This window comes from Lepidochelys kempii, chromosome 6 (genome assembly GCF_965140265.1).
Source record: "Lepidochelys kempii isolate rLepKem1 chromosome 6, rLepKem1.hap2, whole genome shotgun sequence".
NCBI lineage: Eukaryota > Metazoa > Chordata > Testudines > Cheloniidae > Lepidochelys > Lepidochelys kempii.
In genome coordinates this window covers 30,740,338-30,951,123 of record NC_133261.1, presented here as the reverse complement: position 1 = coordinate 30,951,123, position 210,786 = coordinate 30,740,338, and the positions used below count along the sequence as shown (strand labels likewise).

General features: G+C 40.1%; 1 protein-coding gene across 4 annotated transcripts; it reads left to right on the top strand.

Annotated features, from left to right (window-relative positions):
- Window positions 1-10,218: 10,218 nt before the first annotated feature.
- OTOG (otogelin) lies at window positions 10,219-180,610 on the top strand. Of its 4 annotated transcripts, none has more exons than XR_012159331.1 (56): window positions 10,219-10,538; window positions 10,786-10,846; window positions 11,406-11,460; window positions 19,531-19,621; window positions 35,786-35,878; window positions 36,271-36,425; window positions 38,131-38,249; window positions 38,673-38,878; window positions 40,310-40,440; window positions 42,322-42,428; window positions 43,415-43,524; window positions 44,096-44,221; window positions 45,393-45,501; window positions 49,334-49,380; window positions 50,484-50,629; window positions 61,545-61,677; window positions 62,666-62,843; window positions 65,431-65,555; window positions 66,867-67,079; window positions 68,118-68,283; window positions 70,223-70,297; window positions 73,852-73,892; window positions 75,456-75,609; window positions 92,644-92,751; window positions 94,364-94,502; window positions 98,818-98,952; window positions 101,854-102,000; window positions 102,274-102,393; window positions 103,321-103,437; window positions 104,910-105,066; window positions 106,486-106,512; window positions 111,529-111,696; window positions 114,114-114,392; window positions 130,691-130,808; window positions 131,449-131,528; window positions 132,083-136,110; window positions 136,817-136,985; window positions 137,761-137,906; window positions 139,472-139,561; window positions 142,781-142,964; window positions 148,086-148,306; window positions 150,274-150,412; window positions 154,180-154,374; window positions 155,215-155,427; window positions 156,187-156,291; window positions 157,272-157,382; window positions 159,144-159,245; window positions 159,702-159,800; window positions 160,291-160,331; window positions 161,516-161,591; window positions 163,188-163,366; window positions 164,686-164,790; window positions 165,239-165,358; window positions 168,139-168,184; window positions 174,768-174,891; window positions 176,619-176,794. XR_012159331.1 is itself a non-coding variant. In XM_073347364.1 (56 exons), exons 1-56 carry the CDS (start codon window positions 10,472-10,474, stop codon window positions 179,170-179,172), a joined length of 10,953 nt encoding a protein of 3,650 aa, XP_073203465.1. In that variant the 5' UTR covers window positions 10,219-10,471; the 3' UTR covers window positions 179,173-180,610. The 4 variants fall into 4 exon arrangements, 3 of the variants coding, with proteins under 3 accessions (XP_073203465.1, XP_073203466.1, XP_073203467.1); XM_073347364.1 differs by lacking the exons at window positions 174,768-174,891; window positions 176,619-176,794 and adding exons at window positions 177,481-177,560; window positions 178,972-180,610; XM_073347365.1 differs by having other exon boundaries at window positions 174,768-176,794.
- Window positions 180,611-210,786: the final 30,176 nt, after the last annotated feature.

Genomic DNA, 210,786 nt, shown 5'->3' with positions numbered 1-210,786 from the left:
AGTACTACCACAAGAACAAAGATATATTTTTTAAAATCGATGTTGAGATTTTTTTTAAATGGATGTTGAGATGTTGAGAGAGAGCCCATCTTTCCAGGGGCTGGGGCTTTAATAAAACCAACAAACATTGCCAGACTAATGACAAAAATCACTAGAGTTGGCAACACTGTGATAATTCTCTTGGGTAAGGCTGAGAGCATGAAGAATCCAGTGAGAGTTTATTGAACCAAAAACCTTGGCAATTTCCCATATGAGTTTTAAATCCTGGCATTCTTGGTATGCTGCTCTTTGACCACACTAGAGTGAAGAGGCTCATCACCTGGCACAATCTGTTTGGCAGTTTCTAAAGCATTGGTGACATCAGTAATATTATTTATCAATGCAAAATATTTGGGGCCATAAACCAACTTTTCATCTGAAAAGAGCAAGTCATAAACACCGTGGTGTAATTTAAGTGACTTTTCTTGCATCCTATCAATACAAATCAGATACAAAGTTATGACAAACTATAAAAACAAGTCTGCCAAAATAAGGGAATTTAGACATATTTGTTTGCTATTCTTTCAGTCCCTCCTTTAGTACTTAGTTATTGCAGCTGACATGGACCTGATCTTAATTATGAGAGCAATCCTTATTCAGATGAGCAATCCCACTGAAGACAGTGGTTCCTCATGTGAGTAAAGTTACGTACATGCTTAAATGTGTATAGGACTGGAGCCTAGGAGCTTCTAAAAAGAAAAGAAAGATTGGGCCCCTGGTCAGGAGCCCAGTTTGAGGCTCATTTATGTCAATAGCAAGTTTTCCATTGATTTCAGCAGGCTTTGGATCAGGCCCCAGATGCAATTCCTAAACACAATGGGAAGAATTGAGGTAGATATGATAGCAGCCTTACCTCTGCATGCTTTGCTTTCAACCCGGCCCCACTTTAAAAAAACCCAGTTTTTATGTTTTTTCAGCAATACACATTCATTTACTTAATAAATATGACCTAATAATATGCATTTCTATTAACAATGTTACAGGGAAGTTACATTATTATAAATACATTAGCCAACAGGAAGACAGCAGGGGTGGTGATGTGGGATTCTGATTGCCGCACAACAGCAATGCAAATAAATAAAAGCTCAACTTAGATGGTCTCCAAAATACATTTTGTTAAAAACTGTATACTTATACATTATGAAATGTGCTATATGCATATAAATTGTTCAATTATAACATATACTGTACTAACAGGAATAAATTGCAGACCAAGAGAAGACTAGGCTGAAAATTCTGGTCGCCACCGCACTCTCTTTGCATTATTCTGGAACGATAAATGGAGTTGGAAACTGACCGCATCTCACAGAGTTGACTCCTGCACCACCTCCTCTGCATCAAGAGAGAGAGAGAGAGTGAGTGTGTGTGTGCGCGTGTGTGGCTGGCAGATAATTTATTGGAGATGTTAAAAGTTGTCTGAGTTTAAACCTGGTTGGGGTAAAAGCTGTAACTGGCTCCTTCTCTTCTGCCTCACTACACCAGCAAAACACAGGCATTGCAGAAGATGTGGACCTAGGGCTCTTACTAATATTTAAGAGGACAAGAATGACACATTCAATATATCCACAGATCTTTAGTAGAGACACATAATATTTTCCTGAAACATAGTCAAGAGCCTGACCCTAATGAAAACCAACACACAGCTGAATGAAGAGTAAATGCACACAAATAGTTGACAGAATATTTGATGCAGTTTATATTATAGATGGAACTGGTGGCACTGCTTATAGTCAAAGCTGCCTTACACTTTCCACTATAAGACCCTGTTTTCAGTTGCTTATAACTTTACCAGACTTGGACAATTGAGGCTGTAATTTTCAGTGCCTCAAGCTGATTTTTTAAGTTTCAGATAAAACAATTCAGCTATTTCCAAAAATGAGATTAGTGGAAAAATACGCTATTTAGTCCAAATTAAAAAAATCCTGACAACTGTTTGAAATGCTCTAGGACCTCCATGCTTTGGAGCAAGGACTTTACATTTAGCAAGAAAAGTTGCACCTTGTTCTGTTCCCATGAAAAGTCACCCAAATTAGGGCAAATTATAAGCCTTTGAAAACCTCAGTTCTCACATGCTCATTGGAGGTTTTGGGAGTTTGGTGGCTAAATCCTGTGAAGATTCTCCTTGCACTGAGCATGCACCATCTCACAGCAGTAGTGGCTGAGAAGGACTTCCCTGAAATCACTTCTCTCAGCTAGTGGGAACTGATAGGCTGCTCTCAGTCCTATGCCCAGTTCCACAGTTGCCTTGTGCCCTGCTGGCACCCAGCCTATGTGGAGAAGAAAGCTGCCTGAATTGAATGCAGAAGGGACAAGAAGCGGGCCTAGCGGAGGGAATAGATGAGGCAAAGAGCTTGGAGTGGAGAGTCTGGGTCTGGGACAGGGATTTCATGAGAGGGTGTGGCTAGGTGGAAGACAGACTGGAACTGGCTGGGCAAAGAGCCTGGGAGCCGGGGTGGGGGTAAACAGAGACCAGATTGGGAGCCACTGAGACCAGACAAGGAGCTGGCAGGGGAGACTAAGACTGGAAGCCTGAGAGGACTGAGATAAATCAAGAAGTTGGAGGTGGGGGTGCAGGGGAGCCTGGGTTAAGGAACCTAGGAGACTGCGGTGAAGAGTTTGGTGTAAGACTGAGATTGGATGAGGATCCTGGAGAGGGAGTCTGGCAGGCAAAATGAGAGGAAGATTGGGACAGTCCTGGAGCCTGAAGAGAGAGTTTAAGACAGGAATTTGGAGCATGGGGAGGAGAAGGAAGAGGATTGGGACAGGGCCAGGATGGAGGAGACAGGGTCAGGCTTGGGAAGCAAAAGAGCTGAAGGATCTGTAAGCATTAGAGAACACTCCCTGCCAAAACCTGGGGTCAAACAAACAAACAAACAAACAAGCACATCCTTAACTTTATTGCAGGTTGTATCTTCGTTAGGCCTAGGAAGTAAGAGAGATGAGAGAGGTAAGTAAGATCCTTTATTGGACCAACTTCTCTGGCGGAACCAGGTGGAAGGTACAAGTTTTCAAGCTATACAGGGAACCCAATTCATTTCAAGCGACTGCCTCCAATATGTCTTGTCCCTTCTCCTTAATCTGTCGCAACTTGTATTTAGCTCAGGCATTCTGCTTCCTTCTCCAGATATGAAGAAAGACTCTATGTAGCTCAAAATCTTTGCCTTCCACTAACAGAAGTTGGTTCAAAAAAGATATTAACTCACCCATCTTGTCTCTCTCATACTTATCTTTAGGCACATGAGTAGGCTGAATGCCTTCAATGAGACTACTCATGCATGCAGGACCAGGGTATTAACATGGGATTGTGCCAGATAAATGATTTTAGTGGGAATTAGATGCTTAACCAGCTTAGGCACCTTTATACATCCCACTAGGTGCCACTCTGTATCTTTGGGTGCCTAAATACTTTTGAAAAGCTAGTCCCAAGTAAACTGATAGTATGCATTGCAACACACTGGTAAATAGCTTCTAAGCAGAGAAGTGATTAATATGGCATTTCGGTACACAGACTTTCAAGCCAGACATTTTCACTGCAGAATGCAGAAATAGGTATGCAATATATTTCAATTCCATCTCATTCAAATGTGACACCTTCCACAAAGTTATAGTCAATGAAAAGTGAAGTAATTATGATAGTAAATTATTTTTAAACACTGTATATCTGAAACCACAAGGCCTGATTTCAATCTTCCTTGCCCCAGTCTCTCCCCTGCCCCCCCAATCAGCATAGCTCCATTACCTAATGGGATCAGAATCAGGCCAGCATGTCCTAACCCAAATCTGCTTCAGTCCTTCTAGGCTGATCTCATCTTGGGAATTTACCTTGCTAGTATCATTTAAGGCAGCAGTTCTCAAAGTGTGGGTTGCAACCCCATTTTAAGGGGATTACCAGAGCTGGTGTTAGACTGGCTGGGCCCAGAACCAGAGCCTGAGCCCCACTGCCTGGGGCTGACGCTGAAGCCTAAGCTGGAGTCCCACTGCCCAGGGCTCAGGCTTCAGCTTCAGCCCGGGGCAGCAGGGCTCAGGTTACAGGCCCCCCACGGCCCAAAGATGAAGCCCTTGGGCTTAGGCTTTAGCCCCACTGCCTGGAGCAGCAGGGCTCAAGTAGGCTCAGGCTTCAGTCCCCACTCTTGGGGTCATGTAGAAATTTTTGTTGTCAGAAGGGAGTCATGGTGCAATGAAGTTTGAGAAGCCTGGATTTAGGGTTTATTCTCCTGTCACTTGCACTGGTACTACAACAGGGTAACTCCAATAACTTTAACAGAGCTACTCCTGATTGACACATAGAAATGCAAAGAGAACAAAACTTATAGCCTACTTGCTTCCTCCTGTAGACAGAATGGCATTTTGCATAAAAATATAGATATGATAAAGCAAATACCACCATACACAAGCTGGAAGGAACGAGAATCAGTCAAATTCATTCTGTGGGGAATGCATTTATTCAACTCCTTTAGAAATTGCCCTAAGTCCTTCCAGCTGATAATGCCAAATTGCCTATTGGTAGATCAATGCTAGCCACATCTACTTCCTTCTGTATGTTATTAAACTGTGCTAATGCCCTCAAAGCCTTGTCAATGCTACAAAAAATTATCCAGTGCTGACACCGCATGTCAGCAAGGGGAGCAGCTGAAGATGTTTTAATTTTAAGTGTAGACCAGGGCAAAAATGTATTCAGCACCATTTCAGAAATCATTGTTAGAGCAGAGGTATCTCCATCATACAAACCTCTTGTCTTCTCCCTATAGCAACCCCAGCACCAAGGGGCACTTTAAGGCTACTTCTCCCAAGCACAAGATGCATGATCTTATCTTTCCCTTGTCTCCTACATAGATAAAATAACATGAAAGGTAGCAAGAAGGCCAGTTATACATAATGTATAACTTATCTGCAGAACTCACAGCTGCAAGATATTATGGAGGGAAATCTTTTTGCAAGAGGATTAGACATATAAGATTGAAAGATAAAATAACTACTTTTTTCATGCTTCAGGTGATAAATTGGTCAAGTGAAGTCAGAAAGAGCAGGGGTAATGCAGTGTTAGATGTATTATGGAGATTTTATACCTCCTCTGGAGCATCTGGTAAAGAACTCACTGGAGACAGGATAATGGACTTGATGTACTATTGGTCTGTTCTGGTATGACAGATGTCACGTTACTGTGTGTATAAGCACAAATATATATGTATACAAGTCCACAAACCCATCCCACCTTCTGAAACAGCATGCTTGAGATCTGGTAAGCTAGTTCTGAAGGTTACATTATTTCAAATATAAACCATATTAAAATTTGATGCAACTCTTTTTCCTTGTTAGCTTTGGGGAAGAAATTCCGTCTTAACAAATATAGCACACACAGACATCAAAATGGGCTTGCTGTTGGTTCCAGACATTGTTTTTTGATCCTTAAGAAAGTGGAAAAGATAGACAATGCAATCCTTATTACTTACAACCAGTAGAAAGGTTTCAGTGAAAAACAACCTTGCATACTTTTATAGTTGGTCCCAAAAATGGATTGCGTTATCTATTTTGCCTGTGTCACCTGGATCCTGCTGCTTTTGATCTGTTTTCATAATTTCCATTGATGTCAGTAGAATCAAAGGCAGTATACCCTGTGGGCCAGTGAGAGGAGATGGTGAATATGGGTCCTACCTTGGACTGAAGGCAGTGTACAGCCTAACATACCTGTTTGGGATTATTCAGAAATAATTGTGGAGAAATTAAAGAGGAGAAACCTTTTCCTGTCTGTCTTTCTCACTTTCAGTCTCCCCAATGTTTACAGATTGATATTTTCATCAAGAACTCCATCTCTTTTCCATCATTTCAGTAGAAATGAAACAATTGTTGCGGCAAGAAACACAATCCACAGAGACAAATTACAAAGGGAGAAAAAAAATCTTTTTAATGACTTACTGTTAACAGACTTCCTAAAGCAGTCAGAAAAGGATTCTTTTCATTTGAGACAGTTCTCACCTGGCACTGGCAGCCTCTAAAGACTCTGTTATAAGATATGCAAACCTGAAGAATAAAGGGGAGTGAGGGGACAGCAGATGGAAGAGGGATAGAATAAAGAAGAAGGGAGGGAGACAGAGAGAGAAGGGATCAAAAAGAGGAATGATAGAGAAAAGAGGGAAAGATAGAAGAGATGAGTGAGAAGTAAGAAAGAGGTAGGAGAGAGGGGAAGGTGGGTGTGAAAAGTATTTCCACACAGAGGCAATGAGAGGGATGGAGCTCAGGAGTGTGAGTTTACAATGAGAAAGGAGTAGGGTTACCAGAGACTGTGGAAGTCACGAATATCAGCCTAGCCCTACCTATACTCTGTTCTCTCCACACCTCTTTCTCCCTCTCTCACTTTGATGTTCAATGATAAATTTGCAGCTGGGAAACTTTTATGCTGATGCTAGCATAAGTAATCCTTCTACTAAGCCCTGAGGAATACTTGCTGGAAGCTGGTGACAATTGCTTGAAGGTGATAGTGGCAGATCCTTCTAAATTCTCAGCATCTAGGTCTGGTGCTTGAGTTTAACCATGACAAGCTCTAGCTTCTGTGAATTTTTTGTGTGGGTATGCGCTTATAGGGTACAGAGGGTTGCATTCTTATTTCAGAATTATGATACTGCTAAGTATTTCTGAAATATTAGGAATGTCTCAGCATGAAACAGATAATGAATGTGAATAACCTGAAAGAAAATTCATCAGCAGAAACCATTTTCCTGAATTTACAACATATCTAGGTAGGAGGAATTGCAGGTTGGTGAGTAAAACACAAAACCCACCATATCTTCATTTATTCCCACTGTTTATTCTCTTTCTTTAGTATGTGGTTTCCCTCTTACAGGAACTGTTCCCCCTCCCATTATGCCTTCCTGAGACTGGCCTTTTAAATTTGGCAGAGCTAAACAGCTCCACCTTTAAGTAGCCATTTAGTAACTGGATGCTTGTTGTATCTTTCTCTCTTTACTTTTTTTTTTTTTAATATTTCTGAGAAACTGGTATATTTGTACTTGAATAATGTACTGATATGTTATCAGCTCTCTTAATTGTGAGCTTTATAGAAAGCTTCCTGAATACAACTCTTTATTCATAGTGGATTTATCTAACTACTTAGCCATGTATATATGGTGCATGCTACCTATGTGATTTGCTTTTGCCTGAATCCAGCTCTTCTGAAATAGGTATTAGTTTTTGATGGATTTTATTGTTAAAATTTTTCATGTAACTTTTCCATCTCCTCTCTGACAACATTTGATCTTGTAGTCCTGGTAGGACTATTGCCTTCAATGGGAGTTCTGCTTGGGTTAGGACTGCACAATAGGCCCTTACTGTGAAATGAAGGAAAGCTTGGACTCTCTTGTAGAAAGACTTCTCTACATGTTCTTCTATTTGTATAGTACTTGCCTTTACATATGGCATCTGCTATCAATAGGAATAGAACTGCTGACCAGCCCTAGGTGTAATCTAGAAAGGATAGGCAGCAGAGACATCTCCATTCAGTCACCATTCTCAATTATTCTGGAATGCATTTCCCACTGCTTGCCAGAATACAATTGTGGCATCCTTCCAAGTAAGATTCAAAGCTTTTGTCTCCTTTTTAATTTATGCTGTTTTGCCCTTTTTTAGTATCAGGTGATCTTCAGGGCACAGTGCAAGGCTTTTGTTTAATTAGGGCCTTTAACTAGCTCCTGCAATTTGTCACTAAGATTCTCATCCCAGAATTCTGCATTCAGTGCAGCTGTAGGCTTGGGCCCTCACTGCTCATGGTTACATGCAGAGTATACATTTATTAACATGTATTGTACATTGGAGTGGGTTGTTGGGGTTGTTTAGTTGGTTTTACTCCTGCTGTAGGATATCTATGGCCAAGTTAAAGTTTTTACTAATTTTGAAGGTATGTAGAAACCCTTGAACACATGCACATAAGGAATTTTAGTTTTTATCATGTTTAAAATAAAAACAAGGAAACTTCTAATATTTCCATATATTTGTCTTTAATAATACTTGCCACTTCTCTAGTAGCTTGTATCTCTAGTACCAGATCAGAGGATCTTGATGTGCTTTACAGGTATTCGTTAATTTAAATTCCGCATTCCTCTGGGAGATGTAACTAAGGACCTACTCCTGTTCCCATTGAAGCCAATGGCAAAACTATAATTGATTTCAATAGGAGCAGGAGTGAGCCCTAAAAGCCCAAATTCTCGCAATGAACTCCTAGTGCCCAAGCCCTGACATCTGCATGGATCCAGGTGCAAAATCAGATCCTAAATGATGTGCTGAGGGTCACACAGTAAATCCGTAGCAGAATGGAGAAGAGAAACTATACCACTGGACTTCTAGTCCTGTTTGACAACTAGACTCTCCTCCCTCTCTGATATTGTTTATTCAAAGGAAGTTTCCGAAAAGATTTAGTGAACTCTCCCTCTGTACTCCTAGAACCAAAGCATCCCATAGTGTCTTAAAATAACATATATAGAAGATGGAAAAATATCTCAGAACATAAGAACTGCGGTACTAGGTCAGACCAATGTTCCATCTAGCCAAGTATCCTGTCTCTGGACAGTGTGCAGTACCAGAGCTGCAGAGGGAGTGTATGCAACAGGGAAGTTGGAGTGATACACCCCTGTCTTTCCTTCCTGGCTTCTGGAAGTCAGAGGTTTAAGGTTGCCCTGAAAATGGGGTTGCGTTCCTGACAATTGTGGCTAATAGCCATTATTAGATCTATCCTCCATGAACTTTATTTCTTTTTCTGAACCCAGTTACATGTTTGGCCATCACAACATCCCATGCCAATGAGTTCCACAGGGTAATTTGAGCTGTGTGACACAGTATTTCCTCTTGTTCTTGTTATAGCTGCTGGCTATCAATTTCATCTAACACTGCTGTATTCGCTTTTCCCATATCATTCCTGTTTTAACAGACCTCTTACCATATCCCCCCTAGTTGTCCCTTTCCTAAAATGACAGCCCTAATCTTTTTAGGTTTCAGAGTAGCAGCCGTGTTAGTCTGTATCTGCAAAAAGAAAAGGAGGACTTGTGGCACCTTAGAAACTAACGAATTTATTTGAGCATAAGCTTTCGTGAGCTACAGCTTGCTTCATCGGATGCATTCAGTGGAAAATACAGTGGGGAGATTTATATACACAGAGAACACGAAACAATGGGTGTTACCATACACACTGTAACCAGAGTGATCAGGTAAGGTGAGATATTAAAGGTTCCCCCCCTCCCCCCGCTCTCCTGCTGGTAATAGCTCACCTTACCTGATCACTCTCGTTACAGTGTGTATGGTAACACCCATTGTTTCATGTTCTCTGTGTATATAAATCTCCCCACTGTATTTTCCACTGAATGCATCCGATGAAGCGAGCTGTAGCTCACGAAAGCTTATGCTCAAATAAATTCGTTAGTTTCTAAGGTGCCACAAGTCCTCCTTTTCTTTTTGCTAATCTTTTTAGTCTCCCCTCATATGGAAGCCATCCCATCCCCTTGATCATCGTTGTTGCCCTTCTCTGAATCTTTTCATACAGTGCAGTTATGGTCCCAGTGATATATAAAAGAACATCTTACTCAACTGTTTTATGTCTATTTGATTTAAATAATGAAGAAGATGCCCCTACACAGCTCTAAACACCCCCATGTGTACAGTACTGAATATTACAATGTAACCCCAACACCACTATTTTGGGGGCTGGACTAGATGACCTTTTTAACTCCCTTCCAGTTACTCCTACTTTTCTATGATTGTTTAGAATCTTATCTGCTGACCTTGGTACCAAAAATTTTAGTTTTAAAAGTTTTAGTCCTGTTAGGACTGTAGAGCCAATAGGGTTATGTGAGAACGAGCTCCTCCAGACTCAAATTACAGGGGCAGACTCTTTATTACTGATCATGCACAAGCCAGAAAAAAACAATAATTTTAGCTCCCCAGGTGTGTTCGTCTGGCTGGGTGGTTAGAAAAAAAAATCAGGTAGTTTTACTGGTAAACAAGGCCAACGCAGTCTGGAGTCACTGACACGGGATGAGGATAGAATCCCATGTTACCGGGTCACTGTTCAGACTAGAACCGCCCTTGAGGTCTCAAGTGATCGTGAGGGAGTCACCGGAGAGAAGGAGGGGGTGGGACCAATTGGGGGCCTTTGATAGCGGCCGAATGATGGTAATTAGAGGAGGAGTCGCAGGGCCCCGGGCGTGGGGGGCTGCGGAGAGGTCTGAGTTGGAGGAGGAGGAGGGGGAAGAACAGCCAGACGTAGGAAGAGCAAGCGAGGGCTTGTCCGCCCCGCTCTTCCCGCCGCCCTGCAGTGCGGCGCGCTCAGCCGCGCCGTGATGTGCCCGGCGTGCAGGTAGGGGAGCAGGCGGACCGGCTCCACCTCGCTTTCCGCCGGGGAGCGCCTGCCTCTTTCTCCGGGGGAGTTCAGCCTCCCGCTCAGTCCAACCGGATGGAGCCCCACTTCCAGCCCAAGTGGCTTCTCTATGTTGGGCTCTCCTGCGTCTGGATCTCCCAAGGTGAGCGGCGCCTCAGGAAAGGAGGGGCGCTCTGCTGGGAGCGCGGGGGGGGGTGGTTTCGTCCCCCGACCCCTTGGGTTAGCGCGCTGCCCGCTGCCTTTCTCCGCGGGGGAGAGGAGCCGCAGGGTACGCGCAGCCGGTGGACAGGGGATGGGGCTAGAGCTGTGGGGGAGCCGGGGAGAAAAGTGGCCCCGCGAGAGCTCCGGGGGAAGCAGCCCTATAGCTAACCCTGGCTACTGTCTTACAGCCCGGTCTGCATGGAGCCCCGGGGCGCAGCCCGCGCCAAGCGGGGACCCTCTGCTCCCCAGGTAAGAGGCTTCAGCGTATTGGCTCGTTATCATCTCCGAAGGGGCGGGCGGGGGCTGCTATGGGTCTATTGGCGCCAAGCTTGGGTGGATTTTTTCTGCGCCCACTAGAGCTGCTTCAGCTACCCGGGGGCTTCTTGGGGACCCCCGTTGCCTCCCTCTCTGCTGCTCCTCCAGGGACACCAGGAGCCTGATTTGAAGAGCAGATGGGATTCTTCCCTCGACTTGCATGGCAGGTCCGGGGGGTCACAGGAGCCCCCTGTGCAGGGAACAGCCTGGACTCTCGGTGCTCTGCCCTGTGCGCTGTGCAGCCGTCAGGGTGGGCTCAGTGGCTTAGGCGGGCCGGGCCTGTGGCCTCAGAGGCTAGAGAAGCCCCCGGGGAGCTGTGGCAAGGACTCTGGTGTAGTCCCCCGGGGTCGCCTTTGGAGCCTGAGAACGGCCGCCGCCGCCCGCAGCCGTGTAGGGCTGAAGCGCAAACTCGCTGTGTGAGGGTTACGGCCGAGTAGGAAAGGTGCGGATTACCTCCGCCGAACAGACCCAGCCTTGTTCTTCTCTTCCCCAGGAACGGCAGCCGTGCAGCGCCGCGGAAAGGAGATCCCGCTGCGCCGGCAAAGCAGGTAGGCGAGGCGCAGCCCCTCAGCTGGGGGAGCCCTTCCATGCAGGCCGAGCTAGTGCACAGCTGCAGCTCGGGCCACGAGTTAGCTATTCATGTGTAAGGGGAGGGAGTCCGCCCGCTGAGAGCGTGAGCTGCGCTTCTATTCCATCATGTTCTCCCGGCCTGGGAGACAAACTCCCTTTCCTTGTCAGCTGTGTCAGACAAGCTGTGCTCTCACAGGCCTGCAGTGAGCTCTGATTGTCTTTAGCCCTGGTTTTTTGTTTGTTTGTTTTTTCTGGGGTGGTCTTTTGCCTTTATGATTTATGGAAAGGTTAGTTGAGGGTGGGCAGAACTGTGAATGAACCCTATCAGGAAGAGAACAGTTACATCGACTAATGTGCTTAAATGTTAGACATCCTTAAAATGTCATTTAAGAGTACTGTTTCTGGTTGTTTCTCTAATCTGGAATGATGGGAAATTAAACTAAGATTTTAGAAGGTGCACATTAATGGGAGTTGCAGATTATTGAATCAATTTTTTTTAAATCGATTTTCAAGCGTGCTAAGAAGATCACATTTTATATTTCTTCCACTAAGCATATTTAAATGATGGTCTTTAGCAAGATTTCATACAGGGCAGTACTTCAAGGATTAATGAGCAGTGCATAGGGAAGAGTGTTGTTATTGCTTTCCGCAAATGATACCAGCCTTGGAAAAATTATATTTAATTTGAGTACTGTGTAATACTTTGTTCACTGAGAGGTACTATCAATCAGTGCACTTGAAACATTTTGTTGGATCTGATGATTCTTTAAGAAGACTGACAAACAGATTTCAAACACACAATATAATTAAACTAAAGTAAATGTAATTTAGTTCAAATTTGGAGTCTATAAACTCCTCCTTTTTTTTGTACTTCAAACCTTTCTAGCAGGATTAAAAGTCTCCCTATTTCCTTAGCAGCAGAATATCAATAGTTGAATCAAGGGAAACAGATAAACTATAGGTTGAAAACCTCTTATTAACAGTGATTGGATGTATTTAGAATTTCTGGAGAAAATAGGCTCCTTCAGCCTTTAGAACATAATCTTACAGCGTGCAGAGTGTTGTCAATTCAGTGGGAACTGAGCAATGTCGCACAGTGAGTGAATCTGGGCCCTTTGTTACTAAAGCAAAACAGTTAGCTAATTGCAATATTAAATAAAAGTCATGAGCTAACAACATTAGATTTTAATAAATCAGTGCTGATTTTTTTGTACATATTTTACTTTGGCAACAGAATACTATCTTATTCAGCTTGCTGCTGACGTGCAATTTCCCTTATTACTTTGCATGCTTTTCCATCTTTGATTGGGGGTGTGGGAAAATCCCATTTTGCACCCTTTAATCAAGTTCCCAGAAGGGAATCTGATTCTTTCTCTCCACTGTTTGTTTCTGGAAAAGTTCAGTGGAGAGAGAAGTATGCTACACAGCCACAAACAGGTAATTAAGTCAACCACAGATAAAGTCAAAGGCTTCCTTGCTTTCTTTAAAAAGGTATTCAGGGAACGGTAACTGGTTCTTTGTTCCTTCTGTGTTAGACTACTGATCCTAAATCACTTAGCACAAACTTTTGTGGGAAATACTGTGTATATCTGGTAGATTTAAAAAGTTAGCTATGGTCAGCATTTAATTATTGAGATGGGAACACTGATTAATTTGTGATACGAACAGTAGTTATCCTACCTCCTTCTGAGTCTTCTAAAAGTGTGTTACAAAATGGTAAAAAGGATTTGAACGTTAAAACTCTTGAGCATGAAACATTGTAAATAATAAAGTTAACCACATTTTAAGGTCATTTTATGTGGACATATTTGTTATGGTTTAATTATATTTAAGAAATTAAGAATGGCGATTCTGGGTCAGACCAGTGGTCCATCTAGCCCAGTATCCTGTCTTCCAACAGTGGCTGTTGCCAGATGCTTCAGAGGGAATGAACGGAACAGGGCAATTAATCAAGTGATTCATCCTCTGTCATCAAATCCCAGCGGTCAGAGGTTTAGGGACACCCAAAGCAGGGGGTTGCACACCTGACCATCTTGGCAAGTAGCCATTGGTGGACCTATCCTCCATGAACATATCTCATTCTTTTTTAAAAACCAGCTGTACTTTTGGCCTTCACATATCCCCTGCAACAAGTGCCACAGGTTGACTCTGCCTTGTGTGAAGAATTACTGGTTTATATTTGTTTTAAATCTGCTGCCTGTTAATTTCACTGGTACTTGTGTTATGTAAAGAGATAAATAACTCTTCCTTATTCACTTTCTCCACAACATTCATGATTTTATAGATCTCTCTCATCTCCTGTTTTAATCATCTCTTTTCTAAATTGAACACTCCCAGTCTTTTTTAATCTCTCCTCAGATGGATGCTGTTCCATAACCATAATCATTTTTGTTGCCCTTCTTTATTTCCAATCCTGATGTACCCTTTTTGAGATAGCGGTGGCCAGAACTGCATGCAATATTCAAGGTTTGGCCATTCCATGGATTTATATAGTGGCATTCTGATATTTTCTATTTTATTATCTATCTCTTTCCTAATGGTTCCTAACACTGTTAGCTTTTTTGACTGCTGCTGCACATTGAGCAGATATTTTCAGAGAACTGTCCATGATCATAGAATCATAGAATATCAGGGTTGGAAGGGACCCCAGAAGGTCATCTAGTCCAACCCCCTGCTCAAAGCAGGACCAATTCCCAGTTAAATCATCCCAGCCAGGGCTTTGTCAAGCCTGACCTTAAAAACCTCTAAGGAAGGAGATTCTACCACCTCCCTAGGTAACGCATTCCAGTGTTTCACCACCCTCTTAGTGAAAAAGTTTTTCCTAATATCCAATCTAAACCTCCCCCACTGCAACTTGAGACCATTACTCCTCGTTCTGTCATCTGCTACCACTGAGAACAGTCTAGAGCCATCCTCTTTGGAACCCCCTTTCAGGTAGTTGAAAGCAGCTATCAAATCCCCCCTCATTCTTCTCTTCTGCAGACTAAACAATCCCAGCTCCCTCAGCCTCTCCTCATAACTCATGTGTTCCAGTCCCCTAATCATTTTTGTTGCCCTTCGCTGAACTCTCTCCAATTTATCCACATCCTTCTTGAAGTGTGGGGCCCAAAACTGGACACAGTACTCCAGATGAGGCCTCACCAATGTCGAATAGAGGGGAACGATCACGTCCCTCGATCTGCTCGCTATGCCCCTACTTATACATCCCAAAATGCCATTGGCCTTCTTGGCAACAAGGGCACACTGCTGACTCATATCCAGCTTCTCGTCCACTGTCACCCCTAGGTCCTTTTCCGCAGAACTGCTGCCTAGCCATTTGGTCCCTAGTCTGTAGCTGTGCATTGGGTTCTTCCGTCCTAAGTGCAGGACCCTGCACTTATCCTTATTGAACCTCATCAGATTCCTTTTGGCCCAATCTTCCAATTGGTCTAGGTCCTTCTGTATCCTATCCCTCCCCTCCAGCGTATCTACCACTCCTCCCAGTTTAGTATCATCCGCAAATTTGCTGAGAGTGCAATCCACACCATCCTCCAGATCATTTATGAAGATATTGAATAAAACCGGCCCCAGGACCGACCCTTGGGGCACTCCACTTGATACCGGCTGCCAACTAGACATGGAGCCATTGATCACTACCCGTTGAGCCCGACAATTTAGCCAGCTTTCTACCCACCTTATAGTGCATTCATCCAGCCCATACTTCCTTAACTTGCTGACAAGAATACTATGGGAGACCGTGTCAAAAGCTTTGCTAAAGTCAAGAAACAATACATCCACTGCTTTCCCTTCATCCACAGAACCAGTAATCTCATCATAAAAGGCGATTAGATTAGTCAGGCATGACCTTCCCTTGGTGAATCCATGCTGGCTGTTCCTGATCACTTTCCTCTCATGCAAGTGCTTCAGGATTGATTCTTTGAGGACCTGCTCCATGATTTTTCCAGGGACTGAGGTGAGGCTGACTGGCCTGTAGTTCCCAGGATCTTCCTTCTTCCCTTTTTTAAAGATTGGCACTACATTAGCCTTTTTCCAGTCATCCGGGACTTCCCCGGTTCGCCACGAGTTTTCAAAGATAATGGCCAGTGGCTCTGCAATCACAGCCGCCAATTCCTTCAGCACTCTCGGATGCAACTCGTCCGGCCCCATGGACTTGTGCACGTCCAGCTTTTCTAAATAGTCCCTAACCACCTCTATCTCCACAGAGGGCTGGCCATCTCTTCCCCATTTTGTGATGCCCAGCGCAGCAGTCTGGGAGCTGACCTTGTTAGTGAAAACAGAGGCAAAAAAAGCATTGAGTACATTAGCTTTTTCCACATCCTCTGTCACTAGGTTGCCTCCCTCATTCAGTAAGGGGCCCACACATTCCTTGGCTTTCTTCTTGTTGCCAACATACCTGAAGAAACCCTTCTTGTTACTCTTGACATCTCTGGCTAGCTGCAGCTCCAGGTGCGATTTGGCCCTCCTGATAACATTCCTACATGCCCGAGCAATATTTTTATACTCTTCCCTGGTCATATGTCCAACCTTCCACTTCTTGTAAGCTTCTTTTTTATGTTTAAGATCTGCTAGGATTTCACCATTAAGCCAAGCTGGTCGCCTGCCATATTTACTATTCTTTCGACTCATCGGGATGGTTTGTCCCTGTAACCTCAACAGGGATTCCTTGAAATACAGCCAGCTCTCCTGGACTCCTTTCCCCTTCAAGTTAGTCCCCCAGGGGATCCTGGCCATCCGTTCCCTGAAGGAGTCGAAGTCTGCTTTCCTGAAGTCCAGGGTCCGTATCCTGCTGCTTACCTTTCTTCCCTGCGTCAGGATCCTGAACTCAACCAACTCATGGTCACTGCCTCCCAGATTCCCATCCACTTTTGCTTCCCCCACTAATTCTACCCGGTTTGTGAGCAGCAGGTCAAGAAAAGCGCCCCCCCTAGTTGGCTCCTCTAGCACTTGCGCCAGGAAATTGTCCCCTACGCTTTCCAAAAACTTCCTGGATTGTCTATGCACTGCTGTATTGCTCTCCCAGCAGATATCAGGAAAATTAAAGTCACCCATGAGAATCAGGGCATGCGATCTAGTAGCTTCCGTGAGCTGCCGGAAGAAAGCCTCATCCACCTCATCCCCCTGGTCCGGTGGTCTATAGCAGACTCCCACCACTACATCACTCTTGTTGCACACACTTCTAAACTTAATCCAGAGACACTCAGGTTTTTCTGCAGTTTCGTACCGGAGCTCTGAGCAGTCATACTGCTCCCTTACATACAGTGCTACTCCCCCACCTTTTCTGCCCTGCCTGTCCTTCCTGAACAGTTTATAACCATCCATGACAGTACTCCAGTCATGTGAGTTATCCCACCAAGTCTCTGTTATTCCGATCACGTCATAGTTCCTTGACATCACCAGGACCTCCAGTTCTCCCTGCTTGTTTCCAAGGCTTTGTGCATTTGTATATAAGCACTTGAGATAACCTGTTGATCGCCCCTCATTGCCAGGCATGATGATGATGATGCTAAGCTCTCTTTCTTGAGCAGTAATAGCTAATTTAGACCCCATAATTTTGTATATATAGTTGGGATTATGTTTTCCCATGTGCATTACTTTGCATTCATCAATATTCAATGCCATTGTGTTGCCCAGTCACTCTTTCATTACATTCATGAATAATATAATTTTTCCAAATTTGGCAACACATCTTAACTGGGAATTGTTAAAATGACGTACCAGGTATCTTTATGTCAAATGAATGATTAACTAGATTTTAATACTTCAGATGAGCACATTCTATACACTACAATGTAACTGGCACTGTGTGAAATAAAAATCACTTCAATTCTTATTTGTCTCAAGTTCTGCTCTTCTGTTTTCTTAAGCACAAGACTAAAATTGGGCTGATGGCTGCAATTTGATACTTTGAGTAGGAGGGTTGATGGAACTCCTAACAGATCTGAAGGACTTTTTAGAGCCTCAATCACAGTTTTATGATGATACTGTCCTTCCTTCTGTATTGCTCTTAACTGTTTGCAATTAAGGCAGAAGTGACTTGGCATTTTGGAAAATTTTCTATTCTGTGAACACCTTTGTTCACACCAGCCTTGAAATGTAGTGTTTGATACATTTTTACAGGGTTTGATGCCTTTTGTATATCAATAGATTTTGAACAAAACTTAATGGCCATGGGTGCATTAAAGCACACTTTTTACAAGAGCTGATATAAAAATATTCCCTCTTTATAAAGGGTTGCAATAGAAAATAGAAAAAGAATGGATGGTCATTTTGCAACTTGTTTCCTATACAAAATTGGACAGAAAATAGTCTTTAACGGTTCTGAAAATAGGTGTTTTGGTTTTATTGCATTACAAGCACTGATACCGCATCTGTTACTATGTTATCTGACTATCCCATTTCATGTAGACAGTCCCTTGTTAACCATATATTACATCAGAATCTAGATACTAGAAGCCACATCTTCAAAAGCAAATGGATACAATTGTATCTGCAGTTTTTTCATATCTGTATATACAAAATTATTAGTCGTACATGCAAGCTACATTTTTCCTATAAATTGGGCAAATACCAAATCACAACATATGCAAATTATATTTGCCTGTACATCTCCAAGGCTTTGCACTTTCAAGAAGTTATCAAAATAATTAAATGCATAATATAGGACTATGGGTTTAAGCCCCTTTGATTATATGGTCCTAAACAATGTTGTCTCTTTAAATTTTCTGGAGGCTGTTAGATTAATGATGGCCAGGGCTGAAAGGTTAGACTGTACTCCTAAACTGTTTTTTAAAGTGCTGGCACGAGCTTCTATTGTTAGATTAGACCAACTCCATTTCAAATTCAAAGATATGTGATACAGATGCTCACTATGGAAGTAAGTGAAGTTGGGAGCAGGGAGTTGTTTGCATTGTGAATAGTTAAGTTACTTGATGGGAGGACAGAATGCAATCTGCGGAAAGAAAGAAACTGAAGAGATTAATATTGAAAGAATGCAAAAGAGAAAAAGGAATTGAAAGGGTAAAATAAGAGAATTGTGGCGCAATGGGAATTCCAACAAAGAAGAACACATGTGAAATGGACTAGAAACAATGAGAGCCCTTTGCCCCTACCCTCCCCCCCCAAAAAAGGGTAATTTATTGGGAAAGGAAACAGGATCTAGAGGTATGTAACTCATAGTAACTTTGCAAACATGGAATGGAGGGGAAAAAAACAAGACAAATTAGAAAGCTTAGCTGCCTAGTGGAGATGACAGCAGAAGTATTAATGAAAAAGGGAACAGAAGAAGAGAACCTGACCATAGTTTTGAGCAATACATTATGGAAATTTACAGAGTTGGAGAGAGGGATTGAGACACAGATGATGGGAAGCTTTTAGGGCCTAACCAAAAGTTTATTGAAGTTGGTTGAAAGGCTCCCATTATCTTCAATGGACTTTAGATCAGGCCACGACCTTAAAAATGGAATATATGTTTACTTTAAGAAAAGACCTTGCCTAACTGTGTCCTGTTAGTAAGGGTTATTTTATTTAGGAGTACAGCACACATGCAATGGTAAACAAGTTTGCAGTAGTAAATTCCTAGGTTTTCATTTCTTGGACTATTTCATTTGGTGATAAGAATTTCCAAAACAGGAAATTGTTTGCACTCAGTGCCTTTGTTAAATAAAAGCATTAAGGTGCAGAGGCTGTAATTGTTGGGAGGTGGGGGAAAGAGGAGTGTGTGGGTACAGTTTTTGTGTAGCTCATATTGGTATTTTGGAAGTTGTTACTATGGTTTTTTTTAAACCTCTGTATAATAACTGGAACATAATGTGTCTGAGGTCTTTTATAAGAATCCTTTATTCCAATCTATTTAAAGTCCTTTAACCCTGCTAAAAAGTTGATGGTACAATATGGCCCTAATCTATTTGACTGCTCAGAGTCATTATCTAGGTATGAATCCTAGTAAAAAGGTGAGAATTTACTATTTGATTTTAAGAGGTGAAAAATAGCTTGAACAAACAACAATATAATTGTTTAAATGAGTGTTTTTTTTTCTTGTTTTTGTAAAGGAGCCTGGAACTTCAGTTTATATCTTTTCATCTACTACAACATCCTCATCCTGGGAAAGAAGTTTTCGTAGTATGAAATGTGAAGGATCCAGTAAGCTACTTTTCTTTTTGAATACGAAGAGTAATAGACAGCTCATGAAATAGTTTGATATAAGTATTAAGTCTTACATGGGGAATTAGAACAACATGTGGAAAAAAATGTTTTTACAGCACTTACCATAATGGGGCCTGACCTGATGAATCTCCAGGTGCAATGTAACTGTTATTCGTAAATGTCAATAAACATCAATTTCACTATCTACACCCAAACTGACAAAATATTTCCATCGATAATCAAAATGTACAGGTTGGCAAAGTAAGGAAAATGCTGCTTGAGAAATTTAGTTTGATTTAAGACTAAAATTTTGACATTTTGACAGATTGTATGTTAACCATTATAAAACTTTAAATTTTTGAATCTCAACATCTAAGGTAATTAGATAATATCTGATCCCCCATAATTTCCCACCACTGTGAAAATTTAAATATTTATTGAAACTTTAAAAAATATTGAGTTCTGCTAAGACTAATAATAAGGGATACAGGCCTTCATGCTGTATTGGATAGTCACAACTCTTGAGAAACAGGCTAGAAATCAAAAATGATTTGTATTTAAAGAACCCTGTTTTTAAAAGTTAAACATAATAAGTTAAACTATATAATAAGGCATCAGGGAACAGTACACTAAATATTAAGATGGTCAAGTAAACCCTAATGTTTCTTCTTATAAGGTTCTTGGTGTTGGTATTGAAAGGATTGGGAATGGAAGATATCAGCTATCCCAAATACTTCCCTGTCTGGAAATGTAATAAAACAGTATCAGAGCTGCCTGGAGGCTTGGTGGTCTAGCAGCTGTACACTGAATATTACTCTCTATATTCAGAAGAACACTGGACCAAGTAGCTTTGTAGAGAATGACAGACTAAGGCTACTCCAGAACATGGCTACAAAAATCAGACAGACTCAGGGATCATAAATTAGGGGAGAAAACCAAAAACATAATCCAAATACAGGGGAGTGACTGTGGTGTCAATGTGACAAGTACTTGGGGCGGGGGGAGTGATAGCTCAGTGGTTTGAGCATTGGCCTGCTAAACCCAGGGTTGTGAGTTCAATCCTTGAGGGGGCCATTTGGGATCTGGGGCAAAAATTGGGGGGATTGGTCCTGCTTTGAGCAGGGGGTTGGACTAGATGACCTCCTGAGGTCCCTTCTAACCCTGGTATTCTATGATTCTATGATACTTTTTTCTATTCCAAAGCCCAGAATGTGGGTGAGATATATTTACTTGAATGATCAATGACTCATCGAGAAGTGATGAGGGAAATTTAAACAAAACCAGGGAGGAGGGAGATTTTTGGCTGTGACAGACCTTAGGGTAGTGGTAATCATCCTCTTTTATACTTTGGAAACACTTGTGCAGTTAAAACACAAAAGCTGCATCTTCACTAGGAAAAAGATGTGTTCTTAACTAATACAAAGTAAAATCCCATGAGATATATCCCCTGTAGACTCACTAATTCAAGTATAGCTTTGCAGTGTTACTGCTCATACTCCAGCTAGACCAACTCCACTGTCATGAGTGAATGTGGTTGTCAAGGTGAGGCCCCAGTGAAGACCGGGCAGGCTGTAGTTTTAACACAAGTTAGCAGGTCAAAGTAAACTCTGAGCTTCCCCTTAGTCTTTACCTTGACCTGCTAACTTGTGTTAAAACTACAATCTGCCTCGTCTTCACTAGAATTTTACTTTTTAAATTTACTTGTTAGCTAACAAGTTAACACCTGTTTTCTTATGGAAGACGAGACCACAGAGCCCTCTGAGAATTGAGTCATTAAATTGACCCATCAATCCATCCTCGGCTGCGTGTCAGTCACTGGGGTACCTAGGACATGCCATTACCCAACACAGCTCCAGGCTGTAAAGGTGGAATGCAGAGAGTAGACCTGCTGAGTGCCAACAAACTTTGAAGTTCAAACTGATTCAGCTGCGGTGGCAAAACAGCATATTTGAAACCCATTTCCCCTTCATCTTAAAGCCATTTTGTATACTAGTCTTACAATAGATATTCTGTTTTTCATATTATAGCAGTTATTGTGTTGGAATGTTAAAATTTCCCCTCATTCTATCTATAGAACCATAACTTTCTTCAGCTTCTGTCTTTCCTTAGACATGTATAAACACTTTTCATACAGTAGGTGAAAAATATCACTTTTTGCTTTCCAAATTGGCTTTTTTGAATAATAAGGGAAAGGTAATACATCAGAAATGCCACCCTAGCTCACCCTGACTTTTTCTGTGGAAGAAAATGAATCTGGTACAATAGAAATGAATCCTTGCCACAAAAGATAAACTCATTGTAAATTAATTATTCACCAGAAACTTTGCTCAAAGCATTAGCACTGTTTGCAATACTTAACAAAGAGTAATTTTATATCTTCATGCCCACTTCCCGGCTATCTAAACCTCCAGCTCTCTCCCACCCAATGCAGTTTTTTATTTTCAGTACAAAAACCTGACACACTGAGTATTTAGCACTAACATAAAATTATTTTTTTTAAAAATAAACATGGGATTATTGTATTTTTCATAATTTAATTTACTTGAACTTTCCTGAACTATAAAATGCTGCAGAATCTGGGGGACCTGCATGTTTTAGGCCAACTTTGCCATAGAAGTGATAGAGGCCTTGCAATATAGCATGCTTAGGAACTGGCCTCTGCTCCTGCACAACTCAAGAGATCCACAGGAGTGGAGAAGTCTACAGCTGACTGGAGACTTGTGGGCAGTAGGTGAGAGGTGTGGGGCAGGGGATCAAATAAAGTTCCACTCTTGTGCACCTTAGAAACCAAAGAAGAAAAACTATATGCACCTGAGTGGCAGTGAGTTCTTCATCCTCATTTGGAGGTCATTCTGTAACCTGCCAAAATTCCAGAGAACAAGAGAAAAATGAAAACTTGCATCATTACAGGGCAGTTACATTCAAAGACCATAAAACAAAGGTAAAAAATAAGGCTAATCATACCCAGATTCTTTGCACGTTTATTGGATTCCTTGTTTAACCAAAGAAAATTGAGACTAATTCTGAAGTCCTACACTTTAAACTACATTAAAGAATTATAGAAAGTAAAATAAAGCAAGATTATGACAAATAATAAAGTTAAATCTATGAATTTAACATAGAATAAAGTTTTATCAAGTAGTGACAATGAATTTAATTAACTCCTTTCACAAAAGCATCAGAAGTGGGGATCTTCTCAGGACAGAATAGAATTAACTACCAGTTCTAAAATAAGGGCTCTTTTAATATTATCCATTGTTCAACACCTCATTGTGTGAACAGCTTTATACAATTGCAACGTTTTAAAAAGCTAGAGGATTAAGGGATCTCAGTGGTCTGCAGAAATGCTAAACTCATGAAGTGTTGCTGGGAATTTCTTAATTCTGCATTGTCCTCTTCATCCCAGAGTTTGGAAGTTTGCAGGATAGTAAGAGCTAAGGTAACCAAAAAGGTTCTGCTTCCCTATTGAGCTGAAAATTAAAATCTCATAACTTTCAAATATCCATTTGTGCACTCCCAGCAGGAAATCAAGAATAATGAGCTATGATTATACAGCATTATTGTGTGTTTAAGGTCTTTGCATTATAGATTCACAATTATTCCTCAGTACCATGTGAGGAAACTGTTACTAAAAAACAGATGTATACTATATAATTGAGTGATTAATGCTTTAAGTCATGTATGAAGGAACACATTTTTTAAAGAAGTGATTTAGTGTTTTAGATAAAAAAGTCACCTAGGCAAAAACATTTGTTTGAACTATTTTGTTACTTATCAAGATTCAATAAATAGTTGATGCAAATTCTCCAGTTTTGTTGATCAATTTCTGAGTGGCCAGCATCTCAAAATAGGTAGAAAACATAGTTCAGTTCTACATGACATTATCGCTATGGCACTGTTTTGGTATCAAAAGTGGGGGTTCTTATGGATTGAGAGAAAAGAGATGGGTTAATAGGGTGCCTACTAGCAATTGGTTTTTCAATTTACTTTTCCAGGTGGCCTTTCTAAATGATTCTACGGCTCGGAAAAACTTGCTATAACCAACGGAGACTTAAATAATGTCAAAATGACTATTTGCTAACCTTAATAAAGCCCAAATCTTCAAACAATAACATCAAAATGACTATGAAAGAATAGTAAAGAGTGTTTCATAATTTAAACCAAAAATATGTCCTATTTTTCTACTACCATGAATGCACAACACACAAAGCATGCTTTGTTTTCTTGGGGGACTATCTATGCTTATTAGATAAGATGCAGTGTTGGCATGTTCTCACATTTCAGGAAACTTATTTAGTCATCAAAGTGTTGTGATAAACATGAGTTGGCATTTGATAGGTGACAGATGTTAGTCATCTGTTTTGTTTCATTTATCCTTCCAAGGCACTCAGCTGCCACAGGGCTGGATATGATAATGACCTGAAGAGAATACAAAAAGGTTTTTTTGTGTGTTTTTTTTTATAAGTCACATAAGTCCTACTTACTTTTTGCTTTAGAAAACCTATTAATGCATTGTTAGTTCAATTTTTGTTCATAGGTGAGACTATTGTAAAATTTTACTTTGGAAATATTAAATGGATTCATAGTGTGACAGGGTTGGGCCAGATAGCTATAGGAGAGTATTAGAAGGCAGATATATTAGCCCCAGGTTAAGTAGGTCCCTTTTCCTTGGGTAAGGTAACAGAGAAGGTTCCAGAAGAATCAGGAACCTTCTGGAGACAATTAAGACAGACAGGCTGATTAGAACACCTGCAGCCGTTCAAGAAGCTGCTAGAATCAATTAAGGCAGGCTAATCAGGGCACCTGGGTTTAAAAAGGAGCTCACTTCAGTTTGTGGTGCGCGTGTAAGGAGCTGGGAGCAAGAGGCACTATGAGCTGAGAGTGAGAACACATACTGTTGGAGGACTGAGGAGTACAAGCATTATCAGACATCAGGAGGAAGGTCCTATGGTGAGATTAAAGAAAAAGTTGGGAGGAGGCCACGAGGAAGTAGCCCAGGGAGTTGTAGCTGTTGCACAGCTATTTCAGGAGGCACTCTAGACAGCTGCATTTCACAGGGCCCTGGGCTGGAACCTCCCAATTCCAAACCTCCCAATTCCTTGTCAGACACAGGAGGAGTTGACCTGGACTGTGGGTTCACGAAAACAGCCAAACTAAGGGCTGCCGTGAAGCTCCAAGGCGAGCAAATCCCCCAATAAGTGCAAGACCCTCCAAGGTAGAGGAGGAACTTTGTCACAATAGATACTGTGCTTTTATCAAGTATTTCTCCTCTCCTTCTCGCCAGTCGCCTTTCCTTCTCTGTCCTTCCTTTCTTTTTTTCCACTGGGTGCTTCATTCCTGTCATCAGCGTCATGAGGCTAGAAAAAGCATTCAATACAGAGTTCAGAGTTTTAACAAAATTCAAATGGATTTCAATAGAAAAATTAGAAGCATGTTATATGATTTTAGGCAGCATAAACAGAGTTTCAGTTCAATGATTAAAAAGATACTATAATTTATTTCAGGGGGAAAAATGGTTTCTTTTCATACTAAGTAATTCCAAAATGTAATAAAATGACACAATAAAGGGATGGATGCAGAAGTTAAGGTATTATCAAAGAAGTAAGACTAAAGTGTACAAGGGGAATGATAAATATTGCTTGAATACAGTTAGAAAGTACTTTAAAGGAAGAAATGAATTAGCTGGAGAAATTAGCACAACACCAAGAAAGGAAAATAACACAGGAATGTTCTGAAGTAAATTCAACTTCAAGTCAAAGTCTCTAGATTTCCCATTAACACAACGCAGTTCACAAACCTTAAAAAATAAAGGGGGGAGGGACTAGAAGAGTAAAGGCAGTGTGAAATTAATTGCAATATATTCCAAAGTCCATGAGAAAAGGAAGACTGCACTGATTGATTTTTTTCTGGAAGTGTCAGAAGAGCCTCTCTTTTTGAACTGACAAGTGACTGTTGCAGAATCTTCTCTCCAACAGCAAAGTGAGACACAAACCAGGAGGCTTGACTGTAGAATTCCAGACAAGTTAGAAAAAGAGTGCTGTAGGACAGGACTCTGTGCACAGTTTCTTGGGGACGTGCTCAAAAGCTCTCCTCGGGCACTATACTCTGCTTACTAGGGGCTCATTCTGAGCAGCTGGCCAAAGAAGCATCAAACCAAGAGACTAAAGGACAGCGTCTCAAATCCGAATTGCAGGGAAGGGTACAGTGGCAGAAGGGCAGAGAACAAACCCCTGCTTATAGGAAAGTCCCCCTCTATAATGCACCAAAAACCTCAGTATGTCCCATAGGGTTGTCACACTAACTAGAGTGTCAATAGGGTATAATGCCAAAAGGGCAGAGACTGAAACTAGTTACAGGGCGTCAACCTGTTGAAGGTACCAAAAGGCCCAAGCTGTCCTGGAAGAGAGAGTGTTAGGACATACATTCTGATCACAGAGTTGTCACTCCCACTGCCAGCTAAAGGAGCGTAATGTAGAGAGACCCAAATACCACAGACCTGAACCCTGTTTGCAAGGTGGTCAACCGGCTCAAGAAATGAAAATGCTCAACATCCCCTTAGACCAGGGATCTCAAACTCAAATCACCATGAGGGCCACTGAGGACTAGTACATTGGCCCAAGGGCTGCATCACTGACACATTTTCATACAAAGATACAAAAGCCACCCCCCCCGGCCCTGCCCCCACTCCACCCCTTCCATGTGGCCCTACCCCTGCCCTGCCTTTTCCCACCCCTTCCCTGCCCCCATTCCAACCTCTTCTCCAAAGTCTCCACCCTAACTCTGCCCCCTCCCTGCCCCTATTCCAACCCCTTCCCCAAATTCCTGTCCCAGTCCCACCTCTTCCCCTGAGTGCACCATGTCCCTGCTCCTCCCCCCTCCCTCCTGGAAAGTTCTAAGCACTGCCAAACAGCTGTTTGGTGGCAGGAAGTGCTGGGAGGTAGGTGGAGGAGTGGGGACGCGGCGCGCTTGGGGGTTGGAGGCGTCAGGGTGGGGAGTGAGTGGAGCTATGGCGGGCTGCAGGAAATAACTCTGTGGGCCGCCTGCGGGCTGTATGTTTGAGACCCCTGCCTTAGGCTGTTCATGAGTGACCCTAGACCTAGTTACAGGGATGTCACTGTGCTCAGAGACCCCTTCCTTCACCTCTATCGTTAGAGACGTTTTTCTTTCCAGCCTTTCCCTAGCCATTTCTGAAATGTTTTCTTCTTCTTTTCCACTTCTGCTTTGAAGTGTTAGAATGTGTGTGTGTAAGTCAGATAGCCTTAGGACAGGGCTGAGCAGAGTCCCCTCAGCGTCAATAATAAGTCAATGTTCCTTTCCTGGGTCTGCTGACTTCCTGGAATTCTAGCTCTAACAGAGTTCTAGCTTGTCCTCCTATCCTTCTGTGGGGGTCTCACTTCCTCCCAAGCTTCCCCCAGGTGGCCAAACTACCAATTCAATCCTACCCCAAAGCCAAAATCTCCAAAATTACCCTACACAACTAAGCAAGTTCCGAGCAGTTCCAAATTTTTAAAACAAAATCAGCATGTTAGATGATTAAAAGCAGAATATGTGACGTATTCCAAAGTCAATGAGAAAAGGAAGGCTATGGTGATTGCTTCGTTTCAAAAGTGCCAGAAGAGCCTCTGTTTTTCAATGTACCAGCAAGTGTTGCGGAATCTTAACAGCAAAGTGAGACCGGAAGCTTGGCTGTAGAACTCCAGGCAAGTTGGAAACCAAGTGCTGTGGGACAGCTCTCTGTGCACAGTTTCTTGGGGACATGCTCAATAGTGTCTGAGGAGAGCCTGCTTATAGGGGGCTCATTTGGAGCAGCTGGTTCAAGTAGCATCAAACCAAGGGAATAAAGGGCAGCAACTCAAATCCTTATGGCAGGGAAGTCACGCTGCTGAAAGTACTAGCAGGCCTCTAACCCCTCTCCTCCCCATAAACTAGTGCCTCAGTACAAGACACTCAGTTTTATTAGCTAGCTACAGAAGCATAATGCCAAGAGAGAAAAGGGCATAGACCCTAACCTGAATTACAAGGAGGCCACATTCTTCAAGGTAGCAAACGGCTCAATATGTCTCATTAAAAAGAGGCTTGTGACATTTGCCATTGTTACAGGGATGTCACACTAACTGCCGTGCCAACACTGCAACCCCAGCACTGAGCCCACGCCCATCCCTGCCTCCATGGACCTGTGCTCCAGATCTGCCCAGTCCTCCCTGCTGCCACACCGAGCCATGCTCTTATCTCTTGCCACCGAAGCTCTTGCACCAATCCACCCCTGCTTCTTGCTCTAAAGAAACAGGCCATCACTTGTTGCCACCCCTGTTCCAGTGCAGAGTTTGGCTTGTCCTCTTTCCTGATGTTTGACAAGTCTCCTGTCCTCTCTGTGCTTCTATTTACTTGTTTGAATTGTACTTTCTTGCCTAACAGGGATACTAGTAGACTTCATAAACTGATCATGTTCTTCATATTAAAGGTGATATAGAACCACAAAGCCTTATTATTAGTATTTGATATTCTGCTGGGTTTAATGTCTATTTTAGAATTAGGGCCCTCAACTTTTTAAAATCTCAGTTTATTTTAAGTGCAGTTACTGTTTTTATGATTTATATAGATGGATATATATTTAGCAATTAATTTTCAACCTTACAATTATTTGTTGTCTGTAATATCTCAGACTCAATATTTTTGGATATTACGCATCACTTTGAAACTTTATAAATATAAAAAGTTCTCATGGATTATTAATACACTCTTGCAGGGTCTAGGAAGGACAGTGGTAATGGATATGGAATGAAGAACCAGGCAATATTTGTGTTCCTACAGTCTTAAAAAAATTGAAGGAGAGCACATTAAAAAGAAAAACAACTGTCAGGATATTTTTAAAAACCGAAGACACAATTCTAGTAAAGAAAAAGGAAAGCTCAGTCATCACATAAAATCAAGATTAATTCATTATGTGTGGGGTTTTTCACTCATTCTCTCTTTCTAAGATACCCATGTGATAATTGTACAAGCATGTCATAAATAAATTGATCACATACCTTTACAATTTATCTGAGCATGTCTATGAACACATCACCTGTCCACTAAACCACTTTACTGGGATTTATTCTAGCATCTCAGACTCCCGAGCAAAGGGATGCCATAGTCCTAATACAATTTTTAAAAATTTCTACTCAAACTATTTAAAAAAATAGTATGTATGAAACACTTGACATCTATGCAATATATAATGGCATCGGGTGGTGGAAGTGTTTTACAGGTGCTCGTTTGGGATCCAAATCTGCATCACTATTGTGGTGGCATTGCTACTCATAAGTGATGTGAGTATCTCAAACACATGCCAATAAATCCTTTAAATCAAACCTTATCATCAAGTATTCTCTCTAGTCTTGTCCTGTAAAATGCTGAACACCACCTGGGTGCTGCTGAGCATCTCCGATTTCTATAGATTGCAGTGGGAGCTGCAGTCCTTGGCCTTCTTAGAATTGGGCTCAGGATTGGGCTCAGGATGTTAGCCAATAACCGAGTTACAAGATATTGTTGTGTCTTGGAACTCTGGAGAAACACACGAGCAAGGTAGCATTTCACTGAGGATGAACTGTGGGTTTAGCATGTGAAAACTATGGACCAGGTCCTCAGCTGGCGTAAATCAGGGTAGTTCAATTGAATTCTCTTTCAACCTTCACTGTGATTACTTTTGCCCTCTTAATGAAGCCAGTTACTTTATACAGAGTGTGAAGGTGGATGCTTTATACACATATATACAGACAAGATCCTTGCTCCAAAGAATTAAGAGTCTAAATAGGATGAAATTCGCCGCTATGGAGAGAGCCAACACAGAATCTATGCACCACTTAAGTTTCACTTTAGATCTACAAGTGGGACTTAAGTGCTGCATACCATAGCCCTCTGCACAGGAGTGAACGTCACCTGTGATGTTCAGTGTGATGGTGCTTCACCTGCTTTATTCAGAGGTACTCCAAAGCCTGAGTGAATATACAGCTCACAACACAATACTATATGAGATTTAGTTGTTGAATCCTGTAGCATAGAACCTCCTGCTTCTATGCAAGAAAATCCTTTCACTTTTCCTAACAGAACGTCCCAAAGACACACACAGTTTTGTCAGTAAGAAATGTTAATGGATGAATCATGTATCTATGTGCGGGTATGTGTGGTGTGTATGGGGAAGAGGGAAGGGTAGTTTCTTTTGTAGGGTCTTCCATCTTTCTGTTCCATTTTGTATAATGCTCTTCCAGGCACACACAATCAAAAAACTGCCTGCCAAATGCAGGAGGTTGCTTTGTCTTGAAAGTCTTGCCGTGGGCTATTTTGAAAATTGCATTGCTGTTGAGACACCAGAGTGACACATTTATGTCACTCGAACGCTGGCGAAATCCAAACCCAATGTATCTCACTTTGTGCAATTTGTAGCACCGGATTTTGGAGAGGGTCAGAAACACTTAAATACATGCTGAGATGACACCCTCAACTCCATCTTGAAAAGATTCACTTGGCTTGAGAACATGTTGGGGTTTTTAAGATGATTACAAATTGAAAGGAAGCTGAATACTGGCATGAGATGTTGTTCAGTGAAAGCCTAAAGAGCTTCTTGATAGGTGCAACAAAATTAAAGTAATCCAGGTTTCCACTTGCATGGTATCACAGGCCTTCTGAGTGACTACCTAGTGAAGCAGGACTGAAATCAGGCCATACTGCACTGGTAATACTTAACTGCTTTACACTGACACAGTGCTCTATATGTACCCACCTTTTTGTGAAAGGAAGGACAACCTGAAGCCTGTCAGATCACCTGACTAGTTTTGTTATCAGTGTAAACTGTTATCTGGGGATTCACTCAATTTTCAGAACACAGCAGCACCTCAGCCAATTCAGACAACCCAATCAAAGTGGACATTTGCATTTCATTTAGCTTATCGAGAAGGACAGATGCTTAATGACTTTCACACTGAAGACTAAATTACTCTTGTTGAAGGCAGTAGCTCATCACTTTACTAAAGGCACTGGCTAGTGCAACATGTTGGGAGTCAGGATTCCTGAGTTCTATTCCCAATCTTGGGAGACAGTGGGCAGGACCAGGAATGAAAGGTGCCAGGCTATTATGCATAAAATTCATCCTACTTCAGAGACCCATTAGTAGGCTTATGCACCACTTAAGTTTTCCAAAAAGGGTTTGTGGTGCAAAAGCCTTGTACAGGTGTAACCCACACACATTCTGGGTGTGGTGTTCTGTCCTATCTAGTGGCACGGAGATGACTTAGAGAGAGAGAAAAAATGAGTCTGCTCTACAGCCTTAGCTAACAGCCAGTTGGCTTTTCACTCATGCAGTGGAGGCTCATGCACTAAGCTCCAGAGGTCCCAGAGTCAATTCCGCCCGCTGACGACTGGGGTATGTCCATGTTACACAGGCCCTATGCACAGGGTGAATTTCCACGTGGAGGGATTGAGGAAGGCAGTTGTAGAGTGCAAAAGGGATTAATTATGCCATTATCAAAATCATTCTTGATTTATGTGCATTTTCAATCATCTGGGTTGTATTTTCCAGTGCCAAATTGCTCTTTACTAAAATGCTTACAGGAGAATTCCTCTTGTGCAGGTGGATTATCCACCATGGTAAAGCTAGAAGAGGTGGTGTATTTACTACCTATGGTTGATGCTCACCCTATCCCCAGTGTAAGGGGGAGAAGGATGTAACCTGGGGGCAGGAAGGGGCGCAATGGAGATGAGCTACACTACAGCTGATCTGCTATTGTAAACTCTTCATGGAATTTCCCCTGGGGAAATTGGATTAGGTCACCTGCTGCTCTAAGTTTGGCAGGGGCTGGGCATCTAAGGTTCGGTGAGTCGCAAGCAGCTTCCTCTGCCTGCCATGGTCACAACAGCTGATCATATGCAATGGAGAATCGGGGCCTCTGTGTTTGTTAGAAACATATGTCATGATAATGAGCAAACAATTTACCTGCTGCATTCGTCCTGCCACAGTGATGTTTGCAGCCTGGCGAGTATTTTCAGTGGTCTTTACTCACGCCTAATGGGCAAAGTGTTGGAAAATGGTGAAAAAGCTCATGTTTTCGGGTGGGGGAATTGTTCCCAGCCAGGATGAAAGATAAAATATGGAAGGTTTTCAGGAAAAAAAAACTCATGTGGGGAGAATCATCACAGAATTTTTCGGCTTCCCCCTGGGAAGGCTTTTGTCAATTTTACAAGTAAAACTGACAAGCTTTCAGCCCAGCAGCTCAGCCTCCCAGAGGAGGAGAAGAAGAGCAACCAAGTTCTCTGGCTTTGGAACAAAGTGGGGAGGCTGAGGGTTCAGCCTTCGTTTTTGTCAATTTGACTGGAAATAATTGAGCTTGACAAAGGGGCAAGTTACCGGGAGATGTAAACTATTTCTGACCCAGCAGCCAGATGTTCATTTGCAAACAGTTTAAAGGCAGGTTATATATCTAGGCAAGCTGGTGACCAATAACTACCCCTTTTTTCCAAATGATTGTTAACTTTGCCTCTTGATAAAGCAGAAGTCCGACTATTAATGTAGGCTGGAGTGCAGCACAATACACAGCCCGTAGAGCTTGCCTTCCACCCTCGAAAAAGCTCTCCCAACTCTGACCGGTCATATCCTAGTGTTCCAGTCATGCTGACCTCTGTGGCCTCTTGAGTGGTACCTTTGTGACAAGGGCAGCTGTATTGTGCAGAAGCAGCATCCCAGGAAATTATTTTAACCAGGGCTTGAACCCAGATATCCAGAAATGGGAATATAGGAAGCTGACCCATTGTTCTGCCTTGCCACTTAATATACATCTCAAATAAGTTTGTAATTGAAATAGTTCCATGTAAGTGTGTGTATATATACCCTCTCAATCACTGTCTCTTGTCTCTAGATCTGGTTGGAAAATGGAATTTCTGTCCTGCAAACATTTTTGAGATTTTGAAATTTGTATTTGTCCCAATTTGGAACAAAAAGTCAAAATCTTGATTTTTTTTCCCCATGGAATTAAATATTCCACTTTGGAAATGTCAAAATGTTGCATTCAGATATTGTTGAAACAATATAAATCTATTTATATTATATAAATATAACATTTATTATATTAAAATCAATTCCTCAGGTGACAACTTCTAGATAAGGTGACATTTACCTTACATACACATACGCTGAAATGTCAGAGTCCCCTTCATGAAAGTCACTGTGCCTAACATGGAAAAGGCACAGCTTCTTTCCGTAGACTAACTGTGAAGGTATTGTGGAAACACACAGTTGAATGTGAACATTTTCATAAATAATAGCCTAAATTAGCCTCCTAAACATAGATTTAGGTGTCTAATTAGCAAAAGTGCTGAGTATCTAGCAGCAGCCATTGAAGTCAATTATAGTTAATGGGAGTTGCTAGGTCCTCAGCAGGTTTGCATATCAGACCATTTACTTAGGTTACCAAGTATGGATTTAGGCACCTATTTTTAAAAATCTTGGACAAAAAGTTGCTCCTGTGCTGAGAAATCTTATAAGTGCCAGCATAGGTGCGATTTTAAGCAAAGGGACTAATTCTTAAGAAGATAAAATCTTACAAAACAGAAGAAATTTGAAATGTGAGCATTTTATAGTGAAACCTCTACTGTGATCAATAAACCAACTCCATGCAGTTTTAAAAGGTGGGATTCAGACTGGTTATGCTCTCATAGGACAATCCCTATATAGCCATAGTTCAGTTTAGCCCACATGTGATAGTTATTTAGAAGGGTTATTAATGGAAATTATATGCATAGTTACCTGGTGTACACATTTAAAGGCAGTTGTATGTGCATATGGTTGCCCATGCAAAACTTCTGGGTGTCATTTTTGAGGCCCATTTGAAAATCAGATCAAACTCCAATTAGAGTTTTAAAATGAATATGGTCTGTTTTCGTTAAACTTGAAATTTCTTAATTTCTGTTTGCTGTTGAATCTGCAGTTACTTTTGTCTGGATCACTCTCACAGGATACCTTTCAATGCTCATCTTTACTTCAGATTATTTTTTATTAGTAGAATTAAAGTTTTTAAAAGGAGGAACTATGTGGCTCATTTTATCTATAATGGTATTTGTACTGGTTTCAGAGTAACAGCCGTGTTAGTCTGTATTCGCAAAAAGAAAAGGAGTACTTGTGGCACCTTAGAGACTAACCAATTTATTAGAGCATAAGCTTTCGTGAGCTACAGCTCACTTCTCCAGTGCTGGAATAACAAACTGGGCACCTGCTATAGCAGATATTTGTATAAAATTGGCAATGAAAAAATCAATAAAATGAACTTCTAGCTAAGGACAGGAAATGAGGCAGGAAAATAACATTTGAAATTAAGTTTACTGGTAAATTACTCTTGCTGAAGTCTTTAGCTTGCTATCTTGCTAAAGACAGCCACAGTAAAGTAATGGGAATGCATCCTTTGAATGTTCCTTTCCTGGCTTGTCAAAACATTTTGATTTGTGATCTTAAAATTAGTCTACAGGAGATAGAATTCAGCCATTCTAGTAAAATAGTTCAGAATGAGCTTATGGTGGTCTTTGTGTTTTTTGTATTTGTGTGCAGTGAATGCCAATATTTGGAAGAAAACATAATGCATGGGAGATGACTTGGCATCATAAAACATGGGTGCAAATCCTTGAAGCCTCACTCACGAGACAAGCCCATTGAAACCAATCACAGTACTTGCATGTAGGTTTGCAGGGTTGGGCTTCATATTAGTATTTCTAAGGGGAGTAAAAGTTCAAACTTAAAATAACACAGTTGTCCCTTTCAAAAGCTGAAGTGAATCAGGACACTCCATGATTTCACTGTACACACTGTTGATTGTGATTTGACATTTCAAACATTAACGTTCCCTAGAAGTAGGAGAGAACAGTACCTGTTTCCAGTGAAACCTTGACCTTATATTGTGTTTCAGTGCATGACTTGTGAGTTATAAGTATGGTTTGTATAAGTACAAGAATTGTGTGAGCAAAAATATGCTTCTATCTAAAGACTGGAGTATTTTTAGAGAAAAAATAAGTAAAACAAAAAAAGGCCAAATCCAAATGCTGTACTACCTGAGGTTACTTCTTTCAAAGTTCAACTTGCCTGCTTAGCTCCAGTCTTTTAAATGACAATGATGCATTTATTTTCATACAACAGATATGTTCTCAAGCTTTTCTTCTCTGGATATTATAAACTATTTCTACTTTGTATACTTGTGGAGATAAAATTGACAGATTTGTAATTGGAGTTATGTACGGTTACTAAAAGTCAGTGATTTTTCCAAGTAAGCTCCGACTTTGAAGGATAAAGATGGGCAAAATAGGCAAACCCATCAAAATGCCCATGCAGATATTTTGGCCCCCCAAAGCTGCATTTCAGGGTACTAATTTGGTAGTTAAATGCATATTTCTGCTTGTGTACCCATTACATCATACTTTGAAAATTTGGCTCAAAAGATTCTGATAGAGATCCACTCTGGATAAACCAAAATTGTCATTACAAATCAAAATGTTTCTGCTTTCTATACTGTAGTTTATGAACAGAAATACTTTACATAGAAAAGTTGGAGAGTATCAATATGGAAACTAAAGCATCTATCTCTGCTCTGATTCAGGTCTATATTTGTAAGATTGATTTGTGACTGGTACCCTTACAAGTTATCAGAAGGAATGGGAATTACTAGTGGCCTAGCAGTTAGAAATATCTAGACTCCATGGAGTAACAGGTTTGAATTTTGGCAGGGCTGACTTAGCTCTTCATCCATTTTAGGGTTCAGGGGTCTTTTAGATTCTAAGGTATCCTGCTATCCTTGTGTTGACTCCCAGATACTCCAGTGATAGATGGGTTACAAGTGCCTCGAGATGCCATAGTCTTTTAAATCAGAATATAGATCTTCTCTGGTGAATTTGGCATGCCTGAATTGTAGTGTATTGCGTGGTTCATTTGGCTCCAGTCCTCCATGCCATATGTGTCTGCATTCCAATAGTGAAGTTATTCCTGTATGAATACTGTTTGTGAAGCTCTTTCGTATCCTTCAGGTTGAAAGTTGTCAGCCCATCCAGCCTTCAGATGCACAGCTAATACCCATTGGCTCACATGCAAGGCCTTGTTAATTTAAATTATTATCACACTTAGTTTTTAATAAGCCTTGTTTCTTTACTTAGGTGCAGTCATGTGTTTTAATGGAGGTGAATGTGTGCACAGAGAGCTCTGTGACTGCAGTCGATTTAATGCAAGTGGATCAAGATGCCAGACAGGTGTGTAGAAAAAAATTCTATATTACAATGCAATCTGTTCAGGGTTGGGTTAAGGGTATACAGGCCCCACAGCCACAAGGACATCCTTCCTTTGTCAAAAGACATCAAAGCTCATAGTAACTCTCTGCCCGGTGGGCAGCGAGTACACAAGCAGAGCTGGAGTTGTACAACTCCTAGCCACTGCTTGCTTTCCTGCTGGCCTTGAGTTATGCTGAGACATAACTGAAGATTTGGAAGTGTTAGCTCATATCTACTGCGCCCTGAGTGTTGCAGGTATCCTGAAGTGGGACTGCAATCCCAAGGACAAATGCATTGTGTTTCTTAAACTTTCCTGTTCAATCAAAAAATAAAAGGTTAATGCTTTTCAAATTGCTCTCCTTTTGTCTGCCCAGTGCACAACACAGGTGCTGAAAGGGATAACATATGCCGAACATGGGGTCAATACCATTTTGAAACCTTTGATGGACTCTACTATTATTTCTCTGGGAAATCCACATATGTACTTGTGAGACAGAATGAAATAGATGAACAGAGTTTCTCTATACAGGTGGGAGACTGCATTTTTAAGTTAGTTTCATACTATCACAGGGCATACAAATAACTTGTGAGTTTAAAGTGGAAAAATGATCTGTAGACAAGTTACAAGGGTTATCAATGGCGTTTACATGTATAGGCATGATCAGGTGAGGTGCTGACCACCAGAGGTGGATGCAGCACCAAATTCAATGGGGGCACTATACTAAACTCTTCTGGGACATGATCTTGAGTTGTAGTCAAGAGGGGCACCGACCATCTGCAGCAGCACCCGCTGCCCCAACACCACAATCCTAATCCCAACCAAGCCCAGTGTGGAGTGGAGGGGAGGCCCAGGGATGGGGGAACTGGAGAGCGAGCCCGCCCTGCACTCATACCACAGTGGCAGCTTCTGTCCTGTGGGGCTGGGCCTGGCTCCCCATTCTGGGTATTGTGACCTGGTGCATGGGCTCACAGTGCCACTCAGGTTCAGCACCTGTGCTTTCATGATTTCTGTGGGTGCGATTGAACATGTGAACCATAATTAAAGCTGCATGGTCAAAATTCCACTCACTCATATTTGGCCCAGCTCAGTGAGTTCCCACAACTCCCAGTTCAGCACCTCTTGGGATCAGGACATGTAATACCAGATAATCAAACTCATTTTAAATTCTACAATATATCTGTATTAGGGTTTCTGTAGTACCTGTCATTGCAGTATGTAAGCAGCATAGTTTCATAACAATGAAATGCATTTTTTAAAAACATCAAAAATTTTGAATATTAACTCATCTTTAATGGAAATAGAGCTACTACTGATAATATAGAAGAAGCTGAGCCATTATTGACCATCTTTCAAAAATAGTTCCATCAAATACATAATTTCTAACATAGTCTCTTAACTTATATCAGATGCATTATTTTTATATATTAAAAATTTAAATAGTCTTTCCCACACATTATTTCAGCCACCTAATCCTTTGCCCTTTGCTGAGTCACTTCACCAGCTTCCCACTGCACTGCCCAGGAAGCTCAAACAACTTCTCCTTGCATGCAGTACCCTACTTCATTCCGCTTTTTCCTGCATCTTTGATTTGGTCTCTCTTATTCTTCTCCCTGCCCTTTATGCTCTTCCAGTGATACCAACCTTTGATCTTCCTGCACAGGCACATCACTGCTGTGTACTTCTTTTTCTGGGTTAGTGTACTGCCATTGTTTCCAGTGACTAAACTCTAGGGAAAGCAGTAACTTTCATTGCATCATTTTGTCAACTGCAACTCCTATAGTCACCAGTTAGATCATTGCATCTTAAATAGAATTTGCTTTGTACACTGCAAAATTGGGAGGCTATGATCAGGCTCAGAGTCTGGAGAGAAGATGATGGCCAAATTAGTCCTGGTCTACCGCTAAATCTTAGACTGAAAAATTTCACACCCTATGCAACATAGTTAGGTTGATCTAACTCCTACTGTAGATGCAGCTAGGTTAATGGAAAAACTCTTTTCATCTCTGTAGCAAGTGTCTACACTACAGCAGCATAGCTGTAGTGCTGCATATCACAATTGTTGTGAGTCTTGGAGAAACCGAGGACTGAAGCCATGGTGACCAAACTATCCTGTTGCCCACTGAGATCATTGCTAAAAGTCCATGATCGGGTCAGAACGTATTAGTTGGGCAGCATAGAGAATGTTGAGAATGTTATTAAAATGTTACTTCTCCCCAATAATATCATTTGGCAGGTTAATAATGATCCAGAATGCAAATCTTCACCCTATTCCTGCAAAAGGTCCGTTAGCCTATTCTTTTCTGGAGATGAAGAAATAAAGTTGAGCAGTGAGGTCATCTACAAAGGATTTGGGTAATTATATTCACATTTATTGTGGTATGTTTTGTTTTTACACTGGATCAATTCTCATGACATATCAGTGTACATAAAAGCAACATCGCTTATTGGCAGCTAAAAGGCAAATACGCCATGCATATTGATAGTAACATTTCTGCAGTTTATAAAGTAGTGCACTAGGAGAATGACATTTAAACTATGTTGTGGTATTAGAGGATAAAATTTCTGCATTCATGTTTGGAGCTGGATGTGAATCTGATACAACTCCGTTGGCTTCAATTGAGTTACTCCAGATTTACATCAGTGTTACTCAAAGCACAGTTTCCTGCAAGTTTATAGGGAAGTCATTAAATCACTGAGTAATAATTCCTTTACATGGAGATTTTTTTCATTTAAAAATTCTTTGTTCTTTTGTCTTTAATTATACTTCCTTCACAGAGTTCAGTTACCTCGTGCTATAGGAAATGTACACATCCAAAAACTAGCTGGGTACATCCTAGTTAGACACCGGTATGCATTCACTCTGGCTTGGGATGGTACATCTGCAGTCTATATAAAGTTGACACCAGACTACTTGGGCAAATCACATGGGTTATGCGGGAACAACAATGCTATCCTGCAGGATGAGCTTGAGACTAGTTATGGTGAGTATTTTTACGTATATGTTATGATGTTAATATAGGTTTGCTTCAGTTCACTTTAATTTTCCCTGGTCAAAAATGAACTCCATTCAATGTAGTTTTTATGGTAGTCTTAGTTATCTTTAAAAGTAGATCTGTATTTGAAATTAAAATGAGATATTGTAATTCTTCTGTCAGCTGTTATCTGTAAGGATATCTGGGTTCAATATCGTCTCAAGGTTTATGGTTGGGGATCCCTTTCAAAATAAACTAAACATTTGGCTCAGGCACGCAGCTAGAACTGTACTCATATTTTGCGTTCTAGGAACCTAAAAAGTAGATAGGTTTTACATTTGACAGTTTTTACATTTTCCCTCCTCTCTCTAAGTGCACAAGGAGTCTCTGGCAACCTGAAAATACCACACTATTTTGGGAGGATAAGTCAATAAAAATTAAACTTTAATTTTTAATTAAAGAACACCACAAAAAATTCAAGTGATGTGTCATTTCATTTCAACCAAGATTTTCACTAGTGATTTCAGACCCTCCGTTTCTGGGCACCCAACCTGAGACATGAGAGGGTCCAGATTTTGAGAGGGTGGTTGTTTGGTACTATTTGAAAATCAGGCCTTTTTAAAGTATCTCATGCTGAGAACCCCAAATCACTAGTCACTTTTGAAATTCTTGCCCTTAAGCTTTTTGTGTCCCATTTTCTCCAAAAATAAAAATGAAGATATTATTTCTATACCTTTAAAGTTGGCTTTCAAGTTTAATGGCTTATTGCAGAGTGCAGCCCTTAGCTCCCGTCTCCCAGCTGGCCCTTTAAATTACCTCACCGAGCTTGACGAAGAACGAATGGTCTGCCAGAGTCAGTTTCAGCCCTTACCTCAGGGTACACTTTATTGGTTAAACCAAAAACGCAGGCAAAAAAACATATATAAAATACTTCCTGCGCCGAACATGGCTATAGTTCCCACAGGTATTTCCCTCACCTCTCTCAGACATTCCAAGTCTTTGCCCTCACCCGGGGACTCCTTGTTATTCTCATTCTCCAGTCCACCTTCCTGGGAGCTTCATATAACTGGGTTCTTTCCCTTAATCCATGGTCTTCTGTAGAAGACTTCCTGCTCCCTGCAGCTCTCACTTTCCAGGTCATTTGCCTGGGAGACACCAACCAGCTGGGCTATTTCCAGAGCTCCAGAGCCTATCACAGGGCCTCCCTAACCAGCTGAGATCTTGCCAGTCAAGTTACGGACCTTCAGGCTATCGACTTCACCTTGCAGCCTCAGATGGGAGGCCACTGATTAGTCACAAGTGGGGCTGACCCAACTCTTAAAAAGATGGGCACTTTGACATGGTTGTTAAGATCTGAGGTTCTCAGATGGAAGAGGCTATACAAATGCAGTTATTGTTCTGTGTCAAACTGATGCTTTAATATTTGTGTATATTTCTTAGGAAAATTGACTGAAGACATTGCAGAGTTTGTAGAGAGCTGGAGGGAAAATCGTCCACAGGGCTCACCTGACTGGGATAACTCTTTTAACTATGAGCCACCCTGTTTGACCCAAAGCCAAGACTCTTTGCAGGTGTGAATCAAAATTAATGAGGGAAATTAACAATCTGTAATTCTTATAGGATCTTGGTCAGTGCATCGAGGAATAATAGAGATGCTGCCCAGTGTGTCCTTTGCTACAGGAATGCTGTGGTGCAGAGCAGGACTCCTCCCTGCAGGCTGTGAGGAAGTGGGTGAAGAGAGACTGTGAAGCAGGAGCACACTGCAAATCCCTGTTTGCTATTCCTACTTTGTGCTCACTGCAGCTTATGTACTAGCTGGCTGAGGGGTTAGATATGTTTTTGGGGGGATATGGTGTGTAGTGCAGGCTGGTGTGTTTAAATGTCGCCTTTCCCAGCTCTCAAGTGTTACAGTGCGATTTTGCCTTCCTACTTCTATGGGAGGGGTGGGGGATAGTACTGAGTTGGGGGAGAATTGCTTCTCCTACCATCTCCTTTCCCTCACTCAATACTCAGGGTGCAGGATTTAGTCAAAAACCTTCAGTACCAGGTGGGGTGTTTATGCTAGTGTCCTTTGGTTAGTGTCATCTAGTTCCAGGGTACATATTTTTTCCTGACACTGCCTCAAAGACATAGACTATGCTTAGTTAGAAAGGGGTTTGGAGTGGTTGATGGAGTGGTCCGTTCTCGTGCTTTTTTCATCTGCCTTCTCTTTTAAGTTTGTAATATAGACCTTGATCTTCTGGCACATTCTGCTGTCTCATCATAAGAAAAGGTTCAGCCTGGAAACCAGGCCAGTGGATTCCTCTAGATCTGGTGCCAAAACAGCTGCTTAAAGAGATTAAAGCACTTCTCTTCTCACTGGGGACCAAAATTTCATCTCTGTAACCAAGGAAGTAAAACTCCGGTGACATTCTTGAGCAATATTTATCAAGTTGTACCAGTGAAATGCTGCAAACCAAAGGGCCAATCCCGGAATCTTTCCATAGGCAAAACTATTTTTTTTTCTGAGAAAGGACAGAAAGAAATAGCTCTTAAGAAGACAGAAATGAAATGCATCATAGGTGGCAGCAACAAGGGTTTAGCTATTACCCTTTTTGCCCACCCCAATTCCAATATTTTTTCCCTCTATATGATGTGCTTTGGGGAAGGCCTCCTCCTGCCCCCCCACCCTGATGAAATATTTTGTACTGAAGCCAGTGACAGATAACTTGAGACATCACATTTTGGTTGTGATGCATTTTATTGTATATTTTAATTGACCTACATGCTGGGTGTCTGCAGTGAGGGGATGCTGGAACTTGCTCTCTAGGTTGACAGAACCAGAGTGTATTGACCCTGGGGCATGTTGTGAAGCGTGAAGGTATATTTGAGAGAGGTTGGCTGGTCCTTTCAATTCAGGGCGGGAGGTGTTTGAAGCCTTTATTGATGACAGGTAAATGTTTAAAATGTGCAGAAGTTTTTTGTGGTGGTACGTGCACTGAGCTTAGAATGGTCCCTACCAGAACACTGACTACAACTTTGTGTGCATTCAGATTGAGCTCTAACCCAGAGTCTAAGGTTCTCATCTTGGTCCATATCCAGTGATTGTACAGACAAGAACAGACAGCACTGAGGAGTCAATGTGGCAAGCTTAGGATGGAGAGCAGCCTTGTTGAGAGAAATCTGGGGTCCTGGTACATCATGTTTGCTGCCCCCCCCATTTCACCTCAGTTACAGGCAATTTTGTGTGGGACCCTAAACTAAGGCCCTGGTACAATTAACCCCTCACTCCCTTCTTCCCTCTCTAGTCAGCCCTGATGGAGAGCAATATGCTACAGGCAACTGCTTTTAATTGTTGAGAAGAAACTGTTTTCTAGCCTGAGCATTCCACATGTTTTGCTTTTGCACCATGTGCTATGCTGCTTATGTTTTTAAGAACATTCCTTTCACAGCAGCAATCTCTTTCTTTTTAGAAGGCATATGCTCTGTGTAATACACTACTATGGCCCCCATTTGAACAATGCCATGATTCTGTGAGTCCTCTTCCTTTCATGGCCAGTTGCACCAATGACCTCTGCATGTAAGTAGGCATTTTTTGATCATTCAAAAGCTGGTAGATAACACATTTTATTCTCTTCAGAAAATATATCTGACCCTTCAGTGCATGTCTTTTCTGCATAACACTTTGTATCTAACAGTTCTTGTGATGTAATAAAATGGGCCTGGTTTTATACCCACATACCATCACAGATTCAGTGGAGTTTTTCTTAGTTTCTCTGGTTTAAGTGAGAAAAGCCTGAGGCCCAGTAACTTTTAATGAGTTTTAAATTACCCAATTTATCTGTCCTCAAGTGTGTATGTACTTTACTATATATGATATGCCATTAATCAGTATGTTCTATTCTAATGGTGCAGGATTGCTGCATCAACAAACAAACAAAAAATCTTCCACAAAACATTTGTTAGTCCGACAAAGAGAGACAATCAATGATTTTTAAAAAAATCTACACTCCTTGAAGATTATTCTGTCATCTGGCAACCTGATGCATTGTTTGTCTGAACTGTTCTGACTGTGATTTAAAATGTAAGATTGCTGGGGCAAAGACAGCCTTTTGCATCCTGTACCATGCTGAGCACATTGATGGCACTCTTAATGCTTTCCTTTTGTTCCCTTGATCTTAATAACTTTTCGGAGAGAATTTCTTCTCTTAGTTAAAAATCAAGAACCTGATTGTAATCTCCCTCTCATTACTTTTACATTGCAAAAAAAGAGCATTAATTGTAATGGAGTTGTTCTTGATGTATACCAGTATAATAGATCAGAATCAGGTACCGTGTATATTGATAAGTAGTCTCCCAAGAAGGGTAGAATGTTTTATTCATTTAAGAACTTTAGGTTATTTAACCAACACAGTATTTCAAAATGTTATTACTTATTAGTATAAATTCAAATACCAGAACATACGTATTGTTGAAACAATGCAAGACTTATTTATGAAGTTATGGATGCATATTTATATGATTATAGGGAGAAAGTAAGGTCATGCCAATTTTTATTTGTATAAGGTCAGCAGCTGAAAATGCAACTTGGTGTCGAGCATTAACTGAATATGCTAGGGCCTGTGCTCAAGCAGGAAAACCCCTTCATGGATGGCGGACGCACTTTCAGCAATGTGGTATGTTGGCTAGTCCCATACTTTAAAATATTACCCAATAGCTGAACTTTGATGAGAGAGTTCTGCACATCTTTCTTTCTGTTATGGTTCAGTGTGCCTTCCACAGACAATATAGAGCTGACTGCGCTTCAGTGCTAGATGAACTTCACTATGTCTAATTTTTGTACATTTAGTCTGTCCTTAGGAAACTTTCATTATGAAAGGTTCTATATAAATGTAAGACTGTCATAAATTATGAAGCATATTTTTTAATTACTTAAAAATGTTTTAAAATAAATCATCCTGTTAGAAACATTGCAGGTATTTTTAAGAAGGTTGTGAATCTTATCTATTGTAAACTTTCTGTCTCAGATATTGATTAATACTCCTTTGATTTCTGAAATATAAAATTTGCAAGGACTTAAAATGTTTTTTTCAAGTAGCACTTGGATAAACCTTCACAATTCAGTACGTCAGATTTGATATGTGAATTAAAAAAAGTAAAAAATATGAAAACAGTGTGAATAGTATTATCTTCCACTGAGGTGGTAGCATAACGCCTTTTCATTTCTCAGCTTGTTTCATTTTTCAGTTATTACCTGTGAAGAACATTTAATCTACAATGAATGTATCGACTGTTGCCCAGTTTCATGTCAGCAAAAAACACAGTGTATTGACAGTGAACTTCCCTGTGTCGATGGATGCTACTGTCCAGATGGTAACACAGCCTTATTTCTCAAACTTGTTTTATCCTATGGCTAAATTTGGCCTTCAGATATGTGCATGAGCCTTGGTGAAACCAATGGGAACCAGGCTGGGGAGGCAATCTGGGGATCTAGGCACACGCTTGCATGGGGGACTCATCATGGCTGCTGCCTCAACAGGGAGAGTACTGGGGGGGCCCTTCTCCCACACTGATTGAGCCCTTCCCACTCTTGCAAACAGTAGCCAGGTGGAACCACCCCTGTGCAAGAGGCACTGGTTTGCTCTGGTGCTGGTTTTGGAGCTAGGCAGCTTCCTCCCTGGTTCTAGTGGCTTCTGCTCATCTCTCTGCTAGAGGCTGTCTGTAGACTCAGGCAAACGTCATGGCATTGGTTACACTCAAGTCACATTTTCAAGCTCTCTTTTGCAACCATGAAGGCTAGAAACATACATAGTTATGTTTTTTTTTTTTTTAATGAAAGCTGAGATTCTGCTGATGCTGGGACCTGGGGTCCTAGATGTGTCCCTATTTGTATCAAGTCTATTTCTTAACTTGGCCTTGTGCACATACCTAAATGCAAAAATCTTGTCCTTATTCTCCATTTGCTACTGCCAGTTATTGGATATGTAACTCTGTCTGGAAGGGGACAGATGAAACAGAGTAGTGATGTTCCATGAATCTTAAAAGTGGTGTCCCTCAGTAATTCTCTACTGGTATGTAAGTGTAATAATCTCTGTTATCTGCTTAGTTTCCAATGGGTTGGGCTATGGGTTCTAGTACTAGAATACTTATAATTTAAATTAGTCATTAAAGGAACAAAATACACAGCAAACAGTGAATAAAATGTATGGCTAAAGGCCAAGAGTGTCAAACAATGAGTGCTTGACATTAAGCTCCAAGATCCATAAGACACTTAAATAAAGCAGTGTGACTTTCAAAGATACTGAACTTTAACTAGCAGCTCCCAGTGACTTCAGTGTATCTCCAACAATAAAGGGATTAAATCTAATATTTAATTATATATAATTTTTTTCTGCAAGATGAAAGGAACTTCAAGCTATTCTAAAATATTTACTCCGTAGGGCCATTAGTTTTATTATTAGAAGTACTAGTAAGGTAGACAAAGCTCCAGCCACCATTAATAAAGCTCATTCACATTTATTTCCTGTTGGATTATTCCTTCTAGGTCTAATTTATGAAAATGGATTGTGTGTCAAGCCTACAGAATGCCCATGTGATTATCATGGAAATTCCTATAGAACGGGCTCTGTGGTTCATGAGGAGTGCAATAACTGGTTAGTAACTTCCCTTTTCATACTGCATACTTCGTTAATCATTTGATCATGAGACAAAAAGCCCCTTCTTACATTCCCTACTTTTATGAAAATACAATCAGTTTTTCTATAACATATTTTGTCTGATTATGGAGGGGCAGTGAATGCACTTTTCTTTCCGCTTATGGAAGGCAAATAGAAAAATAAAGCAGATAAATGTTAACAAATTAAATAAACTTAGACATTTTTACATAATTGCGTCTGATTTTCTGTTGGGGTAAATTGGCACAGCTCTATGGGCTTCAGTGGAGTTGTACCAATTTATACTGGGATAAAATTTAGCTCAAACCCAAATTCAGATAATCTCAAGATAAGTGTCAGACAGCTTGTTTTAGAGTCTAAAATAATCTTCTCAGGTATCCTCATTTAATTTCTGTTGTGTTGTCAACACTTCTTTGAATCTAGAAATTCCCTAGGGACAGGCAGAATCTGAATTTGGATGGTAGAGTAAATATTAGGATAGTGAAACTGTTAGGATAATATCAGAAAGAGTCTACTTATACGGTCAGATGATAATCTTAGATGGGGAAATATATATTATTATAGAACCCTTAAAGTTTCACAGACACTTATGCTGGGCTCACCATTCTTTGCTGTGATCATTAATTCATTTTGCAGCTGCCCTCTGTGTTTACCAGTTGCATGACTTGTACTTGGTGATTTATTAATCACCTACACAAGGTTGGATTTTTTCAGAGCTGCTGACTACCCATGTCTCCAAATGAAGTCAATGAAAGCTGCAGTTGTTCAGCTCCCCTAAAATCCCCTATGTCACTAATGTACTACATGCTTTTTTTAACAACAGTGTTATTGCATGCAAAAGTAATTTCTATCTCAGAGCAGAGATGTCTGCATTTTTCAGCCAAGAGCCAAACATATTACTTTAAAAATGGCAAAGGGCCACCATGAGTTCTTTGGGGCAGATTTTCTGCCCAGTTCTCTTCCCTTTGTGTACTCAGGAAGCACAATGGAGTGGAAACCATGTCTCCTGCAGGGGATTTCCAGGTATGGAGGAGTTTTCCTTGGACACTCATTGAGTATAGCTGGTTCCTTCACCTCTACCTGCAGCCGCCGGTGCAGCCGGTGTGTGTTCTTTTGGGGAGGGATTATGGCTGGAGCAGGCTGCACTCTGGTAATCCCCGTTTAGTGTATAGTCCCTTGGGGACTATAGTCAGCTGGAACAAGATAAAGCAGCCCCCAGGCTACTCTAACCTGGACTTGGAGCCATAATTGGAGCCATAACTGTTTTTGGTTCTCAGTTTTTCATCCTCTCCCCAGCCAAGGCTGTGTAGGGGAGGGGAACCACCCTTTGCTAAATATTCCTTTAGGTTCAGGCAGAGCCAAATCAGCTTCTGTCAGCTCCTCTTCAGGCTCCCACAACCTGGGAGGTAAGTAAGCAATGGAGCAATCCATGGGCCTCGAATCTGGGTTTGTAGGACAGGAGTAGCCATGTTCCAACCCGCCACTTGGTAGCCTGCTGACAACTGCCTACCCAGGACCTATGAACTCCAGTTTGAGACTCTTCCTCTGAGGTCCTATTGGTGGAGTGACAGAGTAGCTGATTGGCCTGCTGGTCCTACTTAAGCCAGCAGCAGGAATAGGAAGTTGTCTGAACAACTGGGATCCATGCTGTTCTGGACTGTGTGCCTTGTGCTTCCTACTCCTGCTCCCCTGGCTTGACTCCTGGCATCTGACCTGTGGTTCTGATTTCCAGTTTGTCTCCTGCTTCTGAACTCCTGGTATCCTGACCCATCTGATGCTTGACTTCTGTCTCGTGAGTGTGGACTCTGGCTCTGACCACGAGGTCTGGCCGCCCACTACCCTTCTGTGACACAACCAGAGCTACTCCCCTCCCCCCGCAATCTAGTAGGCAGCAAGCCGGGGAACTGCTGAACAGCTGCAGCAGGGAAGGGACAAAAGCTGCTCATGAAGTTCTGGCTCATTATGGAGCTGCTTCTGGGCTGCAGGAGAAGGAGTGGAAGACAGCTGGGGAGGCAGTGTCCCCTAGCTCCTTCCTGTAGTGACAAAGCTGATTCAAATGTTTCATTTAAATAATTGCAAGGCCTGGCTTGGGGAATGCATTTTCAGTTTATAATCAAGACCATATTTTAACGTTGTGAAACCTGAGGGCCACAATTTAGAGCTTCAAGAGTCACAGGTTGGACACCAATAAAACAGATCATTCTGTGGTGTCGAGCACAAAAATATGAGACTGTATTTTAATAAGGCTGATTAGAGAAACTTGTTTCTGCTGTTCTGGTAGCTCTGGTATAGCTGGATTTCACAGGTCTTATGGGAATTACATCTGACACACTTTGAAAGCAACAAGACTAAATCAAACCATTGCCTTTTTACATGTACTGTAGTCTGGAAGGTGGAAGAGTCTTAAAGACATGTCTGGTGAGCAGACAATGCAAAGTGGTGATGTATAGTGAGATCTGTGCTCAGGGATCTCTTCCTTCCCTCATTCTTGTAGAGATGTAGATGTTTGAGATATGAGCCACACCACTTTATAGTTACAGTACAACCTGAATATGCTTTTCCACAGAGAAGCATTAAGTAGACTGCACATCTTACCTTCAAGGCCAAAGGGAAGATGTTCTATCTTTGACAAGATCAAATTGTTCTGATGAGCAGGATAGATACAGGTTTCATTTTAATAAAATGAAAAATTGAACAGATTTCTATTTTTTTTATAAACCTCTGTTACAGAAAAAAGACACCTTCAGTCTTTGCCTTAACATTGGTTCCCTCTTATTGCTGTAGTGTTATTTACAGATTGCTGTCCTTAAAAATGGTGTTTAGAACTTCTATTTCATAAACGTGTTTGGTCACGTTCTTGCATACCATAGGCCTTGCAAAGTGACTTCACTCCCCCTGCTCCTCACCCCTGTTTCTTCATGAGTTGAAAACAGGACGATTCTGAACTGTAATGGCACTCCATAACTGCACCAACTACTGCTTTCTGTACTGGAAAAAAACTGCTAAGGGAGAGATCCATGATGCGGGATACAGCACGCACCATGATAGCAATAGCATTTAAGATGCAAAGCCTCCTATTTTATCAAGAGTGGAAGGCATGTTACGGAACAGACAAGTATCTGATATTTCCCATTTTTTCTTCAGACTCGTATATTCAGAAAAGTCTCTCAGTGTAAATATTTAAGGGGTTCTGATGCTGCAGAGAAACATCTCGTGAGTGAGTCTGAACAAAAATCTTCGAAAGTGAGACTTCCATGCCTTCTTCCCTAAAACTCAGCCCTCTACAATGCAGTCCTTTTATTAACAGAATTGATCCATGTTGTCGTTGTTGTTGTTTTTTACTAAGGAGAGGTGATCAAGTTCAGATTAAAAAAGAAGAAGAAGAAGGAAATAAAAAAAGGGAATTGACCTGAACTTCTGTATCAAGCACATCCAACAGGTTCAGATAAAGTCTGGATAAACATCCACATTTTCAAGTGATTTATCCAAACTGAAGTTCCCTGACCTTTTGAGGTTCATTCATCATTAGTTTTTATAATGATCATTAATGAGAGAAAAGCAAGACTAATCCAAGATTTTGTGGGCATCTATGCAAAGTAACAGATGGCACTTCTTTCAGCAACCTCCCCACTTATAATCAAGTCCAACCATTGCACACAATATCTGAGTCTGGGCACCTTCTGCTATTGCAGGACCCCTCCATCCCACTTACTCCTTTGGTGATGTCTTCCTGGAGCAGAAAACCAGGAGGTGGAACTGATGGACAACCTCTGAATTTTTTTTAATATGCAACTTTTGATTTTTCTTTCAGTACTTGCATTGGAGGAAAGTGGACTTGCACAAATCTTACCTGTCCAGGTATGTGTAAAGGACCTGGGGTCAGGTACCTCATAGAGTCCAAAATATTATGTTAGTTTATAATAGCCAATTATTACTTAAGGCCAAATTCTGCCCTGAGACGTATTTTAACAAGATTTCCTATTGTACAACATGTGTGTCTCTTTATATAACTACAGATGCACATACACACCTATACACACATTGTAATAGGTATTACAATGACCTTCATAACAGCCATCTTCATTTTTCTGTTCAGCTAGATAATGCCCTTCACAATACGTTCGTTGAGTGTTGTTATAGGCAGAGCTGGAGGCACCATCTTTAGTTTATGCTGACCAACACTTCCCATTATAATTTAAACTGTTAGAGCTGAAATTTTTCATGCCAGATGTCTTCCTCAGATGATTTGTTTTTCCAAGAACATGAGTAGGAAAAAATACATTCTTTTGGCCACATTAAAAGCATTCTTATAGCTGTTTCATTGTCAATCTCTAGCACCACTTGCTTCGGAGCAAAGACTTAAAATTTGGCAGTGGGAGTTGCCCTGGTGTGTCAGGAATTACATTTTTGTTGTTCCTGTGAAAGAAAAAAAATCCCAAATCTGGCTGAATTATAAACAGAAAACTTTATTTTAATGTTGGCGTTTAACTTTTAAATGCTTGACTTTGCAACCTTAATGGTCCTTTAACACAGTTTTTTGTGTATAATAATATATAAAGAAATAAAAATAATCAAGAATCCAAATTTTACACATCAAATTACCCACCTGTCTTAGGGTTTTCTGTAATGCTCACCACTGTGGTATCTAAGTCCTGACAGTTAATAGCCTGACAAATCTATAGAGCAGTGATTATCAATATTCAGTGTTGGTTTGCAGTGGATCCCAGGAGAATTTCTAAGGTCAAGTGTTCATATTCTAAGCGCTTTATGGGGGCTCGGTTAATGCATTCCCTGTCACTAACACTTGAGTACAGCACGTTAATAACATTGTTAATCAGTCATTAAAGTTGTTCGATCTATACCAGAGTATTTGAATCTTACAGTAATAATAAAAGTTGTAGAGTATTTACAACAAATACTTGCTCTATAATAAAGGACTTTATCCTTTTTTTTAATATCAGCTGAATGCTCTGTCTCAGGAGACATTAACTTCATGACATTTGATGGGCGCAAATATACTTTCCAAGCTACCTGCCAATATATTTTGGCAAAAAGCCACAGATCTGGCAAGTTTACAGTATCTCTGCAAAATGCTCCTTGTGGACCGGTAAGCCTTAATGCTTTCTAATTATATCTTATATCTTCTATTTTCTGTTACTGGAGTCAGAAAAATGTGTTCAATATGGGGGGGGGGGGGAATCCAAAACCAACTACCTGTACAATGTAATACTTTAAAAACAAGACTGTAGCAATGATTTTCTTTAATTAATTTATGTTTAAAGGCATTTAAATAGATTTTTTTGAGGAGGATTGTGGAGAAAGCCTAATACATCTGCATCCAGAGAGAGTAAGAGCTGTGCCTTGGGATCTTGATCCAGGATCCATTAAAGTTAATCAGAAGCCTCCCATTGACTCCAATGGACATTGGATCAGGTCCTGGGTGAGGGGGGAAAATAGAAAAGATGTGCTTACTCTGAAAAATTAATGTTGGTATCTGATTGTCCTGGAGGCTTCTGGGTGTGGTGGGCTCTTCTCTCTCTCCAGGTCTGCCATAAGCACATAGCAAACATAATATAGCAGTCACAGAACACTATTACCATTCTCAGTGCATTGGGTAGGGGCTTCTCATTTTGTGTGCTTCTTGTAACTTGTAAAGAATTTTAGCTGTGGTGTTTGGAAAGCTGCATAAAGTTTTGGGGGCACCTGTCAAGAGTGTTGATGGTGGTGAACTCTCTCTCTCTCTCTCTCTCTCTCTCTCTGTAAAGTATGGCTGAGTCTAGGAGTTCTGCTGTCTTAGGCAAATGGCCAAACATCTGCCCATCAGTCTGTAGTCACACACAAAAGTTGCATGTCTGTTCTACATGTGTGAAGCCAGTCCTGTGTGTATGTATATCATTGTAACATTACTTGTGCTGATGAAATACAGTACATTGGACAAGGTTTTTATTACCTTCATGATATCTAATACAACCCTGATTAATATAGTCAGCTGGAGCATTTAACCTTGTGTTGTGGTCTTGTTAGGCCTTGCAATGTAAGCAAAGTTGGGTCAGGTCTGTACTAGTTTTCCAAGGAATACCTAGTTCCTATGGGAAATGGTCACAGCACACATAAAAGATATTAGATAAAAACATAAATACTCTTGCTGAAAGGGTGCAACATAACTCTACTTTATTTCTTAGAATTTATGACAATAACACAAAGAACCCCAAAACAGAGAGAGAGAAAAAAGGCTGTTCTTTAAGGCAGAGCGGCACAACTCACCCCACCTTGCCGTAAGCTGGCTCTTTTCAGACTGACTCCAGTCACACACTTTACTCCAGACCCCTCTAGCCTGCAGATGGGATCATGAACCCCTAGCACCCACCACACATTCTTCAAGTGATAGCTTGTAATTCCAATACAGTCCTGAATACACCACATTTCTGAGTGTCCAACTTCCTTTTTTTGGATGGTTGCCTTTCCACTTACTTCAATAGGTGCTATATATGTACACCCAAGGGCAAAATTTGTCCAGTATTTCACATCTGTTCTGAACTAGTGCTCCAATATTGTGTCAGGGTCACAGTGCTATGGCAGTTGCCATGTTTGAGACGAGATAAAAAACTGAGCTGCTGGCCACCTGTTCTAAGAGTAGAATAGGTTAAACTTTGTGTCCTGGCCAGATTCCAACTTGGGTAATTATATTCGGAGTCTGATTTTGTTCTCACTTAACTAGTTTAAATCAGTAGCAACTCTACTGATGAGTCTGAACTTTATATAAGCTGCACAGACTTTATTATTATTTGCTATTTGTATTCCAACAGTTCCAACAATGTGCTGGCACTGTTCAAAGACAGTCATTTCCCCTGAAAAGCTTACAGTCCACTGGAGTTACCTCTGACTTACACTGAGTGAGATCCCAATCTGATCCTCTGCCCTCTATTTTCCTTTGTAATTCCATTTGCCTATAGTATTCTCCTTCGCTTTCTATTCAAAACTGATGTGCATTTCTAAATAGTCACTGTGTTTCACCCCTGAGGGGGCTGCATTGATTACTTTCTGTAAATCCGGAGGTGTTGCTGACTCCAGTATTATAGTCTGAAAGAAAGTTCAATCCTCATTTTTAGTGCAATTAAAAAGGGAGTGTAACAAAAAATAGGAACATAAACATTAAAGATTACATACGTCTGCTTCTACAGGGTTTGTAGAATCGACCAAACTTGAGAAAGAGGGATATGTTGCAGTTGTGTTCCATGTTGCTGGACTAATGGCTAGCAAAATGGGATCTCCTGAAGAAACACTGTCAGCAGTTCAGTTAAGCAAACTGAGGTGTGATGGCCTCCCTGTTGGCTGGCTCAGCAGGGACTGAACCAGGTCATAAACTGCTACAGCTTGAGCTCTGTAATTGGGGGATGAAACAACTCTCATCCTCTGTGTATTGGGACAGAGAGGGAAACTCATAACATTTGCTCATCAGTAGGTTACAGAAGCTGAGGCCAGATTAGGCCAGTTTACAGTGTCTTGGCTAGAGGGAGCTGTTTCTAAAGATGTTGGCAATAGACAATGAAGGTCTTGGTTCAAGTTTCTGTTATGATAATATGCAAGATGCTCATTATGGGCTTTATTCTCGACTCCCTTGGAGCACTCCCTTGCCTCTGTGCAAAATAAGCAAGAACTTTGTGCTGCTTCTACTTTGTAATGTGACCATAATGTTGCTGTGTCTGACCTTCTGGGGTAATCCTCAGACTGCAGACAGCTGTGGGAGCTGTTCTAACATCACCCTCTTCTTGACTGCAGACACAGGGGTCGTGCCTAATTTATCTCTGTGGCCTGGTGATTTATAGGTGCCAGAATAGGCTCTTGGGGCAGTAAGCAGCCAGGTGTAAGTTGGAGCAGCCATCAGGCCATTCTAGTGTATGTTGGGACCCACAATCAGGTCCAAGATCAGGGTCACTCCCACAAATTTGTGTCTTGTGCTGAGTCCAGACCAGAGGATCTGTTTCCATGAATCCAAAGTGGGTGTAAACTCTACTGCAGGTATAAGTGAGTGGAGAGTTCTGAAGATGTAGGCGACTGGAAAATCAGGACTTATGTGGTGTAAATCAAGAGTAACTTCATGGAAGTTAATCCAGACACCATCAGAGTAGGGGTGTGAAGCATCCATTAATTTGCTTAACTATATGCCCCCCACTTGGCAAATAAACTGCTTTACACTAGGGAACATTCAACATGTGTTTCCCTTTTAAGAAATAAATCTGATTTGTAATCTAAAAGATGTGTGTTGCAGAAGCTCTTATTTCTCAGGTTTCAGAGTAGCAGCCGTGTTAGTCTGTATCCGCAAAAAGAAAAGGCGTACTTGTGGCACCTTAGAGACTAACAAATTTTTTGAGCATAAGCTTTCATGAGCTACAGCCCACTTCATCGGATGCATACAGTGGAAAATACAGTGGGGAGATTTATATAACAGAGAACATGAAACAATGGGTGTTACCTTACACACTGTAACGAGAGTGATCAGGTAAGGTGAGCTATTACCAGCAGGAGAGCGGGGGGCGGGGGGGGGACCTTTTGTAGTGATAATCAAGGTGGGCCATTTCCAGCAGTTGACAAGAACGTCTGAGGAACGATATGGGGGGGTGTGTGTGAATAAACATGCCTAGAGTTGCAATTCTTCAACAAAAAAAACTTCTAAATTGGAATTAATTTGCAAACTGGATACAATTAACTTGGGCTTGAATAAAGACTGGCAGTGGATGGGTCATTACACAAAGTAAAACTATTTCCACATGTTTATTTCCCCCCGCCCCTCCCCCCCCACTGTTCCTCAGACATTCTTGTCAACTGCTGGAAGTGGCCCACCTTGATTATCACTACAAAAGGCTTCCCCCCTCCCCGCTCTCCGGCTGGTAATAGCTCACCTCACCTGATCACTCTCATTACAGTGTGTATGGTAACACCCATTGTTTCATGTTCTCTGTGTATTTAAATCTCCCCACTTATTTTCCACTGAATGCATCCGATGAAGTGAGCTGTAGCTCACGAACGCTTATGCTCAAATAAATTTGTTAGTCTCTAAGGTGCCACAAGTACTCCTTTTCTTATTTCTCAGTGACCTGAGATTTTTGGTCCCTTTTTTTTAAAAAATGACTATTACATTTTTTCCCCGATCAGTCCCATCACATTCAAGCAGATTAAAAAATGAAGAAAGAAAATACCTGAAGAGATTCCAGCCCTTTGAATCACAAAGACACTAGTCAGCTAGCGCCTTAGAGCTGGTGACATAAACAGTCATCAGGCAACAAGTGGTTTCAGAACGATGTGAAATTTTGTTTAAGCACTTTTTGGAAAGTGACTCAGGAAAGTGATAGGCACAGCTTAACCTTATCTGAGTTTCAAGTGACAACATCACTGGCTTTGTAGTTTGTATGATGAGGGATTCTGAATATAAGAATTTTTGTTAAGTGTCTAGTGAGAGAGAAAGCAGTTCATGTGAAAACACCTGCTGATAGTTGGCTGAGGCAATGTTATGAAAGAAACAATTCACTGAAACAGAGAATTATTGTCAGGTAAAATTTCTTCTATAGAATCTTTGGCGGAGATAGCAAACCTTCTGCAGAACAATGTTCGATAGTTAATAAATATTAACACATTATATGGCTACAGTTTGTTGTACGGAGAAGCTGGGAGGCGTTATCTGCAAGTTTAGGACCGAGTGTTCAGCCAATCTCTGAAAATATGTCTGAAGATTTTATGGTACAGCCATTTTCATGTGCAACATTCTGAACTTACATTCACAAATAAGAACAGCCATACTGGGTCGGACCAATGGTCCATCTAGCCCAGTATCCTGTCTTCTGACAGTGGCCAATGCCACTCAGAGTGAATGAACAGAACAGGCAATCACTGAGTGATCCATCCCCTCTCATCCACTTCCAGCTTCTGGCAGTCTGAGGTGAAAGACACTGAGAGCATGTGGTTGCGTTCCTGACCATCTTGGGCAGTGGTGGGCAACCTGCGGCCCACGGGCCGCATGTGACCTGTTTGTAATCTGCTGGCAGGGCTCGAGACAGTTTGTTTACATTGACCATCCGGAGGCACGGCTGCCTGCAGCTCCCAGTGGCCATGGTTCGGCCAATGGGAGCTGTGGGAAGCGGTGGACAGCACATCCCTTTGGTCTGCGCCGCTTCCCGCAGCTCCCATTGAACTGGAACGGCAACCGTGGCCACTGGGAGGTGCAGGGGGGGGGGGCGTGCCAGTGGATGGTCAACGTAAACAAACTGTCTCGCAGTCTACCAGCAGATTATCCTGACAGGCTGAAGGTTGCCCACCACTGATCTTGGGTAATAGTGATTGATGGGCCTATCCTCCATGCACTTAACTAATTCTTTTTTTGAATCCAGTTATACTTTTGGCTTTCACAATATCCCCTGGCAATGAGTTCTGTAGGTTGGCTGTGCAGTGTGTAAAGAAGTATTTCCTTTTGTTTGTTTTAAACCTGATGCCTGTTAATTTCATTGGGTGACCCTGGGTTCTTGTGTTATGTACAGGAGTAAATGACATGATCTTAACATAAAAATTATTGAATACATTTTTATTAATTCAGTGAATATTGTCAATAAGTCAACATGAATAATATTAATTTTTAATGCTGGCACCATGACCATGCTATTGAAACACTTTGTATCCAGTGCACACCATTTATATTGGCTTAAAAATGGGTTCCTACAAAACTGAGCCCATTCTGAACCTCTTTATAAAAGAAGAAGTTAAATAACTCAGTCATGAAATGAATTTAACTTGTTTTAATAAAAATAGAAGTTTAAAAGTAGGAAGATAGAATTCTGAAAGGCCAAGTAAGTATAATTTAAAAGGGAGAGACTGCTTTCACTGCATCTATTTTAACTATCATTTAAACATGCTTACCAGTACTGCACTAGTACGAATATCCCATTCATTTCTTTCCACCAGTAGTTTTCTGCAGCACATTACATAGCTCCATCTTTCAAGGAAGAATGTTTAAAACATATTGTTTTCAAATTACTCTCATTGTTCTGTTTACAAATCATGGCCCCTGCAATGAGCTCTCTATGGGTGGGCCCAGTACCCATGCAGAATTCTATTGAAGTCACTGGGGCTCCACATGGGTGCTAGGATCTAGCTGCAGGTTGGATTCTAAGAAGATGATACATATGTTAGGTTACACATTTACAGCTGAACAAATAATATACAGCAAATCGTTATTCGATGAATTGAGCCTCTTTTTCTGCTGGTTGAGACCAGATCATTATTTCCTCAATTTTTGTGTTTGAAATAACTTGATAAAGTTTTTGCTATTATTTGTAAATTCTGGATAGGTCACAAACAATTAGCTATGATAATTCAATACTTGATATTTGGTATTCTAGCCATGTTGGTTAGTTGATTAGTCATATAAGCAATACGGTATTGTTTCAGTTTCTTGACTGGATGAGAGTCACTTTTATAAACAAGAGGGCATGAAGAAGCCAGTCAGGCTTTGCAATAACATGTACAAATACTGAACTGTGTGTGGAAAATCATCCTTTACATGCACAAGTATTTAATTTGCTTGTGAAGAGGCATGTTTTTGTGTGTACAGATATGTGTTCAGTATATGTCTCTATCAGTAATCCAAATAGTTGGTAGATCTGAAAAAATATTTCAGCAGTTGTGTTTTTTTTAACTGCCTCTTTTAGGTAAAATATCACTGCTGGTGCTTTTTAGTGGTACAAGGAAGTCCTTGAATGCAATTGGTGTTCCATATGAATCTGTTGCAAATCTACACTTTAATGGTGCTGCATGACCCCATAAAACAAATTATGGATGTGAGTTACTGGCAGTTGCTTTTTCTAGTAACCTCTTAACATTCAGTACCCTGACTTCTGCCTTGCTATTTGTCTGAGGAAACAGTGGACTGGGGGTGACATGTCTAACCTAGGCACTGATGTGAATATTTTAAGTTCATTTGCTGAATCATGTCTGCAATGAACATTGTCTGGATTGCATGTCTAGAAAATATGAATTCCATGTGCATTATTGTAGCACTTGATGTGTGCTTGGTGGAATAATAGTTGCAACAAACTTTGCAAATAGTTCTGTCCATTTAAATGATGTCTAGGCAAGCTTTCTTTTCTGCACTGGTTTTCAGGCACTATTTCTGATATCATTGGCTCCTTAGATTTGTTGTAATTATTTCTGTGTTTGTACAATGCTTAGCACAATAGGGTCCTTGGTTCATGACTGAAACGTTATAATAATCTTTTCAGCATCTGTTCATGTTTGGTTAATAAGCTTTTTCATGAGCTAATCAAATGAAAATGAGTCAATTACATTACATGAAGGCAGACAGCTAAATATTGACAAAAGTTATAAGTGCTTGTGTACAAATGCAAGACGTCTAAATACTAAGATGGGTGAACTTGAGTGCCTCGTATTAAATGAAGATATTGATGTAATAGGCATCACATAAACTTGGTGGAACAATCATAATCAACGGGACATGGTAATGCCAGGGTACAAAATATGTAGGAATGGCAAAGTAGGTTGCAATGGTGGGGAAGTGGCACTATATGTGAAAGAAAGCATAGAGTCAAGTATTGTAAAAACCTTAAATGAATCGGACAGTACCATAGAACTTTCTATGAACAACAAAATACTATGTACTATTCAGCCTACATACTCTTGATTTCATTTGCTTAGTCACAGGTATGTCTTGAAAGCAACCTCTTCTCATATGGTTTTCAGTTTGTCTTTCAACCTCTCAGTGGTTTTATGGAGGTCATCAGATTTGCTTCTACATCTGCACTGAATTTCAAGTTTGATTGGGCCATGATCTGCTATAAGCCAGCACTTAAAGTGTTATGTGTATACTCACTTTTTGCTTGCAGATTGACCCAAATCCTTTTCCTGTGCCCAGCCTGAGTAGCTGGGTTGGATGCTGGGTTTCTCCATGGACGATGTGTAGGAAGTGTTGGTGGGACAGAATCCTTCTTACCCTAGTGATAGAGAAACTGGAGAGCTTCTCTATGGCTGCCACTCTAGCTTCTGGGTTGGAGTATCCCCCACAGCCTTTGTGATTCCCCTCTGCATGTAGTGATCTGTGGGATGATGTGGTCAGTGGTTGATCCACCAGCCGTGTCTCAAACTCCCACCCTGGTGACAGTGGGATATTTCTCTTGCCTTCCTACAGTCTCTTATAACCACTTCAAGTGAGACACTTTCACCAGCTCTTGCTGCAATGCCTGCCTCACACTGAAGATTTTTAATATGGTTTGCCAGATTTCTGTTGCATCATCATGCTTGTGCTGCATCTTCAACACTTGAAGTTTAATCAAGTTACATGAACCTAAGGCCAAAGGTAAAGGTTTCAAACATCTCTCTTTGGCTTTGTGTTCTGTTGTAGAAGATGAAATGTTTATGAAAATACATACATAATAATATATTAAGAAAAAAACTGAACAAACATGATAGACCAGGTTACTTTGGAGTCAGTGAATCCTACTGCTTGCCTGCATAAGAGAGTAAGAGGGTGCAAAGAGTCCACTTACTCTCCTGAGTGGGTTACTTGCATTGTCAGAGTTTGTACTGGGGGAGAGCAGCACCTGTGGGCTGCAACTTCCCTTCCTGGGTAGGTGATGGGGAATGGGCAAAATCTCCGCTCTGCTGGTCCCAAAACATCCCAGCCTTTTCACTGGAGCCAGTGCAGAAAGTGAAATAATCTCTGCTGGCAAAAGGCCTGATACAGATTACTCCCATTCTGAAGCAAAGAAACAGCAGAAACCAAACTGTGACCCTGCTTCACAGTCTGGTTCCTATGCTGCTCAGATATGTACTTAAAAATGTAATAAACAACTTTGTTACCACAACTGAAAGATGGAAAAGCCATTGCAGGTCATCTGTTCCATTTCACTTCCAGTGCAGGATTGGCCCCTACCGTACATTTTCTAGGGTTTTATCTGATTACAAAAGTACCAGTTGCTGAATGTTATTCTAACAAGTAAAGTCTGTTAGTTCTATTTGACTTATCAAGCATTTCTTTCCCCTTTCCCAGTGCTATTTCTTTGAATGGGAGGCTAAATGGGTTCAGCTACTCACAAAGACAGAGGTACTTGTCTGGAGACTCTGATAGCTATTGAATCATCTGTGTGGCTAGTTGCCAGGTTATTTAGCACATGTGTCTGTAACTGTGATACATTGGAAAAATTCAGTGTTCAATGAATCTTGAACTCATACTGCCTTCCACCTGTTTGGTGTAGTATCTAGTGGTAGTTCACTCTACTGTAATATAAAACATGCTGGAATATTAAGTGCTCAATACTTGATTGAGGTACCAAGTGGTTTCACTACTTGCTTTAGGTTTTTTCTTACACCATCTAGTTTCTTTATCTGGCTATGTTTCTTTGTGCAAATTTACAAAATGTGGGCCAGGTAGGTTTTGCATGTCTAGCTTGGATCATGGGAATCTTTCACACTGCAAAGGCCATTACTAACAAGCCACAGGTGTACACTGCATGAGCATAGAACTGTCTCCATTTGACAATTTTTATGCCAAAAGCACATATTTCGAAGTCCAAAATGAAAGGCTGCAGGCCTGGGAAAAGTTTTCTGACTATCCATGCATACTACAGCTCCAAAAGAAGCTTACTAGAAACCCTGAAAAACATGTGACAAAATCAAACATTAATTTTTAATAAAACCCAACCTGTTACAAAATTGCACAATAGAATTGTGAGAATAATATTCAGTAAATAATTTACTTGATAAATTTTGCCTCTTTTTCTGTTCACAAAGTATTCATGAGCTGCCTACAATGTAGTCATATTTATTAGTTATTTGAAATTATTTGTGCAACATTTTCATTGCATAATTATTGGTCTTTCAATTTCAGAGCACTTAATTTACTGCAATTCAAGTATTCAATTTATGAACTTTTGAACAGTGTTAGTTGGTTTTACCATATATGGCACATGGCATGTTCCTATTCCTAGATTAGATTTAACACAATTCTCTGAATCAGGTTTCTGCTGCAGAATCCTGGTGATCACTTACAATACAAAGTCTGATTATTTAGATCTTTTATACCATTGATCACTGTGTGTCACTGACCTGAGTGCAAGGAACTACCAGGGGTCGATAGATTGTTTTAGAATGATTTTGTTCCTTCCTTTGGTGTAAGATTTAGCTAGTGTCCATAGAGAACCAATACAACTCCCAAGTATCCTCCTATATGTAGTCCTGGCTGTGTCATTCCTATCACTGTTTTCGTTCAATCAGTATGTGGTTGGATAAAATGGCACAGCAGGCATGTGTCATCAAAGCCCTGTTGCCAGTGAGTCTGCAGCGTGGTTCTGAGATGAGCTTTAATCAGCTAGATAAAAGGACTGCTTGTAAGACATGGCAAATAGGTTAGGCCAGTGGATTTCAGATCTCTTGCCTGGGAAAAAATGAGCCCAAATATACTTTAAAATCATGTATGCCATGGATCCTCTTTTTATATACATCATATATTGCTATTGCTTTCAAAAGCATTCTAGGTTTAAAATGTTTAGAAATAACTTAGATATGGCAAAAACCCATTTCCATTTAAATGGAATGACTGACTCATATTGTTTCTTTGCATTATAATGTGCAGAATGTAATTTTGTTTACAAGCATCAACTTTCAGTAAAGTTTTTCTGGAAATAAATGAGCCTGATCCAAAGCCTACTGAAGTTAATATAATGTCCCATTGATTGCATAGGGCTTTGTATCAGGCCCTATAAAAAGATTTTGCTGTATTTGTTTTTATATCTCTTACTTTAAGCTGTATTTGTCTAATATGTTACAAGTGTATTCAAACATCTATATTTAAATATCTCCATATTAACTTTGTTTTAAATTGAACTTCGAAACCACATATTTTACAAATACATTTTTCTAAAGAGGCAAGATACAATTGAAAATTATTTACAGATTCCCCCTCTCCATTCTTCTGCTTTAACATTTAACCCAACTTAAAATGTTTCTTTTACTCCTATTTGCAGAACCAAGATGGATCATGTATCCAATCAGTCAATCTTATTCTTAATCAGGATCCCAAGAGGCAAGTGACTCTGACTCATTCAGGAGATGTTTTGATATATGATCAGTACAAAATTAGCCTGCCCTATTCAGATGGTAAGGAATAATAAATACATAAGTAAATAATGCATATCAAGTACCAAAGCCGTATTTTAAAAACCATGTGTATGAATTATGTTGTTGCCATTGACACATTGCTAATTCCCCATAGGATGGCACCAACTGGTGTTTAACTAACTGCAGTGGTATTTAATGCCTTGATGACAAAAATATTCAGTATTAGTATTATGCCAAAAGCCTCTTACATGAAGATAAAGTTAATTGTACCTTTGACAGGCCCATAGTCTATCACTCAGACTACAAGTTCCTTTAGTTCTGTCCTAAAAGCAAAATTTTCTCCAATCGTCATTGTATGTCTTGACTCTGACTTTTCTCCTCTCCTTACTCATACAGAACTCACAGCAATGTCAGTGGGAGTTCTTCTTGCTCTACTTACATAGCATATTGGTGTTGAGATCCACCTGAGATCCACCAGAGGAGTTCTGCCTTAAGTTTGGGTTTTGTATTTTCTTGCCTCAACCCAGTGCATTTTTAATATACCATTGTTGGGAGAGTCAAGTATTTTGCATATTAAACCATAGCCCCATCCTGCAAGGATCTGTGTTGACTTCAGTGAGAGCTTAAGGGCACTTGGCATCTTGCAGGATCAGGCTCTGTGAGAACTGTCCAAAATGTCTGTGCTTCATGCAGTACATTGCCACCAGCATGATGATGTCACCTGCCTACAGCTGATTAGCTGAAAGAATTGTGTTTTTAAAACTATTTGATTCTACTTACTCTTTATGAAGTTGCAGTGATCCTTTGATGTGTTTTTGCACAACTTGAGAGAATGTATCAAACATTTAGTTTGCCTTATGAGACAGTAAAATACGTCCTATTCTCCTGTGATATATCACTGTTGCTTTTTGGGGGGTTCAGAATATGGAAAATGTAACTGACATAAAATAAAAAGTATTGAAATTAGAACAAGGTTCTTAACCATTTTCTTTCAACTTACCTTTCTTCTCCTTCCCCTCCCAACCAGATTCTTTTGAAATCAGGAAGCTCTCCTCTGTGTTTTTGCAAGTAAAGACCAACACTGGACTACAGATACTGTATGACAGGCAGGGGCTAAGGCTCTATCTTCAAGTTGATGACCGATGGAAGGATGATACTGTGGGCCTTTGTGGAACCTTCAATGGGAACATGCAGGATGACTTTTTGTATGAATGACTACTGTCTTTTTTCATATATTTAGAGTGGTATAGAAAATATGCATGCTGAAGATTCTTGGACAGATACCAAGAGTTTGACTTCATATTTCCCCCTTCTCTCCCTCAGAATGCTGGAACTGAGAAGTTGGTTTTGATTTGCTAGAAGGGGAAACCTTTAAGACAATATAAACCTCATTGATGTTGATGTCTTTTTTTAAATGAAAATAATCATATAAAAATACACTAGAATATAAACAAGTTCTAGTAGCTCCCAGACCTAGTTTGTTTGGAGATTTGTGCCTGAAAATGTCTCCTTCCTGAAGGACTTTCTGCTTCCTCGCAAGCCTTTCCTTATCTCTTTCCAGATCCTAGTCTCCACTACCATTCTAATCTCCTTTCTCCAACAGAGTTCCCATTGTGCTGAGTCTTGCAGCGCAGCAGTAGATTTCAAAATGAATTTGCCTGTTGTTTGAGCTTCACTTTGTTGTGAATGCATTGGAACACAGTTAGAGCTGCATGAGCACTCCAGTGAAACATATTAAATCTGGTCCGTTTTGCCCTGAAGTCTGTGTGCAGTCTTGCAGACCCAGCACAGTGAAGTGGCTTCAGGATGAAGAAATAGTCAATTATAAAGAAGGGAGAAAGTAAAGTGGAAAGGAATGAAAAAGGATAAAGAGGAGTTAACAGAGCAGAAAGGAGTTGAGCTCATTTAGAGCAGGAGGGGACGTTCCTTTGACCTGTCAGAAGGAAAGAAAAGAAGTGTTAATTTTTAAATTAAACTGAATACTTTTTGTTAAAGCTAGTAAAAAATAGGAACATTTTTTACACAAAAATGTCCCTAATTTCTTTGAAAAGTTTTAGAACTATTTTTTCCCTCCAACTAGCTCTATTTTTTATTTTAAAGATACAAAGAATCATCAGGTAACACTGCCTAGATCACACTGGGATGTGCCATAAATTTGCCAACGGTATTTACAAGATGCCACGATATTCTTACATTCTTAAAAGTTTAATTCACAATCATCAGATGTTTGCAACACACCTCTCAATCTCCAAACCTGCCCATCTGTAACACAAGCCATCCAAATGGGTGACAAATGGCTGAAATGTGACAGCTGCACCATAACTGGCAGATTACAGTGTTTAAGTAAAAAACCATAATTGAGATCTAATGCCATAATTGACAAATTATAATGGTTTTTAAGGGTCTTTTCTCACTGTGTGAAGCACATGATCTGGTTATGCAATCTCTTAGGGTACATCTACATCGCAATAAAAGACCTGTGACACGGCCATGGCTGGCCCGGGTCAGCTGACTTCGGCTTGCGGTGCTCTAGCCATGGGACTAGTTGCTGTGTAGGGGCTCGGGCTGGATCCTGGGCTCTGAATCCCGGCAAAGTGGGTGGGTCTTCGAGCCTGGGCTCCAGCCCAAGCCCTAATGTCTGCACTGCAATTTTTAACCCAGCAGCCTGATCCCTGTGAGCCTGAGACAGTTGAGCCAGGCTCTGAGGCTTGGTGCTGTGGAGTTTTTATTGCAGCATAGATGTACCCACAACCTCCTGCCCATCCCCAATTAACCTGTAACAGATTACAAACCTGGTTGATTTGCTTTACACAGTGATAAAAGCTCCTTAAAAACCATTTGTCCAACAAAACATACAGGTACCATACAGAGGCGAAGCTCAAGTGAGAGTGAGTGTATGCATGGCTATAGCAGTGGGGTCCTGGCCCAGACTACCCCCAAAATGAATGAATGCAGCCTCCCTCTCTACAGAGGATGCTGCCTACTCCATTATTGTGGCTTTTCCACAAAAAATGCTGCATGTCCCCACCCCAGTTAATACAATCCTCCCACACACTGCTCCAGCATTAATGCAACTCCCCTGCCCCCACAATACACAAAAGGTCCCTCTCACATATATCTGAAATAAATGCAATTCTAGTTACTGCTGGCTGACTCCTTTATACCTTGCAGCTGCTGCTGCACCTCTGCTGTTTTTTCTGGGGCCAAGCAACACTCAGCTGCTCCTTCTGTCACATCTCTGGGCCCCTTGCTTCTCCGCCCCTTCCCTTTTTCTTCCAGGGACCAGAGAGAGTCCTGGCAGGGGAGATGGCCAGGGGCAGACAGAGGATTCTAGGTAGGGGAAAGATGAGGAAGGAGTGGAATGGAAAAGGTACTATTTTTACCAGAGGAGGGACAGAGGAGTGAGCAGGAAAAGCACAGGGTATTTCTACACAGCAATTTAACACCTGTGGCTGGCCAGTGTCAGCAGGCTCAGGCTCACAGGGCTTGGGCTGCAGGGCTGTAAAATTGCAGCATAGACATTTTGGGTCGGGCTGGAGCCCGGACTCTGGGATCCATGCCAACATTGCACTTTTATTGCCCCTCAATCTGAGCCCCTTGAGCCTGAGTCTGCTGACACAGGCCAGCCGTGGGTGTTTAACTGCTGTGTAGGCATACCCTCCTGTTGGAGCACTGCCCAAGAGTGCAGTGAGACAGGGATGCTGACCAACTTCATTGCAGGGTGTGATGCAGTTGAGCAGTCATGTTGTAAATTTGTGATGTTGTCAGTGACTGACCTTTGTCTTGCAAAAGATCTCCAGTAGGAGTACCTGAAAGCACCCCACAGCTGTTTGGAAACTCCTGGAAAACTTCATCGGCATGTGCCCCTGGGTATGACCATTCACCAATGGACCCATGTGATATTCACTTACAGGCAGGTGAGCAGTACAGATCAATCATTATTGATTTGACACCAAAATGTTTCATCCTGCTGTATCTCTGAGCCCGAGCCACAACAGCTAAACAACTCTTTTTAGTGCACTAATACGAGCCCCACTAGCACAAGTGTGTGGATCCAGGCTGGGAGTCTTGGTCCCAGATGCAGTATAGACATGCCCACAAGGCCCAGATCCAGAAAGGTTCTTAGGTGTCTAAGTCCCAGTTTTGGGCTCCACTGTGATCCACAGAACTCTTGCTTGGCTATTGTCTAATCCTGTAGGCACCTGTGTTTCTGCTTCTGGGCATGTGCACTGCTGCCTTACTCTAGGCCACCAGGTACCTCTCTCATACCTACGGCCCAAAGCAATTTACAAATTGCAGGAGAAAAAACATTTGTCCACCTAACTCACCTGCAGGGGCTGATCCAGTAGGTGTGCTTAGAGACTGCCTGCTGGATTGAGTCCCATTCGAAATGGTTGTGGTGGTGATGCCGACCCTATAACTTGTAGCACAGTGGTAAGAGCTCTCATCTGGGAGGTGGCAAAGCCAGGGTCCAGTTCCCCATCTCCAATGACTATCTAATTGTTTATCCAAAGCAGAATAGCTTCAACACCAGAATATCCTGTAGCTCAGTGGTTACAGCACACTCCTCAGTGGTGGGAAGCTGCTGTTCAAATCCTTTCCATGCTTCAGGCAGAAGGGGGGACCTGGGTCTCCAACCTCCCAGGTGAGTGCTCTAACCACTGGGTTAAAAGTTCTAAACTGGGTACCATCACCACCACCCATTTTGTGTGGTGTTAGGCAGATACCACTACCACCTTCTCCTATCATTTGATGTGGAGTGAGGCAGGTGCCTAACGCATTCTCACATGAAATGACTTGAGTGTGTAAGCTGCTTGACTCTAGGAGAGGGGTTCCCTTCTGTGGATGACTAGCAGAAATAGCCATCTCCCTACAGCCTGGACTTAGTGCCTATCTCTGTGAGAGGGGCAGGGCTTAGGACACATCCCTCTCTTCGGCATCTTCCATTGGCTAGTTTGGCTTTGTGGATCGCAGTGTTATTACTGTGTTTTTCTAGGCTTAGCATCCTTTACGGAGCTGGGCCTGACTGCTTCTCCAGCCATCAGTGCAATTTCTATTGATAGCAATGGAAGTTACACATACAGATCTACTATAGAGTAAAATATGTTCATAAATCTCTTGCTATGGTCAGCTTCAATAAACAGTACTACTTCCTCCTCTAAGAACTCTACCAAGTGTTAATAGTTTTGGAGCTAAAATATGTTTGTTTTAATGTATTACCTTAACAGCCTCTTATGCAGCAGAAGCTTGTAGCATCGTTACAAAAGAACTCTTTGCTCCTTGCCACACCTATCTGAGTCCTGTTTCCTATTTTGAGCAGTGCAGAAGGGACACCTGCAAATGTGGCCAGATTTGTTTGTGCTCTGCTTTAGCCAATTATGCTCATCAATGCCGAAGACATGGAGTGATAATAGATTTTAGGTCTAGCATCCCAGACTGTGGTAAGTTGTCTTTCAGTTCAGGTCTAATAACTTAATGTCATAGGTTTTATGCATGGTGGTGAACAAACTAAATGGGATGTTGCCTATTCCATATATGGGACCAATGAATTATAGTCCATTCTTTTTATACACAGTACTAGGATGAGGTTCCTTTTCTCACCAAATCAGAATAAATGCTGTAATTTATCAGAAGGTCATTTCTAATAGCTCTTTCTCTGTTCTCCCACTCACACATCATAACATATAATTCTCTTATCTGAGAATCAAGGCTGAATTGTTTTCAAAACAGGCTAGGGAAGACACATCTTCCACTATTTTTGTGTGTCTAAATCTCCTAGACTACTTTGAATATCTCATCCCAAATGTCTGTATTGGTGCAGTTCATGGGATGGATAAATAGCTTCTGGTTCTCTCTAATCAGAGTAGGGCTCTGTGGATTTTTTAAACTAGATCATTGAAGAATTAAGGTGTTGATATCATAGCTAAGGTAAGGTAGCGGAAATCCACATTTGAAAGATTTGAAATCCTCCAACAATTCTTCAAGAACCTGAGTCTCTTTTTTCCCCCATTGATACGTGGCAGTTGTGGTCGATCCCTCAGTTAATGGAACTACACTAGACTGCATGTATTCTTGACTGTTGCAAACAAAATTTCAGACTGTGTGATTCAACAGCTGTAAAGCACCAACATCTTAATCAGTTGCTTCATTGTGTTTTTGTTTGAGATGTTGTGCACTGTTCAAAGCACTCACTTGAGAGCCACGCATGTTGAGAGTTATAAAGACAAAAGGCCAGAGTCTGGTCTCAGTTACACCAGTGTAAATCTGGATTAACTGCACTGATTTCATTGAATTGACACTGGTTTTAAATCTGTGTAATTTATATCCCTTGGTGTTATAATAGCAATTCTAATGTAACTGGGATCCAAGAAATAATGATGTTTTATCAGAAAACGTGTTGCCCTAAAAACGACTTATGAGATTGGAGTGTACTTGAATCTCTTGCACTGTAATTAGAGAGATCTATTTCATTTGGATAGCTCTTTCATGTGAGGACACAAAGGAGTACAGTACCTGTGTATCTACCTGTGGCCAAACTTGCCAAACATTTTCTATGCCAGAGACATGCAGCGGTGATTGTGTTGAAGGTTGTGCTTGTCCTCTTGGAATGTATTTGAACAGCAAGACTGAAAGATGTGTACAGAGGTAGGTATAACTTGCAGCATTGACAGTGAGTCTAAGTACCACTTTAAATGTGTACATTTATATTTTCAAATCCAAGAGAGAGTTTAGAAACTATGAGTGCTTTGTGTATTCTGTAGAACAATATACATCTCCCCTAGATCTGGCAGGTTTTTAGTATCACACAGAATCATGTTAATCAGGAAACTTGCAATCCTTTGATTCTTAAACTCACCTTACACAATTTGGTGTGCTGTTTTGAAAGGCCAATTCTTAGCAGTGCAAAAAGCAGAGATAAAGATGTTCTTTCAAAAGACAGTTTTTATTATAGTCTCCACTGAATTTCATCATTGCTTTATCAATGAATTCCACATACAGTTCTGGAGCCTTAACATTTCACCTGTCCTGCAGGAAGGGAGTGCCTTATTTATGGACCTTTTTGTTATTCAGTAGAGTTCTCCCTGCAGAGCAGACAGTCCCCATGAAAGCTAAAATTGTAAAGCTCCAGGTCTTATAACGTGGTATTGATGATGATCAGTCTTTACATGCTAGCTGTTTTTGAATATTGGAGAGGTAAAAAGGGTAGGGACTTTGCTAGTGCTATTGATTTTATATGGAAAGCACTCATATACTATGGTGATGGGCATCAGTATGAAACCTAGATAGATAGATAAGCAATGCCATGCTGTGCCTTGTTTTTATCTATCAGCTTTACCAACATTGTGCATTTTCAGTCCTGAGACCACATCCACTTCTACAAACATTAGAATGAATTCTTTTAATCTTCTAAATAAATGACTGCTGACAATACTTGGTGACACTGAACCAGATCCTCAATTACACTGGTGTAAATTTGGAATAACTCCCTTGACTTCAAATGAGTTACTCGGGTTTTACACTGATGCAGCTGGGATCATACTGCCATATATTTCTTTCAGCATAAAAAAGCATATGGGGTAAAATACTAGCCCCATTCAAGTCAATGGCAAAACGCCCATTGATGTCAGTAGAGTCAGGATTTCACCTATGGAGTGGAATAAAATAATCCAGGTGGCTTCTGAGAGCTGGTGCAATATTCACGCTTCTCTACTGTGGGACCAATAGAGATATAGAACATTCAGAGGTTGGGAATCAGTACCATAAAAAACAAATGAAAGCCAGGAATTTACATGATTGCAGTCTTAGGTTTTCATGGATCTCTCGATGCGTAGAGAGTCTTACCCTCCATGCCTTCTAGTTCTTTCACCAACAAACAATGACCACAGGGGAACCCTAGAGTCTGTCTTCTGATGGGAGTCACACAGAACTAAGGGGATTCTTAATTTCACTTAATACATTATTAACTAATTCCTGATGAACATGGAGTTAGGAGAGGGAACATGCAGTGCAGAATGCCTCTCCCCCATGCTCCATCTCTTTCCATACATCCCAATCAGCTGTACAGATTTTATATGGAAGGAAAAGTGTTGGCCTTGTTTGCTACTCTCATGGCATTCCCTGTGGCTGTGTTCCCCCTTTTCCATGCCGTAGGCTGTAGAGACTTGCTTTGCTTCTTTACCTTTAAAAAATCTTTTTTAGAGTATAAACTATGATTTAAAAAAAAACAACTAGTATATTAAAGTGATGGTGATGGATTATTATCATTCCTCTATTACTGTCTGAAGTAGCTGCTCCAGATTTCTTTCCTATTGCTGTCTATTATACGAACTAGACCTTTGCACAATAGATAGTGTCAGAAAGCTGCTGACCTTACCTTCATGGAGACACATCTCAATGCCCTCATGGTAACAATACCATGCTAAGGATCCAGACCAATACACCATGCAGAATAAGATCATCAACTTTTTGAATGGCAGTAATTAATGGTTAATGTGAAGGTTTTTTTTCTTCCTTATGTCTGTCTTCTAATGCATGATGTACATGTTCCCATATGATTAAAATTATTTGTTTTTCTCCTCTGTAGGAATGAGTGCCCTTGTTATTTTCAAGGAATTGAATATCCACCCGGAGAAAATATTATCACCTCTTTGGGCAAATGGTAGGACATGCCCCTTGTTTGGGTTTTTTTCCCCTGTGCTCTGTCAAGTCATTCGCACTATCCTGTTTTATCTTTTATTGAGAATTCTGTAAACTAGCTTTAAAATGTTCATGACTTTCTGCCTCTCTTTGGACAGCACTGTTCCTGTGAAATGCATGCTTCTAGAAATTCTCTCTGCTGTGCTTCCTCTCAGAGCCTCCTGTAAGCGGGCTCCACAACACTGAATAGATAGGCATGCAAGTTAATGGTGCAGAGAACCTTGAGGACTTCCCTGGCATCCCCAACCCCTTCCCTGGCTTTCCTCTTCCAACCTGGCAGGACTAGACCCTTGTTGAACCCCCCTGGGATCAGGGGAATGCTGTGGAGGCAGAACTCCAATCCAGGCACTTGTTAAACTAATCTGAGTGCTACCAGACACATCCTTTTCACCCATTAATTTTGCCTGGCAAAGTTAAATTAGGGGATGAGTCAAATTTCAACCCCCTTCCCCTGTATCGAACATCCTATTTTACTTTCACTGCCTTTATTTGCTGGCAGAAGAGATTGCTTTGACTCTGGAAAAGTCTGGCTGGTTAATAAAACACATCAGTTAATCTTTAAAGTCTGATTTCCCATTTACCTGACTAGGCATCAGTATTGGCAAACACCCAGTGGTATAGTGTGAATACATGCCAGTCCTTCTCATGCACTCTTGAACCAACAAGTACACCGATCCAGATAAATATATAAACTGTTCTTTGATTAAGCCTGTCTTCACTTTGGGGCCAATACTGTCTCTGACTTCTTGCCCATGGGGAGTGTACCCTGGCAACAGAGCTAGGGCAGTTCTATTGTGCATGCAAAAGAAAGGAGTGCACAGAATTTAGTGGAGGGGTGCACAGCCCTGCTTTTATGAAAGCATTTTGGACAGGATTTGCCTCTCTGTGCATATACTGGAATTATCAGATGGTTGAGATCCACTGACTGAAATGTTTTAAATTCTAAGGCCAAATTCATCTTTTCCTTGACTTCAGTGGAGTTACATCAGTTATGTGGCCCCTTGTGTTTTAACTAAAAGAATATTGTGAAATGTAGCATATTGGACTATGTATAGCACATTTTAAAATACTTTGCACTGGTCTACATTGTGAGTAGACCTCTTAGACAGTTGTAAGATTATCTTGCTTACCTTCTGGTTAGTCACGATTTTTCTCTGGCTACACTTTAACATGGATTTTTGCAGGTCAATTGATACAGAGACTGTCTTACATATGAGTTACTATATGGACAGTGGGTCTAGAGGAACTAGTCAGATTTAAGAGACATTTTAGGGTAATAATATCTGTATATATGGGAGATCACTAATAAAACTGCAGCATGTAACAGAATGTATTTGCCTACTGCTATATACTTGTTAAAAATGGTTCGGGTCTTTCTCAGGCTCATCCAATCCTCTTTGTCCTATTGTTCCCTTAGTCTCCTTCCACTTTTAGACTTGAGTTCCTTTCATGCTTGAAACAGCCTCTTATTGTTAACTTTCTTCCAAGTGCTCTAGCGATCTTTTTTTCAACCACCTCCTCAAAAAACCCCACTTCCACTGTGATGCAGTTCCACGCCCACAACAGCACTCTCCCTCACCATTTTTGTCCTGTATTGTTTTTCCATATTCTTCTCTCTGAATTAGATTGCAAGCTCCATAAGACAGAACCTGCACCTTTAGTGCATTTGGATAGTTGTGTAAAATATATGTTGCTCCAAATACAATATTAAATAAGCAGTAGCACAGACAGAAGCATTTTTTATATTTTATTTACTGGCTGTCTAGCAGAGGTGAACTGGGGAGACCACAACTGTCGCAGAAGAATAAGTGAATAGTACTAAAGTTCACTGGCTGAAATTCTCCTTCAGTATAGAACAGAATATGAATTAGAGCCAACATTATTCTTTTCTTCCCAGTGACTGAGTCACTATCTAATTTGCTACTAGAAAAGGAGGACTTGTGGCACCTTAGAGACTAACAAATTTATTTGAGCATAAGCTTTTGTGAGCTACAGCTCACTTCATCTGATGCAATTTGCTACTGTTCTATAAAGTAGTAGACTATTTTGGCTGGAATTAGACAGGTACAGAAAGTGCCAGTGTTCAGTGCTGCTTTACATAATGTTTATTGCAATTATGTTTTGGGTTTAAGCAGTTCATTGGTTTTCTTTGCACTTGTTTTGTTGGCAGAGGCATGAATCTAATCACGCCTCCTCCTGTTTAGCCCCACCATATTAGCGCAATAGCGTGGGAGAAGCTTTCACAGTGACTGTTCTGCACCACCCCAGTTAGTCAGATGATCTCTCCCGATGGTGTGTGCACACTCAAAGCAGTGGGAGATACTGACTTAGATTTTTTTTTCTTTTTTTAGTAGTAAGGATATATTGAGTTGTGTTTTTCTCCAGTCCTTCTGATGCTGAAAGCTTGTCATGTAAGCCCCCCTCCCTCTCCCAGTACACTCTAATTGAAACCTTTCTTCATAAGAGTCATAATAAAAATGAGATGTAAGTACAAGATCCGGTGATCTTGTGTGTGCTGGACATTTCTTTAATGATCTAGGTTAGGAGCAGTTGAGAAATATCAGCAACATTATGATGCTGTAACTGAGCTTTGCTTGCATTTGGAAAAAGAGGAACATACACAGCCTGAGAGACTGGAACAATTAATAGTTGTGGTTATTAATTTTTTCTGTGATTTATTTTCCTTTTTCATTGTGTTTCAGCCATGACTGAATTTTGCTTTAATAGCTTATGGTGGCAGGACTGGGGAAGTGAAGTCCAGTGATTTTATTTTGTACAACACAGCATTTTATCTTACTGAATTGACACTGTTTTGAGCTATCTTTGGAGTCATTTGGGTTTCCATTTGACTTGCCAGTCCACTCTTCAGCATCTTTTTGGGCTTCTAAAGAGAAAAATCAATCCACTGAATATTTACAATAGTTAACCAAAAGATTTTTTTCTAAATACTAATAGTTTACTTTGTTTATTTAGAAGGGGCTTTCTCTTACGCAGAGTTGAAGTCTAATGAATAGCTTGCTATAGCTGTGTATATGGTTTTTTTTGTTTTGTTTTTTTACTGTAGTTACATATTTGAATGCTTACTGTAAGATACATGTAACACAGTTTCACATACAGGGTCTGCTTTTGCTACCGTGGCAGTCAGTGATAAAACTCCCATTGATATCAGTTGGAACAGGACTCGACCTAGTAATGTCATCATATTTTTGAGTTAGTTCTCCATGGGCTCTATTCTTTAAACTTAGCATTTGTATTATGTAATGTTTGTTTATTACAAGGACTGTTCTATTCTTTTATTACATATATAAGCAGCAAGATAGGCTGAAACTTGGATATACATTAAGAACCTTCTGATCAAGACACCACAAACTCCCTTATTGGTTATCTTTGTGCATACATATTTATATAATTTTATTTTGAGTAACATTTTACACATTTTTTTCAAATATAGATGAAGGGTAATATTTGAAACCTTTCTGGTTTTAATTACAGCTAATTATATATTTTTTGTTGCAGCCATTGCCAAGATGGAATGATGAGTTGTGAGAACAACATTGGTAAGTGAAGAAGATGCATTAAGGCATGAAGAAGACAGACCCTGCTTCTTCCATGATGTCTCATTGATTATTGTGGGACTCTGTGAGGGCATAAAGGTCCATACAATCATCACTTGGCAGGACTGGAGCTTTAAATTAGAAATTTAACCTATAGTATAACTAAAAGTAGGGTTAGAGTAAAACAATAGATACTCTGTTGAAACTACTGGCTATCTGTGAGAAAATGCTTTTTATCAATATTTTAGTATAGCAAAATGTTTTCAGATTGATAATGCAACCTAAGTTTATTATGTAATGTAAACAGCAGATCTTCACATGGAGCAAACGTAGGCCAGATTTGTCTGACAAAATGTTGGAAAAACTGGACATTTCCAATGTTTTTACAAACTGAGATTTTGTTCCCCTCACAGTTTTAGCTAAGTGCTGTTTCTGTACTATCAGTTTTTACTTTCTCCCCAGAGTGGTATAAATGTCATAAGAATTATAATGTTGTGTGTGGTGCATATGTAAAAGGAAAACATAAATAACAATTGCTTCTTGTGTTATAGTATCTTTACTCTGACTAGCAGATCCTGAGGGGCTAAGGGCTGGACTTTGTGAAAATGTTCCTGTGCATTTCAGATTAAAAAAAACTTAACTTGCTGTGAAGTGCAGGATGTTTCAGGTTTTTTTGAAACTGTGGGTCCTTGACTCTTTGATGAATACGGTTACTGATTGCATTGCAGGGTGTCACTGCAAGTAGTGTGGGGGTACAGCAATCTCCTAGATGTCTGCTACCACACTCCGAGTTTGAGAGCAAGCCCTGTAGATGCTCCAAGCACTACGCTCTCCAGGCTCTATCCTTCAGTTCCCCAAAACACTTGCACAGTTCAAATAATGGAGAATTCCTTTGCTACGGCAGCCAGAATAAACAAGGCAAATACCCACGGTGTGATTTCCTTAGTGGTTAAAACAAAAAAGAGATAAAACCAACAGTTCCCAACCCAGTGCCTAGGAACAGGCCGGTCTAGGGGTATACAAAGCAAAAGGCTGCTGTGTAACCTGGCTGCACCAATCACTTGCCTGCAGTCAACAGCCCTGTGTTCTTGCTCTGACTGCCACTGGACCCCTGCCAGCAACAGGAGAACCTCAGCCCAGCTGTCAGGTCCTTCAGATCCAGCTCTCAGGCTACCTGCTATCCACTATTCCCTCCACAGCCAGCTCCCAGCTTCTGCTCACATGCAGCCTCTGGCTCCCTCCTGAGCCAGGTAGTACTGCCCTTTCCTGTGTTTGGGGGATTATGGAACCTTCCCTGGGCTGGTTGTTAAACTTGGAGGGAACAGTGCACAGTAATGAGCAAGTAGGTTCATTAGAATACATTTATCTTTTTTCTTCTTTTCCAACTGGATCAGATTCATAGTGTCTGTTTGGGGTTAATTGTCTGACCAGGAGTTATAGATGAACCCACCCCCATGATTGGTCAAATTAATCTCTGGTTTAAATCAGCATTTATTAATTTTCAAAGCTTTCTACCAAATCTGAAATTTCAGGAATGATGAACGTCCGCAATATTTTGTTTTCCAGTACACAACTGCCCAGCGGGCCAGATTTATGTTAACTGTAGTAATCCACAAGCTAACATGGAGTTTAGCAGAGAGAGAACCTGTGAGAATCAGCTGCTAAATCTCACCTTCTCAGGACATCTTCCTTGTCTTTCAGGATGTGTTTGTCCACAAGGGTAAGTCCAAAGTACCCGTGCCTTTCATTGCACCTGCAAAGATGGCTGTACTCTCAGTAGTGACAGTTGAATAGCTTATTGCTTTGGGTTGCTTTTATAGTGGTGAAAAACACAGCAGTTACTACTTAGAGAACTTTTGTTGTCAAGGGGGAGCAAGTTCTGTTCTTAAGGACTCACCAGACAAAAGGCATGATCCTCTGGAGGCCTAAGATGGACGGGTGGTGTCAAATCTCTAATACCTCATAATAAGGATGAGGCCAGAGGGGTTCGCAAATACAGCCAGGACTTCTTCTGATACTGCACCAACAAATGTGTTGAACTGTTTTGGCATCAAATATGGTGTATTGGTGTGCGAGGGAAAGCTGTTATAAAAGACAAAGGAGGAGATTTTCAGAGGCATGATTAGCAGTTAGGAGCCCAAATTCCATCATCTTTCAATGGGAATTAGGGCTTGTCTATACCTGAAATGACCTCACCACACATTAAGCAGTGGGGACCATTGTCTGGCTTGTTAGGAAAGGTGTGCGCCTCTTTAAGGGCTAGAAAGCTAGGGAGTGACTTTCTGCTGCAGATAGGTCTGGAGATGCTGATCCATTCCCCCAGCTGACTGGAAGATGAGGGGAGAGGGGGCAGGGCGGGGGGGGGGCGGGGGCGGCAGAGGGAGACCACGACTACACAGGCCCATACTGGTGCAGGAAAAGCTCTCTTTTTATTTGGACTAAGAGGAGCAGCAGCCACCCTCCCACCCATGGAAATGGTGGAATACTGAGTTTTGGCAGGATCTGCTGTGGACACTGTGCTGGTTGCTCCTTTTCTGGGGAGCTGGGAAAGATTTTGGCCAAGGTGAAGTGGTTTGTTTGTTTGTTTTTTGCCTTCCCCACAGTAGGTTTTGGGGGGCTTAGTTGGGGCGAAAATAAAAATGCATAATCACACAGTATTTTTTTCCAGGTTTCAGAGTAGCAGCTGTATTCGTCTGTATCCGTAAAAAGAAAAGGAATACTTGTGGCACCTTAGAGACTAACCAATTTATTTGAGCATAAGCTTTCGTGAGCTACAGCTCACTTCATCGGATGCATACAGTGGAAAATATAGTGGCAGCTGGAAGCCCCCAGGGCTCCGAGCAGCGGGGCTCGGGTGGCGATTTAAAGGGCTCCGGAGGGTAGTGGCAGTGGGAGCCTCAGGCCCTTTAAATCACCACCCAAGCTATTGCAGTGGAGCCCCGGGCCTTTTAAATTGCCACCAGGACCCCCGGGGCTCCAGCAACAGGGCTCGGATGGTGATTTAAAGGGTCTGGGGCTCCAGTTGCCACTACTGCTCCGGGTCCTTTAAATCATCCCCGGAGCCTGCCGGAGCCCTGGGGTAACAGTGGTGGGGCTCCGGCGGCTATTTAAAGGGCCCGGGGTGGTAACGGCAGCTGGAGCCCCGGACCCTTTAAATCTCCGCCTGAGCCCTGACTCTTTAAATCGTCCCCGGAGCCCTGCTGCCACTGCGGCGGCTATTTAAAGGGCCTGGGTTGGTAGCTGCGACAGGAGCCCCGGGCCCTTTAAATCGCCACCCGAGCCCTACCGCCGCTTTACCAGGGCTCTGGCATCAGGGCTCTGGTGGTAATTTAAAGGGCCCGGGGCTCTAGCCACTGCTGGGAGCCCCAGGACCTTTAAATTGCCGCCTGGGGAAGCCGATCCGCCCCGGTACAGCGCCCGGGCTCTTGCCGGTATGCCGTACCAGGGAGTACCGGCTTACTTTCACCTCTGCCCCCAAAACTCTATATTCTGATGAATGAGAATAACTTTGACTCATCAACAATTAAGCATGTTGAGGCCTTTTTTTTTTTGGTGGAGAAAAGCTAAGGAGAGATTTTACCTTCATTCTTTGTGCCAGAGAAACATCTTTGATTTAGTGGCGCATAGTGTAAACATAAATGAAAGCTGATAGGACATTAATTCTGCTGTCTTTCCTCAGTGAATCAGACACGAAAACTAGATCGATATAATAGATTGTGGTTGTCATGAGCTTCAGTTGGAATATTGTTTTCTGTGGAGTTCAGGAAGAATCTTTATACTTGCTTTAAAAGTGATTGGTTGATGCAGTTGTGTTCTGCCCCAGGTGTATTCCCCTAGATGTAGAAATATTTCCAGATGAAGTCATTTGGAGCAGTGGATGATCACCAATTCTGAATACTAAGCTGTAGCATGTAAAGTTGGGTATCCCAAATTATAGGCCACTTTTGAAAATTTGGCCCAGTATCTCTACTGGTGCCCAGCGGAGTTGACCACGATAGCTGGAGAGTGAATATTGTTCTGTGAATTAGATAAAGTAGTGTTTCTAATATTCTTATTTTTGGGGAGAAGTACTGATGTAACATTCTTAAATTTGCATTACACTTTATATAAACTGAGTCAGAACATTTGTTCTGAACTATGAAATTGAATGTTGGTCTGAATCCAGCCCCCAAAATGATTTTATGTTATAATTCCTTCTTCTAATACTCCCACATTTTAAATAAGAGTGCTGAATTAGAAATCCTGATTAGCTTTTTCATAACAGTTGTTTCCTAAAGTCCAAAAATTCAAGCAGTTAAAGTTGATGCAGAAAAATATTGGTCAAAAATAAAAAATGAAAAAATAAAGATTTATAGACATGAGTTATCAATATATTTAAGACAAGACCTACTGACCGTATAAAGACATGCAGTCTTAGATACAATGACAGCCAGATGAGCTTAATTTTATAGAATACAGAGAAGATCTAGTTTACCTAAATAATATAAGGAGAACAAATGCACACACCTGAAAATTAAAGATAAATACACAAAATTTAGAACTATTTTTTTTTCTGAGAAATATCAATTTTTGGAATATTCTTTCCCTGAAGTAGTAGAAGTACAAAATATAGACTGATCGCTACATTTGGGGTCAGAGTAATTTTTTTCCATACTGGTAGGGACATTTTGGAACCCTGAACCATGCACTGAACATTGAGTTTCCTTTAGTGCAATGAGCAGAGGTTAGGAGACAAGATGTCATGGGGATAAATTAGAGTAATTACTAGTAAAAAATCAGTCATCCTCTTCTGACCTTGTAGAGGGAGCAGATGAATGTTAAATGTGTGACACAGACCTTGAGTCTCACTGTGCAGTTAAAACTCGAAGGAGGCAAATAGATGAGAATTATATATCTTTTAAATGTACAAAAGAAAAAAAAAAACAAAATTCAAAGCCTTCAAACAAGGGGATTATTGAACAAAAAAATTAAGGAAGAGCTCTGACACCAAGGAGGAATCAGTATAAATTGTCTTTTTAATTTACAACTAAATTAATGTCTTATGACATATTAATATTGTGTCAGTCCAGGAACTAAGTGAATCTATACATATTACCAGTCTGACAACGGTAATTATGTCAGCCTTTACTGTATTGACAGACCAAGTTAATGCTAAATAATTGGTAGGATTTCTCCCAAAGCTCCTGCATACTTTGTCTGAATGTAGTTTGTATCATCATCATTAAATATGAAAAAGTTACTATGCAAAAAGAAAGGAGATGTCACAAGGTTGAAAAAATAAGGGAGATATATTAAATACCTTCCATTAAGGAGGTAATCTGTTAATTGATTCAGTATCACTCATCTCTTCTTTTATGTGAATACAGAGTTGTGTTATGGTTCTCACAGTACGTATATAGAATTTTACATGACACCAGATTGATTTAGTTAGTTCGTTAAAATTTCTTGCATCTGTTTGGTTTCTTTCATAAAGCCATTATTCATCTACCCACTGGCATTTATTTGTTGTGATTTGTGTTTGCTACGTGTGTTTGTGTGGGTATTGCTTTACAAAATTAATAAAATATATGAAATTTAAAGATGAAATAGTAGTGTGATCTCAAGTATCATGGTTTGTGATTATGAACAGTAATCCCAGTAACAATCATTGCTACACACAAACTGAATTATTGGAGATATGTCTTTATTATGTGCAAATTATATAGGGTTGTTTGCTTGCTGACAATTTGCATGCCAATCATGTCTGAGGCTTCTTTTACATATTCTTCTAAAATGATCATATATTACATACATATGATGTTCATAATTGAAGTCACTTTAGAAAGGAAGGGGATTTTTCTTAAGGCTCGTCTATTACGATCCAAGACATACATTTACTTCTGCTCAAACCATGATATCATCTTTGTGAGGTTTCACTTAAATTGGTTTAGATTAATTTGGTAATTTACTGTTAAAAACTGATGTGATTGAAACAAGGGTTAAATTAATTTAAATGTGTCTGTTTTAGGAGTTTGTATCAGTTTAACTAGATTGATATTCTTTAGTTGACTTAGTAAAGTGGTGCAGCTTTCCTAGTATAAAAAAGTTCTGGAATTATTTAAAGCAAGTATATTGTAGATTGAAGCTGTTTCCAGTTTTTTCACTAATACAATTGGCCAAAACATTAAATTTGGCTACATCTAACACACAGACTCTCTTGATGCAGTAGGTGAAGAGTTGGAAATATATTTAAAAATAATTTTAGATCCTAGCAGACAGGCAAGAACTTCACATCACTTGTTCTAGGATTCTTTCTTTGTTGTGCTCAGAGTATTCTGTTAGAGCTCTTGATCGAATAGTACAACATGAAATCTAAGATGCATATAAAATAAGAGAGTGGTTTACGATATCTGATAGTATAAAGTACCTATATTTTCAGTATCTCAGTCAGTTTACATCAGTTACTCTTAGGACAATATGAAATTTTGTACTGTTAGGACAATATGAAATAATACTTCTCTCCCCATTTTTAAAAATATGACTTGGGGAGGAAAATTGTTCCAGGAATATAGTCTATGTAATGTTGCCATACCTTGTGCTTCACTGGCAAACTAAGGTCCCGCTTCTTTTATATTTCATCCATAGTTTTCACGATCGAATATCTTCTCAGAATTTTTAACATCAAGATTTTCTCCTCTCTCTCTCTCTCTCTCTCTGATTATTTGAATATTTCTGTACATCCGCGCTCCGTCACAAGAGGGAAAATAATGTCCTGTTCATAACACAATTAGTTGTGATTCTTCAAACTAAAACTCCAATTGTCTGCTAAAGAATAGATATAAGTCAGTATAACCCAACAGTATTATATGATCTTTAATCAGAACATAGAGGCAGAAAGCAATAGTGTGTTTCTGTACTCCTCAGCTCCTAAGTGTCCCAGTTTAACATAATACAGTTTTGACCCTGATCCACTGCAAGCTTTCCGTTGACTTGAACAGGCATTGGATGGGCCAGATCCATAATCATCACTGGAAAAGGGAAGCTCTCATTTATTATGACTTCAAACCTATTCTTCCTGTTGCCTACTAGATAAGTTATCATCTGGTTTATTGAAAGAACTTCCCCTTTTTTCCCTCTGGCATCAAGGCTTTAGCTTCAGTGGGAGCAGGAGATATGGGTCTTAAAGCATGAATAATTATTTATAAGCAGATTTTGTCAGAATGAAACCTGAGGATTAACTGGAGTTTCAGTGCCTATTTTAAGTAGTTTAAAAAATATGAGAGGGCAACTTTTGTGTGTGTGCATGCCCAGGAATTGGCTAATGATATTAATGCAACAAAGAGGCCATCATCATGCTTTGCATGCAATTATTTCCCCTTTCTTAGACAGACAGCCTTTGTATTCCAAAGTTTGCATAGAAACTTGACCTAGTTTAGTCCTTCATTTTCCCCTAAAGCAGCTTTTTGTACACAGCAATAGTTTAATCTTCCTATTAATTTTCCCATATGGCACACAGCAGACTTAACTAAAGGTAAACTGTATTTTTACTTTTACAGTAAGTTTTGCTCCTCTCTCAGTGAGAGATGCGTGTTCCTTCAGTATTCTCAATTCCTTCTTAAAAATACTGAATAGAAAGTACCTGTATGGATATCTGCATTCTGACTTCAGAAGAGCAGAAGTCTCCTTTCCAGTCTACACTGTGTATATTCTTTAGTCATTTCTCAGGCAGAATTTCCACTCATGCAAATAGGAGCTCCATGTACAGAATATGTAAGGGAAGTCCAGATCACTGATAAGAGATCTGTGGAACAGAAAGGAAGCTTCCCCTTGCTCTGTGTGCAAGTGCATATATTCTGTTTCTCTCTGAACATGTTGTACATATTTTTACATAAATGCTCCTCCCCTTTAATTCATGAATAGCTCTGGCATGTCCATTGCCTGCTTGGCTGTTGGTGCTCTATTGGGCCAAGATAGAGACTCACCAGGGCTCTGCCTAAGCCTAAGGAAGCATCTAACAGAGGATGATTTCCCTCCCTCACACAGCTATCCAAGGCAGCCTGGGAGAAGGGAGAACAGAGAAGAAGCCAAGAATCAACAATATGATGGCTGCCTGCTTCCCTGACACAGCATAGATTAGAGTAATGAGGGGACTCCTCTAAGTTGTGCCAGCTGAAAACAATGTTGTGGGACCCATACACTAGATGGCAATAGCAATGCAGCGAGCTCCAGCCCCCTGTCCTGATCCCTTGCATGTCTCATCACACCCCCACTATGTCCCACTCCAGTGTTAGCTGTGGGGCAACGGAGGAACTGGCTACTCTGCCTTTGCAGCTGTTGAGGATTCCCTTAGCATGGGGGAATCCCTGTCAATAGACTTGTAGATGTTTTCTGCTTTTTGTGCTGCTCAAGCAACGCAAGAGAGTGGAACACGAGAGAAAATATGCATCAAAATATTGATTTGTAGCTCCTTGATCTTTTTGAAATAACATGTTTGGCCCTTAGGTCAAAAAGGATGAACATCACTGAATTATGGGGTCATGATCAGTCTTATGCACCTTGGTGTATAACATGCAGATTTAACTGGTACAATAAGGGGAAGATAATGAAAACAGCTTCAGGTGAAGAGAATCTCCACTTTTTCCAAGAAGCTCCTTTTCCATATCTTAATAGAGGGGCCTTGGGATGAAGCAAAGGGAAGTTTAGTGTGTGGGATTTTTTTTGTTTTTGTTTGGTTTGGTTTGAACATGTAAACATGTCAGAGGAAGCACTGTTATTTTACTTGGGACTGTAGATCCAAACTCATTAGGAGGCATGATCATAATTTCTCTACCTCATGAAATTTCTAACCTCTCCACTAAACCTGAATGACTTTGCCATATACCTGTGCAGTATAGCCAACAGGATTTTATGCATGTTCCAAGCAGTATTGGGTAGATGATTTATGGATAAGCTGCATACCCCAAATCATTTGACTTGGGTATTCCAGATACCTGTGCCAATTAAATATTTCTTCTCAATGTTTTATTCTTGACTAAATATGTCAGATGCTGTCAGCACTTAAAGATTTAAATAGAGGACAAACATACCTCCACTATTATAAACTGAACAAGATGAAAGCTGGGAACAGCCAAGATATTCTCTCAGCTGTGTTTTCTGATACCTTCTAATGCTATGAAAAGAAGACAAATAGGTATGTATTCCTTTATAAAGAGAGCTTTCACTCTTCCTTACAGGTGAGCTTTGTGGAACGCTTTGTAGGTAGTTCAGTATTTTAAATAAGCATGTGCTCATGTCTTCCAGGACAGAGAATTGACTATCAGGATATTCTCACTGTATGTTCCTTTTTGACTATCCATTTTCTAGTACTTCATATTGGAAAGATTAACAAGGAGCAGGAATAACAGGGTCATCTATTTTTTTAAAAAGTTATTTTAACTTTATCATTATTAATACAGATGAACTGGGAAAATCTAATAATCTACATTATACAGGTGTTTATTCTTAATAACATTAATCTAGCAAATTCACATTTCCATGTGAATCTTATCCAGAGCCATAAAACAATTTCCATATACCTTGCATACTAATTTCATTGTATTTAACCTGAAAAGAATCAAGAGGACCTCAGGCCTTCTGATGACAATGCACAAACACAATTGAGAAGGTGTAGTCAATAGTTTGTAGAATGCATTGTCCATAATATCACTCCATCTTCTTTGCTTGGTTGTACCTATTTATTAGATCTTCCAGAAGTGTGTCCCTTCTGATATTTTTCCATCTCTACATCATTTAAGTCATAATCAGCTGCTATATATGTCCCTTCATATGGGAATCATTTGCTCTGCTCAGCTTCTGCTGAATATTTGTCACCTTTACAACATCCATTTGTGTTTGATCAGCCTCATCGTTATCTGTGTATGTATTTTGTACAAGCTCCAAAAATGATAACCACACATCATGAAATCTGCTTGATCCTTGTATAAAGTTAGCTGTGATTTTTTCCATTGTAATGATATTCCATCCCTTATTTCTCCATGTTACTAATCTTGGCATCAATCTTTTTTAAAAAAATGAACTGTCACACAACTGCTGCTACTAGTGATTGTGTTATCAATGGGTCCTGATGGGATCATCATCTACCATCTCACAACTAAGCAATGCAAGTGAAAAACCTCAGCCCTTGGTCTTGGAAGTTGGAAGAAAATTGTGATCTATGTTTATACAAAGGTGCGCATCATTGTAGTATTGCTTCTTCACAACTACCACCCTGTAGTCCTGCCACTCATCCCTTTCCCATAGGACTTCAGTGATACCAATCGAATGATATGGAATTGGCTCTTTCTTAGTTCTGCGCTATTTGCTGACCATCTAGAGGTCTACTATGTTACTAAAATTTATCTGGAAGAATTAGTAGGAGTGACCTCTCTGAGTGAGACACTACAAAAGGGTCCTGGAAAGGAGGCTGGGATTCTATATCAGTAAAGGAAGGTGAAACATCTGATTCTAGAATCTGTCTCATTTTTGTGTCCTGGACATACTATTACTTGATATAACACCTGAATATTCTGGATAAATTGTGTCACTATATACAGTTAAAAATCTCAGTCTGCCTGTGATGACATTTCCCCCTTTAAAGGCCCTGACCACATTGGCTGCAGCAACCGTGTCCTGACAGGCCATAGGATTGGCTGTCACACCTTTTACCTGTACTTGACTTACACAGATTTGCTCCAGATTTATATTTATAAGATAGCCTTACATGTAGCCTGTGTTTTGGGTGGCCAATTTTTTCAGCTCTCTCTAAATGAAGGGGTATTTTATGTTCCCTCATTTAACCTAAATGGAAAGTAGCTGTTATGCCCATCAGCTTCACACCAGTGTAAAAGAGATAAAAACCGTGCCCAATGGCCATTCAAGCATGTCCTCAAGGAATAATCCACAACATGATTTAGTCAAATGTTGGTTAAAACCAGCCTTAATGCAGGTGACCATGCTTGGCACTTGCACAGTACAAGAAGCAGACTTGGAATATATTTTTCCGGGTAGTATAAATCCCCAAACAATTATTTCTGACTTGCGGTGCACCAAGTCAGAAAATCAATAAGATATGTAGTTTCATGGTACTATGCTTTGACATTAGTGTTTCCAGATCATACTTTTTCATCTATTAAACAGTAGTGAGGGGGTTGTTTTTCTTTTTCCAGTCTAGACTAGAACACAGTTCATTAAATGCTTTCTACTATAGCTGCTTTGCACCTTTGGAAGGAGATTATTTAAAAACGGTCCCTGAGAACACTCTTTCTTGTATATATGGCTAACATTGGGCAAAGTTGACCAATTGGGGCATTTTTTCCTTAGGCTTAGGCTTGCTCTTATAAATTAGAACCATGAAAAAGATGATATTAAGTAAACTGAAAATTGCAGCATTCCAAGTTTAATGAGATGCTGTAATCCATCCAGAAATATTGTGCCTGCTTTCCTCCCACCACCAAAAATGAGAAATTGCTTCTTATTGTATTTTTGTAATAAACAGGTGGCATACCAGATCAAATAACATGTAAGAAGCTTAAATGAATTCCGGGAAGGTTTTTAAAAAAGAAAAATCATCACTTTTTAATTTGCACAAAGTAAACAATGCATTTAATGTAATTTTAAAAATACCTGTCTATGGCCAGATAAATTTAACAATGTAGGAGGAATGTAATTTTCTCTCCAATATTTTATAAAGCCACCTTTTATGACAAATATACTTTTGAGTGGTGTCATGGTGATCATATCCATTGCGCCAGGCACAAGATATAAATCCTCAAAGCTCAGTTGTAAGTCCTGTCATATTGATACATGTCAAAATATCTTCTTTTCCAAATGTCTTGTTCATGTTTTTTATTTACACAGGATTTAAGGAAAGAGCATTTAATTTTACATTCTTAATGTGAAAAAACTAAAAACAATATGCACTCTACCTCTTTGTTAACGGGTATTCCAAAACTCCCAGATGATTCACCCTTATTAATCTTTCCCCCCTCATTGTTCTTTTAGGTTAAACAGAGATGTGGGGTGGCCACTCATAAATACTTGAATTCCTCAGGAAAAGCGGATACCTGTCTGACTAAGTGTTGGAGGCGTGTTTGGCTCTGTACCCCACTACCTGCCCATGAAGGCATTATACTATTACATATGCTGAATTAGGGTGACCGGATAGCAAGTGTGACAAATTTGGACAGAGGTTGGGGGGGGGGTAATAGATGCCTATATAAGAAAAAGTCCCAGAAATCGGGACTGTCCCTATAAAATCGGGACATCAGGTCACCCTATGCAGAATCAACATCTGTTGAAGTAACACCTCCGGTTGGGTGCTTCCAGATCTGATATTCATACTGGTGAAGTGCTGTTTGCTGGTGTTGACTTCAGTTTTTCAAAAGTATTGTTATAGGATGACTGAAGGGATAGTACGCTATTGAGACAAGGAAGGGGACGTAAGGAGACTTTGTTTTGTTTCCTCAAGACTGAATGTGCCTCTAGTGCTATATATAAAGAAGCAAAAGTAAATACTTTTGTTTCTCATACAATTTGCTGTGTTTATTTGCTGTTCTCTAACATGCTGCAGTGCTTCTGGATCTCCCCAAAATGCCAGGTCTGTTTATTTTCTAAGCACCTCTTTCCCACTAGTGGTGCTAATGAATTCCAGAAAATGCTTGCAGTATATCAGAGATAGACTTACCATTACATTGTATCCTGTTCTAATGACATTTTGAGACTTCGAAATACATTGTTTGCATTTTCAGGTTACACTTTTTAAATGCTTATTACAGTGATCACCATTTAAGTCAACATTTGCCAACACTTATCACACAGAATTTGAGAAGCCACATTTCTTTCCCATTGTGAGCATAGGAACATATTATATCTGTGTTACTGATTGACAACTGATTGTAAATGTTGACTTTTTAATGTCCACCACTACAGTGCTTGATATTATTGTTACCTCTTTTGACCCTAGCATTTAGCCAAAATTCAGGATCTAGCAAGTTATTTCCATGAGGAGGAGAAACTGATGACACAGTCAGTTATTTCGTTGGTTCAGTCCTGTTTCATTTACAAAGAAACTGTCCTGTTTCCTGGACACAGCAGGAGGCAGTTTCTCTGCTCACAGTTCCAAGTGTCTTTCCAGCCAAATTTAGGGGAAAACTCTCAGCTTTTTCTCAGGATCATGCTACAAGCTGTTCTCTGGCAGTCCTTGGCTTTCTCCTGCCTTCTCTGTATGCTTCTGTGGTGCATCTGCCCCTTTTCTCTCACACACAGACACACAGCTGCAATCAAATCAACCCTCTAGCTCAAAATTTACATTCAGCATGCAGTGAAACACTTCTACCCACACAGTTTGATTTTTGAGCGGCCTTACATGTAGCATATATTGTGGATGGCCTATTTTTTCAGCTCTCTCTAAATGAAGCTCTCTCCAAATGTTCCTTCATTTAACCTGAATGGAAGATAGCTTTGATGCCCACCAGCTTCAGTGAGGTTGCTCCCAGCCCCTAGCATAACAATATCACCTCTACAATCTTTTAAAGTTCATTTTACTTCAGAAGTGACACATTTCATTGTGTTGAAGGTAATTACTAACAGCAGGAAATGTATCTATGATATTACAGGTTTCAGAGTAACAGCCGTGTTAGTCTGTATTCGCAAAAAGAAAAGGAGTACTTGTGGCACCTTAGAGACTAACCAATTTATTTTACAGTTATTATAGTTACAATTATTTTACTTTTTTCCCCTCTGTGAGTGTAGTTGAAGAACCATAAGCCAGTCAAGCCAACACATGGCTGGATGTCTTTTTTTTAATCCATATTACAGTTCAGATGGTTCTCATGCTAACATTGTGCAAAGTACAAAGCAGGCAGCTATTTGATCTGAATCCAAAAAACAGCTGCCATTTATTACCTGGCAAAGATGGGTGAATCTACTGATCTGCTAACTGTGATTGAATTGTCCTCCTTGTTGAAAACTACTTCAACCATAAAATAAGGTTGGTCATTTAGCAGATAACTTGTTATTCTGCTATGCTACAGCTAAAAACTACACAAACTCAGAATATTTCATCTTGCACATATACATATACACACATTCATACAAAGAAAAGCATGATTCATTTTTTGATTAATTGTATGTGAACAGGAAGTTCAGACAACCACAGCTCAGGAAAATCTAATATTATCCTCTCTGTCAGACATGAATGACAGAGTTCTTTCTGTTTTTTCTCTCACACAGACCTTACACTCACTGAAATACTGACTCTGACTAAACTCTGGGCTGAATTCTGCCCTCAGTTTACATACATGCAACTCACACAAAGGCAATACTGTGGCTGGTGTGTAAAGACAAAATTTAGCTCAGTGTATTTAATCAACACAATTTCCACACAAGAAACACTCCTGAACAGTCACTAACTTTCTGAGGGCTTGTCTGGATGAAAAGTTAGTGCACAGCAAGCTGAGGTGTAAATTTGAAGCACACTAGCAGAGCAAGAAGATGCTCATAGGATAGTGGGATCAATCTGTCTGAGCCAACAACCACCTCCTGGAACAAATGGAGGAACTGAGAGAACTGAGGTTGATCGTCCAGGAAAGGGCAGAGAGGTGTGAAGAGCGCAAAAGCATGGACATTGAAATATAAAGCATAGTGACCGCTAACCAGGAAGCTTGAATCCCTGCAGAAGAATGGAGTAAGGATTCAAGCACCAGGAAGATGGTGTAAGGATGTGGATTCACCATCCAGTGAAGGATTTAGTATTGACAGCCACCATTACGGTGTTTGTGTCTTCTACTGCAGTACTTGTAGTAACTTTTATCGCCACCCAACAAACCCAACTCCTACTGGAATAGAAAAAGGTAGAAGATAAGGTTGTGGCAGTGGATAGGGTCAAAGAGGGAATGGCACAAATGCACATGCTAGAGGTCCAAAAGGTTAAGGCCTTGCAAAAACACAAATAAAGCACTCCTCAAGGGAGCAGATCCTAGCCCAAGCTATACTGCAGGAACAGGACCTGGCCCATCTCAGAACTGAAAAAGACACGTGGAACAGCAATGTTTGTTGCTGCAGAAGGACCTGACTAAGCTTCAGAACTTGCTTAAGGTCCAGCTGGGGCTGAAGTCCAGCGTGGCTAAAGTTAAAGACCTGGGAAGGCTGAAATAGCCATCCTGAAAAAAGGCTTAGAACCCTGCAGAGTGCAATCATTGCAGCATAAAGATGGATTGAGCCAGCAGGGACCACAAGCTGATGAAATTCAGAGCTGCCCTGCCCTAGGTCCAGTGATATGGAATCACAACAAAGCTGCAAGGAAAAGCCACAACCCACCCTCTGCTAAAAAGAAGAGCTCTACCAAAGGAAAAAGGATAATTTTTATCTTCCTAACCTACTGAATGCCATTCATAAAATAGCATGGGCACAAAAAGAACAAGAAGTGGATGTTGCCAAGTCAGATACTAAAAGCTGTGGGCAAAACGGCGCAATCCCTGGTTTTTGGTAACCCTGAAAGGGGTCTGAACCTCAATAAATATATCCTTAACTCTGAAGGATGTTATCCCAGGAGGCTCCTCTCCAGGAGGTCAGGAGGCCACGTTAGAAAAGTTTCTTTGTGGTGAAATCTCCGTTCTGTTAACCACACTGGAGATGGTAAAGAGCTTCAACTATCTGATAATTGCATAGTAATTATGACATGCCATGGACTATGGAGGACTCTCAAAACCCACCAAAGTTGGATAGTAGCCCACAGGGGGCTCCAGGGTTGTAAAAAGGACTGTGGTACCACACCCAGCGGCTAGGAGGCACTCAAGAGGTGAGTCTCCCCATTACAGATACAAAATGGGAGGGTTGCAGAAGATGCCTGACACTTGGCAGCCCTGTCAACCAATTATAAAAAGTTGACTATTCAAGAGTTCTAAAGTGCCCTGACAATTAATTAATGTTACAATAGCATAATTCCGCAAGCAGGAACATTCTCCGGGAACAAATTAACTCCACTAGGCCAGCAAGTGAATCCTCTACAATGGGGCCACTAGGTCCTACAGTAATGCTAATAATAAGCACAGGGTACATCAGTTTTGTTGTACCTCTTTTTCCCCTGTCAGCTAGTAGGGATGTTGTTCATGGCATTGGTGTACACTCACAATAGCTGGTATTTGCAGTTTCCCTCCTTCCTGATACCCTTGCATCATGAGTGGATCATTGCAGGCAAAATCTGAGGAGTTTGCAGAGGGGGTGAGAGAAACCCCAGAGGCAGGTTTGTGGGTGGGGCCAGGGTATTTCACTGGCCATATGACTTTGCATAAAGGAGGGAAGCGAGTGCACCATGCACTGAGCCTACAGAAGGCCAACACTGCAGTAGTGACCATGGAGTGACTCTTTTGCTGGTGCAGCCTGTGGAGATGATTCTTTACTTCTCAAGCTCAGGTACTTGAGCTTGGCAAAAGTGAGAAGCATTTATCCCTTAGGCTTTTGTTCACTCAAAAATGCCATTTTTGCTTCTAATAATTCTCCCCTCCACCCCCATGGACATTATTTAAATGAACGCAGGAGCCTAGTAGGGTGGCAGTGAATTTGATTCAGTACAAGTTGAGTTTGTAGGAAGCTATACCCTTAGCACTGATCTTTAGGTTGCACATAAATAGGTGTTAGAAATAATGCCTGATACTTCAGAAGAAAAGGGAGAGTTCTGGGCATCTCTAGATAGCATATTGTTATGAATTCTTAGATTGTTGAAATCAACCTAGTTCTTTGGCTTTACAAGAGAGAGAGCTGTTATCACTTATTTTATCCAGTGTAATATTACAGAGATGGAACTTGCATTTGGTCTTAGCTTGTCAATGTGATTCTCTTTGTCTCTGAATGTGGCCTATTCAGTTTGTAGCTTAAACCAGTGGGAATTTTGGTCTTGTAGTTAAACTGTCCAATAAGCGACAGAAAACTTGAAATGGGTATAACTTACAAAGGACATTTCAAATGCTCTAAAGAAAATTACAGTCTTTCAGTTTAGTGATTTCTTGTTTTCCTGATGTTGTTACTGTGTTCCCAGTAAAAGAGCCCCAGAGTGGAGAAGTTCTTGTTGTTTTTTGTTTTAAATCATACTGAATTGCGGTCTAGGTTATAGTCACAGAACTTGGTTTACAAAACGCTAATTCATCCAGTATACACAAAGAACAAGTGCTGCGATGAATGCATTTAATGCAATAATTTAATTTTTCCTCTGCGTTCCTGCAGAGAATAAAATGGTGGCACCAACCAGTTTGTCCAGGATATGACTGTCAATGATGAGCTGCTCCCCTGACTCAGATAATCTAGCACACATATATTACAATGGTGAGCAACAGATATGACTTTTCTGAGTAAATTGGACTAGTCTAATGGATTTTCTCAGGGAAATTCTCTGCATGCATGTAGCAGAGAAGAACTTTTATTCTTAAAAAGTACTTACTTTTCAAAGAAACCAACATCAGCCTGGCAGCAATACTTAAATGATTATTTCTTGCCCAAAGCCAGTAAATGTCTAAACTCTCCTTTAAAAAAAAAAATTAAGATAATTTTAGATCTTATGGGGCCTTCAAGGGATCCCTCTCCCCTTTTCTATCCAATTAGCATGTTTTTCTCCACAATTTCTGCAAAGGAATAGGGGTTTGTACTAGTGGAACTCAGTGCAATCTGGAGTCATAAGGATTACAAGGAAGGGTCTACTTCCTACTATTGTATATAACTAAGGATTCATGTTTTTAAAAAAATTCTCATTTCTCATTCTATAAATCTTTTTCACTGGTGGCAACTGAAACTTCTGAAATCCATTAATGTGTCTTTGGGACCTTTTTGAATTCCCATCACCAATGGTACATCAAATTGTACAAGAAAAAAATTTACACATAACTTATGTTTGATTCATTGGAGAATTGTTACTCTGTTCTAATAGTTCATTTATCATTTACTGTGTATTTTCCCAGTATTTGTGTAAATTTAAATAATTCCATGTATTAAGTCCATCTTTACTGTTTCCATTTATTTATCCCTGGTATGTTGGTTTCAGGGTTTTATTTTAAATTTTGTATTTGTTGCTATATTTTGTGTTGGTGAACAAGAATTCTCCCTTTCTTCCTTTGTTGTTAGAATCCCCAGACATTTTCCCGTACGCTTCTTGAAGTTCCAATTTTTTATCTATTCCATCAGTTACTACCTTTATAATCATGAGTAAGAAACGTAAGACCTGATTCTGTAAATATGCATGCATGTGATTAATTTTACTCTTGTGAGTAGTCCCTTTGAAGGCAATGGGGCCACTCACAGTGCAGAAGGTTAAGCACGTGTGAGGAGAAAATACTGGGTATCAAAGAGCTCTTTAATCTAGCAAAAAAAAGAAATAAGAACCAGGGGATCAAATTCAAGTTAGAAATAAGGGACAATTTTTTAATAGTGAGGGTTTTAACCATGGGAACAAACTGCCAAAGGAAGTGGTGGATTCCCCATCTCCTGATGTCTTCAAAACAAGACTGGATGCTTTTCTGGAAGATATGCTTTAGTCAAACACAAGTTACAAAGGTAAAAACTTGTATTAGGATCAAAAAATGTATTTTTGAGTTCCCAAAAGGATTTAAAATTCTGCTTCTGCTGCTGCTTTTTAAAGAAAAATGTTGTGGAGTTCATTACAAATTATTTAAAAGAGCAGTGAAAAGATTTATAAATGTATAGATCTGAAAAATATATTTGCATTTAATGCATACTTGATGTTTTCTGACAGCCTTGTTAAACATGGTGATGCATGCTTTGAGCCAGATGAATGCCCATGTTCATGGAAAGGAAAGGAGTACTTCCCAGGTGACAGAGTCATTTCTTCCTGTCATACCTGGTAAGCAGAAAGCTATCTGGTTGTTTAATCTCACGTTAGAACCTCCCTTATCTGATGATTAGTTATTTTTCTGTTTTGCTTTACTGTTCTTGATTATATTTTTCAAACCAGTTTCTAGCATTTCATCTCCAGTAATTTTATTTTTACATTTGTTTCAAATAAATGTTAAAAATAGAACTGTTTTTTAGAACTGGAACATTATCACAAGAGACTCCCAAGTGACTGAATAACAGCATATTATTTGGAAAAAGGGAGTCGCATTATAGGCAGGAGTTAGAAGAATCATAATCTTGACTATCAGTATCCCAAGGTATAAAATGCAAACACATAGGGCCAAATTGAGAGGTGAGGTAAATGGCAGGGTAAGTTGCACGTTGGTAAGACAGCCTAAATGGGTATATATTGGTATAAGTTACATGCCAAGGGGTCAGAAAGGGAGACTGTACTGCAACTAACAAGAATTGGAGCCTGCTTCCATTTGCACCCACTTCTGCCTTCCTGACAATTGCTTCTCCTGTTAAAACCATTCACTTCTACTCCTTCAGTTCATAATATATGAATCAGTATAATTCAATATGATTAGTCACCATATACAGTACTATCTATTGTATCAGATATTTCACAGGATTAATCCATCCCATAGTTTATTCATGAAATGAGACTTCCATTCATTTAATCAACAGGTATATCAGAGTTATTCATTTTCAAATTAAATATATTACATGTGGCATGGATACATATTAAGAAAAAGAAAATATATAACATACTATATTTAGTTTAACTGTTGTTGCTATGCTACAATTATATCAAGGGGCTGAGTCCTGAAGGTCTTTTTTTGGGAAAAATTTCCCAAAGTGCCCAAGTTCCATTTTCAAAAGAGACTTGGGGATTCTAGCTCCTAAGTCTCATTGAAAGCCTTCTAAATGCTTAAGTCAGCTTTGAAAATGGAATTTAGGTTCTAAGGCTCACATAATTAAATATACTTAGGTGCCTATCTTTAGTTAGGCATCTTTGAGGATGTGGGCCTAAATCGCTTAGGCAAATCTCAATTTTTTCTATCATGCAAAACTCCCTTAAATTAAGGATGGAGTAAGGACTGCTGGAACTGGACTGACTACAAATGTGTCACTAGCTGATTCCAAGATTCAGGCTCTGTTCAAACAACTATATTGTATACAAGCTATTCCTTGTTACATGTATTTGATTTTTTGTTGATGTGAACTACTATGTAACATATTAAATTGATAGTGAGGCCATTTTCTTTTTACTGGTTCAATATAAGAAATGCCAGTGTCTGATACATTATGGAACCTACAGATTCAACGTACAGTTCAGTGGAAACACTGTACAGTTCAAACTGTATCAATTCAACATGTAATTTTTTTTTCAGGGTGGGTTTTATTGATATCATTACTATATAACATTACTATATAACATTTCAGTCTGCAATCTATCCGCACTCCTAACACTCCTAACACTTTTTAGAACTATATTTTTACTGGTTTTGCTTTTTTATTAATATTTCTAATCTTTGAAAAATGATCAGTAAAATAACTGCGATTATTTGTCAGTTTCTACACTTGATATTACACTATTGATCATACTTTTTCAGTATCTGCCAGCATGGGTCATTTCAATGCATCTTCCATCCCTGCCCATCAATGTGTACTGCATATGGGGATCGGCATTACAGGACATTTGATGGACTCACATTTGACTTCATTGGAGATTGTAAGGTTCATCTAATTAAGGTGAATTTTTTTTAAAGTCTCCCCAAATCCAGATAAAAAATTAAATAGGGGAAATATCTGCAACTTGCAAGTCTTGTAAAGATTTTTTTGCTACTTTTTCAAAAATCTTCACTTTATTTAATATCACATTATTGTTTCATTTGTATGATTAACATTATAGCGTATAACACATAAAAATTATTTGCATTAATGTTGAACAAAACATACCAGCAGGAAAAAGACAAAATGTACACATCTATGGAAACAAATGAAAGCAGATGGGGCCTGAGGATCTCCAAGTTTCTGTGATATGCATTCAGCTTCCATTCCAACTCTTGCTTAACTGTACATTATGTTGATGTTTCACCTGTCACTTTATGAACTTTGTTGCTGCTAAAACTTTGGACCATGAATTAGTTAGAATGGTTTGAGGTTCACCCACGCCAGTAAGGGGTTCAGTCAACATCTGTCTTATAATCCTGGGTATCTTGTGGCTTTACAGCTTTGGTAAACTCTTACCCCAACAGCCTACCAACAACCCACGAGCCTCAACCTGGCTTTGCCCAACTTGGTTACTTCTTGAAGACTGACCTTAGTACCCTTCTAGCCCTGAATTTGCCCCAAAATCATCCTACTGCAGGGACCAGTCCTTCTCACTAGAACCTCACAGAAAATGTATTAGTGTAACATTCCAACTTGTCAGCTTACTAGAAGGACACGCTTTACTGAATTTATGCAGCATCATTGATTTATAATTAAGTCAAATGAGTTTGTTCACAAAGGAGCATGGCTTAAGTGATACCAAGTAAAAGAGATAAAGGTAGAGACACAAGCACATAAAAGTGTTTACAAGCACATAAAAGTGAAAAACACACATCTAAAAGTCTAAAACATAATCTAGCAAGATCCGGTCTTTGTTCAAAATGATTTCTCTCACCCACAGCCTCCCTTCCAGTTCTGCACTGGCTGACCTGGCCAGGACCCATCACAGAGATCAAATTGCTTGGTTCCTTTGTTTCCTTACAGTGAAGGATAAAGATGGAGTCTCTCTCTGTCCCTTATATTACCAAAGGAATTGTCTTTGCCTTACAAGTCAGGAAAGCCTCCTGGGGATTCAGTCTCCTGTGTCTCTCTGGGGTGCAGGAGCCATGTTAATTCTCTGTCTCTTGAGTTCAGACTCTAGATAACTCCTGCTGGTTTAGCTTGATGGCTTTGTTTACTGCTAATATGTAAATTGAGGTAAACCCATATTCCTTTGTGTATGACAGATATTGACCTGAATTTGATGGGTTAGTTGCTATGGCTCGCCACTGATTGCATTCGACCAGGAGATTTATAGGTTCTTATCCAATTCAAACTACAGAGTTCAAGAACTCAGAGAGTTCTATATCAGGAGAGGACTCTCAGGGTGCTTGGCAAGAACACGTACACTGAGGACAATACCAAATTGATAAAACCTTTATTGGAATTAACATAAAAATCAGAAATGCAATGAAACTTATAACTGCAAAACAGTAAAAGAATTCCCAAACTCCTGGTGGTACCATTTCTATTATAAGTACCTTGACCTAACATACTCACCCCCTTCTTTGAGGGCCCGGTAATAGGAAGTGAAGGACCAGCTTCACTCCTGGCATGCCCGATTATGTGATGGTGCTGACTTCCCCAATGGTTAGGGAATGTTGAGTAGTTATACTATATTGCACAAACTGAGCTGATAGTGTGATAGAAGATAGTCTCTAGAGTATAAGAGAACTGGAAAAAGCACTCAAAGAAACCAAAGCTTCAGGAGGTAGAAGAGCCTAGAACTTAGAAGAGCCTAGAAGATCCCTCTTACAAGGTATTTTATAGGATCCTGACCTATGAAATTCAGGCCCAACCTACTATACCCAAATCTTATTTACATACACTGAGAAATTTATGGGTACCCTTCTCCTTTTGCAGTGGTTCACAAACTGGGGTTTGTAAACCCCTGGGGGTTTGTGAAATGTTACAGGGGTTCTCGGGAAAAAATTCCCTAATGGTGGCCAGAGCTCTCCCTAGGGACGCCGGGCAGCACAGGGCCAGCAGCCCAGAGCCCCTGGACTTCCAAGGGCTAAGCAGATCAAAGCGAGCATATCTATCACAGTGAGGAGATTTAAACTTCAAGACTCCTTATAAGAAATGGAAAGGGAGGTGGATATTTTGCTGTTTTTAAATTAAATAGGCAGCTGGTATTGTTTTTAAATTATTATGAAGAACAAGTTTAAGCTTTATTGTAACATGCGTTGTTTGCCTGGACTGCTCAAGACCTGAATGCTTGTATAGGAGGAACTCTTTGAATTGGCTTCTTAAATACCTTCATGCTGTTTCGCATCTGACATTCCTTGATGAAACATAGGATCCTTGTCTTATAACAGGCTTATTCAAAGTGATACATGCTACAAAAGTGAGATCTTGGAAGCGTGTTGCCGTTTTCATAATGTAATATAAATACTATAATGATAAATTATAATTTATAATAAATAGTGTGTAATAAGCATGTCATAAAAACAAATGTTATATTTCCAAGATCACTGCTTTTATAATGTATACTCAGGTAAAGGAGAAAATCCCTGGAAATATTCATTTTTAGGAGCGGGTTCGTGAGACTTGACATTTTAGTGAAAGGGGTTCACAGGTTGTTAAAGTGTGGGGACCACTGTCTTATAGGTTAGTGGATTATGACACTTACTTTCTAAATATATTAATAAGGATTATCTCACTCCAAAACTGCCAACCTAGGCTCTCTTGATGACCTCCAAGTTGTGGTGTACCCTGCGGTTACCAACCAGTTGTAGATGCCAAATAAACCTGGGATGTGATGTGGATAGTTCCTCCCTTTGGTTCTCCAAAGTTCAGGGACCATTCTCATCTGTGCCAAAGGTTGCCAGCTTTTATGCTGACATATTCATAACTGATTATACTTTTTGCTATATAGCAGATCTTACTGGAACTTACAGGCTGGTAAGCTTCTTAAATTGCATCATTTCAGCAAAACTTATTATTAGGAAACACATGCCTCAACACATCCTAAATTCCAAGGAATTAATACTGATAAAGTATAAGAATAAAATGGATTAATTTCAGAAAAAGAAACATATTAATTGATACTGCTGGCTGGATTAGTAGGATATAATAGCTAGCAAAATAACCCTATGGGGTAAACAGACCTGTTTATTACCTTTACCTAGCCTAGGCTGCCTTTGTCTTAAACATGTTCTTGTAACATCATACAGAGGGAACTAATAACTTCACATATAAGGTTAACACATGCATTTTACAGTTATATTAATAACCAACATGTTATTAGCTTTCATATGATACATCACAAGGCATATTTTGTACAAATATTATTGCAGTCGTGTGTAGGGTGTGAATACAGGAATGCCTAGGGTGAAATATACTTATAGCACATTGAGGTTTGTCAAGGTTCCTTCTCCACTCTGAATTCTAGGGAACAGATGTGGGGTCCTGCATGAAAACCCCCTAAGCTTATTTTAACCAGCTTAGGTTGAAAGTTCCCCAAGGTACAAACTATTGCCCCTAGACTTTATTGCTGTCACCACCAAGCCTCTAACAAATATATAACCGGGAAAGAGCCCGCTTGGAAACGTCTTTCCCCCCAAAATCCTCCCAAACCGTACACCCCCTTTCCTGGGGAAGGCTTGATAAAAATCCTCACCAGTTTGCATAGGTGAACACAGACCCAAACCCTTGGCTCTTAAGAACAATGAAAAAGCAATCAGGTTCTTAAAAGAAGAATTTTAATTGAAGAAAAAAAGTAAAAGAATCACCTCTGTAAAATCAGGATGGTAAATACCTTACAGGATAATCAGATTCAAAACATGGAGAATCCCTCTAGGCAAAACTTTAAGTTACAAAAAGATACAAAAACAGGAATATACATTCCTTTCAGCACAGCTTATTTTCTCAGTCATTTAAACAAAACAGAATCTAACGCATATCTAGCTAGATTACTTACTAAGTTCTAAGACTCCATTCCTTTTCTGTTCCCAGCAAAAGCATCACACAGACAGAAAGAACCTTTGTTTCTCCCCCTGACTCCAGCTTTGAAAGTATCTTGTCTCCTCATTGGTCATTTTGGTCAGGTGCCAGCAAGGTTATCCTAGCTTCTTAACCCTTTACAGGTGAAAGGGTTTTTCCTCTGGCCAGGAGGGATTTAAAGGTGTTTACCCTTCCCTTTATATTTATGACAAGGTTACTGCTACAGAAAAGAAAAAAATAATCATGCATAACTATAGCAGTGTGTTATTGATTCAGTTTATATATTTTGTATTGTTGTTTTTTCCTGCAGAGCACTTCAATTACTAGTTTTTCAGTCATTACAGAAAATGTAAACTGCTTTAATACTGGAATAATTTGCAGAAAGTATATTTCCATTAATGTTGGAAAATCTTTTATAACATTTGATGATGACACCGGAAATCCAGTAAGTTTCACTTTTTAGCTCCGCAAAAAGGGAAAATGTATATTTGGGACTGGATGGTCTTGTTTATATACAAATACTTAAAAACTACACTAATTAACCTGCAAGTGCTTGAATCTATTATACAGTAAATGCTGATTGCATTTGGCTAGTCCCTTGGAATCATTGGGTGAAATCTAGGGCCTGTGTTATGCAGAAGGTCAGACTGATAACCATAATGCTTGTTTCTGACCTAAAATCTATGGGTGGAATCCTGGCCCCGTTTAAGTCAATGGAAGTTTTGCCATTAACTTCGCTGATCAGGACACGCAAATGCATGAGGACAGACACAGGGATGGGCTTTAAGAAGCAGGTTGCAACATTATTCAACTAAGTGCTTCTTTTTGGTGTTAATCTATCCCATCTTCCCATAATAGGCATTTAGGTGGATCCACTGTGGGATTTATAGGGCTCCTATCATAAAGCCTATAACTGTCTACCCCTATGATTCAGCTTGCTCTGCTGAATCCTCTTACACTTCCCCTACAAAGGAGACTAAAGGTACCAAAGAAGAACCTTTTTCTATGAAGACTCCAGGTCTCCCCTTTTCCCTTAGGCCTGAGGCCCACCAGCAAAATCCCAGATCTCTTATTTCTGGGCACTGGCCCTTTTTGTCCATACTGGATGCCAGCTGCAATTTATGATGTACTAAACATTTATACAATTTCCAATATTAAATTTCTAAATCCTATGTCAATCCTTTCCGATCCATGGTGCTATGAGGAAGGTGAAAAAAACCACCAACTGTTAGGGGGCTTATTCCTTCACCCACTCACTTCCCTGGTCCTTCTCGCATGAACAGAGAGCAACAATACTCGAAGTCCAAAGGTGCAAACAATTCAATGTTTATTGGGGTGAACTTCCAACAAGCATGATTCCAGTTTCCTTCCTTAGTATCCTCCTTCCCAGCTCTGACACCACAGAGCCTTACACCTGTGTCCCTGTTCCCATTCCTACCCTTAGCAAAACATGATTCCAATTTCCTTACTCCCATTCCCTGTTCCCATTTCCCCCTTTAGCAAAACATGATTCCAATGTTCTTACCCCCATTCCCTGTTCCCATCTCCCCCTTTAGCAAAACATGATTCCAATTTTCTTACCCCCATTCCCTGTTCCCATCTCACACACCCACATGCCCACCCCCACCCACACCCACTCACTTCCTCATTGACTACAGATTATATAGTAAAACTTGAGTTCTGCTTAGCTATACCTTAACCAATCATTTTCCTGAAATTTAACTAACCAATCCTAACATATTGTAATATGATTATGTAACCAATTATATCCTACCACCTTAATTAGTTTACACCCAGCAAAATTAATTATACAGCAGACAGGAACAATCACAGAACCAGACAGAGATTATACAGACAAACAATAGCAAAGTGGGAACTATAATGACAAAACAATACAGAAGTGAGGATTTCACATCCCAGCTATTGATAAGTGAGTTCTTGCCAGACAGGATGCTATCAAACTAAGTTTCCTTTTACATTTTCTAGGCACTTCCCTTTCTCTGGAGGTGATAGGAATTATCAGGACAGGATTGTATTCCTAACAGCCGAATAGCACTTTATTTCAGTGTGACTAGTTTGGAATGTGAGGATGTGACCGTTCGCTTCCCAGCTTATGGCTGCCTCTGCTGCTTAGCCAAAGGCCTGAGCCTAAGCACAGGGCCACAAACTGTCACAGTAAGAGAAGGCCCTTACACCGGCAGACAGTGATTTCTTTCTTTTATACCTCTAGAACTAGCCAAGCGATAAGAATACACCTAAATTCTTAGAGTATAGGCCTTTACAGACAGGCCTGAATATCTATATCCTAACACCAACTTCAGACAATTTGGACCCAATGGGAAAAATTCCTTCCTGACCCCTAAAACAGAAAGTCAGTTGGACCCACAGTATTCTAAAAAACATTGTTCCTGTACTATATAACTATGGGGAGGGGAGGGTGGCTTCAGCTAAAGTGGGGCAAGGAGATTGAGAGGTCCAGGCAATGGTTTCAGTTAATGATTGTGCGGAGCAAGAAACCAGTTGAAGCCCATTTCTCTCTGGCCAGCCAACAGGCAACATAACACCCAGGGAAAGGAGAGGCCTACCTCTGCATACTCTTCTCCTTTAATTCTAAAGCCGTCTGGCACCTTGTGGATCCAGTCAAGTCTCCCATCCATTAAAGTGGCAATTCATCCTATAAATCTAGATTTCAGAATACTCCATAAAATATGTGCCAGTTTCTCCTGTGCTCCACCATTTGGGCTGATTTTTCACTACTATAGGTCAGATTCTGCTATCTTTATACAGAATGTTATTGCTAATATAATTAATATAATTAATTTTTACAAGTTTTACTCAGTGTGAGAAAGGAAGGCAGACTATGTCCCTATATAGTTCAAGAAAGCACTCAAATATATGATTACATTAATCTTTATTCAGGAAAGCACTTAAGCACATGCTTAAGTCTTGTTGAATTCAATGGAAATTCAATCACTTTTGAAAATCTCATCCTATGGAACAGCTGAGTTTAATTTTGCAGCTCTTGGGCACCTTTCAGCATTTTTAGTATCCTACCCACTCATACTCTCATTGACCCTGAAAATGTGAAAAATCATAGATGTTTGTTTAAAAAAATCTCAAACACTCAAAAAAACCCATATAAATCAGGTAATCCACAAAAAATCCAGCATTAATCATGGTAAAAATCCTCTCTACATTTATTCCTCTGTGATAATCACTCAGTATTGGGACAAATTTTTAAATCATCCCCATCGTTCATTTTATTGATGTCATTTGTTTCCTGACAAGCAGACACCCTTTAAAGACTTTACTTATATTATGTGATGGCTTGTTTTGTTTTGAACAGAATCCATCTAGTTACATAGACAAACTACAAAAAATACACTTATGGAAAGCTGGATTTTTCACACTTGTTCATTTTCCTAATGAAGACATCACCATTCTGTGGGATCAGAGAACAACTATTCACATACAGACTGGACCTCAGTGGCAGGTAAGCAGAGATCAACACTTTTAAAGTCATTTATACGGTACTGGAAGACTAACATAACTATCTGACCATGGTTCAGAGAATAGACTAGAAGATCTATCAAACACATCTGCCAACTCAAACAGTTCTATAGTAATTGAATTAATATGAAGTAACTGATCAAAATTTGGCAAAATTATAAGCAACTGAAAATGGGTGATTATAATGGGATATGACGGGCAACCTTAAAAATAGATAAAGCTAGTAGCACTGACTAATACATATAATTTTTTTTAGGGTGAACTGACTGGATTATGTGGAAATTTTGACTTGAAAACAATAAATGAAATGAGGACTCCAGAAAATTTTGAGTTAACAAACTCTCAAGAGTTTGGAAGTAGCTGGTCAGCTGTAGAGGTAAATAATAACAAGAATGGCTTTTCTAGTAAATCCTTGTTGTGTAACGCTTTACAGCTCATCAGCCTCAGAACCAGTAATTCCTTTCCTGGAATCCCAGCTCAGTTGCAAACAGTATTTACAATATCTACTGACCTTGTTATAATAATTAATTAAAGTGAAGTGGGAAAAAAAGGACAGGAAGTTTTTTCTTCCTAAAACACTAATACATGGAGGATTGATGTGCAGTATTCTGTTTTATGTTTGTTCTAAATCTACTGCAGTTTTTCATTAAATTTAGTACTTCGCTCAAAGAGTAATAGAAACATTTAGAGAAACAACTCTCTGAAATATTCCCATCTTTTGCACTATAGAAAGGCTGTATTTAAAAACTTGTGTATTTTTAAGTATTTTATATGCAGTATCTATATAAATATTTATTTTAAATGAATTAATGTTGAATATTTTGTTTACCAGAAGGAAACCATGCATTACCAAATACATATGCACTTCTGAGATTGCTATTCAAAAGTCCAATTGAAACTTTTTAAAATAAAACATTAAATAATGAAAAAACTCAAGGCTTGCTTATATGAGTAATCTTTATTATTCATACAAGCAGGACTACTTGTGTGAGTAAGGCTTGGACCCCAACAAAGTCAATGTGTACAACTGTTGCTTTGTTTTTCCTTTTCCTTCAGAACAAGTGAAACATTTTTCCACACTGGGCTGTTCCTTCTTCACAGATTTACCTTCCTCTATTGAATAATAAGGCTTAGGCTGTCTTGACTACTACGAGTGCCTTAGAAACGATGCATTTGATCTGTGCTCACATGACTTATTTGAAGCCTGATTTTTGTAAAAAAAGGTTCGGTTTTGAAAGTTCAGATAGCACAGTGGTTGTGAAACAAGTTTCTGGGGGGGTGACAATTTCGCTTTCTGGTTTAGTGTGTTGACAGCTCTGACATTCGAAATCCATGCAGTTTGAACCCACTTAGAGAGCCATTTGCCAAGAAGGAATGTGGGATACTGTTAAGTGAAATGTTTGAAGCTTGCCATCCAGTGGTGAGTAGTGATGACAAATAAAATTATGTGAAGTTCTGTGTATATGATTAAAAAGAAACCTTACATCACTTTAAATCCCAGTTCTATCTAACATGAAAGAGTGAGAGAGAAAATGTGAACAATATCTGTTCTGATTCCAATCCATTAGCACTTGCTCATTTACATATTTCATAATGATCACATGCTCTCAGCTGATCTCCAGTTCATCTAGACACATTTAACTAATACTGTAGGGCCTGATTGTGCAACTCTTACATTAAGTAGTACCTTGCTTTAGTCCCATTAAAACTGATCAATAAAGGGAGCCAGATGGGGCCTCTAGGGGTCTTACCCTCTCCTCCATCCACCAGGTACATATGCATCCATACATCTACCTGCTGGATTATTTTATTTACATATATATATATATTAGATATAGAATAATAGTCACCTATTAGACATTTTCTGAACCTATTTAAATAAGTACAGTGCACTGCTGAGCCACATGAGCCCTGAAGAGTTGCCTCCTAGAATAAATTAAATACATCCCCTCACTCAGGCAGAAGCCAAAGAAAATAAATGAGCCATACAAATTGCCCTGAAAGTCAGCAGACTTGGGCTCTGGTGGAGCAATACACCCTGCCCCAAGATGTTCAAATCTAGGAATGGTTAGTGCCCTGGGCCATGCTTAAAGGCCTTCTGCTTATCTTAATTGTTTTAATGGCACACAGGGAGGAGGGTGGTCCCTTCATAGAAGATAGCTAAGACCCATATAGGAGTTATAATGTAATTTTAGCTGGTACAAATATAATGATGCAAATGTTGTAACATTCTCCATGTGGTTTGGTCCATTAAGCTTTTTGTTTTGCACTAGATTCTAAACATCCCACAAGTGTAGATCCATGTTGATAGCACTTTACAATATTTCAATGAGAAAACTTAGCACTGGTAATAATGGATTTTTCTTTTACATTTGGTTACACACAGCAAGATGTCATGACAATAAGAGAACAAAAAAATCACAGAAATATTTTTATGAAATTGTCTATATGGAGAACAGTTAATCACTAATTTCACCACGTTTGATCACTTATTAAATGATATGTGTCCAGTAGTTCTTAAAAAGCTTGCTAAATTTATTTATTTATGGTTAATTTGAGGAAATTAATATTTCTAATTTTTAGCTTATTAAAGTTTAAATTACAAGTAAACACTGTTACCCTATCCCATACTTCAAGTCAACATAAATATCATATTACTGCACTGATTCCTATGTATCACTTGATTAATTCAATTGTACCACTAAACAGTGTACAAGTTTCTCATGACTATGATGATACTTTGTGTTTTAGGCAGACACTTAAAATAACACCTATCATATTTTGAAGTCTCACTTGTTAAATTGTCAAAGTCTGATAGCTCTGTATTGAGATCACTTGTCAAAGTCTATGTGAATTATTTTATGTTATTACAATAACATTTATGTTCTTCAGGTGGACGTCACCTGGTTTTATTCAAACTGCTTGACAGACACATGTGGTTGTAACCAAGGAGGTGATTGTGAATGTTTCTGTACAAGTGTATCGGCGTATGCACATCAGTGCTGTCAGCATGGAGTCATAGTAGATTGGAGGTCCCCCAGAGTGTGTCGTAAGTTTTCTCAACCAAGTACTGGGCCCAGCACATTGCCAGTCTATACATTGGATCAAGTTCTGACAAAGCAACCAAAGTTTGAGTCACATGAGCACATCCCTTTTTAAAGTCAGAGCGATGGCAGCAGAGCTGTTGGTTGGGGTCTCTAGTTCCAAAATGGAAGTAGATGCAGCCCTCTGCTTGGTTTCTGTTCCCAATTTGGGCCATGGGATTTGCACTGTGTGAGAACTGCTGGTCACTTCTATGTTTGTGGGTGACACACCAACATTTTCTTCTTTTACCATTACCTTCTGGAGACCCAGCACAAGATATCCTATGTGATGTGGATGGATGGAGTCACTTGTGTAGAGTTTTCACTGCTCTCGACATGTGAAGTGTCTCCAAAATAGCTGATATGAAGCTAGCTGTACAGAATATAATCACAGCATAGTCCAAGTCCAAACTCAATTATTTTGGGTGCAAGAGATAAGAGGAGCTCCAAGGGTCAGATCTTAGAGTCCCCTGCAGGAGACAACAACTTTACATGCTTTAGAGCACTGTTCTGCACCTGCAATGTGGAGGTGGGGAAGGATTATAGAATGTTCTGAACAAGTGTAATTCAGGATTTAAAATATTGCTATATTATTGTTTGTTGTTACAAATACAGTTTTGACAAGAGGCTGCATTTTACAGCACCCATCACAAACACATAGTAAAAGATAGTCCTAGCTGCAAGGAGTTTATGGTCTAAGAATGCAAGACAGACAAAGGGTGGCAGAAAGGAAGTATTTGTACATTATGATTGAGAAGGGAGGCACAGAGAGATTACGTGAGTAGCCTAAGATGGACACACAGGGAGCCTGATAGAGTGGGGAAGCTATATCTTAGCTTCTGATATTGTAGATTTTACACAGATATTTTAATGTCATCAAGGAAAGATTAGGAGTACTTGTGGCACCTTAGAGACTAACAAATTTATTAGAGCATAAGCTTTCGTGAGCTACAGCTCACTTCATCAGATGCATCCGATGAAGTGAGCTGTAGCTCACGAAAGCTTATGCTCTAATAAATCTGTTAGTCTCTAAGGTGCCACAAGTACTCCTTTTCTTTTTATGGGTACAGACGAACACGGCTGCTACTCTGAAACCAAGGAAAGATTGTAAAGCTGAGACTTGACCACTAGAGGTCACAAACAGATAGCCTTATGTGTTTGCAGTGAATGTTGCGCTGAGTTTAGTGCATTTTTACTCAAATGTTATAATTAATGCTTTGCCAATTAATTAAATTTTGTGCAAAATCTAAGTTAGTTGGCATTTGGTTTTGAGCAGCTTTGATTTGTCCCTTCGTTAGTGGGTTAAAGGAAAACTTGTTTTTCTCTAAATTTCAAATCTGCAAAATGTCTGTAGCTAAGTATTTCTTTCCTTTATATTTTTTTAGCTTATGACTGTGAATATTTCAATAAAGGTAAGTCCTACAATAATGATGAAGAGTTGATAAGAAAGCAAGAAAACATTTTGTTATGGTGTATAATTATTATCATTTTGAATAAAAGGAGAAACCATTGGATCCATGTTCATGAAGAGAAATGGAAGTTGCAAACACTATATTGTTTTAATGTTCAGGTTACTTTATTTTAGGTTTGCTTTGCTGTTTCCAAGAGCTAGTAATCATGGAATTTACTTCATATTGAACATAGCCCTGCTTCACTAATATATAACTTATTTACAATTAATGTAAATGTTTGAAGATCATAAATAAATAACTGTTCATTAAGTAACTAATGGCATATTTTATCTAATAGAATTTGTGCCAGCCAATCACATTAGTATTATTGTTGACTATTTCTCTTATGTGGTTTAAAAAATGTAACCAGTGAAAACTATTGTATTGTGGAAATGAATCCAACTCCAAAGTGAGGGGTGTTCAGCTTCAAGATTTTGGTTTAGATCCATCTGTAGTTTATTAATAAAAGAACAGCTAGTCAAGGACTAGTTTACTACATTATAAAGTGATAATAGCTTTAATAGTAATGTGTTTTATAAAACACTGAAAGATATTATTGATAAAAGAAAATGTGATGGAAATACTGAGGTCATAATATCCTAGATGTACTTTAAGAATCAATTCTCTTTCCCAAGACAGATGATGCAGTCACCACCAAACCTGATGTACTATGTTAGAATCAGTCCACATTGTAAATAAATAAAAATAAAATTAACAAAAGTGATACATAATATCAGGGAAGAAGAGATAAAGGAGAATATATGGAAAATATACAGATAATCTACAGTTCATTTTGTCTATGCAATCCCCAGTTTTGAAACAGATTTGGTTAATTTGTTTCATACAGGAACACATTCCATATAATATGAGGTCCCTCAGTACTGTTTCATAATCTAAAAACAACAGATTTACATACATCTGAGCCTAGGAAATCTATTCTTTTACCAAAGGTGGAGCATAATCTGGAATAATTTTACTGTAGGTTTCCCAAAACGAGTTACCTCTAAAGATGCCTAAAAATTGAACTGGTATTTAGTACTTAGGACAATAGTACTCTCTAAAACAGATACCTGATTGCTAAATGATCTAGTCTCCCATTTGTTTTTCCCTGGGCAGCCTCAAGAGGTAGCTAACTTTCAAGAGATAGCCACAAACAAGCAACTAACTAACTAAGACAATCTGATCTGAACAATTTTCAGGATTCAGAGTACCTTGTAAATCTGCCTGTTGAACCTATGAAGATATTTGTTTCTTTATGGATAGGCTCCAGACACTGCATTGAGATCAAAATGGAGCCAGATCTCCAGAGGGAGATTGGATTGGGCCTCCAGTAGAAGAGGCTACTTGTGCCTCTCTACCCTCCTTGCTCACCAAAGGGCCAGAGAAAATCTGACTAAAGGATTTGCCTGGTGATAGGGATTTTTGAAAGTGTTTTCAAATTGAGCTGAATTGCTTAGACAAGTGTTATATAGTAGGTTTTTAACTGATACAGGAAAATGCAGTATTAAGGGATTATTGCCATTTTAAATTTCTTTCTTGTATTTTTTTTCACAAATGAAGTACCATATGACTGAGTGACTGCAAGTTTGAAAGTGTAATGTTCAAAATTAAAGGACTGGAAACACGCCTTACAGTGATTAAAGTCAAGGAGCTCAATTTGTTTAATTTGAGAAAGTGAAGGTTAAAGGGTAATTTGATCACAATTTATAAGTACCTAAATGGGGAATAGAAATTTATTAACGGCGTCTAGCAGACAAAGGTATAACAAGATCTAATGTCTGGAAGTTGGAGCTAGAGAAATTCAGACTGGAAATAGGGTACACATTTTTAACAGTGAGGGTAGTTAACTAGAGCTGGATGAAATTTTTGTCTGAAATTTTTTTCAGTGAAAAATGCAGATTCAGTCACTCTGAAGCATTCTGTAAATTCATATCAGTTTCATTGAATTGTTTCAGTTGAAAAAATCCTAAAACAAAAATTCCAAATATTTGACATGTTGTATTTTGACATTTTCAAGAGGAAATGCTGCGAATTTTTTGGTTCGAAATGACTTTGTTTCAAAATTACTTTTAATTGTATTAAAAATGAATCATAAATGTTTGAAAATAATCCAAATTGAAATAAAACATATAGATTTTGTTGAAATTAAATGTTTTGTTCAACCCCAAATTACTTTTTTTTTCTTTTTTACTTTCAATGTGCCAAAAATTTTGAAAAATGCGGTTTTTGATCTCACCTGATTTTTTTCTCCAATTTTTTGGAATTACTAGCAAACTAAAAAAATCTGTTATTGCTCAGATCTATAATTTAACCACTGGAACAATTTACTAAGGATTGTGGTGGATTCTCCATCACTGGAAATTTTTTTAATCAAGATTGGATGTCTTTCCAAAAGACATGCTATAGTTCAAACAGGAATTATTTTGGGGAAGCCCGATAGGCTGATTTACACAAGAGGCAAGACTTGATTATCACAATGGTTCCTTCTGGCTTTATAATCTATGAAAAATGATTCTAATGATCCTTGGATGTAGCAAAGTAAAATTAGATAATAAGGGGTACATTTTCAAATTGCGATGTTAGTTTTAACTGTTATTAAAAGCTGTGGGCAGATAATTACTGCAAGTTTGAGTATGCCTGTGTGTATATCTATATGCCGATATATCTACCACATTTGTATTAGTAATAGCCATGTGATAAATACCTTTATCAGATACCTTTCACCCCCTTCACCTGCTCTTTACCTACTAATCCATCTAATCAGGACTTGTTATAATAGGCCAAACAGCTGCCATTAAAAAAAAATCATCCTGCCACAAAAACATATCTTCCTTCTCCCCAAAAAGGTTAGCCTGGCCCAAGGCTCAAGAAGGCTAAGATCTAGTCCTGGGCCAGTGATGGGCTTTCTGTGCTTAACAATGTTCTAAACGTTGAACTGAGTATTTCACATCCCCCCAAAGCTGGAAACAGGTGCTTTTTATATTTCCAATTTATTAATGGGATTCAGTACATATTTCATGACTTGAAAGAGCCTGAGATATCAGACTTTAATTCATGATAATTATTAGTTATAGAAATGCCATTTCAGGACATTTTATGGCTTTTTCTGACCCCTGTACTTTGTATGCGGTATGCAGCGGAACTCAGAGACCTGGCTTTAAGGAAGAAGGATACAAAAATAGTCCTAGTTAATTTTTTTAAAAATAATTCTAAAAATATGTTTTTCTACAATATTATTGGTATAAGCAAAATAGGTGATGGTGTGACATATTAGGAAGTATGTATCAGCATGTGTTTGAGATGACAATGTAACTTGCCCTTCGGCTTTGTCACTTGTGAACAAGACACCCAATTTCAAATTCATGCTGATAATACTTTTATGCCACACTACTACACCACTATGTGTGCATGTATACAAAAAGATAACATTATACATGCACTCTTACTGTCCAAGAAGTTCATTTATACATGATGACCACTGTTAAATAGAGACGAGATCGGTGAGGTAATATCTTTTATTGGACCCATTGCTGTTCGTGAAAGAGACAAATTTTTGACATTACCAAGAGCTCTTCTTGAGCTCTGAGAAAGGTACTTGGAGTGAGTATTGTTAAACGAGGTATTTATCATGTGATTTCAATCATGCTGTGAGCTAGTGAGTGGTAGCGTCTTTATAATACAAATACATTAATCCTATAGCTGAAAATCGTCTAATAAATGTTCACTATATTTCAGCATAGGTATTTAGCATTTAAATATACATTTGCTATAAGATACTACCAAACATATACTAAATAAATCACATCAGTTGCAAAAAATGTTTGTATTATTTTGCATCTGTCAAATAGTTAATTTTCAAATGTAGAGGAAGTGGTGTGAATCTTTACAAAACCTCAGAACATATGTGTATGGATAATACACCCATTTCAAATTCAGGCTGATAGGACCCTTTTATACCACACCACTCCAGCATTGTGTGTATGAAGATATAGGTAATATAATTAGGGTTGGCAGAATTCCATTTTTATATTTTTTGTAATTTTGATGGATAATAATATTTATTTTTAAGCCTGTTTAGATTTTTATAAACCTTTAAATTTTCATAGCTGAGGGAAATCATGGTGTGGGGGGAGTCAGGCAATTATTCAGTAACAGCAGACATTGAGATTCAAAAGGTAAAGCTTTATAAATGGTTAAAACACAAACTGTCAAAACATGCAAAATAAATATCCTTAAATCAACAAATCATACCTATGTTTATTATTCATTTGTTAGTCCATTTGTAACAAATCTAGTCTAAATCATTAGATTTTGGCTGTAATAAGTTCTTAAGCAGCTTTTTTCTTAATTTGCCTATTTGTAAATTTTGATTATTAGTAGAAATATTTTTTCTGAGGTTTGTGTGTGTACAGTGAAATTGATGTTTACCGACATTTACTGATAGAAATCTAATCCTTCCAAGCCTAAATATAATATGTTTATTCTTATTATCCATATCTATCCATAGATTCTAATGCCTGAAGGGATCACTTAATTATCTAGTCTGGCCTCCTGCAAGATTATTGTCCACATGCAAATTTTGCAGTTGGGCACATAACCAGGAGCACAACTGAGGTGTCAGCTACATTTTATATTAGTTGAACCCAATTAAAAATGAAACCTAGAGGGATATATGGAGGTAGGGAGGAAAAGGGAAAGTTCTCACAAACCTTTCTGAAATGAAGTTGGAAATTTTTGTGCAGTCTAATTTCAGCTAATAGGTGGAAGTGTTTGTTTTTTGTTTTTGTTTTTTTGTGGGGTGGGGGTTGCTTCGTAAGGCACTGCCATTTCATTTTAGCACATGATGCCTGGAATAGTTTTCAGGTTGGAGTTGTTCTTGTTTAATTTGCTACTACATGATTGCCTAAGATAATATATGAGAGCTCAAGCATTTGTGACACTCAACATGAAAGTTAATTTTGGCTTCTCTCTCAACAGTTCTGGGAAAGGGTCCCTACAAACTGGTCAGCTACTTGGATGGAGAAGTTGCAATGGCAGCCAAACTGTTGGGTGGCTATGTTTTCCCAGTGAGAGCAGAAGATTTTGTTCCGGGAGATGCCATGAGCTTTATGCTGACTTCAGGATGGTATAAGCCCAAGGCACATGGTAAAGTCACTGGTTTCAGAGTAGCAGCCGTGTTAGTCTGTATCCGCAAAGAGAAAAGGAGGGCTTGTGGACTTAGAGACTAACAAATTTATTTGAGCATAAGCTTTCATGAGCTACAGCTCACTTCATCACTGTAACCTGAAAATAAACATAGATAAAGACAAAGACAGAGTGGGTAGTGAACACACATAGCAAATTCTCCCCTTGAATACAGTCCTGTGGCTGAGGACAGAATTGCCCACAGACCTTTCCTCTGCAGCTATCAGCTGATTCTAATTTTAACAATGTCCACCAAGCTCTGCACTCAGTGGGTTTTAATTGGATGATTCCAGCTTTATAAATAGATACTTTTAGTTTTCAAAACAACATTGTAACCCCCACATTCCTAATGTGCCCTATGGCAGGAGAGAGGGATGGGGAAGATTGGAAGGAGTGTTGCAATAACAGATGCTCCAGCCTATTCCTTGTTCTGTCACCTCTCATTTCCTGTGTCCTGGCATAGAGCCATTTTGAAGCAGAGCCATGCCTTTTACAGGGATTCACATCCCCTGGGTGGCCTCTTCAAATCTTGTCCACCTTTGCACACCAGAATTTCACCAGTTCAGCTGCCAGGGAGGCCCTCCACTTCTTCAGAGGAATATGCAGGGTTTGCTCTTATGTTTTCAGTACTTTATGATGCTGATGAAATACTGCAGGTATTTGCGCATCCAATTTCACTGCCACGGGAAAGTTTGTTATAATAAATGTTTTAATGATCCTTAACGCCAGATGCACCAGAAATGTCTGATCCTGCTGATCAGGTCCCCAGAGAGCCTGTAAGGCGTAGACTCTGCACCTCCTGCTTGCCATAGAGCAATGTGCTTCTCTAGCTTTTTGTGTGGGACCATAGAATGGGGTATTATGGGCTGGCTGAGGGAATTGCAGGGCTCTAACTAGTGAGTCTGCTCTCAGTGTAGAACTGGCCCAAAATTATATGTAGGAGAGTACAGAGGGACAGGGCTCTTATTTCTGCTCTTCGTCTGCAGCAGGAATCTCAGTTTTTCTGTACTAGTGCCCTGTATCCTGTCTTTGATTTGGGGAGAAAGGTTCTGTCTCCTTTTCCAGCCATGGACAGACCTCATCTACTCAGGCTTTACCCTGCCTACCAGGATTTGCAGACTCCATTATAACATTAAGAGGATGTCATTTAGTCATCTGTCCTTGGAGGAATCTACAAAATCTGTATGACAATTTCTTTGCATCATCAGCCCAATTATATTGGAATTTCCTTCATGATTATCCACAGCAGCCATATAGATATGTAATATGTAGTTTTATAAATTAGATAGTAAATTGTATCCCAGAAAAATGGGTAAATTTTGTTAGCTTCAGACCAGTGATAAAAGAAGACTGGGAGGTTTTGGTAATAAAGTAACTGTTGTATACAGAGCAGGTGATTCAAATTGCATTGCAAATGTACCTGCTATAGCCAGTAATAGAAAAAAAACTCTCTTCCATGCTATTCAATGTTTCAAATAAATAAATGTTGTCATACTTGGAAGATAAGTGGTGCTCCAGAAATATGGTACAGAACATAATAAAACATCTGTTTAATGGAGATTATTTGTCCTCTGTGCCCTCTTTTAAAAGAAATACTATCCAGTCCTCAGGGGATAGTTGATTTTACAGTTGTTCTATGGTTATTTTAAACTGAATACCACAGTTTACAGAAAAATAAAATGAAGTAATACTGTGAGCAACAGGTGCTCATAATGGACTCCGTTCTTTCATTGAGCTGTACCTTACTCTGCACGTGGTCCCACAGAAGTCTGCTTGAAATCAGTGGGACTGTTTTAGTGGTAAAGTACTGGTCAGCATGTAGAAGGTCGTGACAATAGAGCCGTTACTAGTACAAAGGCAGGCACATTGCAAATCTGCTTTTAACATGATTTGTCCTGAGGATGGCTGGAGAGCCTATTGCTTGGAAACTGAAAACACGACCCTACAAGCTGAATGTAAAATGCATTTTAGTTACTCCATTTTAAATGAATAGTCGAGCTTTTGAGCTATAACTTCCAAATGGGTAAGCATAACTTTGTAAAACTGGTGAGACTGTATTTTAATTTTGGATAAGAATAAGGCTAACAAAAGTAGTGAACTGAAGTTATATGCTCACGGTGGGCTAGATTACTGCACCCTCGTGTTGACAAGTACCATACCATGCAGTATAGTCCCAGTGAAATCATTGGGGCTACCAAGTACTCAGTATGAGGAAAGCCAGGAACATGTATGCATATTTAATATTTTTTCTTCAAAAAACTGGGCCAAGTTCATCCTTACTGTGGACTCAAGTGGTATTGACTTTAGTGATGTTACACCAAAGATAAATCTGGCCCACTCTGCTTAGTCCAGTGAATACGTTGTTGTGTTTTTTTCAGATCCCAACTTGGTTTCATTTGAAACAGCTGACAGACCAAATTATTTTCTTCATTTGGCTTCCAATGATACCCTGCTTCTTTCCAAATGGGAAGACAGTGAAGAGTTCCGTAACAGATCAACCTTTGCCGTCCACAAGAACACATGGCTCCCAGGATACAGTTCCTTTGAGTCATTTGCAAAGCCAGGATTCTTCATCCATCTTTCAGCTTCTTCAGTTGATCTTTTGAAATACAAGCATTCAGAGAAATTCAGGCTGTCTACTCTTTTTAAACTTGTAGGTAGGTACTAAAATTAATATTTTATAAACTATAATTTACTACTTTAACCACATTTTGAAAGTGTGAGAGCTTTGTGGGCTGCATTCTGCCCTCATTTGCATGATCCAGCATTACTCTTTTGACTGGAATTACTCTAGATTTACATTGGTATAACTGAGAATTTGTGGTCTGATTCTTCTTACACGCCATTGCAAATTGGGAATAACTCAGTTGAAATTAATGGAGTTACACTTATATAAAACCAGTGTAAGTAAGAGGGAAATCAGGGGTTGTATGACATTATAAACAATTGGGAAACGTAAACTGAAATTTAAGGGAGGATGTGGAATAGTAATGTAGCAGTGGGGAAGATTATTTCATTTATGTCCAACAGCTTGTAAAATACAGATTATTTTATAGCATCACACTTGCTATGGAGAGAAGTGGAATAAAGAGAACCATTTGCAGAGTGGGGTATAATAAAACACATATAGACTAAAAATGTGAAAATAAAGCAGCTGAAGGAATGTGAACCAAGTTGTGGTAATGATTATAGTGAAGATGAATCTAGAAGGATGAATTAAAGAGACACCATGTTGGGTTTCCCTGGAGAAAACATTTTTTTCTTTTCCATTTCCTTTTAGGTTCAGGAATCTTCTTATTTAATTTTTTGCATAAAGATTCCTGAATAGATTTTTGCGGAAAGTTGTTTGGGCTGACATGACTCTAATGTCATAGTAGAGGTTGAAGTACAGCCTGGTTCGTGAAATGTAAATCAATACAACCTGAATTGATAAAGAAGAGTAGAGTTGTTCAGAATATTTTTCTGAACAGAAAACTGTGAATTTTGTCAAAAAACAAAGACAAACTTTTTTTTGTGGGGGGAGGTCATTGATTTTTCCATGAAAAATAAAAAATGGAGGAAAATGTTTTATTTGTTGAAACCCCAATTTTCAATTGGAAAAAAGTTTCACTGGAAAATTTTTGATCGGGTCTAAAAGAAAGTCTGGGCTTTAACATGGTAGTGGTTAGTACCTTTTTCATGTATGTCAGTGAGGGGACTCTGTGAAGATAGATCTCCACAGCATTGCTCCTATTCCTGGGACAAAAAAAAGGCTTTTGTTCAAAGTGGGCAACGAATAAGTGGGGAGGAGCAGAGGACTGGCTACACTTGGCTGAATTATTTCCTACAGACCCTGCCTATGCAGAAATTCAGTCAGGAGTTCATGTAACTTGGAACTGGATTAACTGTCTCTGGGTCCCCGCAGTGGCTGCCATTAAGCAGGCACAAGAGGACCCAGTCAATAGAAGCTATGTTGCCAAGGTAGCGGAAGGTCAGTGGAGCCATGTGGAGGATTGGATGTTTGGCTGGTAAGCTCCTGTCTTTACAGATGTGAGTCTGGGAGGTGTTATTCCTCCTGTACACTTTAATGCTTCCCAAATCTCTCACTGTGGGGGGTGGGGGAGTCCTTCCTAGTAAATTCCGTGAGGTGAAACTCTGTTCCTCCCCTCCCACAGGAGATTTCTCTAGAATGGAGGTGATCTGACCAATGGATTTTAGCTTTAGATGAGGGAGCCTAGTTTAACGTCCTTCTATGAGTTTGGTGACTCTCTGAACTCAAGTGCACATTCCCCATGGGAGCAAACCACAACTGGCAGTAAGACTAAGAAATGGTAGAGAAAATGACATTATTAGCCCAATTCTGGTAGGGTCTTGTGCCTAGGCACAAAAATCCCATGGACACCAAATAATTTATTCCACACTGGTTTTGGCTCCCTGCAGAACTTACAGTGAGGCATTTCCACTGGCCATGCAGAAAAGGAGCTCCAGAGGGACCTGTTGGGCTGGTCAACAGGTTTCTATATGGGCACCTGTCTCAGCAATAGCACTCATGCGTGGAGTATTCACACTTGTAGGAGTAACTTGTGAAGGAACTGCTGCTGGCCAAGGCTCAAGTACACAACAATGCCACTTTAAAGAACAGACAGTATTTCATCAGCTTGTGTGCTAGATACTTCAGAAGAGGAAGAAGATAATCACTCTGCATTTGTCTCCGTTGATTTGTACTGCCATTTTGTAAATTATAGATGGGCCTCAAATGTAAAATTCAGATCCTGAATTCAACCTCCTCATTCCCCATTACCCAAAAGATTCAAGGGTGTTTGGATGCAGAGCTTTCGTTCAGGCCCATATCAAATGTACCTATAATGATTTTATTCCTGTGGAAAGGTAGGAGTAAAGAATGAAGCAGCACTTGTAATACAGAGGGGATTCCTCTGAAAAAGCGAGAGGATCCTTACAAAGAAATGAGTGATAGAGTAAAAGTTTTATTTCCCCCTCTGCCAAGATTTTCTCTGCAGGCGTTATTTATTATCACTTAAACTCTGAGCTGTAAATGTAGATAAAACCAGAGAAAAAAGTCATGCTATAGGCAAATATTTACAGCTTAATGGGCCTGATTTTCTGATAGATGCTGAGTACACTTAACTCCCACTGAAGTCATAGGGAGCTACAGATACTTAGGCTCCCTAAAAATCAGGCCAAATTGCTTTTTCACAGAGCTGTGCATTGAAGGGTAAATCCTGGCTCTGTTATGTGGTTGTAATCCCTTGCACAACCTAGTTGTATGCCAGGCCAACTGGTTCTGAGGCTGCTCAGCCTAGTGCACAAGGAATTGTGCAGGGTATCTGCTCCTTGGATTGCATGCAGCTGCTCAGGGGTATAGGGAGCTCATGCAGATGGACACAATGGTTGCCCCAAATAACAATACATAAATCCTGTAAACCCCATGGAACTGCTTCAGGAGAGTGAGAGAGAGAGAGAGAGAATGTGTCACTGAAAGAACAGTGTTTGGAGGTCTCTCCCTTTCTGCTGTCCTGTGATTGCCATAGGGGAAGGTGAATCTTCTGCCCAGTTGTTCCCATCCTTCAGTCCCTGATGACCATTCCATTTCAGAAGGGTCAGCCAAGCAGTGCTATGGACACTGGCTATGGATCACACAGCCCATTCATTATCACCAGCTATGACTGCCCTGAAGGAGAACCTGTCCCTCTAGTCCCTTCCCCACCCACTGGGATCTCAGAGCGGCTCTGCCTTTTGTGATGTCATCCCTCAGTTCTTCAGCTGCCATACGTGGCAATTGGGGCAGGGGAGGGGAGGGATAGAGACACAGATTTCTTATTTGGGGCCCATGCGTCTGTTTCTGTAGGTGATTCTTAGGCAGTTACAGATCCTGGTGAGACTATAAACTGTTTCCATCTCTATGCTGCATACATGTGTAGGGCCGGGATTTGATGCTGAATGCCTGGTACTGAAATATCAGGAACAGATTTTTGAGATTTTGAGGGTGCAAAATGTATATGAGAGAGTTTTTAAAGAGTGAGACAGGAAAAAGATGGATGAGAGAAGATCATGATGGGGATAGTACAGAGAGATTGGGAGGAGAACTGAGAGGGAAGGAGTGTTGGAGGAAGAGAGCCTGGAAACTCAGGAGGAAGAAGAGAACACAATATAGGAAAAAGAAGAGAATGAGAGAACAAAGATCACATACTGTAGAAAATTATAATGAGTGGAAAATAGAGTAAAAGACACAGGAAAAGATGGTAAAATACATAGGAGAAGAAAAGAAAAAACAGAGTAAAGGGAAAGACAAAAGAACAATGCAAGGTAAGCAAAGTATTTTTTTAAACAATGGTACTTAATATAAAAATAGGTGCAACATGACCTAATAAATAATGAGAATTGTAATTTTTTTTAATGAGTGGAACAGAATTCAGTTAGATTCAGCCGTGGCTGGTTATGATGCTTGTCTCTTGATTCTGCCTTTTTTAAGTGAAATATAATTCTGCTTCCTGTAGTTGCTACACTCCTCCCCACCGACCAACCCCCACTTCTTCTCCCTGTGGTTGGAGCTATCAGTGTCCTGGTTTTTATTTTGAAAATATGGTTCACTTTACACTAGTAACTTCTTTAGTCAGACTTAATTTACAAACTGATTAGTCAAAGTCACAAAGTCTTTTCAGCCACACACCCTGAAAAAAGCTTCAGCAGGTACGAAATATAGTTGCCTGTCTTCTCAGCAATACAGGTTTCTGTGAGCACATCCACCTGGTGCTGTGCTCTCTGCACCAGCTCCCCACTGAACAGAATTCAGTTTCAGGTCTCTGCTCTGGTATTCAAAGCTTTCCATGGAACTGGCCTTAGCTACCTGAGAGATCACCTCCTCCTCTGTGATCATGACCTCCCATTACATCTATATTGTAATGGAAGAATGGAAGTCTTGAATAGTAGCAACCATGAATACAGGAGACATGAGACCTTAGGTGCTGGATCTAGACTATGGAAATTACTCCCACTAGAACTGACAAAAAACCCAAAAACTAATCTACCTATTTCTCCCATAGACTTGGAAGGGAAGGAAGATCATTATTGTTGTTAACTGTTTTTAAATACTTGGAAGTTGCTATTACATACAGGGGACTTTCTAACAACTTACTGAGATATAAGAAGCTATATTGGCCTGCAAAATAAAATAAAGCAGTGTGTTCATGAAGTAACATTTAGTTCAGCATCAACTTGCATTGATCCAAATCAGTTACTTTGAATATGTTTAATCCAAAAATTCTTTATGGACCTCAGTGGCAATAACTGCTTCCTCAACGTGATGGCTTGCATGGTACTCTAAAGTCATTACAAAATGTATTATTTTTATATGGTAAGGATTTTTATGCTATAATTTTAAATGGCTCAGTAACTTGTTCACTGCTGCTGTGAACATACGTTCACAGATATCCCTGCAGTGCAAATATGTGATATATCAGTCCTTCATATTCTGTTTCTGAAATAGGTTTTGCAAGTAAAGGAGGAAAATGAAATATTGCAACAAATGAGGCATCATTTGGCAAGGTAGTACAGTTACCATTATAAATGTCTAGTGTTAGGCACAGTCAAATCTGAAACAGGCACTCACTTATATGACAGAAGAGACCAACTGTATGCCTTATGGAGCACCCTGTTATCAAAACATTGAATTAAAGTGTTAATGGTGGCATTGTGAATCTGCCCATGTTTTGCAGTGCATTATGATGACAGCCTAATGCAGCTGTTGACTGGCACACTCCAACTTCATGAAAAATGACAGATTTTGTCATTGCCAAATGCCTGTTGCCTCCTGACAAATGCCTTTAATCACTGAGCTGCTGAAGTTTTGAATGGCAGAGTATATGGAGCTAATGCTATTACCAGAACGTTCGTAAAACATCTCAAGCAAAGACCCCTTTTTTGGACATAACAAAAATATTTCCTTGGTCTTTTATCTTTGAGGGGGGAATGGAGAAAGTTAAAAAGTGCTACAATTCTCAGTGGTCATGCATTAACGCAGAGTGGTATGTCTTTTCAAGTGTGAAGTCTTTGCCCTCCCGTCATTATGCCAAAAAATCCTATCTATGCTCATGGAAAACTGAAACAATTTACCTCAGCAAGTGGGATCGGATCAAATGATCAAGAGGCATTTCATTAATCACCACATCCGAAGGTTTGGGTTTCACAGTTTTATAAGCAGAGAAACACAGGGCTCGAATCTTTCTCCAGCGTACTTTCACAGGGCTCAGTCTGCTGATGTAGGGTAATTACATGGTCTAAAAATACAGGCGCATTTGTTTAAGTTAATGGAAAAGTTATACCAGTTCCAGAGTGCAGAGGCAAAGGCAGATTGAGTTTCCTGCTGACTATTCTAAATGCTTTGCATATTAGATCAGAAACTTTCCAACTGGGAACTGCTATTCCTGAGGAACCAGAGGGTAAATATTGGGAGGAGAATAATAGGTCCTCTAAATCCCTTGGCCAGAAAACTCTTCATGAGTCCTCTTCGTGTTCTATGACGCGCATTCAGAAGGAAGAATTTGTAATAACCCAATTGCCACAGCAGTAGACACATACATATTTGTCTGAAGTCTGCTGAAGTGTCACTCTTTCTAGTTTCATAGTAATAAATACTGTAGTATTGAAATGCATTAGATATAAATTAAACAGATGTGACGGAATACTGCAATAAATTTTTCACAAATGACCACATGAATTTTTAAATGAAGTTGCTTCAACCATGCTCGTGTTTGTCTGCTGCTCCTGTTCCTACAAATGTTTGAGTGATCATGTTGTTCATTGAATTTTAATATTCTGTGCACATGTGTTCACAGGAAAACAAATTTTAAATTTGCATGTGCCAGAATTTGCCCTAGCAGTGGATGCATGCTCATCCAATTGAGTAAAAGAAAGAAATCTTTGAGATTTACCTCACAAATCACATCTAAGTGCACAGATCAAATGTCAAATAATAGCAATCAATCCATAGAATAATTTGAATCTTTTGAATAACAAATAAAACGTGAGGAACTCACAATCTTTTCATAGATATATCTTTTGTTCTTAATAAGACACTGCAATTTCTTACAAATAGCTTTTCATCTGAGTATCTTAACGCATTTTACTAATTTATGTGTTTAACTATCTAACACTCCTGTGAGGAAAGCGGGAATATTCTCATTTTACTGATGAGGGAACTGAGGCACAGAGAATTTAAGTGACTTGTCTAAGCTCACAAGGAAATTCCAGAATAGAATTCAGAAGAACTGAGTGCTAGACTTTTGCCGAGTGCATAAGTCTTCACTTTGGTAAGTTGCTATTTTTGCAAATAATAATTTGAATAACTACTCAGACATATGCATGGAATGTAGTCAATGAGGGTTGTATGTATTCCTGTTTGAGACAAGAACTGGATCTTTCTTAGTTAATGTTAATGATTGTATATTATACACCAAGAAAGGATGGTACAATTAAAATTAAATTGATTTTTAAGATATAGAATTACTTTTTTTGATAAAAGCATCTTTTATATTTAGTCAGACTGTATGTACATTTTGATGATCAGTTTTCACTTCATTTTTCTTTGTCTGTTTCCCTCTGAGAGACAAGATGGGTGAAGTATTATCTTTTATTGGACCAACTTCTGTTGGTGAAAGAGGCAAGCTTTTGTGCTTACACAGAGCTCTTCTTCATGTCTGGGAAACATACTCCGTGTCACACAACAATGGAAGATATCCCTCTGTATAGGGCATACTTTTAAATATCCTTTTTTTAGTTATAATGAGGTGCTCTTGAGTTTACACTGAGCTCTTCTGTTTTGTTTAAGTCCAAGTGATCATTATTCTGGGCCTGATGCTGAGGAACTACAGTGTACCTGCAAATCCCAAGTAAGCCAGTGAGAACTACAGGTTCTCAGCATCTATCAGCATTAAGCTGTCTTAACAGTGACATCAGAACCATCTGCACTTTATATCACAAATGGGCATTTGACCTCCTGAATTTGTATCAATAAGCAAGAAGAGATTAATCTGTTGTGATAGCAACGGTATATGCCTCAAAAATCACATCACCAGCTGTGAGGTAGCTAAGGCAATTATACCTGAGAGCTAGATAACTATGTTTCGGTTTTGATTATATTTTGACTGGGCAAGCAGTTCTTTCTGCCAGTATTATTTGATTACATGCTTCAGTGCAGGAATTTAAAGCACATGAGCAGAGGTTGTTAGTGCTTGCATGTGAGTGGGTAGATTCATGCTCCTAAGCATGTATCTGAGGAGCTAGCCAATCTAAGTGGTGGAGTAGTGTTGAGCTGCTGTTAAATTGATAGTCGTGACTAGCACTGCCTGGATTCTGAGAAGAAAATGAAAACCAGTAGTAGCAAATTGTAACCTTTCACAGTGGAAAATCTAAAGCAAAAGAAATAAGGAAAGAGTTTGAAAACCTGAAAACAAAGTGAAGGCATTATCTACACATATGAAAAGAGGGGCAGGGATGTGAAGCAGTGAGTCCTAGACTAATGAGAAAATAATCATTAAAACAATTAGGCATGTGCCTCCTGTGAGGTTTTCTGGCTGTTTCCCATTACTTCCAATATTCCTCCAGTCTTCCTGCCTGCCTGTTCAGTTTTCTCAGATGCTGCCTGATCCTCAGTACCCTTTCCTATGTACTTTTGCACTTTGTGGGCTTTTTGGATTTGAATTTTGCTTAGGCCAAGCCAGTGTTTAGCAAAGCAAGGAAATGCTGTATTTGCATGTGAGTGCTTTTGCATCAGATATGGGCTTCCCTGAAAATAGAAACTGTGCATTAGATGAATATTTATAAAGTTGTACAACGTAGTCACTTGCTGACCAATTCTGACTATATTTTACCTTCTTATGTGTGCAACAGAAAAATTGTAATAGAAGCAGACCAGGAGAGCAGGCATATAACTGGATTGCTGTAGGCAAGCTGATCCTTCCATGTATTGAGCACTCTCAACTCCCACTGCAGCACTTAAGTCCTAGAGCCCAGCTTACTTTTGTATCTGTGATTTGTGTAATACATTTGGATGTGAAATCGCACATTTAGATCCGGGTTTGATCTGACTTTCAATCAGTCCTGTGTGCTGCCTCCCCTCCCTAATTATTGCAATGCCCCCTATGAGGTAGGTAAATGAATATTATTATCATCCCTGTTTCGAATGGGAAATAGAGGCCCAGAGACTGGGGTCAAATTTTCAAGAGAGGACACCTATTTTGAGTGTTTCAGTTTTTGGGTGCCCAGTACTGTACACCTAGGACCTGATTTTAAGAAGTGCGGCGCAGCCCAAATTCTGGTTGAAGCCAATGAGAATGTTGGTTCCACAGCACCTCTGAACATTAGTCTCTACTTGACTTAAACTGGATACTCAAGATTAGTGAACACTGAAAAATGTGGGTCTAAGTGACTCAAGAGAACATCAGAGAGCATCAGTGATAGGATTAGGACACAGGAGAACCGGGATCCCAGCATCATTATTTATTCACTAGGTCAGAATATCAGAAAATGGTAGGATACTTATTATCAAAGAATTAATTTCAGAAGTCAGGAAGAAAGGAATTAATATGTTAAAACTTAGGGCCTAGTATATAGAGAGCACAGTATTTCTCCACTATCCAAACTGCTGTGACAGAGCTAAATATGATGTTTAATAAAATATCTTTATATATATTGCAAAGTATATGCCCTGATTCACATTAGAAATTTCTGTACTAACACGTTCATCAGCTGTGACTGATGTACTAAGGTGCTCAGCTCTTCCTCAGGTAGTAGAAACATGGGCTTGGTTGGCATGTAAGCTGGAATGATTGTCATCCAGAGAATAACTCCTTATTCTGTTAAGGATATATCATTTCACTGGATAGAAAGCAAATTATGACAGACTTCATCAGAAGATATGTGGTTTCCTTCAAATGCCATGACAAATCCTTGATAGAGAAACATATAAAAACTCTGATGTAAAAAGCTTAACTCATTGTCAGTAAACTGAACATCAGTACTTTGTTGTGAATGAACTGCAATATCACCCCAAATACAATAAACTGCTCAATATTAGAGAAACACTGTAAGCACTGTAAACATGGGAAGCATGACATGGAAATGGCTGGTTAGTGTCATATGGCAACATAAAGTGCTCGTACCGTGACACAGATGAAATACACAGTTTCAGTGGCACATATAAAGAAGTTACATTTTCTGTTATGGGGGAACAGTAACTATAAGTGACAATAAAAGTCTAGGTCCACTGTGGAATTTAATTTCTATAATTGATATAGGAGAGTGAGAAAAGTATCAGTACCAGGCTGCAGAAATGGGTGTATAAGTGACTTTATTGATTTTTTTCCTGGTGTTCTTTAATCCTTATCCATATTACTGTTCATAAGATGTAGAGAGCAGTGGCAAAGTGAAGAGAGGCAGAGTGGTTGAGTGAAGACGGTACTGGATTAGGAGTCAGGAGACCTGAGTTCTGCTGTGTGACCTCAGGCAAGTCACTTCACCTCTCTGTGCCTCTGTTTCCCATCCCAAGTTTGGTCTATTTAGACTAGAAACTCTTTGGGGCAGGGACTGTCTTTTACTGTGTTTGTAGGGTGCCTAGAATAAGGGATACTTAATCTGATTTGGGGCCTCTAGACATTCAAAATAATAATAATAATAAATAATAATTAATAATTAATAAAAGTAGAAATGTAATTGGCCTTATGTGACTTACAACTGAGAAACACTTAACACAGTTCCATGGTGGCTCAAGCACACCATGGATTACTGCTGTGGTAACATTCAGGGTGTGGATATAGTAGGTGGGCTCATTGTCTGTGTGCTTTAATCTTATGAGGTGCTGCTGAGCATCTCATAGAATGCGCTGATCTCCTGTTGCAGTTGGTGGTAACTTAAGGTGCTCTGTGCCACACTGGATGGAAGGACTCCACCAGTTGCTTAAGTCTGCTCCAGGTTCTGGCCATCAGTTTGTAGACACAGATGTAAGATATTGCCTAAATGTCAAAAACTGTATAATGCAATGCAGTGATCAAAAACCCAGAGAAAATGAGCATGATGTGCCTGGCAAGAAAACATGAAGCTTCTCAAGTTGCAACATGAGCTGCTCAGGGATAAAACCTGGTAGAGAATTTATTGTGCTCATTTGGAAATGGTGCTAATTAAGGCCGTCAAGCGATTAAAAAAATTAATCACGATTAATCATGCTGCTAAACAATAATAGAATACTATTTATATAAATATTTTTGGATGTTTTCCATATTTTAAAATATATTGATTTCAATTGCAACACAGAATACAAAGTGTGCAGTGCTCACTTTATATTTATTTTTATTATAAATATTTGCACTGTAAAAATAAAAGAAATAGTATTTTTCAATTCCCTTAATACAAGTACTGTAGTGCAATCTCTTTATCATGAAAGCTGGATTTACAAAGGTAGAGTTATGTACAAAAAATAACTGCATTCAAAAATAAAACAATGTAAAACTTTAGAGCCTACAAGTCCACTCAGTCCTACTTCTTGTTCAGCCAATTGCTCAGACGAACAAGTTTATTTACATTTGCTGGAGATAATGCAGCCCACTTCTTGTTTACAATGTCACCTAAAAATGAGAACAGCCATTTGCATGGCGCTGTTTTAGCCGGCATTGCAAGATATTTGTACCAGATGTGCTAAAGATTCATATGTACCTTCATGCTTCAATCACCATTCCAGAGGATATGCATCCATGCTGATGATGGGTTCTGCTCGATAACAATCCAAAGGAATGCAGACCGACACATGATCATTTTCATTAATTGATCGGTGGGTAGTGATCGATCTATCAGGGATTGATTTATTGCATCTAGTGTAGACGCAATAAATCGATCCCCGATCGCTCTGCCATCGACTCCGGAACTCCATCTGGGCAAGAGACAAAAGCGGAGTTGACGGGGGAGCAGCCGCTGTCGATCCTGCGCCGCGAGGATGCGAAGTAAGTTATTCTAAGTCGATCTAAAATACGTCAACTTCAGCTACGCTATTCTAGTAGCTGAAGTTGCGTATCTTAGCTCGATTCCCCACCCCCACTGTAGACCAGGCCTAAGAGTCTAAAATCAGCTTGAAGGTAGAGATGTTAGTCCCAGAAGACTTGGGCTGGGGAAATAAACTGTATGGTTTCATTATACTAGATCCAAAGCTTGGAACTTTATGTTGTTAAAAGGGGGCAGGTAGTCTGATTAGAAAGGATTCTACTGGAATATGGTGCTGTGTGCTGGTCACCTGCTTTGGCTGTGTGGACCTGCCTTATTGTATCTTCCCCACCCCATGATTCTGTTGATTATCTGTAAACTTGCCTCCTCTAGAGTCTTTCATGAGAGCCCAACATTCAATTGTACTCTTACATTGTATTTTAAAAGGATTCCAGTATTTTGATGGTAGATTCCACAGTGGTTGAATTGAAGGGTGCATGTATGATATTAGTGTATGTTTGCACAGTTTTCTCAACTAAATGCTTAACTTAAAGCTAGTAGGGAGAAAAGCATGTGTGTTACCTTTCCCCCGACTTGTCTCTTTAGTGTTATAAAGTGTTCTAGTGAGTGATTTGAGAATAAAGTACAGCAAAATGTGGGTAAATAAATGCTCATAGTCATCTAGAGCAGGGGTTTTCAACCTTTTTCTTTGTGAGGCTCCCCCAACATGCTATAAAAACTCCACGGCCCACTTGTGCCACAACAACTGTGTTTCTGTGTATAAAAACCTGGGCCAGTGTTAGGGGGTAACAAGCAGGGCTGTTGCCCTGGGCTCCATGTCACAGGGGCCCCTTGAAGCTAAGTTGCTCAGGCTTCAGCTTCAGCCCCAAGTGGCAGGCCTCGGGGCCCTGGGCTTCAGCCCCATGCAGTGGGGCTTTGGCTTTCTGCCCGGGGCCCCAGCAAGTCTAATGCCGGCTCTGCTTGGCGGACCCCCTGAAGCTTGCTCGCAGGCCTCCAGGGAACACTGATTTAGAGCATCTAATAATTTCAGAAGAGCTCTAATTTCTGTCCCCTTCTGGAATTATAAAGTGCAGAAACACAGGCAAAAATAAGTAAATATTTTTTCTGGGAAATAGGAAATAAGGGAATATTTAAGGTATTTTCTCCAGTTATGGTTACTGTTTTAATAGAATATTTCAAGCACACGCTTTGTCTGTCTACCTCTCTTCATTGTTACTTCTGCTGAGGCTCTACTTTGCTCATGAACATCTTAAAACAGGAAATAACATCTTTTTTTTGGTTGAGTTGCTTAGTATGTTGATATGTAAGATTGGTGGGATATAATTCAGGGCTTTATATTATGTAAAACAATCAGGGAATTCAGTTAGGATGCGTTTTTTTTATGTGAGCATGTCTGGGTTATATATGGGCTTGGCAGAATTAGATTTTTATTGGTAAATGTCCATAAATATGGAATTCACTGTACACACAAACCAATGAGAAAATATTTCCATTGATAATAATTGAAATTAACACATAGGCAAAGTAAGAAACATGCTGCTTGAGAACTTATTAGAGTTTGTTTTAAGGATATTTACTTTGTATATTTTGACATGTTGATGTTGACAATTTGTGTTTTAATGGTTATAAAGTTTTAACTGTTTGGATCTCAACATCTACTGTCATTAAATAATTATTGTCTGACACACACCCCTTCCATAATTTCCTGCAACTGTGAACATTTAAATACATAATCATTTTAAAATATTGCTTACAATAAACACCTATATTATCTGTCAAAATTATAAAATAATAAAAATTTAATTCTGCCAAGCCTAGTTATATAGCAATCACGGTTATGAACCTGGGACATTGAGTTTACTACACAGCTATGAAACCCAGACATTACTTGGTTAGAAATATATGCTTTCTAAAGAACTTTGGGCTTGATTTTTCAGAAATGTTGAATGCTTGCAACTCTGTTTGAAGTTACTGGGATATGTAGGTGCTCATCAGACCCAATCTGTTTGGTTTTTATCTAATTTTGAATGTAGCACGTATAACTCTTGTACTTGGATCAAAGACGGTTACAGTGGCCCAGGTCTTGTATAAAGAATCACACTGACAGATTATGGAGTCTACATGGAGCCTCTTAGCAGGATTAGGACCATCTATTGTATTGTACGCATTCTAACAATGGAAATGTAAGCCTGTTAACAGTAAAGAAAGAGATGGTGAAAAATTCAAATATCAATTCTTTTGATTGTTTCCTCTTCTCATTTACTTTATTTGGAGGGAAATGGATTGAAGGGCAGGTTATTCCAAGTGCATGACTTTTCCAATAAAGCAAGAAATAAAACTTCAGCGAGATCTTCTATACATGCACAAATAATCCTCTATGATCTCCTCAGATTATCCATATCTGTTGTGTCCCTATGCCATATTTCCATCCACCTCATGGCTCCAGCCTGCATATCAACTCTGTTAAACAGAATATAAAAAACCTACACATTAGTGAAGATTGTAAGTAAAGTATTCCCTCCTCCCATCTCTATCAGATTTAAGCAACTGCAGATTCTCCCACTGGAACAGGATACATATGCTTAATAGTTTATAGCAAATGTAACTTAGTGAATTCACTTGCTACTACAATAAAACCAGTGTTTCTCATAGAAATAACAATTCAGGGATATCATACAGACTGGCATTGTTAGAGGATAACACTAGATGGTAACAGGTACACTCTTTTAGTAAAGAAAATGGGGAAGATATTAGAACTTGATTTACACATTCTCTTCTGCTCTATGAGAATTATTATTTTTATCAAGCAAGAGGGGACTTCTATTACTAGTAACAGTACAACAACTACTCATAAGTGCAGATGTACCTAGGCTGAAGAGAGAGAAAAATTCTGAAGTCTTTTGGAAAAGAATCGCATGTCTCTAAACGAGTGTAAAATAGAAGTGAATTAAAGAGCCTGATACTTCACTCCTCACTGAAGCTAAGATCAGTGGGAGGTTTTTCAGGGTAGAAGTCCTGAATATCACCCTAAAAATATAATCATACATGGTAGCAAAACATATTTTCAAGTAATAAATGTTACTCCCCAATCACTAACACAAATGTTCTGTGTGGTGCAGCTGCCTGCATCAAGTTGCCCAGGTGGCATAATTGGCCTGGTGTCCAGTTTAACCTGCTAAGGAAGGATTGCACCAGTGTAAGAGTGACCCTTTTATGGCATAGAGACAACAGAGGGGCTCATATAATGCACTCTTTCCTTGCTCCCACTGCCAGTGCAACCAGAGAAAAGGGGCTTGGGCTAGGACACCAGAATGATATGCTGACCCCTGGATACATTTGTGTTTCCTTATAATTTTTGAAGTCTAGCAGAACTTTGAGAAGCCCTGGGGCTCATCTAACATGGCACAGGGGGACTCTCAAACAGATATCACAGGATCAGGCTAGCGCAAAGGAGAACTTTCAGCAGTGCTAAGTTTGTAATGAAAGAGATGCTGGGGCTCAAGCAATTTTTTTATTTTCATAACTGATGCAGCAAATCCAGAGGTGCCGGGCTATGAACTGCCAACCTTAGAGGTGCTGGGGCTCAGCCCTGGCAAGCTCTGGCACAAATTAAGCACTGGCCTTCAATTATCCTTGTGTGCACATGTGCACACACACACACAGCTGATGTGAGGTTGCTGGTTTATACTCCCCCTGAGGTGTAGGTCACTTTATTTGTTTTCTTCTTAACACTTCCTCTATGAAATGGCATCATTATTTAATAAAACTGTGAAGACACTACTTATTAATGACAAGTTCACAATTTTCTTCTCTGGCCCATGCACAAGAATTTCACACTTTCCCTAACTTCTTTTGCTATTTGTATTTCAATTTTGTGATTTTAATACCTTTTAATAAACACTATTCCACAAAGATGCTGTGTAGGTGATGCAGGTAGTTTTTAAATTCACTATAGTATCAATGTCATTTAACAGGACACTCTTTTTTACAGTGACGTGAACTATGATTCTAGTTTTGCAAGACTTGAAGTGGTGCTTCATCATGATAAATAAGAGAAATCTGTACTGCACTCCTGCATATATCTCAGTTGCTTCTGATATTAAGGGGCACATATAATTTGAGTCTGAAAACTATTCTCTGATTCAGTTATGGCCCTCTTTTAAAATGTTGGCCTTTTGCTGTTTCTGAAAAGATTAACCATTAAGAATGTATTTTTTAAATGTAATGATTTCTGGTTATTTGCTTGTTTGAAATGGTGTTTCATTTTTCCTCTAAAGTAAAAGCAGTTACACTGTACAAACTTTCTGGAAAGTCTCCTTGTATTGCCTAATTTTGCACAACAAATAAACCACTCTTTCTGATGCAACCTCTTTTAAAAATATCATTAATGTAGCACATTAAATAAAGTAGCATGTTCTTGTAAGTCTTTCATAGTAATGATCCTACTGAATCAACATTACTCACACTGGTTTCATGTTGTTTCCCCACTGAAAATTCACAACAGTTCAGCCAGAGTTATCAGAAAAGTTATATAGTTTATTCTTTTATGGAGATTGTTTTAAAAATATTTCTGAATTGTCTGTTAATTCTTGCTGTACTGTCAGTCTTCAGATTGTTTTAGTATGCACTAGAAAATAGATATGTCAACTAGAATACGTCACATTTTCTACTGCATAGTGTAGAACAGTTTGCATATGCATTACTCTGCATGTTAATACACAGTGGATACACTTAATGTTCATTGCAGTTTCAGAGATAGTAAAAGTTTCAAAGATATCCCCCATTTTAAATATAAGCAATAGAAATAGTAATATTTTGAAAACCAAAATGAACTTTTTAAGTGTGCCCGCTATAGAGTGTGTACGTGCGTGTGTGAGTGTGCATAATGTATATATGTAAATAATATATATGTGTGCATATGCATATTGGTGTGTATATATGTCTCTGTATAATAAATCATGTATTCTTCCAGATTCCAAATTTAAGTTTCCAGCCCATTCTACATGTGAGTGGCGTTATGATGCCTGTACAAGCCCTTGTTTCAAAACATGCAGAAACCCTTTGGGACAAAACTGTCAGGATGTACCAAAGTAAGTATCTGCATTTTTCTAGAATAAAAGTATATGATTCTAGTAATATTTATATAGCCTGGTAAGTATATACGGCACTAGATATAGTTCAGTGCCATGGCACCATATTAATTAATCAAAATTCAGTGGAGGAGGAAATAGTGGAATTGTAGCCATTGTGGCAGCTACAGTAAAATGATGTCCTTGAATGGCAGTAATGTTTCAAGATAGTGGGTAATCCTAAATTAAGAGTATCATTGAAAAGATGTGGTAGTCAGCTGACATCAAATAGTTCTGGCCCTGCTCCTCTCATGATGGCATTGCAGCAACCACGTCTGTCCCTAATAAAACTACTGAACAAAATTTTGTTCCAGAGGGCAATGGCTCTCTGGCACTTCTAAATGAAAGTCTCTATCATTGGAAGGACCAACATTCATTCCAAAGATAGAGAGTTACATAGTTCACGTTAGCTCAGATCTGCAGGAATGGAAACAAGGTCAGCTGCATCCTGAAGAAATGTCCTGAGCTGATGAGAAATAGAAAGGTCCATTATCAGGGTCCTCTGCCTTAAATTATTTAGAAATGTAGACTGCTTTCCTAAAATTAAATACTTTGTCTATAACCGACTGCTTGAATAGTTAATACTGTGTTTCTCTTTTAGAGTGGAAGGATGTGTTCCCATGTGTCCTCTCCATATGGTGTTGGATGAAGTCACTCAAAGATGCGTGTATTTTGAAGATTGTATGTTCAAAAATTTTTACTTTATTATGTTTAATTTGATATTTAACTTATGGCATTACTAGATACCAAAAGTAGTATAGCCAGAATTTTCAAACATGGGGGTCCAAAGTTAGACATCTAAGCCCATATTTAGGGACCCACATAAATGGCCTGATTTTTCAGAGATGTTGAGCCCTTGCAATATATCAGTGAAAATTAGGCCTCTTACTTAAGTGACCCAGTGCAGTTTTTACACATCTAACTTTAGATGCCCAAGTTCGTAAATTTTAAGTTATCATTTCATGTGCTTTTCTGTTAAAAACAAATTTCTTTTTCCTAAAATCTAAGACAAATTATAAAGAAAATTAAGAGGTTCCTTTTCCATAAAACTTTCAGTAACATGAAATACATAGTCAATGCCTTCCCTAACGTCTTTTTTTTAGAAGCTCTAAAAATATTACAAACCTGAAGAAAGGGGCGGGGGAAGATAGGGATACATGACTTAAAATGGATCCCTTCCACCTTAATGATTCTAGTATGAGTCCCAACTAACATCTGTTTTTGTCCGGTTTTAGGCATTGAGCCTTCAGTTGATGTTCGACCTTCACCATCCAGTATGAGAACACCAGCTCTTTCACATGTAACTTCTAGTGCTTTCAATGTCTCAGTTGCAGCAGTTCTGAGTAAAGTAGTAACTTCATCTCCTATACCTGAAACAAAAGACACAAAAACAACACGTGCATCAAAGTGGCAATTCAGTGCAACCATAGAACAAACTAAATTTTCAACAGTTCTTATTCCTAATACAACAGTTTTAACTACAACTGTATCACCAAAAGTTTCGGCATATTCAGCTGGAGCTACATCATCTGGCAAAAGCACTATTGCAATGTCTGTATCACCAAAATCTAATATAAGCTTCCCTTCAGTACTTGATGTTTTTCCTTCGACAACTACAGCCACTACAGAAATCTCTACAGGTATACAAGCAACGAGTAATATCACTGCTAAGGTATTGGGTGCGACAGAGCCTCAGACTGTAACTACAACACATGCAGTGACTAAAATCACTGACACAGAAAGCAAACCAGTTTCTACTATTATTTTAACTGGGACATCATCAATAATAAGAGTAACAGAATCACCAGTCGCAGCTACAGCAATATCAGAAACATCAGAAATAGACACTACGATACGTCCCACAGTGGAAACAAAACAAAAACCAGAAAAAACTACTGCCCCTTCCTTTGTATCAGCAACAGAGCAAACAACCACATATTTCACCAAATACACTATGTCACCCTCTTTGGAAACCCCTTCTTATGCACCAACAGCAAATCAAACAAGAACTTCAGAAGGAACAAAACCAAGTACAAAACAAACTTCTCCTACAACAGCTAATGTCACTGAAACTTCATTTTCTCCTCTGATCACTACATTATTTACACTGAAGCCACCAATGACTTCCGAAACAACAAAAGGAACGATTGGTTTAACCAAAGAGGAAATAAAGACCACATTTTTTCCACTATCTACACACCCTGTTCCATTATTACATGTAACACAGTCAGTTACTGAAACTCCTACATACATGGTTCAAAACTTGACAGGTACTGCAGGCATATTCCTTTCCACAACTCATGGTGCAAAGATAGCAACTCTGCAAACTAAAGCGATGTCATCATTGTCATCTTCATCATCCTCAGGAATAACTGGCTTCCTATTTACAACTGGTAAAAAAGAAATAATACAAGCAACAACAAGTGCGGAGCAGCCATCAAGTTCATATTTTTCTCCATATTCACTGTATTCTAGTTCAGCTACAACTGCAAAACCCAGCACTCTTCCTACAAAAAGGCCTTCACTATCCAATATAAGTGCTGCTTCTCCAGCTTTAGCAGAATCAAAAGAAACTTTGCAAACAGCATCAACTACTGAATATCCACCATTCATAGTGCTAAATATGACAGAAACCCTGACTACTTTGTACACTAAATATCCTGTTTCATCTCAGACTGCCAGAGCTATTCCTTTGACAACAAAAGTAACATCTAAAATAACAGGCCCCTATGAATTATCAGCAAAGCCAACTACATCCTCACAAAGAACATCATCTGAATACAAATCACCTCTATTTCTAAATACAACAAAGATGAGCATTGCACCCTACACTATTAGAATGACATCAGCAACAAAAACAACTGCTTTAGCAAAAGAAATAATGGATTTGGTCCCTACAATTCCATGGGTAACTAAACAATTGGAATCAATGCAAACAACATTAGTCACTGAATCTCCATATACTCTTCTTAATGAGACTGAAACAACAAGGATGATTGTCCATCCTGATGAAGCACAAACAGAAAAAATTGCTAGTGTACATACCAGAAAGCCAACTACATTTGCTTCATCACCAGCAAGCTCCCTAACACCTTTCACTACTCTGCTTCCACTATCCACATTTAGAAAAGAGATATCAACAACAGCCACTAGTTCTATGAGTGCATCATCTGAAGCTACTGTTACAATGACCATTACTTTATACCCAAGAACATCAGTAGTAAAATCTACTTTTTCAACAGAAGGAAAGACTCCCCATTTGACAGCCTCAACCTTATCCACGATAGAAGAGCAACCAAGTTCAGTAATATCACTATCACCTGCGGAACTGCCAGCAAAAGTCACTTTAAATATTACTGATGCCACATTATCCCCATACTCTGAATTCAGCAGCAGATTAATAACTAGTAAAAAAGTGACAGTAGTCAAACAAAGGTCAACGTTGCCAACTTCTGTTACACCTCCATTCACAAAGTCACCTGACATATTCCCTACCACTCAGTATCTGGCAGAGACATCGGTTTCCCCATACATTTTAACACAAAAAATACCTAAGGAGCCGGCTGCTACAAAGCACCCAGTACAGACTGAAACAGTTTCCACAGTCTCAAAGCCTACAGTTAAAACCATCAGAGAAACAGTAAAACAAACAGCATCTACAACTCAAATATCATTAATCAAAGATTACTCCTCCTCTGCTACAACTTCAGTAGGTACTTCCTCTGTTCAAACTTCATCAGCAGAGATGGTTTCTCCACAGATCAGAGAGGAGTCTGCTATACCACGTTTCACTACCAAATTGACAATAGAACATGTTCCTTCAACTTCCAAACCTTATTTGGCAAGCAAAAAAAGTACCACAATTTACCAGCCTCCAACAGAAATTTTGACCACCACTGTTCGTCCAAAAGGTCTCTTTAGTACAACAGAATCTATAGGAGAATTCACCACCTTGTACCCATTCGTAACTACCTCCCAACCTGCAGTGGATCTTTCAACGTTATCTCCTACCTCAGTAGTTCCAGCTAAAGTTCTTTTGACTACTGAAAAAGAGTCATCCTTAACTGATGCCGTCTTACTGACTTATGTATCAGGAACTACCTCAGCTTTGCAGACAAAACTCCCAACTTCAACCAGAAAAAAAATGGATTTGACTGTCAGCACAAGACCCCTCTCTTTTTTAACAAAAGTAATTACAACTTCATCACCAGTAGCTACAATGAAAAAAGAATTTCCGTCATTTCCTACCCAAAAGTCAGATTCCAGTTTTGAATCCACAAAGCAGACAGCCGTTACTGAACCACTCGTTTCTAGTCAGACACCTACAGTCTCTATCGCCGTATTTCCTTTGTCGAAGTTAACATCTCCATCACTTATTCTATCGGAAACATCAGAAACTCCCATCACAGCAGAGAAGGAGTCATTAGCAGGTGCCCTTTTAACACCAGTGATCTCAACAGCATCCACGTCAATGGGCAAAAGTGCTACAGAGAAGACTGTGGTGTTGTCTCAGCAAGTGCCACTTTCAACTACTTCCTACAGTTCCACATTCCCAGCAGGAACAGTGTTACCAGCCACCACACGTTCTTCGACTACAACCACTGTTTTAGCACCTTCATCAGTGAGCAGTGTGACAGCACAAAACATCACTACAGCATCAGTTACTTCAGGGAAAACAGCAGCAATCAGAGAAGCCCTCACCACCTCATTGTTTTCAGGGGAACCCATCTATTTTTCTGTTGCTTCAAAAACAGAAAAAGCCATCACCTCCGAAACAGCAGAGCCTGCAGGGCCAGTACTGGTTACACAACCACAGTCTCTTCATACGCCAGGCATCACAGATTTGATCACCCTCACCTTAAAAACAACACAGATGTTTCATTCTCCATATTTCACAAATATAACTGCTGTGCCTCCTAAACTAGGTGTATCAGTTTTGTCCACCATCTATTCATCCTCTGAGCAAAAAACTGCCTCTTCTAGTGTCGCAGCATCAGGCACCACTATTCAAACTCCAAAACGTGTGACACTGGTTATAACTGAGGTCCACACACCCTCAAAGAGTTCGTCGTTAATGATGCCAACCCACTCAAATGCTACAATGGCTGCATCAGTTCCTCCATTTGCCTATTTATCTACCCAACCACTTTACGAGTCTGCTACAGAGTATTCTGGTGGACTAACAACAGCTGAAGCTATCTCAGGAGGCACAGCATCAGTTTTCATGCCAGCTAGAGAAACAGCAACACTCCAAACTTGTGTAGTGAGTAACGTTGTTCATGGTTATCTCTCTGCCCATCTGTAAATAGACAGGAATGTAGATTTATGTATGGATAAGTTCCCTTACCACTAGTGCTGAAATAATTATTTATGTGCCATATGGTTTTGTATTCAGTATTAAAAATATCTATCAAACTACAGGGCCAGATACCTATCTCAATTACATGTGGGTAAATCTGGAGGAACGCCATTGCAATTAATGGATTTCATAATTACTGCAATCTAATGCTGCTTTGGACCTCCGTTTCCAAAAGGGGTGATTTTTCATGGAATACCTTTGGCACCATGTGCCATTTCATGTTCCTCAGTAGAAGGGATCCTTTGAATCACAATCTGCCACTTTTTGGCAGATTGTCTCCTGACATGACTATTCCTTAACCTTACTCAGCCATCTTTGCCATCTCTATGATCCTTGCATACTTCTCTTCTGTATTTCTGCCTGATGTATTGTCTAAAATAAATAATATTGTTCTGGAATTTAGAACAGAACCATGGTTTTGTACCATTTTCACAAATTGTCTAATTTTCAGTTGTGCTGAGCACTGACAGCTTCCATTGCCTTCACTGGGATTTGTGAGTGTTCAGTGTCTCTGAAAATCAGGCCTACTTTTCTTTTCAGTAAGCATTCTGCAATGTTGTGTCTCTAGTTTGATAAGAATGGTAACCTATGTCTTTTAAATATGCCTTAGCCAATCACAGAAAATGAGTGCATAAAACACATTTGCTTGGATGGACAACTAATCCAAGTTAACAAGTCACAGAACTGCCCTTACAATGCAACTCAGCCCAGCTGTGGAGTTCTAGGGCTTGCTGTTCAGATCAATGGTGACAAATGCTGCCCAAAATGGGAATGTGCATGTAAGTTTTACTTATGCAGTACTTACATTAATTCACTTTTATAACAAATTATTGAATTTATAAACAGATTAAGAATTAAAGTTTCTATTTTCTGGACTCTGGAGTAGGAATAGAAGATGGAGTTTATATACACCTTCTCCAGGTTACTCATTGCTTAATACAGCATAGAAGCCTAATTCTACTACTGAAGTCAAAGGCAAAACTTCTGTTGACTTAAGTGAGAACAGCATTAGATCCATAGTAGCAAACAACTGGTGCGAGGACAAGCAATGCAAGTAACTACTCAGGGTCTTTTGATTTGTAATGTCTGGGAGTAGAACTCTGGGCCCTTTGAAGCACAGATACTTTAGCAGTAGGATTGGAAAGGAAGATAACTTTCCACTAGCGCTTCCCATCCTGGAACAAGACTAGAAGGGGAAGCAACTCAAGGTCCAATGTGACTCCTACCCTCCGTAGCTTTTAGTAGCTTGTGGTCCATGAAAATCCACAGACTAGTCCTGTATTAGTCACATGAGTCAAATTCTATTCTTGGATGCCTGCAAGAGGCTCCTATTGAAACATGCAGAATTTAGTTCTTTACTGTCCATTTGTAGTTAACTGTTAGATAGTGGCTACAAAAAATAGCTGAAAATGGTTTTTTGAGTTAGTAAACCCTTAGAGGAAATAAGGTTAAATCATACAAACATCTATGCTATTTTATTTGCATGTTTTATACTGCTTACCAAAAGAATGAAATAAGTTAGGAAATGCCTTTATTTTATTTATTTTTAACCAGGTCGTTGTACATTTTTCTCTGATCTGAGCTTTGTAACCTTTGATGGGAATCATTTGGCTTTATTTAAAGAGGCAGCCTACATTGTTAGCCAAACTCAAGATGAAACTATAACCATCCATATACTTGACTGCAGAAATACCAACATGGTAACTAACTGTTTTTATTCTTTATGACTCTCACTTGCTAAACAAGGTTAAGCAGTACAGTGAATAAAAGTATATTCTACAAAGTTTTTATTTTATATGCTTATACATAAAGTAATATGGGATTTTTAAATTACAAATTATTAAAATACATTTTTACATACATATTAAAATATCTCTGATTAAAAGAGTATAGTGCTTTTCTTTTTTCACCTTATTGCACAAGCATAATTCCTCATGACGTTACTGCAAGGTTACTGGTTAGTCATAGTATAGATGGCAAAACTGAAATATTGAGAGGTTAAATGATTACACATATATGTGTGTCGCACACAAATATCCAGATCTATAATAATGTGTTAAATACTTCAGTAGACTAAATGCCAACTTTGTGTATCTTTCTTTATATGGCTTTACTGTGGGAAACTCCTGTACTTAGAATTAAACAGACTATAATGATCCCCTCTACATTCTGTTGTATAAAGTCTTGCAGGGTGATAATTAACACCTGAACTCCCCTTGGGCTCTCATATATTTGCAGGCAACAAGCATCTTACAATATATGAATCTCAACAGGTAATGCAGAGACTTCTGCATTGCAAAATTGCCAAACTCAAACTTCAAAGACAAAGGTTTATAGGAACTGCCAGACTGCATCAGACCAGCAGTCCATCTAGTCCGGTATCTAATCTCTAAAAGAGGCGAGTGCCAGCTGTTTCAGAGAAGAGTGCGAGAAACCCTGAAGGAAGCAGTTACAGGAGAACTTGCTCACTGGGATAGTTCTCTCCTGATCCCCAATAGTTTAGACATTGGCTTATGACCTGAAACATGAGAGTTTGTACTTCTTCCCAAACTCTTCATTTCCTCCCCAGTCTTTACTATTATAAAATGGATATTCTTGTTATCCATATAAATATCCAGCTCGTTTAGAAACCCTTCTAAGTATTTGGCCTCAATGATACCTTGTGGCAATGAGTTCCAGTGGCTAATTATGCAGTGTGTGAAAAATTATTTTCATTTATGATGTTTGAATTTGCTACTTATCAATTGAATGTCCCTAATTCTTGTGTTACAAGAGGGTGAATAGAATTATGCATACATGCCTGATATGACTTTTCTAGAAAATTTGTTATTTTGTGTATATTTATCTTTCCCTCTCATATTTGTGTCTACCCTAAGGCAAACCGTTTGAATCTTTTCTATTCCTCTTCATGTGATTCTTTTCCATGCCCCGAATCAGTGGTGTTGCTGTGTCTGAACCCCTAATATTTCAGCTTTTTGAAATGTTATGGCTTAACACAATTTTCTAGAACATAATAAATTGGCACATTTCATGTAGACATCCTGAAGGAATGTTATTCAAATGAACATTATCCCACAAACATAGCTCATACAAATAAAGAGTTCTTAGTTAATCTGTATAAACTTCATTCAACAGATGTGTTCCTCTTTCAAAAACTGAACATACAAAAATGCCCCTTATGTTCCATTACTTAAAATACTACTTAATTAGCATGTAAAATTATTCACATCTTAACAGAAGTTCACAAATTTTGCTTTCTCTGCAGGGTCACTTAAACTTGACTTCACTGTGCCTGGCAATGCTGAATTTAACCTATTTATCAAACCAAATAATCGTTGATCGTTTAAACAGAAAAGTAAGTTATTGGGGATTTTGTTTGTTTATTTATTTATTTGGTATTCTCTTGCTACTTACATAGTATTTTACTTTCCCCTTAATAGAATCAGAGATTTTAAGGCCATTGTGATCTAGTCTGACCTGCTGTACACCACAGGCCATAGAACATCACCAAAATAATTCATGTCTTTCAGAAAAAACATCCAATCTTGATTTTAAAATTGCCAGTGATGCAGAATCCACCACTATCCTTGGTAAATTGATAAAAATGTTAAATACAGTAGGGCCAAGATTTGATCCTCACAGGACCCCACTGGAAAAAGACCCGCTTGATAACAAATTGCCATTACATTTATATTTTGAGACCTGTAAGTTAGCTAGCTTTTAATGTGTTCCATGTTAATTTTATATTGTTTTAGTTTTTTAACCAAAATGTCATGTAGTACCAAGTCAAATGCCTTACAGAAGTCCAAATATAGTATGTCAACTATTTATTTATCAACCAAATTTGCATTTAATGGGAAAAAAAAAGATATCAAGTTAGTGTGACAGCATCTATTTTTCAAAAACCCATGCTGATTTTCTATATTTTCTAATTTTCTATGTTACCTTCCTTTAGTTTTTTTTACTAATCAAGTCCTATATTAGCTGCTCCATTATCTTGCCTGCGATCCATGTCAGACTGACAGGTCTAAAATTACCTGGGTCATCCCGTTAACATTTTTTTAAAAATGGCACAGCATTAGTTTTTCTCCAGTTTTCTGGAACTTCCTCAGTGCTCCAAGACGTATTGAAAATCAATGTTTATGGTCCAGCGAGCTCCTCAGCCAGCTCTTTTAAATTACTTGGATGCAAGTTATCTGGACCTGCTGATTTTAAAATGCCTAACTGTAATTGCTTCTGTTTAACATCCTCCAGAGATACTAATGGGATGGAAAGAGTGTTATCACCATGTGATGAGCCTATATCATCTCTTTTTCCTCTAATACAGAATAGAAATATTTATTGAAACATTTCTGCATTTTCTGCATTATTATTGATAATTCTACTATTTCCATCTAGTAATGGACAAACACCATTATTAGGATTCTTTTTCTTCCTAATATATTTTTATAATGTCTTATTCTCCTTAACTCTGCTGGCCATAGCTTTCTCCTTGTATCCCTTAGCTTCCCTTATCAATTTTCTACAATTCCTAACTTCTGATTTATATTCAATACTATCAATCCCCCTTTTCTTCTATTTGTTGTAAATGATTTTTTTATTTTTTACCTTCACTTCTCTGAACCAGGTTGTTGGGTTTTTTTAACCAGTACAGGTTTCTTTCTCAATTGTGAGATTATGACTTTTTGGGCATTGTTACCAGTCATTGGTGTGATCTTTTGAAGGGTTTCTACTGCCCCTGACTGGCTGTGGTTAGCTACTGGTCAGGACAGTTCTTGGCCCCTGGCTTCTAATTAGCAGTCTGCTTCAGTCTCTTTGCCTCTCTGAAGGTAGCCTAGTGCAGGACTGTTGCCCCTTCACTGTCCCAGACCTTTCTACCTCCTTTTCCTTCTCTGAGCTCTCTCTTGTTATAGCAGGCTTTGTTTTCCCTATTGGTTGCAGCTGTGGGTGCCTGCTCCATGACTGGCAGTTGTGGGGGTGTGGTCAAGCTGCTTGCCTGTAGGCAGGAGATGCTCTCCTCCCCCTTCTGCCTCTGCTCAGTTTGTGGTTTGTAGACCCTATTACAGGCATCTAAGATGTCCTTAAATGTTTCCAAATTATCATTCACATTTTTCTGATTAAATTATTCCTTCCAGCTGATTTGGCTCAGAATTGTTTTTACCTTTGTGAAATTGGCCTTATTAAACCACCAAGTATATATATATTAAGGTTCTGGACTTTATTCTGCTTGCACATTATAAATGTGATCAAGTCATGATCACTTGCACTTAAGCTACCATTAACTTTTAGTTCTGTGATCAGTTCCTCTTTTTCTGTCAGGACAAGGTCTAATATAGAGTTCCCCAATGCTGGCTGCAACTCTTTTGGAATTAGGAAATTGCCATCTATGATGTTTAGAAATCCCCAGGGTGTTTTGGTACTGGCAGCATGAGCACCCCAAGTATATGTTGTTCAAACTGAAGTCCCCCATGATCACACAGTTTTTTCTCCTACACATTATAGATAGGTGCATAATAAACCTGTTTTATACTGTTTTAATTATTAACATTATAGATTGTCAGAAATTTTCTGGTACCTCCAAATAGGGATTACACACTTGCTCATTGGTCTTTTTCTCTGCATGCACAATGGAGTTTCTATAATACTAACAGTTTGAAATATGAGAAAGTAACTCATAAAATTGAAGCAACAGATTGAAATGCGTGAGTCCATTTATGAACCAGAGCACACAGCAAATGAGAGCCATGAATCTTTAATAAGGCTCCTCATTCATTCATTTATCCATCCCATTTACAATCATGCTGGACATACCTCACTTTCCTGGGGGTGCCCTTATAGTTCCATTCATCTCCCCTTAAAGAGAAGTGTGTGAGAAATTTTGAACAGCTTTATTTCATTTAGAAACAATTTTATCTACCGTAATTTCCCATTTTGTTCTTATTACAGAAAACATTTCCATAAAACAATAGCTTTTTATTATCTGAAATGTTCAGTTGTTCCAGTAGTTTGATCCTAGATGGGTGATAGGATGGTCATTTCAACAGCAACTAACTGAGAGCTTTTTTCTTGTGTGTATATCTATTCAAAATGTATTTTTAAAAAGAAGAAACCCAGTTGTGAAAAGTTAGTTTTGAACCTGGGACTCGCCCCATACTACAGTCAAATATGTTGCCAATGTTATATGAAGAAACCATAGGGGCAGTCTCAAAAGATCAGTGAGTTAAAAGTTGTTTGAAAAGAATCAAACATTTTCATTTTAGCCCCCTCACTGAGTGCTTTTGTACAAACCGTCAAAGTTTGTCATGGCAACAGATGAGTGTTGCGTGGTAAAAGATTTGACTAGGTTTTGCATGCCTGTCTCTTCAGACCATAAATTGGGCTAGACTAGTTCAAAAGTCAGACCATGGGCATCTTGGAAAACCTGGACTGTGTTTCTGATGAATAACAAAACCAGTTCATGTTTCATTCCAAAAGTTTCATGGACATATAGCGATCACATAAAGTAGAAGAATAGCTTCCAATATAATGAGGTGTTCAGATTACTGCTGTGCCTTTGTTTATAACATCTTTTTAGATAACTGTAAATTCAAGATATGCCTGGCCTACAGTTAGAAAATATGGATTTAAAATTGAGGACACTGGCTTCATGTATGTAATTGAGACACCAACAAATATCAGGATTCAGTGGTTTCACAGCACGGGTGTGGTGATCATAGAGTCAAATACAACCAGTGAACCAAAAGCCTTGGGACTATGTGGTAAGTAGAGAGTACTGTAAGCATTCAAATGTTCAAATGCTTTGCTGGAGAAAGGAAAAGCTTTTTCCTGGTTACAAGTAATACCATGAGCAGGTTCAGGCTTCCAGGTGTAGGTATGGAGCCTAAAAGGATGATCACAGAACAATTTAGATAGTTGTGAATATTAAAATAGTGTAAATGTAAAACTGTTGTTAACCATGTTAATTGTTGAAATGCTGGTTGATGCCCAGTTGTTGAAGTGCAATTGTTTTTTCTTTTGCAATTATGCCTTTGGATTTAGGCTATTTGAATCACAGGCACAAACACTGAAGTAATGTTCAAACAAATAGCCCAGTCATAAGGATGAAAAGTGTCTTACATTAAGCCACCCTTGGCATCAAATGAAGTCATTAATAGATTTAGTGTTTGCTATCCATCAGAAAGGAAATACAATCTTCTATTTTCACTTTCTAAATACTTTCACTGTATTTATTTAATGGGAGGGATCGTGATAGCTATTAACTTCATAGAACCAGTCTAGGTTGGTCTTGTTGCTGAATTAGTTCAGAGCTGTATATATGTGTGTGTGTGTATGTGTGTGTACTCTAATAACTTTTAAATTATGATCACTATTAGGTTTCTGTGGTATGTACACATGGTTTCATTCTTTCTGGAAGTTGTATGGATGAGATGTTAGGTCTATAGCATTATAAACACTGATATAAATCTTCACTCTGACATTTGAATTATCCTCTGCTGTAAAGCAGAGCTTGAAATCAGGAATACAAAGTTCATCATTACTCTATCTTGCCAGTTTCAGAAAGGGCAAATATGTGTAGCACAGTATCAAATACCAATGATAGCTTAGTCAAGTTCCATGTCCCACAGACAATAACACGCCCCAAATGGAGTAGGAGAGCTTGAAATTAATATCAGTCTAAAATTGATTATTATGTTCACTTTATTCTGGTTTTCTTCTTCCTTTTTTCTGACTTAGTCCTAATCCTTTTTTAATGTCCATCTTACTTAGAATAAACAGAATCAAGAAGATAAAGATAAAATATTTCATTTGGCCTAGGATTATATTTAGCCTGCAGGATTTCTTTGTCTTACTAGCCTGATTGCTATCTCAGAGAGAACTCAGCAATACATTTCCAGTGCACATTGCCTGTTAACAACATTACAAGACATTTATGTGTTCTTTCTAGGCTTGTGCTTCAAGCCCTTCTGCTGCAGAGGATTGCTCCATATTTTCCTGACAGATTTGCCCCTATGACTCCTGATTTCTCCACTTCACCCCCATGGAGGAGCTATTTGGTGCTCCTGCTTGGTGGCAAAGTATCTGTCTTGGAACAAGCTCTGTCATAGACAATAGGGATTTGTCCAATAGGGGGATCAGGTAGAGAACCCTCTGCCCCTTCCCTGCAAATAAATAGTATCTACTGAGGCATCATGGGCTTAGGGAGGATCATGAGGCTCATTGCCTGAAGGAGACAGGAAGATAGTGGGAGCTTGGGTGCCTCAATAGGAGCCTTTCAATAACATGTGTTTCAGAATTGGAGGGGTCACAGTGGGATGAGTTGCCCCCATTCCCTGATGCCCTAGGTGGGAAGATCTTTTGGTCTGTTTGCTGCTGAAAGCTACATTTCCAATATTACTTTGGGAGCCGGGAGGCCACACCCCAACACAGGATACAGAGGACCCACTTTCATCCCTGACCCTCCCAAACACAGACTGCTGACTGTGGGATGAGGGGCAAGGCAGAGTCTGAATTACACTAGTGTTTCATAGCCACACAGCCTGGCCAGGCTGCAGAACTGTGGCGAAACTGAGCACCTCAATGAAGCTTCAGCCTTTTATTTGATAAATCTCTTTTACAGTGCGAGTTACTCCCCACCTGTGCAGATGTGAAGGTGGGAGAGACTTGCCAGATTGGACAACATTCCTGCAGAAAGTAACTCTTTTGAGTCTTATCATATTCATCCCTTTTTGTTTCATAAACTCCATCTCCTCACAAGACCTCCTTAAGATGACAAAAGCTTCATGGGGGAAACTTATTTCTGGCTGAACTATTTGCAACTTCCAAAAGATTTCTTCTCTCCAAAGGCCTGTTCTTACCAATGAAATCAATAGGTGTTTTTCCAGTGGCTTCTGTGGGAAAAGAATCTGGACCCATGTGTGGGTGAAAAATGATAAAATAGAGCCAATTTTCCTTTCATTGAGAAAGGATTAGATCCCTCTTGAATTACTGGACAAATCTCTTTGGAACTAGTCCATATAAGTGCAGAGACTGTGAGAAAAAGGAAGTTTCTAAAAGCTCTTTGCAACAAACAGTGCTTCCTAGAAAAAAGGGATAGTGGATTTGTCCATCATGTTGCTTTTATAGTCGATGGCCCCAAAAATAGCTTCCAGAGCTGATTGATGGAGCACCCCACCATTTCACATTGACCAGATGTCTTGCCATAATCTTTCCCACCTTGCCACAATATTGCCCCTGTTCCAAGATCTTTCAAGGTTCCCAACTATTTTAGTTTAAAACAAAGATGAATTATGATGCTCCTTTCTGAGAAATAAATGTAGAAAAGATTGGTTCTTTTCAGCTGAGGAGTAATATTAATGTCTCTGTGGATGCCAAAAGCTATGCTTCAATATGCTATCTCTTAAGCTTATAGGTGTTCAACTCAGCCCAGAGGTAGCAGCATGTTTGGGTGTGTGTGTTGTGACAGGGTCAGGCCAGATGGCTACAAGAGGCTGGTCGAAGGTAGATACATTAGTTCCAGGTTAAGCAGGTCCCTTTTCCCTGGGTAAGATAACAGGGACTATTCCAGAACACTCAGGAACTATCTAGAACTAATTAAGGCCAGCAGGCTAATTAGGACACCTGTAGCCAATTGGGAAGCTGCTAGAATTAATTAAAGCAAATCAGGACACCTGGTTTAAAAAGTCTGTCACTCCAGTTAGTAAGCTATGCGAGTAAGGAGCTGGGAGTGAGAGGACGTGCTGCTGTAGGACTGAGGAGTACAAGCGTTAACAGACATCAGGAGGAAGGTGTTGGGAGGAGGCCAAGGGGAAGTAGCCCAGGGAATTGTAGCTGTCATGCAACTGTTCCAGGAGGTACTCTAGACATCTGCAGTCCACAGGGCCCTGGGCTGGAACCCGGGGTAGAGGGCTGACCAGGGTTCCCCCCAAACCTCCCAACTCCTGGTCAGATACAGGAGCTTCCACCAGAGGTGAAAGTCTCTGAGCTGATCCCTGACCCACATGGTGGATCAGCAGAAACTGCGGGGATTGTTCTTACTCTATTTTCCCCATGCTGGCCAGTGATGAGGTTATCTGAGTGAACAGCAGATTTGAGCCATGAAAGTGGCCAAACTGAGGGCTGCCGTGAATCTCTGAGGTGAGCAAAATCCGCCAATAAGTGCAGGACCCACCAAAGTAGAGGAGGAACTTTGTCACAATGTGTAAAAGTTAATACGGTGTCAGATGAGTATGTCTAGGCATTTCACGGGAACTCCTTTTTACACCACAATGACATTTACACTTTTTGCATTTTCAATTAAACAGAGAGCTGCTTTTATGTCCTTTGAATTTTTTTAATGAATTTTTGTTTAGTGCTTATGAAACTGAGTGCTCGGAGCATGGGCAGTCACTCTCTGAGCTGCCCTAAACAGCTCTTCCAATGGATCAGTGCATCCCTCCCTTCAATCTTCATGCCATTCAGGATGTGAGTCTCTCCTGAGCAGAGGCTGCCAGTGATACCAGTTTATGTTGAGGATGGATGGTTTATGCTATAGGCAGATGCCCACTTTGGGCTACAGTACATTATGGCAAACTGGCCAGACTGTGGAGGGCTCCTCCTCTTTCACCTTTACACACAGGCTGACAAGACTCGTGGGATTGTGGGGTGTTAGTCGCAGCTCTCCACTAACATCCTTATGGAAGTTCTCATATGCGTGTCAGAGTTAACTGCCAGCAAATGGTGGTAGAGTTCACTGGCTGCAGAGCAGGGCGCAAGCTGCACCTTCTGTATGGGTGACATAGGCGCTGACTCTATGGGTGCTCTGGGGTTGGAGCACCCACGGGCAAAAAAATAGTGGGTGCTCAGCACCCATGGGCAGCCCCGCCCATCAACTCCTTCCCAGTGCCTTCTCCCTGCCAGCAGGCCCTGGTCAGCTCCTCTCCCACTTGCAGGTGATCAGCTGTTCGGCGGTGTGCAGGAGGCGCTGGGGGCGGGGGAAGAGTGGGGGCAGGAAGAGGTGGGGAAGGAGTAGAATGGGGGTGAGGCCTGGGGCAGAGTGGGGGTTGAGCAACCCCAGGCAAATCACAAAGTCAGCGCCTCTGATGGGTGACAAAATTCCTGCTCTGAAGTCCCTGCCAGGAGGATCCAGAGGAATTCTTATAGTACTTCCTTACTTAATAGGGGTTTGTGAGACTATATACATCAAAGATTTTGAGCACAAAATTATTATGTTAATGGGGGCCATATTAAGTTCCTTAGTACCTAAGAACTCATAGGTAGAGAATTTCTTCTGGAGGCTCTAGATGCAATACATCTGCTATTACCCACCTTTGGTACACCCGAGCAGAATTCTGCCTTTTCTTATTTTGTGCCCCTTCTTTCTTCCATCCTTTACATTTCAAATATAATATTCCTTTTCCTTACTTTCACTTTGCTTAACTTGTTTGTGGATGAATAGTTGTGCATTTGGGTCCTACTAGCAACCTGCCACATTTTGTTAGACTCTGATACTAATATGCTGCGTATATAGTTAAATACTGGGGGTATGTCTACATTGTAATAAAAGACCCACAGCAATGAGTCTCAGAGCCCCGGTCTTGACCTGGGCTTGTAGGCTCAGGCTGCAGGGCAGTAAATTGCAGGATAGACGTTTGTGTTCAGACTGGAGGCCAAGATCTGAGACCTTCCCTGCGTGGGATCCTGAGCCCTGTGAGCCTGAGTCAGTTGACCCAGGCCAGCCACGGCAGTGCTGCAGGTCTTTTATTGAGTGTCAACAAACTCTGTGCTCATTGATTTTAATCAGAAAAGCTAGATAATGTATTTGAACTTCAGTTATGGATGAAGATAAAAAGGTGCACAACCCACAACAGTGCTAACATATTGTTTACTATGATCATATGCAGGTTTCTGTGATGGAAGCTCAGCAAATGACCTGATGCTACCCAACAGAACAGTTTTAAGCAAAACTGATGCTCCATCGAATTTTATAGACAGCTGGCAGGTGCCAAGCACATTAAAGTATGTTGGAGAAGACAGGCACCAGGAAACTAATTGTTCAGTCATGGACTGTTCCAAGTGTTTCAGCTTGGTGATGAACCAGACCTTCAGTAGCTGTCATCCTTATGTACGTTAACTATTTCAGAGGTTTACTGTATTAGAGAGATTTAATTTTGATAGATTTTTATTTATTTGATATGATGTTTTTAATGTAGCTAAATCCAATAATGCATGATAAATGTCATGAGTGGTATATGTGCATCCTATTATAGTTCTCCATTTGTTGTAGGTTAGAAAATTAACTGAAGAATGGAGCTGATCAAGATGAGACTTGCCTTAGGGCAGCTGACATTCAAAATCAGTGGCTGCCATGTGGGTTTAATGTTAATAATAACAGTTCTATTTGAAAGTGACCCCAGTGAAGGCACTCCTATTTCTGCATCATATAAGACAAAAACAGTCCACTTAAAATCAAACAGATGACAGTAGATTAGTAGATTTATGACAAAAAGTGCTAGAAAGGTATGAGAGGGAAAGACAATAAATGTGGGTCCTATAACGGTAATTCTAAGAATACAATATATATAGATAAAGGAGAAAAGGTTTGAGGCTCAAATAGGTCTCAGATGTAGCCAGCGGTTATGCTTTAATGTGTTTTAAAGACCAACATTGTCAGCTCACGGTCAGCCAGTATATAGCAGCCAATTTAATGATTGCACAGAGAGTGAAATATGCTCATGATTGTTCAGACTCATGAACAAATGTGCTGGTACATTTTGACTGAGCTGCAGGCCATGGACAAGCATAATAGTCAATCCTCTTGGTCAAGGTGGCATGTAAAGCTGTCATGGGATACATAATGACAGAAGGTACAATTTTCCCAGTCACTTAAGTCCCATTTTCAAAACTGATTTAGGCATTTAGGAGCCTAAGTCCTGTTGACTTTCAATGAGACTTAGATTTCTAAGTGAAAATGTGACATAGGGGCTTTTGAAAACGATACCCATTGTCTGTGCACACTGTGCAATTTAACCACTTTTATGACACATCCAGCACTTAGAGCAACCTGAGTTATCCATTCCACGTTGGCTGAGCATTACTCAATGGGAGCCAAGGAGCCTTTCTGAAGGAACAAACCTATGAGGTGCCTTCTGTCACCTCCAGGCCTTATCTCATTTTAATGGGTGAGCCTGATTCAATACAGTCTTACTGAATTTTTTACATAATTAATTATTTCAGTGGAGTCTCACTGGTGTAGAAGTAGAATAACATGGTGGTGAATTGGATCTTGTATACTCAAGGTTGGTAGCTGAACTCCATCTGCCATCCAATCCATCTATCCCACAATAGCCCCACTTGGCACCACCTTAAAGCAAATAACAAACACAATACACCAGTTAGACAAAACCATATTTTTGACAAACTGTGGAGGGAAATCGTTTACAAGGTAGAAACATATTGGAAAACCAATGAGAGCGGTAGGTAACATGCTGGTATGTGCCCCATCTACCATTCTTTCCAGCTGTCTTCTGGATTACTCTGGATTCTCTCCCAACGGTTCATGAGCAGACACTGGAAACTTACCATTGCTTCTAGGTGACTCTCTCTCAAAAGGAGACTATACCTAGATACCCTGCATTCTCACACATGAAATAAGAGGGTAATGCTAGATGAGAGGCTAACATCTAGATGGAAATATAGGGGGGAAAGGAAGAAAAACAGAGAATGAGGTATTTCATGACAAGAATGATTGTGCCTCCCACTGGCAAACATAGTATTAGTTTTTGCCCTAAGCATCCCAAATTACTTGGTTCAGGGAAAATAAGAGTTCCCTGCATTCTCTTTACATTCAGGAACCTTCATTTTCAGATGCCTTTGGAAAATAAATCCTCTTCATTTACTCAGGAAGGCTGGGAGCCCAATGCCTCTTCTGTACCTTCAGTTCAGCCTGGCAGACCTTGTGATTTCCCTGTCACTAGCTCATATAACTGCCTGATAGGATCCCCAAAGTAGTGGAGATATTCACCCTATTTCATCACTGTATGAAGGTACATTCACAGTGCAACATTAACACATGTATTTATTATTTATTAGGTTCCACCTGAATTATTCTGTGACCTGTGGGTTCAAGATGTGGAATACATTCGGAATCCTTGTATAGCACTGGCTGCCTATGTGGCCATGTGTAACAAATTTAATATCTGCATTAATTGGAGAAGTTCAGATTACTGCTGTAAGTACTGTGTTCTAAGGTGTATTGCATGAGGTTTCTTTAAAGAATAAGTTATTGCATGTCAAAGATAATGCAATGTGTTTTAGTGTGGTGTGTTTATAGAAATAGATCACGTTAGCTGATCTGCCTGTTTTGCAGCATCACAATGCATTTAGGATCAGAGTTCTAGCTTAATAAGTGCTCAGCTGTCATGGTTATGAATGATCTATCACCTAGAATCTAGACAGATAACTAGAACAAAGACAGGTGGTAGCCTGCTAAGCTAGCTGCAGGAGAGAGTGAGCAATGGAAATATTTTTTTTTCTTGTTGCTCTGGACTGATCCTCTCTGGCCCGTGCTCAGATTCACACTAAAGAGCTTTGAAAAAAGCTGCACCCAGCCTTCTTTGGATGGAGGAAGGACTGCAGCAATAAGAGGGTGTTTGGAAAGTAAAGGGCCCTAACTGGAGCAAGAGAAGAGGATCCTGGATGAAAGAATGCATCACAGACAAATATGGTCTGTACATACCAATATGAATATACATGGATTACAGCTACCATCTGTAGGTGCTATGGATGAAGGAGTGCATGGCCCAGAAGAATGATATGATAGAAATGGAACAGGGAAAGTTCTGTGGAAAACAGTACTTTAAAATCATGACATATATGATATATATATATATATATATATATATATATATATATATATATATATATATATATATATATATATATATATTCACACGTACACAGACACACAGACACACACATATATATGTATATAAACAGCCACACAATATTTGAAAATCAGATAAAAAATCTTTCGTACAGGCATATGTGATATCTTTGTAAATAAAAGGGACTGGTTTTTCAGGCAAGGATTTTTAAATAAAAATACAGACCGAGTGTAGAAAACTGTGAACTATAAAGCAGATTGTATTGTTAGTAACTTTCTCAACTGATACTGTTCTTACTTGCAAATTGTTATTTTACTATAGAGCTCACAAAATAAGTTTGGAAATATAGTCAACTATGTGAAGCTTGTTGAAGTGACATCACCCTCTTTTATTGTTATACCATAGTGACCTCTGCTGGGGGTACGTAGTAGGCAAAAACAGTGAAGTCATCTTCATATTTTCTGGTCACTAGATGGAGATGTGTTGTGATCCAGTTTTTAAGAGCCCAGAATCCTGTGATTATAGGGGCATGATGGATATTTCCTGTGTGGTATCATGAGTATTTTTAGTAGTGATGAGCTGAGTAAGATCAACTCCCTCTTCAAACTAACCCTTAGGGTATTTGCTTTAATTTGAGCCTTCCCCATTCCTGAGCAAACACTCCCACTGTGAACTGAGTTCTTATCTTCCATCATGGCCATCATTCCAGTTAGCCACTTTCTCTAGGTTGAGCATCATCACATCGAGGGGAGTAGTGAGCATGCTGCACTCTGTGCTGACCACACTGCACAACTTTTTAGAACCAGGTCCTTTCCCCACAGCTCTCAGACCAAGAAGATAACAATCCATTTTTAGGCTAACATTAGTAGCCTTGCCACCATAGATTCTTCAGGAAATATGTATGCACAATAATCATATAAATCATTAGACTAAGGAGACTGACCATTATTAAAAACTAAAAATCTCTCCCTTCCGTGCTTTGAGCTGGTCGTTGCAGGACAATGGCCTTCCACAACACTCATTTAATAAAATTTCTCACTTATGGGTCAGCACAGTGTGATGTTCCCCTCTGGTGTTGTCTGGACCAGTGATCTGCTAGGCCACACCAATCCTTCACTCTGGGAGCCAGCCTTACCCTGCTGTGCTATGAGAGACCACACTCCTGGGATGTTCATACACAGCCTCTGGCATGTAAGCTGCTCCCAGCTGCTTGCAAGCGAATGACACTAGCCAATATCTCCGGTCCTAGACACAACCCTAGGAACCTCCGTCTTGCAGTGTCTAGTTATGCCCACTGGCCGCTGCAAGCTTATATAAGTTAGTCATTTTAACAAAGAAATTGATATGTACCAGGCTTGTTATCCCAAGGGGAGCCCCTGGCACACTTCAAACCAAACTCACTGCTTCAAGTAGAATAAACAAACAAATTTATTAACTATAAAGGTAGATTTTAAGTGATTATAAGTCAAAGCATAACAAGTCAGATTTGGTCAAATGAAATAAAAGCTGATCTTAACACTTTCAGTGTCCTTAAAACTTAGATGCTTCTCACCACAGGCTGGCTGGTTACTTTTCAGTCAGGCTCTCCCCTTTGATCAGCATTTCAGCCTCTTGGTGGTGGTGGTGTCTGTAGATGTAGGTGGAAGAGAGAGAGCATGGCAAAATGTCTCTCCCTTTTATCATGTCCTTTCTTTCCTCTTGGCTTTGCCCCCCTCCCCCATCAGAGTCAGTTGAGCATTACTTCATTGCAGTCCCAAACTGCCCAAAGGAAGGGGGTGACTCCCTCAAGGGTCTAACAGATTCTTTTGTTGCTGCCTAAACCAGTGTCCATTGTTCCTGTGAGGCTGGGCTGGGTATGTCCCATCCATGCCCTGATGAGGTGTGAACTGCCTCTCTGTTCTTGGAGAGTTTTTGCATGGGCCTGCTTTAAGCCAGGATGATACATTTTCAGCCTCATAACTATATACATGAAATTATAACCTTACTGTAACATTACCGTAACAATTGCTATAACATCACTATAACAACCATGCTCAATGCATTATGAGCCTTCCGAAGACACGCGACATGACAAACTTTGCATTGGATACCACACAATCATTTTATAAAGATGAACATGGGGATGCTGGGTGTTCCCCCGAGGTACGGAGCATCAACACAGATAAACCTGTAAAGATCTACAATATATGAAAGAAGAGTGACATTCTCCCATGGCTTTCAAGAAGTATGGTTAAAGTAAGCACATTGTTTTGTACTGAAAGTGAAAATAGAAGATTTGAGATTTTAAAAAAAGAGTTATCCCCAGCTGCTGTAAATTTGTGAAAACTGAAGTACTGATTTTCACTAGCTAAGGATCTCATCTTTGGTGTTCTGCAGACAGAACTACATCAAAGTGAAATGCTGTAAACTAGAGACTATATGTTGTCATTTAAATCGACTGCCAATGCACGCGCCTCATGTAACCATATTTACAGCTGTTAGAAGAGAAGAACATGAAAAAGCAGTTTGTACTGGATAAGAAAGACAGCACCAATACGTATTGTCCAACAGAATCATTAATACCAATAGCTACTAAGTATGGCAGCATATCAGTAGTCCCATTCATAATCATTTGGGTGAAAAGGTGTTGAGTTTGGTTGCCTGCACATGCAACTTGGTGTAGTTGATGAAGATTTGCCAGATGCTACAGTAATCAAGATATTTGTCATTTCATTTCATCTGGGAAATATTCAAACTATTTCAATAAAACATAAATAAAAGATAAACCTACATGTTTAAATGTTTTAAAAATCTGAACTGGTTTGTGAGGAGGAAGAAATTGTGTGTTGGGGTGGGTTCTCTGGCACTCTCCCCACTGCCTCCCAGAAGGCTAGCTTTTGCCTGGGGAAAATATTATGTGGGAGGGAAAATGAGTTAAACTGTTTACAAAGTTTGCTCTTGACAATTCTGTGCAAATTTGTTGATCACTTCTGATTGCATATAGGAGCTGAGCAATGCATATCAATGTAACAGAGGGGAATTTCACACACCCTGTTTGTGCCCTTCTGTACCAGACAATACCCTTATGTGCTTCAAACTGTGGTCTATTTTAAATGTTTTATTTCCTTGTTAGCCTTTCCCTGCTCAGAAGACACCTTCTACCAGGCCTGTATAGCTGCCTGTGAAATTCCAAGAACTTGTCAGAATGGTGAGCCCACTCCCCAGGATTCCGAGTCCTGCTCAGTGCTGACAGAGGGCTGTGTCTGTTCTGAAGGGACCACTCTTCACCGTGTTCACGCCGGTCTCTGCATTCCAGAAGAGAAATGCGGTATGTATTGATCTCCCCTTTTTGGTTTTTGCCATCTGTCAAATGATGACCACCTTCTTGAGCAGGCCTCACTAATTAGTGGAGCTCCCTGTCTGATGGCTGGGCTGATGCTGTGTGATTTCTGCACGCGATCTGAGCTGATACTCAGATTAGTGCTCTTGTGGTCCAGGATGCAGAGGCTCTACCAGGTGAATCAAAAAAAAAGTCTCCTCCTGCCCCACCACTATACTCAGGTTCTCTCAAGAGGAGGATGCTCTCACAGAGAATGCTTTTAGCTTGTTTTACAAATGGACTGTCCTGGGCCCACATCACTGAAAGGAATCCATCCCCCCAGAGTCCCACTGGGAGGGATCCATGAGGGTAGATTCCTTTTCACGACTGGGACCCACCTGAGAAATTTTATCCATGTAAATATTTTGTATTCTGTACATAACATTCAGTGTGCAAAGCAAAGCAGCCCAATATTCTAAGCATGTCAGGCTTTTCTCAGGCTCCTTTTCAGCATACAATAGCCAGAACACATTAATTATTCATTAGTTAGCTGTATATACCCACTGGTCTTGTTTAATGGGAGGTGGAGGCAGTCGTGCTGCAGCAAGAACCACCAGAGGACATCTGCCTAACTCAGGGGTACTCTGGAGGGACAGCTCCACCATTGCATCATGTCCTCCCAGCCATGCTGACTCACACCCATCCTCCCTCTTCTATTTGGAGTGGTCAGCGCTGGCCATTAGCCCAGATCCAGACACTAATTTGCAATCGCACATATGCCACAGAACAACAAGATGGTCAACTCTGAAACAGCATTAAAAATTTCTGTCTTCTATTGCAATAATTTAGCCTGCACAGACAGTTCGGGAGCACCCCACGCAGTAGGGGAGATTTGGAAAACCTCCCTTAGCGGATGCTGCATGCACAAATGTGTTGACAATGAGACCATTATTCCTGTGGAATACAACTGCTCAGATGTGCACGATTTAGACTGTCAGCGCTTTGGGGAAATGGCCCTGATTGTTCCTGATGATCAGACCTGTTGTCCTCAAAAGATCTGTAGTAAGTATCCTTAACAAAGGATATGAAAATATGAAGTGTCCTTTCTGGCAATCACACTTCCTTTTTGCTATGGTTTGTTTTTATACTATACATGCTATTTTGGAGGACAGAATGATGAGAACTGGTTTGTTATGCAGCAAAATTCTTATAGTGGCTGGCTGGCTTCTTTATGTGGATTTGAATTTGCAGCTGGATTTGTTGCTTTTTTGAATGAATCATATATCTAGCAACTATTGAAAGCAGTTACAGGCTAAAGCCTATATGTTCTTTTAATTAGTCAATAAAAATATATCATCAGAATAATCCCTAATTTAGAAGAAATATAGAGATCATTTACCATCTTTGCAAAGTAAATTGGTAGCAAAAAATCATACCAGAATTAGGGGAACTTTTTATATCCATACTTTTCTAGAAGATCCCACGTTCAAAAGCAAAGGTTACAAGTTACTATCATTGTTGATGCCTATGAGGGATTGAGATCAGATTGTTGCAAAGAGTTCTCCATGGGGAATAGATTTTTAAAGTTGGATTTTCACAAGTGCTCAGCTCTAGCCTAACTCTGCTTCCAGTGAGAGTTAGGCTAATGCTGAGCCCTTTTGAAAATCCCACTATTAGCCTTTTTGCACGTGTTTTATTATTATTTGGGGTTCTTTAACAATGAACCAGAAACACAACTTGATGTTTTCCATTTAACATAACCTGTACTGAATATTGTAGAAGTTCATCATTTCTTTTTTGTGTGTGTTTTTTTTTAAATAGTTTGTAATCAGAGCTTTTGTGAATCCTTTATCCCTGAATGTAAGGGCTTGGAAAAGCTAGTCACTTACTATCGTGAAGATTCCTGTTGTCCCAATTACACTTGTGGTAGGTATTTTATGAAGAAGTAAAAACATACAACAGAACTATTTTTGGCAGAAATGTCTGTATTATAACAGCATTTTGCAATATTCAAACTTATTCTTATGTGCTACAGATTAGAGGTTCTTGCAGGATTTCATTGTGTGAAAATTTTGGAGTGAAACTATAAACCGTTTGCAAAAATGGATGGAGTTTCACAGGGAAAAAATGTCAGTGCAGATATCATCATTATGTCTGTAGACAGAGCTCTCTTTCACTTGTAAACCCAGGGCTGGATTCTAGTTCTTCTTGTGCAGGTGCACTGGCAAAGGAGTCTTCTGTGCAAGGATCAGTCAGAAAAGTGACCTAGCACTCTGTGGAGTGCTGAGCAAGGGCATGACTAACATGCCTAGTTGTGTTCCTCTGCTCTAAAGGGCTATGTCCCAGTGACTTAGGGTTGCAAGACTATGGTCTCCTCTCTGCCTGCTGGTGCCTGGAAGCAGGCATTGAGGTTAGCACATGCAGCTCCATCTTTAGTTCAAATGTAAGGCCTGCTGATGAGTGTGCTACGTCCTGAGCTATTCTATCTGTGACTGTCCTGCTCAACCCAGATGGCTCAGGGAGCCCCACTCAGCTGCTCTCCTCCTCCCAGTCTTAGGTAAGAAGAGGCAGAATACCTCCTGGGTTCTCCCTTCTCTTTATTTTCTGCACTCAGTTTGCATGATGTAGTTGTCTACTTACCTTCCTCTGTGGTATATTTACTTGAAGGGATGAAGATGAGCAGTTACAGAGAATGTTATTTACATAAAAGAGTCCAGAGTCTGGGATGTAGGTGCCTTTTGGTTTATTATTTCATAAATCTAAATGCATAGATACATTGTTCTGAGATTGGCTTGGCCTTGATGATGCTATAATACCTCCCCTCTTTGCTCTCATGGGAAAGGGGGAGAACCATACTTTTTCCCAAAGATTGACATTTAACGAAAAATGTTTTGTGCTTGTTTTAGAATGTGACCCATCCAAGTGTGAACCAGTGGAACAGAGTCAGACCTGTCGAGAAGACCAAACTCTGATTGCTGCTCGTGTGGAGGGGACCTGCTGCATATCTTATATATGTGGTATGATATCTTCACTTAATGTGACTGTGCATGTTAGCATATAGGCAAGGATAACTGGATAATCATTTATCATTTAAGGCCACAGTGGGGCACCCACCACAGCTGCGTAAAGCCCAGATGCCATTTAAAAACTGTTTGTTGTCTCTATAGGACAAGGAAAATGGCAGACACCATCCCATGCGGGGGTTTTTGGGGAGCTGCAAAACAGCACTGTATGATGTTGTAGCAGAGCTGGGGATTGAGGGCTGGGCCAGTGGGGTCCATGCATAGTGTAGATCAGTGGCTCTCAACCAATGCCGGGGGGCTGCCAAGGGAGGCACAGGAATGTGTCAAGGGAGACATAAGCAGTGTGCTTTTTTTTATTTTTATTTTTTTAAGAGCTCTGGCTGTCAGCCCTGGGTGGCTGGGGCTCATGCAGAAGGGCTGTGCACACTTGTGAGGCGGGGATAAAGGGGACAGCTGGAGCCCCACCACCCGGGCTCGGGCTTTCCTTCCCCCCATTCCCTCACCAAGAGGCAGCCTGGGCTCAGGCTCCCTCCACCCCAATTCTTCACCTGGAGGTGGCAGGGTGGCAGCAGCAGTGCAGAAGTGGCAATGTGGCACTAAGTCTGCTGTGAAAAGTGATATTGACGAATATCACTTTTCACATTGCCTCCCTTACTTCTGTGCTGCTGCTGGTGAGGCCCTGCCTTCAGAACTGGGTTGCGGTATATGTACTTGCAGTGAGGGGAGGAGGCGCATAAATGATTACAGACACAAAGAAGGGGGGCCTGATCAAATAAGTTTGAGAACCATTGGTGTAGAACAATAATAAAATAACACTCTTGGCATCATGCAAGATTTCCACTTGCTGCAGTATAGATCTTTGCCGTACAGCCAATAAACTGTCCTGTATGTGTCCCTCAAGTAGACTCATTGTTTCTGCACTCTGTTGATTTCAGTGGAGCACAGAGTGAATCTTTCTGGCACAGTATGCTACATGCAACTATTAAGGCATTAAAGAAAAACTGTCAAATAGCTGGGGTTTCAGTAAGGACTTCTACCTGGGACAAACCTTAAATACATTTGTACTAAAGGAATTTTCATTGCTGACAGTTTTCTGTGCTCACTCTGTTAGCAGGGAAGCTATGTGTTGAGAGTGGAGCTTTCTCCTGCACAACCTGTTGTCCTTTGGCCTATGTTTGACATCATAAATCTTTCAACTAGAAATGCCTGTGATACCAAAAATTCAATACTGTGGTTTTGCTGCAAGTTCAAGTAAGAGGATACAACAGGTGTCAGGGATAAAGCCTTTTGTTGGGAATCAAAGATTTCCTCACAATAAAGCCTTTCACAATTACGAACCTTGGGCTATTGCAAACCTGGTCCCTGGATCCCACCTGGAGCCCCACCACTGCAACAGGGAGCTGAGAGCTCCTCTGGTCCCAGGGCTGCAGTGGGTGGCAGAGAGCTGTCTGCTCAGGCTGTGGCCCCAGGGCTGGAGGAGCTCTCAACTTCTGCTGCAGGGCTTGAGGTGTCAGCCCAGCAGTGCTCTTTCAGTATAGCGAACCCCTGGCTATAACAAACAAATGGCTTGCATCCCCAGGGGTTAGTTATGGCTAGGGTGTGCTGTATTTATGTTCAGGCAGACTGAGGGTGCCGTAAGACAGCTGAGTGACTCAGCAGGCAAAATACAGTTACAGTTAGTAAGATCTTGTGTGCTATGTCTCAATAACGTTTTCAGTTCCCTTCCTTTCTTGTATTTAAATCTGTCTTCTTCAGCATGTGGGGTTTGCTCTGATCAGATACCAAAATGTCAGGAAGGAGAAGTGCTTACTGTGGATGGCAACACTACGGATAGATGTTGCCCTGCATACCAGTGTGGTAAGTTGATTTGATTTTTTTTTTTTTTTTTTGGTGATTCTTAAATGAAAATAGTAGAGTCACTGCACTGAATTTCCTAGTAATAAATGTTCAGGGCTATAACTGGTGGAATAGATATATCTCTCCTGTTGGGCATATAATCTGTCCTCTCCAGTGCTGAACCTATACACTTGTCATGTTTAAAGTTTCATGTTCATAAAGCAGCATCCACACACCTATGTCATGTATGGGTATTGGTCATTCCTGGCACTGTACAGTGGAGATTGATCAAGATCAACGCGGAGCCTTGTAAAACAATTTTAAATGCAACCCCCACCCCCACCCCACCCCAGCCTACCCCAGAGTTCTCCAGAGCTTTTCATGAGTGAGCAATTCATTTCCTGTGGTTTGTATTTCTGTTCATTAAAAAAAAAAAAATAGGACCACATGTTTAAGGTATTTTTTTCTTTTTTTTAGTTTGTGAAACTTATCGTTGTCATGAATTCGACTGTGCAGTGGGGATGTCTTTGATGGAAGTTTGGAGCCCAGAAAAGTGTTGTCCATATCGTACATGTGGTAAAATGATCTGTTTTAATTTTAACTGTGTTAGATCCTGTTGAGCTGGCAAGATCTCTGTGGCCTTTTAGCCTGAAGGCTACAAAATAATCAAAGTTATTCAGCTGTTAACCTGCCCAGGGTGCAGGCTGTTTTGGATATGTCTCCCATGGAGAGGTGCTGGTGCGCAGATGAAATGAGGAGTAGCCAGCTCAAAGCAAGGAATCTCTTAATCTACCAGATTTTTTCTTTTTTTCAGAGAGATCGTAAAATAAGTAGTTCTAATAGCTACACGGCAAAGTGGTATATGGGATCCATTTATTTGGGATTGGGGGTCAGGCTGGAAGAGAAGTCAAGTGCAGTTTGTCTCCACAGTATTGGATTCAGCAGGAGATGTTTCAAAAGCCAGCAGGGCTTCTGTAGTGACTACTTGGTGCAGTTTGACACTTTTTTTTGTTTTAATGCAAATGGCAAGATACTTTTCTGAATGATAATTTCTGTTTTATTTTAGAGTGTGCATGTGATACAATCGCTAAACCTCAGTGCAAACTGGTATGGAATTCATCCTGTTAAAATGAATTATTTTAGAATTTTCTTGGCAAAAATATTTAAAGTGTCAGTAAATGATGATGATCTTCTTTATCTTCTCCTCTTTTCAAATTGCTTTAGTGGATAGATTAGATAATTATGGCATAATATAGCTGAAATGTTAGTCATGAACACTTCAGTTGTTATTCAAAACATGGTTTAAAATCTAAGAGAAAAATATCATGCAGACTAAAATGACTATCAGGTATCAATTTGCTTTTCTCTTTTAGGATCAAATCCTGCTCTGAAATATACATACATGGGAATTGCATGTACACATCAGAGGGCAGCATTTGGCCTTTATTCTGACAGAAATTAAACACTTAAATGATCATTAATTTAATACTATCCTGTCATGATGAATATGTCAGTGTTTTTTAAACATCAGGCTCTGATTCAGTAAAACACTTAGTCATGTTTCAATGGGACAGCTTATGTGCATTCTTCTCATGTGCTTAAGGTTCAGCACATGCTTAAAGACTTTGCGGGATAAATACATTTTGAATTCACTGTGATTATTTTATCCAGAAAAATGTATTATCCTTGGAATAATCAATAACAAATGTAATTTGACATCTTAATGAACAAATAGTATTTTTTCTCCATGAAATATTATAGTCTAACTATATAGAAAAAGCTAACAATAAAGCTGTTATTAATAGGTTTTTAGAGGTTTGTTGCGGGGGGGAGGAAGGGATGAATTTGATTAATCTTAGTGCATATGAAAGAAAATTGGCCAATGTAAAATGTAGGATCATATTCTCTGCTTGTGTAATTCCATTCACATCAGTGGAGTTATCCCAGCAAATGACATGGCCCAGACAGCAGGCAGACTTCCATTAACAAGTGTGCCACTGGAATTCACCCTCTTGACCTGCCATGGTCTTTCCACTTCAGTTTCAAACTCTTCTTACACTGTAATCATTCTCACTTTGGAGGCATAAACAAATGTCCACTAAGTCACAGCCACTAAACTAATTTTCACTTGTGGGTAACGAAAGTTAGATTCCAGACAAGGCTTCAAGGGTTAAAGACTAGTGTATTGACTATGCTACTTAGCCCTGAAGTGAAAGTTTAAGTGAGAAAAATCAAACAGACAAACACTTGTTTGTGACATCACATTATCTTTTTTTCTTTTGTGTGGATAGGGGGAGAAACTGCAGATAGATGACCAGTTTCAGAACAGCACAGAAAATGTTTGTGGCTGTATTAAGTACAAGTGCGGTAAGTAGGAGAAGAGTTTGTGTCAAAGACATATCCCCTACAGTGCTAAGGGTGGATCACCTGCTATGGACCATGCATTCACTTCTGACGCATGGCACTGGGGGGAGAGAATTCACTGAAATAACCCACATACTGGGATGAAGCAGAGGAAAAGGAGGGTACATGTTAGGCTCTCTCACTAACTGTATAGTTGTGCACAGTCTCCCACTGCATACCTGGAAATAATTCCCACAGCAGGAGAGCAGGGCAGGGCAATCGGGGACATGAGTTGGAGGCAGTGGTGAGATGCTGATGAGCAGCAAATTTAAGCAGCATATTTCTCTTCACAGGGCTCAGTCCTGCAGTACTGAGCACTAGCCCCAGCCCAGCAAAGCATGTAAAGAATATGCTTCACTTCTAGCCCTTGAGTAGTTCCATTGATCCATTATGAGACTGCTGCACAGGTGCTGCAAGTTAAGTATGTGCATAAGTGCTTTGCAGGATGGAAGTCACAGTGCTCAAAACTGTGCAGAATCAATCTCAGAAAGTACAGAATGGGGCCAGAAGAGCCTCAAACTTGTGCTGCCCTGTGGAGCAGGAATTCCCACAAGGCACTCAGTAAGCCACTATTAAAGGGTTGCAGGTATGTGCCTGTCTGGATGGAGTCAGTGGCACCTGCTGCAAAGACATGTTGTTATTTCTGGTCTAGGGGCTTGTCTACACAAACATTTAGTTCTTGGCAAGCTGGGGTGTGATTTTATCCTGCGCTAGCCTGCCATGCTCTACTCCCTGCATTCACCCTGCTGACATGCATTAACTGTTTAATTTGCTTTGATCCAGTCCTGTTTCAAAGAGAAACAGGGCAGATGCAAAGCACAACACTGTACATGAAATGCAATCTGTTAGGTCTCCACTTTCAATTCCTGCAGATCTCCAGACTGCAGTATGTGTGAAGTTCTTTGGATTTGGCCTCAAACTCTTATGTTGCACCCTGATAAGATAGTATGTCAGAAATTCTTCTCCATTATATAAACTTCAATGTGTCTCCCTTTCACTTAGCTACACACAGCCAGAGGAGTGTATACAGGGCTTAATTTGTAACGAAAGAGGTGCTGGGGCTCAAGCAATTGTTTTCCTTGCATAACTGATGCAGCAAGCCCAGAGGTGCCGGGGCTATGAACTGCCAAGCCTAGAGGTGCTGGGGCTCAGTCCTGGCAAGCCCCGCCACAAATTAAGCACTGATTGTATGGCCTTTTGCCGACAGTCATTTTAAAGCTCCTTATAATGGAATATTCTATCCATTTCTACGTCTCAGGCATGATTATGGTAGGAACAATTTTGGGGCTGTAGTGAATGCCATTAAACATTCTTATTAAAGCTGTAGGGCTAGGTCCTCAGCTGGTGTAAACTGGTGTTGCTGTATTGAAGTCAATGGAACCATGCCAATTTCCTTCAGTTGAGGATCTGACCCCAATTTAAAAAAAAAAGTTATATTAAACACTACATTAGCTATTGTCTTCCTAGTTACTCTGTAATAAACATTACGTTTTGCTTAGCTGTTGTAAAACCAAAGTGATTTGTGTGAGTGTGTTGTATATTTTTTATGTATTGTTGCAGTGAGAGACAAGGTGTGTCTGACTAACGAGAGAGGAGTACTGCGTCCTGGACAGACAATTGTGGAACACACACCTGATGGCATTTGTCATACTTCTTATTGCACAAACATGATTGATCCCTCCACCAAATACTATCGGATAAATATCTCCCGGATAAACTGTGTCATCAAATGTGAAGCTGTAAGAAATTCTGAATTTTAAACGTTCATATTGTGTTTGGTAATCTTGATTAAACTATGAGTTTTCATTGGTAATTAAATTATATTCATAGGAACTGGGTGCTGAGATTAACCAACTGTGAGCTCCTTCCTTAATGATCTATTGTAGCTCTTCTGATTAAAACTGTGTAATGTTAATAATAATGTAAACTTAAGGTCAAACTCTGGACCCCATTAATGCAGCAAACTTAGTACTTCTGTATGCTGGATGGCCTAGACCTATCCAGTGCTTTCCTGTGCAAATTATTATTGCAAAAGTAATCTGCATGAGTTGGGGGTATAGGAGGCTGTGGCTGGCTGAATCATAGAATATGCATGGTAAACTAAGCAGACTTAACGTTTGAACCCTAGACCTCACCCCAGAATAATCCCTGTTCAATTCTACTCATGGAGGACATGTGGATCAGCCACTCCATGAGTTGGGATTAGCCTTTGCCACAAAGTTTAGATCCACATTTGGAGCTGGACTTCCTCAGGGCTGCTTACATAGGGTTTTTGCACTGGCCCATTATAGAAGTAGGACCTAGCTTGAAAGTTCAGATGACGATCTGAGCTTCCACAGAATGCAAGGGTGCTCAGAACTGGTTTCAGAAGAGCCCATCTCTGGTTTCAGAAGAGCCAGTACTGATGTGTAACACTAAGATACTATGATGAGAGGTATAAATTCATAAAGAAGAAATAGAACACTACTACCCCACTTTCCCCTCTAGCCTCAGCTTCTTTGGGGTGAGCAAATACCAACTAGAAATTGGCTCTAGCTGAATATTTGTAAAAATGAAGAAAAACTTTACTAGAAATCCTGTAAAAATGGACTAAATAACCCCCCATCCCCATCCCCCACACATCCAAAGTCTCATGTTGTCTCTGTACAAAATACTGTGAATTAATCCACAGCAAAAGTCTTTTTCTATGTTTTTGGTGTGTGAATTTTCCTGAATACATATTGATTACAATTTGTAATACATCAGAATTCAAAAGCACATTGATTGTTGGATAAGCAGTCACATGCACTATTTAAAAATTGTAAAGGGCTCAATTCATCTCTCAAAGTCAGTCTCTTCGCATTGATGGCAGTGAAAGCTGGATCAAGCTCAGTAACATCTTATAAAAAGTGAGTGTATAAGCTGTAGACTGAAATGTACAATAATAATTCTCAAAGCTTCACACCAGCCTGAAAAATCTAACCCGTGATGCTAACGTGGTATCAATATATTAAAAACAATTATAATATCTATTCTCTGTCTTGTTATATAGCAGGAATAACATGTTTGATTTTTGCAGAATCAAGTATATGAGCCTCCAAAAGATTTAACAACCTGCTGTGGTCACTGTAAGAATGTATCTTGTCTCCACACTTTCAGCAATGGGACAGTCTCCAATTTTAAGGTAAGTTTTTGTAAAAAAAAATTTACCTTTGAAAATACTGAGAAGTGACCCAAAAGTTAATTAGATGCTATATCCAAATTCTGACATCTGACTTGGGCATGGTTCCCATTGCATGTGCATTGAAGGACATATTTGGCCTTATGCATTTATGTTTCAACAATAATAATTGAACTGATGCCTCTTTCAAAAAAAAATGTAAAACCAAATAGAAAATAGGCTCTCTTGCTGTGTCACTGAAATAGATTACACCTTGATTACGCTTTTTGGTGAGCCTCAGTATAAATTTATGCTTAAAAAGTTCCATCTAAATTGAACTTTTCAGGAGGTTTCTTTGTGTTAATTCAGATAGGACTGTATTTAATTGCATTGTTTTAAAAAATAAAAATAACACCTTGTGACGTCTTGGCCCAAGTTCTGATGATGGTGATATTTTACAATGTTTAAACAGCCCGGTACTACTTGGATTTCAAACTGTGTCAAGTATGACTGCACAACCACAACAGTAGGACCGGTTTTAATTACATCTTCCATCAGCTGCCCACCCTTTAATGAAACTGAATGTGTGAAGGTTAGTGTTTTTTAGACAGTTTATTTCATTGTTATGGTTTGTATTTGCATTTGAAGTTTTATTTTTGACAGTTCTAAAGTCTTCCAATCATCTCAAAAAGGGGAAAAATTATTGTGTCTGCTTTGATCTTTAAAAGCAAAATGTCGATGGCTCTAACTACTCTAACTATACAAAACCTTTGCCTGCACATTCGCTGGGTCAGTAAGCTTCCTGAGCTACAAAACTGTAATGGACGTTCCATATTTTGAGAGGATACGTCCCCCTTTCAAGCAGGTTTGTAATGCCAAGCTTAGCCTGACACAGCTGTCCAAACCTGTAAGCACTTCTGGGTTTGATCATTGTCACAGCTGGGTCATGGGTGACTAGACCTAATAGTCAAAGCCACGAGCCTATACCCACGAGATAAGAGTCAAGAGTTGGCTTGGTCAGCATAGCAGGGGGTCAGAGGCAGGAGAAAAACTGGAGATCAGGAACCACGAATCATATGCCATTTGTCAAGACAGCTCAGGATGCCAGGAAATCAAGACAGGGGAGCAGGCAGCACACAGTACACAGCAGGGTGGAACCCAGTTGCTCAGACAGCTTCCTGTTGCTGCTGTTGGCTTAAGGAAAGCAACTGGGCCATTCAGCCACTCTGGGGCTTCTGCCAATCAGACCTCAGGACTGGAGCTTCATACTGGAACTGGACTTTGTGGGTCCCAGGTAAATTATTGTCAGTAGGCTGCCAGATAGGGTTGCCAACTTTCTAATTGCACAAAACGGAACACCCTTGCCCTGCCCCCGCCCCTTCTCTGAGACCCTACCCCCACTCACTCCAGCTCCCCTCCCTCCATTGCTTACTGTCCCCCACCCTCGCTCGCTTTCACTGGGCTGAGGCAGGGGGTTGGGGTGCAGGAGGGGGTGAAGGCTCCAGCTGGGGTGTGGGCTATGGGGTGGGGCTGGGGATGAGGGGTTTGGTGTGCAGGAAGGGGCTCTGGACTAGGGCCAGGGGGTTTGGAATGCAGGAATGGGCTCAGGGCTGGGGCAGCGGGTTGAGGTGCGGGAGGGGTGCAAGCTCTGGCAGGGGCTGTGGGCTCTGGGGTGGGGCTGGGGATGAGGGGTTTTGGGTTCAGGAGGGGGCTCTGGGCTGGAGCTGAGGGGTTTGGAGTGTGGGATGGGGTGTGGGGTGCAGGCCCTGGGAGTTTGGGTGCGGGAGGGGGCTCTGATCTGGGACAGGGGGTTGTGGTGAGGGTGGGGATGCTGGGATTGAAAGGGGGTTTGGGTGCAGGAGGGGGTTCCGACTGGAGCAGGGGGTTGGGGTGCGGGCTCTGGCCAGGCGGCACTTACCTCAGTTGGCTCCCAGTTGATGGTGCAGCAGAGCTAAGGCAGGCTCCCTGCCTGCCCTGGCTCCACACTGCTCCCAGAAGCGGCCGCTATGTCCGGCCCCTAGGTGCATGTGCAGCCAGGGAGGTTCCATGCACTGCCCTCATGGCTGCAGGTGCCGCCCCTGCAGCTGCCATTGGCCATGGTTCCCAACCAATGTGAGCTGCAGAGGCGGCGCTGGGGGAGGGGACAGCATGCGGAGCTTCCTTGAAAACCAGATGCCTGGCAACCCTACTGCCAGATGGAGGGTTGGAGTGTGGTTGCTGGGGACACTGGGTCATGACAGTCATAGACGTCTCTTTTCTAACTGACTTACTGTATATGGCAATTTAGCTCATAAAAATGATGGAGAATTTAGGCTGAATATCAGGAAAATCTTCCCAATAGTAAAATGTATGAAACTGTGGTATAGTCTTGCAGATGAAGGGAGGTCATGAAACCTCCATTGGTCTGAATGCATAAAATTAGGCTGGACAAAGTAACCAGAAGATATACTGTATGGAACAATCTTGTATAGTTCTCTCTTAATTCTGTGGTGGGGTGTGCGTGGGAGGGTACTAAACCAGGGAACAGTCTTAAAGGAACTATGCATCTTTAATACCCCTTCCTAGATGACAGGAATGGAGTGGTCCATCAGAAAAAAGAGGCCCAGTTAGGTAGAAGATATTTTCCATTCTAGCCCCTAAAATGGCAGATGTGGAAGAGCAAAGAGGGTTTAGCAAAAGTCAAGTTAGTAGAAAAGTCTTCTCCTTCTTTCATCTTTTGGAGTTTTTGAGAAAGCAAGAAAGTTTCAGTATTTTTTCGGTGATCACCATGTGAGAGACCTGATGAAGAAACAAGGTTGGAGAGATCACTATGGCTTGTAGGAGTGAAATTGGACACTGTAACTGAGCCAGTACGCCAGCGAAATTATTTGAGAATGCTTTGACATAGACTGTAATTATTCTGTCTACTTTACTCAAGTTGGTGCTCCATCTTACAGTGTCAAAGACAGTGAGCCGTGGCTAGAATGGGCCTTTTCTTGAGCAGATTCTTTTTTATGAGAATTAACTCCAGATCAGCTTTCTGTGACCATAACTGTGCTCTACAAAGAATCAACATTTACTTTCAAGAATCACATGATAGAATCTGAGATCCCACAGTTGTTTTCTGTTCTAAGCTCTGTTCAGGTACCACTCTGATAACAGTTGGTGGATGATGATATTTAATGACAGCTACTGAATATTCACATGTGTTAATAGACTCAAGTTAGATCATTTAAGGCCAATTTCTTCCCTGATCCAAACCATTGCAATTAATGAGGTTGCATGGAATTGTAGATCAGGATAGAAAAAGGGAAGTCTCCTCTAATAGCATTGGTATATAGGTGCTACGATTAAGAAATTATTCTAATGTTTTTGTTTTTCTTTTTTGTTTAGATTGGAGGTTATATTGTGCCCTTTCTAGAGGGATGCTGCAAAACATGTGAGTGGCTAATAAGACTTCAGGAATCAGAAAAGTCCATTTAGCATGTGATTATAATAGGAGTGAGACTGGTTTACTGTTTCATGAGGGCTTGATTCTGACCTCATTGACTCTAGAAGAAGGATGGCCTTTACTAGTATTTTTCAGAAGTATATTGACTGGAGCTAATGGAGTTAAACTAGAGTAAAACTGGTGTGAGATCAGACCCAGGGTCCTTTTTATGGTCTAATATTTTACTTTGAAAATCCAATGAGACAAACTCTCCATTAAAGTTACAGAGGTTTTGCCATTGACTCTAATGAGGTCAGTATTTGGCCTGATGGCTTTGAAGTGCATCAGACCTCTCCAAATTAACCTCCAAATGAGTGTTTAATTCTACTTTAATCCTTCAAGATCAGTGTTTTATCTGGTCAGATATTCTTGTCGTAAGTCACAACAATTTAATAAAATTATTTGTATTTCCTTTAACATAAGTTTTTAAATCCTATCTTCATACCAGTAAAAATTTAAATGAATATAAATTTGAGTATAATATGAGTATAAATAAATAGACTTTTGTGGCAAACATTATTTAAACTCATTTTACAACTCCTATGCACTTGGCTCAAGTAAAATGGAGTTTGAGGAGTCAAATGCTGTGCAGATTACCTTTATGAGAGGCAGCAAGGTCTGGGAGACTGACCAACAGGTTAGGAGGTAGCAAGTCCTAAACTCTGCCCCCAGCTCTCCTAGTGACTTGCTGTGAGGAGTTGGCAAGTCACTTTGGGCTAGGTTCTGTCACTTTATGGATGCTGCGCAGTGCCTTGCTCATCAAGTCGCTCCAGAGAAATGAATGGAACTACTTGTGGAGTAAGGTATTGTACTCCTCAATATGAGCCAGGTTGGTGGAATATGGCCATTGCCTTCTCTGTCTCTGTTTTTTTATCTGTACAGTGGAGATGCTCCCCCTCACGGTTGTGTTGAGGCTCACAGGAGTAAGCAAACTTCCCAGAGGGTTGAGAGACTCAGTTAGCTAATATTTGTGCAGCACCTTGCACATGTAAAGTGCTATAGAAGTGAAAGAGATGTTCCATATCTTAGAAGTCACTATTAGTTTTAATCTTTACTCTGAAGAAAACCCTTTTTTCTTTCTGCTTCAGTAAAGTTCCCCGGTTGCCTGGGAGGTATAATAAAATCATGAAACTTATGGCAGTGACTTCTAAAATATGGAACATCTTTCACTTGTATAGTACTTTACATGTGCAAGGTGCTGCACAAACATTAGCTAACTATCATATGTAATTGGTTTAAAGGGACATAACAAATATTACAATAAGCAGTAATGTTTCCCTCAAAATATGGTGCTGATTTATATTATTTAGGGTTATTTTAGATTCTACTATATAAACATAAACACTTGGTCTCTTTTCCTCTATCCTTATTTTGCTTTTTAAAAAACAACAACAACAACAACAAAAAACTAGAAACTAATGATCTTTTTTTTCTGAGAAGGAGGGAAATTGTTGATTAAAAGGAGGAGGAGGAGGGAAATCTGCTGGCAATTTTGTACTTTACAAGATATTGGTTAAATACAATTAATTCTAGCCCTGACTTAAGGCAATAAAGAGAGGCTTTCCCATGATTCCATGTAATGACACTATAGGCTCATCAATGCTCACATGATCTCATAGATCAACATATTATCTGAGAGTCCTCAAGTCGTCTTTCTTAAATGCAGAATTGCACTTTATAATATAGTAATACCACACATTTATTGCGAAGCATCTCATTCCATACTAGAATTTGTTGGGAAATTTTTTAAAGATATAATGGAACTTGTAAATTCTCAACATTTTGAAGTTGTTGAATTTTAACTGAAAAAGAATAATTAGCCAGGATACTGAAATTAGCATTATAAAGAATACCATAGGATCTTTACAGGGTACGTGAGTTAATATGTTTTATTGGACCAATTTCTGTTGGTCAGAGAGACAAGCTTTTGAACCACACAGAGCTCTTCTTCAGATCTTGGAAAAGTACTTCCAGCAACAGAGCAGAAGAGTCTGCACCCACTAGAGCACACTCCCCTTCAGAGCCTAGAATGGAATCCAGGATTCCTGAGGGTCTTCAGCAATTCCATCATGTAGCATCATATTGAGACACCTGGGTCATCAGCAGGCTTGGAACCTTTAGATCCACCCCACAGATCTCTCCCCTTGAGCTCGTGGAGTAACTGATACAGTAGATTGTCATCTTCTGTGTGGACCATCACTAGAGGGGGATGGGATGCTTTGTAGAACAATGATGAGCCTCAGGAATCCTGGGTTCCTTTCCAGGACTGGAGTGGGGAGTGTGCTCTAGTGGTCACAGACTCTTCTGACTATTCCCCCAAGCTTGATCCCTTCTGCCCCATCCCCTCCAACCTGTCCCAGTCTTGTCTTTTTCCCCACACCAGGCTGCTCCTCCCAGTCCCATTCTCCTCACCTTGGCAGTCCCTTTCTCCACTCCTCAGGATTGTCATTTCAGTCTCAGTCTCCTTGCCCAGCCATTTCTAATTTCCAGCTACTCGTCCGCAGTATCTTTGCCCTAGTATCTTAGCCAGTCCTAGTCTCCACTCTACCCCTTTCCTGACTCCTCATCCGATCTGTCTGTCTCTCTCCCATCCTGAGCTCTAGCAGCTGTTTCCCATATTTCCCATCACCACTGACTCTCAGTCCTAGTATCCGTCCCTGGCTCCTCATTCAATCTCAGTGTCCATTTCCCCAGTTCCTTGTCCTAGTCTCTTTGCCCAGGTAGATCCAGTTCTCCCCCCACACCTTATCTCCTTGTCCGATCTATCTCCACTCCCCCCCTCAGCTCCTTTCTCACACGCCAAAAGTTTTCAGTTCCAGTCATCCTCCCTGGCTACTCAACTGATCTCATGCCCCGCTCCCACTGGTTCCCAGTTTCCCTGTCCCCTAGTCCCTCCCCAGTTCCTAGTCCCAGTTTCCTGGCCCTGCCAGATCCAGTCTCTCCACCCTGGATCTCAGTTCTATTCTACCCTCCTAAGCCCAGTCTTTACTGCAGCCTCCAAATGCCAGTCATGGTATCCATTACTATTCCAATTCCCAGCCCCAGTTTCCCTCTCCCCATCCCTGCTAGCCTCCAGTCCCAGTTTCCACCCCCATCCCCGAGGGGATCCTTGTCCCAATCCACTTCCCCTGCCTCCTCCTGCAGGTTTTGTTCTTGTCCCAGCTGCATTAAAATCAGCTTCTTCCTCTACACTTCCTGGGCCCAGCAGGGAGGTCATTGAGAGCACAGGAGAGAGAGTCTCCCTGCCCTCAGATTTGGTGGCTGGACCCAGACCCAGCATGGCCTGTAACAGCCCAGAGCTGCAATTGTAAGAAAAGTTCTGCACAGCCCCAGGCTGCAGCATGCTTAGTGTGGATGGAAACCTCAGGGAATTTAGCTACACAAACCTAAGAAATATGTGTTAACAAAGTGAGAACTGCTGTTTTTGAAAGGCTTATAATTTAGCCAAAATGTGGGTGGATTTTCATGGGGACAGCCACTACCCTGCCAAATGTTGAGCCTCTTATCTAAAGAATAGGGGCTCTAGAGCTTTTAAAAGAAAAGGTCACCAGAACTTTGTAACATGGGCAAAACAATGTATTTTTCCTTAGCTCCATTCTCAGAAATCACTGAACATTTTGTCTGAAAATTTCCAAAAAACTTCAGTCTGAGGCAGAAACCTGGCACGGCAAAATTCAGCACAAATGTTTAACTTTTATAGGCAACTGAAAACAGGATCTTTTAATGGGCTGGATCAGCCAATCACAATGGTAGATGGTACTACCAGACCCACATATAAGAAGACAAATGAAAGTCCCACACATCAGCATAAGTAGGTGGAATAATAGCCTAATCAGTTCTGATGATAGTAGGGATTCAATGTGTGGGAGCGGGGTGGTGGTGGGGGAAATGAAGATGCTACACACCTACTCCATGGAAGAGAAGCACAGAGATCTTTCAGAGTAACAGCCGTGTTAGTCTGTATTCGCAAAAAGAAAAGGAATACTTGTGGCACCTTAGAGACTTCATTACCTCCCTGGGCTGCCCTCCTTGGATTCCAGTCCTCCTGTCTGCCTGCACTGGGGTTACCAGCCGAAGAGCTGCTACAACAGAAGATGGGTAGGCAGGATAAGGGTTCCTCATGTTTTTATTTAAGAATTACCTTTTTTCTTGTAGTGGTGGTTGGAGATCACAGTAGGGAAGATCAGTTTCCTCTGCCAACACTCTTGTTTACTTGGGGAAGAAGAGAAAGGATTTTGGGGTCTTTTGTCCTGATGGGCTCTGTCCTTTGCATGCCAGAAATCTGTTTCAGACACTTGTCCCTGGTTCTGAAATAATTTTTTCCATAGCTATGCACTCCATTCAATCTTCCCAGCCGCCATTGGCTCCTCTGACCTTATACCTCAGGGCACTGACTGCCATTTAAGTCAGCTAGTGGACAGACAGTCTCTTCAAAAGCCTTAAAAAAAGCCATGTACTTTCTTGTCAGCTGGTAAAATAACTGGATATTATGCTTCCAGAAGGGCCAAAATTAGAACCTTTTGTGGATTTAGACAAAACAGGACGATTCCTTTTGGGCATCATTTTCCAAAACAAAATCCAACCAGCAAATTACTGCCACAACTTTTGAAATTTGCATTTGCAATGTGTAATACCTATTCATATTTTTCAATGGATACAAATAAATTTATAATTTGTATTTCTAATACAACTGATTGTATATCTGTATAATCTTGTAGATCCAGCATTTATTGTATGAATCAGATGGCCCAGATGGAATATAAAAAAACCTGTGGCATTAAGAATTTCATGATCAATAGTGACTGCATAAGATATTTTATGAATAAGATCACTAGCATCTTGTCTTCATTTTAAATACCTTAATCCTCATGAATCACTATGATTTTTCTCTCTAATTTTTGCAGTAAAACTGCAGTTTAAAACATTGCCCTGAAATGAAATCTACAGGAATTTCACAAAAACATTGAGAACTTTCAAAAATAACTCTTGTGGGAAATTACATTCCTTCCATCTCTTGGCCCTAAGTCTAACAGTAAGTTCAAAGGCCAGATTCACCACTCACTTACACCAGTGTAAATCAGGAGTAACTTCATTGAAGTTAAAATTAAGAGTTAAAATTAAGGTAAAACTGGTGTAAGTGAGGGGAGGATAGGCTCAAAATAGGTCACTAGTATCTAAACAATATTGTTTGAGTTCCTCTTATTCTTGCTATTATTTTCTAGATATTTTATATTTAATAACTACTGCATCATAACACAATGAAGTTTTAAGCTGATTTTCCTTTTTTTAAGTTCCCTTTTTAAACATGGGTGAATCTGACCATAAAATGTTGACTAATGATAGAGGGACCCTTTTGTTTTATGTGTAATATGTTCAAAATGTAATATTCTTACCAGGTTCCAGAATGTCATTGTTGATCCCATTTCCCGTTAGCCCAGTCACACCTACAGCTAGCGCTCACTGTAACTCAGGTACATTCTCTTGGAAATCAGTAGGAACAAGTCAACCGGCACCATTGTTGATTTCCAACAATGTACTCCCTGATAAAGCATCAGGCCTCATGTCATCAAATCATGTTTGAAAGCTGCATTGTAGTATTAACTTCTCATTGTTCAGAACAGCTCACGTATGTTTTTTTTTTTTCCATTTTGCACTGTAAGGGCAGTGCATTGTTGTTAGCCAACAATGTACTGTTGGTAGTAAGCATTTGCATAGTATTTAGTTTACTGCATGTGTATTTGCTACGTTTAGAAAGTTGGCTAATCGCTTTATGTTTATAGTGCTGTAGAACGTAGAGACTAATTGCTTTGCTCATTAAAGCTTACTGTTCAAATAATTCTTTAGAAGATTATGAGGCATTCAGTGGCATATGTACAAGAAGTAGTTCCTATTTTCTAGTCTATTGTAATTAGGACAGTATACTGGAAATATATACCATAATAATTGGAAACAGACAATAACAATCATAAGTATCTGCCTTACAACACATGGTATGAATGCTAACCTTCACTACATTAATCTTGTGAAAACACAAGTACACTTTGCTATGTAGCAAATGATATTGACTGTAACTATATAAATGATATGTGCTGTAACATCACTGAAGGCCAGATTCTGCATTCATTTGCACTAATGTCAGAGTCTGGAAGAACTCCATTGATTTCTGTGTCATTCATCCTTATTGACACCCAGGTAAATGAGAATAGAATTTGACCATCACTAATGTTACAGCACATATTATTGTGTATATAGTTATACGGTACCCATGTATCTATTGGAGGCACTCATATAACGTGTTTGAACCAAACAGAATGCACAGAAGAATCTCATTACAGTACATATAGTTACCTACAATGTCATATGCTATCTATATGAAAGTTGTTCTAAGGCAAAGTATGCATGTCTGTCAGTAAGTCTTACTAAGAATCATCAACACACACATGCAAATACTCTGCATTCTGTACTTGTTTCTGAGAAGTGACACACTTGCAGTGCAGCCAAGGTTAACTCATAGCCATAATTGTACCTGAAGAATTCCGTACCCCAGGCATCATCTACAGTGTGGTAACAGAAGCAAAAAACAGGATTACAAGTGACCATTTTCGGATATGATTCAGTTGGCTAAGAGCCAATTCCTTGGAGACAAAAGGAACATGGTGAGTTGTTTCTTTTTAAAAATGTTGTTTTATCTTTTCTCTGTTTGACACACTTAGTGGGCTTATTGCTTGCCTATTCAATGTGCTTTTATCCTGTCCAAGATATAATTCACTGATACTTTTGCCATAGTCAGTAGCTAACTATTTTTTATTGGAAAAGTAAGGGGAGGAAATAATCCTCTTAGAAAAAAATCTACATTCTAAAAATCTCTACTGTACTTGGAGTCAGTTGTTTGTCAAAACTTACATTTGCTTTTCTTAGAGAAGCAGCATTTCCTAGTGGTTAGAGCAGGGAACTGAGCACTGGGGCTCATGTGCTAATCCAGTCTTTGCCATGACTTAATATATGATTTTGGGCAAACCAATATGTCTTTGTTTCCCTGGGGATATTAATATCCACCTTTTGTATAGAGCTTTGAGTTTCTTGGATGAAAGGTACTACCAATGTATAGGTGGAAAGTATTATGAGGCCCTAAGGGCTAAAGGGATAGCTCAGTGATGGGGGAGGGATAGCTCAGTGGTTTGAGCATTGGCCTGCTAAATCCAGGGTTGTGAGTTCAATCCTTGAGGGAGTCAGTTAGGAATCTGCAGCAAAAATTGGGGATTGGTCCTGCTTTGAGCAGGGGGTTGGACTAGATGATCTCCAGAGGTCCCTTCCAACTGTGATATTCTATGATCCGCAAAGATGACTTAGGCTCAGAGTTGTAACACCTAACTTTAGGTGTTGTGACACCTACTGGAATCTATAGGCCTGAGTTAGCCACCCAGGCTACCTATACAATACATGGGGAGAGATCAATGCCTAAGAATGCAATTCACAAAAGCCAACACTCAGAGTGGAGAGCTGCCTAAGCTTTTTCACAGGAAATGCCAAGGAGCGGGGTGGGGCCAAAGACCTGCCTCTCAGATGGAGTTATGCACTTAATTGGAGACTGGAGGGAGGCAACTGTTTCTGCTCAAGATTCTCAGCCATGAACCCTCTCCTGGAATTAAGTGGTTAAGCGTCCCCTCCACCCCCCAAAGGAGCTATTCCTCCCCCTTCATTTGAACCTTTAGTCAGTGACTAGAGCACTCAGCCAGGATGTGGAGCACTGGGGTTCAGATCCCCCCTTTCCCTGATGTGGAGTAGGGATTTGAATCTATGTCTCTTATCTCCCCAGCAAATGCCTTAACCACTGGGTTTTTGGATATTCTGAGGTGGTGCTGTCTCAGTCCCTCTTGTTGAAACTATTCAATTTTGTATAAATAACAAAATAGTCAGTTTAACAGGGAATTGAGCTTAGGTCTCCTGCATTCAAGGTGAGTGCCCTCACTACTGGGCTAATGGTTATAAGGGGTGCACCAACTATCTCCTCCATCTGTTGTGTTTTGTGTAGGGCCTGATCTCGGAGAATGTCCCCTGGATTAGGCCTGGGGAACGCCTAATTTGAGAATCTCTCCAGGGTTTAGGTATGAGATAAGTGCCAGGTGTCAGGATTTAGGTGGCTGAGCATTTGTTCATTGGCAGATTTTTATGAGCCTAGGGGACTTTTCAGTTTAGGTGTCCACAGAATTATGTGACTGCTGGGCTGGGGTTCTGAGGATCTAAACATTGGACTTAGGTACCTAAAGTGGCAGTTAGGTGCCAAAATCTATTTGTGGATCTAGACCTAAGCGTTCTACAGTATGATGCAGTATGGGACTGCAGTAGTCCAACTAATAGAATGGACTTTTGATTTCTCTTTTAGATCTCCTTTGTGATGTGGCAGCAGGAAGAAGATCGTTCTCCAGCAGGAAGAAGATCGTTTCCTTTGCAATCAGACACTATTCTTTCACTCCTGCAACCACTGAACTTTCTGCATGATCTTTCTTCTTCAAATAGTCAATATTTCCCCCTTTAATTATGTTTAACCCTTTGTTCTATTTTATATATAAACAGATACTTTAGAATGTGTTTTATCTAATGTTTTGTATCTTTTTTCTTGTAAAAATTAAAAAAGAGGTAATACAAATAAAAATTGGAATTAAGTATTTTCTCTTTTTATTAGGGCTTGTTTCTCTGTCTTTTTACATAGACAAACCTTCCCCCAAACCTGCCTTACGTAGTTGGCAAATCCGTGTGTTGTAAGGTGTTTATTACCAAAAATTACAACTTTGATTAAATACAGTGGTTTGATAGTGTTATGGCAGGAAATGTATTTAAATGTACTATCAATAGTCTTCTCCCAGGAATGGTTACTTCATTTTATCTTCAGAAAACATTGTATTAAGGTAACGCATTTTCATGACAGAGGCTACAATACTGCTTACATGGCTTATGGATTTTGTCCTTAAAAATTTATATATCTGGAATAAATACACTAGAAATATAATTGAATATATAAGAGACAGTGGACACTGTCATTGACACGTGGAATAATTATACATTTTAAAAGCCAGGATTTAAATACAAATTACCTCTTTGTCAAAGAGGTTTTGGTATATGCTGTGATGTACTATTTATTATCTTCTTTTGTATCCTTTTAGCCCATAACACATATAGGAACGTTGCTATTTCTGAAATGTTCAGAATTGTGAGCTGATATTTTTCAATCAATGCATACTTTGCAGGTAGGGAAGATGGGAAATTTTGTAAAAAGGTGACTGTTAGGATGACTATCCGCAAGAATGACTGCAGAAGTAACACACCAGTAAGTAACTATCACAATTTGTTTCAGGGGAAGGGGGGAAACTAAGGAAAGGTGGAAATGAGAAAAGGTGTGGTGGGAGTTTAACTTTGCTGTTGTATGCATTCTATTTCTGATTCAGCCTCAGGGCAGAAATTGGCATGTACCACAAATCTATCTGTAGCGGCTCACATGCAGTGGTCATCATTTTAAAAAGTCAACATTTACTAATATTTACAATGTAATAGTATCTCAAATACCAGTTATACCATACATTTAGAATAGGAAATACAGATCCAGACCTGCAAAGCAATGAGCACTTGTCTATCACGGAAGTCAATGGGAATTGAGGGTGTTTAGCACTTTATAAGCGATACCCAGTGCCTTATAGGATTTGCCCCTGGAAAGAGCTGTCTTTTTTAATAGTGATGACAGTAAACAGTGTATTTAACCTGTAAATGCCACAGGATAGGGATCATGTGTCCTTAAATTCTTCAAAAGCATCATGCTCACCCATGGCACTATCTGTAGGAAGAATGAGTCCATAATTTCTGTGCTGGTGTTTGACTACGTAGAATATAATGATGCTTACTGAGACAATCTTAAACTGAATGTTTTGTTCCAAGGGTAAATGAACATGGGAAGAATAGTTCCAAATTGGCCCTTGGGGTGGAACTCTTCATTGCTGCTCCCCTGAGAGACCAGCAGTTCCTTACTGAGCAGCATGGCAGCAAGGTGTGTGTCAGGGATGGGGAGTGGGCAGGAAAGCAGACCCAGGAAGGCAGGGTGTGTGAGAAGCAATCACTATTCTGAGGGTATGGGGAGACAACTGAGACTTTCCCCCTCCTGAGTTAATGGTTGAGCAGTTAGAGAAGCCCATCCGTAAGGTTAAGAAGTGTTCTGAATGGAAGGGATAGCCCGTGAACATAAAGGAGCTACCAAGTGAAGTTACCGTAAGTGACTGTTACCGTATTATTGGTGTAAAATTCTTCAGTTTTCCTAGGGAGTGTTTCTGTGCCCGAACATTCCTCCCTGATGTAGCAAAGAAATTGCAAAGGCCTCATCATGGACTACAGCCAGCCAGTGACACCGAGTGTTGCGTATTAGCCAAAGTACCATTACGAATTCTTTACAGTTAAATCTCAGAAATCCTTTTGTTGGAGCTGAGTATGTCGCTTAGTGGCCAAATCTTGGTCTTATTGAAATCAGTGGAAAAATGCCCTTTGACCTCAGTGAGGTCCTCAAAATGTAGGCCTAGCTGAGTCATTTTATTATTCACTTAGGCTGAGATTTTGAAAGGGGTGTAAGGTAGTTTGCCGCCCAGCTTCCATGTGAGAATTGGGCGTCTAACTCCTTTAAGGCCTCTTTGAAAAATCCCACACTCAAGTTTTTTAATTGTTTAAATGCAATGATCTTTTAAAATGTTCATTAACAGGTAAACATTGTTTCATGTGATGGAAAATGCCCTTCTGCTAGCATTTATAACTACAACATCAACACATATGCAAGATTCTGCAAATGCTGCAGGGAACTTGGGTTACAAAGACGAACTGTGCAATTGTATTGCAGTGGAAACTCGACATGGGTCAACTATTCAATCCAAGAACCTACAGACTGTTCTTGCCAATGGTCTTGAAACAACATTTTATAAAAAAGCAGCCAGTGAGTCCAACTATGGAAGATATACAATTATTCTCAGTATGATAAAGATTTTTTTTTATATCTTGTCCTTAGAAAATACAGTTATCCATCAACTGAATCCTATAAGTGTTTAATATTAAAACAAAAAAACACAGCTATTTTGGACTCTTCTATATTTTGAAAGAAGAGATTTGCATCACCCATTTTTAAATTATCTTAATGATCACTTCCTAGGAATCATCTCAAGAGTTCTCGTGATATGTGCCAACATAAAAAGGAAAGGTATTTCCTTTGAAAGAGACAATCAGAGGAACAATGCTTTATATTTTATTTCTGGAGGTTTGATCCATTCTGTGAAAGCTACCCAATGGTGTTTTAAATACTTGATACATAAGATGATCTGGCAGTGGTCTAAGACCTTGAGTGTGTTACAATAGTGAAAACACACTTGATGCGTATGAAAGAAAATGATATGGAAAATAATAGAAGAATATTCAGTTTAAATCAAATTGATATTTCAAAATAAGACACTCATGAGGAATTAAATTATAGACATTTTAACCAGAGAAACATTTTCAATACTGATAATTGTATATAATATTCCCTGGTAATAAGTTTGATTTTTCTAATGTATTTTACATTGTAGTGTAAAACCATTATGTCAAATGTGTAATGTATAGGAAATATAGATTTTTTTTTCGTTTATCCTGATTAGATATTGGTAATAGATTTATCCAACATATAAACTGTATGATGTAAACTGAAAACATACAAGTTTATCAAATGAAAAACACATTTCCCATTACAATTATAGAGATGCACTTTATCTAAACAAACCCTTGCCTTCTAAAGTGCACCATATATTAAATGTGACTTGTACAGTTTGTTCAGGAGAATGAACTTTACATTGAATCTTAACTTTTTAAAGAACATGTTAAATTATTTTCATAAACACAAAAGAAAATCAAAATTCTATTTGGTCTCGTATATTTTAATAAAGAGAAACAGTTAAATCAATAAAAATTGTTGTAACGAAGGTAACTTCCTATGTCCAATGAATTTTTTATGTTGCAAAATGTTCAAATTGTAAAGTACAGTGTTCACAAACAAAATTGCTTTTTAAACTTGCAACAACTGATGAAATAATGAAACCAAATGTTTTGTTAACCAACCCTCACCACAACCATGCCATCTGAATGCAGCAAAATTCCAATTGCTTTAATTTTAAGAAGTAAAGCTACATGAGCATCTAAGATTTTAAACGGAGGAACCTAAAAAGAGAAGTGTGTTGTTGCATAATAAATTGTAAAAAGCTGTTTTTCTGCAGTTAATCCAAAGAAGAATGTTTTGTTAAAATCAATCACATGAACATTTTTGCTATTAACATTTTTATATACTGTACATGTCATTCCTATAACATCTAATAAACAACAGGAAGGCTTATTTTGTTACAACTTGTTTTCTTATTAATATTAACAATTCACTTTTATGTCATATTTACTAACATTTTGTTTCAGAGGTATTAACAATTTATTCATTTGCTTTTTACTGTAGTTCGTATTAATAGTCCAAGCGTCTGATGGTCTGACACTAAGCTGTAGAAGAAAAGAGTTTAAGCGCTAAGTTTTAAAAAACAGCTTCATGTAAATGTTTTCATTTTGTTCTGAATCATTCAAACACATTTTCAACCCCAAAAATTCAAATTTCAAAAATTTCACATTTTATGCAAAATAAAAAAAATCTCCGCTTCTCACTGATATCACAAGATGACTTGTGCCCTGATTCTCACCAACATACAGTCCCTTATTCTGGAGAGAGAAAACTATCTGTTATGGACCTATCTCTGAATCTTTCCTTCAGAAACAATTTATTCCAAAACTGTGAAACAGTATTGAATTATTGTAATGAATAAACTCTACCCTAAACAAACAGCAAGTTTCTTACAGTACAAAAGTTGTACAGTCAATTCCTTTAACATTTCACTTATTAGGGATTGAGACATTATCTTTAGGCTGCATTGTGGTAGGAACCAGACAAACACATACAGTAAGGGACATTCCCTTTCCTAAAGAGCTACTTTCTAAATAGATCAGACAGACATAGGTTGTGAATACAACAGACAAGCAGAAAATTGGGAATTAAGACGCAGGTAAGCTAAGTGACTTTCCTAGAAAAGCCTTTACACAGCTAAAGTCTCAAATTCCAGTCCAGTGCCTCCACCACAAGATCATACATCCCCACTTGACATCTAGTGACAAAGAAGAGGCATATACAGGTAAAGGAAATTTTCCTTTCTCCACCAAGGGACACATCCACCGGATATGAAATGGTGATCCCTAAGCCTAAAGCGTTAAAAAAGTGGGGTGACTGAAGGCCCAATTCTGTTCCTGTTGAATTCAATGCCGAAATGCCCATTGCCTTCAATAGTGCAGGACAAAGCCATAAAGACTTTGAGAACATTACATGAACTGGAGCAGCACTGAGCTGTCTAAAGGTCTGCAGTTAAAGGTATTGGGAAAAGGAGTTAAAATCTGAGATATGCTACAGCTGCAGTAAAAGCTAGACATCTGAGCACATCTGTAAATAGGAATCGAACTTTCTGTCATCTCTTCCTCTTGTTTACACAAAGTGAAGTAATAAATGTTATGTTAAGTTCCTACTTTTGATTTTGTAAACACGGGGCTTACGCTGAGAAAAGCAAAAGGAAAGATCCATGGTAGCAGTAGCTTGACATCGGAAGCCACCTTTATCCTATTGTCAACACTAAATCCCTCCACAGATGCTTCTCTCTTCTCTTTTCTGGTTAGTTCAAAGCAATCCAGGCCCCTACACTGCATTTACCATACCCTACATTTGCACAAAATAACAGAAGAAGAAATGGCCAATTTTGCAAAAAAGTCTGGTGCCAGCCTGACACATTAACATCACTAGGAAAGGCAGGTTGTGCCTGGAAAACTGATAGACTTTTTCCCTTACAGTAAAGTATAATCTATAGTGACTATTATTTAAAAGTAATTTATAACCAAATATTGATGACACTCTGATATCACCTTCCTTTAAATTTAGGAGATATCTGTGATTATGGTGGGGCAATATTGACTTCAGTTGTGACCACTGTACATTTAGATTCTAGGGTTGCTGTTTTTGATGAGTAACTTATATGTTTATACACAAATGTTTCTTCCAAGCACAAACAACATTGTCTCACTTACTTTTCTTCCTATTTGCTTTTCAAGTAGATCTGTCACTGCTGTATTTATGCGGCGCTAACACACAGAGTAAATTTAGTGAAACTCTTTAAACTGATCAAATAAGACCAATATCTAGATCAGTGGTTCTCAAACTATGGGTCAGGACCCCAAAGTGACCCCATTTTAATGGGGTAGCCAGGGCTGGCTTAGACTTACTAGGTGGTGGAGCTCAGGTTATAGGGTCGCTGCTTGGAGCTGAAGTCCTTGAGTTTCAGCTTTGGCCCCCTCTCTCAGAGTGATGGGGCTTGGGCTTTGCCCCCACCCCCAGGGCAATGGGGTTCGGGCGGGCTCAGGCTTCGGTCCCCCCTCCTGGGGTTGTGTAGTATTTTTTGTTGTCAGAAGGGCTTTTCGGTGCAATGAAGTCTGAGAACACCTGCTCTAGATCTTTTGAGTTTTCATGGGAACAATGAGACAAGAGTGGGTAATTCTCACAATAACCTTCAAGGATCATGTGCACAAAATAGGTTGAGCAACTTTCCCACCCTTCTCATTGAGCTCTTGAGCCAAATCAGATAACTCCTTTTTAATACGGAAAATATTCCTTGAGGGTAAAATCCTGACTCTATGGAAATCCATGGGAGTTTTGTTATTGACTTCAACAGAGCCAGGATTTCACCCCTGTTTTGCAGACTAAGGGTCCAATTCTGGTCACAGCTATATCTATTCCTATTAAAGGAGTTACTCTGGTTTTATGGCACTGTAACTGAGAACAGAATTTGGTCCTTTTATCTTATTTAGAATTAAGAGATACAGTGAATAGCTCTCTCATTGCTGAATTGTCTTACAGTTTTCTAGGTAGGAGTGAAACATTTAATGAATTATTTGAGTATAGAATTGGTGATTCTTGAATTGGTTATTGACTGCTCATCATTCATTGTATTTCTTTTCTTCTTTGAATTATTTCAATGAATCCTAGATGCGCAGACACTGATTCCCAGGAATTATATGTGCGATCTGTTATCTGGAACCTAGAACATGATGAATTTTGGTCATTCAAAGTGGTCTGTTAAAAACAAATCTGTCATCTCATATCTGATGAATTGTGCCATCTAGCTTCTCATCCTCTGGATCAGGCATTTGGAGGACAGATTTTTCCTGATTAGCATTTTTGCAATCTGCTGAGTTAACATGTTGACTAATCTAAAAACTATGGTATTGGTGAATCCGCAGGCTAACATGAATTGCTAGTCAACAGTTTTTCATTGTTAAACATTCTGTATCTGCCCTGACAGCCTCTGTGGCATGCATTCCATGCAGTCATACAAAAAACATTCACTCTTTCCCCACCCTCACCTCAGCCCCCCAGCAGCATCCCTCCCCCTTGCTCAAGTGGCTAACCATGAGTAATTTCAAAAAGATGGCAGCTGTTACTCAGATGGTGATAGCTAAAAATAACCCCAGTCATTGTCTCCCAAATGGCCTAGTACCTAACAGACTGTTGATCTTCATGTAGCATTTTATGTAGATTTTTGGCCCGAGACTAACAAAGTCATGGAGATAGCACAGATAGAGGGTGGAGATTTGAGTAACTGCCATTCATGAAGCATATAATCAAGATTTTGTTTCTTTTGCATGTTATTTAGCCTCTCCTGTATGTATTGCCTTCACCCAGGGCAATTCTTGAATCTCACAAAGCTTGCTGTGATGTAATTTATTTAGCATCTGTTCAAGTAGGCTCACACTGTGCAATAGATACAGCTGTTCTGGAGACCTTGCAAAAAACATTTGACCACATATGATCAAGAGCAAGGACCCACAGTTATCCTGCTTACCTGCTAGCTTAACCCACAGGCAGTCTAATGAGTGCAGCTGGGCCCCAGTTGAGCCACCTCTTTGGCCAAACCACCTGATTGGCTTAGGGGATCATAAGACCTGCTCTAATAAGCAGCAACAGGGTGCTGGTTGCCCAAAGTATGTGAGTGCAGCTGTGTTACTTTCTACTTCTGCCTTAATCTACCCCTGTCTAAGCCTTGGATGTAGCCCAGCCCTGCTCTTGTCTTCCCTAACTCCAGGTAACTCAGTTCTGATCTTTGGTTCTGATTCCTGCTGTGGCCAACAGCCCATGTCCCACTACCTACCACATACATGATCTAGTAGAATGAGTCTGCTGTGGGGGTTAGTTAAACACTCTCACCCTATGCAGCTAATGGAACAGTTGATTACATTCCCAGTATTTGATTACATCATGCACCTGATTCAAAGGTATATGACTTAATATCAAATGGTTTGTTTTCACCAACTGTGAGGCTATGTGCATGTTGTCCATGGTCCTCATTCTGGCTACTGCCCCAAATTTGAATATATTAAATTAGTGTAAGAACTAAATGCAAAGAGGACTAAAAAGGATGAATAAGCAATATTAAACACTTTTCATGGTCTGTCATTGTAGCCTTACCTCATCTCCACACTGTGAGGTTTCAGCTTCAAGAGATCCACAACTGGGCAAGGTAAAAGGGTGGAATAACCCAAGATTAGAGCTTGGAGAACAATGGAAAAATGTATTTGAGAATAATTGAATGAATGACAGGAAAAAAACTTGCCAAAACCAGTCCCAGTGTGTCTATAGCTGTTTGAAGAACAAAAATAATTATTCACAAACAATGAATTCAAAGAAAAGGCCACCGTTTTTGAATAATCATAGTGAATATCTCTCAACCAGCTCTAGTGAATGTACATCCTCCTCGGACAGAAAAATCTGAGATGACCCTGGTTAATTTAGTGCCAAAGCACTGTAGCACGTAAGCTTGGAGAGGTTTTGAAGGTGTGGGGATTTCAAAGTGCCACTGCTATATATGCCTTCATTATACAGACTTTAGCCTAAAATTTGAAAGGTAATTAGTGATTTTGGGTGCTTTAGTTTTTTAATTCCCAAGATGTTCAAAGGGCTTGGATTTTCAGCAAAAGCTGAGCACCTGCCCTCTAAAAATCAAGCCCTTTTAAAGGAGTTTCAAGTTGAGCATGCAGTCGCATAGAAACTTTTAAACATGCTGGCCTTTACTTTTCTGGTCATTTTTTCATGTCATGACCAAACATTAAATTCTGCCCTCAGTTACACCCTTGAAATGAACATCAACTTCCGTGGGATATGGGTGTGTGTTTCCAGTGTCTGACTTTAGCCCAGAGACCTAGCAATGTGAGATTTGTCTAGTATGTTACTCAAATGCTAGTTGTTCCTCTTTGTCATTATTATGTAGCAGAGACATTTAAATAAAATTACATTTGCTGACTAATACACAAATCTGATTTTGAAATGTGGAGTGCAGAGCATTTTTGAACAATAATCTTTTTCGTTTTTTTTCTTTTTAAAGCACACTTGCTCTTGGTCTCTTGTTCTTAATCCTACAGCTGTGTTTTCTGAACCATATTCCCTATTGACAGCTATATTGTTGACTTCTTGCTTCCTAAAGGGGGAAAGGCAGACAAATACCTTTTGAAATAAGGGTATAGAGAGGCCTAATAAGCCTAATCTCTAGCCTGGATGTGTGCAGGGTGATGTCTTTGGAGATTTGCATGTTCATAAGGTTTTTCTGAGGTGTAACTAGATATGACATCTGCAGTCTGTTCTCCCTTTAAAAGAGATGGCCCTTAACTATCTGACTGGAATATCTGAAATTCCTCACTGGGGAGTGGTTTGATAACTGTGCATTGCCCCTGCTTTCGTGGTTTATGTTGTTACCAATATGCTGACTAGTATGGGAATTATAGCTAAATAAAACCTGTAACTGTCATTGTGAAACAAGTAGAGAGAACTTTTAAAAAAATTAAAAGGTACAGTAAATAATTATTTAGTACATCATCAGTCAGCCATGAAAGTAAATCATTTGCCAGCTAGTCATTTAATGTAATAGATGACCCTTAGCCTTAGCCTTGATAGGATTTATGAGATATCAGTTAGTCCAGTTAAAGGGACACAAGAATTGCCATATTGGATCAGACTAGTGGTCCATATAGTCCAGTACCCTGGCTTCAGCCAGTTGCTTCAGAGAAAAGTTCAAGAAACCCTGCAGTAGGCAGTCATGGAATAAACTGCCTTTCCACCCTGGAGCACTGAGGGTTTACATTCCTTTCAAAGCTCTTGTTTATTTAAAAATTGTTACTATTATTACTGTGCACATTTTTGCTCTCAGAAAAAAACATCCAGTCAGTTTTTGCATCATGCTAAGCTCTTGATTTAAATTACATCTTGTGTCGATGAGTTCCACAGGCTAATTGTATGTTATGTGAAACTATAGTTCCTTTTATCAGTTTTAAATTAGTTGCCTTCCCATTTAATTGCATGTCCCCTTATCTGGTATTGTGAGAAAAGGTAGATGCCGTTCACCTATCTATAACATTTATTATTTTCCATTCATTTATCATATCCCTTCTTATTCATTTCCCTCACTGCAGCCTCAGTCATAAATATGCTATAAAAATCAACGAATCTAAATCTTTTTACTAGACAGCTGGGTGCCTTTAAATCCTAGTGAAGCTGGAGCACTAAATACAAACTAAGTTAAAAGCTTGGATTTATAATATTAAAGGTATTATTCCCTGACAATCTAATGGAGTCTCTCAGAGGGATGGTTCCATGGCCCGTGTTATACAGGAGGTCAGACGAGATGATCACAATGGTCCCTTCTGGCCTAGGAATCAAAACTCCAACAGCCACTAAAAGAAGGGGAATGAGGAGCCCAGCCATCACAACGAGGGGAGGAAAATGCTCTCTCAGTGAACCGAAGGAAAATCCCCTGTTAACTCCATTAATAAACCTACTTCCCCACAGGAGCTCTGGGCAGGACCCCTGAGCTTTGTGATTGTTTTAGAGAGGGAGACAGAGCTTCCTCTTATCTCCTCAGGGGCTTGCCCAGTTTACTAAGAGCTGGATCATACAAGTCATCTCTTAGCCTTGTTCTGCCATTTGGAAGCCTCCCTCTTGCTGCCCAGAGGGAATCTGAGACACTCAATTGCCAACATGCCCTGATAAGGTCTATGTTCCTAAGTCTTACTTCAAATGAGAGGGCAGGATGTCCTGCCCACAACTTCTAATCACCATGATCTCAGCAAAATTCCTTCAGGCATAGATTCAACAACCTTACTGAGAGGATAGAGACTAAAAGTGTGTGGGTACAGTGTGTCTTGGCTACTGCCAGTTTGTTTCCCTGAGAGTCCATGAGACAATACCTGGTAGTGGGAGTCTCCAGGAGAATATGGCAGACAAAATGGGAGACTTAATAGTAGGCCTAGAATTATGCTGTATTTACTATGAAAATATTGGAAAGGAAAGAAATCCTTTCTCTTTACTTAAATTCTTTTGATTTTTAAAATTTTTCATTAAACCCTCAATTTTGTTTCAATTTAAAAAAAAACAAACAGTCCCCTTTCTCTCCCTTCTCTTTCCACTGGAAGGAAGAGCGGTGGAGGGAGAAAAGGAAGGAGACAGTGGAGGAGATTAAAACAAAGGAAGAGAAAATTTGAAAAAAAATGTTGGTTTTATTTCTCAAAAGAATTAAGCAATACAAAAATGTTGCAAAAAAAGTTCATATAATTCAAAAATCCATTTTTCCTTGAAAAAATGACCTAGTCTGCTTATCAGGTGTGCAGATATTTTTTGCATTTTCCATATGCCAAATTAAAACAGTCTCTTTGGATGCAGTTTACACCCCCACCCCTGTGGAGGGAGAACCAGTTGTAGACACCATTAGGCATCACTTCAACCACATTTTCAGAGGGCAAGCGGGAATCAGGATTTCAGAAAACTCTGAATTTCAGCTTTAGACAGTACTCAGTAAAACTTCCTGAATGTAGAGAGAAAATAATGCTAAAACTATATCTTTAGTGATAAGCCTGAGTCAAACCCTGGATCTGGTGGTAATATTTGTGTGCAGTTATGCAGTTCAACCGGTAGATGTTGCTGTGCTCTGTGGGTAGTTCTAGAAAAGGGTGCGGTCACTAGGAATAAACCAAAGTGGAAGTCAGACTGCTTTCTTTGTAAATTAGTACTGTTTTCCCTGATAAATGCCTGTTTATGAAGACTTCTGGCTCAACATATTGACAGATCTGAATGCACCTGAACATTCGGATACAGATTAAAATATGAAATTTGGAGCTTGTGTGTGGAGGAGCTGTTGTGGGGTATGGCTGCAGGGGTCAAAAAGATTTATCTTCATATCGGAAGTTGGGTCTATTTGGCTTCACAAGAGAACAGGCAGCTGCAGCTAACAGCAGGCTCTGATTTCTGCAATATGAGTTAAATAGCTTATGAATAAAATAATGTAATTGTTAAAATACAAGCGCTCCTTGCTTCACCACACACCTCAAGCCTCTGTGTTTTTGCAGAGATTTCTTGAAATATTACAGTTCTACTTCCAGAATGTACTTTTAGCATTTACTGCAGTTCTAATAGCATTCAGTACTTTTACTTCCCTAACTCGCTGGTTTGTTGTGAAGATAAATACACTAAAGATTATGAGGGAGTCAGATGTTATGATAATATGCGCCATTTTGGGTAATATCTAAGATAGACAGATAGCAAGTGGAAGAAAACATAAAGATGTATGTACAAAAAGGATGGAATTCATATAATTAATCAACATTTGTTTCTGTGCTTTCTTCTCCTTGACACAAGAAAAAGGGAAATGGAAACATTCTTAGGTTTTTGGCTTGACCATCTTGTAGCACTTTTAAATCGTCTGTCAACACTGTTATGACATTGCATTTATTTTAAAAAATCCCTCTCTTAGATCCATCTGTTATATAAATAAAAATAATGCAGCCCTATATTTTTATGGTACACTAATCCTGCATGGCTGTGGTGTAATTATCAAATGATTTCATGCTACCCTGGTGGTAGGCAACATCTAGACCACTGAACACTTGCTGTGGATCTCTTATTAAATCCCTCTTGCACAGTTTCATTCACAAATTTACCATGGCTTTTAAAACAAAATAGTTTGATGCTTATATGGTGATATCAAATAAGGGCACTGTGTTTCCAGAATGTGGCAATGTTTTTCAGATGCTCCACTTCACACTTGATTAAATAACTATTGGCAAACTCCACTGTCTCCTTTAGCTTTAATATTCAATTACAGCCATATAATTTTAAGGACAGTGCACTGCTACTCATGCTTAAGAATACACACTCTCTGGGCACAATTCACCCCTCCCTGCAAGAAGCCCAGATGTTTGGGCTTTGTGAGTGGAGCTCCATGGGCTGGAAGGAATGGAATATACTTGCCTGGAGACTGTCCTGGATCCACAATTCCCCTGTTCCCACTATTTGGAGCTGGCACAGAGGTGTCCCTATCTATGATATGCAGGTGGCTCCCAGGTCTCCCTCAATGGCCCCCAGACACAGCTCCACTTCAAAGATACACCTCTTAAGAGGGGCAGGTGGTCTTTTGATAGCCTCCTGCTCCAGGTGAATAACACCACGTCATACCATGATAACCAAAATCCAAAGAAAATAAGATTTGCATTGGTCATGTTGTTAATTTATCTTCTGAAAGACCTTAGAACTTTGCCTGGCAGAATCTGCTGTTAGTTTCTACAAGGGAGTTTTACCACTGGCTTCAGTGGGGCAGGATTTCTCCTCAAGTGTCTATGCAATTTGATGGGGCTGTGGTCTCATAACCTTCCTGGCTTGTGGTAATGTTATTTAACAGATTACAGTCCATGATCTCTGAGAGAGTCTATGGGAAACAGTTATTGGAAATATTAGCTAGGTAATGGAAATAAGTTTTTAATCAAATAATTTAATGGTGGAGTTAATCCATTTAATTGTGGAAACAGTTAGTGAGTTGCCTCTCTTAACCCTATAGAATTAGACATATTTGTCCAGACTTGATAGTAGGGTGGAATTTCTGCTGGACTCTTTTATGTAATGTTGATTTGCCTGAAACTTTCACTCTTGGGATGGTGTTTGCTATGAATAAGTAGAGGGAAAAAAATTCCATCTGGTCCAATGCACAATTAAGTCCACTGTTAAACAACTCTATTAAGGTTAAGAAATCTTCCAGTGCCCTAGAGAGTCTGGAGCGCTCTAATAAAGATGTTTTCTCTGGCTTTGCAATTTCTCTCATTGTATTTTTAATACACTGTACATATCAAACAGAAATGTTTGTATTGGTCTCTGGGTTTTGTCAAGTATCAAAAATTCCTTGACTTAAAAACAAAGGAATTATTATTACAATTTTTATAAATCAAATCTGCTCCTGGATATAAACATTTTTCTCTGGGCAGAAATTTTTCTTCTACTGTTAAGTTTTATTTTAATAACTTCCTGAAATAACTCTAGCTATTTGCATTATGTGATGTGGTTAATAATTATTGTTTCTGGGAGGACATTGCAGATTAGCTGAGAGCCTTACTTCCTGGTGAGATTTCACATAGATATATTTTTTATCCTATCCTTCTTTTCTTTCTAAATTATATTAGCTACTCATGCATGCTGGGGGCTAATGGCACTGGCTAAAGTTAGACCTAGTAAAGACAAATTTCACACATGCACAAAATGGAAGCTGCCTGAAACATTGAATCCCAGATCCTATCGATCACCTTGGAATCAAATGTTGAAAGAAAACCAAGAATTCCATGGTAGTTCCTTGTTAAGGGCCACGTTCTACTACCCCTTTCTCATGTTCAGTTGCATGTTACTCTGTGAATAGTCCTTCTGATTAATAGACCCATTGATGAAGCGTTCATTGAACAAGGACCTGCACAATGTAAGAAAGGGGAGCAAAATCTAGCTCTTAACTGGATGCGTCTATTACTATTTATTTAGAATAGTAATGTTCAAATGTGTGATATAGACATTTAGGAAGACACCCTGCCCAGAAGAGCTTACCAAAGACAGGTGAAGGGTGGGGTGTGTGAAAGGGATGTGTTATAAAGGCAAAGTCCTGGCAGTGGTAATAGGAACATCTGGAGGGAATGACAACAGGGGATGAGTTAGCGGGGGTAGGATAAAAGGGAGCAAGGAAGAAAGGGTACAGAGATGTGCAGGTAGAGAGAGGAAGAGGAAGAGGAGGAGGAAGGTGAGGTGCAGAGAGAGTGAGGCTGACAGGTGAAGGACTTGAGTTGGAAGGTGAGGTGAGGAAGGGGGTTGGGGGGAAGGCAATCGGCAGAGGGAGAAGAATGTTCACAGATCAAGCTATAGAGGGAAGAATTTTCTGTCATTGCTGGCATCTTGAGGTACTTTCTTTATGTCTGTGGGCCTGGGGGAGGAGGGAAAATGCACAGAGGTCAGAGCAGTGGGACATGCCCTCACAGAAAGGCTCTCTGCTGGTGTCTGTATCTCAGGATCAGGGGGATCCAGGCTGAGCCTCACTCTGCCTTACCACTGCTTCTGGTGAATGCCAGAGAGTCTGTGGTGTTTCTGAGGATGCCTCTGCCCCTGAGGGTTGCTACCCATGTGGTTGGGAGGGGGATATTTCTGCTGGAGCCTGGTGACCTTTGGAAAGGGTAAACCTGGGAGTGGCCGGTGTCTAGGTCTGGGAGGAGCTGGGGTGCGTTGGCTGTTGTAAAGACAGATCAGATTTCTGCAAATGTACCCTTGTGCCCAAATCTGGCTCTTTAGCAGACCCAAATCTGTGATGGTGATCAGCTCCAGGGAGTTGTTTTGGGTCCATCTCTATATAGTAAATAGAATTTAAAAAAATATTAAAATTCTTGTTCGCTTAGTGATCAGCTAGTGAGGGATTGCAGCCCAAGGGAAACCTTTAGTGTCAGCTTTTCTCTTCAGACTAGAATCCTTGTCCAAATGGATCAAAAGCTCCACAAGGTTTGAGCTGAAAAATCAGGAAAAGTGAGTTCAGTGAAACAGAATAGAGGTAAGATGCTTACAGCAGATGGTGCTATCCCATCTCCTTCCTTGCTATTTAGGGACCTGGTTATCTGGCTGGCTGGTACAAGTGACTCCCATTAACTTCAATGGCAGTTATTCCTACCCTTGAGCTGAACATTAGGCCTCTGGATTTTAAGCTGCCATATAATTGTTGCCTCTTCCACAGATGCACTGGAGCAAAGGCCTCTACCTGCTCCCTAAGGGTATGTCTACACAGCAACTAGACACCTGTGGCTGGTCCATACCAGCTGACTTGGGCTGGGGCTGTGGGGCTGTTTCATTGCTGTGTAGACTTCCAGGTTTGGGCTGGAACCTGGGCTCCAGGACCCTATGAGGTGGGCGGTTTCTGGAGTCTATACAGCAATGAAACAGTCCCGCAGCCTGAGTCCCATGAGCAGAGGCCAACTGTGGGTGTCTAGTTGGTGTGTAGACATAACCTACATCTCCTGCACAGGGGACCTATAATTTAGCCTTTATTTTGACTAGAGATGGTGGTCAGAAAGTGAGGGGAATTACCTTCATTGTCAGAGATGGCTGAAAATACTGGATTTGATAGAATGAGAGGAGACATTGTCCTGAGGTAAAGGCACTGAATGGAGATTCGAAAGATCTATGATAAATTCTACATGTGACTTTGGGCAAATCATTTAATCTCTTTTTACCTCAGCTTTTCATCTGTAAAAGTGAAGGGTAATACTTCCTTTCCTCCATCCTTTGTCTGTTTAGCTTCCAAGCTCTTTGAGGCAAGGACTGTTTTTATGCATGTGCAGAGCACCTGCCACCATGGGATCCTGATATTAGCTGAGTTTTGGAGGTGATAGCATAACACCAGTCATAACCAAAACAACTGTAATGTATGGCAAATCCTATATTTGGGACTGTTACACTTGCCAGTAAAATGGAAGTGCCCAAGAAGACTTTAAATGATTAAAGAGATGCAGTGGCTATTCCTTCAAGTGGTGGTGTGTTCAGCTGTGAAATCAACCTCCTCCATTTATCTAAAGTCTTCTTCAAATCAAATAAAAGCCAGATACTTTTGTCAGAGGGGCTATTTTTGCCCATATGTCGCCAAAGGCACTGGACTTTTGTTACGTTTTGTGAATTCCCTCTCCTCTTCTCCGATACAGTTAACTTACAATCTCGATAGCTGCAGTAGGCTAGAAACCTAGATGAGTTACATGTTTACCAAGTACGTGACTCACTCATTGCTCACCCAGTCTATTTTTACTAATGTCATTTGAAGTTCAAAATAATTGAAGATGTTTACAACATATTATTTAAAATAAGATACTGCTGTTCTCCCTTTTAAGAAAATCCTCATCAAGAACATTTAAGATGTGCATCTAATATGTGGAATTAGGTCAAAATCCTACCTTAATTACTTGAGCGAGAGGTGCCTGGGGACAGATTGGGAAGTGGTGCCAGGTGCATATCCAGCACCAGAGCCAGCTTACAGATCTTTGTTTTAAGTCACAGGTTCATGTAACCATGTCCAACATCATCAAGTAGATAGCCAGCCAGCAGAGATTCCAAAAGAAATTATATATACACACAGCAGAGATTTAAAATATAAAACAAAAACAGAAGCAGGCAGTGGTTTTTCTCTCTCTCTCTCTAACACACACACAGTCAGTGGTTATTGAAATGTTTTGGAACAATGGAGTCAGGCACATTGTTAGCTTTTGTAATTTTCTCCTCCTTCCTATTGCTTATTACACTCCACAATAGCACCTTGTCTTGTGCAGGCCTAGGCTGTAAGCTCTTCAGGGTTAGACCTGCTTTTTAATTATGTGTTTATAAAACACAAAGTTTAATGGGGCAACGATCCTGAGTGTGGCCTCTGGGAGCTACTGAAACATAATTACATTTAAAAAGCTGGTAAAAGAAAATTAAAGTTGCAAAGTTGAGCAAGTTCCCCCTCAGTGTGTGGCCCCCAGGTCTTGACTAATGCACACCACCCAAACCCAGCAAACTGACACTGAAGGAAGAGGATTCAAAGAAATACTGATTCTCTGCAAGAGGCTGGGTTTCTAGGAAAGAACTGTAGCGTAGTGCATATTCACAAAGGGGCCAAATTAAGGTTGCACCAGGCAACCTTATGTCCGGCACTTACTAATTTTTGAGTGCTTGAAATTGCAACCTTAACATTCTCTTAGCATTTTTTTGGATGTAATTTCCTAAGAATTAATTTTTTTTCTTCAAAAATTAATTCAATCACATGAAACCATCTTGACCCCCAAATTGGGTCATCAGCAGGGTTTTGACCTTTAGATCCACAGCAGGGTTAACAGATGCTCTTATCTTCTATGTGGATCAGCCACAAGAGGGTGATTAGACACACACTTTGCCAATCACTATCACCACTATTTGCAGACAGCAGAGGAATGTAGAGACTCAGGACTCCTGGGTTCGATTCCAGGTTTTTGAGGTGGGTGTGCTCTGGTAGTTATAGACTGTTCTTCTCCTATGACCCCAGCCTGTCCCTCTGCTCCTATCTGCTCCGCACTGGCTCCTGTCCCCCTTCTACTCCTATCCACCCCCTCATCCCAGCTCCTGCCAAACTCACCTTCTGGTCCAATCCAACCCCCTTCCCTCTGCTTCTGTCCACCATCCTCCACCCTGGTTTCTGCTCCTTCCCACTTTGCACCTATCTACATCCAATCTTCTGCCTCCTGTCATCTCCAACTCTGAGCATAGCCACAAACCCCCATGCCCTGGCTCCAGGGCTGGATTAAGGCATAAGATAACTAAGCTACAGTTTAGGGCCTCGCAATATGAGGGGCCTCTAAAAAAGAAAAAAACTGGCTCCATTTCAAATTGTATCAAAATCGGTTGATAAATAAAGGAGATATGGGGCAAAGAAGATTCTCTCTAAATATAGACATCTGGCTACACAAATACCCTTACCCTACCCCTTACCCTTCTCTAATTGTTCATTATTGACAGGGGGGAGGCCAGGACTGAGAAAAAAACAGTAATTGCACTTACACAATTAGTATTTCTACAAGTAAGTCTTCTTTCAGTCTCCTAAGGCAGCATTTTGATGGCCAGCTGCTACTGGTAAAATTCTGAGTGTGCCTTCATAACTTATTTAAATAAATAAATAAATCTCACTGCTGATAAAAGTGGGGAAAATATGAGGTCGGAGATGGCAGTGTCGTGAAGCAATCCTGCCAAGCTCATGACTCGTCCTAGGAGTGACGTCATGTACAGCGTCCCCTTTGGCCGGTAATAGTTGGAAGGCCGCCATCTTTTGTTTACAGTCCAGCACACTCAGTCACGTAGTGCCTTCGCTCCTGTTTTTCTTAGTTTTAAGTGTTTGTTCTTCTTTGATCTGTATATACGTACAATTGTGTATTTTAGTGCGCACGCCACTTTCTGCTTCATGTGGCTATCCATGCTTCATGTGATTGAGTTTGCAGGTGATCATCTTATGGATTTGGGTCGAGTGGATCATAAATTTGTGTTGGCTTCCCTCCGTCAGTTTCAAGAACCTTCACAGTAAATATCAGAGTGCTGATGAAAGGATAAATAGAGGGTTTTGAGAGAAGTGAAGGATATACATATATATCAAAATATTCTGGGTACTTGGTGAGCAAGTTATTTCAAACTATGTGCATATATGATTTATAGGCAATGCAAGCCTTTAATATTCATGATATTTGCTCAAATAAAGGCTAGTTTTTCTCCATGCCTGTCTAGAGATTACCAGTCTTTTTTCTGGTAAATTTTTTCTTCCTCTTTCACACATATAGCTTGTTGTCACTCTGTGTGTCCGAGGTGTTGACTCAAGATTAATTAGTGGTCCTGAGAGAGACAGAGGATAGAGAAGCGAACAGGAAGAGAGATGGCTGCCTAGAAAATGTTGCAAGAAAAGCTATCTGCCCTAAGCATTCTGTGCATTGAAAGTGACAAACTCCATAGCTTATCATTTGAGGACATCATCAATGACTTTGCTCTCCAGAAATCGTGGAAGAAAATGTTTTAAAGGTCAGGGTTAAAATTAATGTGATGTGCAAACAGAAATGCTGCAGGTTGTACTGCTTCCATTAAGTAAACTGGTCTGTGTAACTGCTTTTGTGTTGCTGTAGATATAAAGTTTTTGTATCTACTCATTTAGAAATCCTAGACGAAAACTATTTTATCATGCAAACAGGCATATTGCGAGACAAGTTTTTTAGTTAGATTATTATTCTATTTTTACAACTTCACCTTTGTATATATGCAAATATAAATTTTTTGTGTTTATATATTCAATGTCCTTTCTGTGAAAATAATAATTTTTTTTAATGGTATGGGGCCTCTTACACTTGACATTGTTCAGAATGTCATAATCCGGCCCTGCCCTGCTACTCTCCCTCTCTTCTCCTACCCAGCTATCTCTTCAGGGGCTCTTGCCTCTCTCTCTCTCTCTGCTGCTCCTTAGCCAACCTCCCCACCCTCTGGCTCCTGAATTCCACACCCACTCCTCCCATTTCTCACTCCTACTGCATTCAAATCAAGTGGTTCCTTCTTCATCCTGCCTGGGTGCCAGCAGGAGGAGCATTGAGATTACAGGAGAGACCACCTCTCTGCTCTTTGTTCAGGTGCCTGGCACCACAGTGGCTCCTAAAGCTGGGCCAAGCAATTGCAAGGAAAATCCTGTCCCAGCCCTTGTAGCTTTGGGCTGGAGTATGCTCAGTTGCTCTGTACGAATAGATTATGTGGAGTCCAGTTGGCATGTAGGAGCTGAGAGGGACAGAGCATGTGCAAGCTGAGATTTTTTCAGAGATCTATAACTTGGCCAAAATTGGGTGAATTTTTACAGGGAACAGCAAAAGGCCACATCCCAGATCCAAAGCACGGAGGCACCATAGCTTCTCAGCGAAATGATTGTGAGAATTTTTTTATAGTATGGGCAAAATAATGCATTTTTCTTAATCAGATTCTCAGAAACAGCTGAACCGTGTTAGCTGAAACTTTGAACAAGCAGAAAAATGTAGACAGCCAGAGTGAGGCAGACACCCAGCCTGGACAACTTCAGCCCAAATGGTTTAAGTTTGGCCACAGTTATAAGTCCCTGAAAACAGGGTCTTTTAATTAAAACTGGATTAATTTTTTTCAGCTGAACTTTAGCCAAATTGTTTCAGCTGGGGTGGGGGGACCGAACAAATTCAGGAAAACATTCAAACACTTCAATTGGAAATGACTTTTCATTTTGAATTTTATTTCAATTTCATCTATAAAAAAGTTTTTGTTTTTTTTAAATGAAATGTTTTTTGCTAAATGAAATGATTCATTTAGGGTAGAACAAAATATTTTGGACAAAGCAAAATTTATTTTTTTGGCAAACCAAAAAAGTTACAAAAAAATCAAAGTCCTGAATATTTTTACATTTATTTTTCTGTTCCACCAGCCAACAACAAAAAATGATTCACTCCGCTCTAAGTATAGTGGAAAGTGTCAGGAAACCTTAACTATAGGTGATTCTACCAGCTCTGTCTGTAATAATGAATGAAGAATCATTATAACGGATTCAGTAGATGAATGTAGGACCTAAATGTGTACACTCAACTCATTGCCATATGATATCCTCAGATGACAGGCAGAGCAGGTACCAACACCTGTAGTTAAGTTTGCCTAACATTTCCATTAGAAGACCCTGTTTTCAGTTGGTTATAACTTTTTACATATAATTACTATCTACAGTGATTGTCATGTGGTACTTCTAAGACCATTGAGTGATAACTGTTGACAAATAAGGACTTTTGAATGGCAGCCACTATATATGTGTGTATAGATAGACAGTATAACTATGCAATGTGTATATATACATGTGTATGTATAATGTGATACAATTTTTTACTCAGAAAGGACTAGGTACTAGTTAGATTCTTCAGTTCCTCTATCTTGTCTCAAGACTGTTATTTTCTGAGATACCAAGAATATTTTCTAAATGGTGAAATGTCGTGTCTAAAATTTTAATGTATTTTGCATAACCTAAAAGGTTTTTAGCACCAGAAAAATTCCATTTTCCTTAGTCCAGTCTCAGGTTCCTAACCTGATTTTCTGGGCTTAATCCTCTTCCTGTTGAAACCAATAACTACATTGTAATACAATGATTCACGTTCAAGGTTCAACCATAGAAAATTAAGGCTACATGCTGATTTTACTGCCATTGTTGAAAGATGATCTCTTAAAATGTGTAGAAGCACAATGAACTCTTTAACTCTTTCAACGCTATTCTTTTTTCTGGCAGTCCAATCACTTGCTGGTGGAGCTGTTTTATACATAAACAATGCCTGTGCCATAAACACATTTTAGGAGAGCTGTTTGCATTTAGAAATAGAGAAGAGAATGTTATAAATGTGGTGTGGGTGGGTAGTTGATCCTAAGGATGGAGAATTCTGGCACTTGTGACTTCTACAAGTACCATTTGAAAACAAGTAGTAACCACCAGGATTCTCCATCCTTTTTTTCTTGTTCCTGATTTCTCCCTTCCCCGCACTGGGATCAAATACGTACTATTGCCATGGTAGAGGATGATACCAAATGAAGCTCTGACAGGTGTGAAAATCCTGCCTCTTCCCCCATGCATAGGAGGATGTGAACAATTATACTGCCACCAGCTCCTCCTTCTCCTCAGTGCTGAAGGTAATGATGAAGGGGTGATACTCCTGTAAGGAGCTGAAAATCATCACACTATGTGCCCCTTGCTGGTGGTTGCAGATTGCAGCAGTGGAGAAGTAAAGCAGTATCTAACTCTGCTGCCTTTGAGGGAAGCCCCTTGAGACACAGCTGTGAATGGCCAGAGTGAAGTCCAGTGCCTCAGAGCCGGTGATAAGGAAAGGCTATATCTCCAGGGGATAAGGGATGGGGAGAGACTGTGCTGGGCCTTGGGAGTGAATGTTTCTTTCTGTGCCTGCAATAGGGTGGGGAAGAGGAAGACAAAAGAGGCTTTCCTCCCCTTGGGAGTGGACATTTCCTGCAGTCTGCAGCAGAGGTAGAAACTGACCAAAGTAGTCTTCACATTTGAGTGATTTAAAAATAAATAAATTTCGTGACCTGTGACTCAAACAGTTTGATGAACTTTCTTTAAACTTTGCAGAAACACTTTTCTTTGCCCTTAGAGTAAATCTGGAAATTTTCAGGCCAAACCAATTTTCCAAGCCAAATCTATGGGAAGAAAGGCTAAAATAGAGCTTTATAATGGAAGCCATTTGTGATCTTAACTATGGAGAGGATAACTCACAGTATCCAGACCTATATACCTCTAGAGTACAGAGATAAACACATGCATAATATATGCCCCCAAGCCCTACTACCACCTTGTAGCTTATTAATGGAATAAACACATCTGAAATATCAACCCTGCAAAGGCTTTTCCAGTGTCCAGTGAGATCCACACCCCAAGATGCTTGAAGACCATCCCTGGTTGTTTCTCTTTTTCCTCCCAAATTTTTAACGAAATAAAAATCAAAACCAAACTGCTGAATGTATTAAAAAATATATCCAACAACTTTTCTTTGCTTCCCCGAGGTTCCTTTTGAATCAATGTTGGTATCTCCATATCCCCCCTACTGCTCTAAGCTGCCTTCTCCCTTTCACCAGTGAGTGGGGAAAATGTGGTGCTCCCTGCTGAAGCATAAAGCTACCATCTTATTCTATTATGTAATAGAAACATTAGGAACTTCCCATCCTTTCCAGCTTTCTGGAACACCCAAAAGAAAATGCGCAAATCTGTAAAGTAAAGTCTATAGCATGACATTAGGGGGAGCCCTGTCCCATGAAGAAGGTCGTAGAAGTGTCTGTGTATTACTTTCCTCTCTATACTTACAGTAAAACCTCAGAGTTACGAACACCAGAGTTATGATCAATCACACACCTCATTTGGAACCGGAAGTATGCAATCAGGAATCAGAGACCCCCAAAAAAGGCAAAAAGCAAATACTGTACCATACTGTGTTAAACATAAACTCAAAAAATAAAGGGAAAGTTTTAAAAAAAATTGCCAGGGTAAGGAACCTGTTTCTGTGCTGGCTTCATTTAAAATTAGATGGTTAAAAGCAGCATTTTTCTTCTGCGTAGTAAAGTCTCAAAGCTGTACTAAGTCAATGTTCAGTTGTAAACTTTTGAAAGAATGACCTATAATGTTTTGTTCAGAGTTACAAACATTTCAGAGTTATGATCAACCTCCATGCCTGAGGTGTTCGTGACTCTTAGGTTCTACTGTAGTTATGCTGACTGCTTCCTATTTCCTGAAACTCTCCCTTTTACTTTGCATACCAGGCATGGGAAGAAATTAGATTGACAAAAAGCATTATAGTGTCCTGTAGAGTGGTTTCTTATGAAAAAGCCATGTCTTTGTTTAGCTTGATAGTCTGAAATGTGACTGTTTGTTTATAGCATCTCAGTGATTCCAGTTCTCATGTATCCATTATACAGTAAAAAAGGAATTTTTTTCTAATCGACAGCCCTGCAAATGTAATCTAAAGTCAGGTTTATAGGGGTTTGTTTTGCTTTTTTCATGGGCGGCTTGTGCAGCATCACTAGTAATAAAAATTATGCAGAAAAAATATTGTCCTCAGTTACAGTGACACAAACCCCAATGTCTTCCAGTTGTGCCCTCATGAGTTGTCTAGGCGATTTAAAGACAGATTTTAGCCCTGCCATAGAACTTCGTCAACAATGTCGTTAGTGATGCAAGAGCCAGAATTGGATTCAACTCCCTCTCTTGTAGCTTTATGCTAATGAGGGTAAAAAGTAGTAACTGTCCCTCTCTCCAAATCTAAAGTAGACACGGCTCTGATTAGGAAGCAGATACTTTGAGTAAGGTGCTAATTTTACGTAGTCCTTTCTTGCAACAAAACTATATTTTAAAGGGATATTGGCAAAGTTGAGAGGTCACAAATTTAATTCCCATACTTCTAAACATCATAATCAAAAGCAATCCCTCCAGATTAGAAAAATATCACCCTTACAAATGGTTACAATCCCAGTTTTTCTGCTGAAAAAACCCACAGGAACAAACACAGAATACTAAATTTGATTGCAAATGTGTGCTTGCCATGCTTTTCTGTCAGGGTCTATAACTCCTCTCTGCTTCCCAGCTCCATTCTTTTGAGCCCAAGGTGTTTATTGACATTTACAATCATCCTGCACTTAATATTATAACTGAATATTCCAGAAACTGACCAAGAAGGTTTTTAATGTGATGTGACCAACCAAAACAAAAGCTGCTAGATTTAATTTCAGGATTAGCAGTCTTGATAGTGTACTTTCAAAGTACTCCTAAAACCCAACTGTTCAATGATATTACTTGTTCCTCATGGAGGTAGTAGACAGTCTCTGTAGTGATTCATATTTCCTTTTACATTTAGCCAGCACTCATTTTGAAGGAAGATTCTTACCTTTTGGTTATGGTGCCTGGAAGATTGCTTGAGCTGTGTGTTTTTTTGCTTTTTCTTTCAACAGTTTGGGTGCTTTTTTGCGTTGCTTTTTAAGATACAAGGGATTATCTGCTCATGTTCATAGTGACTTATTTTTAGATTTGTTCCTGGTTTGGCTGCAGACAGTTCATGCAATTTAGGAACTTATGTTACATAGTTGTACTAGTAATTTCTAACCCTTGGCTTTTTCAAGGGTAACACAGTATGACCTAGATATGAGAATAAAAGTGATGATGATCTTTGATTTAAAGTACAAGTTTCAAAACAAATGGGAACATTTCCTAGACAGAAGTTGCCATATGCATTTGAGAAATCAAGAAGCTAAGGTATCTGATTATATCTATCTTAAGTTTATTTGAGGAAAAAGGATCCTGAAATCATACATTTAATATTTCCTTGCTGTTTCCAATTATAGTATTGTGCAGAAAAAAGTGGCAAAAGAATAAAAGTATCTGAATAGTTAGGTGTGCAATATGTTTGTTTCTAGGCATATTGGCACTGCATTGCCAGATCACACCATCAGGTACAGTAGTTGCCTTTGTCAGTGGCAATATCTGATTGTGTCAAAGGAAGGTGAAAACCAGTGGTAATGCATCTTACCAATAGTACAAAGCTGTATATGCTGGAAAAAGGCTTCTTGACCACTGCAAAGATTAGCTTTTTCCCTGAGAGATGGGATTTGGTTATCATTATCTTGCATAACTACAAGTAGGTTATTTTTTTGCTATACTCCAGTCCTTTTCAAAATCCATCCGCAGCTCTCCATCATTCAGCTAAAAGGGACACCCCTTCTGTCCTATGTATCACAATACACAGCCCGTGAGAGAAAGTTCCTGGAGTACCTCAGGAAGGTAATGCCAGACAGAAACAAGGGAGGAAAGTACTGGCACTTTGCACAGCTTGCAAGGGTTCCTCTTTGGAACCACATTTTGAACAGTGGAACAGGGAAGGTAGTATATTGCAGTGACCAGTGCCAAATAAAGAGGAAATGTGTGTGGTCAAATGGATAAAGCACTGGACAGGGCTCCATAAGACCTGAAGTCTATGCTTGGTTCTGCCACTGACTCTTCGTGTGACATTGGGTAAGTCACTTTGCGGCTCTTTCCCCTGTTGTCTGTAGAGACTATAAGGTCTTCTGGACAGGGGCTGTCTCTTGCTAATTGTTTGCATAGTACCTAATACAAAGGGGACACCAATCTCTGTAATATAAAAATAAGGGGGGGATGTAATGGGTGTCAGAGAGAAAAGAGAAAAGGAGTACTTGTGGCACCTTAGAGACTAACCAATTTATTTGAGCATGAGCTTTCGTGAGCTACAGCTCACTTCATCAGATGTTTACCGTGGAAACTGCAGCAGACTTTATATACACACAGAAATCATGAAACAATACCTCCTCCCACCCCACTGTCCTGCTGGTAATAGCTTATCTAAAGTGCCCACATATCTATTCAGGGGACACCATCACAGGGCCTAATAACATCAGCCACACTATCAGAGGCTCGTTCACCTGCACATCCACCAATGTGATCTATGCCATCATGTGCCAGCAATGCCCCTCTGCCATGTACATTGGTCAAACTGGACAGTCTCTACGTAAAAGAATAAATGGACACAAATCAGATGTCAAGAATTATAACATTCATAAACCAGTCGGAGAACACTTCAATCTCTCTGGTCACGCAATCACAGACATGAAGGTCGCTATCTTAAAACAAAAAAACTTCAAATCCAGACTCCAGCGAGAAACTGCTGAATTGGAATTCATTTGCAAATTGGATACTATTAATTTAGGCTTAAATAGAGACTGGGAGTGGCTAAGTCATTATGCAAGGTAGCCTGTTTCCTCTTGTTTTTTCCTACCCCCCCCCCCCAGATGTTCTGGTTTAACTTGGATTTAAACCTGGAGAATGGTCAGTTTAGATGAGCTATTACCAGCAGGAGAGTGAGTTTGTGTGTGTATGGGGGTGGGGGGGATGTGAGAAAACCTTGATCTATGCAGGAAATAGCCCGACTTGATTATGTAAAGAGTTGTCACTTTGGATGGGCTAGCACCAGCAGGAGAGTGAATTTGTGTGGGGGGGTGGAGGGTGAGAAAACCTGGATTTGTGCTGGAAATGGCCCACCTGTTGATCACTTTAGATAAGCTATTACCAGCAGGACAGTGGGGTGGGAGGAGGTATTGTTTCATGATTTCTGTGTGTATATAAAGTCTGCTGCAGTTTCCACGGTAAACATCTGATGAAGTGAGCTGTAGCTCACGAAAGCTCATGCTCAAATAAATTGGTTAGTCTCTAAGGTGCCACAAGTACTCCTTTTCTTTTTGCGAATACAGACTAACACGGCTGTTCCTCTGAAACCAGAGAGAAAAGAGGAGCTAGACTGAGAAATAGAGAACAAATGGGGAGAGGAAATGGAGAACGCAAAAACAACTCATTCCTGGTTTGGTTAATCCATTTAAATGTACAATCTGGGCTATTGTGACACATTTCCAGGCTTCATTATGGTTCCCAATGTTTCCAGGTTCCATGGGGCAATTTCTGCTTCCTGTGTTGTGAAATGTATCTCCAATAAAGTTTAGTGTAAGGATCTCAGTCTCTGCGGAACTGTAAGTGTGGGTGAGGAAATGCAAGACCACATGGTGACTTCACAAACAGACAATTACAGCAGGAGTAACAATGCATCTCAGAGCCCCTGAGTCAGATAGAAAGCATTACATTTATGATGATGCGCATAGTAGGGGTACGTGGAACATGGAGCTCAGTTTGGGAGATGATCAAAGAAATATGCAGCGCCCACTGAAGTCCCTGAAATACCCTTCATACTCACAGACATTCAGCTAGCCAGGAACACTTTGCTATAGAAGCATCTGGGTAACTGTAGCAAGGTTTGCATCCAAAAAACTGGTTATGCTCACTTCACTAGGCACAGGTGAAAAACTTGCTCTTGTCTTGAGCTTCAGTCCTGTGTGCCCTACCCCAGCACCCTCTATTTTAAGACCACCCATTATATGCGGTGTGCTAGCTTCTCTGGGCTCCAGATGTAGTGGATGTCCCAGGTTCTCTAGGCAGACTCTTTGGTGCCAGGGTTCTGCGGTTGCTTTTGCCACTGGATGGGAATCTGGCCCCAGGCATACACTTTCATGTACCAGATGGATAATTTGGCAGCACTGAGTGATGCCTGAATGAATTGGGTTTTTCAGTCCGTCCTTATGTTTAAAATCATCTAGAATTATCCGTGCCACCCTAACTCGTACCCATATTATTTGGCACCCTTATTAACTATACAACAAAAGTATGACTAGACTGAGCCATCTTTCTGGGACTTGTCATTGTTCAGGAGCGTAGAATAGGGACAAATAGATGTTTCCCTTGAACACTGCATTAGAAAAAGGAAAAAGAATTTTACCACAAATTGAATAGAATAAAGAAAACACTTTGGGAGCCCCCGAAGCACTGATGTTTCTCCCAGCTAGCCTAGGTACAATGGTGATGGGCATGGCAGAGAGGCAGAGATTGAAAACATCTGAAAATGTGAAACTGTCGGGAACTGTAGGACCAGCTGGTGTCTGAATTCATGTGGCCGTTGTGGAGGGCTCATAAGGGCCAGACGCAATTGCAGGACTCAAGGGAGCAGAGAGACCAGAGGTGCACAGTGCCCCCAGAGGTGGCAGGGAGGAGATGCAGCCTGCACGCACACACATATACAGCCTGTTAGCTAGGGAGGTCAGGAGGAGGATAGTGCTGCACTTTCTCCAGGTCAAAACTGTCTTAAAATCACAATCTGGCATTTAATTGCTGGGCAGGAGGATGTTCAGCTGTCAGCTCTTTCAGCCACTTTGCACATCTGGCTGGGATGCTAACTTTTGCACCATGACATGAGACAATTAGACTGGTGCTTACCAAAATAATAACTCATTAGAGTGAACTGGAGAAAATCACAATTAGCTGCACTGAATTTTTATTTCTTATTATACAAGTTATCTTTGAATGCCCAATTCTAGTTGGCTAGCAGGTGTTTAAACTTTTAAGCAGGCATCCAGCCGTGAATGGAAACGTTGACAAGGTTATGAAAACTCCTGCCTGAAATTAGGTAGAAATAGATTATTTCAATCTGCCAAATACTTTAAAAAATGCTATCAAAAAGGAAGGATTCCACATGGGGAGTAATTCTATTCCATTTTCCAACTTTTCCGTTTTGTTTTTGCTTGGTTGATTTGCAGATGGATGTCTCTCAAAATGTGTTAGCATGTTTCAAGATGCTATTTGCTGTGAAGCTCCAACTAACGTACAGTAGGCTGTCTAGTACTTTGAGTAGCCAAGATAATGGGCAATACCACTGCTAGATGGAACAACACTGAAGGCATGTGGTCTAGTGTTTAACTGTGCCATTAATTTTCCAACAGAGGAGATGAGATGGTGTAAAGGGTAATACACAAAGCTAAATAAATCTGACTAAAGCTAAGAAAAGACTCCTTTATGTAAGGAGTGGGACACCTGCATAGGGCTTTTCGTGGGAGAGTATGTCATAGAGAGGCAAGAAAGTGGATTTATCTTCAAATTGTCAAAAAGTATTTCTCCTTCCTAATACCCCTTCTACTTTTTTTGCTTTTGTGCTCTCCCCATTGTTAGATTAAGTCTTGAGAAGCACTCAAGAATCAGTAAAAAGAAAAGGAGGACTTGTAGCACCTTAGAGACTAACAAATTTATTTGAGCATAAGCTTTCGTGAGCTACAGCTCACTTCATCGGATGCATTCTGTAGCTTACGAAAGCTTATGCTCAAATAAATTGGTTAGTCTCTAAGGTGCCACAAGTACTCCTTTTCTTTTTGCGAATACAGACTAACACGGCTGCTACTCTGAAACCTGTCAAGAATCAGTGCTTCTCAAGAATCAAGGCACTGGTTTAGGAATTAAGGAATTAAGGCACTGGTTTAGGACTCAAGTGTTCGGAGTTCAATTCTTGGCTGTGCCACAGGCTTTCTGTTTGACACTGGATAATGTTCTACCTACCCAGAGTGAGTGCCTGAGATTAATTCTATGCTACTGGAGTGACATTCATCAGGAGAGGAATGGCGTGCTTCCACTCTGCCAACATTCCCTACCATTTGCATTTGAGTCTAGAGGAAGATTTTTGGTCATCCTCCATGCAGTGAGAGCTGTGAGAAGTGCTGTATACGTGGTGAGGCCTGAGGATGCTGCATTGGAAAAGTGCTTCTTGGCAGGTTGGGAGAAGTGCAGGGAGTGATCTAATGCTCACTGATGCCAGTGGAAAGGCTCCCCATGGTGGTTGGGTCAGGCCCTAAAAAGGGGAAATTGGTACATTTTCATGAAGGCTTGGAGGTGAGGAGGGAGGCTGAAAGTTCCCAGTCTTCCATAGTCAGAGCCCCAAAGACTTGTGTGTTCTCTCCAAATATGGGAAGCCTGTGAAAAGCTCTGCTGGGAAAGGGTTAATCCACCAGGAAGACAGAGGCTAAAGAAATAGACCAGGAAAAGGGCCTCATGCTTGGGCTGAGGGTGGCCATCTTAAAATATATATTACCAGCTAGAAGTGATTGATGATAGCAAAATTGTCTACACGTCTGAGTTTATAAATGTCTCTGGTAAATAAAAGGTTAATAACTGTGTTTATGGTTAGAAAAGACCCCTGCCCTCAGATACACACACTTCACTGTACCCAGCTAATCCCTGGAGCAAGGAGGTTTAAGGTAATTTGTGGTGCAGCTGTCCTTTTCTGGAACACAAGCAAATTCTCCTGCATATGGTCAGCTGCAAGAACAAATGTCTATAGCAAATGAAAAAACAAGATGTTCAACCGCAGCCTTCTGCTCATGCAAGAAGGGCACGTGAGCAGGGTGTTTGTATGGTCTGAATCAAACTACACAGCACGGAGGGGTTTACTGCACGGCTTATGGCCAAGTGGAAGCAACGTGTCAGTGGTAAGGAAAGAATGTTGGTGATAGAAACCCAACTGATTGACATACAGTGGCTATAAAGTCATAGTAAATCTATTGTTTCGCCAGAAGGAAGGAGGATTAGAAAACGTATAATCATTACAATCCCTGCACGATAAAGCATCGGATCGTGGTCGCTCTCCCATTGCTGATGTGGGTCTTAATGGGCCTAATTCTGCAGTCTGTACTCAGGCAACGCTCCCATTGGCTTCATCTGACTGAAACTGTAGTCCATGGACATTGTACCTGAGAAATACCTGAGTAAGAACTGCGGAATTTAGCTCAGTAATTTTAATGAGCCAAGTTGTCTGCTATACCCGAGGGCAGGACCTTCCCTGCAGTGTAATGTACAACCTAAAGCAGGGTGATAGAGGAGAAAACTATGGTATATCTCAGACTTTTAAGATTGCAGGCTTCAGTCTCCATGTCATGTTCCTTTACCACATTTTTAGAGTTCTTGTCTAAGGTCTCATCTTGCTCCCATTAAAGTTAATGGCAGAATTCTGATGTACTTCAATAGAAGCAGGATTCAACCTTCTGAGAACCCTTTTCTTTTATGCCCTTAAAATGAAGAATGAGTCTAGTCAAGTGGGGATTTCATCAGAAATCAGAGGCCAAATTCAATCCTGATCTAACTACATTGAAGTGGACGTGCTCTCTCTTAAACCAGGCCAGAATTTGGCTCCACACATTGAAATCTCTTGCAAGAAAAGTGTTTCATGGAATCGTGATGTCCTCTGCGGATTTGTCTACATTGCAATCAGACACCCACTGCTGGCCCATGCCAGCTGACTCAGGCTCTCAGGGCTTGGCTAGGGGGCTGTTTAATTGCTGTGTTGACCTCCAGGCTTGGGCTGGAGCCTGGGATGTAGGATCCTTTAAAGGTGGGAGGGTCCCAGAGCTTGGGCTGCAGCCTGAGTCCAGAAATCTACACTGCAATTAAACAGCCCCACAGGCCAAGCCTTGTGAGCCTGAGTCAGCTGGACAGGGCCAGCAGTGGGTGTCTGATCGCAGTGTAGACATACCCTCAGGTACTAGGATGCATACTTTGATAATCAGCTTACTCAGACAGCTGGATATTTTAACACCTATTCTTAGGAAAGACACTTAGCTGATTTTATATTTATTTATATATTGCCACAAATATGGTGTTCTAGAGCCCTAACATTCCACTAGTCCTACAGGATGATTCCCACTGAATAACGCTGAGTTCCTGTAAAACAAAACCAAACCTCCTTTCATGCTAAGCAGGAGGAATGTTAATGTCCCAGGTCTGTACACAGAACATTGCAACAGCAAAAAAAGGAGTCCCCCATCTGAAAAGAACTTCAACCAGTGGAATACTTGTGAGTGTCTCTATTGTTAATGCCAGCAAAGGAGTGGGGATTGAATTCCTTAAAAATGTTTTCAAACCTTTCAACATCAATGAAAATGTTGATATGAAATGTTTGATAAAGTATGTTAGGGAAATGACTGCCTAGGAAGCAGTACTGCAGCAAGGGATCTGGGGGTCATAGTGGATCACAAGCTAAATATGAGTCAACAGTGTAACACTGTCGCAAAAAAAGTGACCATCATTCTGGGATGTATTAGCAAGAGTGTTGTAAGCAAGACACGAGAAGTAATTCTTCTGTTCTACTCTCTGCTGATTAGAGCTCAACTGGAGTATTGTGTCCAGTTCTGGGCACCACATTTCAGGAAAGAAGTGGACAAATTGGAGAAAGTCCTATGAGGGAATACTGAAAAAAAAATGGGTTTGGTTAGTCTGGAGAAGAGAAGATGGAGAAGGGACATAACAGTTTTCAAACACTTAAAAGGTTGTTACCAGGAGGAAGGAGAAAAATTGCTCTCCTTAAACTGTGAGAGTAGGACAAGAAGCAATGGGTTTAAACTGCAGCAAGGGTGGTTTAGGTTGGACATTAGGAAAAACTTCTTAACTGTCAGGGTGGTTAAGCACTGGAATAAATTGCCTAGGGAGGTTGTGGAATCTCTATCATTGGAGATGTTTAAGACCGGGCCAGCTCTAGGATTTTTGCTGCCCCAAGCAAAACAATTTTTGGCCGCCCCCCCCCTTTTTTTTGTGTGTCCCCCGCCCCTGGCTCCACCCCAACTCTGCCACTTCTCAACCCCTTCCCCAAATCCCTGGCCCCACCTCCTCCCCAGGGCGTGCTGCATTTCCCACCCCCCATTGCTTCCTGCGGCTCCCCCCCGCAACCTCTCACCCTAGCTCACCTCCACTCTGTCTGCTCCCCTGAACACGCCGCCACTCCGCTTCTCCCCACTCCCTCTCAGGCGAGGGAGAGACAGTGCGTTCAGGGGAGCAGGCGGAGTGGAGGTGAGAGGGGGGAGCGCAGGAAGTAATGGGGGGGTAGAGGAACCACCTCCGCTCCGCCACCGCCTCCCCCGAGAGTGCCGCTGCTCAGCTTCTCTCTCCCAGGCTTGCCACGCAAAACAGCTGGGAGGAAGGGGGGAGAAGCAGAGCGGCCGCAGCGCACTCAGGGGAGGACGTGGAGTGGAGGCAAGCTGGGGTGGCGGGGGCACATTTCTAGGGGTGGCCTGGCCAGCGCCGGAATGCCACCCCTAGAAATGTGCCACCCCAAGCACCTGCTTGTTTTGCTGGTGCCTAGAGCCGGCCCTGGTTTAAGAGCAGGTTAGACAAACACCTGTCAGGGATGGTCTAGATAATACTTAGTCCTGCATTGAGTTCAGGGGACTGGGCTAGCTGACCTCTTGAGGTCCCTTCCAATCCTGTGATTCTGTATTTATTCATACCCCTGTAAGAGCTTCCTCTTTACATTATCATGCTTTTGTTTGGGTTGCACAGCCAAAACTACACCTTGCAGTTTTTTCCTAGGGTCTAGATATTTATGGTGCTTATTCAGATCTCATTACTGTAGTATCTGAGCATCTCATCATTTTATAATGTTTTTATCCTCACAACCTCCCAGTGAAGTAGGGCATTTTACAAATGGGGAACTGAGGCACAAAGAGGCTAAGTGACTTGTCACAGGGGAGAACAGGAAACTGAATATAGGTCTCCTAAGTCCCAAAGTAGCACTCTAGCTGTCAGACAATCCTTACTGTAGTCTCACCCATGCTACTCACATGACAAATCTAATAGAAGAAGAGATTTTACTAGATTCTCTATCTCAGG

What these genes read in the sequence shown, in the direction of transcription:
- OTOG (XM_073347364.1), top strand. Translation starts at nt 10,472, where the DNA reads ATGGAGCCCCACTTCCAGCCCAAGTGGCTTCTCTATGTTGGGCTCTCC. An exon ending in TGGATGCTACTGTCCAGATG is followed by an intron (nt 44,222 to 45,392) that starts GTAACACAGCCT and finishes TATTCCTTCTAG; the next exon opens with GTCTAATTTATGAAAATGGA. An exon ending in TTGTCCATATCGTACATGTG is followed by an intron (nt 159,801 to 160,290) that starts GTAAAATGATCT and finishes GTTTTATTTTAG; the next exon opens with AGTGTGCATGTGATACAATC.